General features: G+C 44.8%; 4 protein-coding genes across 10 annotated transcripts; 2 read left to right on the top strand and 2 right to left on the bottom strand.

Annotated features, from left to right (window-relative positions):
- Positions 1 to 52,231: 52,231 nt before the first annotated feature.
- Positions 52,232 to 70,065, bottom strand: SMG8 (SMG8 nonsense mediated mRNA decay factor). The gene is made up of 4 exons (XM_044286400.1): positions 68,503 to 70,065; positions 66,297 to 66,442; positions 64,556 to 65,443; positions 52,232 to 54,763 (listed from the first exon to the last, which is right to left on the bottom strand). The coding sequence occupies exons 1-4, from the start codon at positions 70,031 to 70,033 to the stop codon at positions 54,566 to 54,568; spliced, it is 2,763 nt and encodes a 920-aa protein (XP_044142335.1). The 5' UTR covers positions 70,034 to 70,065; the 3' UTR covers positions 52,232 to 54,565.
- A 15,291-nt stretch (positions 70,066 to 85,356) lies between these two features.
- On the bottom strand, positions 85,357 to 97,281 carry PRR11 (proline rich 11). 4 transcript variants are annotated; one of them, XM_044287243.1, is made up of 10 exons: positions 94,992 to 97,281; positions 91,372 to 91,474; positions 91,140 to 91,290; positions 89,966 to 90,088; positions 89,588 to 89,836; positions 88,974 to 89,072; positions 88,398 to 88,510; positions 88,262 to 88,321; positions 87,792 to 87,873; positions 85,357 to 86,620 (listed from the first exon to the last, which is right to left on the bottom strand). In XM_044287243.1, the coding sequence occupies exons 1-10, from the start codon at positions 95,167 to 95,169 to the stop codon at positions 86,558 to 86,560; spliced, it is 1,221 nt and encodes a 406-aa protein (XP_044143178.1). In that variant the 5' UTR covers positions 95,170 to 97,281; the 3' UTR covers positions 85,357 to 86,557. The 4 variants fall into 4 exon arrangements, with proteins under 4 accessions (XP_044143178.1, XP_044143182.1, XP_044143179.1 ...); XM_044287247.1 differs by lacking the exon at positions 94,992 to 97,281 and adding an exon at positions 94,523 to 94,639; XM_044287244.1 differs by lacking the exon at positions 94,992 to 97,281 and adding an exon at positions 94,294 to 94,501 and having other exon boundaries at positions 91,372 to 91,488.
- On the top strand, positions 94,789 to 105,950 carry SKA2 (spindle and kinetochore associated complex subunit 2). Of its 2 annotated transcripts, XR_006388331.1 has the most exons (6): positions 94,789 to 94,922; positions 99,218 to 99,304; positions 102,327 to 102,503; positions 103,354 to 103,438; positions 104,893 to 104,945; positions 105,707 to 105,950. XR_006388331.1 is itself a non-coding variant. In XM_044287248.1 (5 exons), exons 1-4 carry the CDS (start codon positions 94,890 to 94,892, stop codon positions 103,432 to 103,434), a joined length of 378 nt encoding a protein of 125 aa, XP_044143183.1. In that variant the 5' UTR covers positions 94,789 to 94,889; the 3' UTR covers positions 103,435 to 103,438; positions 105,707 to 105,950. The 2 variants fall into 2 exon arrangements, 1 of the variants encoding a protein (XP_044143183.1); XM_044287248.1 differs by lacking the exon at positions 104,893 to 104,945.
- Positions 105,951 to 155,088: 49,138 nt separating this feature from the next.
- Positions 155,089 to 260,807, top strand: TRIM37 (tripartite motif containing 37). Of its 3 annotated transcripts, none has more exons than XM_044284924.1 (25): positions 155,089 to 155,411; positions 172,543 to 172,644; positions 173,533 to 173,573; positions 178,912 to 179,028; positions 182,618 to 182,705; positions 199,404 to 199,526; positions 201,307 to 201,430; positions 202,541 to 202,608; positions 204,785 to 204,909; positions 205,477 to 205,527; positions 211,746 to 211,827; positions 212,876 to 212,952; positions 219,006 to 219,185; positions 221,352 to 221,466; positions 223,099 to 223,290; positions 225,159 to 225,295; positions 225,470 to 225,561; positions 226,303 to 226,497; positions 237,544 to 237,846; positions 241,968 to 242,102; positions 242,921 to 243,092; positions 245,020 to 245,141; positions 252,882 to 253,031; positions 259,259 to 259,337; positions 260,027 to 260,807. In XM_044284924.1, exons 1-25 carry the CDS (start codon positions 155,253 to 155,255, stop codon positions 260,028 to 260,030), a joined length of 3,033 nt encoding a protein of 1,010 aa, XP_044140859.1. In that variant the 5' UTR covers positions 155,089 to 155,252; the 3' UTR covers positions 260,031 to 260,807. The 3 variants fall into 3 exon arrangements, with proteins under 3 accessions (XP_044140859.1, XP_044140858.1, XP_044140860.1); XM_044284923.1 differs by having other exon boundaries at positions 225,156 to 225,295; XM_044284925.1 differs by lacking the exons at positions 155,089 to 155,411; positions 172,543 to 172,644; positions 173,533 to 173,573; positions 178,912 to 179,028; positions 182,618 to 182,705 and adding an exon at positions 190,283 to 190,332 and having other exon boundaries at positions 225,156 to 225,295.
- Positions 260,808 to 263,857: the final 3,050 nt, after the last annotated feature.

Raw genomic sequence — 263,857 nt, 5'->3', positions numbered from 1 at the left:
AAGATAGCCTCCGGACTTTGCTATAGAATCAAGTGACAATAGGACCCTCACACTACGGCCCAAAGTCTGCTTCTGTTCCGGTAGGAAATCCTGCGATTTTAGGGAGCGTTCACATATGACAGATTTTAATCATACTTGCCAACATTGAGTTGTTTTGTGGATGCCCACCATTTTGGATTGACTATACTTTATATCTCCATCATACAGAGGGGGTCATTAATAATACTAATACAGAGGGGGCCATTTTAATATACAAGGGGAATAATATTATGGGGAATGGGGGGACTATCTGTCTGGCTCTAGCACAGTATTGGGGACAGCAGGATGACAGTGTTGAGACACCAGTAAGCAGGGCTGGTGCAAGGATTTTTGTCAACACAAGCAAATCTACATTTTGGCGCCCCCCTCCCCCCATCATTTCACATTTCTGCCCCTCATGATTCATGTCCAATTCTTGTCTACCCCCCCCCCCCCCCCCATCATTTCACATTTCTGCCCCTCATGATTCATGTCCATTTCTTGCCTCCCTCCCCCATCATTTCACATTTCTGCCCCTCATGATTCATGTCCATTTCTTGCCTCCCCCCCCATCATTCACATTTCTGCCCCTCATGATTCATGTCCATTTCTTGCCTCCCTCCCCCATCATTTCACATTTCTGCCCCTCATGATTCATGTCCATTTCTTGCCTCCCCCCCCCCCCATCATTCACATTTCTGCCCCTCATGATTCATGTCCATTTTTTGCCTCCCCCCCATCATTCACATTTCTGCCCCTCATGATTCATGTCCATTTCTTGCCCCCCCCCATCATTCACATTTCTGCCCCTCATGATTCATGTCCATTTCTTGCCTCCCCCCATCATTCACATTTCTGCCCCTCATGATTCATGTCCATTTCTTGCCCCCCCCCCCCCATGTGCTAATTAATTACTTAAAAAATCTATATAAGACTTCTACTGTAGATAACTTTGATACCTAGTGTACATCCATACACATGACAGCTGCCCCAGCACACTGTGTATGGATGTAGCAGAGCTGGGTGTGTTGGGGCAGCTGTCACGTGTATGGATGTACACTAGGTATCAAAGTTACCTACAGTAGAAGTCTTATCTTTTTTTTTAAGTAACCAGCTATACAGCTCTCATAGCTGTGTGGGTAAATGCCTTGCCTCTGATATGAAAGGTCGTGAGTTTGTATCCTAGGAGAAACTTTTCTGAAAGACATGCTAAATGAGATTTAAATACACCAGGGTCTCGTAGCTCACTCTGTGACTGAGACAGTGAGGGCCGGGAAAGTGTAAGTTAGCAAGTTAATTGTTTACCCCCCCTCCCCCCCCTTCTCTGCGCCCTCAAGCAGCCGCTTGGGCAGCCTTATGATAGACCCAGCCCTGCCAGGAAGAAGAGGATGATAGGAAAGTCAGGAACCTAAACTTGTTTCTGTGAAACTCTGCAGCGATGAGAAGCTGCTGAAAGAAGGTGTCGTGGCGGTCTTATCTTTGAATGGAGACGTCACTGGATGTAACAGGTATGGTGCTGTATTCTCCTGTATATAATAATGTCCATTCACATATCTATTTTACGGTACGGTTGGGGGTGATGGATATAGAATGTGGCCCACCCTGCCGCATCCTGGACTCAGACTTCAGGTCACACTGTGCGTGTTCTGAATTCTGGGGGCTCACACCCATCTACTACATTATCTGTACTCAGAGAGTTATCACTGTGTTATCTGTGGTGTTACATAGGACTGCAAGTGATCTACTACATTATCTGTTAAAAGGGGCATGCTCACAGGCTGGGGGGGGCGCAATTTTTGGCTTGCCCCGGGTGCTGGTACCCCACGCTACGCCAGTGGTCCAAAAGATGGACACTTGGGAGGTATGCATTTTACAAGTGTTTTTGAGTCTTCTTTTCCTATTAAAGTCAATGGGAAATAGGTAAATGCATTAATAAGTAGGTGGCTCAGGGGTAAGTTCCCTTTTTAAACGGCTGTACCACAATACTAAGTCACACGGCCGGCGTAGATGCCCCTCCAGTGTCGGATCCATTGGAAAGACGCTCAGCCTGGATCTTCCCCTTCTTAGGGAGTGCTGAGCAGGGAATGGAGTCTCCAGGTGGGGTGTGAGCCCCCCTTCTCCATTACTATGTGTAAGTCATCATCCTGAGGCAGCCCGGTCTGTGTGCGGTAGCACGAGGGATCAAATTATAGCTATGGCAGGTGGGAATCCTCTGTGCACAGGAGGATTCCCATACTTAGCGTACAGGAAGTCACGCGGAGGTGACGTGCTTCCAGCCTGCGTGCCTCTCACCAGAACTGGGAGAGGGTCAGACAGGGAAGCGTGCAGGGCACTTACCTTTTCTGGCCATAGAGGGGAGAAGTGGCGCACAGTAGCAGCTTCAGGTCAGCATCTCCAGTGACCAGCTCTGCCATGTCAAGTGCCTAAACAGGAGAGACACCCTGCAGGCCTGTGAATCCCTCAAAGGCCCTGAGCCCGGTAAAAGACCTCCTCCTAGTGCGTGGGGTTGGGAGGAACCCTTTCAGTGTTCTATTCGCACCTCCTTGGTGTTGGTGAAGGCCTTTTTTGTAGATGGGGTCCTAAAGTTTTATCATATATCATACTCCCCCTTAGGTTAGAGAAACCAGCTCTTCAAAGTCTAGGGGTGGAGAATCTGCAAGGAAGAAGTGTGCAGTCTGTAAAAAAGGGTTGCCCTCCTCATGTAAAAAGCCACTATGTTTGTGGTGAACAGAGAAAGTGGAAGCGGAGGAATACCTTTCCTTTATGGAAAATCTAAGAACCCTGATTAGGGACGAACTCTGCAGTAGAGTCACACATGCCCCAACCTCTCCTTAACCTTCCATGTCAAAGTCTTTGGACCCTTCAGATGCATTGGAATTAGATGAAGGGAAACTTTTTTCAGATGGGGATACTGATTCTTCTGATAATGGATCAGACGTTCCGCTATGTTTGCCAGAAGAGACAGAGTCTCTCTTAAAAATAGTCAGAGCCACCATGAAATTGGAAGACATTAAAAAACATCAGTCGGTTCAGGACCAGATGTTCCAGGGACTAGGAGAAAAGAGGAAGAGAGTTTTCCCTATACATGGAAAAATTAAAATGCTCATTTCTAGGGAACGGCTGCTTTGCTGATGCAGAATTTTGGGAAAAGACTCCAAAAATAGAGCATTGGTTACCAGAATTTCAAAAAAAAATCTTCTCTTCCCTTTGAAGATATGGGTCTGCTAAAAGACCCTATTGACAAAAAATGTGAAGGTTTATTAAAACGTTCTTGGGAGACGGGCGCTTCTATGTTTACACCTGCGATTACTGCGACGTGCACAGCTAGATCTTTGTTTGGATCACTCAGTTAGAGGGTCACTTATCCGCTGGTACGCCGTGCAGACATAAATTTCTGTTCTCCTAGAAAAAAAGGTTATTCTAAAAATCCCGGTAGCGGAGGAAAGGATTCTATTCCCCCCAATTTCTGATTTAAAAAACAAACAAACGGGTCCTTTAGAGTAATAATAAACTTAAAAAGCTTAAACTGTTTTATTACTCACAAAAAATTCAAAATGGAATCCATCAGATCTACAGTAAATATTCTAGGAAGAAATAGTTTAGTGGCGACCCTAGATTTAGCGGACTCATATTATCATGCTCCCATTTACATGGCAGATGTTGTGGGTTACCTACATCTAAGTGGGGTACTGATAGAAGACCTACTAATTGCTGCGGACTCAAGTCAGAATGTTCTCGTCTAGATCGTAAAAAACACTCTATATACGTTAGACTCGTTAAGGCTACTTTCACACTAGCGTTCGATCGGATCCGTTCTGAACGGATCCGATCATAATAATGCAGACAGAGGCTACGTTCAGAACGGATCCGTCTGCATTATATTAGCAAAAAAAAGCTAAGTGTGAAATTAGCCTGAGCGGATCCGTCCAGACTTTTACATTGAAAGTCAATGGGGGACGGATCCGCTTGAAGATTGAGCCATATTGTGTCATCTTCAAACGGATCCGTCCCCATTGACTTACATTGTAAGTCTGGACGGATCCGCACGGCCAGGCGGACACCCGAACGCTGCAAGCAGCGTTCAGGTGTCCGCCTGCTGAGCGGAGCGGAGGCTGAACGCCGCCAGACTGATGCATTCTGAGCGGATCCGCATCCATTCAGACTGCATCAGGGCTGGACGGAAGCGTTCGGGTCCGCTCGCGAGCCCCTTCAAACGGAGCTCACGAGCGGACAGCCGAGCGCTAGTGTGAAACTAGCCTAATAAATATAGAAAAATCAGGTTTAGTACCCACCCAGCAAAAGGTTTATTTTATTTTTTTTATCATATTTTTTTGTTTTGTTATTTCAATATGTAAATATACATGACAAAATCAATTATACTTCATAAAATAAACTTACATTCATAACATGAATGATGTTTCACATGAGTATTGTTGTATTACAAAGTGTTGGCATGAAATACTTTAACTCGATGCCCATAACTTTCCCCCTCTCCCCCTTCCCATCAACCCTCCCCCTTTCCGGTATTCGCTTCTTCTCTAAACCACATTACTATTTGAACATGCATATGTGTCATATGTATCTGCCAAGGCTCCCATAACTTCTCATATTTGAGAGGACATCCTCTTTTTTGAAAAACAGCCTTTTCATAGACAAGAATAGTATTAACTTTGCATTTAAATTCTCCAAATGTGGGAGGTGTAGCCTGTATCCAATGCTGAGCAATTAGTTTCCTAGCTGTTAGGCCAGCAGCCCGTGCTGGCGCTGCATTCTGGATCAGCAGGAAACTTCCTGCACCAAGCTATAGTGGATCAATATCGTATTCCAGTCCGACGCCTGCAGAGATCATTGATCGTGTCTGAGTCTGTACCTGAGTCTGTACAATTTTGTACTGAACCTGTAAGACTTCAGGTGGGAGCTCTTCATACAGAAGAGATTTCGTTCCTGATTCTTCAAAGTCTTTCTCACTCTCTCCTTTTGGGGCTTCCATGGCTCCGTACCCATGAACCTGTTCTTGATTGGAAGTCTGGAGAGGTGCTTCATTGGGGACAGTACTGCCTTGGAAAGTGTCTTTCTCCTGTTCGGCCTGCTCGGTTACCCCGGGTACCACCAAATCTTGAAAATCTACCTGCAGCATACCATGCCTATGCCGACGTCTTTGATAAGAAGGAGGCTGAGACGTTACCTCCACATAGGCTCTATGATTGTCCTATTGACCTGGTTCCTGATTCATCACCTCCCCGTGGTCGCATTTATCCTACAGAGACTAAAGCCATGTCTGATTATATTAAAGAAAATCTTGACAGAGGATTTATCTGGAATCATTCTCTCCGGCTGGAGCTGGCTTCTTCTTTGTCAAGAAAAAAGACGGCTCTCTCCATCTAGCTTTGTCCTTTTTGTAGATCCTCTGTATGTGAGCGTGGATCTACAAAAAGGACAAAGCTAGCTGGACACAAGAAAGAAAAAAGTATACAAGTGTAATCGGAGCAGCAGTCGCGGAGCGTCTATCCGGTCCCCCTGGCAACGAGGTCACGTGGGACGCCACGCACGGCCGAGCACATTGCGTGGGACGCTGCGAGTGTGCGACCGCTTGATAACAGCGCTGCAGGGACGCAGTGAAGAGGGGTAAGACCGGACACATGAGAGCGCTACAAGCCGCATGAAGAGACTGTGAGTAATGACATTTACAGCTCCATTGTGAATAAGCACTGTTACCTATATCCACCATTGAATGTCCTCAATTGAAGGTACTGGACAGTCCAACTCTGTTGCAACACTATTATCGCTTTATCAGCTTCTGGCTAGAGGGCCATTGTTTCATCAGCAGGATTCCACCCAATAGCAATAAGATTCACATTGGGACATTGCTGGTATACCACCTTACGATTGATTGAATGGGACATTGCCGCCATTGAATCCTAGTGATTATAGTGTATTAGGATCCCAGTGATCTCATTTTGATTTGTGTATGATATATAGCAGGTTGTCATTCTTGTTATTTCTTTGCAGGAGTGTATTGTTCACGCTTATCGCACGGCGTATGTGCGTTTTTTATGTATTTTTAGGGGTAGGATTTTAAAGTATTAAAGTTACACATTGTTAATCACCATTGTGTTTCCCTTTTGAGTGTGCCCCCTTATTATTGCTCTTACCTCAAGATTAAATATCCTCTTCCCCTTATCCCACAGTTGTTTGATCGCCTCAAAGGACCTAAGATCTTCTCCAAACTCGATCTGCGTGGGGACTACAACTTGATTCAAATTCGTCAAGGGGACGAGTGGAAGACCGCCTTCAATACTCGTGACGGTCACTATAAATATCTGGTGATGCCCTTTGGATTAAGCAATGCCCCTACAGTGTTCTAAGAATTTGTGAACGACATCTTTAGAGACTTGCTTTATTCTTGTGTTTTGGTGTATCTAGATGATATCCTTGTTTTTTTCTCCAGATTTGGCTACTCATCGGAAGCAGGTTCGTCTGGTTCTTCAAAGACTAAGACAAAATCGTCTGTACGCCAAGTTCAAGAAATGTACCTTTGAGAAGTCCTCCCTTCCATTCCTAGGATGCATAACATCCGATACTGGCCTGCAGATGGATCCCGAGAAGCTGTCAGCAATTTTAAAGTGGCCTCGTCTTTCAAGTTTAAAAGCAATCCAGCGGTTCCTGGGATTCGCCAACTGCTAGCGCCAGTTCATGCCGCACTTCTCGTCCTTGACTGCTCTGATCTCTGCCTTGACCCGTAAGAGAGCAAATCCTAAGAATTGGACAGCTGGGGCTGAATCGGCTTTTCAAGCCTTGAAGCAAGCCTTTTCTACTTCTCCGGCTCTCCATCGCCCTGATGCTAACAAGCAATTCTAACTGGAGGTGGATGCATCGTCTCTTGGAGTGGGGGCGGTGCTTTCACAAAAAGCTCCCTTCGGTAAGATGGTAACCTGTGGTTTCTTCTCCAGGGCCTTCTCTGCTCCTGAGCGCAACTATTCTATTGGGGACAGGGAGCTATTGGCCATCAAAATGGCACTCAAAGAATGGCGTTACCTTCTAGAGGGAGCATCTCATCCTGTGGTGATTTACACCGACCACAAAAATCGAACCTATTTGCAGTCCGCACAAAGACTGAATCCTCGTCAAGCCGGGTGGTCCTTATTCTTTGCTCGTTTTGATTTTGTTCTTTATTTCCGTGCCGCAGAGAAGAATATCAAAGCAGATGCTCTCTCGAGGTCCTTTGATGCTACTGATCGAGAGGAGGAGCCTCAACACATTATTGATCCTGCAAAAATAGCTGTTTGTCCTGTCAAGTTGTCTGAGATTCCACCTGGAAAGACTTTGTGGCACAAAACCTCAGGAAGCAAGTTCTAGTATGGGGTCATTCCTCTAAAATTGCAGGCCATGCTGGACAATGAAAGACTTTCAAATTCATTGCTCAACGCTACTGGTGGCCATCCATGCGGCAAGATATCCAAGAGTTTTTTGCTGCCTGTCCGTCATGTGCAGAGTCTAAAACCTCCAAGGATTGTCGTGCGGGCCTCTTGCTTCTGCTACCTATTTCTGAGGATCCTTGGCAACAGATAGCCATGGACTTTATCACTGATCTACCCTTGACCTCTGGGTGTTCTGTGATATGAATAGTGCTGGATCGTTTTTTCTAAAATGGAGCACTTGTCCCTCTGCCTGGTCTTCCTTCTGCTCCTCAGCTGGTAAATTTTTTATTGAACACATTTTTCACCTCCATGGTTTTCCCCTCTGTACAGTTCACGTCAAAATTCTGGAGAGCTCTCTGCAAGCTATTAAATGTATCTCTGGACTTCTCGTCAGCGTATCACCCTCAGTCCAACGGTCAGGTGGAACGTGTTAACCAAATTCTGACTAACTTTTTGCGCCACTTCACTAACAGTCATCACGACAACTGGGCCGAACTATTGCCTTGGGCTGAGTTTTCATAAAACAATCATGTCAGTGAGTCCTCCAAGAAATCTCAATTTTTTATTGTTTTTGGCCAACAGCCAAATATCCCACTCCCGGTGTCTTCTTCTGGTATCCCTGCTGCAGATGCTACCTCAAGAGAATTCTCAAAAATCTGGGAGGAGACCAGGGGAGCTCTGAAAGAGGCTTCTATGCGCATGAAGGAGTCCGCAGATAAAAAACGTAGAGATTCTCCTAAGTTCCGTCCTGGTGATAAAGTGTGGCTCGCCTCCAAATACATCTGGCTCAAAATACCCTCCTACAAATTGGGTCCACGCTTCATTGGTCCATTTGAGATTCTCGAACAAATCAAGGATGTTTCCTACAAACTTAAGCTGCCAGCCTCCCTCCGGGTACCGAGTTTCTTCCATGTCTCCCTGCTGAAGCCCGTCGTCCTGAATAGTTTTTTCAGGAAACCTGTCTCTGCTCCAGTTGCGGTCAGTGATGAAAACGTCTATGAGATAAAGGCCATTCTGGGGATGAAGAAGAGTATAGGGAAGACCCTGTTTCTGGTGGATTGGAAGGGGTTTGGCCCTGAGGAGAGATCTTGGGAACCCAGAGAGAACATCAATGCCCCCCTCCTTCTGAAAAAATTATTGTCCAGGACCAGCCCTGAGGAGAGGGGGCGTAAGGGGGGCGTACTGTTATGGGGCGTGGGAGGTGTAGCTTGTACCCAATGCTGAGCAATTCGTTTCCTAGCTGTTAGGCCAGCAGTCCGTGCCGGCGCCGCTGCACCTAACCGCAGGCTCCCTCTTTTTCCGCCTCTCAACCTGCTGACAAACATGGGCAGCAACTTGCTTAACACTGCTACATATGTTCCATGCCAGAGTTTCCTTCCTGCTAGAAACTTGCATTAGTGTTGAAACTAAGAGGCAACACACACACTCCCTCTGTTTCAACAGCCTATGGCTGGATTGCAGCAGGTATTTAAAGGCACTTCCTACTACAGGAAGTTGCCTGAGCAACCTCAGTGTCTAGCCTGTCTAGTCCCTGTGCGAAGGTGTTTATCTGGTTTGCCTTCCTGTGTACCGAATCCTGCTATTGTACTCCTGGACTTTGCTTTCTGCCACCTGCCTCTGACCTCGGACTTCGTTTATGGACTTTGCCTGTCTGCTGCCTGCCCCTGACCTCGGATCTTGTTTTCTGACTTTGCTTGATTGCCGCCTGTCCTGACCTGTACCTCAAGGCCTCATACGTCCCCTTGGTGCTTGCACCGAGCACTCTCACCCCCTGGTCAGCTGCCACTGACTTGGGGACTACTCTGGAGTGGCACCTGGCAGCTACCCTATGGCCCAAGCCTATCCCCACCATCAGGGGCTCTAGTGAATACCAGGTAGCTGCTTAGTTACACCCCTTCGGAGTATACCCAGTCAGTGGCGCAGTGGGTCCACACCCGCTTGCATAACACTAGCTACATATAGCAGGCGACCTATAGCTAATTTAAGCAATTGTTCGGTCCCCAAATCTGACACATATCCCAGAATGCACACTTTAGGATCCCATGGTACACAGACTGAATAAGCTTTCTGTACAGCAGCGATCACCTCGTCCCAGTATGTATTCAAATCTGCACATTGCCAAAGTACTGTATGTGTATCAAATCTGCCCGTTCTACAGAACACCAAGGACATTTAGCGTTCAACCTTATACCTATTTTTTGTTTAAAAAAAAAAACGGTGTCTTCTAGACTCTGTGGTTGATAAATAATTGCAAGAGCTTCCCACTTTCACTCAAGGAAGACCTAGGCATCGCTTCCAATATGCCTGCCCATTGCTCATTTGAGATTTCTCCTACATCTTGTTCCCATTTGCGCATCCTGGTTAACGGGTGTGAATCTAAGTGTTTTTCATTCAGCCATCTGTATGTCGTAGATATAATCCCCCTTTTCACTCCTCCCATCACTATAAGATGCAATGCTGTGTCTCATAGTGACACCACAGTACCTTTCTGAATCATGGTGGTATAAGCATGGCACAGTTGTAGATATTAATAAAATCTACAATGCAGAATTTCTCCTGAATGCTGGTAAACGATTTGAAAACTCCGCCTTCTAAAAGGTGACCCAATCTCATTACCCCTCTATCTTTCCATTCATCAAACCCTGTCAGCGATCCAAATTCAGTCAGGGATTGATTAAATTTTTTTACTAACTCAAGTACATTGTTGATTTTTCTTTAGTTGTTTGTTGCAGGTAAGCAATTATCATCTAACTTTCAGATTTCCTATTGAAATCTATGGGAGGTGGATTGCAGGTTATTCTTGTGTGGATTTTAGGCACGGAATTCAAGTCAAAATCCAGGCGAGAAAAACTATGGGGAAGATTTATCAAAACTGGCGTAAAGGAAAACTGGCTTAGTTGCCCATAGCAACTAACCAGATTCAGCCTTTCAGAGCTCCTTTAGAATATGAAACATGGAATCTGATTGGTTGCTATGGGCAGTTTTCTTTTACAAAAGTTTTGATAAATCTCCCCCTCTGTATGCAGAAAATGTATGCAACTGTCGCCAAAACAACCCCATTCAGATGAATGGACCTGCTTTTAACCCCTTAAGGACCCTTCCATATTTCACCTTAAGGACCAGGCCATTTTTTGCAAATCTGACATGTGTCACTTTATGTGGTGATAACTTTAAACGCTTTTACTTATCCAGGCCATTCTGAGATAGTTTTCTCGTCACATATTGTACATTATGAGAGTGGTAAAATTGAGTCAAAATATTATTATTTTTATTTATAGAAAAATGCTAAATTTACCCAATTTTTTTTAAAATTAGCAAATTTCAATTTCTCTACTTATACAAGATAGTAATACCTCCAAATATAGTTATTACTTTACATTCCCCATATGTCTACTACATGTTTGGATTTTGTGAATGCCATTTAATTTTTTGGGGACATTAGAAGGCTTAGAAGTTTAGCAGCAAATCTTGAAATTTTTCAGAAAATTTCCAAAACCCACTTTTCAACCTGTTTGGGACATAGGGCGTACAGGTATGCCCTGATATCCTACGTATTTCCGATCACCACAGCGCGGCGGGCGGTGAACGGAACTGGGTGCCTGCTCAAATCATTGTGTCGGCAATCGCCGCAAACCACAGGTCAATTCAGACCTGTGGTTTGCGGCTTTTTATGGTGCGGCGGGCAGCGGTGCCATTGTGTCCCCGTGGGGCTGTAGGGGGGACCCGATGGCATGGAAGGCAGCGTGCTTTGTAAAGGGGATCAGACCCCAAAAGTTGAAGTCCCAAAGAGGGACAAAAAATAAAGTGAAAATAAAGTTGAAAAAATAAAGTTGAAAAAATAAAGTTTTCCCCCCAAAATATTAAAAGTTTTAAGTTAAAAAAAAAAAAAAAAGGTAAAAAATAGGGGGGAAAAAAAAGTTTACATATTAGGTATTGACGCGTCCGTATCGAACGGCTCTATAAACATATCACATGACCTAACCCCTCAGATGAACACCGTAAAAAATAAAAACTGTGCTACCTTTTTTGTTACCTTACATCCCAAAAAGTACAACAGTAAGCGATCAAAAAGGCGTATGCCCACCAAAATAGTACCAATCTAACCGTCTCCTCATCCTGCAAAAAATGAGACCATATCTAAGACAATCGCCCAAAAAAGAAAAAAAACTATGGCTCAGAATATGGAGACACTAAAACATCATTTTTTTGTTTTAAAAAATCTGTTATTGTGTAAAACTTAAGTAAATTTAAAAAGTATACATATTCGGTAGCACTGCAGCCATAATAACCTGCTCTATAAAAATATCACATGACCTAACCCCTTAGGTGAACACCGTAAAAAAAAAAAAAAAAAAACGGTGTAAAAAAAAAGCCATTTTTTTGTCACCTTACATCACAAAAAGTGTAATAGCAAGCGATCAAAAAGTCATATGCACCCCAAAATAGTGCCAATCAAACCGTCATCTTATCCCACAAAAAATGAGATCCTACCTAAGATAATCGCCCAACAACTGAAAAAACTATGGCTCTCAGACTATGGAGACACTAAAACATGATTATTATTTTTTTTGCTTCAAAAATGAAATCATTGTGTAAAACTTACATAAATAAAATAGTATACATATTAGGTATCGCACCGTCCGTGACAACCTGCTCTATAAAAATACCACATGATCTAACCTGTCAGATGAATTTTGTAAAAAAAAAAAAAAAACGGTGCCAAAACAGCTATTTCTTGTTACCTTGCCTCACAAAAAGTGTAATATAGAGCAACCAAAAATCATATGTACCCTAAACTAGTACCAACAAAACTTCCACCCTATCCCGTAGTTTCTAAAATGGGGTCACTTTTTGGGAGTTTCTACTAGGGGTGCACCGAAATTCCGGCGGCCAAAAATATCGGCCGAAAATGGGCCTAATCCATTTCGGCCGATATTGGTACATATCGGCAGAAAATAACGGGGAGGGACTGGGAGGAGGAGCTGGGGGCCGGTGCGTTCACTGTGCTCCGGCCCCCAGCTCCAGTAGTTATAAAATGTGTACAATTAATAAGGATTCTATTCATGAGGCCCCCTCTGCAGTAGAACATTCAATATAGCCACATCCTACTCACAGGGCCGTTATCTTAATGCTGGCCGGCCGGGCAGACGAGCGGCCTACTTTCTGAATGAAGGAGGCGGCGCAGGCATGTGACGTCAGTCGTGACGCTGCCGCTCGTCTGCCCGGCCGGCCAGCATTAAGATAACAGCCCTGTGAGTAGGATGTGGCTATATTGAATGTTCTACTGCAGAGGGGGCCTCATGAATAGAATCCTTATTAATTGTACACATTTTATAACTAGTCTGTACTGGAGCGGCAATGGGGGGGGGTGTCTGTGGATGGCACTGTTATGGGGTGGGTGGGGGTCTGTGGATGGCACTGTTATGGGGTGGGTGGGGGTCTGTGGATGGCACTGTTATGAGGTGGGGGGTCTGTGGATGGCACTGTTATGAGGTGGGGGGTCTGTGGATGGCACTGTTATGGGGTGGGGGGGTCTGTGGATGGCACTGTTATGGGGTGGGTGGGGGTCTGTGGATGGCACTGTTATAAATATCATTTAAAAAAAAGTATTTTAAAAGTATTTGGGCAAAAAGGCAGTTTCGGTTTTCGGTCAAGGGCATCCTGAATTTTCGGTTTCGGTTTCGGACCAGAATTTTCATTTCAGTGCACCCCTAGTTTCTACTCTAGGAGTGCATCGGGGGGCTTCAAATGGGACATTGTGTCAAAAAAAACAGTCCAGCAAAATCTGCCTTCCAAAAACCATATGGCATTCCTTTCCTTCAGCGCCCTGCCCTGTGCCCCTACAGCAGTTTACAACCACATATGGGGTGTTTCTGTAAACTACAGAATCAGGGCCATAAATATTGAGTTTTGTTTGGCTGTTAACCCTTGCTTTGTAACTGGAAAAAAAAATATTAAATGGAAAATCAGAAAAAGAATTGAAATTTTGAAATTGTATCTCTATTTTCCATGAATTCTTGTGGAACACCTAAAGGGTAAACTACGTTTGTAAAATAAGTTTTGAATACCTTGAGGGGTGTAGTTTCTAGAATGGGGTCATTTTGGGGTGGTTTCTATTATGTAAACCGCACAAAGTGACTTCAGACCTGAACTGGTCCTTAAAAAGTGGGTTTTTGAACATTTCTGAAAGATTTTAAGATTTGCTTCTAAACTGCTAAGCCTTGTAACATCCCCTAAAAATAAAATATTATTCCCAAAATGATCCAAACATGAAGTAGACATATGAGGAATTTAAAGTAATAACTATTTTGGAGGTATTACTATGTATTATAGAAGTAGAGAAATCAAAACTTAAAAATTAGCAAATTTTTCAAAATGTTTGGTAACTTTTTTTTTTTTATAAATAAAAATGAATTTTTTTTACTCCATTTTACCAGTGTCATGAAGTACAATATGTGACGAAAAAACAATCTCAGAATGGCCTGGATAAGTCAAAGCGTTTTAAAGTCATCACCACATAAAGCGACACTGGTCAGATTTGCAAAAAATGGCCTGGTCCTTAAGGTGAAAATGAGCCTGGTCCCTAAGGGGTTAAGGACCAGTTCAGGTCTGTAGTCACTTTGTGAGGCTTAGGCCTTATGTTCAGGTCCACAAAAAGGTGTTCCGTGATCCGTTTCGGTTTTTGGTTTCGTTGTGTTTCTGTGTGTCTTCCGTTTTTTTTTTGCGGACCGCAAAAAATAAAATAAAAATTATATCCACACCCAGGATACAGGTTCACCTGTGGTTTGTTAGGTGGCCATTTTTTGTAGTCTTTACAGGGTACAGAGGTGCGTTTGGTTGCTTTGCTGTTCTTTGCTTTTTCCTTGTTGCGTCTTGGTTTCACCATGGCGGATGACTCTGAGGAAGAAGTTGTACTGCACTGGCTAGTTTCTCGTCGATGGGGACAGCACTCCCTTTTGTTGGACGAGGAACCGAGTAGAAGGCGGTGATTTTGGGTTCATCCGATTGTTTCCCAACGCTACCGGAAAGGACACTTTCATACACTCTACCAAGATCTACGGCAGCATCCTGAGAAGTTTGGGGCGTTCTGTCGTATGTCAGTGTCTACATTTGATAGCTTGCTGTCGTCTCTACGTACTGTCCTTACCTTCATGGACACCAATATGAGGCGCAGCATTTCTCCTGAGGAAAGGCTCATTGTCACGTTGAGGTAAGCTATATCTTTTATTCATAGTTCAAACAGTAATGTGCATGGCTTATGTCCTCTGTTACTTTTTTCAGGAAATGGCTGGTGTTAGACATGTGCTTATTTTTGGGCTAAATTACCTTTCTTGGGCCCGAATATGTTTGTACAATTGTATAATATATTTTTGGTGTTAAATCAGTGACACATAACATGGCCTGGTTAAAGGTAGACGTGTATTTTAAACAGCTAAACTGTGTTTGTTTGCCTAATGTCATCATCATGCAGAGTGTTCACATCATCCTTTCATTCGCCCATACATTCTGCATTTAAATGTCGTAAACACAGTTTCTGTAGCAAAGCTGGTGTTAGTAGTGCCCACACCGCAATTTCGGAAAGTGTTTTGGTGAGTTGTAGCCATATGTCTCATCAAATATTAGCCAAAAATAATGTATTTTTTAAGCTCTTATTTAAGCTGGTTACTGATATGTTTTTTTTCTGGATTTTTCAACAGACTCCTTGCAACTGGCAACTCATTTGCATCCCTGCATTTTGAGTTTCTTTTGGGAACCTCAACCATTTCTCGGATTGTGCGTCACACTTGCCATGTCATCTGGCACCAACTCCGAGAGACGGTGATGCCACAGCCCAAGACGGACGATTGGATTCGGATCGTTGAGGGCTTCAATCGTTCAGCGCAGTTCCCCAACTGCCTTGTGGCAATGGATGGCAAGCACATCCGTGTGAAGAAGCCTCCTCACTCAGGGTCCCGATTCTTCAATTATAAGCAATATTTTTCGGTAGTGCTTATGGCTGTTGCTGACAGTAACTACTAGGGCTACACGATATGGGAATTTTGTGCGATTGCGATTAGGGTCCTAAAAATTGTGATAACGATATGCGATATTTTAAGGGAATTGTGCTAGAGGTCTATTTGCTTGGATTTTCCCATATGAGCCGCTGACGCGGCTGGGTATGACATAGTTATGGGGGATCTGTGGATGACGCTGTTATGTGGGGGAATGGATCTGTGGATGACGCTGTTATGTGGTGGATCTGTGGATGACGCTGTTATGTGGGGGATCTGTTGATGACGCTGTTATGTGGGGGATCCGTTGATGACGCTGTTATGTGGGGGATCTGTGGAGGACACTGTTATGTGGGGGATCTGTGGAGGACACTGTTATGGGGGATCTGTGGAGGACACTGTTATGGGGGATCTGTGGAGGACACTGTTATGGGGGATCTGTGGAGGACACTGTTATGGGGGATCTGTGGAGGACACTGTTATGGGGGATCTGTGGAGGACACTTTTATGGGGGATCTGTGGAGGACACTGTTATGTGGGGGATCTGTGGATGACGCTGTTATGTGGGGGATCTGTGGATGACGCTGTTATGTGGGGGATCTGTGGATGACGCTGTTATGTGAGGGATCTGTGGATGACGCTGTTATGTGGGGGATCTGTGGATGACGCTGTTATGTGGGGGATCTGTGGATGACGCTGTTATGTGGGGGATCTGTGGATGATGCTCTTATGTGGGGGATCTGTGAATGACGCTGTTATGTGGGGGATCTGTGGAGGACGCTGTTATGTGGGGCATCTGTGGAGGACGCTGTTATGGGGGATCTGTGGAGGACACTTATGGGGGATCTTTGGAGTACACTTATGGGGGATCTGTGGAGGACACTTATGGGGGATCTGTGGAGGACACTTATGGGGGATCTTTGGAGGACACTTATGGGGGACCTGTGGATAGCACTGTTATGGGGTGGATCTGTGGATGGCACTGTTATAGGGGATGTGTGCTATGACACATAGGGCCATGAGGGGCGCCAGCATAAGACACACATATAGCATATTATGCTGGTCCCCCTCATGACCCTATGTGTCCCCTCATGTGTCCTAAACTGCGCACATAACTGGCTTTGTGTGTAAAGTATTTTACTACTGTGTGAAACTAGCTCTCTCCACTGCAGCGAGCGGCAGCGAGCTAGCCGGCCGGCGCCTGACTGACGTCACTTAGCTCCTCCCACTTAATTCAGGAAGCAGGAGCGTGACTAAGTGACGTCAGTCACGCGCCGGCCGGCCAGCTCGCTGCCGCTTGCTGCAGTGCATTCATAGTGAAAGTGAGTACAGAGGCTGGTCATTTTATCAATAGGAGAGAGCTCGTTTCACACAGTAGTAAAATACTTTACACACAAAGCCAGTTATGTGCGCGGGGCCCCTTCATATATAATCGCAGCATTTTCGGGTCGTCCAAATCGCCATATCGCATTTGGCGATTATCGCGATTCGATTATTTTTTCGATATATCATGCAGCCCTAGTAAATACCGGTTTATAATGGTTGATATCGGGCCCTATGGAAGCACAGCAGATGCATGCATCTTTAGTGCTTCTAGAATGGGTGAGCGGCTTCGTGCCAACCAGCTTGCCCTGCCCGAGTCCAGAAGTCTGCCCGGATCTGCTGGTCCACCAGCTCCATTTGTCATTGTGGCGGATGATGGCTTTGCATTGACTCACCATGTTATGCGGCCCTTTCCAAATCGTGGATTGGATGTCAGGAGGCGTATTTTCAACTACCAGTTGACTCGTGCCCGTCAGTATGTTGAGTGCGCTTTCGGGATACTCTCTAGAAAGTGGAAGGTGTTTTTGTCATCCATACAGATGGATCCGGAGAATGCTACCCTGGTGATTCAAGCTTCTGTTGTTCTACACAACTTCACCAGGATTCACGAGGATTCCTCTTCTGTTGACATGGAAGATTTTCCTCCGTCAACAGGTTTGGGTTTGGATAGGACCCTGCATAGACAACCTGGGACTGCAGGCATTGCAGTTCAGGAACTCTATGCAGACTACTTTTTAAGCCCAGAGGGGTCCTTGCCATGGCAGAGGGATGCGATTCGTGGCAGTGTTTAATTTCTTCTGTGCTCGATAGTTTTGTTTATTGTTTTCTAGATAGCTTGTGTAATTTATGTTGTATTTGAATGTAGGGACTTGCAAGAGAATAAGGACCCTTGACGTGGGCTTGCGGGCTGAGGTTTTTGGATCCAAAATAGAATAAATCGATAATCTAATTACTAAAGATTCTTATGTTGGTCTACTTTTAAAAACATAATGATGAAATTTTATATATGCTTCCAAAAACCTTCTAATACCTCATTTAAATATTAATCATTAACCAATTTTGTAGCCTAATAAAGTGATCGTACTTGAAGTATTGTGTGTGTCTCTGTTTTGCTAAAAATTGTAGTAGTGTTCTAATGTGTTGTAGAATAAAGAACATAAGCCAATTGACATTTTTCCAATTTTTTTTACTGTAACCCAAGCAATCACCCCTTAAAAAATAAACCTAATTCCGCTGTATATACCAAATGCAGATAAATGTTTCAGACAAAATAAATATATATCATTTACATTTCAAATAACTCTCGAGTGAAGGGGTCAGGGGCATAGGAAGATCCTGGGCGTACCTGTGCCGGATCTGGTGCCCCAGCAGAATACATGCTCACATTAATGAACTGGGCAAGGGGGGGTTGCGGTCTTGGGACCCACAGAAAGTTGGTCCTGGCAAAGGTGGACCATGGGGTGGATATGTAGGCTGCTGGAAGCTGGTAGGCTGCTGAGAGGCAGACATCATTATTTTCTGCAGCAACTTGTTAATCTCCAAATGTCTCCCTGGTATGGGGTAGAATACATTTTTAACACTAGCGCAAGGGAGGCAACACAAGGATGATGATGGCTCTCTCTCGGACCATGCCTCATAAGTGGCGCAAGCCCCCCTCAGCATCCTCCTCTGAGCTAGGAACTAGATAACTCGGGCATCTATCATTTCCCGAGTTGCTAGCTCAGAGGAAGACTGGCGGACATTCCTCCTTCTCCTGGGCTGCTGTGATGTTTGTGGCCTTTCTTGTTCCCCGCCGCTAGTTGCCATGGGCGGTTCTGTGGCCTCCACTGCTGGTGTTGCTTGTGGGCTGGATTCAGGTGAAAAAACGGCTGGGGTTTCTTCACCACCCAAATCCGATTCTTCCGTCTCTTCCAAATTGTCCACAGTACTGTAGGTTGAAGAAAAATTGTAATATATATTAATGTATTCAAAAATCACAGAACCAACATACAGAATCCTATTATTTTTCCAAAATTATATATGCCTACTATATATAAGGTGAGGTAACATATATCTAAAAAGGGTTCAAAATTTTGAAGTCAGTAAAACTTAAATGCTGGGATTTGTAGTTCACCAGCAGCTTGAGGGCTGCAGTATGGACATGCCTGGCGTAAATAAATCAGCCTACACAAGGGCCTGGTGGGATTTGTATTTTTCAAAAAGCTGGAGTAACGCAGGGTGAGCAACCCTGGTTTAGTTAAAAATGGGAGAATGAGATTGACATTATTTGTGAATACTTTGAAAAACAGACAATTAGTTTTTTTTACTTTGGGGGTGTGAAAAAAACATTGAACATATTTTAAAGTGCTAAACAGTAATGGAATATATCCAAAACACGTAAAGTTTCAAAAATAATTACAACTACATCCGGTGCATCTCCAATTGAACTGTAGAAATTTGAAAGGTGTATTCCCATCTTATTACACAATGTCAGCATATTGCTCGGATATGGCCACATTGTTTGATCGGTGTGTGTCCCACCGCTGGGACATGCAACTATTTATAGAGAACGGAGCACAGAGTGCTGTGGCTGGAGGACCCCAGATTTTCCAGGGTCCGTCCACCACCAAGCGCTAATCACCGCCTCTACCATAGAAGTGAATGGGAGGGTGCCGCACATGCACGGGCCATGCTCCCATTCATTTATATGGGGCAGACGCTAATAGCCGAGCTAGCGCACAGCTATTTTATGCGTCCCCATAGAAATGAATAGAGGGATGTTGAGCATGCGCAATGCGGCGTCCTTCTCTTTCAGGGCTACGGTCGCAATATAGGTGCGGGTCCCAGCGGTGTAAGACAATGGGTGCATATCCTAGCAATATGCTCCCATTGGATGAGAGGAGTAAACACCTTTTGAAATTAACTACCAACAATGTCTCAGCACAATTTTGGGCCTAACCTCAAAAAAGGAGTAACAACAAAGGTGAAGTGAGAATTAAGACATATTTGTTAGAAAAATTGGTGGAACAGGGCATCCTGTCTAAAAGCACCCCTAACAAATGTGAAATACACCACCAACATCATATATAGCAGACCAAACCTGGAAGAAAGGTCTGCTATATATATTTGCATTGTGTACAATGACATACAGTACAGACCAAAAGTTTGGACACACCTTCTCATTCAAAGAGTTTTCTTTATTTTCATGACTATGAAAATTGTAGATTCACACTGAAGGCATCAAAACTATGAATTAACACATGTGGAATTATATACATAACAAAAAAGTGTGAAACAACTGAAAATATGTCATATTCCAGGTTGTTCAAAGTAGCCACCTTTTGCTTTGATTACTGCTTTGCACACTCTTGGCATTCTCTTGATGAGCTTCAAGAGGTAGTCACCTGAAATGGTCTTCCAACAGTCTTGAAGGAGTTCCCAGAGATGCTTAGCACTTGTTGGCCCTTTTGCCTTCACTCTGCGGTCCAGCTCACCCCAAACCATCTCGATTGGGTTCAGGTCCGGTGACTGTGGAGGCGTCATCTGGCGCAGCACCCCATCACTCTCCTTCATGGTCAAATAGCCCTTACACAGCCTGGAGGTGTGTTAGGGGTCACTGTCCTGTTGAAAAATAAATGATGGTCCAACTAAACGCAAACCGGATGGAATAGCATGCCGCTGCAAGATGCTGTGGTAGCCATGCTGGTTCAGTATGCCTTCAATTTTGAATAAATCCCCAACAGTGTCATTAGAAAAGCACCCCCACACCATCACACCTCCTCCTCCATGCTTCACGGTGGGAACCAGGCATGTAGAGTCCATCCATTCACCTTTTCTGCGTCGCAAAAAGACACGGTGGTTGGAACCAAAGATCTCAAATTTGGACTCATCAGACCAAAGCACAGATTTCCACTGGTCTAATGTCCATTGTGTGCTTTAGCCCAAACAAGTCTCTTCTGCTTGTTGCCTGTCCTTAGCATTGGTTTCCTAGCAGATATTCTACCATGAAGGCCTGATTCACACAGTCTCCTCTTAAAGGGCTTCTGTCACCCCACAAAAGTCTTTTTTTTTTTTTGGGCTAGTTACATTCCTTATAGCGCGATATATGAGAATATAATGTTGTCACTTACTTTCATGCGGCCGTTTCTTGAGAAAACAAAGTTTTCTAATATGCAAATCCGGTCTCTACCAGCAAGTAGGGCGTCTACTTGCTGGTAGCCGCAGCAGAAAACCGCCCCCTCGTCGTGTTGATTGACAGGGCCAGCCGTGATCTCCTCCTCCGGTCAGCCCTGTCAGTATTTCAAAAATCGCGCGCCTCTGTTCATTCGGCGCAGGCGCTCTGAGATGAGGAGGCTCGTCTCCTCAGAACTCCCTCAGTGCGCCTGCGCCGATGACATCACCGAAAGAGAAGACGTCATCGACGCAGGCGCACTGAGGGAGTTCTGAGGAGACGAGCCTCCTCATCTCAGAGCGCCTGCGCACAGTTGTTCTAGAGATGTCTGCTGCTAGAACTCTGTGTGGCATTGACCTGGTCTCTAATCTCACCTGCGTTAACCTGCGATTTCTGAGGCTGGTGACTGGGATGAACTTATCCTCCGCAGCAGAGGTGACTCTTGGTCTTCCTTTCCTGGGGTGGTCCGCATGTGAGCCAGTTTCTTTGTAGCGCTTGATGGTTTTTGTGACTGCACTTGGGGACACTTTCAAAGTTTTCCCAATTTTTCGGACTAATTGACCTTTATTTCTTAAAGTAATGATGGCCACTCGTTTTTCTTTACTTAGCTGCTTTTTTCTTGCCATAATACAAATTCTAACAGTCTATTCAGTAGGACTATCAGCTGTGTATCCACCTGACTTCTCCACAACGCAACTGATGGTCCCAACCCCATTTACAAGGCAAGAAATCCCACTTATTAAACCTGACAGGGCACACCTGTGAAGTGAAAACCATTTCAGGTGACTACCTCTTGAAGCTCATCAAGAGAATGCCAAGAGTGTGCAAAGCAGTAATCAAAGCAAAAGGTGGCTACTTTGAAGAACCTAGAATATGACATATTTTCAGTTGTTTCACACTTTTTTGTTATGTATATAATTCCACATGTGTTAATTCATAGTTTTGATGCCTTCAGTGTGAATCTACAATTTTCATAGTCATGAAAATAAAGAAAACTCTTTGAATGAGAAGGTGTGTCCAAACATTTGGTCTGTACTGTATATACAGTTCAATACATTGATTGTTAAATAAACAAGACTTACGGCCTCAACTCCATCACAGGGCGTAGAAAACTTAGTTGCTCAGTATATATATATGGGCGCTTCTTGGATGCACCATCCCCACTGCGGCTCTTTTCGTTTAGCTCCCTCCGGAACTGGTCCCTGCAGCTATTCCACCTAGTCTTGGTGTTTTTAACTGTGAAACCAACCAAAAATTTTAAAATTACACAAAAAAATAAAATAAACATCCACAAATCAAAAGTCGAATAAATAACTTTACAATAATGGTAAAAGGGGATATTGCACAGCACATCGTACAGTCGGGCAGTTGTGGGTATCATATAATGTACAAAAATTACTTGAAGGAAGAAATTTGTATACTGACTTGAAAAAAAGACTACTTTATGATATTGGAAGTAGACAGATGTTTAATAATAAATTCCAACAGGGCCACATGTGTCCAAAATTCCAAAAAAACACATCCTGGGTATACATTACGACTGTGGCCAGTAGGTAAGGTCTGAACAGACATTAAAACATGGTGTTCATGGAAAACTAACAAAACATGGACACAGTGGCATACAGAGAAATGACTGGGCCCAACCACAAATTTGCAAATGAGCCGCCCCCCCCTCCCACAGTAATTTGTTCGCTACACCTTCTTTTCATGCCGCCCTTATTCCTGTGGCTAGTAAAGAGCACTCTCTTATACCAGGCCGGGCAGCAGTTCCATCAGTTTTATACACTGTCTATACTGTGACTGTATATAAATGTATTAAAACTGTTGAGGGGGCCCTGACAAAGTATTTTACTCCTCCTCCAGTATGGGCCACTTCAGGGTCAGGGTCCAAACGCAGCTGCTTCCCCTATAGCTATGCCCCTACATGTACATACCACTAGAGCAGGGATGCTCAACGTGCGTCCCTCCAGCTGTTGCAAAATGACAACTCCCAGCAGGCCTACAGCTACTGCAGGGCATGGTGGGAGTTGCAGTTTAACAACAGCTGGAGGGCTGCAGGTTGAGCATCCCTGCACTACACAATTAAGCCTGGCCACAAAAGGAACAGGATTCTGAACTAATTGAAGTAGCTGCAAAATCATTAGGGACAACACAAGGACAGAACACCAAAACGACATAGCTTGCACTTACCTAATTCTGCACGACCTCGGTGATCCGCTTTATCCCATTCGCTCGGCTTTAAGCGACGGGCCACTTTCTCCCACGAAACTTCCTTGCGCACAAGGTCCAGATACACAGGGGACCGTGTGTCCCATAGCTCGGGCCTTTCATGGACAAGAGTGATGAGTTTGTCAACATTCCATCTTGGCATTTTTTGGTGGTACCGAAAAATATCCAAATTATTACAGCCAAAAATTATATGTCTGCCAAATCACCACATAAGGCTTGCCTATCTGGTCGTTTAAACTTCCTGTACTTTTTTTTTTTATTGCCAAAAGGACTTGGAGACAGGTTGCCAGGCAACTGATCCGCAAAAAATGCAGATGCGGATGACATACGGAAGGCTTCCAATGTGCATCCGCATTTTTTGCGGACCCATTTACTTAAATGGGTTCGCGAACCGTTTTCTGCAAAAAAAATAGGATAGGTTATATTTTTTAGACGGACTGGAATCACGGATCACGGATGCGGATGGTAAACGGTGCATTAGCCGAGTTTAACAGACTCATTGAAAATCAATGGGTCTGCAGAAATTCACGAAAAACGGAGCAACGGACACGGAATACAACAACGGTCGTGTGCATGAGGCCTTACTTAATAGAAAGCACCCAAAAATGACACCATTTTAAAAACTACACCCCTTTAAAGTTTTCAAAACTGATTTTACAAACTTTGTTAACCCTTTAATTGTTCCACAAGAATTAATGGAAAATGGAGATTAAATTTCAGAATTTCTCTTTTTTTGTAGATTTTCCATTTTATTAAAAGAAAATTCCCACTAACAAAGCAAGGGTTAACAGCCAAACAAAACAATATTTATTTCCCTGATTCTGTAGTTTACAGAAACACCCCATATGTGGTCGTAAACTGCTGTACGAGCACACAGCATTGCGCAGAAAGAAAGGAACGCCATATGGTTTTTGGAAAGTAGATTTCACTGGGATAATTTTAAAGAGGACCTTTAACTACAAAAAAAAAAACTAAACTAAGCATTCAGACATGGAGAGCGGCGCCCAGGGTTCTCCCTGCACTTACTATTATCCCTGGGCACCGCTCCATTCTCCCGGTATAGGCTCCGGTATCTTCATATGTTCGGCTCAACTAGGTGGAGCCTGCCGGCGTCTCCTTCTCCCAGGCTGGAGTGCTGGCCAATCGCAGCGCTCCGCTCATAGCCTAGGAGAAAAAATAAACTCTCAGGCTATGAGCTGAGCGCTTTCCATGTCTGTATGCTTAGTTTAGATTTTTTATTGTAGCGAAAGGTCCTCTTTAAGCTGCCATGTCACATTTGAAGACCCCCTGATGCACCCCTAGAGTAAAAACTCCAAAAAAGTGACCCCATTTTAGAAACTACACCCCTCAAGTTATGCAAAACTGATTTTGCAAACTTTGTTAACCCTTTAGGTGTTCCACAAGCATTAATGGAAATAGAGATGAAATTTCAGAATTTCACTTTTTTGGCAGATTTTCCATTTTAATCCAGTTTTTACAGTTACAAAGCAAGGGTTAACAGCCAACTCAATATTTATGGCCCTTATCTATAGTTTACAGAAACACCCCATACAGTATGTGGTCGTAAACTGCTGTACAGGCACACAGCATTGCGTAGAAGAAAAGGAAAGCCATATGGTTTTTTGAAGGCAGATTTTGCTGGACTGGTTTTTAAACACTGTGTCCCATTTGAAACTGCCCTGATGCAGCCCTAGAGTAGAAACTCCAAAAAAGTGACCCTATTTTGGAAACTACGGGATAAGGTGGCAGTTTTGTTAGTACTATTTTAGGGTACATATGATTTTTGGTTGCTCAATATTACACTTTTTGTGAGGCAAGGTAACAAAAAATAGCTGTTTTGGCACCGTTTTTATTTTTTGTTATTTACAATGTTCATCTGACAGGTTATATCATGTGGTATTTTTATAGAGCAGGTGTTACGGACGCGACAATATCAAATATGACTTTTGTTTTGGGGGGAAGAGATGACGGTTTGATTGGTACTATTTTAGGGTGCAAATGGCTTTTTGATCGCTTACTCTTACACTTTTTGTGATGTAAGGTGACAAAAAATAGATTTTTTGACAGCGTTTTTATTATTTTTATTTTTTACGGTGTTCACCTGAGGGGTTAGGTCATGTGATGTTTTGATAGAGCAGGTGCTAGGCGATACCTAATATGTCAACCTTTTTTTATTTATGTAAGTTTTATACAATTATATCATTTTTTAAACCAAAAAAATCATGTTTAAGTGTCTCCACAGTCTGAGAGCCATAGTTTTTATTTATTTTTTGGGCAATTGTCTTAGGTAGGGGCTCATTTTTGCAGTTAGATTGGTACTATTTTGGGGGTACCGTATTTTTCGCCCCCATATAAGACGCACCTGCCCATAAGACGCACCTAGGTTTTTGAGGAGGAAAATAAGAAAGAAAAAATTTTGAACCAAAAGGTGTGCTTTTGGTGGGTTTTGAACTAATGGTGGTCTGTGGATGACACTATTATGGGGGATCTGTGGGTGTCACTGTTATGGGGGATCTGTGGGTGACACTGTTATGGGGGATCTGTGGGTAACACTGTTAGGGGGGATCTGTGGGTGACACTGTTATGGGGATCTCTGGATGGCTCTTATTGGGGTCTCTGGATGGCACTGTTATGGGGATCCCAATAGTAGATGATCCCAATGGTAGATGATCGCATATCCTCGTACCTCGACTGTATAACACCTGAACACCCTATAATAGTGAGGGGACACGGCCACCGGCTCCCTACACTTGATACGGAGGGAGTCAGGGTCACCTGGGATCCAGCAAACAGAAAAACACAAATGAATGAACAAAACTTATCTGTAGAAGACTCAGAAGTAGGATCAGCATGCACACACTCCAGGAAGGAATATAAACCGCAAAGTGAAGCAGTCTGGGAAGGGATTTAAAGGGATGCAATCAGTGCAACTACATGACAGCTGAGAGAGGCTAACGAGATGAGAAAATGAAAGCAAAACAAAAGAAAGCTCAAGGAGGAGGTTCTGAAAGGCATCTGTCAGAGCTTCTCAGATGTCTGGTGGTGACAGTACCCCTCCTTCTACGAGTGGACTCCGGACACACAGAGCCCACCTTCTCAGGATGGGACCTATGGAAAGCCCTGATGAGACGAGTGGCCTTAATGTCCGTCACTGGGACCCACGTCCTCTCCTCAGGACCATAAGCCTCCCAATGAACGAGGTACTGGAGAGAACCGCGGACAACACGAGAATCCACAATCCAGACCTGAAATTCAAGATTACCATCAACCACAATCGGAGGAGGAGGCAAAGAAGAGGGTACAATGGGTTGGACATAAGGTTTTAATAAGGACTTATGAAAAACATTATGGATCTTCCAAGTCTGAGGAAGATCAAGACGGTAGGCAACAGGATTGAAGACGGACAAGATTTTCTAAGGCCCAATAAACTTAGGACCCAACTTCCAGGAGGGAACCTTCAATTTGATATTCTTTGTAGACAACCACACCAGATCACCAACATTCAGGTCCGGACCAGGCACATGTCTCTTATCCGCCACACGCTTATATCTCTCACTCATGCTCTTTAGATTATCCTGAATCTTTTGCCAAATAGATGACAACGACGAGGAGAATCTGTCCTCATCAGGTAAACCAGAAGACCCCTCTCCAGAGAATGTCCCAAACTGCGGATGAAACCCATATGCACCAAAAAATGGTGACTTATCAGAGGACTCCTGACGACGGTTATTTAAAGCAAACTCAGCAAGGGACAAAAAAGAACACCAATCCTCCTTATTCTCCGCCACAAAACAGCGCAGATATGTCTCCAGATTCTGATTGACGCGCTCTGTCTGGCCATTCGACTGCGGGTGGAAAGCAGAAGAGAATGACAACCGAACCCCCAAGCGAGAACAGAAAGCCTTCCAGAATCTGGAAACAAACTGCGTGCCCCTATCAGAGACTATGTCTGAAGGAATACCATGCAATTTGACAATGTGATCAATAAATGCCTGCGCCAGCGTCTTAGCATTGGGCAAGCCAGAAAAAGGGATGAAATGCACCATTTTGCTAAAACGGTCCACCACCACCAGAATCACAGTCTTCCCCGAGGAACGAGGCAGGTCCGTAATGAAGTCCATGGACAGATGTGTCCAAGGACGGGAAGGAATGGGTAAGGGAAGGAGAGGACCTGATGGCCGTGAATGAGGAACTTTAGCACGAGCGCAGGTCTCGCAGGCTGCCACAAAACCCTCAACCGACTTACGAAGCGCCGGCCACCAGAATCTCTGAGCGATGAGATCCACTGTGGCTCTTGCCCCCGGGTGCCCAGCAAGGACAGTATCGTGGTGTTCCTTAAAAATCTTGTGTCTTAAAGTGAGAGGCACAAACAACCTCCCAGGAGGACAAAGATCAGGAGCCTCTGACTGGGCTACCTGAACCTCTGCCTCCAATTCAGGATAAAGAGCAGAGACCACCACACCTTCAGCCAAAATGGGACCGGGTCTTCAAAATTCCCACCTCCCGGAAAACAACGTGACAGGGCATCCGCCTTCACATTCTTAACCCCAGGGCGGAACGTGACAACAAAATTAAACCTGGAAAAGAACAAAGACCATCCTGCCTGTCTCGGGTTCAGACGCTTGGCTGACTCCAAGTAGGCCAGATTCTTATGGTCAGTAAACAGGGTAATAGGGTGTCTGGCTCCCCTGGCCAATGGCGCCATTCCTCAAAAGCCAACTTGATGGCCAACAACTCCCTATCTCCCACATCGTAATTTCTCTCTGCGGAGGAGAGTTTCTTTGAGAAAAAGGCACACGGTCGCCATTTGGCAGGAGAGGGACCCTGAGACAAGACCGCACCCACACCCACCTCAGAAGCATCAACCTCAACTATGAAGGGTAGAGAAATATCAGGTTGTACCAAGATAGGAGCGGAAGAAAAACTCTCCTTGATATTAGAAAAGGCCTTACGCGCCTCTACCGACCAGGAGGAAAAATCTACCCCCTTTCTAGTCATATCAGTAAGTGGTTTAACAACAGAGGAATAATTCAAATTAAACTTCCTGTAATAATTGGCAAAGCCCAAAAAACGCATCAGCGCCTTCTGATTCTCAGGAAGCTCCCACTCAAGCACAGCGCGGACCTTCTCGGGGTCCATGCGAAAACCAGAAGCGGAGAGAAGAAACCCCAGAAATTGAATTTCTGGAACCGCAAACACACATTTTTCCAGTTTAGCGTACAATTTATTCTCCCGCAGGATGAGCAAGACTTGACGTAAGTGTTCCTTATGTGTTTTGAAATCAGGAGAAAAAATCTAAATGTCATCTAGATACACTAATACAAATTTCCCCATTAAATGATAAAAAATGCTGTTCACAAAATGCTGAAAGACGGCTGGAGCATTCATCAAACCAAAAGGCATAACCAAATTCTCAAAATGGCCCTCAGGGGTATTGAAGGCCGTCTTCCATTCGTCTCCTTCTCTGACCCTGACCAGGTTGTATGCCCCTCTTAGATCCAACTTGGAAAAAACTTTAGCCCCAACAATCTGGTTAAACAGGTCCGGGATCAGAGGAAGCGGATAAGGGTCACGAATTGTGATACTGTTCAGCTCCCTGAAATCCAGACATGGTCTTAAAGAACCATCTTTTTTCTTAACAAAGAAAAAAACAGCGGCAACAGGTGACTTCGAGGGTCGTATGTGTCTTTTTCTCAGACTCTCAGAGATATAAGCACGCATAGCGACCCTTTCAGGTTGGGAGAGATTGTATAAACGGGATTTAGGCAGCTTGGCGCCTGGGGTGAGATTAATAGGGCAATCGTACTCCCTGTGCGGGGGCAAGTCCTGAACACCACTCTCAGAGAAGACATCCGAAAATTCAGAGAGAAAAGATGGTACAGTCTTAGTAGAAACCTCAGATACAGATGTCGTGAGGCAATTCTCTCTGCAAAAGTCACTCCAACAATTTATTTGCCTCGCTTGCCAATCAATGGTGGGGTTATGTTTGGTGAGCCAGGGTAACCCCAACACTAGAGGAGTAGGCAACCCGCTAAGGACGAAACATGACACATCCTCAACATGAGCATCACTCACAATCAAACGGATATTGTGAACTATGCCCTTTAACGATTTCTGAGAAAGTGGAACAGAATCAATAGCAAAAACAGGTATAACCTTTCCCAAAGTGCATACCTGGAAACCATGAGTTATAGCAAATTGACTATCAATGAGATTGACAGCTGCTCCACTATCTACAAAAATCTCACAAAAAATGTTCTTGCTCTCTAGCGCCACCCTGGCAGGTAGGACAAAACGGGAACTACAAGCAAACGGAAAACCTTCAATTTCTGCATCAACCTTGCCAATAGTAACAGATGGAACGTTTTTAGAGGATTTCTTTCTTTTTGCTACTTTATTACTCTAAAAAAAACTGCCTGAATCTCCTAGAGGGACAAACATTTGCCAAATTATTTATACCCCCACAACAGAAACAAACCTTCCCATGAGGGCTGAATCTTCTATTGTCAGAGGTAATCAAACCCAGCTGCATGGGCTCTTGCTCAGAAGGGATTGAGAGCGACTGAGACCCCTGTGCACTGAATGAGACCGCCGCACTGTCCTGGGACTGAGTATGACAGGGAGGAGTGATCTCTCCTCTCTCTCTAAGACGCCTGTCAATACAAACGGCCCGAGACATGGCAGAGTCCAAGGAGGTAGGTCTCTCATGAAAGGCAAATGCATCTTTCAATCCCTCTGAAAGACCATGGCAAAATTGACTTTGGAGTGCAGCATCATTCAAACCAGTATCAGCTGCCCATCTCCGAAATTCTGAACAGTATATCTCTGCGGACTGTTTACCCTGGCATAAAAGACGTAGTCTAGACTCAGCCAAAGCAATACGGTCCGGATCATCATATATCTGACCCAGGGCTAAAAATAATTAATCCACTGAACGGAGGGGCCGTGCCCCCACCAGCAGTGAAAAGGCCCAGGACTGAGCGTTATCCCTGAGCAGCGATATGATGATCCCCACCCTCCGCTCCTCATCACCAGAGGAATGGGGAAGTAGGCGAAAATGGAGTTTGCAAGCCTCTCTAAAACGAACAAAATTCTCACTACCCCCGGAGAACGTATCCGGAAGCGAGATTTTAGGCTCAGAACAAACTCCATGAACGTAAGCAGAAACGGTCACCTCAAACTGAGAGACAGTTTTCCGGAGATCTTCTACCTCCAGTGAAAGACCCTGCATGCGGTCAATCAAGGTTGAAACCGGATTCATGCTTAAGACGGTTTTGGCGGTTTATAATGTCACGGAAGGTGTACAGGAAACTAGAAGACACAAAATGAATATCCGACTAACTGGATCCAAAACTAAGGAACAAAAGGGAGAGCCCTGCATCAGACCTGGCACTCTCCCTGACTGCTCAGCCTATGCGAAAATCCCAATGGTAGATGATCGCATATCCTCGTACCTCGACTGTATAACACCTGAACACCCTATAATAGTGAGGGGACACGACCACCGGCTCCCTACACTTGATACGGAGGGAGTCAGGGTCACCTGGGATCCAGCAAACAGAAAAACACAAATGAATGAACAAAACTTATCTGTAGAAGACTCAGAAGTAGGATCAGCATGCACACACTCCAGGAAGGAATATAAACCGCAAAGTGAAGCAGTCTGGGAAGGGATTTAAAGGGATGCAATCAGTGCAACTACATGACAGCTGAGAAAGGCTAACGAGATGAGAAAATGAAAGCAAAACAAAAGGAAGCTCAAGGAGGAGGTTCTGAAAGACATCTGACAGAGCTTCTCAGATGTCTGGTGGTGACACATCTTTACTGGACGGCCACTCCTAGGGGGGGTTGCAGCAGTGCTGAACTTTCTCCATTTATAAACAATTTGTCTTAACGTGGACTGATGAACAGCAAGGCTTTTGGAGATTCTTTTATAACCCTTTCCAGCTTTATGCAAGTCAACAATTCTTAATAGTAGGTCTTTTGTGTGAGGCATCATTCACATCAGGCAATGCTTCTTGTGAAAAGCAAACCCAGAACTGGTGTGTATTTTTTATAGGGCAGGGCAGCTGTAACCAACACCTCCAATCTCTTCTTATTGATTGGACTCCAGTTGGCTGACACCTCATCTCACTAGGATTAGTAGAACTACAGGTAACAGTACACTGCTGCCCATTTACCATGTGCTTTTAATTAGATAGATTGTACAGCTGTATCCTACCTTGCCCATATTGCAGGCTGACAGCCTGGGAGAGGAATGTATAGGATATAGCTGGGTGCTACTTTGCCCAGATTGTAGACTGTAAGCCCAGGAGAGGCATGTTAGAGTAGGCCCCATCTGATTAGAAGCCACCTTATCGTTTGGTAGATGGTCTCGACATATGTTTGATTAATTATATGCGCAAAGAGCTTCTAGCTACTTTTGCAGTAAGTATGGCCACCAAGCCGCTATTTTTATTCAATATTTACGTATATCTTTGTGCAATTGACTAGCAGTGTGCTGTTACCTGTAGTTCTACTTATCCCATTGTGTTTCAGCCATGTTAGCGTGCACCTGCATTCTCAAATTTACTTATTATGGAGGTGCTGGTTCGTTTGTTTTTCTTACCTCACCTCACTTGGAGATGTCATTAGTCTAGGGGTTCACATACTTTTTACACCTGTACTGTGAATGTTTACATGGTATGTTCATTAAAAACATCGTCACATTTAATTCTTTGTGTGTTATTAATTTAAGCAGACTGTGATTGTCTATTGTTGTGACTTAGATGAAGATCAAATCACATTTTATGACCAATTTGTGCAGAAATCCATATCATTCTAAAGGGTTCACATACTTTTTCTTGCAACTGTAGAAAATGCCTATTCTTATCCGCAGACAAGAATAGGACATGCTCTATATTTTTTGCGGGGTCGCGGAATGGAACAACAGATGCAGACCCAATTATATGATCGTGTGAATGAGCCCTTACAATGATTTTGACGATGCAGGGAGAGAAGGAAAATCCTGAGCGCACATGTATCAAAATGCAATAATTTCTCCACCATGCAAAAAAAATCATAAGTACTCTATTTCCCATCCTTAGAAAACATGGTAGACGGGGCGTGGCTTGCAGCCAAGGAGTGTAGGCGGCCATCCGGACAGCTCCTGGAAGAATTACAATAATCCATGGCCTTCCTCCTCTACAAACCCACCAAAAGTCCATACACAGCTCATGCTAGGTGCTTAAAAGTGCAGGGATCATTTTGAGCCAAGTCTAATCCTTCCAGACCCGCCGCGGCTGGTGAAGAGGAGAAGCTGCGGCCTAGAGTTTCGGTGATCACGTCACCTCAGATCAGCAAACGCCTTCCAGGAGACCCCCAGTTGCGTTTAACAACACCCGGAGAGCTTATTGAGACACAAAGAGGTCCAGCGACACCCTGAGAAATAAGCTGAACAACAATCTTACAGCCTTCAACTCCAGAGTTGCCGCGGCCATTTAGACGAGCTCTGCGAGGTCTAGCATTCAGCTGGACGGTGAGAATTCAGCATACACTCTCTGTCTCAAAGTACCTTTCTAAGTTGCGCTTTCATTTAGAATCATCATATATAAAAATCCCCCTGGACACTGCACTTAAATGGCCACAGACCCAATTTTTTCAGATCGTTTGTACTGACCGCTAACTTTCTTTCAATTCTGCAAACAGTATTTACAAGGATGTAATTCCACCCTTAATCACATCTGGGGTTACCCACCAAACACTATGAAGTAAAACACTCCAGAGACGAAGAAGTGTATTAAGCTACATCAGGGGTATCGTATCACAGCCACTTTTGGTGAAGGTCGGCAGATATAAAGGCTTAAGCCAAGATCCACACAAACAACAAAGGAGATCATCCTTATCGCAGTCCGACTTAGACGGTTACGTGATGAAAAAAACACAGTCTACTTCGGGGGCACCATCCTCTACCCCCAAAAGCTCAACACATCGTGAGAAAGAGAGCGAAGATGAGGACTCTGTTGATATATTCTCTGACTTACCCATTTCCAGATGCTTTATATCTCAAGCACTGTCTAAAGCTTTAAACCCTGTCTTAGAGGAACTGTCCGAAATTAAAAAGGAGATGAAACAGATTGGACAAAGGGTCGAAGCTCTCGAGTCAACACAGTCAGCATTAACTGTCTATACAAAGGAAAATACAAACGCACTTGAAACATACCAACAGCATATTAACTATCTTTATGACTACATTGAAGACTAAGACAATAGATGGAGACATAATAACATACGTCTAAGAGGAATCTCTGAATCAGTGGCCATGGAAGCCATCCCAAGAGCAGTAGTTGAAATATGCCAATCGCTGTTAGGAGAATACTACCCAGATCCCTTCATCATTGAAAGAGCTCACCGCGCCTTATGCCCTAAGCCAAAACCTAATGAGCCACCAAGAGATGTTATCTGTAAAGTATTGAACTTCGCACAAAATGAGCAAGTGATGAAGAAAGCCAGAGATTGTGATAAAATAGAATACGAAGGCTCGACCATTCTGCTATTTCAAGATCTTTCCCCTGCAACTCTAAACAAGAGACGTTCTCTCAAGCTTCTGAAAGACTACCTGAGACAAAAGCGTATAGCCTTTCGCTGGCTGTTCACCTTTATAATGCTAATTTCTGGAAAGGATAAGAAATTTATAATCAGAACACCAAAAGACCTCCCAGACGTCTTTGCGGCACTAGAGATAGAAGATGTGGACATTCCAGATTGGACAGCTACAACAGACATAAGCATACCTTCTGAAATTTCCCCCTTGACTCCATGGGAAACTGTGGGGTATAGCAAAGCCCAAAGAACGAAGAAGAAGCAGGAGAAACTGACACCAAGGCGCATCATTCTAGAGGAAGATTGATGTTTGTTTGCCTCAATCTATTGATAGTGGCGGGGCTCCACCCTAGCTACTACACAACCTAGAGAGTCAGTGTGATGGCACATTTATGGCTTTTCCCTACGGCCCTTTCATCTGTAATATCTCGAGATCACCCATTTTTTGGTCTCGGCCGCGGGGCATGTATGCCATCAGATACTGGCTACACACTTCATGGCAAGTTTGAGGCTTCTTAGTAGCAATGTTAACTTAACGCTGCTTTGAACTCTCACTCTATATTTAGCTCATAACACTTATTTTGCACTCCAATTCATATAAGTGTTATCCCTGTGCGCATTGTAAAACGTTAAAAATAATCTTTATAATCACCTGTCCTTTCTGCCCAAGGGGCGTTCTTTGTGCCGCATTTGTGCCCAGCCGCGTCCCAACTGCCGGATCCTTAGACACGCCCATCTCATTAGTATTCACTTGGCGCAATGTGATCCCGGCGAGAGAGGGTGACGGGCGCATGCGCAGGATCTCCGAATGTCGGGGACAGGAAAATACCACCCAGCAAAGTGAATACTAATGAGATGGGCATGTCTAAGGATCCGGCAGTTGGGACGCGGCTGGGCACAAATGCGGCACAAAGAACGCCCCTTGGGCAGAAAGGACAGGTGATTATAAAGATTATTTTTAACGTTTTACAATGCGCACAGGGATAATACTTATATGAATTGGAAACTTATTATAAGACCTAGGGGGGCATATAAAGAGCTAATTATGCTCAGAAGGCCTGTCAGTGTCCCTTTAAAGGTTCTCTAAAATGGAGGATTGTTTTACACTGTTTACTAATATATTCTCTTTCTATCTCTGTAGTCTTTCCATCCCCCCCTTTTCCTTCCCTCTTATTCAATGTCTCCAAGCTTCGGACGTTTGCGTCTCTTGGTCATCAGGCGCGACCTCCTGGGGGTATGTACACGTGCTATTTCCACTTCATTTTTCTCATCATGGCAGGAATTAATATAGCTACATACAATGTGAGAGGTTCTAAGACCCCGGCAAAGAGATGTCAGATACTACATCACTTTCACATAGAGAAAATTCAGGTGTTATTTGCACAAGAAACTTATTTTAAACATAGTAGGATCCCGAATCTGACGACATCCTATTATAACTTATGGTTCCATAGCTCCTCGGCACACTCCAATAGGTCTGGTGTAAGCATAGGATTCCACAAGCAAATTGATTTTTCACTAGTGGGAATAAGGGCAGATAATGAAGGGAGATTCCTTATGGTAAAAGGAACGATAAACTCTCAATTGTCCACATTTGCCAACCTCTATGGACCCAATGTAGCCCACAAACAATGGTTTGCCTGAATATGGCAACAGCTTGAGGAGTTTAGGGAAGGACTGTTGATAATAGCAGGAGACTTTAATGTATCCCTGAACCCACTATTAGATACTTCAACAGGTAGATAAAATATTCCCAAGAATACACTAAACTGTATAAAGAAACTCATTCATAAAAGCACTCTGATAGACTCTTGGCGCACACTTAATCCTAATGAGAGAGATTATTCCTTCTTTTCATCTCCACATAACTCTTACCATTGGCTAGATTATATTCTATTTCCGTCCTCTCAGATACACTTATATACAGAGGCTAAGATTGGCACAATGGTCTATTCTGACCATTTACCAGTATTTCTTACCTTCCTCACACCCGGGTTCCCCCCTAAGACATTCACCTGGAAGCTAAATGAAACCATTTTAGATAATCCTCAGCTAAAGGAGAGAGTAGAGAACAAACTAAAATAATACTTCTCCATCAACACGTCACCTGACATTTTTCCTCATATAGTTTGGGAAGCTCACAAATCAGTCGTACGTGGGGAATTCATATCTCTAGCCTCCCACTTAAATAAAGAAAGATGAGTTAAAATATTAGCTCTATATGACAAAATATTAAAGATGGAAGCGGTACACAAATGCACACAAAACAAACAACGCCTCTTGGAACTGTCTATGGCCAGGACTGAACTCAAAGAGATTCTAAACACCCAATCTGCAAAACTATACCTATCCTTTTTGCTCACAGTAATAAACTAACTAAATTTATGTTAGCCATCTTAAGACAGCAGAAACGTAAATCAAGAATCCCGGCCATCCTAAACGAAGATAGAATACTACTAAGAGATGACCCAGCCATTGCAGCAGCATTCCAGAGCTTTTACTCAAAACTATATAATATAGATATGAATGACTTGAACGATACTAGAGAGAAAAAGCAACAGATCACTAAAGATTTCTTGGAAAACTTACAGCTCCCGTCATTAGAAGCAGCCCAAGCATCACACATATGCAAACCTCACAAGAGATTTTGGACTCCCTAAAGCAAATGGCTAAAGGGAAGTCCCCTGGACCCCATAGCCTTCCACTTCTGTATTATACTACCGTTAAAGAGATTTTGACCCCTTATTTATTGCAGGTCTTCAACACAGCTTTGGCCGGTAATTCTTTCCCTCCTCAGGCATTAAATGCACACATCAGTTTGATATACAAACCACAGGAAGATCCTACCTTATGCTCAAGCTACAGACCCATATCCCTGCTAAACATAGATATAAAAATATTTGCCAGAATCCTGTCCTCTAGGATAAAGCCCCTTTCAGACAGTCTAATACCCCTGACCAGACATGTTTCATACCTGGCCGTGAAGGCAAAGACAATACATATACAATTCTAAATGCTATTGCTCTGACAAAGAGAAGGAAAGCCCCCATAGTCTTACTAGGAACAGACACCGGGAAGGCCTTTGACAGAGTGGCTTGGTCCTTCATAGGGCAGGTGCTAACTAAGTTTGGCTTCCCAGACTCATTCATATGTGCAATATTCTCTATGTACGAATGCCCTAGTGCAAATATTAAAGTTAATGACGTCCTCTCCCCATTGGTGAACATTAATAATTGTACCAGACAAGAATGCCCCTCTCCCCAATCCTCTTCATACTCACAATTGAACCTCTTCTACAACACATCAGACAATCTCAGGAGATGAGAGGTCTAAGGTGTGGTGACCTAGAACTTAAAGGATAACTGTCACATTTAGACCCTAATTTCAATTTTCATATATGTACTTACTAATAACATGATATTCCAGAATCAGTTACTATTAGACTGACTTACCCCATATTTAATAAGATTCAGCCCTTAGCAACCAGTCTGCATAAAACTGCAATTTCACTATTCAGTTAAGATGGCTGCCACTGCCCTCACCCTGAGGCTAATCCCGCCTGCCCTCATTGCCCACAATACATTGAGCTCCTCACATGCACTAGCCAGTAACAATAGCCCCCAAAAAGTGTCAGTAACCAGAGCCCTCCCCCCCTAAAGGGTTAATATCCTGCAGCACAAAGGGGTCCTCTTACCACATGTTGCTTTCATTTATACACTGAGCAGATGTCAGATCTCCCTTCCCTGTTGTGCGCTGCTCCAACTCTGCATTCTCCAGCTCTGCTGAGTGAGGGAGCGTCGGCCAAGAGCAGGGACAGGGAGAAGTGCACACAGCCCAGGCACTGTTATCAGCTGCTGGGGAGGACCTGGCTTTAATCATTTACTTACAGTCCCTGGCTGTCAGTAATGTGAGCCTACAGTCCCTGGCTGTCAGTAATGTGACCATGCCTAGCAACCCTATTTTAAGCACAGGTAAAAGTAGGCAGTACAGGGAACAAAAATGTGGAATTAAGGGATAATTGAATACACAGTGAAAAGTTGAAATAGGGCCACCAAGGTGATATTAATCACCACAATCCAATACTCCCAAAAAATATATATACGGCAGTTATCCTTTAAACAAGCAGTTTATGTGGATGGTCTGTTACTGATAATCTCTAATCCCTTATAGGCTTTCCCATTCATAATCAAGACACTCGATACCTTCGGTCATATATCCAACTTTAAAATAAATGTTTCCAAATCCCAAGCTATGGGAATTAATATACCTCCCAAAACATTGAGGGACTTACGCGCAACTACTCCCTTTGAGTGGACATCCACACAAATAGTGTTTTTGGATATTAACATTCCCCCTGATCCGAACAAATTATTTGACCTTAACTACCTACCACTACGTAAATCCATCCCAGACATACTCCAATCCTGGACACCAACCTTTATTTAATGGCTTGGTTGACGGAACATATTTAACTCCTTAATTGTCCCGAAACTCAACTACCTGATGCAGGTGCTGCCTGTTAGGTTCAGTAAGATATGCTCCTCATACATTTGGGGCAAAGTAAAGCCTAGGATCTCTAACAAAATCCTCCTACTCCCTTTCATTAAAGGAGGAATAGGCTTTCCTTCAGCTAAAAGATATTACAGAGCAGTACACCTCGGAAGAATTGTTGATTGGATTAGAAGACCTGATCACAAACATTGGGTCCTACTAAGGAAAACCTAGCCAATATTCCGCTTAGAGCCCTCATTTTCTTTAGCCCTTCAGCAATAACACGGATAACAAAAGACAACTCACTTTTGGCAGCCACCTTAATGATCTGGAAAACTCCAGAAATCAGGGAGCTTTGTTCAGTGTTCTCCTCCCCTCTGTCTCTGGACCTCTGGGAACGAACACTCAATCCTACCACTACATCTGCGCCACTCGAGGGCACCATTAGAAGAATTACTAGATCAAAACAGGGCAGTTCTGGATCCAGCAGATATTATACATAAATTCCAATTAACATCCCTCAACCCCTTGCAGTATGCCTGCATTAGGTCCTTCATCAATAAGTTCCTAGCTCAGGATAGACCCGATCGTACACTCTCCTGGTTTGAGAGTTTCTATCCCAGACTTATTACCCACCCAAAATTATACCCGCAGTATGTCGGAAGTTACTTACCACAGAAACTCCTTACTTTGTAAAGGAATGGGAAAGAGATCTGGAGATTAGATTCTCAGACAGAGACTTCAAAACAATATTGGAAGCCCCCAAACTTACATCCAGATGTATTACAATTCAAGAGAATGCTTACAAAGTTCTATCCCGGTGGTATTTAACTCCATCTAGGCTGAGCATGATGTACAAATCCTCCTCAGAGCTATGCTGGAGATGCACTTCTACTAGGGGTAGCTTCCTTCATGTATGGTGGTCATGCCCTTTATTTACTGACTTCTGGGAAAAGGTTTTTGAGAAAATCATTGATATTCTCAAACTGAACAAAACACGCCTTCCAGTCTGTCCCAAAATTGCTCTATTATCTCTACTACCAGAAGCTCTGACTGAAAGTCAAATGCTCCCCCCCTTATCTCACTCTGGTTAGAAAAGATTTGTAACCTCTCCAGATTGGAAGAGCTCTCACACTAGGAACAGAGAACACAAGTATAACATCATATGGACACCTTGGGTTACATGGAGGAACAACAACCTTCATACAACAGTCTAGGTCTACGTTTCATCCCCCCTTCCTGCTCTCTCTAGTTGTCTGCCTCATGACACCTTTACACTAAGGCTCAGGCCATTGTATAGGAGTATTCTTAGTTTCAGGGCATGTCCTGATAGAGGTTTTACCCAACTATAGGAGGTCTTTCCTTTCCTATTTTGGTCTTAGGTGTAAGGGCTCTTTCCACCCACAGAGACCAGAATGGAGACGCCTATAGACATCCCTCTTCTCTTCCTTCCCTCTTTCCCTGCGTTTTCATTTATCCCACTTTTTTTTTATTTTTTTTATCTCCTTTCGTTTTTCATTGTTGTCTTCTTAAAAGTTAATTTGATTGTTGTTCTACCTGCATATGGTTTCTGAACTCTAGGTGATTTAGTACTTCACCATCTGCTAGATCTTGGCTTGCTTGACACCATCTAGTTGTTTAACTAGGGACAAATCCTTTATAGATTATATTGTAGTACACAACTTAAATCTTACAGGACCAACTATTTTTGACTGCTCTTACTTTATGCTCACCGGAGAACTGTTCCAGGACAGTAGTCAAGCTCATATGTCACCAGGTTATATTATACTATTTGTTTATGTATCACTAATTTGCTGATATGCAGTTTATAATAACCTTTTAATCACCTTTCAACAACTCTCAAGGTTGTTTATGTTCATGTACGTTTTTAAAAGAAAACGAAAGAAAACATGGTAGATACCCCTGAAAAAGTCTGTGTGTGAACAACGCATATTGGGGGTGATTTAACAAAACTAGTGCAGGGGAAAACTATTAAATTGCCCATAACAGCCAATCAGAGGAGCTCTGAAAACATAAAAGGTGGAATCTGATTGGTTGACTGTCCTTACTAATAGCCTCAGGAAAAAAAATGCTATGTGTCAACATGTTTTCACACCATTTACAAGTTTTTCATCACTTTTTATTCACTTGGTTGGTGTGACAAAATAAAAAAATTCAATGTGCAGGGTACTTTCTTATTACGGTACTCTGGATGCGGCCCTTTCCCTCTCTCTAACCACTCATCTGAAGGGCTAAGTGAACGGTCCCTGCGGGCGGGTGTCAGCTGTATAACACAGTCGGTACTCACTGTGTATGGAAGGCGCTCAGTTCCTGAGCCCACCCCATACATGCCCCACGCGCATATGATGTACATCATTCTGCATAAAAAAATTTAAGGGATTGTCTGGGAGTTGTCTGTGAATAATGGAGACGCACCATATGCATAGAAATAAAATGGCAGAGATTTTTTTTAATTAAGACCTCACACAAAGCTGCTTTACTTTTAGATGTATCTACAGAATTAACATAGTTGGTTGTGAGATTGTACCTGCCCTTTAAGTTCAATGGCTAATAAAAATTGTAAACCAACCATGTGCACCTCTCAGTAATTATGGTCATCAATGACAAAATGCAACATTCAAACTTACTCCTTTATAAACTACTCAACTTTACATTCCACTTAGATACTAGAAAGTACAATCAAGGGGCGTGGTTGGCCAAGCATGTGAGCGGCTTTGATATCCCGGCCATTTATCCTGATTTTAAACCGCTAAACAGCCTGAAAGATTGCTTACCCTGCTGAGCCCCTAGCTGAAAACAAGCAGGTACTTCTGGCTCCAGAATATTTGCAGAGATTCGCTGCTATGACGAGGAGAAAGGACGGAAGAGGCGCTGACAAGGAGTCACAAGATGGCGCCGGCTCCGTCACACCGCATCGCAGAGACCGCGCGGCTGCTGTACAGCGGTCAATATGCCAGATCAGCGACCCCTATCAGTATGAAACGGCTCAGAGATAGGGGTGAGCCCAGAGTACTGGAGCAAGGCATGGACTCTGAATGTGAGGGGGCAGAGGCTGTAGCTAGGAAGCATCGGTCCTCTGCCTCTAACAAATATGAAGTCCTACAGCCAAATGAGGCTGATACTGAATCGGAGGCCCAGGAATCTGAGTCTGAGGAGCCCACGCTTAAAGATGTCATGCAAGCAATCACTAAGTGTGGAAAATCGCTGAAAGCACTGACAATGCAAGTCAGGGCAATAAAAGAGGATGTTTCCATAGTTCACCAGGATTTTAGAAAGCTAGCTGAGCGTACGACTGCCCTGGAGGAGAGAATGGGTGATGTGGAGGATGATATCTTACCCCTCAAGAGAAATAACACAGCACATGAGAGCAAGTTGGAATTACTTGCGGCCAAACAAGACGATCTGGAGAACCGTCTTAGAAGGAACAATGTAAGATTGTTGGGAGTACCTGAAAAGGTGGAAGGGGGCAACCCAACAGAATTCTTTGAGTCCTGGATAAAAGACAAGTTTGGCGCTGAGACTCTAACTCAACATTTTGCGCTCAAACGTGCCCATAGGGTACCTACCCGACCATTACCTCCGGGTGCACCTCCATGACCTGTGCTTATGAAGGTACTCTATTGCAGAGATTGTGATATCATCCTAAGAAAGGCCAGAGAATTGCCAGAACTCTCCTTTAATGGCCACAAGGTGTCACTATTTCCTGACTACTCCATAGAAGTGCAGAAAAAAAGAGCAAAGTTTCTGGAAGTGAAATGTCGCTTGAGGGAATATGGAGTCTCCTAATCGATGATGTACCCAGCGAAGCTCAGGATAGTTGCCCTGGGATCCACCAGCTTTTTTGAGGATCCAAAGGAAACTTTAAGATGGCTGGACAGACACAACAGACAACAACGCGAAGATAGGCGGCCACCAGTTTGAAGCTGCACCGACATCTGCTTGCAAGTATATGGGTCCTAATTAGAGCCATTGTGTGCCTGGGGGTGTGCATGTATTGAAGCTAAATTAGATACTATATATGTTATGCTTTCTAAGTGTTCTTATCAAAGCGTACTTTATATTTATAATGGGCAATAGGGGTATTGCACTGTTTATTATATGTATACAAGCTGTAATTAATAACCGGGAGAGGAGCAGGAGGATGTGCTGCAAACATTTCAAGTAGGATTAATAGTACAGTTCTTGTTGTGGGTTGCTCTTGTTTTCTTTAGATCTCTAGTGGCCGGTTACCACCTCTCGCCATTCCGGGGAACTAGCTATCTAGCTACTGGCCTTGCGGACAGGCGGTTCGGTTTGGATCCCGAGGACCCCTAGCGGGGTGTATTTTGTCGGGGCCTGTCGGAAAGTCCAGCGCTTCTACATTTTTAGTTTAACTGTTATTAGCCTGCTTAAGACTCCGTTTTTGGGGATACTAGGGGATACTATCACATGATCTGCAGGTATGGGGAAGAGGTCTATACAGGAACTGAATAGGTTAGCTGTGATGATAAATAATGATGATAAATAACTATTGGTCACTAGTACTCCCTCAAAGGGGGAAGGGTGTAGTTTCACATATTTCAACCTTAGACGACCATGACTAAGCCAACAGGTTTCTTAAGCTGGAATGTCAGAGGACTTAAGGAGGCTAATAAAAGAAAGGCTATAATGGAGACTCTGAAACTTCACCAGCCCCTGGTATGCTGTCTGCAGGAAACGCATTTAACGTCGGACAAGACCCAGTTACTTAAACCTCAATGGGCAAGTCACTGCCTTCATGCCACTTACTCTACCTATGCATGGGGAGTTAGCATACTCATTCATACCTGACCTGTCGGGAGTGGGAGAAAGGTTGAGGGAGTTTTTTCACTATAATTTACCTACAGCATATAGGTTAATAGTGTGGGATACCATGAAGGCTGCTCATAGCGGAAGTCAATGCGAAGCGCAATGAAACTAGAGTAACCCTACAGAGGCTAATGGTAGGAGTGGAAAAGGCAAAGGCAGAGTATGTGAAACAACCTTCTCTAGAGAACGCAGTAAAATGGAAGGAAACGCAACAAGTTCTCAATGATTGTCATGGAACCATGAACCAGACGTACAACAAGAGATAAGTGGAAATAAGAAGGCTTTATTGGAAATCAAGCTGTGAGGCAAAAGTCCAAACGGATGGCTAAACCGAAGCAGGGTCTTGCGAAGCCGGAGGTCAGGAACCAGAAGGGTAGTCAGACGAAGCCTGGATCAGGAACCAGCAGGGTAGTCAGACGAAGCCTGGATCAGGAACCAGCAGGGTAGTCAGACGAAGCCAGGATCAGGAACCAGAAGCAGCAGCAGTCTTAGAAGCATGTGAACACAGGAGGACCAAGCAAGGAACTGAAGCCACAGACCTCCTATATATATGAGCTAGGCATCCAGCTCCTCCCAGTGGGAAGGAGAAGCTGCAGGGTGGGAGGCTACAAGAAACCCAGAAACCAAGATGGCCGCCAGCACATGTCAAACGAAGGAGAACAGCAAGAAGGTAAGACCATGACAGTACCTCCCCCTCAAGGGCCCCTCCTCCGCGGAGTAAAGAACGGTCTCTGAGGGAAGCGTGCGTGGAAGGCTCGGAGCAAGGCAGGAGCATGGACATCTGCGGAGGGAACCCAGGAACGCTCCTCTGGACCATAACCACGCCAATGGACCAAAAACTGCACCCGACCGCGGACCAGGCGTGAGTCCAGGATATTGCTCACCTCATACTCCTCATGATTGCCCACTTGGACCGGACGAGGCCGAGGAACCGAGGAAGTGAAACGATTACACACCAGTGGCCTCAACAGGGAGACATGAAACACGTTGGAGATCCGCATGCCAGGAGGAAGCGCAAGGGCATAGGCTACCGGGTTTACCCTGCGAAGCACTCGGAAGGGACCAACAAAGCGAGGCGCCAGCTTGGGAGTGGGCACTCGAAGGTTGAGGTTGCGGGTGGACAACCATACGCGGTCTCCGACCTGGTAGGAAGGAGCGGGCGCTCGTCTGCGATCAGCCTGGAGTCTCTGGCGCTGCGCAGAGACCTCAAGGGACCTCTGGATCTGTACCCAATAAGCATGTAGGACGGAAAGGTGATCCTCCACAGCCGGAATATCCTGGGGAGAGAATACCTCCAGTAACACGGCAGGTTGGAACCCATAATTGGCCATGAAGGGAGACGTCCCAGAGGAAGAGTTCACCGCCGTGTTCCTGGCAAACTCAGCCCAAGGCAGGAGGTCAACCCAATTGTCTTGGTGATCGGAGACATAGCAACGAAGGAATTGCTCCAAGGCCTGATTGGATCGTTCTGCGGCCCCATTGGACTGAGGGTGGTAGGCCGAGGAGAAAGAGAGATGAATCCCCAACTGGGAGCAAAAGGAGCGCCAGAACCTGGACACAAACTGACTCCCCCGATCCGACACAATCTCCTTGGGCAAACCGTGCAACCGGAAGACCTCCCTGGCAAAAATCGTGGCCAACTCTCGTGCAGAGGGTAACTTCTTGAGAGGAACACAGTGGCACATTTTGGAAAACCGATCCACAATCATGAGAATGACCGTATGGCCTCGGGATGCAGGGAGGTCCACAATGAAATCCATCCCCAGGTGTGACCATGGACGCTCCCCGGTGGCTATGGGTTGCAAAAGGCCCAACGGACGGTGCCGAGGGGATTTACTCTGGGCACAAACGGAGCATGCCGCTACATATGTGGCGATGTCGGAACGTAGAGAAGGCCACCAGAACAGACGTGAAACAGCCCATGACAGCTGATTCTTTCCAGGATGCCCCGCGGCCTTGGAGTTATGGTAGGTTCGCAACAACCGAGTGCGCAACTCCTCAGGCACAAAACATCTGCCGTTGGGTCTCCCAGAGGGAGCACCAGATTGAGCCGCCAAAATCTGCTCACCCAGGGGAGAGGTCAGGCTGGTGCGAATGGCGGCCAGGATCTGATTCGGAGGTATGACCGAAGTCGGAATCGACTCCTCCCCGGACAGCTCGGAGTACTGCCGTGATAAGGCATCCGCTCTGATGTTCTTGGAACCGGGTAGGTAGGAGACCACGTAATTAAAACGTGACAAGAACAGAGCCCATCTGGCCTGACGTGGTGTCAATCTCTTGGCCTCAGAGAGGTAGGTCAGATTCTTGTGGTCCGTCAGGATGAGAACCGGAACCACCGAGCCCTCGAGCAAGTGCCTCCATTCTTTAAGGGCCTGCACGATGGCCAATAACTCCCTGTCACCAATCTGATAGTTGCACTCCGCGGAAGACAGTTTCCGGGAGTAAAACCCACAAGGAAGCAGAGGACCCTCTGGTGTTCTACGCTGAGACAGAAGGGCGCCTACTCCCGTCTCAGACGCGTCCACCTCGAGGACAAAAGGCAACCCAGGGTTGGGATGCGACAGAATCGGAGCCGACACAAAGGCGGACTTTAGAGCCTCAAAAGCTCGGATGGCCTCGAGCGGCCAGACCTGGGGATTACTGCCCTTCCTGGTCAGATCCGTGAGAGGCTTGGCTAGCGTGGAAAAGTCCCTGATGAACTTCCGATAATAATTGGCGAAGCCCAAAAAGCGCTGCAGGGCACGAAGCCCACTGGGCTGGGGCCACTGTAAGACAGCCGAAACCTTCTCAGGATCCATGGAGAACCCCTCAGCGGAAATGATGTAACCTAAGAAGGTTACCTGGGATCGGTGAAATTCGCATTTCTCAAGCTTACCGAACAGCTTGTTCTCTCGTAACCGTTGCAACACTCGTCTGACATCCAGAATGTGGGCCTCCATGGATTCAGAATATACCAAGATGTCATCCAAATAGACCACCACACACTGCTGCAACAGGTCACGGAAAACATCGTTGATGAATTCCTGGAAGACTGCGGGCGCATTGCACAACCCAAAGGGCATAACCAAGGATTCATAATGACCGGTCCTGGTGTTAAACGCGGTCTTCCACTCATCGCCCGCCTTGATCCTTACCAGGTTATATGCCGCCCTCAGGTCGAGTTTGGTAAAGACCGTGGCCCCTTTGAGGCGATCGAACAGCTCGGAAATCAAGGGTATCGGGTAAGCGTTCTTGATCGTGATGCGATTGAGACCCCTGTAATCGATGCAAGGCCTCAACTCACCGCCCTTCTTTTTCACAAAGAAAAATCCAGCCCCTGCCGGGGACGAGGATTTGCGAATGTGTCCGCGTGAAAGCGCCTCCCTCACGTACTCCTCCATGGCCTCATTCTCCGCTACCGACAGTGGATAGACTTTGCCACGAGGAGGAACGGCACCAGATTGTAACTCTATGGCACAATCGTATGGGCGGTGCGGAGGTAGGGCAACCGCACGCACCTTATCGAATACATCCCGGGACTCCTCGTATTCAGGAGGCAACAGAGAGTCCGAGGAAGTACACAGCAACTTGACAGACCCATGGATGCAACTAGCCCCACACTGCGGTGACCACGAGAGGATCTCGGCCGATCTCCAATCGAAAGTCGGATTATGCTTCTGGAGCCAGGGGTACCCCAAGACCACCGAGTAGTGTGGAGACGAAATAACCTGGAGACAGACCGACTCTCTGTGAACGGCACCAATGGCCATCCCCACTGGAAGGGTCTCATGAGTCACGTGTGGCGGCAGAAGGGGTCTGCCGTCTATCGCCTCGAGAGCCAGTGGGGAACCTCGAGGCTGCAGAGGAATGGAATTGGCGGCAGCGAACACACTATCAATGAACAAACCACCAGCACCAGAGTCCACCAACGCCTGGGTCGTCACCGAGCCCCCGACCCAGGAGAGGACAACAGTAATCAGTGGTTTGTCAACACGGGAAACCGGGGACGAGGAGACTCCACCCAAGATCTGCCCCCGACAGGATCTCAGGTGCGAGCGTTTCCCGGACGGTTCGGGCATGCCAACCGAAAATGCCCACCGAGACCACAGTACATGCATCGGCCCTCGCGTCTCCGGAGTGCCCTCTCCCCCTCGGACAGGCGAGCAAACCCCAGCTGCATGGGTTCACCCCCAGACAAGTCATCCCCAGGAGGCGTGGGAGGAGAGGGAGGCACGGGTGGGACAGCAAACGTAGGCGCCAATCTGTTAGAAGACCTCCGCAGGCTCTCCTTAAAGGAAGGTCTCTCCCTGAGTCTGGTGTCAATCAAAATCAGGAAAGAAATAAGAGACTCGAGCTCCACTGGTAGGTCCTTAGCTGCAACCTCATCCTTCAAGGCATCCGAGAGACCATGAGAGAAAGCAGCGACCAGAGCCTCATTATTCCAGCCCACCTCTGCTGCCAGGGTACGAAACTCAATGGCGTATTCAGCTACGGATCGTGAACCCTGTCTGATGGACATAAGGAGCTTCGCAGCAGAGGCAGCACGAGCCGGCACATCGAATACCTTCCGAAGAGAAGCAACAAAACCGGAAAACTCGGCAACCACCGGATTGTTGTTCTCCCATAAAGGGCTGGCCCAGGCCAAGGCCTTGTCCGAGAGCAGCGAGATCAAGAAGCCCACCTTTGATCTCTCAGTAGGAAAGGCATGTGGCAGCAACTCGAAATAAATGCCCACCTGGTTAAGGAAACCTCGGCACTGAGTTGGCTCTCCCCCAAAGCGCTGTGGAAGGGGGGCAGAACCGGTCATACCCCGAAACACCGCAGGCGCAGCAACAGGTGTCGGGGTAGACTCTGGCGCAACAACCGGAGCGGCAGTAGGAGCGGGCCCAGGAGCGACAACCGACCCATCGGCAACGGAAGCTAAATGAGCCGTGCGTTCAAGCAGGGTTTGCAACGCCACAGCGAACCGACCCAACAGGTGATCCTGCTGATCAAGTCTGGCAACCAGCGTAGGTAGCGAGGATAGCCCTGTACCGTCAGAATTCATGGCTTGGTCCTAATGTCATGGAACCATGAACCAGACGTACAACAAGAGATAAGTGGAAATAAGAAGGCTTTATTGGAAATCAAGCTGTGAGGCAAAAGTCCAAACGGATGGCTAAACCGAAGCAGGGTCTTGCGAAGCCGGAGGTCAGGAACCAGAAGGGTAGTCAGACGAAGCCTGGATCAGGAACCAGCAGGGTAGTCAGACGAAGCCAGGATCAGGAACCAGAAGCAGCAGCAGTCTTAGAAGCATGTGAACACAGGAGGACCAAGCAAGGAACTGAAGCCACAGACCTCCTATATATATGAGCTAGGCATCCAGCTCCTCCCAGTGGGAAGGAGAAGCCGCAGGGTGGGAGGCTACAAGAAACCCAGAAACCAAGATGGCCGCCAGCACATGTCAAACGAAGGAGAACAGCAAGAAGGTAAGACCATGACAATGATGCTTGCTACGCAGTGCAAAGAATAGATGCTTTTTTCAAAAGCAGTCGTATTATGAGGACGGGGAGGTTATTGGCACTTATAGCTAAGGCCCAACATGCATCAGCATACATTTCTGCTCTCCGCAATGCAGCCGGGGTAATGTGCACAGCAACAGATCAAATCCTAGAGGTGATGCACAAGTTTTATTCTTCATTATATAAATCAAAGATAGATGTCGCAGATGCAGAGATTAAAGGGTTTATAGATAGATTGCAACTCCCTACACTAATCGAGGAGCAGCAAACTTTCTTAGATGCCCCTATGACTATAAAGGAAATGGAAGATGCCCTGGGGACTATGTCAAATAATAAGGCACTGGGTGGTGATGGGTTGCCGGTTGAAATATATAGGACTTATGCTTCTACACTATTGCCTCAAATGTTAGAGGTTTATAAGGAAGCGCAAAGACAGGGTACACTCCCTGGGTCTATGAATGAAGCTATTATTGTGGTTATCCCCAAACCAGGGAAAGATAGTGTGGAGGCAGAATCATATAGGCCCATATCCTTGCTACAGGTAGATGCTAAAGTTCTAGCTAAAATATTGGCAAATAGATTAAACTTAGTGATAACCTCACTTCATACATACTGATCAGGCAGGATTCATGCCTAATATGTCAACAGCTGTGAATATGTTTCAATGTTATTTCTCAATATTAAGGGGTGTCAGGTCCACTCCATTGAATGTGGCGGTTGCATCTCTTGATGCGGCCAAAGCATTTGACAGTGTGGAGTGGCAATATTTATTTCTAGTATTCCAGAGAATGGGTATAGGACCAGTATTCGTTCAATGGATAGTTAATGTATAATTCCCCCACAGCAAGAATTCAATTAAACGGCAGACTTTCTAAACCCTTTAAATTATTTAGAGGAACCAGGCAGGGATGTCCTCTGTCTCCGTTGCTGTTTGCAATGACTATAGAGCCCCTAGCACAAGCCTTAAGGGAGGCGGTGACAGTGAAGGGACTTAGGTATGGCTTATTAACGGAAAAGGTGGCGCTATATGCCGATGACCTTCTCCTGTTTTTGGATGACTGGAGTTCTTCTCTTCTAGAAGCCATGAACATTATAAATGGTTTTGGGAAGTTATCCGGTTTGACCATAAACTGGACAAAATCGCTATTGATGCCGCTATCTAACAACAATGGAGAAACCTCCTCAATGCATGCAGCAGATTTGCAAATAGTCTCCTCTTTTAAATACCTTGGCATACAAATCTCGAACAATGTGCAGGAATATGAGAAACTTAACCTCACACTGTTGATACATAGGTTTAGACAAAAAGTTCAGGCTTGGAATCCATTGCCCCTTACTATGATTGGGCGAACAAATCTACTCGAAATAATTTTCATGCCCCAACTTCTATATATGTTACATAATGCCCCAATTTGGATTCCTCTCCGATTTTTCTATACGGTGAATGCTATATTCAGAGACCTAATTTGGAAAAAGGGGATACCGCGTATAAAACGGTCTACTTTGTGTAGACCTAAAACCCAAGAAGATTTGAGTGTCCCAGACCCATGGATCTACTATTTGGCGGCTTGGCTGCAGCATATCAGGGGCTGGGGGGTGGATGATGGCCTTAACGCATCTGGCAGGATTATAAAACACTGGGCCAATAATAAAAACCTTTTGTCGGTTATAGAGGACGGTACATTTCTGGAAATTGGGAAACATGTTGGCTTACTCAACACTATACACAGAGTGTGGTGGAAGGCCAAAACGGTAGTGGGGCTCATTGGATATACTCAATTCACTCCCATTTAGCCCAACCATACGTATAAAGAATTAAATAAAATAGAAAACATCGAGAATGGATCTCTTAAAGAGTTTGCGCAGTTACAAAAATAATATTCTCTACCCAAAAGTCAGTTCTATCTTTATTTGCAGCTCAGACACAGGAGCAACATGAAAAGATAGCACCGGCTAATAAGCATTCAATTCTAGATCTTACTAGTTCACAAGGGAGTTCCAGTGGTGTCATCGCTCTACATTACAAAGTTCTGCTAGAAGTGCAACTTAAAAAATATCCTTTAGCGTTATATGATAAATGGAAGGAAGATATTCCCGAACCAACTGTAGAACAATGGGAAGTGGTACTGGAGGAGTTTACGGCAGTGGCGGCGAGCGAGTCCCCTAAGAGTGTCCCAGCTGTTCCTATTACACAGGGTCTATAGAACTCCGGTTTTATTGAAAAAAATGGGATATAGGGAAGACAATAATTGTCCAAGATGTGGAACACCTGTCACGGCTGAGGATGGGGAAAACCCTCAGCCGTGCGGTATCAGAAGGCGGATGGTCAATGCCAGGCCAGGACAGGAATCAGGGAGCAGGTCACCTCCTACACATCCCTAATTCTGACCCTGTCTCCTATCCGTATGAGCCAACCCTGAAGGTAGGAGGGCTCATACTCCGGAACCTAATATTCCTGCTCGCCCTCAGGGTGGCCCTGGACTAGGAGCAGGGTAAGATGACCTGTTCCTCCTAGACACGGAGGAACAGGAGTCTCACTGGCCAAGCTACATAGAAAGGGGAACATGAACAGACATATGGCAATGACAGGTAAGTGAGACTAGTACCACACTTACCTGCCACAGACACACAACCTGGAACCCACGTGCAAGTGCTGCTGTCCGCAACAAACACAAAGGACACAGCACACAACGGACATCACACGGGAACCCAGAAAACCATATTCTGCAATAAATAAAGACCAAGCAAACATCTTCTAAACACCATACATGAACTTATGACCACAAGGGTGGCCCCCACTGGCAGATGGAATTACACAGGAGGCTGCTCCAGCTAGCCATGGCTAAAGTACCCCTCAGACTAGAGATATACTCTGAGGCTTTATAGGCCCAAGTAGCCACACCCAACAGACACACCCAGTGTTCACACACACAGGATTAACCCTTCCAACACAAGGCAAGGGAAGACGGCCACTTAAAGGGGAAGGTACACACATAAACCCATACTTCACCTGTTGCCGCGGGCAACGGCATGAGTGGCAATCATGTCCTGGGGATCAGCCATAGGGCTGAGACACTGCCACCACATGCACACAACACTACACGTTGCCACGGGCAACCAAGTGAAGGAAAGTGTCACAAAACACAGCATAGGCCGTGACAACACCAAATGCTAATCTAATCGACCTTATGTGGAACTGTCCCAGACTCAGACGCTACTGGAATGAGATTGTTGATTTATTACGGCAGGTATTTGATATGCAGATAGGTCAGTCAGCAATTCTCTGTGTATTGGAGCATGTTAAAACACTGCAAGGGTCTCCTGAAATTAAATTGGCCTTAACACGCATATTATACCAAGCTAAGAAAACTGATCGCATATCATTGGATTAATCATCATCCTCCGAAAGTTTCGGAACTGGTAGAAAAGGTCCATACCTTGATTCGTATGGAAAGTTATGTTTTACCAGAAAATAAACAGTCAAAAAAAATTGAGAAGATATGGAGACCATGGTTACAGCATTATAACATTGCTCTATAGGGGCCGGGATAGTTCCTAAAAGAAATAAGGAGTAATCTAGAGGTACTAGTTTTTTCATGCCTAATTTAATCTATTACACTATGTGTGTGGATGTATGGTTGAATGTGTTAAAAGTGTACTGGCTCTGAGAAGACAGAAGCTACGCATAATGAAGAAATACGATGTGACCAAATATATCGCAGACTTTATTTCACTCTACAACATTAATCATTAATGGACGCTAAGACTCTTCCGGTTCATGGCCGATGACATGGACTCTAGTTGTGCCGCAGATCTGGGAGGGAGGGGAATTGGTACTATTTGTGTTTTTCTTTTTTATTTCTTTCTTTTAAAAGCTATTAAAAAATATCTGATTTAAAAAAAAGAAAGTACAATCAATAACATAATTACATCGGAAATTTCAGATAATAGAGAGCAAGTCATGATTTCGCTATTCATATACCTAAGTGCTGTGAAATAAAGCCCAGCATGATCAAGGACACGGTTACAGGCAGAAAAGACCACGTACATGCAATCATGCACAATTATGTATACGTTTATTACAGCTTTATGCATCATGATCTTGCTCACAATCTATCCCAGCACACTTGGATAAATAATCTTTGTAACAATAATGCAAATTAAAGAGAACATAATACCCTCAGCAAAACATATTACACCACCGTATCACTGGCAAGCACTTTTTTGTACTGTAATCTGAAAGGGTTTTGCCCCACACCAGTAAATTAAAATAAAAAAATAATCCTATACTCACCCGTTTCTCATGTGACATTCTAAGCACCACACCTCCGGCCCTCCTTCTGATCTTTGTATACAAGACTGCTGGGGCCAGTGACAGGATGCAGCAGTCATATGGCGTATACCTCGATATCGCCACTGCAGCCTTGTAAAGCAAGAATAGGTGAGGCATTGGAGGAGCAGTGCTTAGAACATCACATAAGAAACATAAGTGTAGGATTATTTTTTATTTTATACAATTTACTGGGATGGGGTGTAGTGGTAAAAAGCTCAACAAATCTTTTGAAAGGGGATGTCCCATCTGAACATTTATGGCATATCCATAATTAGCGAGTCTCAGAGGTGGGTACGATACCGATCTCAAGAACAGCGCCCCATCCTACAATGGAAATGGTTAGATGCCTATGCATGAGTAACTCTCTACATTTACTATGGGACTTAAGAAAATAGTACGCTTACTCTGCTATTTACAGAGGTCCCATAGAAATAAATAGAGAGAGCAAGCGTGGCCAACTCTCCATTCCGGCAGTTCGAGATGGGTAGAGGTCTGAGGGGTGGGTTCCAAACCTACCAGATAAGTAGGTTGTATCTTGTTGATATCCAGATGTAAATACCCCTTTAATGTTTGGGGTAAAGTCTGTTGTAAATTCTGTAGCTATCCCCTTTATGGTCTCTTTATCATGCTTGGCCAGATGGTGTATAAAAATCGTTGTGCTCTGACAAATGACATACTGTATCTGAGTACCGTGAATTAGGTTTTGGGTTCTGCAGATGTATAACAAACATGAAAAATGTGATCCAGTTTTGGACAACCTTCTCAAAATCAATGTTAAAAGGTTATTCCCTACACTATGCTGCTGCAGTGATATGGAGCTACACAAACAGTGCAGTACAGCACTGCGAGTTATGCTGTTTGAACAACTCGAAATAGTGTGGCTTCCTTTTACTTCTATGGGAGTTATGGAAGCAGCGTAGCACAGTTTACTGGGTGCTTAGGAAGGATATTCCATTCTTAACTGTAAAAGCCGAGACAGAATAACCCTTTAAAAGGTTATTCTGACTATGTAAAGTTCTGGGACCCCACCATTCAAGAGAATGGAGCATCAGGCCGGGCATGTGCGTGGCCGCTCCATTCATTTCTATGGGAGTTTAGGAGACTGTACAGTGCTTTGATCTCTCCAGAACTCCCACAGAAATAAATGGGGAGGCCATCTGCATGTCCGACTGGCCACTGTTTATTTCAGGGGGCTCCATTGGGTATAGGGCCCCCATTCTCGGGACTGGTGGGGATCCCAGCGGTAGGAACCCCCATTGATCTGACAGTTATGTGGATAGGGGATAACTTTACATAAGCAGAATACCCCTTTAAGGTCAGAGGAACCTCTATTATTTACCACTCAATGATTTATTTAAGGCAAGAGCCATGTCAGAAGATCACAATTCAATTATTACACATATAGAACTCCCCACCCCTATTTTCTATATAGCTAGAGACAGTCATTTCTGTTTTAGTCCATTAAATTATGTAACTGTACATATAATACATATTCAATGGCAAAGTGAAATATGCCTATACAACTCAATATGCCAACAACAAAACAATAATGCAACACTTGATCCTGCCATCTTGCCAGGATTTGGAAATAAGCCAACAGAATAACTGACATATGCAATTATAAAATGACCTCTTTCATTAGAGAGAAACATAATTCAACATAGGTTAGCTACAATATGTAACGCAGCTGCAGAGTGGCAGTACTATAGAGGGACCGCCTTTAATATCCCCCTCATAACTTTGTAGCTGATCAGTTGTTGATTTTCTTTTGGGGGGTAACACGGTCCTCGTTCCATCACATAAGAGTAAGGGAATCGTAAAACCCATAATCCATCAGCTGGCAGAATAATGTCCTGCTTTTCGGGATAAAAAATAGGACAAGGAGGTGGTCCTGGCTGCACCTAGGAAAAAGAGCAAACGAAAGTTACTTCCCATTCACAGCAAACCTTATATCTGTCTACTTGAGATGATTTAAAAAAAAAAGAAGTCATACAATTCTTTTAGTTGGGGTTCCTGTTACCAAGATGTCCTTTTAGTACAGTTGTACCAATAAATATAAAATTTAGTGTTAAGATGTTTTCTGGTTTTATATAACTAAGGCTACTTTCACACTAGCGTTCGGCTGTCCGCTCGTGAGCTCCGTTTGAAGGGGCTCACGAGCGGACCCGAACGCTTCCGTCCAGCCCTGATGCAGTCTGAATGGATGCGGATCCGCTCAGACTGCATCAGTCTGGCGGCGATCAGCCTCCGCTCCGCTCGCCTCCGCACGGACAGGCGGACAGCTGAACGCTGCTTGCAGCGGATCCGTTTGAAGATGCCACAATATGGCTCAATCTTCAAGCGGATCCGTCCCCCATTGACTTTACATTGAAAGTCTGGACGGATCCGTCCGAGGCTATTTTCACACTTAGCTTTTATATGCCAATATAATGCAGACGGATCCGTTCTGAACGGAGCCTCCGTCTGCATTATTATGATCGGATCCGTTCAGAACGGATCCGATCGAACGCTAGTGTGAAAGTAGCCTCAGGCTACTTTCACACTTGCGGCAGAGTGATCCGCCAAGCAGTTCCGTCGCCAGAACTGCCTGCCGGATCCAGCAAAATGTATGCCAACTGATGGCATTAATAAGACTGATCAGGATCCTGATCAGTCTTAAAAATGCCTGATCAGTCAGAAAAATGCATTGAAATGCCGGATGCGTCTTTCCGGTGTCATCCGGCATTTATTTATTTCACCTTATTTTCAGACTGCGCATGCGCAGACCGGAAGGATGGATCCGGCATTCCGGTATTTTGAATGCCAGATCCGGCACTAATACATTCCTATGGAAAAAAATGCCGGATCATTCAGGCAAGTGTTCGTTTTTTTTTCGCCAGAGATAAAACCGTAGCATGCTGCGGTTTTATCTTTTGCCTGATCAGTCAAAATGACTGAACTGAAGACATCCTGATGCATCCTGAACGGATTACTCTCCTTTCAGAATACATGGGGATATACCTGATCAGTGCACAAAATGCGGGCTGCAATGCACGAACACAGTCTGTGGGGCAGCGGATCGCGGACGTGTTCTATCTTTTTGCGGAACGGAAGTACGGGACGAAACCCCACGGAAGCACTCCGTAGTGCTTCCGTAGGGTTACGTTCCGTACTCACGTTCTGCGTCTCGGGATTTGCGGACCCATTCAAGTGAATGGGTCCGCATCCGTGATGTGGAATGCCCACAGAATGGCACCTGTGTATTGCGGATCCGCAAATGCGGTCCGCAATACGGCAACGGGAAGCACACATTCGTGTGCAGGGTGCCTAAAGCTCAGTCATTGTATAACATACTACCATACTTTTTGTTTTAGTTGCCCACTATTTCATCAAGATCTGTTCACGATGAGCAAATTGGAACTCTCATCCCTAGTGACAACAGAGCCCCCTCCCACTTCCCCAGTAGTCACAGCAGTGCCATCCCCAACTTTCTCAATCACAGCAAATAACCCTCCTGCCCCAGCTCCTAGTTACGGCAATAAGCCTTCCATATCCCATGTATTCAGCTCGCACATGTTCCTGTTCTGAAACCTCAGCAAGCACTAAGCTACATACAAGTAGCCTATTATACACAACACAAATGTTTATTCTCCAACCTGCTAGAAAGGTACATGATGTAATCTGTAGTGAAGAACATTTTCTTACCAGTGACTATTTGCGAGTTATAACCTCAGTTCTGAACCTTTGCTGGGTCATGTGACCAGCACTCTAATCTCCAACTGACACAGAACAGGAAGTCAGTAACTTCTCTATTCATTCCTATGGAGACCAACATTGAGGCTCCCTCAGGAATACAGAGAGAAACTGGCTTCCTGTCCACACATAAGATGCTGTGTTATTTGGAAAGTTTGATTGCTGGTCACATGACACAGCTGAGGATCAGAAGAGAAGGGATAACTCACAAATACAGACACTGGTAAGAAGATTACCTTCACTACAGTTTACATCATGTACCTTTCTAACAGTTTAGAGAATACAACATTTTTGTGGGAGTGCTTCTTTAGTGCTTTTTTATTTATTTAATTTTATTGTATTTAACGTATATTATAATAGTAAGTCTTCAACCCACAGTAGTGCCTGAGAACCCCCACAGGTGCACAATGGCCTAACAATCTGCATATAATATAAAACTAAATACAATGTGTTAAAACATTATGCAACCACACAAAGTAAAACACCACAGGTACCCATTAATGTAATAAGTAAAGGAATACAAAAATGTATCAAATAAGAAGTAAGGCTACTTTCACACTTGCGTTCGTCGGTCCGCTCGTGAGCTCCGTTTGAAGGAGCTCACGAGCGGACCCGGACGCCTCCGTCCAGCCCTGATGCAGTCTGAATGGAGCGGATCCGCTCAGACTGCATCAGTCTGGCGGCGTTCAGCCTCCGCTCCGCTCGCCTCCGCACGGCCAGGCGGACAGTTGAACGCTGCTTGCAGCGTTCAGCTGTCCGCCTGGCCGTGCGGAGGCGAGCGGATCCGTTCAGACTTACAATGTAAGTCAATGGGAACGGATCCGCTTGAAGATGTCATCCTATGGCTCAATCTTCAAGCGGATCCGTCCCCCATTGACTTTACATCGAAAGTCTGAACGGATCCGCTCAGGAATCTTGCGCACTTAGAAATTTTTCTAAGTTATTAATGCAGACGGATCCGTACTGAACGGAGCCTCCGTCTGCATTAATATGATCGGATCTGTTCAGAACGGATCCGATCAAGCGCAAGTGTGAAAGTAGCCTAAGAAACAATAAAATGAGCAGCTTGTTAGTGGCTCATTTATTATTTCTAGCTCAGGTTTATACATTTTTTGCATTCATTTTCTCATTACATACGTGGGTACCTGTGGTTTTTTGTTGTGTATGGTGACTGCATATTTTTGTGGTCCCTACTATGGGCTGGGTAGTAGCACTTGATATTAGAATATAGCGTTGTACTATTTGACAATGTGCGGTCATATATGCACGGATCTATTTGTCTTTAATCTTTTACATGCAGACTCTCACTATTTATACTTGTGGTGTTCACCGATTACTCTGACAGGATACAAAATCAATAGAATTTTGCACCACAAAGTAAAAACACATTTATGTCAAACATGTAAATTTCATGTAACCATCCAATAAAAAAAACGAGATTTTTGTATAACTTACCAGTAAAATCTCTTTCTCGCTCTTTCCTTGGGGGACACAGAAGACCTTGGGTATAGCTCATCTCCCTAGGAGGCGTGACACTAAGTGAAAACTGTTAAGCCCCTCCTCCATCAGCTATACCCTCAGCCTGGAGAGAGAGACTGCCAGTTGCGTGTCCAAGTAGTGAGAAAAGGCAAAGTCCAACCAGTGGAAACAACAAGCCAACTACCCAACGGGTAAACAAAACTCGGAAACCGTGTAGAAAAAAACCAATGAATGGGTGGGTGCTGTGTCCCCCAAGGAAAGAGCGAGAAAGAGATTTTACTGGTAAGTTATACAAAAATCTCGTTTTCTCGCCCAATTTCCTTGGGGGACACAGAAGACCTTGGGACGTTCAAAAGCAGTCCAAGAGGGGAGGGACCACAGCACCAAGGCGAAGCACCCGAAGGCAGCAAGGAAATGCCACCTGCAAAAACCAGGCGGCCCAAGGCAGCAACCGCCGCCGAAGCCAGAGTACGCACCCAGGAAAACCTGGGAAAGAGTGCAAGGAAGACCGTGGCCACCCTGCACAATGACATGGCTGAAGCCCATGCCTCCAGCCCCGGAGGCACCAACCGCTCTGGTGAAATGAACGGTGACACCAAAAAAACAGAGCCCTGCCCTTGAGCAGTAACCACAGCAATAGCCATGTGGTTAAGCGGAGGAAAGCACCCAGGAGCCGTGAACCTTGGCGCGGACCTCCTGGAAACAAGAGACCGAGCGTCGACAAGAGTCGGAGATGTCCAAGCAAAAAACTGCAGACACTTCAAGTAACAGAGTCCCAGTCGCAGGTCCAGGCCAGACTGGAGAAGACCGAATCACGGGAAGAGAAAGGCAGAATTGGGTGAATGCCCAGCTTCCTAAAGAACCCCAGGGAAGACCCTAAGTCAGACAACAGAACCTGGACGAAGCACGGCCGGGAGCGAACACTAGTGTGCTCGCTGGACTCGTCTGGGCAGACGGAAGGAAATCCAATGCGAGTAAGCGCAAATCAGTGACACGGCAAAAAGGTTGGGAAAACTGGTCCCGTCGGCCCCCGAGCAACGCCGTCCCGAATCCACGCGGAGCGGGGGAGCAGATGGACAAACGGAAGGAACCGAAAGGGACCCGGCCAGTTTCCAACAGACTCCAGGACAAGTCAGGCTAAAGTCCTTGTCGTTGTAGCCACCACAGGAAGGTGTTCTACAGACCCGAAGAGGGGGCTTGAAGGGTAATCTTGACAGAAGAAAGTAGGCACGCCAGGTCACCGAGAAGGTAAGTCCAAGCAGGACCAGCGCCCAGAATGGTAAAAGTAATCTGCACCCAGCGGGAGGACAGAATGCGGCAAACCCGGTAATAGGCACACAGCTAGTACAGCCAGTGTGAACAATGGAGACAGTACGAGGTCATAAGGAACACCGGGACCATCCATATGAACAACCATGGTCTCCCCAGGGGGGAGGGCAGTGAAGGAACAGCCCCTGAAGCCTGGCCGGGGCAGAAGCCACATCGGAGTGAAACTGACCCAGGAGAAGCCAAAACAGAGCCGTCGAGAGAAAAAATAGCCGAGAAGACGGATGACACCCTCCAACCGCAAGGAGGAGTGGGCAACAGGGAAGCCACAGGACCGCTCAAAAAGCAGAACTCCGCTACTCCGAGATGTCCGGCTCACCAATTCGCAGAAGGCGAATACCCTAACGAATCGAAAGTGGAGGTCCCTGACCTCGGTAATCGAGCAACCAAGAGAAGTTGGGCGACCTGCTCAAAAAAGAGCGGCTAGACCCTGGTAGCAAAACAAACTGAAGCACGGAGGGTGCCAACAGGAAGGACTCAAACCAAAACGCATCCAAGAGGAGGAATGGCAACAGGCGAGGGAACCGTAATCCGGCCAGAGCCAACATAGACTGCGAGGGACGCTGGAGACAGCACTCTCGACCATGTGACCGCTTGCGCTGGGAAGCAATGCCACAGGGTAACTAATGGGTACGCATCCAGGAACCACAAACACTCCCCAGACGGAAGGGCCAACGAATATGGTGGATACCGTCACAACGGAAACACCAAATATACCCTCCGAACAGAGAACGGATACCACCCAGCTCGCTGCAGTAGAGAACAATAGAGCCCATCCCGGCCAGGTGAACAGAAAGATCTCCTCAGAGAAGAGTGCCAGGCCGGCGGCAATCACCGTATCCCAAGAGAAAAACGACAAGTCGCAGGAAGAATGGAGGCATACGTACAAGCAGCCCCATAAGCAGTGAGAAAGCCAACCCACCTACGGAAGGAGAAGGCATACACGGCCCAACAACGCACAGAGTAGCAGCCCCCAAGAGTGTCCGCCCACTGCGAAATAGTCATACAGCAAGGAGGGCCAGCCACAGAGCCCCACAGAAGTGCAAAGTGCAACCGGAAGGGGGGACACACACAAGACTAGTATGGCATGCGACGGAGCGCAAGCAGTCTGCCCAGAAGAGAGGGCAATGTACTTGGCAAACAGTGTGGGCAGCAAGCGTGCAAAGCCCGCCCAACAAGGGGGTGATGCCCAAGACCAGCACCTACTTCAGAGAAGGAAGACATACCATATTCCGCCCAGAAGAGGGCCATGCACATGGCCACACCGCATCCAGCAGGACGTCCACCTAGTGAAAAGGGGACATGCACAGGGTAATCCTAACATTAAGTGAGTGTGCAATAATCCACCAAACACCGAATTTTGTGAGAGTACAACTACTTCGCCAATGAATGGGGACAAGTACAAGTCCAGCACAGCACATACAAGGACAGGTGTGAGTCCTGTGAGCGTACAAAAAGTCCACCCATGGAATGAGGGGTGGTCACGCACAAGGCCAGCACCGTATCCAATGGGAGTGCAAGCATTTCACCCATCTTAGAGGCCAGCAACGTATCTGGTGAGAGTGCAGTATGCTGCCCAGAAGGGGGAGCCATGCCCATGGCCAGTATTGCAACCAGGGAGAATGCGAGCACCCCGCCATGGATGGGGGTCAGGCACCTGGCCAGCAGCACACTGGCGAGAGAACAAACACAGTCAGTGAGAGTGTGTGTATGTTGCCTGAGGAAAGGAGACATGTCCATGGCCGGCAGCGAATCCAGTAAGAGTGTCGTACACCGCCCACGGAAGGGGGAACATGTATATGGCCGGCAGTGGATTTAGTGAGTTGCAAGCATCCCACCATGGAAGGGGGTCCTGCACGCGGCCAGCAACTTATCAGCGAGAGAACGACCCCAGTCAGTGAGGGTGTATGCATGGCGCTTGAGGGAAGAAGGCATGCCCAAGGCCGGCAGCGAATCCAATGAGAATGCAGCATACCGCCTATGGAAGGGGGTAATGCACATGGCCGGCTGCCCAGCACCATAACCAATGAAGTGCAGTATTCCGCCTAGAGGAAGGGGGTCATGCACAAGACCGGCAGCGAATCCAGTGAGTGCAGCATTCCGCCCCTGGAAGGGGGTCATGCACAAGACCGGCAGCGAATCCAGTGAGTGCAGCATTCCGCCTATGGAAGGGGGTCATGCACAAGACCGGCAGCGAATCCAGTGAGTGCAGCATTCCGCCTATGGAAGGGGGTCATGCACAAGACCGGCAGCGAATCCAGTGAGTGCAGCATTCCGCCTATGGAAGGGGGTCATGCACAAGACCGGCAGCGAATCCAGTGAGTGCAGCATTCCGCCTATGGAAGGGGGTCATGCACAAGACCGGCAGCGAATCCAGTGAGTGCAGCATTCCGCCTATGGAAGGGGGTCATGCACATGGCCGGTATCAAATCCAGTGAGAGCAGCGATTTCGCCTATGGAAAGGAATCACGCACATGGCCGGTAGTGAATCCAGTGAAAATGCAGCGGTCCCCTATGGAAGGGGGGTCGTGCACCAGACCAACACCGTATCTGGCGAGATTGCAGAGTCCACCTATGGAAGGAGGACATGCACAAGACCGGCAACGAATCCAATGAGTGCAGCATTCCGCCTATGGAAGGGGGTTGTGCACATGGCCTGCAGCGAATCCAACGAGTGCAGCGTTCTCGTGCACATGGCCAACACCGTATTCGGTGAGAGTGCAGTATTCCACCTAAGCGGGGGGTCATGCACCAGGCAAGCCTGCAGCCCGAGAGAGTGCAGTATTTCGCCTAGGAAGGGGTTGTCTGCACATGGCAGTTACCATAGCTGGAGGGCGCATGCACTTGGCCAGCGCTGCATCCCGGAGAGGGCTAAAGAAGGGAAGCATGCACCAGCCGGGGAGTGCGACACCATGCCGCTCATGGAAGGAGCACGCATACAGGCGGCGCTACTGAGATAAGGCTGCAGCGTCCTGCGCAGCGCACAAGAAATCCATTAGCTTAACCATGTTATGCATTCCCAAATAAAAAATAGCCTCACTGAGGCAGAAAGAAGTGCCACCATACAGGTGCCCAGCATAGAAGTAGAGGGGGGGGGGGCGCGCCAGCCATATAGGCCCATCAGCCGAGCAAAACAAACAGAAGCACGGGGGCCGGTACCCGAAGGGTTAACAGCCACCAACCTGGAAGGGAGGAGGAGGCGGCGCCGCGATCCCCTGGGGGCGGGGAACCTCCAGGCGGGAAGAATTCGCGCCCGGAGAAGTTCCCGCCCCCTCCAACAGAGGCCGGAAGTTTGCGGCCTAGCAGGCCGTGAAGCCGGGGCCTAAATTTTCTGCGGCACCCGGCTGACCGGGGCCGCACAGGAAACCGGAGCGGACTGCCTGGACAAACCGGCCGCGGAAGCCCACCCCGCGGACCGGAAGTCAGGGGCCCGGGTGGAGCGCCGGAATGCGGCCCAGTAGGCTGAAGCCTGGACCAAAATTTACGGCGCCCGGCCGGCCGGAAGTCGCCGACGGCCGGCCGGAATCGTTGGAGCATCGTGCTCAAGCCAATGCCGGCCGCGGGAGTCTACCCCGCAGGCCGGAACAGTCGGGGGCCGGGAGGAAGTGCGGCCCAGCTCGGAGGTGCGGCCCAGCAGGCCGGGAAGAAGCGCCGGAGGTGCGGTCGCCCAAGCAGCACTGCCGTCAGGAAAAGGCCCCCGGTCCAGAGCAGCGCATCGGTGAGGGGATGGGGGGACCCTGAGACCGGGTGCCCGTGAGGATGTGAGCACAGCGTTCCAGGAGGGACGCTGATATGTGAAGGGAGGCGATGTGGCTGCCTATTCGCAGCATTCTGCTGCTAAAATGTCCCATGAGGGCCAGAAGGGAGGAGAGGGAGCAGGGAGTGGAATGTCGCCCCGCAGCACCCCAGGGGCCAGCCTAGGTCCAGCAGTGACCGAAGGGTCCAAGTATGGGGGGTCAGGCACGCAGGAGACCAGGGTGGGGGGTGGGGGACGTAGGGCTGGAGAAGCCACTCTCTCACCATAGTCGTCTTCACCCTCGGTCCATTCCAGCAGGGTCGCCCCTTCAGCTACTGGCACCGTAGTGGCAGGACGCTGGGAGAGGGACTTGGCGTGCGGGCGACCCTTGCGCTGGCGGGATGTAGGGGAGCTGGGCTGCCCTGATCCACCTTGTCTTCTGTGGGGGAGGCAGCAGTGCGGGTGACCGGCACTGGTGCAGCTCAACCCTGGGAGAAACAGAGAGGTCTAGTGCGACTCTGTTGTCCCTGATGATCTGGAACAAAAAGAAAAGAAAAAGTAAAAATCTAAATTTAAACAAGGAGAAAACAGCCCTGCAGTAGCAGGGAGTGTCTTGCCTCCTTGGACACTAAGCAAAAACTGGCAGTCTCTCTCTCCAGGCTGAGGGTATAGCTGATGGAGGAGGGGCTTAACAGTTTTCACTTAGTGTCACGCCTCCTAGGGAGATGAGCTATACCCAAGGTCTTCTGTGTCCCCCAAGGAAATTGGGCGAGAAAAGTGTATAAGGTTTAGTTTTCAAATTTTTTTTGTAAAAGGGTCCGTTGGTTGACTCTATATTAAATACTTGTATCCTCATGAAAAAACTATTCTGAAGCACTTTTTCTCAGAATTGCATTCCAACTGTCAAAGAGGTGTCTCCCTAGATAGCCTGCCGCTGTCAGCAGTGTATGGATAGTAAGAGACAAGCATTAAAACCCAGGTGTCAATATACTCATGAATGATTAACAGATAAAGGGGAGATTTATCAAACTGGTGTAAAGTAGAACTGGCTTAGTTGCCCATAGCAACCAATCAGATTCCACCTTTCATTATCAAGAGCTCCTTTGGAAAATAAAAGGTGGAATCTGATTAGTTGCTATAGACAACTAAGCCAGTTCTACTTTACACCAGTTTAATCAAATCTCCCCCAAAATCTCTACGACACTGCTGGAAATAGACAAGAGATAAGACTCCAGATCTGCAGATACTTATCCCTTCATCTTGGCACAACCCCTTGAAATGGGACCCGTCACCTCTCCTAACATATCTTAGCAACTACTTGCATTCCCCATTTAATAATGATTCTAGAGCATCTGGTGTTATGACTCTATTATTCCTAATACAAGTTTATTTATTATAAGGGTGATTTTTAAAACCTTACCTGAGGGGTCAATATAATTTGTAAAGGGGCATCAGGAACCACAACGAACAGTCTCATGAGCTGAGCATAATGAGGTTTAAGCCCTCGCCCTTGAGATGGCGACAACATGTACAGAGGCATGTCAGTGTTCAGGGCTTTAACTGCTGATTCCTTAGGTCCATTGCCTAGAACTTTCATTATTTTATCTGGCCCCGAGCACATAAACCTCCGCCCTCGTGAATCCTCATACTCAAAACCAACAAATGCTCTTGCAATATCATCCCTTCTACGACCTCTTCCGGGTATCGCTCCACTCCTTTTCCCAGGTATAGACTTATTTGGAGCTGGCCAAGAATTGGTGTCAAGGTCCCCTTCATCTTCTGGTTTCGTACGGATGACAATGTCCCAAGGCATCAGATAGTTGGTCCCTGGGATAAATCCAAGTTGATCTAACCCTGTGTGAAAGTTATACGATTTAGCAGAGCCAAGTTTTACTAGTGACCAGCTTGAAAATTTAGGAAGAAGGTCCTTTGGACAGTTTGAATGCATCATACCAGGGAGGTATTCAACAGTGGATGCTTGTCGATCCACTAAACTGGGCTTTTTTTCACCTTTTTCCTCCGTACCGTGTCCTGGAGCTTCAACATTATCTCCTCCAGCTTGTGGGTCAGCCGGGTACGTTCCAAGGCTATCAGTGGACTGGCCCAGACTTAGTGCAAGGCTCAGACTTGTACTTTCACCCTGTGTTTGAGGTTCCTTATCTTTCAACTTCTCCCCTTCCCCTTCTACATCCCCTTCTTGATAAGTAGACGGTGCCTCGTTCTTTGCGGGAGCAGGATCTGGTGTACTTGGCTCAAATACTGGAAAATTAATGTGTTCCAGCTTTCCACAGCATTTCTCTTCGAGCATCTGTGAAATATTACACAGAGAGGAATACATCATGAGTAAAAACTATGTAATTCAACTGAATACTGAGGCTAATTTAGAAGATTACCTTTCCCTATGATCACCCTTTAACTGCTGTAAAAGATGTAGGTTTGTTACATGTAACAACTACTCCTTCATCGCATTCTATTCAGGATTCTCAGAGGATCTATAAATGACCCATAACATTTGTAAGGCCTCATACACACGACCGTTGTTTTGGTCCGCATCCGACTGCAGTATTTGGGACCCATTCACTTCAATGGGGCCGCAAAAAATGCTGACAGCACTTCGTGTGCTTTCCGCATCCATTTCTCCGTTCCGTGGTCCTCAAAAAAATATAACCTGTCCTGTTCTTGTCCGTTTTGCGGACAAGAACAGGCAGTTATATTAATGGCTGTCCGCTCCGTTCTGCAAACTGCAGAATACACACGGACGCCATCTGTGTTTTGCGGATCCGCAATTTTGTGAATGAGGCCTAAAACATAGGTTTTCAAGTATCTCGCCTTTCTTAGATCAATATGTTAAAAATACTTTGGGTAGACATATCCTAAGTGCAATCATATCCCAAGTGTGAGTTTAAGTCTAATTAAGCATTTACTCAATATTAAATTATGCCTGATCTCTGTGGCCCAATCTCTATCGTATGTGGCCCGGAGAGAGGGCGGCGCAGCTAATATGTCAGGCCCACTAACAATATTACACAGTACTAGGTATGTCCACTCAATGTTGTTATTGTACAATATCGGAAGATGTTTTAAAATTGTGTGTGTATATGGAAATATAACTTAATTAAAAAAAAACCTGATTAAAAAAATAAATATATATTACACAGTACCTGGTAGAAATCATAATTCGCACTCTTGATGTCAAATGGATCCTCACGAGGTGCCTGCTTTCTTCCACAGTTGCAGTTCCCAGTAGACCGTGCTCGGCTGTTATGGTACAGAATAGGTGGATTTCTTTCTGGCTCAATTTTTTCACCTGAAATAAAAATAATCATAATAATAAAGGTTTGTTTTTTAGTTTTCTTAAAGCACTATGATGGCAAATAACTGTCCGATTACATTTTTGTTGTGTCAAAGGTCCAACCATCCTCCAAGCTTCCAATGACTGAAAAAGCTTGAAGGGGGTACAATTTATCATGTGCTGCACTCCAGAACTTGTTTCAAAAAGTCACACAATAGCGCTTTTGCAATTTTTTGGGCTTTCTTGTGCAAAAAATGTAACAAATTTTACAGCACTCCCTTGAGTTTTAAAAAGTGGGTGGGAAAGTGGTTGTGGCTTGCTGTTAATTATTTTTATTCCAGATTTGTCAAATGAGTTGCAAATTCACTCCAATAGGAGGGTGGACATTAAGGAAAAAGAGATAGAAGTATAATGGAGTGACTTCACACGTGGTGCAAAATAATGCCAGAAAATACACAAAATAAAGACTTCCCCATGTTATGACACGTGTATTTTCTAAACCAGGATGTCTCCATTCATTTCAATGGGGGGATATAATATGCACAGAAATCTGCAACTTGTAAAAATCTGCACCTGCGTATTTTCTGGCTGACTTTTCTGCCACATCTAAGGCACCCTTAGGTTTAAAGATGCTCCAAATGTCTAAATGTGCGAAATTTGATTAATATGGGGCAAAGTACACCAGCACAGACTTAAGCAAAACTGACTTCAAATATTACCCTCATGAAAAATTCACCCCTAAGTAAAGTTTAAAAGATTAGAGCAAAAAAAATATACCGTACATAAAGAAGCAGCACTGATGTCTACAGAAGTCATACTTATAATAATGGTATAAGGGTGCTGCTCCACTACATTTTTTAGCTAATTTTTTGGCTGGTAAAAAAACAGAGGTTGGTAAAAAACCAGGGTTGAGACTAATATTTAAAGGGGTTGTCTGGGTTCAGAGCTGAACCAAAACAAAACCCCTTCTTCACCCAGGCAGACCCTTTGAGTAGAGCAGGGGTAGGCAACCTCCGGCTCCCAGCTGTTATGAAACTACAACTCCCAGTATGCATACTTGCTCTGCTCTTCTAAGAACTCTCATAGAAATGAATGGAGCATGCTGGGAATTGTAGTTTCACAACAGCTGGGAGTCGGAAGTTGCCTACCCCTGGAGTAGAGCATTGGAACATTTTGTGCTCCGATGCTCTCCCTTGCTCTGCGCTGAATTGCGCAGAACAAGGGCTTTTTCAGCAGATCTAGTGACGTACTGGGTTTCTGTATGGGAATGCTAGGCGGAGCCTTCCACTTAGCAGTTAGCCCAGTAATGTCACCGGTACCAGTGGGCAGGCTTTAGTATATTACTGCATATGTTGAGAGCCATCTTTAGTCTGGCACTGCTGTGTAGGGAGTCAGAACTTTGTTGACCCATGGAGTACTTCTCTCTTAAAGGGGTTGTCCAGGTTCAGAGCTGAACCTGGACATAACCCCTTCTTCCCCCACTCAGCCCCTCTGATATGAGCATCAGAGAATTTCATGCTCCGATACTCTTCCCTTGTCCTGCGCTGCATCGCTCAGGGCAAAGACTGTTTTCCTTTTCACACTGCTAGGCGGAGGCTTCCGGCTAGCAGTGATCCCGGCGACATCACGGGCACTAATGAGCAGGCTTTAGCACTGCCATAGGCTGTTTTACAACAGAGGGGCTGAATGGGGAAGAAGGGGTTATGTCTGGGGTGAGCTCTAAACCTAAACAACCCCTTTAAAGGATTGGTGCCAAGTTTTAAATGTGTCCTCTATCCACAAGATAGAACATGAGTGACTGATTGGTGGAGGTCTAACTGCTGGGAACCCCACTGGTCACGAGTACAGAGCTCGGCTATTTCTGGCAGTCCCATAGAGATGAACAGAATGGCATTGAGCAAGTACGGCTGTGCTCCATACATATCAGTGGGGCCCCAGTTTAAAACTTGACACAACCCCTTTAAATATAAAGGAGCCACATCATGGAGGCTAGTTCTGTAAACTTGTAGGACATATAATTTAGGCCATGTTTAAAGTTAAGAGCTGGTGTGATATACACCTTTCACAGCATTTACCTGCTTTTGGAAGTAAGTGGAATTTGTGGACACAGTGCTGATCAGTCAGACTCCTTTCCTCACAAAGCTGGTGCCCGCTGCTCCAGAATTTGTAACAATCTTCATTGAGATGGATGGCATATTTCTGGAATGCAGGCCCACGGGCATGCTGACTGTACACCCTAAGTGCTTGTGCCAGCTGGTTCTTATGGACTGTGGTGGTGTAGTTATGGGGCAGGTTGGACTGGTAGGCACTGTGTGCCATTGGGAGAGCTTTCTGACATCTGTTTTCGGAAAATTTTGTATCTGCATCCAAATAACCTTCCAGCACTTTCATGTTAGCCAGCAGCTTTGGGGGATAGCCCCCTGGGAAGGCTGGAGGGTCATCATCCTTATTCTCTATGATCACCTCATACAGCTTCAGGGCCACATTGGCCCATTTCTGATAGGTGGGTAGCTCAAAGTGGGACGGTTGTGGGTTCCTGCCCACGCTGTCATCAAAACCCTTCTTAGTGAGCACCAGCTCCACATGCTGGAAGAGAAATTCACGCAGGGTGCAGTCTACCAACTGGCCAGAAAGCCCAGAGCTTCTCTCTGCTGTGAAGGACAGCTGCTGTCGGCTGTGCCTCATCATGTGGTAGCGCCGAGGCCCAGAGATGCCCACAGTGCTGGGCTCTGTGTCCCTTACAGTACAGTTTTGTCGCAGGCCATCCAGTAGCATACCCACCGGGTCGTCGTCCTGCTCTGCCACAATGTACACAAAGGCCTGGTTGGCGGGCACGGTGAACAAGCAGTTGATGCTCTGGTTGGTAAGGACACGGCTCTTGCGGAAGATGCGGTAGATCTGGTCCTCCAGTGCGTGCTGGAGCCTTCTTTTGGGTGAATGCTTCTTGGGCTTCTCAGTGGCCGTCTGACCAGCACCCCGGCTGGGCTCCACTCCCCGTAGGGCTCCATTTAGCTGGAAGACGAACAGCAGCCGCGGTGGGCAAGGTCGGGCATTAAGCTTCCACTCCAGGCCCACAGGGCACTCTTTAAGTGCCGGCTTGAGCGAGGGCAGAAGCTTCTGGCGCACACTGTCCAGTGCCCGGAAGAGCTTCTCGTAGGCAATGTCGAAGCAACAGGCAGGGTGCAGGAGCAGCAGCAGGTGGCACACAGAGAAGAGGTAGAGCATGTGCATGCAGTGCAGCTTCTCCTCATCCTTCCACCACTCATGTGCCTCTGCATGGGACACCCCGCGCCCCAGCTCCTCGCAAGCCCTTGCCAGCTGCCCCGTGTCGCTGATGCCAGTCAGCATCACATAGAGCACCCGAGACTCCTGCTCGTAGTACGTCTGGAAGACACTCCGCTCCCGGGCCTGCTCTGGCAGCTGCTGGAAGAGGGGGAAGACATGCCGGTCACACAGGGAGTTTACCAGGCAGCCTTTGTCCCAGCCCCCTTGCAGCAGAGCCGTCTTCCCGAACACCCCCACCACGCACACCTCATCCTCCTTCCACGCCGGCTCTGAGCTCAGCAGCTCCCGAAGGAGCGAAGGTCCGCTCGTCACCATCTTCATGGCCCCCGCTATCGGTAGCGACGGCTGGGGGACACAAATGGAAGGTGCACAATCATGGTGTTACCAATGCTAACGTCCGGCTGGGAACAAGAGCGCAGCACTATCTTTCCATTAAGCGTCATTGACTGTGATTTGTGCAGAGCGCCCTCTGCCGACCGCCACCGGTCCTCACATGCAGTACAGTGGGCACTAATTTCAGCCCACTATTATATCACCACTGGTGCCAATGCTGCTTGTAGGGGCTCTTAATAGTATAGAAAACAGTATAGAAGTGTAGTGGCATTCTAACCGTGCCCAAAATGCCTGGAAGCCATTCCCACAGCTTCCAAGTCTGCATCAGGAAACCTGACAGTGGCGTTTTTCTTCTAAAACCACCATTTCCACATCATCCAACCCTATAAATACACAAGAAACAATTATCAAGGGGCCATAAAATGATCAAAGCCATATTAGAGCACATTTGATAACCTTCCCGTACCAAGACAGGTCATCAAACGTGGGGTCATGCAGTTAGGAAAAAAGGTAGCTTCGGGGAGACCCCAATGGACATTAGAGAGATCCCCGTACACATAGATGGAGATTCTTTACTGTAAGGCAATGAGACGGTAAAGTGTAGTAGGGTTGCTGCGTTAACGTGTTGTTTTGGAACTTTTATAGTCAAAGCCTGTGTAAGGAGTGCAGTGGTGGGTAGCACAAAGTGGGGAGAAGTCCTCCATACTAGAGGAGGTGGCAAGCTGCCATCACCCTGTCTCACCATTGAGGATGCATGGCATGTGCTACCAGGAGACCCAGCTAGGAGAAGAGTATGGTATGGTATAAAATATACCCGATTGGAAGTGGTTCTGAGAGAGCGGTGTATGCGATAAAAGCCACGGCTACAGCAGACATTGTGGGCATGTGCAGCAGTGACACGACGCTGGTCAGGAGCTGGGCCTCTGGAAAAGAAGTTGGCACAAAGTAGATACCAGGGTACTGTACTGAGTGCAAGTTGTATTCAGATGGCACCACTACTCCATATCTTGCATAGGCTGCTCCACAAGTCCTGTGCCTCTCCTACAAAGAGTTTGCGTACCTACAAGTGGACTGGTTGATGTTGCCATTTGGGTTGGGTTTTGCCATTTCAACAAATGGCATATATCATTTAGAGAAAGTTAATACAAGGCACTTATTAATGTACTGTGATTGTCCATATTGCTTCCTTTGCTGGCTGGATTCATTTTTCCATCACATTATACACTGCTCATTCCCATGGTTTTGATAACCCTGCAATCCATCAGTGGTGGCCGTGCTTGCACACTATAGGAACAAGCACCAGCCTATGTGCCCTCCCATGTTCCTGGCCACCAAAGAGGCCGGCGCTTTTTCCTATAGTGTGCAAGCATGTCCACTGCTACTGGACTGCAGGGTGGTCGTAACCATGGAAACGAGCAGAGTATAATGTGATGGGAAAATGAATCCACCCAGCAAAGGAGACAATATGGTCAACCACAATACATTAGTAGGTGCTTTGTATTAACTTTCTATACATGATAAATGCCACTTGCTAAAGTGAGACAACCCCTTTAAGCCTTTTTTCACATGAGCCATATGGATTATGCCAGGATCTGTTCAGGGAAAATCGTAAATTTCTAACGATAATTTGTTTTCCCTTAGTCCCAACAGCAGCACAACTGGAGGTATTACTGCCCCTGTGGACAATCAGGACAGGTGGAACTTTTTTCTTAATTTAATCAAAATAAAGTGATAATTAACCAATTAGGCCCCAATAAAGACCTCCCCAAACACACACACACCGTGCGAAATGTTAAGTAATAAACCCACAAAAAACTAGAGGTAGGGATATACGGGTGCTGCTGTTAGGACTACGGGAAAACAAATTATCATTAGAAATTAACGATTCCCTTACCTCCCAACAGCAGCAAAACTGGGGACTTAGCAAGAAGAGAACCTATGAGGGAAGGTCTTCCAGCTGAACTGAATTCAAGACAGACCTGCCAAAGGCGGTGTGTTCTGAACTCGTTAAGTCAAGCCTACAATGGCTTACAAATGCAGAGTGGGAACTCCATGAGGCAGCAGCACAAATGTGCTCCAAAGGTACTAGGCTGCTCTCAGCCATAGAAGCAGCTACCGCTCGGGTAGAATAAGCATGGATAAAAGCAGGGGGCGCCAATCCCCGAGCAACAAAAGCATCTCTGATGGCTTCTTTGATCCAACGGCTTAATGTCAGTTTAGAAGTTTTAAGATCTTTGTTCCTTCCGGCAAAAAGGAGGACTCTATTTGGTAAAAATAGAGTATATGGCTCCACAGTAGCCAAGGCTTGCAATTCTACGATTCTTTTTGCTGAAGTAATCGCAAGCAAAAAACATAAGTAACAAAAAATAAATAAAAAAATCTTCATACGATTTTATTGTATGTTTTAAAAGGGTCGATTTTATAATGCGATTTTAAATAATCGAATGTTTACGATTTAAATAATCGAATGTTTATCGAATGTATACGATTATATGTGAATCGGAATTCGGGAAACAGGATCTGACATAAGAGTTGGGAGGTATAAGAACACAGCTTTGGCTGATTAGTTTGTAACGTCCCAGATGAAGCAAAGGCGTATGTACGCAAGCAAAAAACAGGTTTTCTAAGATAAGAATTTTAAATCCACGCTCTGAAGGGGCTCAAATGGGGGAGAGCATAACCCCCGGAGCATGACTGACAGATCCCACTGAGGTATAGGGCTCAGGATCCTAGGTTGCAGTCTTTCGGCTCCTTTAAGGAACCTTTTTATTAGAGGGTCCTGAGAAAAAGGCTTTAAGGTAAAGACGCCAAGGCCACAGGTGGCGGTGGCGCAGGGTAGGTAAGAAAAACACTACCTCAACTCTCTACCCACATGTAACCTAAAACCTGTCTCACAAGGAGATCGTACCCCAGAGGAACCGAACGCCGGAACAGAAAATAGCAGAAGTTAGTCTCCAAGAGACCACCACCTGTCCCTTCTGTGCATAGGACAGAAAAAAAAAATTTGCATGGTGTGTGTGTTTGGGGAGGTCTTTATTGGGGCCCAATTGGTTAATTATCACTTTATTTTGATGCAATTAATAAAAGTTCCACCTGCCCTGATTGTCCACAGGGGCAGTAATACCCCAGTTGTGCTGCTGTTTTCAGTGTTTCCATATTTCCCGTCTGGATTGTATGAGTTTTTCGCACACTTGAAGAAAAACTGAAGAATAGCCATCTACATCTTCTAACAACCATCAGTGAAAAACACATTTGGGGTCATTTATTAAACTGGTGTAAAGTAGAACTGGCTTAGTTGCCCATAGCAACCAATCAGATTCCACCTTCCATTTTTGACAGCTCCTTTGGAAAATGAAAGGTGGAATCCGATTGGTTGCTATAGGCAAATAAGCCAGTTCTATTTTACACCAGTTTAATAAATCTCCCCCAGTTGTATCCAGATGCCTTCTCTGAAGGAAATGCATAGCATCTGGACTAAATCCTGACCCATTTATTTCAACAGGTCTGTGTTCAGGAAAAAAAATAAAAATAAATCACAGAATGTTCTATATTGTGCGTTTTTCACGCAGCTCTGGATCCATAGAAGTAAATGGGACTTGTGAGAAAAACACACAGTACAGAACATGCTGCAGCTTTTCTACAACACAAAGATGATGCATAAAATCAACCATTGAAATGAAAGGGTTAGGATTCAGTCCGGATGCTCCGCGTTCACTACACGCATCACATCTGGACGGAAAACATGTTTGTGTTAAAGAGCCATAAGGATGGCTGCACACTGCGTGGAGAGGGGTTTACCCCATAGACTTCAATGGGGTTGTTAACATAAACAGAAAAACTGCACTAAAATCGTGATAGTGTGGATTTATGTGCATTTCAGTTAGGCCTCATGCACACGGTCCACAAAACGGGGTTCCGCTGTTCTGTGATCCGTTTCCGTGTGTCTTCCCTATATTTTTGGAGGACGACCAGACATAAAGAAATGTAAAAAAAAAAAAAGTCTAAGACAGGTTTGTCATGCAAATGATAGGAATAAAACGGACACGGACGACAATCTTGTGTGCCTCCATGTTTTTTAGCAGTCCCATTGAGTTGAATGGGTCCGCGAACCGTGTTACGCAGAAATAATAGGACAGGTTATATATTTTTGGACTGACTGGAACCACGGATGCGGATGGCAAACGGTGCATCAGCCGAGTTTTCAACTGACCCATTGAAAATCAACGGGTCCGCAGAAAATCAAGAAAAACGGCGCAACGGACACTGAATAAAACAACGGTCGTGTGCATGAGACCTTATGTTGCAGGTTTTAAGCATACACAATTGCAGAAAATTGGCAGTGTTTCTTAGGGAAGGCGCCACATAGAGTGGTCTGTGTTATAGGTTTGTTCTCAGAAATCCTGCTGACTTGATCCAGATTATACTCGTATTGGATAGTTTGAAATCCGCAATGAAAATCTACAGCATAATCTGACATGATGCAGATTTCAAATCTGTATCTCAAGTCAATTTCCACTGCAGATATTTTTTCAGTTTATGGTTGAGAATTAGTAAAAACTTACTTTGCTGGTACTGTAAAATACTGACGATATGCTGGATTAATATATATGCAGGTGCATAGCCGCAGCATTTCAGTCATGTCTGCCGTATCCTTACTGTTGTCCCGATTAGTGACTCCAGCCATTCCAAGAACCTGCAAAACAGGCCAGCCCTCCTGCTACAAGACTATGGAGCGGTCTTCCACAAGATGATTCACTGAATAAGTAATAAAGGACCTTTAACCACTTCAGCCCCGCTAGGTGAAACCCCCTTCATGACCAGAGCACTTTTTACACTTCGGCACTACACTACTTTCACCGTTTATCGCTCGGTCATGCAACTTACCACCCAAATGAATTTTACCTCCTTTTCTTCTCACTAATAGAGCTTTCATTTGGTGGTATTTCATTGCTGCTGGCATTTTTACTTTTTTTGTTATTAATCAAAATGTAACGATTTTTTTGCAAAAAAATGACATTTTTCACTTTCAGCTGTAAAATTTTGCAAAAAAAACGACATCCATATATAAATTTTTCGCCAAATTTATTGTTCTACATGTCTTTGATAAAAAAAAAATGTTTGGGCAAAAAAAAAAATGGTTTGGGTAAAAGTTATAGCATTTACAAACTATGGTACAAAAATGTGAATTTCCGCTTTTTGAAACAGCTCTGACTTTCTGAGCACGTGTCATGATTCCTGAGGTTCTACAATGCCCAAACAGTAGAAAAACCCCACAAATGACCCCATTTCGGAAAGTAGACACCCTAAGGTATTCGCTGATGGGCATAGTGAGTTCATAGAACTTTTTATTTTTTGTCACAAGTTAGCGGAAAATGATGATGATTTTTATATTTTTTTTTTTCTTACAAAGTCTCATATTCCACTAACTTGCGACAAAAAATAAAAAATTCTAGGAACTCACCATGCCCCTCACGGAATACCTTGGGGTGTCTTCTTTCCAAAATGGGGTCACTTGTGGGGTAGTTATACTGCCCTGGCAATTTAGGGGCCCAAATGTGTGAGAAGAACTTTGCAATCAAAATGTGTAAAAAATGACCGGTGAAATCCAAAAGGTGCACTTTGGAATATGCGCCCCTTTGCCCACCTTGGCAGCAAAAAAGTGTGACACATCTGGTATCGCCGTACTCAGGAGAAGTTGGGGAATGTGTTTTGGGGTGTCATTTTACATATACCCATGCTGGGTGAGAAAAATGTCTTGGTCAAATGCCAACTTTGTATAAAAAAAATGGGAAAAGTTGTCTTTTGCCAAGATATTTCTCTCATCCAGCATGGTTATATGTAAAATGACACCCCAAAACACATTCCCCAACTTCTCCTGAGTACGGCGATACCAGATGTGTCACACTTTTTTGCTGCCAAGGTGGGCAAAGGGGCGCATATTCCAAAGTGCACCTTTCGTATTTTGCAGGCCATTTTTTACACATTTTGATTGCAAGGTACTTCTCACACATTTGGGCCCCTAAATTGCCAGGGCAGTATAACTACGCCACAAGTGACCCCATTTTGGAAAGAAGACACCCCAAGGTATTCCGTGAGGGGCATGGCGAGTTCCTAGAATTTTTTATTTTTTGTCACAAGTTAGCGGAAAATGATGATTTTTTTTTTTTTCTCTTTTTTCCTTACAAAGTCTCATATTCCACTAACTTGCGACAAAAAATAAAAAATTCTAGGAACTCGCCATGCCCCTCACGGAATACCTTGGGGTGTCTTCTTTCCAAAATGGGGTCACTTGTGGCGTAGTTATACTGCCCTGGCAATTTAGGGGCCCATATGTGTGAGAAGTACTTTGCAATCAAAATCTGTAAAAAATGACCGGTGAAATCCGAAAGGTGCACTTTGGAATATGTGCCCCTTTGCCCACCTTGGCATCAAAAAAGTGTCACACATCTGGTATCGCCGTACTCAGGAGAAGTTGGGGAATGTGATTTGGGGTGTCATTTTACATATACCCATGCTGGGTGAGAGAAATATCTTGGCAAAAGACAACTTTTCCCATTTTTTTATACAAAGTTGGCATTTGACCAAGATATTTTTCTCACCCAGCATGGGTATATGTAAAATGACACCCCAAAACACATTGCCCAACTTCTCCTGAGTACGGCGATACCAGATGTGTCACACTTTTTTGCTGCCAAGGTGGGCAAAGGGGCACATATTCCAAAGTGCACCTTTCGGATTTTGCAGGGCATTTTTTACACATTTTGATTGCAAAGTTCTTCTCACACATTTGGGCCCCTAAATTGCCAGGGCAGTATAACTACGCCACAAGTGACCCCATTTTGGAAAGAAGACACCCCAAGGTATTCCGTGAGGGGCATGGCGAGTTCCTAGAATTTTTTATTTTTTGTCGCAAGTTAGTGGAATATGAGACTTTGTAAGGAAAAAAGAAAAAAAAAGAAAAATCATCATTTTCCGCTAAATTGTGACAAAAAATAAAAAATTCTAGGAACTCGCCGTGCCCCCCACGGAATACCTTGGGGTGTCTTCTTTCCAAAATGGGGTCACTTGTGGCGTAGTTATACTGCCCTGGCAATTTAGGGGCCCAAATGTGTAAGAAGTACCTTGCAATCAAAATGTGTAAAAAATGGCCTGCGAAATCCGAAAGGTGCCCCTTTGCCCACCTTGGCTGCAAAAAAGTGTCACACATGTGGTATCGCCGTACTCAGGAGAAGTTGGGCAATGTGTTTTGGGGGGTCATTTTACATATACCCATGCTGGGTGAGAGAAATATCTTGGCAAAAGACAACTTTTCCCATTTTTTTATACAAAGTTGGCATTTGACCAAGATATTTCTCTCACCCAGCATGGGTATATGTAAAATGACACCCCAAAACACATTGCCCAACTTCTCCTGAGTACGGCGATACCAGATGTGTGACACTTTTTTGCAGCCTAGATGCGCAAAGGGGCCCAAATTCCTTTTAGGAGGGCATTTTTAGACATTTGGATCCCAGACTTCTTCTCACACTTTCGGGCCCCTAAAAAGCCAGGGCAGTATAAATACCCCACATGTGACCCCACTTTGGAAAGAAGACACCCCAAGGTATTCAATGAGGGGCATGGCGAGTTCCTAGAATTTTTTTTTTTTTGCATAAGTTAGCGGATATTGATTTTTTTTTGTTTTTTTCTCACAAAGTCTCACTTTCCGCTAACTTAGGACAAAAATTTCAATCTTTCATGGACTCAATATGCCCCTCACGGAATACCTTGGGGTGTCTTCTTTCCGAAATGGGGTCACATGTGGGGTATTTATACTGCCCTGGCTTTTTAGGGGCCCTAAAGCGTGAGAAGAAGTCTGGAATATAAATGTCTAAAAATGTTTACGCATTTGGATTCCGTGAGGGGTATGGTGCGTCCATGTGAAATTTTATTTTTTGACACAAGTTAGTGGAATATGAGACTTTGTAAGAAAAAACAAAAACAAAAACAAACAAAAAATTTCCGCTAACTTGTGCCAAAAAAAATGTCTGAATGGAGCCTTACCAGGGGGGGGGGGGGGGGGTGATCAATGACAGGGGGGTGATCACCCATATAGACTCCCTGATCACCCCCCTGTCATTGGTCACCCCCCCTGTAAGGCTCCATTCAGACATCCGCATGATTTTTTACGGATCCATGGATACATGGATCGGATCCACAGAACGCATGCGGACGTCTGAATGGAGCCTTACAGGGGGTTCATGAGGTGATCAGGGTAATCAGGGTGATCACCCCCCTGTCACTGATCACCCCCCCTGTAAGGCTCCATTCAGACATCCGCATGATTTTTTACGGATCCATGGATACATGGATCGGATCCACAGAACGCATGCGGACGTCTGAATGGAGCCTTACAGGGGGGTTATCAATGACAGGGGTGATCAGGGTAATCAGGGTGATCACCCCCCTGTCACTGATCACCCCCCCTGTAAGGCTCCATTCAGACGTCCGCATGATTTTTTACGGATCCATGGATACATGGATCGGATCCACAAAACGCATTGCGGACGTCTGAATGGAGCCTTACAGGGGGGGTTATCAATGACAGGGGATGATCAGGGTGATCACCCCCCTGTCACTGATCACCCCCCCTGTAAGGCTCCATTCAGACATCCGCATGATTTTTTACGGATCCATGGATACATGGATCGGATCCACAGAACGCATGCGGACGTCTGAATGGAGCCTTACAGGGGGGTTATCAATGACAGGGGGTGATCAGGGTAATCAGGGTGATCACCCCCCTGTCACTGATCACCCCCCCTGTAAGGCTCCATTCAGACGTCCGCATGATTTTTACGGATCCATGGATACATGGATCGGATCCGTAAAAATCATGCGGACGTCTGAATGGAGCCTTACAGGGGGGTGATCAATGACAGGGGGGTGATCAATGACAGGGGGTGATCAGGGAGTGTATATGGGTGATCACCCGCCTGTCATTGATCACCCCCCTGTAAGGCTCCATTCAGACGTCCGTATGCTTTTTGCGGATCCGATCCATGTATCCGTGGATCCGTAAAAATCATACGGACGTCTGAACGGAGCCTGACAGGGGGGTGATCAATGACAGGGCGGTGATCAGGGGTTTATAAGGGGTTAATAAGTGACGGGGGGGGGGGGTGTAGTGTAGTGTAGTGTTTGGTGGGACTGTACTGACCTACCTGAGTCCTCTGGTGGTCGATCCTAACAAAAGGGACCACCAGAGGACCAGGTAGGAGGTATATTAGACGCTGTTATGAAAACAGCGTCTAATATACCTGTTAGGGGTTAAAAAATTCGGATCTCCAGCCTGCCAGCGAACGATCGCCGCTGGCAGGCTGGAGATCCACTCGCTTACCTTCCGTTCCTGTGAGCGCGCGCGCCTGTGCGCGCGCGTTCACAGGAAATCTCGCGTCTCGCGAGAAGACGCGTATATGCGTCCAGGAGGAATAAAGCAACCACCTCCCGGACGCATATGTGCGTACAGCGGTCGGGAGGTGGTTAAGGGAACCTGTCTCTGGGATTTTGTGTATAGAGCTGAGGACATGGGCGGCTAGATGGCCGCTAGCACATCCGCAATACCCAGTCCCCATAGCTCTGTGTGCTTTTATTGTGGGGAAAAAACGATTTGATACATTTGTCAGGGACAGGACTCATCTCAGGTTAATTTGCATATGTATCAAATCGTTTTTTACACAATAAAAGCACACAGAGCTATAGGGACTGGGTATTGCGGATGTGATAGCGGCCATCTAGCAACCCATGTCCTCAGCTCTATACACAACATCCAGGTGACAGGTTCCCTTAAGGCTAGGTCTACACGACGACATTTGTCGCGCGACAATTTTTATAATGGCAGTCTATGGTGTCGCACTGCAACATGCGACATGCGACAGTCGCAGAAAATCCATTCAAGATGGATTTTTTTGCGACTGTCGCGTCGCAGTCGCAACATGTCGCATGTTGCAGTGCGACACCATAGACTGCCATTATTAAAATTGTCGCGCGACATTGGTGCAACAAAATATCGCGCGACAACTGTTGCGCCCTGTCACGCGACTTTTTGTTGCGCTAAGAAATGTCGTCGTGTAGACCTAGCCTTAAAGTAATAATATCAAGTTATAGGTACCAACATCATCCGTGTTGTTATCTTCTTGAATTTGATGATCACTTATTGAGTGTGACAATTAAATGCCAGCTGATCTATATTTTCAAGCAGGAACAATTAACTTTCCAGTAAATTTGTCTTTGATGTTTTTAAGTGCATAATAAACCAATTATTTTTACAGGGGTTCCTCAGTGGGTTAATATTGATGACCATCATCGATATCAGATCAGCAGAGGTCTGACTCCAGTGGATCAGCTGTTTGAAGAAGTAGCGGAGCTCATGTATATCTGTATCTCTGTGGTAACAGACTACAAACAAACCCTGTGTAGTCTCGATCCCGATGTCATGTGTTACTCCTTTCCCTCTGCCCACTCTTATGTGGCCACTAATGGTCCAAAAGTATTGGCAAATGTTATTTTTGCAGTAACAGCCCAAGAAATGTAGTGATTTTTCACCAAATTAAAGGGGTTGTGGGTTAATATTGATGACCTACCCTTAGAATAGGTCATCAATATCAGATCAGCGGGGATCCGACTCTTCCACCAATCAGCGGTCATGTGAGCGCTACTTCCTCTTCAATATTACTGCATGTCAGCTCCTTTGTAGAGATGGTTCAGTGCAATTACAACTCCGTCCCATTCATGTGAATGCATTGTAATTACACTGTGCCGCGTCTACAACGGAGATGACACACACATGTAATTTTGCCGCTTGATCTTCAAAAAAAGCTGATCGACAGGGTTGCCGGGAGTGGGACCCCTGCTGATCTGATCTTGACTACCTTTCCTATGGATATGCCATCAGTATTAACCCACAGCATAACTTCTTTAATTATTTGGTGGAAAAAAAAAATAACAAAATCACAATTTTTTTTTGTTGGGTTATTACAGCAAAAATAACATTTGCCAGTACTTTTAGGCCTCTTTCACACGTGCGTTACGGATCGGGGCCTGATAGGATGCAGGTGCGTGGCGGGGAAATCTCGCCAGTGAGCACACATCAGTCAGTTAGTTGTAGTGTGGATTTTATTATTCTCCCTTATAACATGGTTATAAGGGAAAATAGCACTCTTTAATACAGAATGCTTAGGTCAATTGAGGGTTAAAAAATAAAAGAAAAATTAACTCACCTCCTCCAAGTGATCACGTAGCTGCCGGTCTCCTGTTCTTTCTTCAGGACCTGTGGTGACGTCACTGAACTCATCACATGGTCCATCACCTCGGTGATGGACCATGTGACGTGACATCACAGGTCCTTTAGCCGGCAGCTCATGATTAATGTAGTAAGAAGAGATAGGCAACTACGCGATCAAGAGGAGGAGGGGAGTTAATTATTATTTTTTAATCCCTCAATCCACATTTTTAATAAGCATTCTGCATTGAGAATGCTATTATTTTCCCTTATAACCATGTTATAAAGGAAAATAATAATGATCGGGTCCCCGTCCCGATCGTCTCCTAGCAACAGTGCGTGAAAATCGCACCGCATCTGCTTGCAATTTTCACACAGCCCCATTCACTTCTATGGGGCCTGCATTGCGTGAGAAACGCACTAAATAGAGCATGCTGCGATTTTCACGCAACGCACAAGTGATAAGTGAAAATCACCGCTCATGTGCACAGCCCCATAGAAATAAATCGGTCCGGATTCAGTGCGGGTGCAATGCGTTCACTTCACGCATTGCACCCACGTGTAAATCTCGCCCGTGTGAAAGAGGCCTTAGACTGTCTATTAGTGGCCCACATAATAGAGAGAGCAGTGGCACATAACATCAGGATCAGACTACACACTTTTTGTTTGTAGTCTGTAACCATGGAAACACGCACATGCATTGGGGCTGAAGATATACAAAAGACTTTGTACTGCTAGAAGAGAAAATAAAACTGCACACAACATTTACATTTTTTTAAATGCTTTATTTAAATATATAAAATGCCATATTTTAAATTACGTTTGAATATACAGTATCTGCAGTTATGAATATACACAGTATTTTTCTTTTAATAGTGCACTGAAAAGCATAAACAGCAAATAAGCTTTTAAAAAAGCAGTTTGGTCTCTGAGAGGCAGAAAAGTAATGCGACACTGTAGAGCTTAGTTCCAGTGTTCCAAACCGACTCAGTATGAAACCATTTCTAGATGCTGTCAGATTATAACGTAGGCGTATAGAAGGTTTTCAGCTTTTATGTATTACTTGTAGGACAGAAAACTTTGAAACGTATTACAGCAACAGAAAGCAAAAAACTAATGCATGTACTTGGCTGGCTAACATAAGTACACAAATTTGTTAAATATTAAGGGTGCCTGCACGCGGTGCGGATTACGCCTAGTTTTTCTGTGCAGAGAAAAAAAAAAAAAGACCAAAGTGTATAAGATGAGACAAATCTCATGTACACTTTGCGGAAATTGACATGCTGTGCAGATCATTTTAATGATCTTGTGGAAGGCTTGCATAGTAAAGTATCAATTTTAGCAGATGACACTAAACTGTGTAAAGTAATTAACACTGAAGAGGACACTATACTGCTACAGAGGGATCTGGATAGACTGGAGGCTTGGGCAGATAAGTGACAGATGAGGTTTAACACTGACAAATGTAAGGTTATGCACATGGGAAGGAATAATGCAAGTCACCCGTACATACTAAATGATAAAACACTCGGTAACACTGACATGGAAAAGGATCTAGGAATTTTAATAAACAGCAAACTAAGCTGCAAAAAACAGTGTCAGGCAGCTGCTGCCAAGGCCAATAAGATAATGGGTTGCATCAGAAGGGGCATAGATGCACGTTTGAGAACATAGTCCTACCACTTTACAAATCGCTAGTCAGACCACACATGGAGTACTGTGTACAGTTCTGGGCTCCTGTAAACAAGGCAGACATAGCAGAGTTGGAAAGGGTCCAGAGGAGGGCAACTAAAGTAATAACTGGAATGGGGCAACTACAGTACCCTGAAAGATTATCAACATTAGGGTTATTCACTTTAGAAAAAAGACGACTGAGGGGAGATCTAATTAATAGGTATAAATATATCAGGGGTCAGTACAGAGATCTCTCCCATCATCTATTTATCCCCAGGACGGTGACGAGGGGACATCCTCTGCGTCTGGAGGAAAGAAGGTTTGTACACAAACATAGAAGAGGATTTTTTACGGTAAGAGCAGCGAGACTATGGAACTCTCTGCCTGAGGAGGTGGTGATGGTGAGTACAATAAAGGAATTCAAGAGGGGCCTGGATGTATTTCTGGAGGGTAATAATATTACAGAATATAGCTACTAGAGAGATCGTTAATCCAGGGATTTATTCTGATTGCCTGATTGGAGTCGGGAAGGAATTTTTTATTCCTCTAAAGTGAGGAAAATTGGCTTCTACCTCACAGGGTTTTTTTGCCTTCCTCTGGATCAACTTGCAGGATGACAGGCCGAACTGGATGGACAAATGTCTTTTTTCGGCCTTATGTACTATGTTAATTGTTGTTGCTTTTTTTTGTGTGCGGATTTCACCCTTTTCAATGGAAGGGTGAGATCTCTGGAAAGCCGCACCCAAAAAATGCACACAAATCTGCACTGCATGCAGGCACCCTAAAGGTCTTCTCCACTTTGGACAATCCAAACTTAGAAAGGACTTCACAATAAACTAATTACAAAGTTTCCATATGCTGTCAGCCCAGGGATCAGCTGTAATCTGTGGGAAAACCAAGCAGCAAGTGTCCAATTTCCCTGTAGCACCAAAGTGAAGAAATACACAGTACCCATTAGGATCAAAGGACTCTGAAATGCAGGGACAAGACAGTTCTTCCAGACTGAGAGACTCTTTGTAACCAGTCTGCTCTCTGCTCAAGAGACAGGGATCCTGAAAAGGGGAACCCCTACTTCTAAAAACTTCCCTAATAGGATATATCTAAATTGGGTTTTCTAAACTAGACACCCCCATTTCAGTCATTCCTCACCTAAAAAAAAAATAAAAAAAAAAAATCACTAGTAGATATGTCTTCGACTAATTGTCAGGATGTTAATAAAGTCTGTTCAGATATCTTGCTATAACTGCTTCTGGGAAATCTGGGTGACAACCAATATGACCCCCAATGCAGCTCAATGGAGCACCCACCCAGCAATCCAAGACTCCAGAAAATGTAAACTTACCTAGATATGTAGGATAGTGGGGATCACTGCATTACTAGGCATGTTTGCCATCAAAATCCTACATTAGAGTTTAAAAATGACCTTTCACGTGATTAGACTTTTCAAAATCAGTACCTGGCACTGTAGCTGATGTTTTCTACATGATCGGGCACATTTTTTTTTTTAGATCCATTGCTCCGTTTTTCCGTTGTGCCCGGCATTCTGTTTGGAGCCCCGTATGCTAATCGGTACAGGGAGGAGACGCCAGCATTTCTCAGGGGGCGTCTCCTTCTCCCTGGCTGTAGCACACTCCAATCACAGTGGACCAAGTCACAGCCATTGAGAAAAATCAACTGTGATTGGACAGCTCACAGCCAGGGAAAAGGAGACGCCCCCTGAGAAGCGTTGGCATCTCCTCCTCCCTGTACCGATGCTATTGATTAGCAAACAGGGTGCCAAACAGAACACCAGCAGCGAAACGGAGCAGCGGATCTGAAAAAAAAAATTGGGAAAAAAAAGTGCCATATCTCATTTAGTAAACATCGGCTACAGTGCCAGGTACTGATTTTGAGAAGTCAAATCACATGAAAGGTCCTCTTTAAATGTAGAAAAAGCGGCACAATAGTAGCAGGGCAGAACAGCTGATAGGTAGCAGGCTGAAAAGCACAAGGCTCTGTTCACATATGCTCTCGCAGCATATGCCGAATATAGCCATAGGTGCCCACTGACCCAACGGAGGCCGAAGCAGTGGCCTCCGTTCAGATGAGATGCCGTACAGACTGCTCTTTCCTATACAATGGGCCATGGCAAATTAAAAGTATACTTCAAGGTAAACATTTTTTTTACCATTGTGCCCAATGGTTGAGGTATGCTATTGTATGGCTATACAATGACATATGAAGGAGGTATATGTTGGGAAACCCTCTCAATGTGTTCCCCAAGCATGAGGTAAAGGAGTGCCTAAGTGTTGCTACTATTTCCACTCAAAAATTATTTAGGTACCAACAGTCCTTATTTTCACAGGACAAAGTAGTGGTTTTTTTTATTTATAAAAAAAAAAAAAAAAAAAAAAAAAAAAAAAAAAAAAGGCTGTTGTCAAGTATTAGATTTAATATCCGTATTGCACCATGATAGGGCAGCCAAACATAAAGTGCCCATTTCTAAAGGGTGGCAGAAGAACACCATTGTGGTATTTTACATTCACACTGTCAAACAACAAAGAAATACGGCACAGATAAAATGAACATAAAAACACAGAAGCTTGTACATTAAGAACAACGTCCCCACCAGTATTTGCTATCAGTTCATCACAGCAGGGTCTGAAACAAACAATCTGTGCATTTATTTGTTAAAATAGAAATATAAGTTTTGTTGGATTACTTGTACCAAATTAAAATCCTTGTCATTTGCTGTGTATCTTTTATAAAACTAACTGATGTATAACAGAAAAGTCATCCTTTAATGCACAGTAATGGATGATGATGATGTGCACTGAAGATGATTACAGTACGTAACGGAGAGCCAGCTCCATTATACCGCTACATGCAATACATCACCTAAATAACTTAGTCAATTTATAAAAAAACAAAAACACCAACCTGCTCATCTGCACAAGCAGAACAGAGTAAATCAAACATGGTGTCACATAAATCAGTGGTTTCTTCCAATCATATTTCCAGCTTAAAGTCGTTTTTATCATCTCATATCAATGGGATATGCCACCAATGTCAGATAGGAGAGAGAGAATCCCAGAGTTGGGACCTGCACCCATCTCCAGAACGGGCTCCCGAAAATGAAGGCGAGCACAACGTTCATGCACTCCATTAATTTCTATGGGAGTTCCAAAAATAGCCAGCTATTTCGGAAATTCCATAGAAATGGATGGATAGTGCACTGCTCATGCATAGCCACTGCTCCATTCACCACCTTGGGACTGCTGGAGATAGCAGAGCCAGCACGTGGCTCTTTTCAGAACTCCGATAGAAATGAAGGGTGGGTGGCCATGTGTGCGCGGCTGCCCTCTTTTCACTTCAGGGGTCCTGTTCTGGAAACAGGAGCGGGTCCCATAGGTGGGACACGCACCAAATTATATTAGTGGCATATTCTAGAGACATGCCACCAATGTCTGTGGTGAGACAACGTGTCATTCTAAAAAGTTGGGAAAACAATTATGCACTTTATTTTGACTTAATCATTTAGATGTCTACACAGTGGCGTGGTACTACAGACTCCATTTACGACTGTACTACCAGCGTGCTTAATCAAGACCATGATTTACTGGAGACCTCTTCAGCGGTGATGGACTTTTTGGGTGAGCGAGCTGTAAATCAAATAGAAGAATGTTTGAAGTAAAACAAAGGTAAACTAATGCGTCTCAATATCAACCATTTCAGGCTTGGGAAAAGCTGACTTGTCTAGAATGGCCTACTGACCAGAACACTTGGGAAATTTCCGACCCCATTGGGTGGTCCCAGAAGTATAGCTAAAAGTAGCATATTTAGTGTTACCATTTTATTTTGGGCTTTCTTGAAGGTCAGATACTCAGTTTCTTATCTGACAGTCCTATCAGTCATCTGGTCCTATCGGGCCCTTTTGATGTGGTTTAAAAGGAAACCCATCATGTTGAAAATGTAGTCCAATTTGTGAGGAGCACGAGATAAGCAGATTGATATACCGTAGTCTTACAGGAAATGATTCTGTAGAACTAGAAATGTATTCAAACCTCTGGTAATTTCAGGCTAAGTAGTCCAGCGGGTGGTCCTGTCAGTGATTGACAGCTATCTTTGTATGTACAATCATATAGGGAACTCTCTTGATCACCTATAGAACCGCCCACTGGACTCCCAAGCCCAGAATGAGCAGAGGTTTGAATGAATACATTTCTAGTTCTACTGAAACTTTTCCCACTAAACTATATGTCATTCTGCTCAGTTCCTCCTCCTCTGGCGGTTTTATTTAAAGGTATTTTTTATGTATCGGTAATAATTGGCAACAAAATAAATATGAGTAATGATGTATTCCAATCTGAAGATGACGCAAGTGCCATCACTGCCTGCTCATGGAAGTCTGACTTCATAGTTCTCAAAATAAATCTCCACTGTACACTGGCATCCTATCAACCCCTAATTCAGAAACTGTTGTAGTGCTGTGCAGAGAAATGCTTATTCTAGGGACATGACATAACATTTTATTAGGGTGTACCACTATAAGGGTACTTTCACACTAGCTTTAGAAGAAGCCGGCAGGCAGTGCAGTTGCCGAAACTGCCTGTCGGATCCACCATTTTTTCCGGAACACTTGGTACCGGATCTGGCAAGTATTCCGGAATTTTGGCCACAGAATTTTTTGTGAAAACTGACATTTATACAGTCACGGCAGAGAAAAGTGTGAAATTCCGTCAACTCACTGACTGTAGGGATCAAAACACTGTCATTGGTAATTAAATAACAAGTTCATGTCTACTACATCTGTTACTTCAACTACAAACTTACCTGGAATTTCCGCCTTAAAATCTTTACTCCAGTTCCATTCTCTTTGTTTTCTCCGTCGTAAAACGGGGTTCCTCCTGGACTCCTAAAGAAAAAATATGAAGTTGTGACAATTATAAAAGTAGAGACAAGAGTGGGCATTTCAAGATTAAATTAAAACAAGTATCCCCCTCAAGCATCACGTCACTGGGTCATCTGCCACTTGGGGGACACCTCACCGCTGCAGCCAGTCACTGGTTGCAGAAGCACACAAGACACTCATCCATGCCAGAAGTTTACAAGCATGGACTGGAGGGCAGTGGATGCAGTGTGGACTGAAGCTGGAACAGAGCTTTAGGGATCAGATTGATGTCCTTCCCTCCACAGGACCAGCAGATTTACAAAAAAGCTGGCCGCCCCTTTAGCACGGCTTTAGGAATGTTTTTTAAAATAATCTGCATTAGTTACCATTGTTAGTAAAAACACAGGCCTACCTTTCCATGTGGACCTTTCTAAGACGTTGCCTGACATCCTGTGGGCTATGAAGCTTCTCTCTATAAATAAAGTACAACATTAGCAGCAATAAACGTCTATAATTCAGCTTTAACAAAGTCCAATTCAGCAACTTACTTAGAAACATTTGTGAGACGCCTTGGTGGCATTCTGGAAGCCATCTTCAGTTTAACACCGTCCAGTTGTGATACAGTGATCAGTGGAGAAAAAAGGCTTCTGTTTAATATCTTCTAAAAATATAATACAGAACATAAGTCAAAAAACACAAATAAATAGGATATAAAATAAGGAAATAAAAAGGAATCACAGGCTATTATGACAACTCCTAACACTGATCTCAATATCAGTAAGGTTGGTCACATGAATTAGATAGGAGTCATCCAATTTGAAATGATTTAAAGCTCCTCTTTAAGCCTACATTAAAATAATGAAACCCATTTCATAGATAAAATTATGTTACCAAGTGCATAGTATATAGTCTATATGGTGTATGGTTGTGCATCACACAAGTAATGGAGCTTGCCCAAAAGGAACAAACATTTAAAGTACTGCACATTCAACATATTACAAGCTATATTATAGCAAATCACATAAAATGTAGATTTCTGCTTCTACTTCTAAGGATGGGTCTGTATGTATTCATACTACTGAAATGTAACAGCACACATGGAATGAACGCTCTATGTAACATACTTTTTGTCTGTCTATGCTGTCTTTGGTCTTTCTCAATTTGACATTCAGAAGATCGTTCAGGGTTATCTGAATGGGACCTTCTTGCTTTACCAATGGTGCCTGTAATAAAAAATAAAATAAAAAATGATGTATTCTTATACACACACACAAATCTCAGCGTTAGGAAATTAGAGGGAGATCTATATATTGATAGGATAGGTCATCAATATCTGATTGGCACGGGTCTGACATCGGGCACCCCCACCGATCAGCTGTTTGAAGAGGAGTCGGCTCTCCATGCGAGTGCTGCTTCCTCTTCATCTCCCTTGCAGGGGCGTTGTAGTGTTCTTACACATACTCGCTCCATTTAAATGAATGGAGTGTGTACTTGTAATTACGCTGCACTTCCGAAACTTGGAGATGATGGGAGTTTACTGAAGCAGCCCCTCTTCAAACAGCTGATTGGCAGGGGTGCCAGGTGTCAGACCTCCGCCGATCAGAAATGTATGACCTATCCTTAATATATACTCCCTGCACAACCCCTTTTAAACAAAAAAAATAAAAAATTGAATCAATACCATTTTAAATATATTTCATTATAATGATTTTTAACTTAATTTAGAAATGTATCCAACCTTTGGTGGTTGAGTGCTTGGCACTTTCTTCAACAGTGGCAGACGTTTTTCAAGTGGAAAGCTCGGTGGTGGACCTGGTGGTGGAGGAGGAGGAGGAGGCGGGGGTGGAGGAGGAGGCGGTGGTAGAGAAGGCAAGAGACCTGCTCCTGCTGCTTCCACCTTAGACTCTTTTATAGAAGGTAGGGTCTTGGCTTGCTGACAACTACAGCAGCAGACACTCCCCGATACACTTGATTTGGTGTCTTTAGTCTGAAAAAATAAAATAGTAAACGACATTTCAAACTCCAGTTTTGTCACCAACACCAGCACACATTTGACTTTTGTAAAGAGGTCTTGTGTTTATCCTCCAGTTGCAGAACCGGTGACATCAGTGCTCACCTGAAGTGTTAGCTGCATCTTTAGAAACTCCACTTCAAGTTTATGTAAGCGTCGTTTCAATGTGCGTTGTTGAAGATGGTAGGTTAAAGGTGGAGCAATGATATTTTTTACAAAAATAAATCGCTGGAAAGAAAAGTTGTAAAATAAATGACAAGAATCAGTTGGTTGTACTGCAGTGCCTAAAATTCTAAAATGCAAGCCATCTAAAAGTATGATTTATAAATAGATATATAATAATAATAATAATAATAATAATAATAATAAAAAACAACATCCACCTGTCTTGTAGATATCGGGCCTTACAAACGTCCATGGCTGAGTAAGATACTCAACTAACGAGGCTTGGCGAGAATGGCCAGAAGCTTAGAGGAGTGATCCTACAAATACGTATCAGGGTTCTCCAATCTGTAGACCTCAAACTGTTATAAAACTACAACTCCCAACAAGTTTGTAAAGCTGAAAGTAGCAGTTTTGCAACAGTTGGGAAGGCACAGGATTAGACACCAATATAGGTTCCCTCCATTTGATGGGATTATATAGCTGGTCATATATATTAGATATTGGTTGGTGGTTTCTGGTGATTTTGATAAGATTCACAGACAATCTCATGTAATGGTAACAGTCAAAGTATAAGTTATGTAAGATGTCAGGGTAAAGTCATACTAGTTGGATTTTTTTATTTATTTCCCCAGGAGATGGTTTATTAACCCCTTCATCTCAAGTAAAGCAACAAGCCTATTTTGCTAGGTTGAACACATATGTTTATAGGGAAGTTGGGAAAAATAGCTGCTGTCTTATGTGTGTGGCTAGCCTAAAGGGATTTTCTGGATGTACAATACTCATAGCATCTCCTTAGGCTAGCTCATCAATATTGGATTGGTGGAGATAGATCGAACTCCTGACACCCCCACCGATCTGCTGTTTCAAGAGGCCATGGTGCTCCGGCAAGTGCAGCAGCCTCCTCACGGCTTACCAAGTACAGCACCGTGCATTGTATAGCGTCTGTGCCTGGTACTGCCGATCAGGCTCATTCATTTGAATAGTATCATGCTACATATTGGCCTGGAACGGGACAGCAGCAGCAGAATGTAGGTGAGGCGAGTTATGATTGCTGGATATTTTAACCCACTTTGACCTAATAATTAATTCCACCGATAACTGATAATTTACATACCTTTTTCACACTGTTATGGCTCCACAAGCATAATGATATGAAGGCTTCCACGACGGAACTCACTACATATCTAATACTGGACAATCTAAGCCATAAAAAATGGACCAGACTAAAATACCATGGTTGCTTTGCCTTTGTCTGTTCTGTTACCCTGCAAACATGAATTATATATGGTAAGTAGGAGACCCCACACCTATAGACTGTACTGGTACATAGTAGATAACACACTTACACAGCATTAACACTGGGCGCTCTTGTCTTTCTTAATGTCCATTGTTTTGGCTTCTTCTGTTTTCCTGGTCTTCTGCGGGCTTGCAGGAACTTTGCCATAGCCCCTGTAGAGATATTTCTGTGAACAATAAACCTGACAAAATAAGCCTTGTCATATTGCATGAGTTTTACTTGTAATTGAATGGTTGTATTGTTAGCAAGTTATATCCTTTTCTTGACTGCCATTTTGGGCCCTCATATTTAGGTGGAACTTTGGAAGTTAAAGGGTTATTTTTACCCAGGCAATCCCCCTGAGGCTAGCATTAGAGCATCTCATGCCCAGATGCGCTCCCTTGCCCTGCGCTAGATCACGCAGGGCACGGGCTCTTGTTTTCAATAACACACTGCCGGGCGGAAACTTCCACCCGGCAGTGTGTTCGGTGATGTCACCGGCTCTGATGGGCGGGCTTTAGCTCTGCCCTAGCTGTTTTACTGGCTAGGGCAGCGCTAAAGCCCGCCCATCAGTGTCTGTGACGTCACCGGGGTTCCTGACAGCCCCATGGAGAGCCGGTACGTCACCGGATCTCCAAAAAAATGCCTTTGCCCTGCACGATTTAGCGCAGGGCAAAAGAGAGTATCAGAGCATGAACTGTTCCGATGCTCCTGTCAGTGGGGCTGCTGGGGTGAAAATGGAGGAATGTCTGGGTTCAGTTTTCCAGACTCCTGATATTGATGAACTTTCTTCAGAATAGGTCATCAATATCTGAGTGGTGGTGGGATCCAACACCCGAATCCTCCACCAATTACCCGCTACCTTCAGGCTCCAAATCCAGACCTAGCACAGAACAAGAAGCACAGCTCCTTTGAAAGTGTAGTGGCCATAGCTGAACCCGGACAACCCCTTCAATTAAATATTCTGTTCTCAGGATAACTGGAAGTGGCGGGTCTGAAAAAGCATAAGAGTACATAAGATGGATACACTCTGGTTTTACAATCATGGATTTGTGTAAATTGAACCGGATTTTAAAAATTCACAGCATGTCAATTTATACTGCGGACTTTAAGCTTTGCAACGCATATGATGAAATCCACATCATATCCAGCAAAAATTCCTTCCAGTTTGGATGTACCATTAAAGGGGTTGCCCTGGTTCAGCTCTGAACCTGGACATACCCAAATTTTACCAAGGCAGAACCACTGATGTTAGCATCGGAGCATTTCATGCACCGATGCACTCCCTTGCCCTGCGCTGGGGCACACAGGGCAAGCGATCTTTTATTTACAATAACACACTGCCGGGCGGAGGCTTCCGCCCAGCAGTGTGTTCGGTGACGTCACCGGCTCTGATGGGTGGGCTTTAGCGCTGCCCATCAGTGCCGGTGACGTTACTGGGCTTCCTGGCAGCCACATGAAGAGCCCCGGTACGTCACTGGAACTCCAGAAAATGTCTTCACCCGCACGATTTAGCGCAGGGCAAAGGAGGGCATCGGAGCATGAACTGCTTCAATGCTCTTGTCAGGGGGGCTGCCTGGGTGAAAATGGGGGTATGTCTGGGTTCAGTTCTCCCGACTCCTGATATTGTTAAACTTTCTTCAGAATAGATCATCAATATCTGCAATATCTGAGTGGTGGGATCCAATACCCACATCCTCCACCAATTACCCGCTACCTCCAGGCTCCAATTCCAGACCTAGCACAGAACAAGAAGCACAGCGCCTTTGAAAGTGTAGTGGTCATACTGCAAGCAAGGCTTGTCCCCATCGCGGCCTGCTATTGGCTGCCCCCATCGCCAAATGTTTTGATCCGTGCGACGGGGAGATGCAGCGGCGCCTGTACGGGCATCAGAAGCAACGCGGTGTAGGGGAGTAAGTACAACCCGTGTTAGGGGCCCAGGCATTAGAGGGGGAATTATAGGATTTGGATAAACCCTTTAAAGGGGTATTTCAGATACAGTATACTGTGTTATGTCCACAAGATGGGAGATAACTATTAGATAGGTAGGGGTCCAATCATTAGGATCCCGATCAATCATGAGAATGGGGTCATCATACCCCACGAGGACCCCTGAAACGAAAGAAGCAGCAAATAAAGCATGGGCACTGCTACTCCATTCATCTCTATGGGACTGCTGGTCAAATACAGTGTTTTGCTACCATACAGATTAATGGAGTGGCAATGTGCATGCTCTACTTGCCCCTTTAATTGTTGTCGGGGGACCCCCTGTCACCATGGTCGAATGGCTGGGGGTTCTGTGCCCTGCCAATGTGAACAAAGCCTTTCTGCAACTTAAAATCCGTTCCATAAAAATTGAGGTTGTAGATTTCTTGGAGCCCCATTCATAGGTATGGAACAGTTGCAGAAATGTCAGTAACAAACTTGCCACATATGAATATACCCCAGGGGCGAGTATCCTGTTGCAGAAGCTAAAATACATATTCTCTGGGACACAGAGCTGTATAGTACACACTGCAGCTGCTGAAGAACCTCATGCCAGTATGGAACGTCCTGCAATAATAATGTCTCATGTAGGAAGAGATAAGGAGCAAGCGTCCATGTAGCACCGCTCATCTCTGGATGTAGACAATCGTAGTGCTCTATACATGTGACTAATGGGGCTAAGGAATTGACATTCAGTACAATGAAAAATATATGTAATGATAGGCATCAGGGAGTTACATTCATTACAACGAAAAGATATAAACAGTATAAGATGGGGGATCAGGGAGTTACATTCATTACAATGTTAAAATATATACCAACTGTATATGATGGGGATCAGGGAGTTACATTCATAGGGATCATAGAGTTTACATTCATTACAATCCGGGCGTTCCATTCATCACAGTGTTAATGTCATTACTGTGAATAATTCTGACTGGAAGCCCCGGCTGGCACCATGCCCGCAGTGATGCTGAGCTGGCAGTAATGTGGCAGAGGTGCTCACCGTGCTCCTGATGAGAGGCGCCCGCTCCCGCAGTCCTCCTCGGCTGCAACCGGACAAATCTGCACACACTTCTACATTCAAAATAACAGGGCAGGGCCCGGCAGCCAATCACCAGCCTCGGCTATACCGTGCCCGCCCCCGGCCGTTAGCTCCCTGAAGAGGCGGCCAATAAGATGTCGCTCTGCAATACCTGCAGCCTTCTTACCGAACGTGGGCGGTGTCCACTCACCAGCTAATCGTCTCCCAGGATTCCCATCTCGCCACCCACACTCATCTATTAATGGGTTAAATTAGCAGAACTGCTAAACAACCAATGAGAGATCACTTCGAGAAGACTGTAGCCAATAGCCTGCCTGCACTGTATTCTCAGCCAATCACACTCTGGAAGCCCTGAAGCGGTTTACATTGAGCTCTAACCAATGAGCTGATCGCCATCGGCTCCGGCTGACCAATCAGGACCCTGCTTGAAGTGACAGCTGGCCAATGAGCGGCGCCAGCAGTCTGCGCCCAGTGAGTGTTGCACAAGCAGGGCTCCTCCTTTGTACCCTCCCCCGCTCGTATTCCCGGGTCCGCCTGAGGAATGTAAACTATTCAACATGGAGACAGCAGTCAATAAGCTGGAGGCTCTGGTAAGAGGGCGGCGGGGGTGTGTGTGCACCGGGGAAGACGGGTGAAGGATGGGCAGCACGTTCTGTCACCTGGCGGCCTCAGGCTGCGGGCACACCGACGGACAGGAGGAAGGGGCGGCTCAGCGCGCGGTCTAGAGGAAGCCGAGGAGCGGGCCTGGGCTGAGAAATGGCGGGAGCAGGAGACGCCTCTGCATCCTGTGTGCTGAGCGTGCATGGCCGGTGCTCCATCATCTGCGGCCAGCTCCATGCTGCTCCTCCCTCTGCCCTTCGCTCGTCACTCACAGCAGCCACCTGAAGACGTTACCTGCCCCCAGGGCTCCATTTTCTCCCACAATTCCTCCCCCTCCTTATCTGCACCTCGCCCCGCCCACTACCTTTCTTTGCTGGTCCTGCCACCTCAAATGAAGTGGTGAACTTCAGTAGATGAGCCCACCATGAATCCCTTGAAATCCACACCCCTTAGGCCCCTGTTCACACAGTGTGATTTCCCCCAGTGATGGTGAGCTACAACCAGGTGCTGGTCTAAGCACAGAACAGGAGCAGATCACCCACATAATGTATGGCCGCTTGGTCCAGGCACCTTGTGATGTCTCTGTCAAGTCCACGCTCCACTAAATGCTGGTTGCCATTGGAAACAGAAGCAGTTTGTGCCCTGAAGTTGGACGTGACCAAAAAGTTCTGACAGTGACCATAGCAGCTAAATGACATATGCCGATTTCATCGTGAGGGCATGGTCCAGACGGTGACAGGTTCCCTTTAAAGCAACTTATAGATGGACTGATATAAAAGGCCCTTTTTATGACCACTTGCCGGCCAGACATAGACTTTAATCATCCAGGCGGTCAGCATATTAGGGTACGACCACATTGAGCCGTCGTGTGGCACTTACCGTGTTCTACCACATGGCCATTATCAAAACTCATTAGTCTAATTAGAGCCGTGCATGAATGCAGCACAGTCTCATTGCAAGCGCCCCATGAGCACGCAGTGTGGTCGCACCCTAATGTTCCTGAACCTCCTTGTGCATGCTGTATACACAGAGCTCAGTGAGGGTAGTATCTACAGATCAGGAGCAGGGAGCCCGTTGTATACACAGATCTCAGTGAGGGTAGTATCTACAGATCAGGAGCAGGGAGCCCGCTGTATACACAGAGCTCAGTGAGGGCAGTATCTACAGATCAGGAGCAGGGAGCCCGCTGTATACACAGAGCTCAGCGAGTGTAGCTGTGCAGGGAGCCCACTGTATACACAGAGCTCAGTGAGCGCAGTATCTACAGATCAGGAGCAGGGAGCCCACTGTATACACAGAGCTCAGTGAGCGCAGTATCTACAGATCAGGAGCAGGGAGCCCGTTGTATACACAGAGCTCAGTGCGCGCAGTATCTACAGATCAGGAGCAGGGAGCCTGCTGTATACACAAAGCTCAGTGCGCGCAGTATCTACAGATCAGGAGCAGGGAGCCCGTTGTATACACAGAGCTCAGTGAGGGCAGTATGTACAGATCAGGAGCTGGGAGACCGCTGTATACACAGAGCTCAGTGCGCGCAGTATCTACAGATCAGGAGCAGGGAACCCGCTGTATACACAGAGCTCAGTGAGCGCAGTATCTACAGATCAGGAGCAGGGAGCCCACTGTATACACGATCTCAGTGAGGGCAGTATCTACAGATCAGGAGTAGGGAGCCCGCTGTATACACAGAGCTCAGCGAATGTAGATGTGCAGGGAGCCCACTGTATACACAGAGCTCAGTGAGCGCAGTATATACAGATCAGGAGCAGGGAGCCCGTTGTATACACAGAGCTCAGTGAGCGCAGTATATACAGATCAGGAGCAGGGAGCCCGTTGTATACACAGAGCTCAGTGAGCGCAGTATGTACAGATCAGGAGCAGAGAGCCCGCTGTATACACAGAGCTCAGCGAGTGCAGTATGTACAGATCAGGAGCTGGGAGACCGCTGTATACACAGAGCTCAGCGAATGTAGATGTGCAGGGAGCCCACTGTATACACAGAGCTCAGTGAGCGCAGTATATACAGATCAGGAGCAGGGAGCCCGTTGTATACACAGAGCTCAGTGCGCGCAGTATCTACAGATCAGGAGCAGAGAGCCCGCTGTATACACAGAGCTCAGCGAGTGCAGTATGTACAGATCAGGAGCTGGGAGACCGCTGTATACACAGAGCTCAGTGAGGGCAGTATCTACAGATCAGGAGCAGGGAGCCCGCTGTATACACAGAGCTCAGCGAGTGCAGTATGTACAGATCAGGAGCTGGGAGACCGCTGTATACACAGAGCTCAGTGAGCGCAGTATCTACAGATCAGGAGCCGAAATTCGGCTTCCTGTTCTAGACCCAGTGATCATGGAGGCTGGGAGTATTAGAAGACCCAGATCAGCTCTGCAGTGAGGCCAGCAGCCTCTCCCTGTAACCGGAGCCAATAGTTCCAGATACAAGAGAAATGAGCACCTGTCAGCAGATTTGTACCTATGAAACTGGCTGACCAGTTACATGTGCACTTGGCAGCTGAAGGCATCTGTGGTTGGTCCCATGTTCATATGTGCCCGCATTGCTGAGAAAAATTATGTTTTAATATATGCAAATGAGCCTCTAGGAGCAACAAGGGCATTATAGTTGCACCTAGCGACTCCACCTTCTCTGCTACTGCCTCGCCCTCTCCACTTTGATTGACAGGACCAGACGTGATGATGTTTTCACTGCCTGGCCCCGTTAATCAAAGTGGAGAGGGTGAAGCATTTGCAGAGAAGGCGGAGCCTCTAGGTGTAATGGCAAAGCCCCCCTAGTGGCTCATTTGCATATATATATATATATATATATATATATATATACATGCCTTCAGCTGCCAAGCACACATGTAACAGGTCAGCCAGTTTCATAGGTACAAATCTGCTGACATTTGTATGACCTTATAGAGGCACAAAGTGTAAAATAATAATAAGAAAATAGACAATAAATAAAAAACTGCCACACCACAGCTTTTATCCCACAACAATAACCCATACATCCCCTTATATCACAAGTTATGGAAAAGAGACATAACTATTTAAAAACGTATTTTAGTTGCACTTTGTGCTATTAAAAAGAGGAAAAACAGACTGTTCCCCCCCCCCCCCTTTTTTTTTTTTTTCTGGGTATAAAAAAATACTTAAAATGAATCCTGAATCACTAGAAAAACTAAAAAAAGTTTTCTCACATTTTTAGGCCTCATGCACACGACAGTATTTTTTTGCGGTCCGCAAAAAGGGGTTCCGTTGTTCCGTGTCCGTTTTTGTTTCCGTGTGTCTTCCTTTATTTTTGGAGGATCTCCAGAGACATGAAGGAAAGTAAAAAAAAAAAATCTAAGTCAAGTTTGCAATGCAAATAATAGGAAAAAAACGGACGCGGATGACAATCTTGTGTGCCTCCGTGTTTTTTCACGGACCCATTGATTTGAATGGGTCCGCGAACCGTTGTCCATGAAAAAAATAGGACAGGTCATATCTTTTTCACGGACTGAAAACACGGTCCCTGGACGCGGATGACAAACGGTGCATTAGCCGAGTTTTCCACGGACCCATTGAAAGTCAATGGGTCCGCAGAAAATCACGGAAAACGGAACAACGGACACGGGACACAACTATGGTCGTGTGCATGAGGCCTTATACTGATGACCTATCCTCAGGATAGGTCATCAGTATCTGATTGGTGGGGGTCCGACACCCGGGATCAGCTGTGAGCACTTCCTAGATGGAGTGATGACTTGGTAATGTATCCACTTAAGTGCCTGACTACTTTATACCTCTTATGAGGATTATTTTATTAATATGGTGATATAGTGTTAAAATGTGCAATAAACAATGTTTAAGGACCCCCTTCTAATGAGTGAAATGATTTATTTTGTTAATCTGCTTCTCGTTCCTTTAAGAATCCTGTCCGGGGCCCTTTTTATGTTGTACTACTAGTGGCCTGGCACAAAAAGCAGTGCAATGTTAAAAGGGCATTGGCCAGCGACCCAAGCCACGTTCTGGATGTCCACGAGAGCTACTTTCCAGTCTGGGGATGGTCCTCTGTTGTCCAGCTCTTCTTGAACGGTGAAGATTTTTCTGCTAATAATTGCTCTGACTTTATTGCACTACTGTACTATACAGCTAGCAGTGCAATAGTATTGTCAAAGCATTTAGGAGCAGAGCACCCCTTTATACAGCAAGCGCGTCTGGTTGGAGGTGGCGACACAGTGGTGGTTGTTCATAATATTTGCCTTCTGATAACACGTAATATTTTCTGAAAATCTGAATTTCAGTTTCAAAAAGCTGAGTCTGACTTGGATTACATTGAGCAAAAATTGGAGTTTGAAATGAGGAAGAGCCTCCCGGAAGGATCGGCACAGGTATCTGCATCCTCAGACGTACTATACCTATGAGGATGATTGTTCAGTTTGGACCAGTCTGAAGCTGCTTTACACCCAGTTCACGCACACACATATAGATACACACACAACAGATTTCTGCCACTGTACTAATCTTATTAAACTGGTTTTCCGTGACTGTCCTCAGGATAGGTCATCGAGATCTGATCGGTGGAGGTGCAGTGGCCCCTTCAAACAGCTGATTGGCAGGGGTTGCTGGGAGTTGGACCCCCACTGATCAGATATCGATGACTTAGGGCCCTTGCACTCGACCATATGCCCTCCGAGATATACAGTTTGTGAGCGTCCATATGTCCCGGAGCGGCATTGATTGTGCGCATAGGAGTACACAGCATCATAGATTACAATGATGTTGTAGATGTCGGACCGCCCGCGGGACATAAGATCATACGAGTGTGGGACAATAGTCCCGCGGGCTGCCTGACATCCACAGCATCATTGTAATCCATGATGCTGTGCGCTCCCGTGCTCACGATCAATGCCGCTCCGGGACATTTCGCCCACTCACGGACTCGGAGGGCTTGCAGTCGTGTGCAAGGGCCCCTTATACTAAGGAAGTCTTCAGTATTTTATTCCAGAAAACCCCTTTAATGAGGTTTGTAGAAATAATCCCAGTCAGACACATAGAACAGATTTTCAGTTGCAAAAATTCCTGCCATGTGAGCATATATTTCTACAGAGCAACACACTGGCTATTTACTTGAATGGGACTGAGCCTGCAGTAGCTTTGCTGGCCACTACACGTTGTAGGGAGCTGTTCTGGTGGGCCAGAGCTTCTTTTATCCACTGTCTGGAGTCGGCCCCACTTGATCTGATATCAATGACTTATCTTAAAGGGCATCTGTCAGCAGATTTGCACCTATGAAACTAGCTGACCTGTTACATGTGCGCGTGGCAGCTAAAGGCATCTGTATTGGTCCCATGTTCATATGTGCCCGCATTGCTGAGAAAATGATGCGTTAATATATGCAAATGAGCCTCTAGGATCAATGGGGGCGTTGCCATTGCACCTAGAGGCTCTGCTCTTTCTCTGCAACTGCTACTCCCTCTGCACTGTGACTTTAGAAGTCAAGTTCAGGCGTGATGATGTTTTCACAGCCTGGCCTTGTCAATCAAAGGGGAGAGGGGACGGCAGTTACAGAGAGAGACAGCAGAGCCTCAAGGTGTAATGGCAACGCTCCTAGAGCAGGGACCAGCAACCTCTGGCACTCCAGCTGTTCAGAAACTACAACTCTCAGAATGCTTTATTCACTTCTGTGGGAGTTAGAACAGCCAAGCATGTTTGCACTCTGGGAGTTGTAGTTTCACAGCAGCTGGAGTGCTGAAGGTTGCTGATACCTGTCCTAGAAGCTTATATGAAAGCATCATTTTTCTCAGCAATGCGGGCACATATGAACATGGGACCAACACAGTGCCAGGCACTTATTAATGTATTGTGATTGTCCATTTTGCCTCCTTTGCTGGCTTGATTAATTTTTCCATCACATTATACTCTGCTCGTAACCAGGAGTTACGACCACTCTGCAGTCTATGGGAGCGCATAGACACACATGCACAGCGGCTCCCGTCCTGGCCACCTTATATCTGTACTGCAACAGTGGCCATAACCCCTGGAATGAGCAGTGTATAATACAATGGAAAAATGAATCAGCCAGCAAAGGGGGCAATATGGACAATCACAATACATTAGTAAGTGCCTGGTAGTAACTTTATCTACATGATATAACCCATTTAAAGGGGTTTTCCGATAAATAAGAAAATGAAAATACTTAAATATGACTTATAAAGGCTTGTTTTGTATAGGGAGCAGTCAATCAATAAATTAAATGGCCGCCATCCTATTAGTACACACAAAAACTGTCCTAATCACACAGGAGGACAAGTTACTTCATAAGGCTACTTTCACACTAGCGTTCGATCGGATCCGTTCTGAACGGATCCGATCATATTAATGCAGACGGAGGCTCTGTTCAGTACGGATCCGTCTGCATTAATAACTTAGAAAAAATTCTAAGTGTGAAAGTAGCCTGAGCGGATCCGTTCAGACTTTCAATGTAAAGTCAATGGGGGACGGATCCGCTTGAAGATTGAGCCAGCGGATCCGTTCCCATTGACTTACATTGTAAGTCTGAACGGATCCGCTCGCCTCCGCACGGCCAGGCGGACAGCTGAACGCTGCAAGCAGCGTTCAGCTGTCCGCCTGTCCGTGCGGAGGCGAGCGGAGCGGAGGCTGAACGCCGCCAGACTGATCCATTCAGACTGCATCAGGGCTGGACGGAGGCGTTCGGGTCCGCTCGTGAGCTCCTTCAAACGGAGCTCACGAACGGACCTATGAACGCTAGTGTGAAAGTAGCCTAACACTGAGGTAAAGCGCTGCCTCATCCTCCTCTCTGCTCTGCTTGTCACAGATTATGATCTTGAATACATATAAAATCTTCAGCTGAATCTCTGTATGAATGGAGTTCATGAGAAGACATTGAGTACAGAGAGGAGGGTGTAGATAATGAGCAGCAGCACTTGTATGCAATCTCCATTACCACAGTATGTCCTGTCCATCCTCTCTGTACTTCGTGTCTCCTCATGAACTTCATTCATACAGAGATTCAGCTGAAGATCCTATCACCTGTATTCAGGATCATAATCCCTGACAAGCAGGAGAGGAGGATGATGAGGCAGCTCTTTACCTCAGTGTTGTAAAGTAACTTGTCCTCATGTGTGTTCAGGACAGGTTTTGTTTGTACTAATAGGACGGCGGCCATTTTATTTCTCCTAATGTTTGCTCCCTAGATAAAAGGAGCCATTATAACTAATGAACGGTATTTGGGAATGTATTTATGATAAAGTAATATTTAAGCATTTTCTTAATTCCCAGAGAACCACTTTAAGGATAGGTCATTAATATTTAAATTCTAAAAACCCCCGTCAAGAGGAACTGTTTTAGCTGTGAGGAGTATCTTAATACTGATGAAACCTTTCATTTTAGGACAACCCCACCAAATTGCTGGAACAGTTGGCCAGTGTGAAGTCTCGCTTTAAGAGTTTGTCTTCCCAGCTGGATAAGATTGCTGCCGACCAGCAAAAGTCAGTGGAAGATATTCAGACAACAATAGCAAACACGTTGAAAATGGTGCAGCATTTACAACAGCAGACAGATCTTCAGGTACCACTGAGAGATTGTATATGATTAGACCTAGGTAACTACACGTGTGGAAGTAAGCCATTCATGCTGGTCTGTTAGTTCTTTCTACCACAGCCTGGTTACCAGAAAAGGCACAAAGTATTGTAGCTGAGCTGAATGTTTCTTGTGGCAATCCATTGCTTCACTCTAGATAAAAAGTAATATGCAAATGAGTAGTTTAGTGCGCTGAGGGCGGGTCCAAGCCACTCTGTGCACCTTTGCCAAACCCAGATTCCTGCATAGTCTTCTTTCCTGGCCCTGTCATTCAAGGAGAGGGATCGGCTGGTGGCGGAAGCAGCAGGAACAAGTGTGCCTATTTAGCTGAGCTAACCCTACAAGACTGGTGCAAAAGAAAATTGGAGAATTGACTTAGTTGCCCATGGCAACCAATCTGATTCCACTTGTCCACCTGTCTTGATGATAAGTCTCTATAATTGTATCTGGTTTAACAGTGAATTTTCTGGTTATATATTCCATTTAATGGGGTATTTCCACCTGGCGCATATCCACATATGTCTAATAGGCCTATGGGACTTGCATATAACTAAACAACAGGGCCCCATCATGCACCGCCAGGAATTAAGAGGAGACTGTGCATGCACGACTCTCTTCATTCACTATTATATGACTTCTGAAAATAGCAAAGTAAGTGGTGGGACCTGCACCTACTGGACATATGGCATAGGCGTAGGATTGGTCCAATAGGAAAAACCCTTCTAATCTAAGGCTTTGTAATACTGTATCAATAAAAATAAGTTCTCTGAGGATAACGGTAAACAGTAACTGGAACTCGTGAGGAACTACAATATGCCTTAACATTATGTGTATACAGGTACCCCCATTGTCAGAGGAAGAACTTCGAGCTCTCCAGCAGTTTGAGACTCTAGCGTTGAAGGGCATGAACCTGAAATAAACAGGTAATATTTTTTATTATTCAGTTGTAACTACAGCGAAGCTGCTTGTAATACAGAAAATTGGCAAAAATAGTTAAAAAAATTGCTCAAATAGTAGCTTAAACAGAGAACTTTGAAATCCCCAACAATGTGTTGTTAGCTTATTTAGCTTTCTATGTTATCTTTAGTGTTCATGTCTCACAAGGTCAATGTCCCAGTTAGCCAATGGTTAAAGTACAACTGGCAGTATCTGTAGAAAAATACTATATCATTTGGCTACAAGTCGTCATTTTGAAGGGTGCCCCTCACAGACCTTGTTCTTGGACCACGTGGTTACAGTTTGTTGATGTTGGCACACAATGCAGGCTTCAGACTTCTAGTTGTGCTTCTTGTGTGCCAGGCATTATGTACTGAAGCTCCTAACTAGTCAGAGAAAAAAACTTGATGGGAAAAATAGGAAATAAAATCAGCAGTAAATGGGCTCTTGCATGCAAATTTATCGCAGTGTTTTACAAGATGTGTGGCATATGTAAGGCTATACGCTGAAACGTGTAGACTGCTTGATTGTTCCCTGTTATATTTCTTTATCATTTTGGGGAAGATTTATATATATATTTTTTAATCATTACCATAATGGTGCTGGAATCTTTCTATTTTTGTATGATTCTTTTGAGCCAGACTCCTGGCCTGTGTGAAGCAGGTAGGAGAGGTGAGCTGAATGTTTTATTTGGATACTAGTTGCCATACAACATCATAGACTTCTATGCCACCGTATTGTACTTCCATATGCCTCAGATTTCATGCAGAGTTCCACCGATCGCAAGAAGGGGGACCCAGTTCCTGGTTGAGCGCCCCCGCCCCTCTCCCGAAATGAACAGAGCAGCTGGCCGGGCATGAACGCAGCCGCTCCATTTATTTCTATGGATCCATTTTGGGGGCTTCAAGGGGTGTGAGGTCCCCGTTTCATGATCCGTGAGGGTCCCAGTGGTAAGACCCCCACCAATCTAATAGTTATCCCCTGTGTGGTTAGAGCAGTGATGGTGAACCTTTTAGGCCCCTTTCACATTTCCGCGCGAGTGCAATGTGTGACGTGAACGCATTGCACCCGCACTGAATTCTGACCCATTTATTTCAATGGGGCTGTGTACATGAGCGATGTTTTTCACGCAACGCAGGCCCCATAGAAGTGAATGGGGCTGCATGAAAATCGCATTGAATCCGCAAGCAAGTGCGGATGCAATGCGATTTTTCACGGATGGTTGCAAAGGAGATGATAAATAGGGATGAGTCCCGGGACCCCATTAAAGTCTATTTACTTTATTATTTTCCATTATAACATGGTTATAAGGGAAAATAATAGCATTCTTTAATACAGAATGCTTAGTAAAATGTCCATTGAGGGTTAAAAAAATAATCAGAATTACTCACTCATCCACTTGATCGCGCAGCTATTATCGTCTTCTTTCTTCTTCTTGCAGGTCCTGCAAGAAGAAGAAAGAAGACGATAACGGCTGCGCGATCAAGTGGATGAGTGAGTAATTTTTATTATTTTTTTAACCCTCAATGGACATTTTACTAAGCATTCTGTATTAAAGAATGCTGTTATTTTCCCTTATAATCATGTTTATAATGGAAAATAATAAAATCGACAGAACACCGAACTTCAGTGAAGAAGTTCGGGTCTGGGTACCAACATTCATTTTTTTTATCACGCGCGTGCAAAACGCATTAAAACGCTTTGCACTCGTGCAGAAAAAACTGAACAACGCAATCGCAGACAAATTGTGTGCAAACTCGCACGGGTTTCCCTGAACTCGCCCGCAACGCATCCGGACTGAATCCAGCACGCTCGTCTGCAAGGGGCCTTACAGACCGAGTGCCCAAACTGCAACCCAAAACCCACTTATTTATCGCAAAGTGCCAACACAGCAATTTACCCTGAATACTACAGTCCAATATAGTATATCTTCCATGTACTTTATCATGTCATCCTGCCTACATTCAATGCGCTGCCTGTGCTGTTCATAGTGCGCCCTGCACTGGTGAATGTCAGGAAAAGTCTAAGGCATATTGGTACACCATAGACTTTTTCCAGGGTGCCCAAAGAGAAGGCTCTGAGTGCCGCCTCTGGCACCCATGCCATAGTTTCGCCACAACTGGGATAGAGGATAACTTCACATAACTGGAATACCTCTTTTTAGCCACAATGTGATTGTCCAGGCAATTCTCTAGCATTTTATTTGTTGCATACAACACCTCTGACTTATATTTCCTCTTTTTTTGTTTTCAAAGCATGAAGAAATGGAAAAGATAGCGTGAGACAACAAAACTGTAGCAGAGTAGCTGTCAGCACAAGCTTGGTGACTCCCAATGATACATCTAACTGCAGGACACCCACCTATTAATTTCAAAGAAGGAAAATCCTGCATATGTATATTTTATGTTAAATAGGGATGAGCGAATTTCATATTTTGACATTTGTTTTTGGTTCGGGTTGTGGTATAATGTGAATTGAGTTATGGATTCCGTTACCAGGGACTATAACGCAATTCTATGACGGAATACCTTTAGAGGCATTTCGTTATTCATTCCGTCATAATAGAAGTCTATGGGCTGTATAACGGATCTGTCCCGTTTCCATTATGCTAGAGTCCTCTCCTGCATAACGGAAACGGGACAGATCCGTTATGCAGCCCGTAGACTTCTATTATAACGGAATGCCTCTAAAGGTATTCCGTCATAGAATTGTGTTATGGTCCGTGGTAACGGAATCCATAACGCAATTCACATTATACCACAATCCGAACCGAAAACAAATTTCAAATATGAAATTCGCTCATCCCTAATGTTAAACGCTGGTTATTGGCAGGCTGATGAAACTAAAATAATGTAACATGTGGAAAAAAAATTCAGTAAATGACATCTGTTATTTTGTATTTGTTTATCTTATGAATTATTGCTGCAGGTTAAAGCCTTATTCACACACACAACTGTGCATTCCAATTTTTTCTCCCTTCCATAGACTTGAATGGGAGAGTCTCATCTGCAAAGACTGACCTGGCAGGACATGCACGCAGTTTTTCTGATGGGGCACACGGATTTGTGCTGTTGACTTTTATGGGTCCATGTACTGTCTGCAGCACAAGGAAAAGAAAACTGGTCGTGTGAATAAGGCTAGGGCTACACGACGACATTTGTCGCGCGCCAATTTTTATAATGGTAGTCTATGGTGTCGCTCCGTGACACGCTGCGACAAGACAGTCGCAAAAAACCCATCCAAAATGGATTTTTCTGCGACTGTCATGTCACATGTCGTGCGACACATGTTGCAGTGTAGTTGCGCCCTATGTGTCGCGCGACTTGTCGTCGTGTAGCCCTAGCCTAAGCCCTTTGCTTGTTGTTCTGATAAAAGTAGCAGGGAATTTTTGGAAAATTGTATCTTCTGGTTTCCATTTGCTCATGTAACTGTCATTGATTTTATTTTATTTTTTGTAATATAAAATGTATATAGTTTTATATTAAAGACTGTTTTTTGTGGTAGTGGTATTTAATTTCCTTAAGTGCCACAAATTGCTTCTGTAACTCATGAAAAGCCCACCACCATCTCTCTCATGTTGCAGCTGTCTGCATATCAAATTTTTGATTATGTGGGTGGATGGCAAATACAGTCCAGAGGCAAGCATGGGAATAGCAGACAAACCATAGTAATATTTTACTTTGATGGAATTGTGAAATAGATATTTTTAAAAATTTTTTTTTTTAAAGGGATATTCCTATTTTAGAAGTATTGACGTATTGCTAGGGTATGCCATTTTGATCGACCTCTGATCCTAAAAATGTATGGTATACAGCACTATATCTGATCATAATCTGATGGGTTATCCACTTTACATGATGGGAATATCCCTTTCATGTGCTTGAATTAGGGCTGCACGATATGGGAATTTTGTGCGATTGCGATTAGGGCCCTAAAATTTGCGATAACGGTATGCGATGCGATATTTTAAGGGAATTGTGCTAGAGGTATATTTGCTTGGATTTTCAAGGCAAAAGCCCACACAAATTACTGATAATGCTGAAATGTAGTTATGCTTAACTCAAGAACTGAAATGCACAGTGTTTTTCAAAATAAAACATCTTTTACTAAATTAAATAACATATTTGCATTACTGCAAAAGTACAAAATACAAAACTTGCCATTTTCTTAATAGCACTGCACAGAACAGAGAAATAAAAGAACATTTGTTAATTAAAATAGCGACTTGCCTCCAGCCCCTCCTCCCTCCCCATACTGTAACTGATGTATCGCCGGCCGCGCTGTGCAGCATAGCGGCCGGCGATACATCCGTGTTAACCACGTAAAAAGTCAACCATCGCTTTATAATGCGCACTGCCATTTTCCCCCCACTTTTGGGGGGGGGGGGAAAGTTTGTCTTATAAAGCGAAAAATATGGTAATATAATTGCAGCATTTTTGGGTCGGCCAATTGGCGATTGCGATATGGCAATTAATTGCGATAGCTTTGGCGATATATTGTGCAGGCCTAGCTTGAATCATGCAAACTAATCCAAGTTTGCACCAGTTTTCAGAGAGAGGCTTAGGCTTGTTGGCACTGCATTTGCTATGTACGCTGAGGCCCAGATTTACTAATGTGTCTGCGCACAAAACCCCTCTAAAAAGTGGTGCAATTTGGCACATCAATTTTTTGTACACTTTAATTTTTTTTTCTGAGATGCCGGAAAGGAAGTGGGGCCTAAGATGTGCTAAAATTACGCCACAATTCTGGCGTAAAAGTTTGCCTAAAATAAGCTAACCAATAGTACAGAGTCGGGGAAAAGGGTCTCTCCTGCACCTCATTTATCCTCCAGCCGGAGGCCCTGTGATAAATCTTGTGCAGGTTTAGACAGCTGGTCTAAGCTTACCCCATCTATAGGATTAGTAAATCTGGGCCTGTATGATAGATACATACATACATACGTATATATATATATATATATATATATATATATATATATATATGTATGTATCACATGTTGACTCTCATTAAATGTCCAAGCTGACAATCATCAAAAGAGAAGCGGTACATGAGCCAACATTCATCCGTTGTGTCCTGTGCATTATCAGAGTGCCGTGATTACATTTGTACATGATGAAATGGAGACGACAAAAAACAACCACTTTGCAGAGAAAATTTGAGAAAGTGAGATAAGAATAGAAGTGTGCTCTAAAGAATATCATTACAGGCCATTTCCCATTATACTTGAGGGCCAGGAACTCTAATATCATTATGATTCCTGTACCTGACCGAAATATCCCTGCATCAAGTGCAGTTTTAGTTTTCTTTTACTCTGTAATGTTCTGGTCAGTGTAAATTTGTTCACACCCTTTTCGAAATTCTTAACCCCCCAAACCACATATTTACACCAGTGATTTGCCCCACCACCACCCTGCTGCTTGCTAGATGCTCCAAATTCAAAGTCATGGAGTATAATCCACCTTTGCAGATCTCTCAAATCTCAAAATGGCTTGTGCCAGTTCTCTTTGGTTGGTATGGGGTCCGCACAGGCTTCAGTCGTGGCCTAGTAGAAGACTGTTGGTATTCAGGTTGGTAAAATATTGGGGAGTTATAAGACTTCCATAGGACTGGCCAAGGTCTTTTAAAGAAATATGTCAGAACATAAGTACAGTACAGAGAAGCTAAAAGCATTTTACAAGGCACAGCATAAGTGCATTTGTAAGCCCACCTAGGTAATAATAGAAGAGATCCATATTAGATGGAATAACACTATTTACAGCTAGTTTTACAGGGTGCGTCTGGTTAGCGACCAGTCCCTAAACTTACGTTAAATAAAGTTAGAGAACTATAAAAACTACAAAAACGTGTGTAGTCTAACCCAAGTGACCGAGCTTCTGAATAGCTTTATAGGTAGATAATCAACAGGCCCAAACCGTAATAGAGTAAGAGAATGAAAGGCTGTCTCACTTCTGCAAATGGCATTTATAATGTAGAAAAAGTTAATACAAGGCACTTACTAATGTATTGTGATTTTCCATATTGCCTCCTTTGCTGGCTGGTATCATTTTTCCATTACATTATACACTGCTCATGCATGCATGTGTAGTTGCCCGGGGGCAGATTGGAAGTAGGGCTAGTCAATTAGTCAAATTGACTTGATTGTCATTTTAGTTCAAATTGATTCTGATTTTAACAAAATTGTAACATCAATATTAGCCCTGCTTCTACAGGTGGGACTATTATTGATTTTATTGCAACAGGAGGCTCTCATTGTGCAGAAACTTTCTTTTACTACTCCCATAGCAGCAAGACCTATTACAACAGGTGTATCAAATATTTTTTTTTCAAAACAGGTAATCAGTAATGTAAATGAGTAACCAATCAGTGTGCGTCTGAGTGGATATAAGGTGAAGCGAGCATAGACCCCGCCTCTTTCTTGCTGCGCCCAACTAAGGATACGTATAGATTTCTCTGATATTGTCATTGATATTTGTGAATTTATTACTACTTGCTACTCTTATTATTCTTACCTCTTTCACTTTCTCCCCTCTCTGCTGCCGATATTCCACTTATAACAACCTTCTACTTACTTTTATCGCTTTGCGAGTCCCCCAGTTCATTCCCCAGCGTTCGGCGGCACCATCTTAAGCAGAGCGCCGTAGTCTCGGATATCGCAAGACTTCGGGCACTCCTCAAACTGTGAGGTGATTTCCTCAGTGCTCAGCTAATTACCTCACAGTGTACCTGTTCCGCTCCTCTCTCCCTACAGTGTACTCACAACATTACTTGCTTTCTTATACATATATAGTTATATATTTTTCTCCCATCTTCCTTACATATTACCATTCCTTTGTAAGTATAGTTAATTTACTGTGGATATATATATATATTTGCCTAAATACAAATATTATATGTATATACATAACTATTGTTTTAATTACACAATTCAATTTTCAATGATCTCCTATATTTTCTCTACCTTACCCATACACACATATTTAGCAACATGACTCCCTCAGAGGAACAACCTAACCCCCCGACCAGTCAACCCATGTCTGTTAGCTATGAGGTATTAACTACGGATTCGATCCAACAAATGGTGGATCAATCCGTATCTAGATCGGTATCTGTTGCTATATAATAAGCCATGGTGTCTCTTCAGGACTCTATTACTAAGGCTACTTTCACACTTGCGCTTGATCGGATCCGTTCTGAACGGATCCGATCATATTAATGCAGACGGAGGCTCCGTTCAGTACGGATCCGTCTGCATTAATAACTTTAAAAAATTTCGCAAGTGCGCAAGTAGCCTGCGCGGATCCGTTCAGACTTTCAATGTAAAGTCAATGGGGGACGGATCCGCTTGAAGATTGAGCCATATGGTGACATCTTCAAGCGGATCCGTTCCTATTGACTTGCATTGTAAGTCTGAACGGATCCGCTCGCCTCCGCACAGGCCAGGCGGACAGCTGAACGCTGCAAGCAGCGTTCAGCTGTCCGCCTGTCCGTGCGGAGGCGAGCGGAGCGGAGGCTGAACGCCGCCAGACTGATCCATTCAGACTGCATCAGGGCTGGACGGAGGCGTTCGGGTCCGCTCGTGAGCTCCTTCAAACGGAGCTCACAAACGGACCTATGAACGCTAGTGTGAAAGTAGCCTAACACTGATGTAAAGAGCTGCCTCATCCTCCTCTCTGCTCTGCTTGTCACAGATTATGATCTTGAATACAGATAAAATCTTCAGCTGAATCTCTGTATGAATGGAGTTCATGAGAAGACATTGAGTACAGAGAGGAGGGTGTAGATAATGAGCAGCAGCACTTGTATGCAATCTCCATTACCACAGTCTGTCCTGTCCATCCTCTCTGTACTTCGTGTCTCCTCATGAACTTCATTCATACAGAGATTCAGCTGAAGATCCTATCAGCTGTATTCAGGATCATAATCCCTGACAAGCAGGAGAGGAGGATGATGAGGCAGCTCTTTACCTCAGTGTTGTAAAGTAACTTGTCCTCATGTGTGTTCAGGACAGGTTTTGTTTGTACTAATAGGACGGCGGCCATTTTATTTCTCCTAATGCTTGCTCCCTAGATAAAAGGAGCCATTATAACTAATGAACGGTATTTGGGAATGTATTTATGATAAAGTAATATTTAAGCATTTTCTTAATTCCCAGAGAACCACTTTAAGGATAGGTCATTAATATTTAAATTCTAAAAACCCCCGTCAAGAGGAACTGTTTTAGCTGTGAGGAGTATCTTAATACTGATGAAACCTTTCATTTTAGGACAACCCCACCAAATTGCTGGAACAGTTGGCCAGTGTGAAGTCTCGCTTTAAGAGTTTGTCTTCCCAGCTGGATAAGATTGCTGCCGACCAGCAAAAGTCAGTGGAAGATATTCAGACAACAATAGCAAACACAGTTGAAAATGGTGCAGCATTTACAACAGCAGACAGATCTTCAGGTACCACTGAGAGATTGTATATGATAAGTCTGAACGGATCCGCACGGCCAGGCGGACACCCGAACGCTGCAAGCAGCGTTCAGCTGTCCGCCTGTCCGTGCGGAGGCGAGCGGAGCGGAGCGGAGGCTGAACGCCGCCAGACTGATGCAGTCTGAGCGGATCCGCATCCATTCAGACTGCATCAGGGCTGGACGGAGGCGTTCGGGTCCGCTCGTGAGCTCCTTCAAACGGAGCTCACGAGCGGACCGACGAACGCTAGTGTGAAAGTAGCCTAAGTCCTTTTCTTTAGTTGTAAATCAAGGAACACCTCAGCTCACCTTCTACCCCTTCAGATAACTTCCTCTCAGTGGAAGATTCTGTTGCGGACCTAGCCAACGGCTTCAAAAAATCATGTCAAATCTGTCAAGAAAAGGAAGTTTTGTGATGACCCTAATGTCACCAATATCTCAAAATCCCATACCATGGGGACGGGTCAAGACTCAAATAATAGCACGCATAATTTAGGCGGTAAGAATAAACGTGGCGAAAAATCCCACAAAAGACCCTCCGCCTGGGAGGAGACTACCAATATATGGGCTATGACAGCCAGTAAGAGGGCTAAGAACATCTCTTGCAAAGAAGCATCTTCCATATCTCAATCCAGTGAGTCTGACTCTGAAGACGGATTACCATTTTACTCTGATGACGACTCCTAATCATGAAAATTCGGGCTCAGCCAAACAACTCTCGGACTCCCTGGTCCTAGGCAGTCAGGGTATCCCCTTTTTCAGCACTGACCAAATAAAACATCCCAGATCTGGGGAGTGGGTTCCCCACCCTCAAATCTCAAAATGTTTCTATAGGTAAACAAATCCTCCAGAAACAAATGAAAAGCAGAGTGTCTGAGGCTTGCCCTGCCTCAGAAAGTATCTCAAACTCCGGAACTAGATCCTATTATCACTAAATACTTAAATAAAACGGGGAAAAAAAAATCCTAAAAGAGGCCTTGATAGATCATTCAAATTGTGTCAGGATAAACTCCTAGACCTACTAGGCCCTCTCACAAGAATATTGGACTTATCCGAACAAGCTGCTGCTACAAACCAACCCGTAGACACATCAGTACTCCGCGGCTTGGCCATATGTTTCTTTGGAAATATTAACTCTGCTCTCAGCACGGAAAGAAGATGTAATGTCTTAATGAAATTGGACCCACAGCTCACTCGCCTGGCCAACTCAGAGCCTTATCCCTCTGCTGAGGGTCTTCTCTTCGGAGACACCCTCATCAAGGAAATAGGAAAGTTTGTCGGAGTGTTTACCTCTCTTGACAAAGCTAAAACACGCTTCAGACAGTTTCAGCAGGCCCCCTACCACACAGACAGACCTACTACCTCTACATCATCTGCCATACCTACACCATTCTCCCCTATCAGAGGACGTCCAAGGAAAGCTCGAGGCCATCGAGGTTTCCCTAGATCTAGACCATCGTCAGGTAATTTCTAGGTTTCAATATCAAAACTGTGTCAGCTCTCCTGAGTCTTCCTACCAGGAAACTCTCCCTGATTCGGAAGGAAATCTGATCGGTGTTAAAGGGAGTCTGTCATCAGATTTAACCCCTCTAACCTAAACATATGCTCATGTCCAGACTAATAAGAATCCTAAGCTGGCCTTATTAAACCTCACTGTGGCTCTATTTGCCCAAAAAACAGATTTCTATAACCTGTCAATCACTTACTTGAGGTCCGTTAATACAGGGTGCCCGGCCGCACCCCTTGCCGTCCAGTGCCCAGCGCCGCCTTCAACAGCTCAGCGCTGCCTCCGCAATCCTCCCCGTCCCTCAGGCTGAGCCTAGTGCGCAGGCGCGGGATCTGGCAGAGGGGTGGCGCTGATCTGTAGAAGGTCGCACCGGACGGCGAGGGGTGCGGCCGGGCACCCTGTATTAACAGACCTCCCCTTGGGCACCTTAAGTAAGTGATTGACAGGTTATACAAAACAGTTTTTGGGGCAAATAGAGCCACAGTGAGGTTTAATAAAGCCAGCTTAGGATTCTTCTTATTAGTCTGGACATGACCATATGTTCAGGTTAGAGGGGTTAAATCTGTTGACAGAATCCCTTTAAACAAACATCTGGTATCCCTACCCACTATTGCGCGGATTGTGGGGCTGTTATCGGCTTCCATACAATCCATCTTCCCCACCCCATTACACTAGCGAGCCCTCCAATGCCTCAAGGCACAACATCTTCACCCTCTGATCTCGTCGGGACTCCTATCATTAGTAGCCTGGTTGATCTCAGGCAATCGGGATTCGATCATGGCCTTTTGCAATGACATCCTCTTTGACGCATGGGCCCCAGGTACTAGAAAGGCTTATAGATCAGCCTGGAAAATTTGGCTTCATTGGTGCTCTCAACAGGATTTGGATCCCGTTCATGCATCTATTACCCATTTCTTTAACTTCTTATCTGCATCCTTTGAATTTGGGAAGGCCTATAGGACCATAAACCTTTAACGTTCTGCGATATCAGCGGAACATGCCCCCGTTAACTCCATCCCTGTTGGTAAATACCCAATGATCTGCAGACTTATGAAGGGCATACGTTTTAGGAAACCTCCTGAACCTAGATACCACTCCACTTGGGATGTTACCCTCCTCCTAAACCACTTCTCATCTTGGGAGGACAACGAACATCTACCCCTAAAACTACTTTCCTTTAAACTCATGGCTCTTTTATCCATTGAGAGAGTGTCAGACGTCAGAGCTTTGGACATCACTCACAGAACCTTTACCCCTAACGGAGTAATCTTCCGTATTGTTAGACGAACCAAAACCAACCTACACACGGTCGTCTACCCAGCTTTACTTTTCATGATAAACTGTGTGCTGTCCGCTGTTACTTTTATAATTGGATTATTTAAAAATTTTGTATGGCCACAGAATTATTCAATAAAATGTATCTGTATAGCGCCACCTACTGTTTATTTTTCACCTTATTTCACCATCCGTTTCTGTGAAGTGTTCGCACATGTTTAGTACTCTTCAACTGCCACCAGCCAAATCTACTGTTAGAAGCTGTGACAATTAGGCCTGACACAGACAAGCGAGTTCAGTGCGAGAAACTAGCTGCTTGTGGCAGTGAGAGTTTCTGTTCTGACCTCCACTCTTCTGACAGGATCTTACACAATTATCAAGCTGTGCGATCCTGTCAGAGGAGCAGGGTTCAGAATGGGAACTCTCACTGCACTAAACCCACTCGTGTGTGTCTAGCCTTAAGGGGAAAGAGATGCAGCATAAAGTGCACGCCCCCCTGAGCTGCTAGTTTGAAATAAATCTAGTGGAGCAATGAATGGGAAGATCTCTGGATTCACGTGAGGTCTAGGGCTGCTTCTAGCTTTGTTAGAGAATGTCATGTATTATATGATGTCAGATTTTAATTTTGTACATTAATCATAGGATAACCTGTTTGTCTCACATAGTTTGTTTTTTGGCATTTTTAAGGGGTTTTGTGCTTCTTTTTTAACAAATCTCTTTTTATTGTATAAGTATACATACATATATGTTTAAGCATAGTTACATAAAAACATGTGAAACAGAATCTAACAAACTAATCTACAAGTCAGTTTACATGTTTATTACCTATTGTAATGACATAGTCACTAGATTACTAAAATAGAAGATCTCAGACCCTTGTGAGGGAGAAAGGAAAGAATGGGATGCAGGGTGGACAGGGGAGGAATTGAGTAGGGAGGAGAGATGAGCCATGGATGGGACAAAATCTCTATAAAGCATAAGATTACATATCTGTTAGAATTGGTTAGCGACCAGTCCCTAAACTTACGTTAAATAAAGTTAGAGAACTATAAAAACTACAAAAACGTGTGTAGTCTAACCCAAGTGACCGAGCTTCTGAATAGCTTTATAGGTAGATAATCAACAGGCCCAAACCGTAATAGAGTAAGAGAATGAAAGGCCTGAAAGTGGCAAACAGCTGTATAGCTGACCCAATGACTAGAGGTAAAAGCTCTGTGATGATATCGATTTAAGGAGTAAAATTTTTTCCCAAGCGCTCCGTTTGGAACTCTTTCCATGGATTCTACAACCGTAAAAATCTAGCATGTGATCTGGTGGCCCAACTTGCCAATTCCTCCATCAGGAAAATCTGGTCAACTTTATCATACCAGTCCTCAATACAGGGAGGAGAAGTCTGAAGCAAATTTATGGGAATTAATAACCTAGCTGCCTGAATAAGGAGGGTCGGCTGACACATCCTTGACGGTAGCCAAAGTAGTACCGATTGAGGGGAAAGCTCAATCGAGGTTTTACATATCACATTTATTTGACGTTCAATTCTATCCCAAAAAGGGCGGATAAGCGGACAGAACCACATAATATGGCCTAAAGTGCCCTTCAATGAATTGCATCTCCAGCATAAGTCGTTGCTCATAAAACCCATTTTGAAGAGTTTAACCGGGTGATTATACCAGCGAGTCATAGTTTTAATGGAATGTTCCTGTGTTTTGATACATCTAGAGAAGCCGTGAGACCTCAAGAAAATCTGGAATATGTCTTGTGGTGTGAAAGATCTATCTAGGTCCACTTCCCACTCTCTTATAAAATCCGGAGTTACATTACCCCTCTTGGAAAGTAACCATTGATATAGAAGTGATATACTATGTCTCGGTAATACCTCATGGGAAGTAAGCTGTTCAAACCAAGTAAGCGCCGGGACTACCGTGTACTTGGCAACCAGTTTTTGACAGACACTTTGTAACTCCTGTCTAGCAAAGTAGTTTTTATCTCCTACCAGTCTGGAACAAAGGGATGCGATATCTTCCTTAGATTTCAAGTGAGTTAGGCGAGATGCCAAGGAAGTGCCTGCCAACAATTTCCAAAATTGTGGGACAGAGGGCATCTCTGGGTTCAAAAAGAAGGGGACAGCTTCAGCTGGCAAGCTACCAGGGGGCTCTGAAAAAAGTGTCACTGTCTGTTTGATCTTACTAATAGATAAATAGATGCCTCTAGATAATCCTAATGGTGTAGGTACCCGGGTAGCAACCCCCCACAACCCAGCATATTGTTTTAGTTTTATAGTTTAGGTCTGGCAGTCCAAAACCTCCTTGTGAGCGGGTGCTAATTAGTCTATCATAAGCTAACCTAGGCTTTTTATTTTTCCAGAGGAAGGAAGTAAACATCTGCCTGACCCTTCTAAAGAATGTGTGCGGGAGATGAATGTTTTTTTTTGTAGGAGGTACAACAACTTCAGGACTATATACGTCTGAAGCACATTTTTACAGCCCAACCATGATACCCACGGGAGCGTAAGAGACTGTAGTTGATTTTGAATTTTCTTCAAAAGGGCTAAATAGTTAAAGCTATATAGTCTAGAGGGGTGACTAGTGAGTTCAACACCCAGATATGTAAGAGAGTCCACAGACCATTTAAAGGGGTATGCTGACTTTAGGTAACTTAGTGTAATCGCTGGGATCTCTATACCCATCGCTACTGATTTAGAGTAGTTTATCTTAAAATTAGATAGATTCCCAAAAGTGGTAAAGAGGTCCAGAATAAGCGGGAAGGCTTGCTTGGGGTTCGTTAATAAGAGTAGCAAGTCGTCTGCAAAAGCTGCACATTTATGCTCCACGGCATTAATAGTTAAGCCCCGAATCATAGTATTATCCCTAAACACCTGTAATAAAGACTCTATCACTATTATGAACAAGGATGGGGACAGGGGGCACCCCTGCCGAGTTCTGTTGGTAATGTTGAAAAGCCTTGATAAAGTGCGCTGCATAAACAGCCAATCTACTCGGTCGAAAAACCTTCTCAGCATCCGTGCTTAATAGCACCAGAGGCTGCGATTTAGACCTCGACCAAGCGATAGCATTGAGAAGGCGACAGGATTGGAAATTGCCCTCTCTACCCAATACTAACCCTGCCTGTTCTCTATTAATAATCTTTGGGGCGAGAGTGTTTAGCCTTAATGCTAAGAGTTTGGCCCATATTTTAATATCTAAGTTAAGTAGCGAAATAGGCCTATAATTGCCGCACTCTCGGGTGTCTTTACCTTCCTTAGGAATGATGGTGATTGTTGCCTCTAGCACTTGTTTTGGAGGGGGTACACCGCTCGCAAGAGCTTGACACCACTTAGTCAGATGAGGTGACAAAGTAGGAAGCAACTTCCTATAATACCCTATCGGCAATCCATCTGGACCTGGGGCCTTACCCAAAGGCATACCTCTAAAGTCCTCAGGACTGATTGTGGGGAGCTTTAGGGCCTCCAAAAATCAGTCTATACATTGAACTCTCTCAGACTCAGGGAGCATCTCGAGGGCAATTTGGGGGTGGCGTCTAGATTATACAAGGTTTTGTAGAAGGAGCAGAACTCTTCCGCTATGTCAGAAGTAGAAGAAATATAATTTACTTTTTGAGACCTAATGGAGGAGACAAACTGGGCATCTTTCCTCTGTTTAATCTGATGAGTCATAAGTTTGTTTCCCTTATCACCATGCATATATTGCTTAAACTTTGCATATTGATAAGCCTTTACACACTTAATATTGAGAAGTTCCTTTAGTTGTCTCCGTAAGGATTTAAGTTCCTCTTGAGCAAGGGAGAACCTAGCTCTCTCCTGTATGGACTCAATTGCAGCAATCTGACCTAGTAAGGAGTTAAGTCTCTTCTGTCTCTCCTTTTTGAGCTTAGAGCCTAGGGCAATGAATTCACCGCGTATGAAGGCCTTGTGAGCCTCCCAAATAATAGTCTGGGGTGTATCTTGTTGAATATTATCTCGGAAATAATGGGTTCATTTGAGGGTAATACAGTCCTGATCAAAAGTTTAAGACCACTTGAAAAATGGCAAAAAATCATATTTAGCATGGCTGGATCTTAACAAGGTTTCAAGTAAAGCTTCAACATGCAACAAGAAGAAATGGGAGTGAGACAAAACATTTTTTGAGCATTCAATTTAATGAAAACAATGAATAAACTGAAACAGGAGCTGTTTTTCAGCTGATCAAGAGTTTAGGATCACACCTCCAAAAAAAAACAAAAAAAACACCAAAACAGAAATCCAACTTCCAAACATGAACTCGTTATTGTTTCTCACGTCCAAAATTTGTTTCGGCATGCTTGATGCAAGCGTTTCCATGAGGTGAGTAAGAACATTTCTCCAAGTGGTGAAGACGGCCGCACGAATGCCATCTACTGTCTGGAACTGTTGTCCATTTTTTGTAAACTTCCCTTGCCATCCATCCCCAAAGGTTCTCAATTGGATTTAGAACAGGGGAACACGCAGGATGGGCCAAAAGAGTGATGTTATTCTCCTGGAAGAAGTCCCTTGTCCTGCGGGCATTGTGTACTGTAGCGTTGTCCTGTTGAAAAACCTAGTTGTTACCACGCAGACGAGGGCCCTCAGTCATGAGGAATGCTCTCTGCAACATCTGGACATAGCCAGTGGCTGTTTGACGCCCCTGCACTTCCTGAAGCTCCATTGTTCCACTGAAGGAAAAAGCACCCCAGACCATTATGGTGCCCCCTCCACTGTGGCGCGTAAAAAACATCTCAGGGGGGGATCTGCTTGTCATGCCAGTAACGTCAGAAACCATCAGGACCTTTAAGGTAAAAAAAATTCTCATCAGAGAATTAAACTTTCTTCCACCTTTGAATGTCCCATGTTTGGTGCTCTCTTAGCAAAGTCCAAACGAGCAGTTCTGTAGTGTTCAAGGAGACGAGGTCTTTGTTTTTTGTTTTTGAGGCCCTTCAGTCTCAGATGCCGTCTGATGGTTATGGGGCTGCAGTCAGCACCATTAAGGGCCTTAGGCCTTATTCGCACAGTCAGTGTTTGGTCAGTGATTTTCATCAGTGATTTTGAGCCAAAACCAAGTGCGGGTCCAAAACACAGAACAGGTGCAGATCTTTCCCTTCTACCTTATGTCTGTGTAGGATCCACTCCTGGTTTTGGCTCACAATCACTGATGGAAATCACTGACCAAACACTGACTGTGTGAATTAAGCCTTAATTTGGGTCGAGGATCGTCCAGTGTCTTGACGGACAGTCAATTGGATCCTCCTGCTCAGTGCTGATGACATTTTTTGGGTCCTCCACTTGACTTTTTTGTTCCATAACCCTCGGGATCATTTAAGAAATTCTTACAGCGTCCCACCTCAGCAGCGATGGCGCACTGTGAGAGACCCTGCTTATGCAGTTCAACAACCCGACCACGTTCAAAAAGGGAGAGTTTTTTTGCCTTTGCCATCACAACGTGTGACTACCTGACAGAAAATGACAATGAATCCACATCTTTGCACAGATTTGGCCTTTTAAAAGTATGTGGTCCTAAAATCAGCTGAAAAACAGCCTGTTTCAGTTTAATCGTTATTTTCAATTAATTGAATGCTCAAAAAATGTTTTGTCGCACTCTAATTTCTTCTTGTTGCATGTTGAAGCTCTACTTGTAACCTTGTTAAGATCCAACAATGTAAAATATGATTTTTTGCCATTTTTCAAGTGGTCTTAAACTTTTGATCAGGACTGTATCTACGATTTTAACTCACTAAAACCAGGAGGTTTAAATTCAGAATTTGAATTATGGGGATTCATATAGGGAGGTGTGCCTCCTCCTGATATGGGGTCGTGTGTCAGGCTGTTTACCAGCACCACGACCCCCCCCTCGGGGGAAGGCTCCCTCCCTCTACTTCTATCAATTTGTCCACATACATTTCAAGAAAGAAATGTCACAGAAATACTTATAGAAAGATCTAAAAAATTAACAGAAATACAAATATGATGTTTCCCATATAGGAAATACAGGTTTTACAAAAAAACGCACATGCGTTTTCTGAATTTTACTAATTTTTATTTATTTTATACAATATTATATTAACCTATGAATGTAATTTGTTTATATATTTTTATATTACAAAATCATTTAAGTTTTTTTAGAACAAATTTTAAAAGTCCATAAGGAATAGAGAGTTCCGATATAGTTAACAGGCATATGCATTACACATTATATAGTACGCTTGTATCCAATATATGCCTGTATATAATCTGCTTCACTGCATGAAAAATGTACCTTTATGGCAAAGTCTATTTTATAACCAGGTCAAACATGTGAAGCATGCCCATTATAAGACCAAGATTGAAAAATGCCATAAATTTTAATAATTTTAATAATTTTATTGAATATATATAGTGAAATGATATCCAAATCATATCTGGAAGAAATAACATGAACTTTATACTCTGAAACATAATGCCATCTATATAAGAAAAATGACTTGCAAGAATCCTTACCAGAGTTTTCAACACTCCGAACAACGGGGTCTTCGATGTAACCATCGACATTATATAAAGAGCAAGTAGTTTGGTATTCCATTTAAGCCAATGATGAAGAGGTGAGCTTTTGGTGGGCTAAGGAAACCAAACTACCGAATACATATCCTGCAGGACTTAAAAGTGCACAATTGACAAAAAAAACAGAAAAGTTATAAAAGTTGAATAGAACATCTTCATTCGTCTCAAGCATACAAGTCACGTGACCGCCAAACACCACGTGGGACGCCGACATTCGAGCGCAATAACAGAGCATCACGAAAGAAAGGAAAAAAACTGCTCTCGATTGGGTGAGTAGCTGTACTGCAGATGGGACGCCCCTGCAGTAAGCAACACCAAAATCTTTGGTAAGTAGAGACTATCAAATATCACAATTATTCGCAAGAAAAATCGCATCTATGAGTTGAAATATATATCCATAAGAGCTATATTGTCTGATTATCTCCCTCTGGTCCAGCGCTTTCCACCTGAAAATACAGTGGATGAATCACAACACCACTATGGTGGACTAAGTTAAAAGACATTGTTATACATACAGTACATCTGGAAGACTACATATACTTTAGTATAAGAATAATAAATAAAAAAATTGCAATAACGAATGTACTTTACAAAAAGACGGGACTCACCATTGGCACATTACATGGATCTTAACATCAAGTGATATGCTATATAATTTCTATCAGTGGGAGAACCCTCAACTGACTTTCATTCGTTTTTTAATCGATTTTTATTTGATTTTTTCATTTTTATTTGATTTTTTCATTTTTATCTGATCACCATATATTTACACCATATTTTTATATTTACCACACGCTGCAAGTATATTAGATGTTAGTTCTTTTACTTGATATTATACTGTTTTACTATATGGTCCTATTTTATGCTGTGCGTTTTTATCCCCTATTTACCAACCTTTTATCTAATAATACCATATTTATTAATAATTATTAATATTATTTAATAAATCTGATAAATATGAAATACAGATGGTGAGTGCCTGCTAATTATTATTATATAATCATTCAAAGTCAAGCGATTAGGTGAATCACTTTTGGCAGAGCACCATCACCACAGTGACAAGAGGGGTGAGACACTATATTACAAAGCATATACAATAGAAAACGGATCCGTCCCACACTGACTTTCAATGGAGTTCATGATGGATCCGTCTTAGCTATGTTACAGATAATACAAACGGATCTGTTCATGATGGATGCATGTGGTTATATTATTGTAACTGATCCATCCATGATGGATCCGCCCAAAACGCGAGTGTGAAAGTAGTCTTATATTACAACTTCTAGAAGCTATTCAATTACCATAAAGTATAGCTATATGTAAATGTACAGCACACAAAAAAAAAACTATTTCAAAGGGAAATGAAAAAGATGACCTGGCAGCAAAACATGCAGCTACAAGTCAAGATCAAAATTTATTGTTACAGCAAACACCACAAATGATAGATCTTCAAATACTACAGGACATGCAACAGTCATCTTCCTAAGCAGGAACAACTAAAATGGAAAACTAATGGAGCTTCTATCCAAAAAACTATCCTATATGTATCAAAAGAAAACAAATATATTCTGCCTAATAACTTATATAGGTATGCAGCCATATTGAGCTATGGGACGAGCCATGTCTCAACAGGGGAGATGGTAGCGATGATATCAAGAGTATTTACAGCATATGGCTTTACTAATTATTGCAAAAAATTTTGCTTAGTCTGCTTAACGTGTGCCAAACATAATCCACAAGGGAATGTTAGACCAAGAAGAGGACAGTTCCCACAACCAAAATATCCATTCCAACACATTTGTATGGATTTTATTGAACTAAACAAATGTGAAGGAAAGAAATACTGTTTGGTAATCATTGATGCCTTTACTAAATGGATAAAGGTGTTTCCTACAGCTAGTCCAGATTCAATTACAGTGGCTAAGGCACTAATGAAAGAGATAATACCTAGGTTTGGGATACCTGAAAGAATATATAGTGATAACGGATCACATTTTGTAAACAATGTTATATCTGTATTAGCACAATGTTTACAAATAGAGTTAAAAAATCACTGCTCGTATCATCTACAATCAGCAGGGCTAGTAGAACGACACAACGGAATAGTAGTTCTGAACATGCATGTGACTCCTACAGCCTCAGGATTGACACCCTTTGAAATGATGTATGGTAGACCTTTTGCAATACCACAGTTAAAACCATTTTCTAGAATAGATGAATAATCTGATTTTACACTTGCTGAATATATGGCAAAGATGTTAACCAACAAGGAAGTTTATGCTTCTAATTGTATTTCAGAAGACCCTACACCTGAGAACGAGATTGTGAAGCCAGGAAGTTGGGTGCTGATCTGAGTAATAAAGAGGAAACACTGGCATCATCCTCGTTGGGAGGGACCATACCAGGTTTTACTCACCACTCCTACTGCAGTAAAAATAGCTGAGCGTACCTCTTGGATACACATATCACACTGCAGGTCCTTTCTCTCTACCAGGAGTGTTGCTGCAGGAGAAGTTTCCCATAATTGTGGAGCTTTTTTGTGAATATTACATCAGGAAAAGGTGACAGGGGCTGGTATACTAATATACTGTAAGCTACTGTATACTGTGGGGTGCTATACTGCTCTACTGTATACTATGGGGTGCTGTATACTGTGGGGTGCTATAGTGCTCTACTGTATACTATAGGGGTGCTGTATACTGTGGGGTGCTATACTGCTCTACTGTATACTACGGGGGTGCTGTATACTGCATATTTTGGGGTCCTTTTTACTGTGGGGGCTGTATATTTTGGGGTGCTGTATACTGTGGGGTACTGTATACTGTGAGGTGCGATATTCTGTATAGTTTGGGGTGCTGTATACCGTGAGGTGCTGTATACTGTGGGTGCTGTATATTGTGGAGTGCTGTACTGTATAGTGTGGGGGGCTGTATAGTGTGGGGTGCTGTATAGTGTGGGGTGCTGTATACTATGAGGTGCTGTATATTGTGGGGTGCTATACTGCTCTACTGTATACTGTGAGGTGTTGTATTCTGTGGGGTGCTATACTGCTCTACTATATACTGTAGGGTGCTGTATACTGTATAGTGTGGGGTGCTGTATACTGTATAATGTGGGGTGCTATACTGCATACTGTGGGTTGCTGTATACTATAGGGTGCTATACTGCATACTCTGGGGTGCACTGTAACGCTAGGGTGAATCCTTCCTGCAGAGCGGTGCCCACTTCCAGCCTGAGCCCAGCTGCCCAGAGCACTGATTCTGAGCCGCTGGAGTCTTCAGAACTGGAAGTATTTACATCACTGTACTCTACCAGGTGTGTGGATTTTTTGTGTGTGTTGTGGTGGAGGCCGTGATTGCATGCTAGGGTGTGGGAAGGCGGGATCCAGGGGGCCCAAGTAAATTTTTGCCCAGGGTCCAATCAATATTAAAGACGGCCCTGATTACAAAGGGTAGTCATTTTTTAGAAGTGGTCTCAAATTTCAGTGAATAAATCATCCAACGCCTGGGAGGGAGATAGGGCAAGATAAAGCAAGTTATAATAATTGTCGCACTATATCTGGGGATCATAGAAAACACGCAAATAACCACAATTTTGGTAGATATAACTAGAAACCCGCTTGTCATAGAAATAGACTTTTGTAGAGTTGCCATTTGCCCTGACGATAGGCAGGAACAGCTACAGTGGGCTGATAAATATATCTGTGTCACTGAAGCAACAACAGGATTTGGATCAAATTGTGAGAAATGGGGATTTGTAGGATGGAGCACAGGATCCATAAGCTGGGGGTATGCACCGTATATAGCCAAAAGAAAATAAGGTATGGTCGCAACTTATTACATAAAATGACCATGGTAAAAGTTTCAGTTTCCCCCAGGGTGTAACAAAGATGAATGTAATCCTATAATAATAACCATAAAGGATTCTGGAGAGATAGATATGGGAACATATGTGATGGAAGCATACATCCCAGGAAACAATCCCTTGGGAAAATTGGTATTAAAGGCCTTAAAAAATTACGACACCTCCTCTGAAACTAAGGAGATTAGCAATCCGGATAAAGAGCCTAGCCCAGGAATGCAATACCTGTCAAATTTACCTGTCTAACTTGCATTAGAAGCAGGATATAGTGATAAAAATGAATGGTTAACCTGGATGAGATACACTGCAATACAGAATAATAGAACTGACTGTATAGCTTGTGCCAAGTCTAGACCACATCTAGGTACTATACCATTCAGGCTATCAGATAAGGAAAGCCCAGAAGGTCTGCAATGCATATTGTCTTTATATAATGCCTCACATAATCCAGGTGATAGTTTATGTCAGACACTCTCTTTACTGTATCCACCTGTGGGGAGAGATGAAGTTCCTCCTTTAGTGGTTGCCTACCCAGGTAACTACACCTGCTTCATGAGAAACTGACAAGGTAAGGAATTAGGGAACCTTACTAAAGAATACTGTGAAAGAACCATAAGGATTTATTTTGACAATAAGAATTATTCCTCCAGCTGGTTTATTTACCAGACAAGCGTCAGGACTGATATTTGGTGGCTGTGTGGAGATAGGAAGCTGAGGCCTAGGCTCCCCGCTGAATGGCAGGGAATCTCTACTTTGGCTCAGATCCTTATGCCCTTCCATATATTTTCAGCCACAGAGTTTGAGAAGGTGAGGAAAAGTCCTGAAAGCCATATATATCGCTATAAGCGATCACTTCCTAAAGGATCCTTTGACTCTAAGGTATATATTGATGAAATAGGGGTACCTCGAGGGGTGCCAAATTAGTTCAAGGCCCAAAATCAGATTGCAGCAGGGTTTGAATCTTTATTCTTTTGGTGGGTAACAGTAAATAAGAATGTTGACTGGATTAATTATATCTAATATAATCAACAAAGGTTTGTTAATTATACAAGAGATACGATAAAGGGCATATCAGACCAACTGGGTCCTACTTCTCTGATGGAATGGCAGAACAGGGTGGCCCTAGACGTGTTATTGGTACTTTCTGTTGTACTTTTATTCCCAATAATACAGCTCCTGGTGGCAGCATTACCAAAGCATTGGAAGAACTCACATCCCTGTCTGAGGAATTGGCAGAGAACTCAGAGATAGATGATGTTTTTTCGACTGGGCTTGAAGGATGGATTGGGAAGTGAAGCACCCTTATATCCAGTTTATTGATTTCTCAGACAACAGTGGCGGCCGTGTTGATGACTTGTGAACTTTGTTGTATTCCCTGTATAAGAGGACTGATTTAAAGACGTATTGACACTTCTATTTCTAAAACTATGTATCAAGAAATTAAAGTTAAACATATACAATCGTGGCCAAAAGTTTTGAGAATTACATAAATATTGGAAATTGGAAAAGTTGCTGCTTAAGTTTTTATAATAGCAATTTGCATATACTCCAGAATGTTATGAAGAGTGATCAGATGAATTGCAGAGTCCTTCTTTGCCATGAAAATTAACTTAATCCCCAAAAAAACCTTTCCACTTCATTTCATTGCTGTCATTAAAGGACCTGCTGAGATCATTTCAGTAATCGTCTTGTTAACTCAGGTGAGAATGTTGACGAGCACAAGGCTGGAGATCATTATGTCAGGCTGTTTGGGTTAAAATGGCAGACTTAAGGAAAATATAGAGATCCTCCTGCGCTCCTGTTGAATAGATGCGTGTCAGTCTGCCTTTGTGGGGGAGACTCTGCTGCTAAATGTCTTGAGGGAGCTATTGTTCTCCCTAATAAAAATTGTATAAGGTAGATATATCACCCGTGGGGGATATATGACATCAGCGCTGATACACAATCAATTCAGCTAGTCCTACTAGGCTGACACTATGCTTGGTGTCAGTCTAATTCTTCATATGAATTTGCTATGTGAGCTAGTTGTATTAGGATGTGAGTGGCTGTTCTTGTCAGTTGAGGTGTGTGGTCGGTCACTGGGGGTGAGCAGACACTGAAGTTGTTAACACTGGGGATAAAGCGGCAAGTCAGAGGTGGATGTTAGTATAAACTCTATCCTAGGTACCTTGTTAGTTCGTTGTCTGAAGCGTTCCTTATGTCGGTGTTCTTCTTAAGTTGTTGTTGTTCTTCTTCTATATTGTTCTTCTTTCTTCCGTTCGGTATTCCTTCAAATCCCGGCGTTCTTCTTGCTCTCCTATCTGCAGCAGCGCGGCCCCGGCCGGAAGCACGCGCGTCGCGAGGGAGCTTGGTCCGTTACCCGGGAAACCGCCGGCGGTGACGTCACCTGATACGAGTACGGTGGCCTCCGTGGGGCAAAAGACTGTGACCTACGCGTTTCGAAGCCAAAGCGGGCTCCTTCGTCAGGGTCAGTCTGCTTGCTATGTGCCGGAGGTTTAAATAGCTCATCTGGTTTCCCATGGCAACGGATAAACACTGTTTTTGGAGTGTAAGAAGTGCTGGTTTGTGATGAATATATTGGATGCGTTAATTTCCTCATGGATTATGTAATCCAATATGCGGTTGTGCAATTATTCTTGTAATATACATTGTTCATTATTGGATTGTAGTATAAAGCAACGGTTAGGTTTTTAGAACATCAATATTGTGTTATTTATGTTTAGTATTTTGTATATGTATTTAATAATTTTTTATATATGTACATATATATTTTATGTTATATATCTAGATGTTTGTTGGTGGTTATTTATTAATGAAAGGCGAACAATTCAATTTCCTGGTTTAATCCATTGGGGGCTAGGCTGTTGCATCTAAAAATCCACTTGCTTTCGGCTCTGGACATAATTTTAATATAGTCGCCTCCCCTCCTATCTTGCTTCACTTTTTCATGCCACCAAAGCAAGATCCTGAAAATTTCCCCTGGTGGAGTTCTGTGTAGTGACGTGATAGTGGATGATTATCTGATTTCTTTTTAATATTGTTAACATGTTCTCTTATTCTAGTTCTCAATTCTCTTTTAGTTCGCCCCACATATATTTTGTTACACGGGCACTTAATGTAGTAAATTACTCCCTTGGTGTGACAGGTAATGTAGTCCTTTATCATATATTTCTCTTGTGGGGTGTTTATTTGAAATGTTGGTTTTACCTGATGTTTCGTGCTTTTACAATTGATACACAATCTACAGGGGAAAAAGCCCTTTTTGGTACATGTAAAAACAAACATGTAATTGTGTATCAATTGTAAAAGCACGAAACATCAGGTAAAACCAACATTTCAAATAAACACCCCACAAGAGAAATATATGATAAAGGACTACATTACCTGTCACACCAAGGGAGTAATTTACTACATTAAGTGCCCGTGTAACAAAATATATGTGGGGCGAACTAAAAGAGAATTGAGAACTAGAATAAGAGAACATGTTAACAATATTAAAAAGAAATCAGATAATCATCCACTATCACGTCACTACACAGAACTCCACCAGGGGAAATTTTCAGGATCTTGCTTTGGTGGCATAGAAAAAGTGAAGCAAGATAGGAGGGGAGGCGACTATATTAAAATTATGTCCAGAGCCGAAAGCAAGTGGATTTTTAGATGCAACAGCCTAGCCCCCAATGGATTAAACCAGGAAATTGGATTGTTCGCCATTCATTAATAAATAACCACCAACAAACATCTAGATATATAACATAAAATATATATGTACATATATAAAAAATTATTAAATACATATACAAAATACTAAACATAAATAACACAATATTGATGTTCTAAAAACCTAACCGTTGCTTTATACTACAATCCAATAATGAACAATGTATATTACAAGAATAATTGCACAACCGCATATTGGATTACATAATCCATGAGGAAATTAACGCATCCAATATATTCATCACAAACCAGCACTTCTTACACTCCAAAAACAGTGTTTATCCGTTGCCATGGGAAACCAGACGAGCTATTTAAACCTCCGGCACATAGCAAGCAGACTGACCCTGACGAAGGAGCCCGCTTTGGCTTCGAAACACGTAGGTCACAGTCTTTTGCCCCACGGAGGCCACCGTACTCGTATCAGGTGACGTCACCGCCGGCGGTTTCCCGGGTAACGGACCAAGCTCCCTCGCGACGCGCGTGCTTCCGGCCGGGGCCGCGCTGCTGCAGATAGGAGAGCAAGAAGAACGCCGGGATTTGAAGGAATACCGAACGGAAGAAAGAAGAACAATATAGAAGAAGAACAACAACAACTTAAGAAGAACACCGACATAAGGAACGCTTCAGACAACGAACTAACAAGGTACCTAGGATAGAGTTTATACTAACATCCACCTCTGACTTGCCGCTTTATCCCCAGTGTTAACAACTTCAGTGTCTGCTCACCCCCAGTGACCGACCACACACCTCAACTGACAAGAACAGCCACTCACATCCTAATACAACTAGCTCACATAGCAAATTCATATGAAGAATTAGACTGACACCAAGCATAGTGTCAGCCTAGTAGGACTAGCTGAATTGATTGTGTATCAGCGCTGATGTCATATATCCTCCACGGGTGATATATCTACCTTATATAAAATGGCAGACTTGACTTGTTAAAAGCAGGGTGATGCTTGAAATCATTGTTCTTCCATTGTTAACCATGGTGACCTACAAAGAAACGTGTGCAGCCATCATTGCGTTGCATAAAAATGGCTTCACAGGCAAGGATATTGTGGCTACTAAGATTGCACCTCAATCAACAATTTATAGGATCATCAAGAACTTCAAGGAAAGAGGTTCAATTCTTGTTAAGAAGGCTTCAGGGCGTCCAAGAAAGTCCAGCAAGCGCCAGGATTGTCTCCTAAAGAGGATTCAGCTGCGGGATCGGCGTGCCACCAGTGCAGAGCTTGCTCAGGAATGGCAGCAGGCAGGTGTGAGCGCATCTGCACGCACAGTGAGGCGAAGACTTTTGGAAGATGGCCTGGTGTCAGGAAGGGCAGCAAAGAAGCCACTTCTCTCAAAAAAAACCCACCAGGGACAGATTGATCTCCTGCAGAAAATATGGTGAATGAACTGCTGAGGACTAGGGCAAAGTCATATTCTCCGATGAAGCCTCTTTCCAATTGTTTGGGGCATCAGGAAAAAGGCTTGTCCGGAGAAGAAAAGGTAAGCGCTACCATCAGTCCTGTGTCATACCATGTGTCATGTTTTCTATGATAGAATTTATTGTAATTACTTGAGCTATGTACAGGGCCTTGGTCTATGCAATAAAAAGGTCAGAAGTCCCGGAGGCATAGATCATTGATACCCTGATAACCTATAGACAAGCATAATAGTGGACATCTAGAACAGATCTTGTTCTCAGACACTTTGCGATGGATTGCCCCCAATGTCTGTAACTTTTTTCATATGCCTCTCTAACTGTGGATGTATTGTCAAAACTGATCCAAACCAGTTTTAACTATGCCTTAAAATGATCTGTATAAACTCAACTTGAGAATCGACTGCAGGCATCCTGCTGAACCTCCATACAGTGTGTTTGTCTCTTCTTATATAAGAACACAGAGAAATTACCTCTTTTAACCTTAAATTCAGATGACATTGTGATCCTCCCTTGGTAAAGAAAATTCTACTGACAATTATCACTATTGGGGGCACCATTACTAAAGAGGGCAGTCTGGGTGTATAGTATAGTGTTTGTGGACATGGGGGGGAGCAGAACAGGCACAGTATTGGGGGCAGCTTCAAGAGGTTCTCCGGGTTTTTTCATATTGATGACCTATCCTTAGGATAGGTCATCAATACCTTAGGATAGGTCATCAATATTAGAACGGCGGGGGTCCGACACTTGGCACTCCCGACGATCAGCTGTTTGAAGAGACAGTGTGCGTACATGCCATTTCCCTTCTTTCTTCCTGCTCCCCTGCTGTATGTCTATGGGATAGCAGCAGTGAACTGCATGGGCCGTCTCTTCAAACAGCTGATCGGCGGGGGTGTCAGACTGTGATTTTAGCACATTATTGCAAGATGTGTGCCCCCTCTTTTGATTTTGCCCAGGGCCACATTTTGTCTAAAACCAGCCCTGCTGAGGAGGATGTTTCCCGGTTTGATTTCACGGTGGACAATCCACTTGGAGTGTAGAAACTGGATGCCACAAACAATTTCCTCAGCCAAGAACTTGATAGTGCAAATGTCCACCTTTGGCGTATTCTTAAGATAGCCAGCAAGGCTTCCACCTCTGACCAGCTCCATGACATAGAATACGTAGCTGGTTGTGTGGAAGACGCCATACCCGTGGACTATGAAGGGGCTCTCGGACAGCTCTAGGATGTATCTCTCAGTAAGTTGGGACTTTAATGGCTTGGATTTTGGCTGTATCCTAATTGCCACCTGCTCTCTACGGACGAAAGATGACTTTGCCGAATGCACCCTCTCCGAGTATGTGATGATAGTGTCAGCGCAATTCATGCGCTTCTCCTTCTTCTTTGTGTGGCGCTAAATCAATTAGAAGTATAAGTATTTGTACACCATACTGCTTTATAATGAGACCAGAAGAATTCTGTAAATATGTGATAAAATCCATGGACAAATGGGTCCAAGGTCTGGACAGGATGGGCAATGGAAGGCCAAGTATGTGTCACCTTAACACGTGCACAGGTACCACAGGCTGACACATCGTCCTCAACACACTTACGCAACTCCGGCCACCAGAATCTGCGAGAGATGAGATCGTCAGTCTATCTAGTCCCAGGGTGCCTAGCAAGCACCGTACAGTTATGTTCCTCGAACACCTTGTGATGTAATTCGAAAGGAACAAACAATTTCCCCGGAGGACAAGAGTCCGGAGCATCCTCCTGTTGTCACTGCCAGCTCTGTGAGAAGATCTGGCAGATGTTCTTCTCTACCTGTTGTATGATGTTCTTTGTTTTGGTTTCACTTTCTATCTCCTTTCCTTCTCACAGCTGTCACCTATTTGCACTGATTGTCTCCCTTTATATTACCTCCCATACTGCCTCACTTTGCGGTTTATACTTCTTCCTGGATTGTCTTCACTGCTGCAGGCTGCTTCTCCTGATTCCTCAGAATAGTCTGTTTCCTTTATTTGTGTTTTCTTGCTGGCTTGATTGTAGATGACCCTGACTCTGTCCGTATTAAGTGCAGGGAGCTGTGGTCATGTCCCCTCACTATAGTAGGGTTTTCAGGTGTCACATAGTATAAGGTACGAGGGCATGCAATTGTCTACCATAAAGATCTTTGCATGGGCATAGCAGTCAGGGAGAGCTCTAAGGGTTTTATAGGGCTCACCCATATGCTCCTTAGTTTGGGATCAAGCCAGTCGGATGTTTATTTATAAGTTCCAGCTTTCTGCAACACCATCTGTGACACCTGTGCCTCCAACACCCTGGCCTCGAGAGCAGGATAAAGAGCGGATATGATTACCCCTTCAGATAAAATGGGACTAGTGTCATTAGACTCACCCCCCCAGAAAAGCTACGCGACAATGCATCCGCCTTGACGTTCTTAACCCCAGGGCGGTAAGTGATGATGAAGTTAAATCTGGTGAAAAACAATGACCATCTGGCCTGCCTTGGGTTCAGTCGCTTAGCCGACTCCAGGTAGGCCAGATTCTTGTGATCCGTAATTACCGTAATAGGATAAATTGCTCCTTCCAACCAATGATGACATTCCTCGAATGCCAACTTAATGGCCAGCAATTCCCTATTCACCACATCATAATTCCTTTCAGCAGTTGAGAGTTTTTTTTAGAGGAAATGCACATGGGGGCCATTTACTGGGTGAAGGACCCTGCGACAAGATTGCTCGTACCCCTACCTCGGACGCGTCATCCTCAACAATAAATGGCTGAGACACTTCCGGTTGCACCAGAATAAGGGCTGAAGCAAAACATTATTTTACAGCAGAAAAGGGCTGTAATGCCACATCAGACCAGATAGAAATATCAGCACCCTCCCTAGTCATGTCTGTTAAAGGTTTAACCACCGATTAATAGTTCAAGATAAATTTACAGTAGTAGTTAGTAAACCCCAAAATTGGCATAAGCGCTTTCAGATTTTCGGGTCGATCCCAGTCCAACATGGCACGGACCATCTCGGGATCCATACAAAAACCTGAGGATGAGAGCAGGTAACCCAGAAATTGCACTTCCTGCACAGCAAATACACACTTTTCCATCTTAGAATACAACCTATTCTCTCTTAGGATCTGTAACACCTGTCTTGCATGATACCGATGAGTCTCCATATTAGGGTACTTTCACACTTGCGTTTTTCTTTTCCGTCAAAAGGGCTCAATGCCGGAAAAAAACTGATCAGGTATATCCCCATGCATTCTGAATGGAAAGTAATCCGTTCAGGATGCATAAGGATGTCTTCAGTTCAGTCATTTTGACTTATCAGGCAAAAGATAAAACCGTAGCATGCTACGGTTTTATCTCCGGCCAAACAAACTGAAGACTTGCCTGAATGCCGGATCTGGCATTTTTTCCCATAGGAATGTATTAGTGCCGGATCCGGCATTCAAAATACCGGAATGCCAGATTCGTCTTTCCTGTCTGCGCATGCGAAAAAACTGTGAAAAAAATAAATGCCAGATCCGTTTTGCCGGATGACACCTGAAAGACAGATCCAGCATTTCAATGCATTTTTTTGACTTATCAGGCATTTTTAAGACGATAAGGATCCTGATCAGTCTTACAAATGCCATCAGTTGGCATACGTTTTGCCGAATCCGGCATGCTGTTCCGGTGACGGAACTGCTTGCCGGATCACTCTGCCGCAAGTGTGAAAGTAGCCTTAGGCGAATAAATTAGTATGTCATCAATGTATACAACGACAAACCTCTCCACCAGATGATGAAAGATGTCATTGACAAAGTGCTGAAAAACTGCAGGAGCATTGTTTAACCCAAAGGGCATGACCAGGTTTCAAAATGACCCTCATGGTTAATAAATGCGGCCTTCCACTCATCCCCCTCCCTGATCCTTACCAGATTATATGCCCCCTCAGATCTAATTTAGAGAACACTTTGGCACCGACAATCTGACTAAACAAATCCGGAATCAATGGAAGGGGGTGATATACTCTCGCATGGCCTTTCTTTCGGGTTCTGAAAGATTATAAAACCGAAATTTGGGCAATTTAGCTCCGGGAATAAGATTGACGGGAGAGTCATACTTCCGGTGCGGAGGCAACTCCTGATTACCACTCTCAGAGAACACATCAGAAAATTCAGAAATTAACGAGGGTACAGTTTTAGTTGTAACCATAGAGAACGATGCATTAAGACAGTTGTCCATGCAAAAATCACTCCAATCGAGAATCTGTCTCGCTTGCCAGTCGATGGTAAGGTTATGTTTGCTTAACCATGGTAGACCTAACACCAACGGAGCAGGCAGCCGTCCAACACATAACAGGAGATAGATTCCTGATGAAAATCACCCACTCTTAAATGAATGTCATTCACTACCTGTGACAGGCATTTTTGGGTGAGAGGTGCTGAGTCAACTGCAAAGACAGAAATACCTTTCTCTAATGCATTCAACCCGTGAATGTGAGCAAACTGTCCATCAATCAAGTTAACTCCTGCCCCACTGTCGATAAATGCTTTGATTTTCACAGTTTTGGACTCTAGCGCCACCTCAGGAGAAAACGGGTACTTCTGTGTTCAGGGGGTGCTCCCTGGAGAGAGCTACATGGTAAAACCACCATGAAAATTGCCACATGGAATGTAAGGGATTGCGCTCCCAATATAAGCGCACAAATGTATTAAGACACTTGCAAAAGTTTAGAATCGATGTGGCTCTCCTCTAGGAAACTCACCTAGGGGAGCAAGACTTCTTAAGACTCTGCAAACTATGGGTAGGGCAGGTATTTGGCTCATCCTCCCAAGTGAGAAAGGCAGGAGTACCTATTCTCCTACATAAGCATTTAAGGGCAGAGGTGAGATCCATTGTCTCAGATAAGGAAGGAAGGTTGATGAAAATAGTGTTAGATACACCATCGGGGACCCTCACTATATACAACATCTATGCACCCAATACGGCTCAATTTAACTTTTACCGCAATCTAGAGATAAGTTTACTACAAGAAGAGAAGGGACATTTCTTAGTAGCAGGAGATTGTAACACGGTTCAGGACAACCGAGAAGACAGACGCCAACAAAACCCCAAATCGTATCTGAATCCAAAAGGACCCCATACCCTCACACCTTTCCTTAACACAACTGGACTGACTGACGTGTGGAGACATCACCACCCAGCGGATAGGGAATTCACACATTTCGCGCATGCCCAATCCTCGTGTTCCAGATTGGATTATTTCATGGTCTCCCCTGACCTCCTTCAAAAGGTTCAGAGTATAATAATTTTGGACTTGGTCATATCGGACCATGCCCCAGTTATAATAGAGATGAGGGAGGGGGGCCCGAAAGGTTCAGATTATATATGGAGAATGCCCTATCATCTGCTTAGAGATAATGATTTCGCAGACATAATGCGAGGCAGATCTGTTTAGACATGGTAATAAGGCAGGCAAACTTTTGGCTAATCTTTCTAGACCATATAATAAACCAGCCCACCTCCAGCCCCTAAAAGATGACAAGGGTGTACTCTGCACCCAACCCAAAGACATCGTAGATATCCTGGGAAACTATTTAAGATCCCTATGAAAGAGAGAGGGCCAGAGACCTTTTGAGCAAAGTAGACTACCGGCTATTACAGCGGAATCATTACACTCGGTAAATAGAGCGATAAGGGAAGAAGAAGTAAGAGACACCATCAAAAGCCTCTTGGATGGCAAGGCGCCGGGCCCGGATGGGTTGCAGGTGGAATTTTACAAGAGACTGCAGGGTGAAATAGCTCCTACACTGACATCCTTATTTAACTCTATTCTACAAGGCAATGGTCTACCACCCTCAGGAAAAATGGCCTATATAAAAGTACCCCCAAAGCACTGAAAAGATCTATCTCAGCCGGGTTCATTTAGACCAATTTCCCTCATAAATCAGGACTAATATCCAAACTCCTAGCCAATAGACTGGCTGAGGTAATGCCCGAGTAGGCTTTATGAAGGGTCGCTCAGCAGTCTCGAACATCAGAAGAGTGTTGGCGGCTTTAGATGCGCTCACGGCAGGAAAACACATAGACAGCCCGTCTTTTCTGGCTGTAGATGCCAAAAAAGCCTTTGATAATATCAATTGGGCCTGGTTAGATGAGGTCTTGGACACCATGGGCATTACAGGAAACTTCAGAAATTACCTTAGAGCGATCTATGACGAACCCTTTGCACAGGTTTACATTCCAGGTTTCCTATAAACTAAAATACCGCCACAGAAGGGCACGAGACAAGGATGTCCTCTGTCCCCCTTGTTATTTAACTTAGCCCTAGAACCTTTAGCCTAATTTCTGATACAAACTCTCTTTGACGGGATTAAAGTGGGTAGCCAGGAATTGAAATTAGCCTGTTTCTCAGATGACCTCCTAATCTTCTCCCAGTCCCCAGTAGCACAACTCAACCGAATCTTAGACTCTTAGAATATGAAGTAAACATATCCAAAAAGTCAGATACTGTTTCTCCATCATACCAAACCAGATTCTAACCAGCAATTTAAGGTTAAAATACATCAGGATCATATCACCTCTCTGGGAATTAAGATAGGAAGATCTCCAACCTCCCTTTACGCGCTAAACTACCCTCCTCTAATCCATAAAATCGTAGGGGAATTGGACAAATGGAAAGATCAACCTTTGTCCCTACATGGGAGGGCCCATCTGTTGAAAATGACAAGCTTCTCCAGGCTTCTCTATCCCCTGCAAACTATACCACTATTGCTAAAGCACACAGACGTCAGTAGGTTACAATCTGCTTTCACAATTTTTTTGTGGAGAAAAAGAAGACCGCAGATAGCCTTTGAAAAGTTAACTATGCTGAAGTCGGAGGGAGGTTTACAACTTGGCGGCCCTTATACGGCATGCAATGGATTGGATATGGGGCACCTCATACTTTACAGCTGGCCAGGTAGAACAAGAATTGGCCAACCCATGGGATTTGACGGCAATACTTCACACAAGGCTCAAGGATATCCCGCCCCACATTAAACAATCAATATTGCTAAGGGACTCCATCATGGTGTGGAAGGCGGTTCGTAAAGTACAGACTCCCGATCTACTTATCGCCTCACATGCGATTGTGGTCCCTACCAGCTTTCCCCCAAGGTAAAGAAAACAAAATGTATAGGATCTGGAGACAAAAAGGTATAAAAACACTATGAGATATTCTAGATAACACAAAGCAGAAGCTGCTGACATGGGAAGAATGCAGTGCTAAATACAATCTAACCACCACCCATTTTCTCCCATTTCTTCAGTTGCGTTCCTATTGTAAAGTTCAGTCTGAAAAACTAGGAGAAGCAGATAGGCTGACATGGTTTGACGCTCTAATAGGCTCAAATGACTCTATGCTTCCCCTATCATAAATATACCACAGGCTACACAGCACACAAACCATAGATATAGTTGAGAGGGCCTTTTCATCATGGGAACAAGAACTACAGTTTCCAAACCTGGGCAAAAAAATTAGGGATGGCTTTAAGCTGATAAGGAAAGCAATATATAACGAACAGTGGTGGGAGACCCAACTAAGGATAATAAACAAAGCCACATACGCTTTTGATTTATCATTTCGGAATGCTCCGGCTCACTACCTGAGACAGTGCCCTAACTGCTCTTTGCCGAAAGCTAATTTACTGCATGGCTTATGGAGCTGCCCGAACATAACTCCACTTTGGTCCCAGGTCAAAAGCAATTCTGAGACATTGGCTTCAAAATGTCAGCCCGTTATGGGATGAAGTAATATGAAACATATGCTTCTTATGGAACGGTTGGAAATGGAACAGTACAAAGACAAGTCAGTAGGAAAATTTGTCAAAAAATGGAGAAAGTTTATTGAAAAATCACTGACAACAATGGAGATACGGAAGCTGATGTCTCCATTAACTCAAACAAAATGGTATCTAGAGGCTCAACTAGGGGCAAATTCGGAAAACTGGAAGTAAGAGATGTTAGGGAGACACAGGATGTAAAGAGTCTCTAGATTGAAGTTATCCTTCTTTTAGCGATAAGGTAAAGTAGGAATATAATTTCAACTATTTACAGTTGAGTTGGGTTAGGGAGGGGAAAGGGCAGTTTAAGGTGCCTTAGTTGTTTTTCTTAGTTTTTTCTTTTACAATATGGATTTTTTTTATACATACTGTTTGTACAGTACTTCACATCTTCCATCATATTTGATTATCTCTATGACAAAATGAATGATCATATGATTGTACTCACTATCTCATTTATCCATGATATATTGTACGAACAAAATGTTATACTCTTTTTTATTGATCTTTCAATAAAAAGATATTAGAAAAAAAAAAAAAGGGTACTACCAGTAAAAGACAAAAGTAGGTTTTCTTGCTCCCCACCCACACCACCAATAGTAATTTGGGGATTAAACGTCTCCTTTCTTTTTGTTTACACCTTGATGCTGCAAGTACGGACAAATATTGCCACAACAAAAGCAGACTCCTTTCACATGACCCAAGTTTTTGTCAGTAGTTCCAGGAGTAGCTCCTTCTAACTGCATAGGCTCATCACAAGGCGCAACCACCAGTGTCTCTCCACCATAAGTGTCAAAGGAAGCAGTACCCCTGTTAGACAGCATGTCCTGAAGGTGAGGACCCCTAGAACTCTCCCTCAGGCATCTATCAAGACGTACAGCAAGGGACATAGCTGCTTCTCAAGACTCAGGATTTTCACGAAAAGCCAAAGCTTCCTGCAGTCTCTCAGAGAGACCCTGACAGAATTGGCTACAGAGAGCAGGATCGTTCCACTATGTATCAGTAGCCCATCTCCTAAATTCAAAGCAATAGATTTCCGCGGAACGTTCTCCCTGCCGCAAAACCCGTAACTTGGTCTCGGCCTGAGAGATCCGATCTGGGTCATTGTAAATAGGACCCAAAGCTCTAAAGAATTCATCTACCAACGGGAGGGACGGTGATCCGGTTGGCAGAGAAAAAGCCCAAGATTGGGCGTCCTCTTTAACCACCTCACATCCACCAATAGGGTATAAACGTCCTATCGGTGGATGTTTAGCTCTGAATGGACGTTCTGGATGCTAATCGTGCAGCTGCAGAGCAGGTTTCCCGCTGTCAGCAGGGCAACCCAGAGAGAAGGCAGGGACAGTTCCCAGGTGTCCCTGCCTTCTGGATCGCTGTATACACAGCCCTCACTGAGTGCTGTGTATACAGAGCAGGAAGCGCTATGTGCTTCCTGTTCCGGCCTGGTGGTCATGTGACCGCCGGGGCTGGGAGAGTGCAGGAGCTGCCGGGTCTTTCACAGACCTCGATCAGCCCTGCACTGGGGCTGTGCAGCACAGTATAATGCTGTACAGCCTCTCTAGGGGTGTATTTCCCCTGTAACTGGGGCTACTATGTCAGCCCCAGTTACAGGAGAAATCAATAGTAAAAAAAAATTAAGTCAAATGTCCCCCAGAGGTCTTGTATGACCTTATGGGAGACACAAAGTGTAAAAAATAAAAATAAAAATAGGAATAAATAAATAAAATAGACATATTTGGTATTGCCGCGTCTGTGACAGCCGGCTCTACAGGGAGTGCAGAATTATTAGGCAAGTTGTATTTTTGAGGATTAATTTTATTATTGAACAACAACCATGTTCTCAATGAACCCAAAAAACTTTTTGGAAGTAGTTTTTAGTTTGTTTTTAGTTTTAGCTATTTTAGGGGGATATCTGTGTGTGCAGGTGACTATTACTGTGCATAATTATTAGGCAACTTAACAAAAAAACAAATATATACCCATTTCAATTATTTATTTTTAACAGTGAAACCAATATAACATCTCAACATTCACAAATATACATTCCTGACATTCAAAAACAAAACAAAAACAAATCAGTGACCAATATAGCCACCTTTCTTTGCAAGGACACTCAAAAGCCTGCCATCCATGGATTCTGTCAGTGTTTTGATCTGTTCACCATCAACATTGCGTGCAGCAGCAACCACAGCCTCCCAGACACTGTTCAGAGAGGTGTACTGTTTTCCCTCACATTTGATGATGGACCACAGGTTTTCAATGGGGTTCAGATCAGGTGAACAAGGAGGCCATGTCATTAGTTTTTCTTCTTTTATACCCTTTCTTGCCAGCCACGCTGTGGAGTACTTGGACGCGTGTGATGGAGCATTGTCCTGCATGAAAATCATGTTTTTCTTGAAGGATGCAGACTTCTTCCTGTACCACTGCTTGAAGAAGGTGTCTTCCAGAAACTGGCAGTAGGACTGGGAGTTGAGCTTGACTCCATCCTCAACCCGAAAAGGCCCCACAAGCTCATCTTTGATGATACCAGCCCAAACCAGTACTCCACCTCCACCTTGCTGGCGTCTGAGTCGGACTGGAGCTCTCTGCCCTTTACCAATCCAGCCATCTGGCCCATCAAGACTCACTCTCATTTCATCAGTCCATAAAACCTTAGAAAAATCAGTCTTGAGATATTTCTTGGCCCAGTCTTGACGTTTCAGCTTGTGTGTCTTGTTCAGTGGTGGTCGTCTTTCAGCCTTTCTTACCTTGGCCATGTCTCTGAGTATTGCACACCTTGTGCTTTTGGGCACTCCAGTGATGTTGCAGCTCTGAAATATGGCCAAACTAGTGGCAAGTGGCATCTTGGCAGCTGCACGCTTGACTTTTCTCAGTTCATGGGCAGTTATTTTGCGCCTTGGTTTTTCCACACGCTTCTTGCGACCCTGTTGACTATTTTGAATGAAACGCTTGATTGTTCAATGATCACGCTTCAGAAGCTTTGCAATTTTAAGAGTGCTGCATCCCTCTGCAAGATATCTCACTATTTTTTACTTTTCTGAGCCTGTCAAGTCCTTCTTTTGACCCATTTTGCCAAAGGAAAGGAAGTTGCCTAATAATTATGCACACCTGATATAGGGTGTTGACGTCATTAGACCACACCCCTTCTCATTACAGAGATGCACATAACCTAATATGCTTAATTGGTAGTAGGCTTTCGACATGCATAAAGAGGATGATGTGGTCAAAATACTCATTTGCCTAATAATTCTGCACTCCCTGTATAAATATATCACATGATCCACCCTGTACGATAAACACCATAAAAAATAAAAACTGTGTCAAAAAAAGCAATTTTTGTCACCTTGCATCAGAAAAGGTGCAACACCAAGTGATCAAAAGGCGTATGTCCCACAAAATGGTACCAATAAAGCAGTCACCTCATTCCGCAAAAAACGAGCCCCTACATTAAAAAATTGCTAAAAAAAATATATAATTCACAGAAAACGAAGACATTAAAACATAATTTTTTGTTTCAAAAATGCTATTATTGTGTTAAAGTGAAATAAAAAAAATATATAAGTAGACATATTAGGTATCGCCCATAGTGTGTCATAAAAAAAGTGTGTCATAAAAGCCATTTTTTATCACCTTACATCACAAAAAGTGTAATACCATGTGACGAAACCAACCTCGCCACGGTGTTTTGGAGGGGGCTGGTTGCTAGCCTCTTGCCTCAGGATTATGGCCCATACTAACTTTAAAGAAAACAGGCCGGCCACACAGCTTAAATCTGTCTTTGGAATTGTGTTTTATGTTATTATGCGTTCAGTTAAATTGTATGTTATGTGAGGGCACCCAGATAGCTAATATTATTGTATTCGTGTATTCTGAGTGCCATTCACCTAATGATATGCACTCAGACTTGAGCTATCTGGGGATATGTTAAATGTCTGTGTTTGCTGTGGGGTGTGCCATTGTGTATTTGGGTGGTGATTCCTGTCCTGTTGTTCCCACATGTGTATTGGTGTTTTCCCTTTGTCCTGAGACATAATTGGATTGCTCCTCGGGTGTCGCCAGGCAGAGAGGAGGAAACCATGATGCATTGTGGGGATGTGTTGTGTCTGTGTATCCTGAATTTCTGCATATCTGTACTGTGTCGCAGTCTCCATTCTGGTCCCCTAAGGGCGTGGCCACCAGATGGGGACCTGCATAAATACGGGCGGGTAGCCCTCAATAAAGGGTTTCCTGTTTTATCCTTCATCATGCTGAGACTGGTGTTTGGATAACTGATCAAACTGGGGGATTGCTATACGCTGAAGATTTGCTATACTCCCCTGGCATAACTACTAGCTCTTGTAAGAGCTGTTCCTGCTCTCTGGCTGTAGGAGAGGTTCACCCACTGGAGCCTGGAGCCTTGTCGTAGGTCCAGCGTGGGTGGAGGACGGTGAGACCCCAACCAAGCTTCGGCGGTTCGTGGGGTCTGCAGTGCGTACGGTGTCAAGTGGAGTGCTTGGAGTCCTCGGAAAGCACTAGGAGCATCTATCGACGGAGGTACCCGGTCGGGGTGCCAGGAGATCCGTTACATTGGTGGCAAGCAGTGGGATGGCGTCCTAGTGTGAGGAGAAGCACACCGTTCGTGGAGTATATTGAGGGCAACGCTAGTATCCGTACAGCGCCCCTGGCTACAGCAGGATGGAATCAGGCTAGTCTTCGAACAGCGTTCCACTACGAGGAGGATGATGACCCGGACTGGAGGGATGCAGTCCGGAAAGGCGTCTGGCACGAGGCCCTGGAAGATGTACAGCGTCGGCGGGGCGAGTGTCTCCCCAGTGAGGAGCAGCAGTTGCGGATGCGAGTGGCCCTGCGAATGCCCCTTCTGGGAGAGGAGCCCCTGAATGAGTGGGTGACAGAACTGGAGAGCCTGGTATGGAAGGAGCTTTGGCTAGATGACGCCTACCAGGCACTCTGGTGGTATGTGATTCGGCACTCTCCCTGGATGGCTGAGCACGACAGACCCGAGGGTGAGGATTATGATGGCCCTGGCCTGTTGTTTGAGGCCTTCGCAGAACCGGAGTTCGGAGATGCTGGAGGGTCCCGGTTCTGGGATATCTATGACTACAGAGAGGCTATGCATGATTGGGCTACAGCGAGAGAGGTGAGACAAGACCTGGCATCTCTAGTCACAAAGGAGTGGGAGCTGGAGCAGGACTACCAATACTTCTTCAGCTCAATTCGGTCCCAATATACACTGCCAGAGAGCTGGGTGGCAGTCCCAGACCTACAACCCTACAGCTGGGAAGACCCGACTGAAGTATCCCCTGCTTCAGTACCAGCTACAGAGGTAGGGGTCCTCATAGACTGGTCCTGTGAGGAACCACAACAGGCAGGTGGAGAAGGGACCGAGGGCTCTCCACCGGGATGCTGGGATGCTGGCCCAGACCCTCAGCGGCAGCCGGAGTTGCCAGGTGTGGACGCAGGTGATCCTGACTCGCAAATGTTGAGGGACCTCACAGACTGGTCCTGGGAGGACCCACAGATGGCAGGTGGAGATGGGACCGAGGTCTCTCTACTGGCCCTACAGGGATGCTGGGCCGCCTGCCCAGATCTCCAGCGGCAGTGCATATCACAGGGAGAGGAGACAACCGGTCTCTCTCCCCAGCGGCAACCTGAGTTCCAGGGGGAGGAGATGCGGGGTCCCTCTGCCTTACAGCAACCAGAGTCCTGGGGAGGAGAGGCAACCGGCCTCACCTTCCACCAGCAGCCGGAGATACCGGGAAAAGGGGAACACAAGCCCCTCTGCATGGGCGCAGATGAGACCGCGGGCTCGGTGCCAGTCCTACAGGGATGCTGGACAGTCGGTCCAGATCCCCATCCATCTCCGCAGGGATACCAGGAGGAGGAGGTAAGCGAGCCCTCCCCTTCCCAGCTACTTCCCAACAGAGTTCTGGGGGCAGGGGATGAGCCTGTGCTACCCACTGATTTCTTCCCAGCGGAAGAGCTGGCATCAGGGCAGAGCGCCGTCGGCCTCTGCCCTCCTCTATCCTCTTCTCCAGAGCCGGACATCCCACAGGCTACCCCAGCGGAAGTGCTGGCATCTGGGCAGAGCGCAGTCGGCCTCTGCCCTCCCCTATCCTCTACTCCAGAGCCGGACTTCCCACAGGCTACCCCAGCGGAAGAGCTGGCCTCTGGGCAGAGCGCAGTCGGCCTCTGCCCTCCCCTATCCTCTTCTTCAGAGCCGGACTCCCCACAAGCGACCCCAGCGGAAGAGCTGGCATCTGGGCAGAGCGCAGTCGGCCTCTGCCCACCAAGTACCTACAGCTCCAAGCTGGAGAACCACAAGGCAGCAAGGAGTCGCAGATGCCCGCTCAACAGCTGGGGACATACGGAACAGTGCCAGGCCCCAAAATTCAACAGGTCCAGTATGGGGTTGTGGTTGGACTGCCAGACTAACTCAGGTACTGACCGTGAGGTCAGGTATCTGGTTAGTCTTCCCTGGAAGGGGGAGATGTGTGACGAAACCAACCTCGCCACGGTGTTTTGGAGGGGGCTGGTTGCTAGCCTCTTGCCTCAGGATTATGGCCCATACTAACTTTAAAGAAAACAGGCCGGCCACACAGCTTAAATCTGTCTTTGGAATTGTGTTTTATGTTATTATGCGTTCAGTTAAATTGTATGTTATGTGAGGGCACCCAGATAGCTAATATTATTGTATTCGTGTATTCTGAGTGCCATTCACCTAATGATATGCACTCAGACTTGAGCTATCTGGGGATATGTTAAATGTCTGTGTTTGCTGTGGGGTGTGCCATTGTGTATTTGGGTGGTGATTCCTGTCCTGTTGTTCCCACATATGTATTGGTGTTTTCCCTTTGTCCTGAGACATAATTGGATTGCTCCTCGGGTGTCGCCAGGCAGAGAGGAGGAAACCATGATGCATTGTGGGGATGTGTTGTGTCTGTGTATCCTGAATTTCTGCATATCTGTACTGTGTCGCAGTCTCCATTCTGGTCCCCTAAGGGCGTGGCCACCAGATGGGGACCTGCATAAATACGGGCGGGTAGCCCTCAATAAAGGGTTCCTGTTTTATCCTTCATCATGCTGAGACTGGTGTTTGGATAACTGATCAAACTGGGGGATTGCTATACGCTGAAGATTTGCTATACTCCCCTGGCATAACTACTAGCTCTTGTAAGAGCTGTTCCTGCTCTCTGGCTGTAGGAGAGGTTCACCCACTGGAGCCTGGAGCCTTGTCGTAGGTCCAGCGTGGGTGGAGGACGGTGAGACCCCAACCAAGCTGCGGCGGTTTGTGGGGTCTGCAGTGCGTACGGTGTCAAGTGGAGTGCTTGGAGTCCTCGGAAAGCACTAGGAGCATCTATCGACGGAGGTACCCGGTCGGGGTGCCAGGAGATCCGTTACATACCAAGCGATCAAAAAGTCATATGCATCCTAACCTCTTCTCATACCGAAAAAAATTAGATACTACTTAAGACAATCGCCCAAAAAAATTAAAAAATAAATATGGCTTTCAGAATGTGGAGACACAAAAATTTTTTTTTTTCAAAAATGCTTAATTATGTAAAACTGAAACAATCAAAAAAAGTTGTCATATTTAGTATTTTTAGGTCCGTAACAACCTGTTCTATAAAAATAGCACATAATCTAATCTGTCAGATGAACATTGTAAATAACAAAAAATAAAAATGGTGCCAAAACAGCTATTTTTTGTTATCTTACCTCACAAAAAGTGTAATATAGAGCAACCAAAAATCATATGTACTCTAAAATAGTGGCAACAAAACTGACACCTTATCCGGTAATTTCCAAAATGGGGTCACTTTTTTGGAGTTTCTACTCTAGGGGTGCATCAGGGGGTGCTTCAAATGGGATATGGTGTCAAAAAACCAGTCCAGCTAAATCTGCTTTCCAAAAACCATATGGCGTTCCTTTCCTTCTGCGCCTTGCCATGTGGCCATTCAGCAGTTTACAACCACATATGGGGTGTTTCTGTAAACTACAGAATCAGGGCAATAAATATTGAGTTTTGTTTGGCTGTTAACCCTTGCTTTGTTAATTGAAAAAATGGATTAAAATGGAAAATCTGCCAAAAAATTGAAATTCTGAAATGTTATCTCCATATTACATTAACTCTTGTGGAACACCTAAAGGGTTACCAAAGTTTGTAAAATCAGTTTTGAATACCTTGAGGGGTGTATTTTCCAAAATGGGTCACTTGTTTGGAGTTTCTACTCTAGGCGTGCATTAGGGTGGCTTCAAATGGGACATTGTGTCAAAAAAAACAGTCCAGCAAAATCTGCCTTCCAAAAACCGTATGGCATTCCTTTCCTTCTGCGCCCTGTCGTGTGGCCATACAGCAGTTTACGACCACATATGGGGTGTTTCTGTAAACTACAGAAGCAGGGCAATAAATATTGAGTTTTTTTGGGCTGTTAACCCTTGCTTTGTTAGAGGGAAAAAAATGATTCAAATGGAAAATCTGCCAGAAAAGTGAAATTCTGAAATTTCATCTCCATTTTCCACTAATTCTTGTGGAACACCTAAAGGGTTTACAACGTTTGTAAAAATCAGTTTTTCAGTTTTGAATACCTTGAGGAGTGTAGTTTCTAAAAATTTTTGGGTGGTTTCATTTTTGGGTGGTTTCTGTTATGTAGACATCACAAAGTGACTACAGGCCTGAACTGGTCCTTAAAAAGTAGGTTTTGGAAATGTTCGGAAAAATTTCAAGATTTGCTTCTAAACTTCTAAGCCTTCTAACGTTCCGAAAAAATAAAATGACATTCACAAAATGATCCAAACATGAAGTATAAAAGTAGAGAGATTGAAATTTGCAAATTTTTCTAAATTTAGGGTAAATTTGGTATTTTTTATAATTAAAAATGACATTTTTTTACTCAATTTTACCACTGTCAGGAAGTACAATATGTGTTGAGAAAACATTCAGAATGGCCTGGATAAGTAAAAGCATTTTAAAGTTATTACTACATAAAGTGACACATGTCAGATTTGCAAAAAATGGCTCTGTCAGGAAGGGGGAAATGGCCCGGATGTGAAGTGGTTAAGCAACTAAATAATCATACCCACACGTTGACACTCATCCCCAGAAGAGTATGGACGCAGCCTAAAGTATAATTTACATGACTCCCTGAATTGGATGAAATTGTCACTACCCCCGGAAGGGCCATGGGCAATGAGCGCTTCCATTGTGGAAATACTCATCCCTACATATTCAACTGCATTGCTGTACTCAGGATAGCAATACAGTTGAATGCTGCAATGGGGCATGGGAATGATGTCCCCCTGGCCCACTGTTTCCACTAATATGCTTTAGTTCTTGTTCCTGTAGCCTATCAGAGGCCGGTGTCCTCATTATCACGCTGCCTGAGCTGGGCTGCATAGAGCTCAGGGCACAGACCAGAAGACATCTGTGTCTTGTACTGCATTGCTGATAGCAGAATGGAGGTAAGTATTTGAGTTCATCATTTTTTTTTTCAGCATGGTATTGGGCCACAATGGGGTGGGGGTCATTATTTTGTAACTGGAGAAAGCACTGTCGGGACATTGCAGATGTAAAAAAATGAGTATTTTTGTACTGGCACACATTATAAAGGGGCCACTATGGACACATTGATTCCACTAGGGGCACTAAAAGGGGGTGGTTCTTTGTACTGACACGTTATAAGGGAACATTTTTTGTAATGGCACACATTCTAAGGTGGCCACTATAGGGACATTTGTTCTACATGAGGCACTAAAAGTTTTTTTTGTACTGGCACACATCATAAGGGAGCATTTTTGTATTGGCACACACAAGATGGTATATTTATGTACTGCCACACATTATAAGGGAGCATTTTTGTACTGGCACACATTGCAAGAGAGAATAATTTTACTGGCAAACATTATAAGGAGTAATTTTTCCGTACTGCCACACATTATAAGGGGTCATTTTTTGTATTGCCACACATTATAAGGGGGTATTTTTTAGGCACACATTATAGGGGAGTTATTACTAATGGGGCATTATTACTTCTGGGTGCAAAATAAGGGACATTATTACTATTGGGTGCACTGTTACCACATAGTGCACTCTGGCAGATAATTATTACTATTGGTGGGACTTTTGGGTGGACTGCTACATTGGGAGGCGCCCTGGCACAGTATCAACTTAGCACAATTGTTTTTGGAGGACACTATGTTTACGGCACTATAAGTTTCAGAGACACTATTTGCTGGGCACGAGTATTTTCAGGGGGATTATCTGTTTCTGCAGTATAGTATTGGGAAGTGGGCACAGTATTAGGGGTGGCAGGATGGGGTGTTCAGAAGGTGGGGAGGAGGATGGAAATGTATTTGTCAAACTCTGCAGAGACATGAGATGACTGAAAGAAAACATCATGGCAGTCTGGTGTGAATTGAGAAGATAAAGAAAGGGAACATCTACATCATAGGAGACATCACTGGATGTTAGGCTACTTTCACATCTGCGCTTTCTCTTTCTGCTATTGAGATCCGTTACAGGATTTCAATAGCGGGGGAAAACGCTTTAGTTTTATGCCCATTCATTGTCAACGGGGAAAAAACTGAACTGAAGAGAATGGAGTGCACCAGAATGCTTTCCGTTCTGTTTCATTGCATTCACATGACGCACACAAAAGTGCTGCAAGCAGCGTTTCTGAGTGCGTCCTGGGATTCGGAGCAAGACGTATACGTCATGACTCACAATCAGGGGCGGATTGGCCATAGACCTTACAGGGAAATTTCCAGGTAGGCCGATGCCCAGGGGCCCGGCCAGTGGAAGTTTTTGGGGATGTAGTTTGTGCTGCTGGCAGTATTTTGTGATGGACTGTGGTATTTGGCTCTGTTGGGGTGGTATAATGTCCCACAATATGGTATTGCTGGCCTTGCCTTCCATCAATTTGGACCTAACTACAAAACGAGGCCACTTTTAGCATTTTTTCCAGGGCTGCTTTAAGTTCCAAGTCCGCCCCTGCTCACAATGGTGACGGATCAGTTTTCTTTGACACAAAAGAAAACGGATTCGCCCCCCGTTGGCCTACATGGCGGATCCAGCAAAAACGCAGATGTAAAAGTATCCTAAGGCCTCTTTTACACGGGTGTCATGTTTTTTGCCTGGATAATATCCCTATGCGTCACTATGCTACCTGTGCTACCAAAAATTTCATCTATGGCATTAGGTGCCCATGTAGCATGTGGTACATTGGATAGACTAAAAGAGAAATCAGGATTCGTTTAAATAAGCCAAGATCAATTATTAAACGTTATTGTGAAGCACAATCTAAAGGAATGAAAGCAAAAGAAAATAAGCAGAATGAAGTGACATTGTTTTGATATGGGACATAAATAGAATGAGTTAGGGAGGATAATATTAGAAATTGTCATGAAACAGAGAAAGATAACAAATGGAAACTTGCAACATGAAACTAGATAGATTATAAAAATGGAAACAGTAAAACCAAAGGGGTTAAACGAAATATGTAGCTTCAAAGAGTAACTAACCTTTATTATTGGACTTTTTTTTTATTGATTTTGCAATTTTACTAAAGATATTCCCCCCTAAGGGTCCATTCACACGTCCGCAATATCGTTCTGCATTTTGCGAACGGAATTGCGGACCCATTCATCCCTATGGGGCAGCACGATGTGCTGCCCGGACACGGAATTGCGGGTCCGCACTTCCGCTCCACAAAAAAATAGAACATGTCCTATTCTTGTCTGCAATTGCGGACAAGAACAGGCATATTCTATTAGTGCCGGCAATGTGCGGTCCGCAAAATGCGGAACGCATATTGCCGCTTTTTGTGTTTTGTGGATCCGCAAAAAACGTTGCGGACGTGTGAATGGAGCCTAAAGCGAAGATTTCCTGCGCGCTTTGAATTAATTATTCTCCACATTTTTCAGCGGTGTACAGCGTACGGACTGTGCACTTTGTCAATGGATGCGCGGAGAATGGAGTATGGGCAGGAGCACACATTGCTGCTCCTGCCTGTGCCCTCTGAAGTTTACTAAATGCTGGCATAGCACAGGGGTACTCTGTAACCATGTGCTATGGCAGGATTAGCTGAGCGGAGAGGCTCCTGCCTGTGCCTGCTTCGCTAAGCTAAAAGCTTACACGTAGGAATGCAAAATCAATAAATAAAGTACGTTAGAAAAATTATTTTTAGGGCATTTGGAACATTTAAAAAAAACTTGATTCAAAGTTTAGTTACTCTATAGTATTTGTAAACATTTGTTTCTATGCCGGTATGTATGCATGTTATGTATGGCAATATTTAAACGCCAATAGAGTAACGCAACGAGCTGTGCAGATTTAAGGATCAGGGTCACATCCCACTAGTACGCATGAATATGGGGGCGTGACACCTGAAACGTTGCGCAGTACGGGATAGGAACCAGCTCCACGTTCTCAATAAAAGGAGGCCTGCGAGTCGATGCTGCCTGGATATATAATAATAGTTTGAAAGTACAAAAGTACTTCAGGAATTGTGAGTATTATTTTTTTGCCCACTAAACAACTGTAAACTGTGACACGTCTTGCTTGTTATATCGTGATTGTGAAGTGGAGTGAAGTGAGGCTCTGAAAGCAGACAGTGATTACCACTCCACTTGGGAGCCACATATACACTACTCACAAAAAGTTAGGGATGATTGGCTTGTGGGTAAAATTTCAGGATAAACCTAAAATGTAAGGTTTATGATGGTTATACGATGAGGCATCAGACCTCCAACCCGTGAATATTTCCCTTTGCAGTAAATATCCTATTTGTACTGGCCAGTAGAAATCAGCTACCCAGACTCAACTCAGGTAGCCAATATCTTAAGTCTTTAATCCACAGCACATACAGTACAGATCAAAAGTTTGGACACACCTTCTCATTCAAAGAGTTTTCTTTATTTTCATGACTATGAAAATTGTAGATTCACACGGAAGGCATCAAAACTATGAATTAACACATGTGGAATTATATACATAACAAAAAAGTGTGAAACAACAGAAAATATGTCATATTCTAGGTTCTTCAAAGTAGCCACCTTTTGCTTTGATTACTGCTTTGCACACTCTTGGAATTCTCTTGATGAGCTTCAAGAGGTAGTCACCTGAAATGGTTTTCACTTCACAGGTGTGCCCTGTCAGGTTTAATAAGTGGGATTCCTTGCCTTATAAATGGGGTTGGGACCATCAGTTGCGTTGTGGAGAAGTCAGGTGGATACACAGCTGATAGTCCTACTGAATAGACTGTTAGAATTTGTATTATGGCAAGAAAAAAGCAGCTAAGTAAAGAAAAACGAGTGGCCATCATTACTTTAAGAAATGAAGGTCAGTCAGTCCGAAAAATTGGGAAAACTTTGAAAGTGTCCCCAAGTGCAGTCACAAAAAACATCAAGCGCTACAAAGAAACTGGCTCACATGCGGACCGCCCCAGGAAAGGAAGACCAAGAGTCACCTCTGCTGCAGAGGATTCATCCGAGTCACCAGCCTCAGAAATCGCAGGTTAACAGCAGCTCAGATTAGAGACCAGGTCAATGCCACACAGAGTTCTAGCAGCAGACACATCTCTAGAACAACTGTTAAGAGGAGACTGTGTGAATCAGACCTTCATGGTAGAATATCTGCTAGGAAAGCACTGCTAAGGACAGGCAACAAGCAGAAGAGACTTGTTTGGGCTAAAGAACACAAGGAATGGACATTAGACCAGTGGAAATCTGTGCTTTGGTCTGATGAGTCCAAATTTGAGATCTTTGGTTCCAACCACCGTGTCTTTGTGCAACGCAGAAAAGGTGAACGGATGGACTCTACATGCCTGGTTCCCACCGTGAAGCATGGAGGAGGAGGTAAGATGGTGTGGGGGTGCTTTGCTGGTGACACTGTTGGGGATTTCTTCAAAATTGAAGGCATACTGAACCAGCATGGCTACCACAGCATCTTGCAGTGGCATGCTATTCCATCCGGTTTGCGTTTAGTTGGACCATCATTTATTTTTCAACAGGACAATGACCCTAAACACACCTCCAGGCTGTGTAAGGGCTATTTGACCATGAAGAAGAGTTATGGGGTGCTACGCCAGATGACCTGGCCTCCACAATCACCGGACCTGAACCCAATCGAGATGGTTTGGGGTGAGCTGGACCGTAGAGTGAAGGCAAAAGGGCCAACAAGTGCTAAGCATCTCCGGGAACTCCTTCAAGACTGTTGAAAGACCATTTCAGGTGACTACCTCTTGAAGCTCATCAAGAGAATGCCAAGAGTGTGCAAAGCAGTAATCAAAGCAAAAGGTGGCTACTTTGAAGAACCTAGAATTCGCCTTTTTGATCACTTGGTGTTGCACGGTGAGCTCTGTGTATACAGCGATCTAGAAGGCAGGGACACCTGGGAACTGTCCCTGCCTTCTCTAAGGGTTGCCCTGCTGTCACTGACAGTGGGAAACCCGATCAGCAGCTGCACGATTGGCATGCAGCTGCAATCTCTGAATGGACGTTTTTATTTAACGTGCGGGCGGGAGGTGGTTAAACTCTATAGGACTGTGAGAGAGATCTCCGGTAGTCTGATAGAGTTGAATAGATCAGCAGACATGCGTGCCACTCAATTCAAAGATTGGAAAACAGCCAATCCCCATAATTATCTACTATCCTTTGGACAGGGGATAAGTTCTTCTAATGGGACAATTAATTAAAGGGGTTGTCTGGCCTAGGAGTCAACAACCCCAATAGTCCTAGTATGTGCCCAATAATGTGCCCAATAAAAAGAAAATAACACACCTGTCTGCAGTCCTGCTATGTTTGCGGCCACTTCCAGCCCCTGCTGGACCAGTAGTGGTTTGATCCCGGCCCTTTGTAGCCAATCACTGGTTTCAGTGGTCACATGAGCTAGAATGGCATGTCACTGCTAGTCATGTGCTAGTGACATGATGTTCTTGCACATGTGACCACTGAGGCCAGTGATTGGTCACAGAAGTCACGGGGCCAAGCCACTTCTGGAATGAGGCAGCGAAGTTGTGTGTATCGGGCACTCTGGAACCTGGTTGGAAATCCTGCAAACTCCGACATTTCAGTCAGAATACCAAGTCTCTGGTGTATAGGTGGACACTTCACTTCTGCAGATCAGGGCAGTGGAGGTGATGTGGGCCAGAACTATTTGTTTCCCTGGAGCACTCACAAACTCCTGAATCCACTTTATCTGTGCATGCACCAGGGAGATGGTCAGTTCTAGCCATGTCTACAGAAGCTCCTCCATCATGGCTTGTAGAAGTGATGTTCTCTTCTATGTACCAGATTAGAAGATGCAGGTTACATAAACACAAGGACCAATGTCTGCCCACACTGAATGATGGGCAGCGTCCACAGCCCCTCAAAGAAGCCAGCTCAACTACTAAACAAACCTACACAATAAGGCGCTGAGTCTCAAATGGCTGTAAAAATCATAATAATATTTATAAAAATACATATAATCAATATATTAAAAACATCACCATAAAAGTGCGGCATACGACTGAGGGACAGAGTAGAAGTGCTTTCAATGAAGAGGGGAATATGGTCACTATATAGCATTCAATTACCAAATAGTAGGCACAGATGAAGGTGTTCGCTGAAACGCGTGTCCGGGTGTGCGGTCCTTCTGAAGTGACTCCTCCACTTATGGGTATGTAATTATGTGTTTTGTATTTGCAATCTCTTAGTGAGAGGGGTCCAATGTTTTTTGTTTAGATACACACGTGTCTGGACGGTTACATAATATCTTTGTTACTATGTGCCTACTATTTGGTGAATGAATGCTATATAGTGACCATGTTCCCCTCTTCATTGAAAGCACTTCTACTCTGTCCCATGCCGTATGGTGATGTTTTCCATCTCTTTTTTAATATATTGATTATATGTATTTAATAAGGATTATTATCATTTTTACAGCCATTTGAGACCCAGTGTCTTATTGTGTAGGTTTCTTCTATGTACCAGCCTGGAAATCTGGTATTCTGACTGATGAAGGTGAAGTTTGGCATTTGTATGATTTCTAATTGGGTTCCAGAGTAGCCATCGGAAACTTTCTTCTGCAGGTAAGGTAGGATTAAAGGGAATCTGTCACCAGTTTTGTGAGGTCGAAGCTAAGAGAAGCATAAACTACCTACAGATCCCCACAGCAGAACCCTTGGTCCATTTTTTCATTGACTCATTTTGTTAAATTCTTGTATTGAACAGTTCCGATGCATAATGATGAGTCCTGAATATTCACAAGCTCCTGCTGTTAAGACCTCATGCACGCGGCCATTGGGCGGCTGTCGGTGGGTAGGTAATCCACGGCTGCCGGCCGTGTGCACCATGCATCACGGATACGGCCCCTTTCACTTGAATGGGTCCACAATTCCGGAGATGCGGAACGGAGTCACAGAACGGAACAGAGTAAGCACTACGGAGTGCTTCTGTGGTGTTTCTTTCCGCTGTTCCGCACCGCAAATAAATAGGACATGTCCTATTTTCTCGCAGTGCGGACAGACTACGCACCCATTCAAGTTGAATGGGTCTGGCCCGCTGCACGGATGTTGCCCATGCATTGGGGACCCCAATTGCGGTCCCCAATGTACGGAACGGCTGTGTGCATGCGGCCTAATTCAGTTGGGGAAAAAACTGTCAATCAGTGGCAGGAGGTGGAGAAAGCCAGGAGATGATGAATATCAGGACTCATCGGCATGCGCTGGAGCTGTTAGAACCTAGAGGCGCAAGACTGGTGACACATTCCCTTTAAGGTGGGCTGATGGTCCCTTTAATAATATTGACCCTAGGCCTATAGAAAATGGACAGTGGAGAGGTTTACCACTAAGGAGACTACAGCAATGGCTGACTGGAATTCTATGCACTTCACAGCTGAAGGCCCTGCATTTTCTAGGAGACATAAGGCAGGGCTTTTGCACATGAGGCATCCGGCCGCCATGGTGTTTACATGCACTCCCTCAGCCATCTCCTAGCCCCGCCCCCGGTCTGGTCGCCGGCGAGCTGACGTCACTGCACCGCCCCTCCCACTGCTCCCTCGGCCTTGGCGTCGCTCGTCTCTCAGTAACCAGCCGCGGTTCAACATGGCGGCCGGCGTCTGTGTGTGCTGAACGGCAGCGCTGTTGTTTTCCTCCTCCCTCCGCCATTCTCCGCGCACACGGCGGCAGGGAGCGTTCACTGTGCCTCCACGACCCCCTGACGCTCCCCTTCCCCGGCTGCTGCATGTCTGCAGCTGAAAGGGGGCGTTTTACTGATAATTTCTTCACCTGTCTCTGCAGCACCATCAAGTACCTGACCTACTTCAGGTCCAGGAAGAAATCTCTCCAGTACTGCAAGATCAAAGACCCCAAACTGGAGGAGATGGACGAGCAGAGCGTGGAGGTGAGAGGGGGAGGGGCGGGGATTGACAGGTGTCAGTCCATGTGATGTGTGCAGGACCATGGCTGCAGCAGGACTGGGCCATGGCTGGATCGGGAGAAACATGGCCTCACTGGGTGGTAGGATTTGGATGCCCAGGGGGCACACAGAGCCCTGCATGTTCGGTGCCAAGTAGGATCCTATGCAGGTTTTTGACTTGGCGCATTGTATGGAAGTAGTTTTTAGAACAACCTCTTTGGAAAATCTTTTTGCATGAGCACACTGGGATTGAGATTTTTGCTATGCTGAGCTCCGCTGAGATTAAAGGGGTTATCCAAAGTCTAAAATGTGCCCCCCTCCCAATGCCCAGGCCCCTCATATAGTTACTTACCCTGCTCCCCAGCACCCGCGTTGCTCCTGATCACCGCACGGCCACCACTGCATCTTGCCAGCTGTGAGAAGATCAGGAGCAGCACTGGTGCCAGGGAGCTAGGTAAGTATAATCTTTGAGGGGTCTGGGCATTGGGGGGCATGTTTTAGACTTTGGGTAACCCCGTTAAGGCCTGATGCACACAACCATATGTATTTTGCGGTCTTTTTTTTTTGGGGGGGGGGGGGGGGGATTCCGACCCATTGACTTAACTGGGTCCGTGGTCCACATTTTGCGGCCAAGAATAGGACATGTTATATCTGTTTACAAAGGGGATACAGATGCCAGCAGCACATGGATGACATCTGGGTGCTGCCCATATTTTATGAAGACCTATAACTATGAACGGGTCCGCAAAAAAGGCGGATAGGATACGGATGCAAAGTACACTTGTGTGTATGAGGCTTAATAGAACAAACTCTGCAGCCAATAGGGAATGTTTATCTTAAAGGATTCTTTAGGCCTCATGCACACAGACGTTTTTTTTGTGGTCTGCAAAAACGGTTTCCGTTGTTCCGTGATCCGTATCCGTTTTTTCTTCCGTGGGTCTTTCTTGATTTTTGGAGGATCCATGGACATGAAAAATGAAAAAAAAAATCTAAGTCAAGTTTGCCTTTGAAATGATAGGAAAAAACGGACATGGATCACGGACGCGGATGACAATCTTGTGTGCATCCGTGATTTTTCACGGACCCATTGACTTGAATGGGTCCGTGAACCGTTGGCCGTGAAAAAAATAGGACAGGTCCTATTTTTTTCAAGGACTGGAAACACGGATTACGGACGCGGATGCCAAACGGTGCATTTTCCGATTTTTATTTTTTTTTTCCACAGACCCATTGAAAGTCAACGGGTCCGCGGAAAAAAACTGAAAACGGAACAACGGCCGCGGATGCACACAACGGTCGTGTGCATGAGGCCTTACAGTTTGAGTAAGCATGCCCTGCCCCCGGAGCTAGTAATGGCAGATATTGAGGGTCATTTATGAACATTTTCTATGTCTTTTTGGTGTAAAATAGTTGCATGACAACTTTTTTGGGACTTTTTAAATGCCCTTGCGCGATATTTGTTGTATGGGCGTTTTTAGGCCACGTTAAACACATAGGCGATGTGGGGTCAGGAGCCTGGCCCAGCAAATTTACTAATTTTATGACAGGTAAAAAGCCAAAAATCTATGCCAGTCAGTGGCTGGAATACATTTTCTAGCAAGTGCAAGGACTACCAACGATGCACCTAATTTATGACATGGATGCTTATAATCTACAGTTAATGATGTATAAGGTCTCATGCACATGAACGTGCACGGGCATCATCTGTGCGGCTGCCGCAGATGGCTGCAGACCATTCAACTTGATATGTTCTATTTCTTATATATATTTTTTTTTAGTACGGAGACACGGACAGAAACCCCACGGAAGCACTCCGTGCCTCCATTCTGTGATGCGGTGCACATGGCCGGTGCCCATGTATTGCGGACCTGTTGTTTGCAGGCTGCAGTAGGGGCACAGCTGGGGAACGGCCATGTACACGAGCCCTAAGGCTAAGACTACATGGCGCGATACAGGCCGCAGCGGGCTGTAATTAAACCAATGAAGACCACTCTGTTTAGTCAGTCTGCACTGTATTGAAGGTGCCGTGCGGCCACTAATGATGGTGACTGCGGTGATGACATCTTCATTAGTTTAATTAGCGCCTGTACGTCCGCAAAGTCCTTGACCGTAGTGTGGTGACGTTGCAACCGCGACACGACTGCCGTGTGGTCGTTCCATAGTTGATCTGGGGTTGGATTTGTTGGACCTTTGTCTTTTTCTCATCCTGTGTGACTATAACCTGAAAATCGCATGCTTTTCCTGGTATCACTACAATGGCACTGGGATGTTGCTTCGAATTACCGCAGAAGCCAACATTTGGCAAAAGTGAGTGGCTGGTCTGAAATTGGCATTGCAGAGAGTACCCTGGTTTAGGGGCTTATGTGCCCATACATGGGGTTTCCCCCTCTTCATTCGCCACACTGCTGTGCAGGGTTTGGTATGTCGCTGGATTACTTGCTCATCCATCAGTAGAGTCGATCTATCTATAATGTCTAAGGCTACTTTCACACTAGCATTTCTATTTTCCGGTATTGAGATCCGTCATAGTCATAGGGTCTCGATACTGGAAAAAAAACGCTTCCGTTTTGTCTTCATTTATTGTCAATGGGGCCAAACATAACAGAACGGAATTCTCCAAAATGCATTCTGTTCTCATACCAGAGAGCAAACAGCAGCATGCTGCGGTTTGCTTTTCGTCCTGGGATGCGTAGAAAAACGGATCCGTCATGACCCACAATGCAAGTCAATGGGGACGGATCCGTTTTCTCTGACACAATAGAAAACTGATCCGTCCCCCATTGACTTTCAATGGAATTAATGACGGATTCGTCTTGGCTATGTTAAAGATAATACAAACGGATCCGTTCATAACAGATGCAGACGGTTGTATTATCAGTAACGGAAGCGGTTTTACAGATCCATGAGGGATCCAGCAAAAACGCTGGTGTGAAAGTAGCCTAAGGGCTCTTTCACACTTGCGTTCTTTTCTTCCGGCATAGAGTTCCGTCGTCGGGGCTCTATGCCGGAAGAATCCTGATCAGTTTTATCCCCATGCATTCTGAATGGAGAGAAATCCGTTCAGGATGTCTTCAGTTCCGGACCGGAACGTTTTTGGGCCGGAGAAAATATCGCAGCATGCTGCGCTTTTTGCTCCGGCCAAAAATCCTGAACACTTGCCGCAAGGCTGGTTCCGGAATTAATGCCCATTGAAAGGCATTTATCCGGATCCGGCCTTAAGCTAAACGTCGTTTCGGCGCATTGCCGGATCCGACGTTTAGCTTTTTCTGAATGGTTACCATGGCTGCCGGGACGCTGAAGTCCTGGCAGCCATGGTAGAGTGTAGTGGGGAGCAGTATACTTGCCGTCCGTGCGGCTCCCGGGGCGCTCCAGAGTGACGTCAGGGCGCCCCACGCGGATGGATGACGTGATCGCATGGCACGTCATCCTTGCGCACGGGGCGCTCTGACATCATTCTGGAGCGCCCCGGGAGCCGCACGGATGGTAAGTATACCACTCCCCCGCTCCCCACTACTACTATGGCAACCAGGACTTTAATAGCGTCCTGGCTGCCATAGTAACACTGAACGCATTTTGAAGACGGATCCGTCTTCAAATGCTTTCAGTTCACTTGCGTTTTTCCGGATCCGGCGTGTAATTCCGGCAAGTGGAGTACACGACGGATCCGGACAACGCAAGTGTGAAAGAGGCCTTAATTTGTAAAATGACACGTGGCATAATATATGTGGCAGTCTTTATCCCTGTTCCTGCCCGGCTAGAAGTGTGATGTGCCGTCGCCTTGCACGTCTGTGGTGATATGTGCAGGAGCGGCACATGACCGCTGGCACTACTCATGAATCCCCCACAAATTCCCAACAGAGCTTGCCGAGTTCTGGATGATCAGTCAGAAGTGTTCAACAGTGTGAACTGGTGTGACAGATGTATCAGACCAGTGGTGTAAATGGCAGTGCTCTCCCTATCGCGGCTCAGGGGGGCGCGTCCGTGCTCTCCCTATCGCGGCTCAGGGGGGCGCGTCCGTGCTCTCCCTATCGCGGCTCAGGGGGGGCGCGTCCGTGCTCTCCCTATCGCGGCTCAGGGGGGGCGCGTCCGTGCTCTCCCTATCGCGGCTCAGGGGGGGCGCGTCCGTGCTCTCCCTATCGCGGCTCAGGGGGGGCGCGTCCGTGCTCTCCCTATCGCGGCTCAGGGGGGGGCGCGTCCGTGCTCTCCCTATCGCGGCTCAGGGGGGGCGCGTCCGTGCTCTCCCTATCGCGGCTCAGGGGGGGCGCGTCCGTGCTCTCCCTATCGCGGCTCAGGGGGGGCGCGTCCGTGCTCTCCCTATCGCGGCTCAGGGGGGGCGCGTCCGTGCTCTCCCTATCGCGGCTCAGGGGGGGCGCGTCCGTGCTCTCCCTATCGCGGCTCAGGGGGGGCGCGTCCGTGCTCTCCCTATCGCGGCTCAGGGGGGGCGCGTCCGTGCTCTCCCTATCGCGGCTCAGGGGGGGCGCGTCCGTGCTCTCCCTATCGCGGCTCAGGGGGGGCGCGTCCGTGCTCTCCCTATCGCGGCTCAGGGGGGGCGCGTCCGTGCTCTCCCTATCGCGGCTCAGGGGGGCAGTTGAAAGATGAAACTGAGGATGTGCGGCCATCTTAGTGAGCAGGTGAAAGAAATTAAGTGGCACTATACAGATGTCATTGACTAACTCAGTAGCTATAATGAATTTTTAATTACATGCAATTACCAAAGTATTCAGATCCAGGTGCTGGTTTGAAAACTGTAGAATATTTTTCATGGGACAACATTCTGTATTCATAGTGCCAATGCTCCCGTGTACTAAGGAGGGCAAGCACCCCTAAGGCATGCATCCTTAGCCTTTGCTAGCCTGTATAATGCTAGTGTATATGTTTTTTTCTAGATGCTTTCTGCAGGTTTCGGGCCATTTTCCGGTGCATGACTATTACTCATATTTTTAAATCACTAATGCCGGCACAGACTTCAGATGATAAGTCAGTTCCACAAGTTCCAATATTAATTGGTTCTGGGACGAGCATTGTAAATTAAAGGGATTCTGTCATAAGATTTTACCCCTATAACCTAAACATATGCCCATGTCTGTACTAATAACATAAATCCTAAGCTGGCCTTACTAAACCTGCTTGTGGCTCTATTAGCCCAAAAACAGGTTTTTATAACCCTTGAATCACCTACCCAAGGTGCTCAAGGGGATGTCCGTTAATACAGGGTGCCCGGCCGCACCCATCGCAGTCTGGTGCCCAGCGCTGCCTTCCCTGTCTACAGTGCCGCCTTCCTCACCCCAGCGCCGCCTCTGCAATCCTCCCGTCCCTCTGCCGTACTAATAGAGCCACAAGCAGGTTTAGTAAGGCCAGCTTAGGATTTATGTTATTAGTACGGACATGGGCATATGTTTAGGTTATAGGGGTAAAATCTCATGACAGAATCCCTTTAAAACTACTTGAGAGTGTAAAGTATGGAAATCTAGTCATTGGGTCACAAGCCCCCAAAATGTCACCCAGTTTGCAGTGTATAAACAGACTCTAAGGGCTCATTCACACGAATGTAAGGGCTCAGTGCCCGTATTGCGGTCAGCCAACAAACATCTTGACTTGAATGGGTCCACGATCTTCAAAATACAGCAAAACACAGGACATGTCCTATATTTTGCAGAGCGGAGGTACGGATCGGAAGCCTACAAAAACGCTCCCAAGTGCCTCCGTGGGTTTTTAGGTCCCTGCTTCCGCACTGCAAAAGATAGGACATGGCCTGTATTTTGAGGATCTTGGACCCATTCAAGTCAATGCATCCGCATTCACAGCACAGAGTGGACATGGCCGGTGCCCGTTTATTGTGGACTGCTATTTGTGCTCCTCAGCATGGGCACAGAACCCTTAATAAACTTGAATTTCTTGAGACTGTCATGTCATGGCAGTTTGCAAGGTGACCCCCTTTGCTTTTATTAGTTATTCACATTATACACGTTTGTTTCCATGGTTATGACCACTGTGCAATCCATCAGCGGTGGTCTTGCTTGCACACTATAGGAAAAAGTGCCAGCCTCTCTGGCGACCATGACCGTGTGCTTGTGCTTTTTCCTGTAGTTTGCAAGCGCGACCGCCGTTGCTGGAATGCAGGGTGGCCGTAACCATGGAAACGACAAGTGTATAATGTGTTTGATAAATTAATCCTGCCAACAAGGGAAGCAATATGGACTATCGCTGTACATTAGTAAGTGCCTTGTATTAACTTAAATGCCACTTACTGAAGTGAGAGGACCCCTTTAGTGAGCTCTATTTTACAGTCCAGGATGGATCTGTTTGTGTAGTGGTTTGAACCATCAGGTTTTCATAAATCATTATGATGTCGCTTGCCGACTTCACAGGAGCAATGTTCGGTCCAGGAAATGCTGCTCCCACGCGGACGTGTTTCCCTGACTAAATCCGCTCGTCTGAAACTGGCCTTGGTAACGCTCGGCGATATGACCTAAGGGTTGCCAAGTTGGACAATAGCTGTGTGCTGTGTTGTAAACACACATGTGGTCCCCAGAGCCCAGTGACTTGTACACACGAGGATGTGAACATGTAATTACACGCCATTACCTTATCCTCAGGCGGTCACCATGTTGCCGAAAGCTGTAAGTTGTGGACACTTGTAGGCTGGTTTTATGACCCATGTTTTGCTGAGGTGGTCACATTTGTGGGGTTTTAACGGCTTGTTTATGTGTGTGTTGTTGGCCAAAAACACTGCAGCCAGATGTCTCATTAAAGGGTCACTGAGCTATCAAAATAGTTTTGATATGTCATAGCGACATTTTTATCAAAGGTTTTGATTGGTGGTGAGACTGCTGAGAGCCCCACCCCAGAACGAGGAGAGAGAAGTGCTCGGATAGCCAGGGCTGTGGACTCGCTAGGTAATTGCTCCGACTCCACAGCCCTGTGGATAGCACACTCTCGGACAGGCTCAAGAGAAAGTGTATGGGACCGTCCTGATTCTATCTCCTACAATAAGGAGAGGGCATTCACTATGTGAGCGCTTCTCTCTCTCTCCTCGTTCTAGTGATCGATCAAGGTCTCAGCACTGATCAAAATCTTTGCTATGTTGCTATGGCACAACATGTTTTGTGAAAGCTCATTCACACTTTAAAGTTTCTAGTAATGTAGAAAACGACATAGAAAGCATTTAGGTTTGTGCTGCTTTTTTGGGTCTGTTTTTTTTTCTCCAAAATGCATCATGGGTATTGCATGTTTTGTTGTTAGAAGAAGGGGTACTAGCTGCTCCCGCAGAAAGTGGGCCAGACCCTGCATGTCCCGCTGTCAACTGTATCTGCGTCCCAGTGGTGAAGCAGGGAGCATCATTTACTGCATAGGTGGCACTAAGGTGGCATTTTGTTGTGAGGCGATTCATTAAGGGGCATCATACTGTGTGGGGAGGCCCTAACGGGGCATCATACTCTGGGAGGGGGTTCTAAAGGAAATTCATTACTATCTAGGGGGCACTAAGGGGCATCACTATTGTGTAGTGATACTAAGGGGGGATTGTGTAAGATTAAAGGCGTACACTGGTCTTGTACCTGCTTACATTTCTTTATTTTTTGTGGCTTTGACCATCACCCAACGGCAGACCCAGGTATGTGGACCTTTTAAAAAGTACTTTAGTACCCCTGTGCTATGATGTTCTCGCACATTCAAGAGTACTGATTACACCTTCCAAGCCCACATTCTATGCCTGCTTCTAATGAGCTAGTGGAGGGTTCGTGTCCATGTCCTGGGTGAGTTCCTTATGCTCTCGCGGCCTAGAGGCCCTTTTACACAGGCCCTACCAAGGTTCATTCCTAATCACATAAACGTGCCCAGCGATCAGCTCACAAGCGAGTGTATGATCTTTGATACAGGCATAAAAATTATCCTTTTTTAGTAGAAAATTTCCACTTGTAAAGATGTACTTGGTGAGAGGAGGGTTTTGAGTGAACAATCGCAAGAATGATTGTTTGTTCAAACCCCTCTCAATAAGTGAAAATGAAAGTACGGTAGACAACCCTCGGTTAACATACTATTTACTTTGATTGTTACTCGTTATAGTCCATTTGTCTACCCCAGGGATGCTCAACCTGCGGCCCTCCAGCTGTTTCACTACAACTCCAAGCATGCCTGGACAACCTACAGCTATCAGCCTACAGCAGGGCATGGTGAGAGTTGTAGTTTTACAACAGCTGGAGGCCGCAGGTTGAGCATGCCTGGTCTACCCAATCAGTTGGGGCTACATGGTGATGTGTCGGACAATATTTGCATCAAATTTCAGCCATTTGTTTAAATTTAAAACTGCCGCTGCTCTTAGACTGTTAATGGCAGGGTCCTCAAACTTTGCACAGTGAGTCACTGGAGGACTGGGGTTAAAATTCTGAAAAGTGGGTGGGGCCAAACACAGCCAATCGTATTTATTTGATTGATTTAAGTGGGAAAAATTAAAAATGCTGCCATTCTCACATTATTGATGTCATGGACCTCAAATATCACAAATGTGGTCATTGGGTGTTTCCACTTCAAAGTTAGAAAAAGTGGGCGGAGCCACCAACAACTAATCAAGTTTCACTCGTTGATTTTGATTAGAAAGCAATAAAACTGCTGACATTTTTACACGTTAAATGCCATAATTCCCAAACCTTAAAGTGTTAGTAACTGGGTGACTGTGGTTCACAATAACTATTATCACAGTTTAACCCCTTTAGGACTCAGCCCTATTTCACCTTAAGGACTTGGCCATTTTTTGCAAATCTGATCAGTGGTAAAATGAAGGTTCAAAAAAATTCATTTTTATTTATAAAAAAAATACCAAATTTACCAAAAATTTGTAAAAAATTGCAATTTCAATTTCTCTACTTCTATAATACATAGTAATGCCTACAAAAATAGTTATTACTTTACATTCCCTATATGTCTACTTCATGTTTGGATTTTAGGGGATGTTACAAGGCTTAGAGGTTTAGAAGAAAATCTTGAAATTTTCAAAAACCCACATTTTCCATAGCATCATCACGACGGCATACAAGGAGATTGACCCCTGACCTCTGTAGGGGCAGGAACAGAGAAAGGTTAAATACCCTCCTCCCACCACCAACACCAGTGTTTCCTGTCCCTACAGAGGACAGGGCAGAGAAAGGTCTCCCTGTATGCAGGGAGATGAAGCTAAGGAAATGGAATCTTTCTGTTGGTTGTTACCTTAGAAAATCGCCGGCATCCTGCATGGCGTCCCCCTGCCCTCCCGCTGTCCAGTGCTAACGCTGGACAGGGGTTCAGGGCTCTATCTTGTCCCGGTTTTCCGGGGCCTGTTCCCTGGCGCAGACTCCCTCCTGGCCTATTAAGGCGGCAGCTGGGTGCGCGCCGGTGCATGGGGCGCATGTTGATGACGTCACGGCCGGCGACCCGGAAGTGACGTTAGCGGCGGCAGCGTGGGGCCTGGCTTAAAACCGAGGCCTGAACTCTGGTAAACGCTCCCAGGATCGGTCCCCACTGGTGCGGAACCCTTGCCTGCAGAAGAGGACAACCATGTCGGTATCGGAGCGGTCCCCTAGAGCTAAGCCACTGGCAGTGCTTCCAACCGTGAGTCCTCTTCGGGGGTATTATATGAGCGGGTCAGGGAGTCTGTTGATCCCCCTCTCCTGCGGTAATAATGTGAAGGGGGGGAGAGAGAGAGTGAGGCACTTGTTTCCATGCTCCAAGCGGCTGCGGCAAGGAGCTTGCTTTTGCCCATTCAGTACAAGAAGAAATGTTTGGGGGCCTAAGAGTTAAGAAGACCCGGGTGTTTCCCATCAATGAAAGTATTAGGGATATGATCCTTGATGAGTGGGCAGACCCAGAAAGACGGCTGGGAGTCCCGGCGGCGTTCAAAAATAGGTTGCTATTTGATCCAGAGGAGTCTAAAATTTTCTATGAAATTCCCAAGATCGATGTACAGGTTGCCAAAGTGAACAAGAAAACGTCCCTTCCATTTGAGGATGCTTCCCAACTTAAAGATTCGATGGATCGTAAGGCGGACAGTCTTCTCAGGAAATCCTGGGAGGCGTCCATGTTTAATGTTAAAACCAATATTGCGGCTACCTCAGTCGCCAGATCCATGTATCTTCCTGGCGGATGCCTCTGCCGAATCAGTCCGATTCTCCGCCAGAGATGCGGCGCTCTCCAATGCAGCCAGAAGAGCCCTCTGGATGAAGTGCTGGTCGGGGGACAAGACGTCTAAGTTAAAGCTTTGTTCCATACCCTTTTCTGGAGAATATGTGTTTGGCCCGGCGCTAGATAAAATTCTAGAGAAGGCCGCGGACAAGAAGGGGTTTCCGGAAGATCGCCCCTCCAAACGCCGGTATCCTTTTCACCCCTCCTCGGGTCAGGAAAAAAGCTACAGGGGGAAAGGGAAATCAGGGCGTTGGAGCTATCCAAAAGGGGGAAGAGGAGGAGGCCAATCCTTCTCCCACCAAAAATCTTCAGATACGCAATGACGCCGGAGTGGGGGGGGGGAAGACTCTCAAAATTCCTAGGGTCATGGGAATCTATCTCCCAGAACCCCTGGATTTCCAAGGTAGTCGGTGCAGGCTATCAAATAGAGTGGTCTTCAAGACCCCCAAACAAATTTTCACTGACACTGTTCCAAACGAACCTTTGGCAAGGAGTCCAGAAACTTCATCAAATGAATGTAATCTCACCGGTCCCGCCTCTAGAAAGAGGCAAGGGTTTCTATTCAACTCTATTTCTAATCAGGAAAAAAGAAGGTACCTTTTGGACGATCATAAACCTGAAACCACTAAACAGGTTCATTCGTTATCAGAAATTCAGGATGGAGACCCTAACATCTACAATCCCTCTGCTAAGCAAAGACGTCTTCATGTGTACAATAGACCTGCGAGACGCTTATTACCACATTCCCATTTACACCAACTCACAGAGTTTTCTCCGGTTTGCAATCCAGGATATATCAGGGAACGTCCATCACTACCAGTTCAGAGCCCTTCCCTTCGGGATTTCATCAGCCCCCGAGAATATTTACCAAAGTAGTGGTAGAGATGGTCGCCTTCGCCTGAAGAAAGGGACTCATGATAATCCCCTATTTGGACGATTTCCTTCTGATCAGCGAAAGTCTCAGCCAAATTAATTCGAATCTGAGGTTCTTTCTCTCCATCCTAGACGACCTGGGGTGGATCGTAAACAAGGAAAAGTCCGTCCTCACCCCCTCAAGGGAAATTCGATTCTTGGGTATGATCCTAGACTCGCGAAAGCAAGCGGTATTCCTACCTCGAGACAAAATATCAGTTCTCCAACAAAAGACCAGGTCCTTCCAGAAAAGAAGATCTTGCTCTATCAGAGAGGCGATGAGTATGCTGGGCCTGCTAACATCTTGTATTCCGGCAGTTCCCTGGTGTCAAATACACTTCAGACCCCTTCAGTCCTGGATCCTGAGTGTCTGGAACAGGTGTCAATCCTCTCTAGATCGTCAAGTAAGCCCACCAACTCGGATTATACAGTCCCTAAATTGGTGGAAAAACCACGGGAACTTATCCCGGGGAAGTCCCTGGCAGAAGACTCCCCAGATTCAGGTAATAACAGACGCAAGTCTGTCCGGCTGGGGCGCAAAGGTGGGGGATTGTATGTTCCAGGGCACTTGGCCAGATTCAATCAAATCCCAGTCATTAAATTTCAGGGAACTGAGAGCAGTCTGGGAAGCATTGAAGGTAGCAGAGGAAATGTTGTGTCATCATCACATAAAAGTTCTATCGGACAACACTACAGCCGTTGCCTACCTCTCCCATCAGGGGGGAACACGGTCCGTAACCCTACAGGCACTGACAACAAAGATCTTTGCTTGGGCAGAACAGAAGGTGGCCTCTATATCGGCAGTTCACCTGAAGGGAATACTAAATCAGGAAGCAGATTTTCTCAGCCGCCACAGGATCGATCATACAGAATGGTCTCTAAGTCTAGAAATTTTCGGGCTAGTAGTAAGAAAATGTAGGATGCCCGACGTGGATCTGTTTGCCACCAGGGCAAACTCAAAAGTGGAAACATTCTGTTCCCTAAACCCCAGGGACAGACCTCATGCCTTTAGACGCCTTCGCCATCCGTTGGCATTGGAATCTGTGCTATGCCTTCCCTCCACTTCCTCTAATTCCGAAGGTGGTACAAAAAATTCTCCAGGACAAGGCCACGGTGATTGTGATCGCTCCCCTGTGGCGAAAGAGAAGTTGGTTCTCATCTCTACAGTATCCATGGCCCCTTCCTGTGCGGGGGGATCTACTCCAGCAGGGTCCAGTTCTACACCCAAACCCGCAGTTTCCAAAATTGGGAGCTTGGATCCTGAGTCCCAAACCCTGAAACTTCAGGGCCTGTCAGACGAAGTTATTGCTACTCTGAAAGCCTCTAGAAAGAAGGTAACGTCAGCAATCTACCTTAAGATCTGGAAACGTTTTTGTTCCTGCAGTGGGGATGAATCGCCACACTTACATAAACCCAACATCCAAAGAATACTGGATTTCCTACAGCAAGGTCTAGACCTGGGACTTAGACCCTCTACCTTGAAGGTCCAGATCTCAACCCTGGGTTGTTTTTTTGGCCAAGATATAGCCGGCCATCGTTGGATCAAAAGATTCATTAAGGCAGCGACGAGGCTCGCCCAACGATCACCGCCCGTGTCCCTTCCTGGGTTCTGAACATCGTTCTTACAGGCCTTACTTTACCACCCTTTGAACCCATGTCTGACTGTCCAATAAAATTATGGTCCTTGAAAACGGCCTTCTTAATTGCAATAACTTCGGCCTGCAGAGTAGGAGAATTACAAGCCCTATCAATCAGGGAACCCTACCTCCGTATTCTAGATGATAGAATAATTCTCCATCTGGATCCTGGATTTCTCCCCAAAGTTGTATCCAATTTTCATCGGAGCCAGGAAGTTACCCTACCTTCCTTTTGCCAACACCCCTCTAATGACAAAGAATCCGCATTTCACTCTGGACGTTAGACGGGCAGTCCTAAATTATATCGCTGTGACGGAAAAGTTTAGGAAATCTGACAACTTACTAGTTCTCTTTGGAGGAAGATTTAAGGGCCAAAAAGCCTCCCGGTCCTCTATAGCTAGATGGCTCAAAGAAGCCATTAGTCTTTGTTACCAAATACAAAATCTTACATGTCCAGTCCACATTAGGGCCCATTCCACTCGGGCCATGTCATCCTGTCAGGCTGAGAGCTGGGGCTGATCTGGAGGAAATCTGTCGTGCTGCCACTTGGTCCAGCATTCATACCTTTTTATAAAGCACTATCGCCTGGATCTTTCCAGATCATCTGATCTGTCCTTTGGGCAGAAAGTCCTCCAGGCTGTAGCCCCCCCTTAACTGATATATTTTTTATATCTCCTTGTATGCCGTCGTGATGATGCTATGGAAAAACCGGAATTGGTCTTACCGGTAATTCTGTTTCCATGAGATCATCACGACGGCACGTTATTCCCTCCCCATGATTTAAATCATTTGACCTACTGGGTCTCTAGAAGGTATGGAGTAATACCTTTTTTCACTGTTTTCCACCACCGGGTTGCTCTGTGTGATTTTGGAAACACTGGTGTTGGTGGTGGGTATTTAACCTTTCTCTGTTCCTGCCCCTACAGGGGTCAATCTCCTTGTATGCCGTCGTGATGATCTCATTCCGGTAAGACTAATTCCGTTTTTTTTTTTTTTTTACTTTTGTTTTTGACCCAGACCCACTTGGTTCTTGAAGATCCAGTGGGTCTGATTTCTGTATAATACAGTACAGTACACTATATAGTGTATTGTACTGTATTTTACTTACATTTTGGCTGAACAGATCTATGCCTTTAGCACATATCTGTTCAGCACCATGGACAGCAGGATGCCTGAGAAGGCATCCTGTTGCCATGAGAACCTTCCCCGTCTGCCACAACTGAGCAGACAAGGGGAAGGAGGGGGGCTCCCTCCCTCTAGGACCCCATCCTGTCTGGGGGCTGCAAAGGCACAGCAGCCCCCCCGATGGGAGAGGGAGGGAGCTCCCTGACTGTTAACCCTTTCCATACAGTGGTTCGTATGGACCGTGGTATGGAAAGGGATAAACGGCTGACATCACAGCACGATGTCAGCCGTTTATACCAGAGTGTCAGCAATGTGCTGACACTCTGGTATACCCACTGGACACTAATGGCCAGCACTTGGGGATACTTTCAAAGTTTTCCAAATTTTTCGGACTGACTGACTTTCTTTTTTTAAAGTAATGATGGCCACTCGTTTTTCTTTACTTGGCTGCTTTTTTCTTGCCATAATACAAATTCTAACAGTCTATTCAGTAGTACTATCAGCTGTGTATCCACCTGACTTCTCCACAACGCAACTGATGGTCCCACCCCCATTTATATGGCAAGAAATCACACTTATTAAACCTGACAGGGCACACCTGTGAAGTGAAAACCATTTCAGGTGACTACCTCTTGAAGCTCATCAAGAGAATGCCAAGAGTGTGCAAAGCAGTAATCAAAGCAAAAGGTGGCTACTTTGAAGAACCTAGAATATGACATATTTTCAGTTGTTTCACACTTTTCTGTTATGTATATAATTCCACATGTGTTAATTCATAGTTTTGATGCCTTCAGTGTAAGGCCTCATGCACACGACCGTTGTGTGCATCCGTAGCCGTTGTGCAGTTTTCCGTTATTTTTTTCGCGGACCCATTGACTCTTAATGGGTCCGTGGAAAAATCGGAAAATGCACCGTTTTGCAGCCGAGACCGTGATCCGTGTATCCTGTCCGTCAAAAAACATGACCTGTCCTATTTTTTTAACGGACAACGGTTCACGGACCCATTCAAGTCAATGGGTCCATGAAAGAACACGGATGCACACAAGATTGGCATCCGTGTCCGTGATCCGTGGCCGTAGTTTACTTTCATACAGACGGATCCGAAGATCCGTCTGCATAAAAGCTTTTTCAGAGCTGAATTTTCACTTCGTGAAAACTCAGATCCGACAGTATATTCTAACTCTGAGGCGTTCCCATAGTGATGGGGATGCTTCTAGTTAGAATATACAACGAACTGTGTACATGACTGCCCCCTGCTGCCTGGCAGCACCCGATCTCTTACAGGGGGCTGTGATCCGTACAATTAACCCCTCAGGTGCTGCACCCCCCCCCCCCCCCTCCCCAGTTTGAATATCATTGGTGGCCAGTGTGCGGCCTCCCCCGGGCCCCCCCTCCCTCTATTGCATTATTAACATTGGTGGCAGTGTGCGGCCTCCCCCCCTCTATTGCATTATTAACATTGGTGGCAGTGTGTGGCCTCCCCCGCCCCCCCCCCCCCCCTCCCTCCCTCTATTGCATTATTAACATTGGTGGCAGTGTGCGGATCCGATGGTATAAAAGAGACTCCAGACTTTACATTGAAAGTCAATGGTGACTGATCCGTTTGCAATTGCACCATATTGTGTCAACGTCAAGCGGATTCGTCCCCATTGACTTGCATTGTAATTCAGGACGGATCCGTTTGGCTCCGCACGGCCAGGCGGACAAGGAAGACCCACGGACGAAAAAACTGTCACGGATCACGGACCTACGGACCCCGTTTTTGTGGACCGTAACAAAAAAACGGTCGTGTGCATGAGGCTTGAATCTACAATTTTCATAGTCAAAGAAAGCTCTTTGAATGAGAAGGTATGTCCAAACTTATGTCCAAACTTTTGGTCTGTACTGTACATCCAGTGACGTCTCCTATGATGTAGACTTTCTCTTTCCTCATCTGCTCCATTTGACCCAGACCTCCATGACAAATTTTTCTCGTCTCTGCAGAGTTTTAGATATGTTTAGATTTCTCAATTTTTCCATCAACCTACCCACCTTTTCAATACAATTCCTTGGTTCTCGACAATGTCATCCTGCTGCCACTGTGCCTCTTGCCATGCTCTCCTTCCTGCTAATAATGTGGGCATAACCCTCCCCCCCCCCCCCCCCCCCAAAAAAAAAACAACTAATACCTATGTCTCGATCGCCAACATTTACGATGTAGACCGCAACCTCTTCTGGTCTACGGCCTAGAATGGTGAGACACAGGTGGCTAGACTCACACACGTCACTGTGCTGTGTCCCGGCAAAGGCAGGCGTGATGTTGTCGCACCCATCTGCAGCGGGATTTACTACCTCATAGGCCTCAGGCCTTCTAGACCTGAAGCCTGAGGTCTATGAGGGAGATTAGTGAGATGGGGAACTATCGGCGCCCGTGCCTCGCCACTGTATTCAACTGCAGAGCAGTCGCAAATGGTGACAAAGCTAAAAAGTTTTGTCGCCATTTGCAATTTTTCTGTCTTATTGGCGACCATTTTGTTCGCCATCTGGAGCACTGACACTGTAATCAGCTAGTCAACAGAGAACACCTGAAAATGTTTCCCAAGCCTTTAAATGGTTTCTCGGTCTGGTTCAGTAGGCTACACAATCATGGGGAAGACTGCTGACTGGACAGTTATCCAGCAGATAGTCAATGACACCCTCCACAAGGAGGGTAAGCCACAAAAGGACATTGCTGAAGAAGCTGGCTGTTAACAGAATGCTGTATCCAAGCATATTAATAAAAAGTTGAACAGAAGGAAAAAGTATGGTAGAAAATGGTGCACAAGCAACAGGGATAACCACAGCCGTTAAAGGATTTTCAAGAGAAGGCCATTCAAGAATTTGTGGGAGATTCACAAAGAGTGGAATGTGGTTGGAATCGGTACTTGAAGAGCCACCACGCACAAATGTATCCAGGACATGGGCTATAAACTGTTGCATACCTTGTGTCAAGCCACTCATGACCCATATACTACGTCAGAAGCGTCTTACCTGGGCTAAGGAGATACATGAAAAGTTAGTGGTAACCCAGCACGGCCACTACACTCTGAGCTGAGCTAAGGGCTCCATTCAAAGTGGCAGTTCCGGCAAGTACAGGGAACAGCTCATCAGTGGGGGGGGGGGGGGGGGTACCTGGTGTTGATTACAAATGTATTATGTTTGCACACATAATTAATTAATGGAGAAAATGCAAATCTTCATAGTAACCTATCCTCTCTAACAAGTCCAACTAAATATGATCTGCTGACGTTTCTTTCCATTGTTTTATATAGGGCATAGCGGAGGTTTTCAGATGTTTCATCTGTATGGAAAAGCTAAGAGATGCCCGCCTCTGTCCACACTGCTCCAAACTCTGCTGCTTTAGCTGTATTCGGGTAAGTACTACCTATTACTGGGTTATCCTACACTTCCAGTTTGTTTCTTATTCTCTTATTTCAAATTATATTACAGATCATACTATGCTTTTTTTTTATACCCCTTCAAGACCCTGCGATTTTATTTTATATTTTTTTTTTTTTTTTTTATTTTTTTTTTTTTCACTCCCTGCCTTCCCGGAGCAAAAAAATAAATAAAAAAGGGGGGAAATTGAAAAAAAAAATAAAACAAAAAACATAAAACTATGTTGTAAAACTGACCTGTTACTTCCATTGTCTGGGTCAGAATGATTACTGCAATACCACATTTGTATCGCTTTTCTTGTGTTTTGATATTTCCTAATGGGTAAAGGCGTTGTACCATAAACAACTATTCATTCTAAATTTGATTTTCATCAGTTGCTCTGTCTAGATCCTATTTCTTCTTGGATAGTCGTCCCCCCCCCCCCCCCCCCAGATTTACCTCATTTGCAGTTTTCTCTTATCCCCCATGCTTGAATTCTAGTTTTGGATTTGTCATGTGTCTGCCTTAGAGCAGTGAGACGTGTCCTGACCTCAGCAGGACTTCACACCCCTTGTTCTTACCAATGACACTTGTGAGTCCTACATTGCAAGGCTCCAATGCAGGACGTAATCTACAGCAACTAAATGTTAGAACAGATTTGCCCCAGGGTGTGATGGTAGGCTAATGACTTCACAATGTGGCAGTTTTGGCAAATGGTTGTATTTGGGAAAAGTGACACAACCGTGTTATCTGTTTGGTGGGATACATGTATATTAGTGGTACAACCCCTTTAATTCCAAACCTGTTGAAACATTTTTTTTTAGCCATTGATTTAAAAGTTGTAAATCTTAACCTTCGCCTTTTTTTTTTTTTTTTCTCTACAGAGATGGCTTACTGAACAGAGAGCTCAGTGCCCCCACTGCAGGTATATAATGATGTGTTACTCTCTCAAATATTGTTCACCGAACCCTTATGTCTGCTCCGTTTTTAACCCCTTCCTTTTTCCATTTTTGCGTTTTAATTTTTTTCATTCCCTGCCTTCCCAGAGCCATAACTTTTTTTATTTTTCCGTTCACATAGCCATATGAGGACTTTTATATTGTGGGAACAAATTGTACTTTCTAAAGGCCCATTTCATATTGCACAAAATGTAGTGGAAAGCTGCATTGAAAAAATAAATAAAAATCCTAATGGGGTGGAATACATCACTATGTACCTACAGCACATGTATAATACTCATAAGGAGCTTAGCAAACATGTAATGCATCTTCCTTACTAAAATATAACTTTTATTAAATATGCATTAAAAAATGTGGTTTATTTTTTATTTAGCATCAAAGACAGTCATATAGTATACCATCCACATAGGGTCTGGGCAGTAGACAGGTTAATCAGATGTAGGATCTAAACTGTGTACCAGTATATCAAGAGGTGGGACACCAGATGTCCTTCTTTACTCACGGTTTGTTGTCACAGGAAATCATGAGATGGTGGGATTGTTGATATATTCTGATATTCTTTTCTCTTTTGATGTTTGATATATCCAAAGAGAGCTCTTCTCAAATTCAGATGTTATTGGGAATAACATACTGTATATACTACAGGCAAAGCACCCGCCCCGAAAGGGGCAAACCCACCTCTTGGTGGCTAAACCCTTTCAGTGGCTGCCATTGCCCTAAAAACACTGAAAAGTAGATATGGAAAAAATTCAGGGCAGTCCCAAGAGAAACATTCAAAAGATATAGTCCCGTTCCAGTGGATCTCAAGGGACTCACTACAAAGAAACAAAATCCCCAATGCTGCGTTTCCCCAGTACTTTCACCGTTTCTTCAGAGGGTAGTATAATATACGGGAGTCAGTCCAAAAGGATCTCAAGATTAAATTCCTCGTCCTGATGTCTCCTCCAGACGATATCCTTGTGGTTTGGGAAATCGGCCCTAGGTGTGGGTTCCAAGTGGCATCTATGTGCTAGTCAAATCTTTTGATCCTTTTGGACTGACTCCTGTATATTCTGGACAACATCCTCGTCAAGGAAGCGACCTTCGGTCAGAATGAGGACAGTCTGCACATCACCATGGACGCCCTGGTACACTTTGGCTGGTCGGTGAACTTCCAGAAGTCATCCCTGCATCCCAGCATGTTGATTACCTTCCTTGGCATAATCCTCGGCACGGCTGCGGCGTCCGTCCGTCTCCCTCCGGATGATCGGCTAACCCTTCAGTGGTCGGTTTGTCTTCTCCTCCGGCACAGACTCTGGCAAATCCTTTCTCCCTGTCTCATGGACGGTCATCACCACCGATGCCAGCCTCCACGGATGAGGCGGAGTCTTCCCACCTCGCACAGTCCAAGGCAAATTGTCTCAGTTGGAATGCAGATTGCCCATCAACATCCTTGAACTTCGGGCCATCCATTTGTCCCTGCTTCATTGGACTCCCCTCCTGAGGGGCCTGCTGGTCCGGAATCCAGTCGGACAACGCCACGTCAGTGGCATACATCAATCATTAGGGAGGAACCCGCAGTCAGGCGGTGATGGAGGAGTTGGCCAAGATTCAACAGTGGGTGGAGGAACATGTACTAGCTCTATCGGCAGTCTACATTCCAGGAGTGGAGAATTGGACGGCGGAACGTTTAACTCGTTCTGTCTCCGTTGGGCTATCCGGAGGTGGATTTGACGGCATCCAGGATCGACCACAAGCTTCCCGCCTTCATCTCTTGGACAAGAGACACCCGGGCATGCGTAGTGGACGCACTGGTGGCCCCATGGGACGTCTTCCCTTCTCTTCCTCTCCTACCTCGGGTCCTTTGCAGAATCAAGAGGGAGGGCATCCAGACGATTCTCATTGCCCCCGTCGCGCCTGGTACACCGATCTCCTCATCCTTCTATGAGACACTCCATGGCCTCTTTTGCTCAGGGACCACCTTCTCTCTCAGGGACCTGTCTTCCACCAGCATTTAAAATCGCTAAGTTTGACAGCGTGGCTATTGAAACTGCCATTCTGAAGAGGCAGGGTTTCTCCGACCTAAGGCCAGGAAGCCAGCGTCACCCCAAATTTATCATAGGACTTGGAAATCTTTCCTTCGCTTCTGTGCGGACTGTAGCCTCCCTCCGCTCTGTTTTTCCCTTCCCACAATCCTCTCCTTGCAATCGGGTCTGGATTTGGGTCTCGGTCTTAGTTCCCTATAAGGGCAGGTGTCAGCACTATCAATCTTTTTCCAGCGGCATCTGACACAAGGCACCGGTTAAGACCTTTCTCTAAGGGGTGGTCACACCGTCCCTCCTTTTTGGCACCCCCCCCCCCCTTGGTTTTGAACCTTGTGCTTGTTTCTCTCCAATCTGCTCCCTTCAAACCTCTTGACACTGTTTCTCTCTGTCTTCTTTCCTGTAAAGTGGTCTTCCTTGTGGCAATTGCCTCCATCAGACGTGTTTTGGAATTGGCGGCACTCTCCTGTAGGGAGCCCTTTCTTATTCTGCACCAAGATAAGGCGGTGCTCTGCCGTGTGCCCTTTTTTTCTGCCGAAGGTAGTCTCTGCCTTCCATGTCAGTGAAGACATCGTTCTCCCCTTGTTCTGTCCCTCACCTTCACATCCTAACGAACGGGCCCTACACCAGCTAGACGTGGTTCGCGCCCTGTGGATTTACTTATCCGCTTCGAAGTAGTTTCGACGTACAGACTCTCTGTTCCTGAGGGTCCTTGCAAGGGTCTGGCAGCCTCCAAGGTAACGATTGCCAGGTGGATTCGCTTGGCCATTGCCGAGGCGTATCGCTCCCGGAGCAAGTCACCGCCCCTCCGTATCACGGCTCACTTGGCCAGGGCGGTGGGTGCTTCTAGGGCTCGTTTCCACCAGGCTTCTGCTTTGCAGCTGTGTAAGGCAGCAACCTGGTCTTCCTTGCACATGTTTACCAAGTTCTACCAGGTGCATACCTTTATGTTGGCGGACGCCAATCTGGGTCGCAAGGTCTCGCAGGCTTAGGTGTCTTAGGCTCCCGCGGCTGTGACTTCCATGGGTGTGTGGTTTCTTCCCTCCCCCTGGACTGCTTTGGAAGGTCCCACGGTCCTGTGTCCCCTAATGATACAAGCGAGAAAACAAGATTTTTGTGCACTCGCCTGTAAAATCTGTTTCTCACGGAGTTCATTGGAGGACACCGCTCCCACCCATTGTTTATTCTCTAATTTTGACTGATTGGGTCCTCTGTTCTGATTTCAGACCCACTGGTTATGTTTTTCATTCCTGTTTTCTTTTATTTCTACTGCTTGTGCACAAACTGATAGCTCCTCCTGCCGGCTATACCGGCAGACTGGAGAGAGCATATCACTTTTTATCCTAGTGTCGCCCCCTAGTGGCAGCAGCTATACTCATGGTCCTGTGTCCCCCCAATGAACTCGGTGAGAGAGATTTTACAGGTGAGTCCACAAAAATCAACTTTTTTTTATTTTTTTATAGGTATGTCTAAGGGGATGTTCATTTTTATTTTTTGCAGGATGATCATTAGTTTTTGTTAATATCATTTTGGGGTGTGTATAACTCTTTGATCACTTTTGAAGTGCTGAAAAAAGGGCGAAACATCATATTTTTTTTCTTTCGTTACACCATTCACCGTATGGGATAATTTTTTAAAAAAAAATTTCTTAATGAGAAAAATGTTTTTTTTTTTTTGTTTTTGTTTTTAAGTATTTTGATTTTGGGGAAAGAGGGGTGATTTGAAATGTAACTTTTTTTATTTATTTTTTAATTTTTTTTTTTAGGTCCTCTAGTGGACCATAACATGCAATCAGATTGCAATTTGTATAGAATAATGGAATTTATTTTCTCTATTATCCTATACAGAAATGGCTATATTACAAATCAGTACTGCCACCTGCTGGCCTGAATATACAAGTAATGAGCCTTGAAGCCTAGTTCAGGCTCATTACTCAAATGGAACGCCTTTCCTGATCTCCGCTGGAAGCGTACGTTTCTTAGTTTACGGCCTCTCAAATGCCATGGTCACCTTATGAAATATAGAAAATGGTGCAGAATTTCAACAATGACTATATTAGTAAGTGGCATATAATCATCTCAAACACGATCAACAGTAACCAGAGTGGCAAACCCCTTTAAAATTACACTGTACTTCTGAAAAACCTATGATATGTCATCGTGACATATCAAAACTTTTGATCGGTGGGGGTCCGAGTGCTTAGACCCTTACCAATCACTAGAATGAGGAGATAGAAACCTTCACATAGCACACGGCAGACAGAATCAAGACGACCCCATTGACTTTCTACTGAGCCTGTCTTACCGCCGTCACCTGCAGTGAGGAGAGCGAGTTTCACTATTTGAGTGTTTCGCTCACCTCTATCTAGTGATCAGTCGGGTTCTCGGAACTCCACAGATCAAAAATGTTGATGTTGCTATGACATCAAAAGTTTTCCTAAAGTACAGTGAGACTTTAAGTTCAGCCTAGCTTTTTGATCTGTTACAGATGAAAGGGTGAACATCCTCTGCAAGATAATAGGGTTGCTGCAGAATAAAAAATGCATTTTTATTTATTTTTTTAATATATATATACAGATGAATATAGGGTTTTAAAAAAACGCCATCCACATGTATTGTACTGTAATTTGGTGTAGATTTTGGTGCAGAATATTCACCAAATTTCCAATGTCTAAACATGGTAGTGGCCCTGGGGACTCGCACATGCCTTATTTGATCATTCCGCACATAGATTGCGAATGTGTGTTCTCTAAAACCCATAATCTATCCTTGTATGTAGGATGCAAAACTGAATAGATTTTGATTCTTGTTTATTATAGTGTTCTGGTTATAAGTTGTTATCCACTGTCCACAGAACTCCAACCGTTCATGAGAAAAGGGGCCCCGCACCCTGAAATGAATGGAGAGGCTGGTCATGCATGTGCCTTGGTGCTCCATAAATTCTCTATGGGAGTGCTAAAGAGAGCCTAGATCAGCGTTCGTTTATCTCCGGTGGTCCCTAGAAAATGAGTGAAGCAACTTGGCTCATCCTCGACCAGCCCCTTCATGAATTTCCAGGTCCTCCGTTTTTGTGATACTGTAGATGGGGAACAACCAGAATACCACTTTAAACTGTAGATACTTTGTTCTTATATTGTTATTGGTATGGGCTCCAAACATGCGGTTCAGTCTCGCTAAGAATATTGGGCTATGATGGAGATGTCCCAAACACTCTACAGGTAACTAATGTCCATTGACTCAACAGACCAAAGTTTTCAACATTTATTTATTTTTATTTTTTTCAGAGCTCCCTTGCAACTCAGGGAGTTGGTTAATTGCCGATGGGCCGAAGAAGTTACACAACGTCTTGACACACTACAGTTATGCAGCCTTAACAAGCATGAGGAAAATGAGAAGGACAAGTAAGTGAAAGGATGGATATATATGTGTGTGTGTGTGTGTGTGTGTGTGTGTGTGTTATTTATTTATTTTTTTACATATTTCTCAGTTTCTTTTTGATTGACATCTAGTGTGTTGCTACCTTCTATATGCCATAGGTCATCTTATCTATTCGTTCACAAATCAATTAGTGGCATCGTAGACAGCATCAACATTTATAGTCTGTAAAGAGAATTGATAGGTTGTCATTAGGGGTGAGTGAACCTGTGGAAGTTCGGGTTCGCCGGATTCAGCCAAACCCCAGGTCAAAGTTCCGGTTTGGGACCCGAACTTGAAGTCAGTGAAGACCCGAACTTCACTTTATTATTTTCTGTTATAACATGGTGGATTCTTAAGACAGAATGCAAAAGAATATGGCCATTTAGGGGTAAGGCCCCCCCCCCCCTCTCTCCTTATCCACTTGATCGCGCTGCCGCAGTGTCTTCTATCTTCTTTCAGAAGGACCTGCCAAAGGACCTGCGATGTCACTGCGCTCACCACTTCATTGCAGGTCCTTTGGCAGGTCCTGCTGAATGAAAATAGAAGGACCTGCAATGATGTCACTGTGTTCACAATGTGGTGAGTGCAGTGACATCATCGCAGGTCCTTTCACCTGAACATCGGTGAAAAAGTCCGGGTACCCAAACTCGCAAAGTTCGGTACGAACCTGTTTGGGTTTGCTCATCACTGGTTGTCATTCATAGCATTACCAGTCAGCATTTTCACTTTTTGCTTGTCACTGTATTCTACTATACGTTAAACAGGAAAAAAAAAAAGGTAAAAAATTTAATAGAAAATCCAGGTAAAAATTGACAATTTGACAATTTATTTACGTAGTATGACGCCACCTGCTGTTCGAAGTGTATAGTGATGTGTAAGTCCATCTACTGAGTTGTGTGCTGCTGGTCATGCATGCTCAGTCAGTCTCCCCACAGGCAGGTGTATGTATAGTGATCCACTGTTCACTGCAGCTAATAGAAATAGCTTTCTGCGGGGAAGAGAGCCATTTTATTGGCTCCCATGCAGTGTGCACAGGGAAGAAAGCTATTACTATTTTCTGCTCTGCAGAGGATTTCTGTACAGAGACTCGGCTGTGGAGTGCGACTGAGAATGTGTCCACTGGCATCTAGCTCATCAGATGGGTGTAGGGCGGCAGTAAACGATTATTTCAGTAATCGAGTATTCTACCGATTTATTTTTCGAGTACTCTTTTATAAGAAAAAATGAATTAATAGACTGTTTTCCTTTATAAAAAAACACATCAGACTCCTGCCATAAGTCCCCAAAACCCTTTGTTTCCCCCCTGTGCATTCAGTCCAAGTGCATCAGTCCCCCCCCCCCCCCCCGTGCCATCAGCTCCGTCCGTCCCCCCCCCCCCCCCCCGAGTGCCACTCGGTTTTATTGAGTACTCATTGCAGCCCTAGATGGATGTGCACATTGCTATACATTTTGAACACCCGGTGGAGCCAAACTATGTAAGTACATTTTATAACTCTTCACCAGCTCTTTTGCGAACGGCATGTAAATGGTAAGTATGCTCCATCTTTTATCATCCATAAAATTAACATGACTGGTAATGGTTAGGTAACCCATTTATGGTCTTCCTGATACCCAGAGTATATGCATAGGTTAAATTAGTGATTCCCAACTTTATGACTGCAAGGAAACCCCTACAAAATGTTTCCATTCCTTGCCCAGGCTTCTACAGATACCTCCAGCTGCTCCATGCTCTCTATGCAATTCCCAGCCCCACGCCTACCTATTTCTTCCCACCCTTTGATAGGTATACTAAGGCTACTTTCACACTTGCGGCAGGGACGGATCCGACAGGCTGTTCACCCTGTCAGATCCGTCCTGCAGCTATTTCGCCGTGCTCGCGGACCACCGCTCTGTCCCCATTGACTATAATGGGGACGGGGGCGGAGCTGCGGTGCACGGAGAAAGCCGCCGGACTAAAAAGCCTGACGTGCAGTAATTTTAGTCCGGCGGGCTTTCTCCGTGCACCGTCGTGCTGCGCCGGAGCTCCGCCCCCGTGCCCATTATAGTCAATGGGGACGGAGCGGCGGTCCGGCGGCACGGCGAAATAGCCGCAGGACTGATCTGACATGATGAACAGCCTGTCGGATCCGTCCTGCCGCAAGTGTGAAAGTACCCTCAGAAAACAAGGACCCAGGGGTTTAATTTCTTCCATCTATAGTCATTTGACAAAATCAAAGTTGCTTTCCATCCCCCTGCAGGTAGGAGACAAATGGCGCAATGTTATCCCAAATCTTACTACAGAAGAGTGGAGAGTGGCACTCACTGCTCCAGTACTGGTGTCCCTGCAGCGAATAATACATTTATACTCCTTTGTATATTATACCAGTGTTATCTTAGTCCAGTTAGGCTATTCAGAATGGGCAGGATCCCCACTACTGTGTCCTAGATGCCTCTCTCCAGACGCAGGCTTTTTAAATCTTATGTGGTTCTGTCCAGTGATAGTCGTCCTGGACTGCAGTAACAAACCTACGGTTTCAGGTAACGCAACAGTTTGTCCCCACCCTTCTCAGAGTTTAATTGCAGGGTCTATTGGCGGGGGACCGCAGGAGTCGTCATGCACATTTACTACTAAGCCCCCCCCCCCCGCAAAAGTCGATAGTGCTGAGATAGATCGCCGTATATCCCCTTCACTGTCTCAGTGGCGAACCTTGTCAAAACTATTGTGCCTAAGGCTGGGTTCACATCACCTTTTTCCCAAGACCTAAGACCTTTTATAAGACATGGAACCCCTGGTGTAATTCACCTTTAATTATACACAACAGTCACTAGATTCCACCTTTCTCTGCATAATTTATAATATTTGTGCACATTAATATTTGATATACACATGCACTTGCTATATTTCATCGTTCCTTTAGATGGGTATGCTTCCCTTCACTGGGGCCATATTTTCACGCTCTTCTCGCCTTGAATGCTTTGATGTATATGCTGTAATATGTCATGCAGCAATGCGTGTACACCACATACCACTTTTTCTATGTATGATCCATTGTATGTCTTGTTTCTTTGTATTTACTTTTCAATAAAACGGGTATAAAAAAAAAATAAGGTGTGAGAAAATTGTAAAACCTCGTGGTTTTTCTTGCAATTTTTGTGTGCTGCAGCAGAAACTGTTAGGGCCCATTCACATGGTGGAATTTGCAGGTGACATTTTGGCAATGATACTGCGCCAAAATTCCTGGCAGCGGCCCCCTCATTGTGTCTGCCTCCGGAGGTATCCACTTGCGGTTTAGCTCCATTCAGTGGAGCTAAGCTGAAAGCGGGTCGGCGTTGACAAAAGTGAGCAAACCGCAGCAGTTTCCGCGTGCCATGTGTGTGTTCCCTGACATGTAAACCCAGCCTCATTTTTATAAATTCTTATGTAGGTTTCCCCCTATTTATATAATTCAGCAGAATTTCATTAGATCCAGGGGGGTGTCAAAAAAGCGAAACTAAAATGATTAAAAGTGTGTTTTGTCGTTAAAATAACATGGCAAAGTAATGCTACATATTAGGGATTCCTTTCTGCTTTTCTCTATATCCTTCTTTTTTCAGATGTGAAAATCATCATGAAAAGCTCAGCGTGTTCTGTTGGACTTGTAAGATCTGCATCTGCCATCAATGTGCGCTCTGGGGAGGGATGGTGAGTTACGTTCAGCATGCAATAGATGACCTGGTGAAAAGTAAGTGTTCACATCATGGCCGTATGTGCTTGTCTGATAACCTCATTCCATAACCATTGGAGTTGGGTCACTTTTTAGCTTCTTTCACAGACCTACTTTTCTGGAAAGGCTACCCATTAGATTCTGCAATATGGCTGCTGTTATTTTGTATCAATTCACCGCTGTTAGGGCTCATTCAGACAACGGATCCGTTCCGCAGTTTTGCAGAAGGGGTGCAGACCCATTTATTTCCTTGGGCCACAAAATATTCGGACAGCACACCTTGTGCTGTCTGCATCTGTAGATCTGTTCTGTGGCCCCGCAAGAAAGATAGACTTGTCCGCAAGAATAGGACTTGCTCTATCATAGTCCTGGCCATGTGCGGTCCGCAAAATGCGGAATGCACACGGTCGGTATCCATGTTTTGAGTATGCACAATTTGTGGACTGCAAAACACTACGGCCATCGGAATGAGCCCTTAGGCCCCTTTCACACGAGCGAGTTTTCCGCGCGGGTGCAATGTGTGAAGTGAAGGCATAGCCACCGCACTGAATCCTGACCCATTCATTTCAATGGTTCTGTGCACATGAGCGTTGTTTTTCACGCATCATTTCTGCATTCAGTGAGAATCGCAGCATGTTTTGAATTCAGCGTTTTTCACGCAGCCCTTGCCCTGGCCCCATAGAAATGAATGGTCCTTCAGTGCAAAACGCATTACATCCGGGTGTAACCTGGATGTAGTCCGGATGCAATGGGTTTTTCACTGATGGTTGCTAAGAGATGTTGTTTGTAAGTCTTCGGCTTCATGCACACGACTGTTGTGTGTTTTGCGGTCCGTGTGCATTCCGCGATCAGCCTTTAATATAACTGCCTATTCTTGTCCGCAAAGCGCGGACAAGAATAGGACAGGTTATATATTTTTTGCGGACCATGGAACGGAGCAACGGAGTGCTGTCGGCATGTTTTGCACGTTTTCTTTAAAAGGACCACGCTGCACCCGGACAGAGCTGAAAAATCCTCTTTTCCAGATCTCACAGGAATTTCTTGAATATGGGTAAGCGATCAGCTCACTTAAGTACACCTCTCCTCCATGTAACCTTATGAGAAATCAAGGTGCCACCAATAGTGAAGTACATTCACACGAGGTTCCAACTGCAAGGTTTTTATTATAAGATATTTATTATAAGTTATATCTTACAAGATGGATAAAATCACATGCGGTGTATACAAATCAATTCACCCGACCCGGGTTTCGCTCTGTGAAGGCTAGGAGAATATGTCGACTACTTTCTCCAGAAATACGTCCCACTGATGCTATTGTATCTGAAGGATTCAGGGAGTGTTATTAATCTGATCAAGGATTTTGGTGCCTGCCCTAAAGATATGTGGCTGGCAACAGTCGATGTAACATGACTATATACAGTAATCCCTAAGGATTTAGGCCTTGGAGCAATAGCAGAGGAGCTGAGGCAGGACCCTTTGATGACAGAGATACAAGGGAGGTTCATCCTCGATTGTGTAGACTTCTGCCTCTGTCACAATTACTCTGTCACAATTACTTTTGGAACAAGGAGAACTACTACCTCCTACGCACAGGAACGGCGATGGGGGTGAAATTCGACCCCAGTTTCGCTAATATTTTTTTGGGGGCGTAATATTTTATGGGGGCGTGGGAGAAAGAAAACATCAACCCCGTTCTGAATAAAATTACAGTTTTCTCAGCCCATTTTCCTTGGGGGACACAGACCTTGGGTATAGCTCAGCTCCCTAGGAGGCGTGACACTAAGTAAAACTGTTAAGCCCCTCCTCCATCAGCTATACCCTCAGCCTGGAGATAGAGGCTACCAGTTTTAGCTTAGTGTCCAAGGAGGCAAGACACTCCCTGCTACTGCAGGGCTGTTTTCTCCTTGTTATTTTTACTTTTTCTTCTAATTTTGTTATTTTATTTTTTCCTAGGGATACCAGAGACGCATTAGACCTCTCTGCTCTCCCGGGGTTGAGCTGTGCCAGTGCCAACTTATCTGCACTGCTGCCTCCCCCACAGAAGCAATAGGAGGATCTGGGCAGCAATGGCTCCCCTACATCCCGCCAGCTAGGGGGTCGCCCGCACGCCAAGCCCCTCTTCCAGCTTCCTGCCACTGCGGTGCCAGTGGCTGAAGGGGCGACCCTGCTGGAAAGGACTGAGGGTGAAGACGTCGGACGGTGAGATGGCTATTCCAGCCCATACCCCGTCCCTATCTGCAGCATCTACCCCTCTGGGTAAGGGGGGCACCCGTGGTCGCTCATTCTGAGCGCTCATCTGCAGGACAATGCAGCACAGCAGCATCCTCAGCACCCCCACGCCGTTCCCCCCCCACGCTGCTATCTTTCTCCCCCCCTCCCCCTCATTCGGGGCTGACTCCATTTTTCTCTTCTCTCTCTCCCCCTTCCCGCCGAGAACGGGGGGCGGGGCTTAGCGGTCCCGGCAGGGGGCGGGGCTTACGCGCGCGTCATTTTGGGGGCGGAGCTACGTTCTCCTTCACAGGAGACATTTCAAGCGCTGGAGGGGGCGGAGCTTGTTCCCCGCGCTTTCTGCTGAGGTTTCCCGCGCTTCCTCACTCCTGACAGGAAGCTGGGACACGGTGGGGGACTCTAACCTCCTGTGTACATCGCTCGGCTTCTGTGGGCGCTCTCTGCTGCTCACTGCTGTTCACTGCTTCTCTGCTGCTGCTGATCTGGGCCATCTCCTGACGTTCTTCTGAGGCACTGGTAGGACAGTTAACCCTCTCCTAACCCTCCTGGTCATAGCTGCTATAACCCTTTGTGGTCTCTATATTAGAGTACAACCACACTTCAGCATGTCAGATCCCACAGGTGCCCCCCAAACCCTGGTACCATGCCTGTACCGCCTGTAAGGAACTTTTTCCACGTGGGCAATCTGAGCCGCATTGTCTTGCATGTCAGGCCCCGGTGCAGGGCCCGCTTCCCGCTGCGCCCCCCGGTGCCTCTGAACCCCCTGACTGGGCTAGGTCTCTGTCTCAGGCGGTGGAAAGCCTTACACACGTAGTGGGCCGTCTCGTGGATAGACCGCCTCTCCCGCAGGCTGCCACAATCCCTGTCGCACCCGCTGGGACTACCGTTTCTGCCGCCCCCACTGTTTCCCTGCCTCCCAGCGAATCTTCCAGGGCCCGGCATACTCAGAAACGTTCAAGGGTTGAGCGCACATCTTCTCCAGATGCTTCGCTCTCTCCGCCATGCGTGCGAGCTCAGTCAAGTCTATCCTCTCAAAGGGATACGCTTTCTGAGGGAGAACTGGCGGATTCGGACGTGGACATGGACTCAGAGCTTCCGTCCAAATTGGCGTCCGCGGTGGGGCATCTTGTCACTAGCATCCGTGATACCTTTCAGCTACACGATGACCCCCCCAGCTCTGAACAGGCCGGCGTGTCCTTTCTCCGCCCCAAACAGGCCTCCAAGGTTTTTCCCATACACGCTGATTTTTCTTCTGTGGTATCCAAGGCTTGGACTCGGCCTAACGTCCGCTTTATTACACCCAAAAAGCTGGACATTTGTTATCCCTTTCCAGCGGATTCTGTGACCACGTGGACATCCCCGCCTAAGGTTGATCCTCCCGTGGCTCGCCTGTCCAAAAGCACTACTATTCCTGTACAGGACGGATCTTCCCTCCAGTCTGTTGAGGACCGTCGTACGGAATCCCTCTCCAAGGCCATATTTACTGCCTCTGGTTCGGCCCTTAGACCGGTCTTTGCCTCCGCCTGGGTTGGCAAAGCGGTCTCTGAATGGGGTTTGCAACTGGAACGGGAGTTAGGGTCGGACGTCCCTGTTCAGGACCTCCGTTCCTTAGCCCAACTAATTGTTCAGGCCGGAAAATTCGTCTGTGAGGCCTCCCTTGATGCGGGTGCCCTCATTGCCCGTTCCTCTGCCCTGGCAGTTTCTGTCAGGAGGGAACTCTGGCTGAAGGTTTGGGCGGCGGACGCCGCTTCCAAACGCTCTTTGGCCGGCCTACCATTCACGGGTTCCCGCCTGTTCGGAACCCGTCTGGACGAACTTATATCAGAGGCCACGGGTGGGAAGAGTACTCACCTCCCCCAGTCCAGGCCAATGGGCGCCCCCCGTGGTCGCGCTGGTTCGTCCCGTTTTTGGTCCTTTCGCAAGCCCCCGGGTCTAGACCCGCGGCAGTTCTTCTTCCTCTGGCCCAGCCCAGGATAGACGCAAGAAGCCGTTTTTTCGGACGCAACCTACCTGGCGCAAGTCCCAGCCTGCACGGGCTCCCACAGGCCAGCAGCCCTCTGCCTGAAGGTGCGCCCCCACCCACCCGGGTGGGGGGCCGCCTTCTCCTATTCAGGAACGTATGGCGGGCCCACATCTCAGACGCATGGGCGCTCGAGATTGTATCTTGCGGATACAAAATCGAATTTGCGTCCATTCCGCCAGACCGTTTCTTCCGATCCCGTCCTCCGCGAGATCCCGTACGAGTGGCCGCCTTCTTCGCGGCCATTCACTCTCTAATGGACAAGGGTGTCGTCGCCCCCGTGCCTCCGACGGAAAGGTTCAGGGGGTTCTACTCGAACCTCTTTGTGGTTCCCAAGAAGGAAGGCTCAGTGCGTCCGATCTTGGACCTAAAACGCCTGAACCGTTTTCTCCGACTGCAGAGATTCCGGATGGAGTCTCTCAGGTCCGCAGTGGCCTCCCTGGAAAGAGGGGATTTCATGGCCTCAATCGACATTCAGGATGCATACCTCCACGTTCCGGTTGCTCCATGTCATCACCGCTTCCTGCGCTTCGCGGTGGGGGACGATCACTTCCAATTCGTCGCCCTTCCCTTTGGTCTGGCGACGGCTCCTCGAGTGTTCACCAAGGTCCTGGCCCCTGTCTTGGCCCTTCTACGTTCAAGAAGTGTTTTTCTTCTCCCATACTTGGACGACATCCTGGTCAAGGCACCCTCCTTCTCTCAGACATCCCGCAGTGTGGAACTCACTCTGGAGACCCTGACGCGGTTCGGTTGGATTATCAACCACCCCAAATCTTCCCTTACCCCCTCCAGACGGCTGATCTTCCTGGGGATGCTCCTGGATACAGAGTTGGCGGAGGTCCGCCTTCCGTCGGACAAGCGTCTGGCCCTTCGCGGGTCGGTTCGCAGTCTCCTCCGTCATCACCGCCCTTCCCTCAGATCCAGCATGCGGTTGTTGGGAAAGATGGTTGCCTGTTTCGAAGCGGTGCCGTTCGCACAATTCCGATCCCGCACCTTTCAGAGGGCAATTCTGTCGGCCTGGGACAAATCACCGAGGAGTCTGGACAGGACCTTTCTTCTGCCTCCCCTGGCTCGGGCTTCCCTCGGCTGGTGGTTGCATATCCCTCTAAGGGGGAAGTCCTTCCTTCCACTGAACTGGCTGGTGATTACCACAGATGCCAGCTTACGGGGGTTGGGGGGGGGGGTTTTCCCTCCCCGGTCCGTCCAGGGCGTTTGGTCTCTATCGGAGTCCAGACTTCCAATCAATATTCTGGAACTGAGGGCGATTCTTCTGTCCCTCAGACACTGGACCCATCTGCTGAGGGGCCACCCTGTTCGGATCCAATCGGACAATGCCACGGCTGTGGCATACATAAACCATCAGGGAGGCACTCGCAGCGATGCAAGAGGTGACCCTCATTCTCCTCTGGGCGGAGACGCACGTGCCGGCCTTATCTGCGATTTACATCCCGGGGGTGGACAACTGGGCGGCGGATTTCCTCAGCCGGTCCACCATCGACCCGGGAGAATGGTCCCTGCACCCAGAGGTGTTCGAAGCCCTTTGTCTTCGCTGGGGTCGCCCCGACGTGGACCTCATGGCCTCCAAATTCAACCACAAGGTCCCCCTATACCTGGCCAGGGCACGGGACCCGAAGGCATACGGCGCCGACGCGCTCGTCCTTCCGTGGCGCGAATTCTCCCTTCTGTACGTCTTTCCTCCTTTTCCCCTCCTGCCACGGGTTCTTCGGAGGATCGCGGCAGAGGGCGTCCCCGCGATTCTAATCGCCCCGGATTGGCCCCGCCGGTCTTGGTACGCCGACCTAATGTTGCTGTTGGCAGACGCACCGTGGCCACTGCCCTCCAGGGAAGACCTTCTCTCTCAGGGACCGATCTTCCACGAGCATTTAGGCTCGCTACGTTTGACGGCGTGGCTATTGAGACCGCCGTCTTAACGTGACGGGGTTTCTCCGCGGACGTAGTCCGCACCATGATCCGGGCTCGTAAGCCCGTATCCTCTAGGATCTACTATCGGGTTTGGAGGTCCTATCTGGGGTTCTGTGAGTCCCGGAGCATCCCACCTCTCCGGTTTTCTCTTCCCACAATCCTGTCCTTCCTCCAGTCGGGTCTGGACCTGGGGCTGTGCCTCAGTTCTCTGAAGGGTCAGATTTCGGCGCTGTCTATTCTTCTCCAGCGTCCCCTGGCCCCTCTAGGGCCAATTAAGACCTTCTTACAAGGGGTGGCTCACTCTGTTCCGCCGTACCGCCCTCCAGTTCCTTCCTGGGACCTGAATGTGGTGCTCTCGGCACTCCAATCAGCCCCCTTCGAGCCTTTACGGGAGGTCTCCCTTCGCCTTCTGTCCTGCAAGGTCATCTTTCTTGTGGCCGTCACGTCTCTCCGACGGGTGTCGGAGTTAGCGGCTCTTTCTTGCTCCGAACCTTTCCTGATCTTCCACCAGGATAAGGTTGTGCTTCGGCCTGTCCCGACTTTCCTGCCAAAGGTGGTCTCCGCCTTTCACATCAATGAGGACATCGTCCTTCCGTCGCTCTGTCCCTCTCCTTCCCACCCCAGAGAACGGGAACTGCACCGTCTGGATGTGGTCAGGGCGTTGAGGATTTACTTGGAGGTCACCGGGTCCTTTCGGCGCACGGACTCCCTGTTTGTGGTTCCGGAGGGTTCGCGCAGAGGGTTGGCGGTCTCCAAGGTGGCTATTGCCCGTTTCATTAAACTGGCGGTGTCTGAGGCTTATCGAGCCAAGGGCAGACCTCCGCCTTTCAGCGTCACTGCTCATTCCACCAGAGCAGTCGGAGCTTCCTGGGCGCAGAGGCATCGGGCCTCGGCTGAACAGTTGTGCAAAGCAGCCACTTGGTCCTCTCTGCACACTTTCACAAAGTTCTATAGGGTGCATACGCATGCATCAGCGGATGCTGCTTTGGGCCGCCTGGTTTTGCAGGCAGCGGTTTCCTGATGCTCTGGTGGTGTTCCGCCTTGGGTTTGTGGTCCCTCCCTTCTTGGACTGCTCTTGAACGTCCCAAGGTCTGTGTCCCCCAAGGAAAATGGGCGAGAAAAGGAGATTTTTGTATAACTTACCAGTTAAATCTCTTTCTCGCTCTTCCTTGGGGGACACAGCACCCACCCTTCTGTGTTTGGTTACAGGGTTATGGTCTGGCGCCCCGTTGGGTTGCTGGCTGGTTGTTTCCGTTATTGGTTGTTATCCTTTCACTACTTGGACACGCAACTGGTAGCCTCTATCTCCAGGCTGAGGGTATAGCTGATGGAGGAGGGGCTTAACAGTTTTACTTAGTGTCACGCCTCCTAGGGAGCTGAGCTATACCCAAGGTCTGTGTCCCCCAAGGAAGAGCGAGAAAGAGATTTAACTGGTAAGTTATACAAAAATCTCCTTTTTTTGGTGAACTTGTTGTTTGGAGGAGGTTTATTGATGACTGTCTGATTGTATGGAGGGGAGGAAGACAGGGTCTTTTGGACTTTATTGACAGCAATCAATGGAACCTCTCCTTCACAAGTACGGTCAGCAGCAGCAGCAGCAGCATTGATTTCCTTGATTTGACAATCTCTGTGGAGGACAGTCACTTGAAGACCAAAACATTCTTCAAGGAGACTGACGTCAATGGGTATATAGACACTTCCAGTTGTCACCACGCCCCCTGGCTGAAAAATATACCTAAGGGACAACTTAAAAGGATCCATTATAATTGCACAAAGTTGGAGGACTTTAGAGCGCAAAGTGAGGTCATCAGTGAGCAGTTTCTGGAGAAAGGTTATTGCAGAGAAGATCTAGAGAAATGTAGAGAGAGAAAAAACAGGAGGGAGCTTCAGGGAGAATAAGGAAAGATTTTTGCTTTTCTTTTCTCACTTAATACAATGTCCAAGCTGGTAATATTAAGAATATAATGAGGAAGAACTGGCCAACCCTGAAAAATGATCCAGTGCTGGGGAAGGATATCCCGGAACATCCCAATGTGATTTTCAGAAAGGCACCAAGTCTACGAACTAAATTGGTGCATAGCTCTCTATATTTGGAGGGTATTAGGAAAGGGAGTAAGTTTACCTGGTGTGGGTTCTGTCTGCCGTGCCGCAATAGGAAGAAAGAAAAAAGAAAGAGGGTCACCCAAAATGTACATTCGAATCAGAAGGGTCAGGATTATAAAATAAAAGGATGTATTACATGTGAAAGCATAGGGGTGGTCTACATGCTGGAGTGCCCGTGTGGGCTCCAGTATGTGGGCCGCACCATGCGTAAGCTGAAAGTTAGGGTTCAGGAATATCAGAAAGGGACTTGAGACCCACAGTGTATTTTAAAATCAAGCATCAGAAAGATCCAAGTGGCCTGTCTTTTGTAGGGGTGGAGTTAGTGAAACCGCATTGGCGTGGAGGGAATACCATTGAGCAGATCAACAGGAGGGAGGTGGAATGGATCTACATGATGGATTCCCTGCAGCCAAAAGGGATGAATGTAGAATTCGATCTTAAACCTTGCCTCACCTGAAAGAGTCTTCTGCAATCCCCACTCTGTCCATGTCTTGGTTCGTGGCAGTAGTGAGGGACTGACCGCTGCTGGCTGGAGACATTTGTGTGGATCGCTTTGCCCGTCATTCATTTCTGGATGGAGGGAGGTGTCCCCCGGAGAAGGACTCTGCTATTGGTGGAGAAGGATCGTGTGGGCAGCGGCCATCCATGAATGAATGGGGTAGCGTTCCCACGGTGTATAAACAACTACTGAAGGGCGGTCCCATGACATCTGGGGGGCGTCCCTATGACGTGTCATTTTGTTATAGGCTGCGAAGAACCACGTGTCTCCTGACCTCTTCACTGGTGGGACTATACTATGTGAGACTTCTGGGTTAGTGATACATGGAGGAGGGCGGTATCAGGTATGACTGATCAGGGGTTATGATTGACTAAGGAGGTGGTGACGTTTCGGCTGTCCGTGAATGAGGGCTTAGCCCCTGAGGTTTATTGAATAAGGCAATATGCTTCCGTAATAGGTGGATAGTAGCGATTAGGAGAATGCTATACAAATAGGATATATCTAATCCAGACATGGGTATGTGGGATTCTGTCCATTAACCCTTGGAGTGCCGCATGCACAGAGATGTGTATGTGGTTACTTTGTCCATTAACCCTGGGAGTGCCATGGCTGAGTTTAACATCAAGTTACCCAGCTATTCTGTGTGAGTGTATGTATTTATTTGCTATTCATAGGAATGCTGGTTTTAACCACCTCCCGACCGCTGTACGCACGGATGCGTCCGGAAGGTGGTTGATTCATTCCTCCTGGCGATAGCCGAGATTTCCTGTGAACGCGCGCACACAGGAACGGAAGGTAAGCGAGTGGATCTCCAGCCTGCCAGTGGCGATCGTTCGCTGGCTGGCTGGAGATGTGATTTTTTTTTTTTTAAACCCCTAACAGGTATATTAGACGCTGTTTTGATAACAGCGTCTAATATACCTGCTACCTGGTCCTCTGGTGGTCCCTTTTGTTTGGATCGACCACCAGAGGACACAGGCAGCTCAGTAAAGTAGCACCAAACACACTACACTACACCCCCCCTGTCACTTATTAACCCCTTATGAACCCCTGATCACCCTATATAGACTCCCTGATCACCCCCCTGTCATTGATCACCCCCCTGTAAGGCTCCATTCAGACGTCCGTATGATTTTTACGGATCCACGGATACATGGATCCGCAAAACGCATACGGACGTCTGAATGGAGCCTTACAGGGGGTGATCAATGACAGGGGGGTGATCACCTCATATACACTCCCTGATCACCCCCTGTCATTGATCACCCCCCTGTAAGGCTCCATTCAGACGTCCGTATGTGTTTTGCGGATCCGATCCATGTATCCGTGGATCCGTAAAAATCATACGGACGTCTGAATGGAGCCTGACGGGGGTGATCAGGGAGTCTATATGGGTGATCACCCCCCTGTCATTGATCACCCCCCCCCCCCCCCCCCTGTAAGGCTCCATTCAGACATTTTTTTGGCCCAAGTTAGCGGAATTTTTTATTTATTTTTTTCTCTTACAAAGTCTCATATTCCACTAACTTGTGTTAAAAAATAAAATCTCACATGAACTCACCATACCCCTCACGGAATCCAAATGCGTAAAATTTTTTAGACATTTATATTCCAGACTTCTTGTCATGCTTTAGGGCCCCTAAAATGCCAGGGCAGTATAAATACCCCACATGTGACCCCATTTCGGAAAGAAGACACCCCAAGGTATTCCGTGAGGGGCATATTGAGTCCATGAAAGATTTCAATTTTTGTCCCAAGTTAGCGGAAAGGGAGACTTTGTGAGAAAATACAAAAAAAAATCAATTTCCTCATTTGGGCCCCTAAAATGCCAGGGCAGTATAACTACCCCACAAGTGACCCCATTTTGGAACGAAGACACCCCAAGATATTCCGTGAGGGGCATGGCGAGTTCCTAGAATTTTTTTATTTTTTGTCACAAGTTAGCGGAAAATGTGTTCTTTATTCTTTTTTTTTTTTTTTTCTTACAAAGTCTCATATTCCACTAACTTGTGACAAAAAATTCTAGGAACTCGCCATGCCCCTCACGGAACACCCTGGGGTGTCTTCTTTCCAAAATGGGGTCACTTGTGGGGTAGTTATACTGCCCTAGCATTTTAGGGGCCCATATGCGTGAGAAGTAATTTGCAATCAAAATCTGTAAAAAAATAAATAAAATGACCGGTGAAATCCGAAAGGTGCTCTTTGGAATGTGTGCCCCTTTGCCCACCTAGGCTGCAAAAAAGTGTCACACATCTGGTATCGCCGTACTCGGGAGAAGTTGGGGAATGTGTTTTGGGGTGTCATTTTACATATACCCATGCTGGGTGAGAGAAATATCTTGGCAAAAGACAACATTTCCCTTTTTTTTTTTTATACAAAGTTGGCATTTGACCAAGATATTTATCTCACCCAGCATGGGTATATGTAAAATGACACCCCAAAACACATTCCCCAACTTCTCCTGAGTACCGCGATACAACTGAAAGTAAAAAATTTCATTTTTTTTGGCAAAAAAATAGTTAAATTTCGATTAATAACAAAAAAAGTTAAAATGTCAGCAGCAATGAAATACCACCAAATGAAAGCTCTATTAGTGAGAAGAAAAGGAGGTAAAATTCATTTGGGTGGTAAGTTGCATGACCGAGCAATAAACGGTAAAAGTAGTGTAGTGCAGAAGTGTAAAAAGTGGCCTGGTCATTAAGGGGGTTTCAGCTAGCGGGGTTGAAGTGGTTAAACTGGTTTAGATTTATTTGTCTCTGTGTTAAACATGCGATCATGTATGGTGTTTTGAGGTAGGCATAGTAGATACCCCTGACGAAGCTTCACAGAGCGAAACCCGGGTCGGGTGAATTGATTTGTATACACCGCATGTGATTTTATCCATCTTGTAAGTATAATAAAAACCTTGCAGTTGGAACCTCGTGTGAATGTACTTCACTATTGGTGGCACCTTGATTTCTCATAAGGTTACATGGAGGAGAGGTGTACTTAAGTGAGCTGATCGCTTACCCATATTCAAGAAATTCCTGTGAGATCTGGAAAAGAGGATTTTTCAGCTCTGTCCGGGTGCAGCGCGGTCCTTTTAAAGAAAACGTGTCTATAAATGTGAACATTGCCCACTTCACTACTGGAATTTGCGACGCACCGAAAGAAAGGCAACGCACCTAAGGCTATTTTATGTATTTCATAGATATTTTATTTGCATCAGCATGTTTTGCAGCCCAATTGAAGTGAATGGTTCTGCACCCGAGCCACAAAAACTGTGGTTCGGATGCAGACCAGAACAACGGTTGTGTGCATGAGGCCTTCAGGTTTTTTTTTTCCACGCGCATAATAAAAAGGATCAAAACTGATCGCACCCGCGCGGAAAACACTGATCTATTATAGAAGATGGACGTCGTAGAGGGATGTTTGAGCTAGAATGAGGGGCCTGCATTGTGAAAGGCGCCATCTCTGAGTATTGCAGCTAATGTTACCAACTGTTCTGGGTAAAGTCCCGTTCTGTGTGCTGATGTGACCCAGTGCATCACAGCTCATCTAATGGTACAGTTCCAATATAGATCTATCGGGGTAGAAATTTTAAGAGCGGACTGGATTGTTTTCTATATGCCCTTGTGAGCAATAGGTTAGTGTGAAATGCGTAGAACAGCCTTCTCTGCGAATGTTTCTTCCTGTAGCACGATCAATGAAGATCAATTAGAAACCATCTACTCCGTCACTCAATTCTCTATAACTGACCTGAGTGCACAGGCCTGGATTCTAGCTTCAAAATGACTCGCCAACTATAATGAGAAGCCTGCAGAGACTGAATGCTTCACCGCATTAAAATGCATCCTAAGGCTAATTTCACGAGTGAGTTTTCCATCTGAATGCGATACGATTCGCAAACGGACAGCATCCGTACTGAATCCTGACCCGTTTATTTCCATGGGGTTATGCACATATTTTTTTCACGCAGCCCTGGTCCCCTAAAAATGAGTGGGGCTCACATTAAAAAAAAACTTTTTTAATGGGTGGTTGCTAAAAGAGGTTGAATGCTAGGCTAATTTCAGACAAGTGTGTCCACTGCGGAAAACACGATCCATTTGGGAGCGGGATATCCCATTGTGGACAATGCTTCTTTCACAGGACTGCATGGGATTATAATGATCTCTTTCCTGAATTATACTGATGGCATTATTTGTTGGCATTCAGTAGAGACAAGGTCAGGCAGAGACGGCGTAAATCATTATAAATCCTTGCGGTCCTGTGAAAAGTGCAGTGTCCAGAACTGGAAATCCTGCTCCCACACAGAGCGCGTTTTAAAGACAGGAAAAAACAAAACCTGAACACAATCGCAGACAAATCTGATTTAAATCTGCATATAAACCGCCAAGTTTTCCCTGAGCAGACCCTGACTAATTCCATATTGCTTGTATGAAATAAGCTTTAGGGAATGTCCAGATGTAGCAGAATATTTCAGTCTCAAATCCATGGTATTGCCCCAGCAATATCCTCATGTTTTACACTGCCGTTCCAAAAAAAAAAAGTCGCCACCAAAAAATAATATTTTCAATGGGGTGAAGGTCTGGACCACTCTTTCACAATTGAGCCCGATGACTCCTGGCATTGTCATCTTGGAATATGCCCCTGCCATCAGGGAAGAACTAATCCTTTGGAATAACCTGATCATTCAGTATGTTCAGGTAGTCAGCTGACCTCATTCTTGGAGCACATACTGTTGCTGAACCTAGACCTGACCAACTGCAGCAACCCCAGATCATAGCACTGCCCCCACAGGCTTGTACAGTTGGCACTAGGCATGATGGGTGCAACACTTCATCTGCCTCTCTTCTTACCCTGATGCGCCCATCACTCTGGAACAGGATAAATCTTGACTCGTCAGACCACATGACCTTCTTCCATTGCTTCAGAGTCCAATCTTTATGCTACCTAGCAAATTGAAGCCTTTTTTTCTGGTTTGCCTCACCGATTAGTAGTTTTTTTTATGGCTACACAGTTGTTCAGTCCCAATCCCTTGAGTTCCCTTCGCATTGTGGAAATGCTCTTACTTTCAGTATTAAACATAGCCCTGAGTTCTACTATTATTTTTCTTCGATGTGATTTCACCAAATGTTTAAGTGATCACAGATCACGATCATTCAGGATTTTTTCCTGCCACTTCTTCCTTGAATACGATGGGTCCCCACTATCCTTACAGTTTTTAATAATGCGTTGAGTCCAGCGCCGCCTCTAATATAATATATTTGAGAGCCGCCGCACTGATGTAATCCCTGAGCCGGCATGTGCACTTCGCTTGATGATGCCATTACCTGTAGTCTGCATGGGCGCAGACTACAGTGTGTAGTGCGCACACACACAGGATTTCAAACAGGCTCAGGGATTACGTCAGCGCGCCGGCTCTTGAATATATTATATTAGAGGCGGCGCTGTACTTCGGAAGGTGGCGCTGGGCACCGGACCGAGGAGTGTCGCTTGGCACCAAGTTAGGAAAGGACATCCCCTTGGGCACCCTATGTAAGTCATTAGCATTTCACTCAAATCGATTTTATAAAGATATAAATCAAGACTATTAGTTAATAAGGGTATTATTTAATGCAGCTCAGGGAGACCTACAAGTAGCTATGTTTTACTGTAGGGGGTAAAATGTGGTGACAGAATCCCTTTAAGATACTGTGCCTTGACAAAGTTGCCACTTTGGTTTACGCAGCAAGCAGCGCATTACAGCTGGTTAATCAACAGCTGCCTGAAACTCTGGAACCAATAGAGATCCAGATGAAAAAAAAATTGTAAAATTTCATTTAGGACCCCAGGGAACCACTGTGCAAAATTTTATTCAATTTGGAGAGGGTCAGATTTCTAGGTTGGACCACTTGACATGGAATGACCCATAGTGCAGTACAAAATATACCTCAGCAGAACCAAATATTACAGCGCAGAACAAAATGCGGAATGAAATTGCGGACGTGTGAATGGAGCCTAACGGGGCTTTTTCTTTACAGCTGACTTGAGACTCCAATATGTGTGTATTGGGCTATGTGGCAGGGATGCCTTTTGGGAGAACCGGGAAGGGTAGCACTTGGTTATTTGCTGTGGCTCTCGAGCTGATTGCCTTGCTTTGGATCTGGGCTGTTCCTCCATCCATGCGTGTATTTATGGGCAAAGTAAATATGTTAGTAAATGAGAAGGCTATAGTTCTGAAAAGGAGGACTTATGGTGATTTTGAGAAACTTTGGTCCCCAAGGATTAGCTTCTAAAGTTCTACTGCAAGAAAGACGGTTGAACTAATTTACTTCAGGATTATTCCGAAAGGATCTTGTTGAAGGGAGTTCTTTGGGCTAGTGGGATACCTTTCCAAGTTTTTAAAAATAGAATAGATTTTGGGAGGAGTCATTTTTTAATTTATTTTTTTATATACACTGATGACCTATCCTGTAGATCAGTGGTTCCCAACCTTTTTCGCACCAGGGATCGGTTTCTTACAAGATAGTTAGTTAATTCTTAGAAGAGTCAGACTGTTATGTTCTGGTGGCCTCCTGAGCATTGGCCCACTGGGAATTGTCATGTTTTGGTCCATGGCTAGTGGATGTACATAGTTATGGGGGCTGCCATCTTGCCTGAGCTATTGTTAACGGCATTTAGAGAGACACTGTAAAAGCAGTCACGTGGTTTGAGGCACAATAGCCTGGAGGGCACTCCTTGAATTCTATGGGACAGTTTTCTATACTTGTTCTGTGATCTGTACAGAGGTCAGGAGGGAGTAGATAAGTCGTGTCCATCACCTATTGTGAGTGGTGTTATCTATATATAGATGATATCTTTCATTGTAATTGTACCTGTGTTAAAATTGAGATGAATACAGAAAAACTATCTCTATAGAACAGGAAGTCTTGACATATTAGGCCTCCTGACAAGTTTAAAAACTCTTTCTCTTTCTCTCTTTCTTTCCCTTTCTCTCTTTCTCCTTTTATTTTCTCTTTCTCTTTTTTTTTTCTATTTTCTCTCCCCCCCCCCCCCCCCCCCTCTATTTTCTCTTTTTCTCTCTCTTTCAAAGACTTTGAAAATAACATCACCAAAATGCTTAGGCTTGTTCCTGGACAAAAAAAAGATTTTAGATGGCCATGAAACATTTAAAAAAATTAACTAGTCCATACTCTACTTACTGATCCTTGTCCAGTGCCAGGTCTCCAATTCCTGCTCCTGTTTCTACATGGCAAGAAATGGCGCTCAGCCAATCGCTGGTGAAGACGTGTCTTTGCTGCAGCCAGTGATTGGTTAAGTGATATTACTGATGTAATGATATGTTGGGGGAAAGAAGATGCAAAAGCATAGTTCACTTTGTTTTTCCATCTTGCAGTTCAGCAAAAAAATAAAAAAAATAAACATGCACTGTGACTAGGACAAAAACGTAATGTGAACAGACTAAAGCCAGTATTACAATGGCTGATTGGTGGCCAGATCATCGGTAACGAGCATTCGTAGGAACACTCATTGGCGATTATCTTATGGTGTATTACTGCCGCTTAAAAATCACGATCTGCTGCCAGCAAATAACTAGTCAGTATGGGGACAAGCGATGGTATAACAATCGCTCCTCCCAATACTGTGGAGGAGATCGCTGCATGTAATGTCAGCGGTCTCCTCCGCTAATAAGCAGGCGATTGTCAGGAAGGAACGCTTCTCGCTGTCTAATACCGTCCTTACTATGACCTTTTAATCAGAGTCTGAATCCCGAGTAAATGCAGTGCTGCTGTGAATGGATCCAGTTATGGGAAGAAATACACATTCATTTTAGGAGACTATAAAAAGAAATGCAGTCTTTACCAATGACATCCTCCACCGTGTGCAAGGCTTCTGTAATTGACTAATGTGAATGTAATAGCGTCCTGCTTTTTATTCCAGCACGGAGGACACACTTTCAAGCCACTTGCAGAAATTTACGAGCAGCATGTTACTAAAGTAAATGAAGAGGTGGCCAAGCTTCGGCGACGGCTAATGGAATTAATTAGTCTTGTTCAAGAAGTGGTAAGAAATCAATGTATTCTGGAGAAAGGAGTCGTCCTCTCTAGTGGGCTGTTTGTAGCATGTTTTAGAAACCTTCTCCCAGTATTGTCTCTCTATAAAATGTTATATTGGAGAAGCCCCAAGCCTATTTTTGGTTTTTAATGACAAAGAATTGGTATGTCCACATGTACTGTGATCTGCATGAATCGGGCAAATCCTGGCCAAATCTGCAGCGAACCCTGAGGCTGGCCGTATTGGATAGCTGTTAGCCAAGCGGCTATCTCTCCGGATCTCCCCTACAAGCAAAAGGATTGGGCAGATCGCATCCAATTGCCGATTCTGATCGCTCTCAACATATGCAGAGTCAGTAGGCCCCCGGTAAAGGTTAGATGCCCGGCTGGTCATTCCAAAATCAGCAGATTCGGCCGACATTAATGTGGATTGCCAGCTCGCCTTGGTAGTGCACTGACCTTTTGCATGACAGCGATTTTTATTTTTCTCTGTCATTAACCCTTTCTCATCCTACGCCTGCTGACTGGGGCATTTTACGCTATTTGAGATAGGCTTATGAGATAGATGGGCAGCTCTCTCATTGATCAAGCATTAAATGTTAACTATTAGGTGTTTACTGCAAATGTCTGATATATGCTTATTATCCAAAGTAACCCCATGACACATGGGAATTATGTCATTAAATTTGTGAGAAGAGACATGGGGAAATCCAGTGCGGTGCTCATCCAGTTCTGAATCCTGTACTGGAGACATTTTTATTTTTTTTTTATTTTTTTTTTATCATTCTTCACCCCTGGGTGACTTTCGGGCAGACCCTGTAGCATATCTGGACCTGCGGAGTGTCACACTTACCAGCCTGCGCTGCTGTGACAAGTCCAGCCGCAATATGGCGACGGCACTCTGTTGCTACGACAACTAGTTCCACTGACAACGGGGCTGCTCACCATAACGGGGAGCTCTGTGCCAGCATCACATGCCTCCTGAGGTGGGCTATTTAAACAGGCAGCTGCTGGCCATAGCTGTGTGTTTGTTACTGTGGATCATTGACTTTCTCTGTCACTTTGACATTGCCTCTGATTACTGATTTTGCTTCTGACATAACCTCCTGGTATTTGACTCTGCTAGTTGTCACCTTGCCTTTGCCTGTTGACTGTCTCCTGGTTTTACCTTGCTGTGTATTTAAATCTAATTTGGGTCCTGATCTGGTCCTGGTTTTGCCTGTCTGGTTTCTTTCCCTTTCTGTCTGTCTTCTCTGTTCTCATTTTTGGTTTAGGCCCTTGCACTTAGTTAAGAAGGGATTATCAACCAGTTGTGGGCCATCACTTAAGACGATCGCGCAACTGGGTAGGGACAGTAGTGCAGGTGGAGCACATGGCTGCACTGTTCCCTAATCTTTCATGACACAGAGGGAATCGCACCCTACGTGTCATGTCACCGCTGTGGCCAGTCATTGGCTGCAGCAGCCCGCATGGCCTGCATCAAACCGGATGTTGACGCGGGGGGCCCCAAAATCTGCAACAGTGACAGGGAGCGAAATCCAGCGGTGGAGATCAGTTAAGCATGGTTCCTTCTTTAGGCCTGTCAAACCTGGGGGGGTCTGACTGGAAGGCCCCTGGGGTAATGTCCATAGTCCATGTCCATAGTCTTTTCATAATAAATTAGATTTTGTATACCGTGCAGTTTTGTTACTGGGTTGATCTATAAAGAAAATTGGCATTTAAAAAAAATATATATATGATCATGTTATTGCAGTTGTGCAATGTTTTGGATTAATATGGGTTTGTTGTAGGAGCGAAATGTTGAGGCTGTACGAAGTGCTAAGGATGAACGAGTTAGAGAAATCCGCAACGCAGTGGAGATGATGATCGCCAGACTGGACACTCAGCTCAAAAATAAGCTCATCACACTTATGGGTATGCTATTATATTGACGCAAATGACACTCCAAGTAGGATCTCCAGACAAATGGTGAAATAAGTGATTACAATATTGTATGTATCACATGTTTTGCCATAATTCTAATTCAGATGCAGATTACTTGGTCCTAATTCTTGCTGGGTAGGACAGTGTGTGTACTGCTATTACTTAGCATCTGACTCCATTTCCAGGCCGTAGTCACCATTTCTAAGGTATACAACATTATCCGCCGAATTGGTTCCTCTCAGCCTCTGTTCGTACTTTATTTTTAAGTGTGTTCGTTTTATGTTCTGGAAGGGCTACATTTGGTTAGCATCTGGTTTACTGTGATGAGCAGACATCCAGACGTTTCCCCTTTTTGCAGTAGCGTCCTCAGTTTACCTCATTGGAGATTCACATTACAATGTTTTGGCGAAAGGTTAAACGTGTATTTATGGTTCAATCTCTTTTTATTAGTAATAAAAGAATACACATTCAAATGGTACAGGTGTGTGGACATTTCAAATACATGTTTTCATTATATAATGTCTCATACACATGCATCTATCAAAACAATGAGGTAACTATAATAATTGGGGTTCTGCAGGTTTTTTTTTTTTTTTTTTTAACTGATGATTTATCCTCTGGATATATCATCAGCATCTGATCGGTGGGGGTCTGACACCCGGGACCCCTGCCGATCAGCTGTTTTGAGAAGGTAGCGGTGCTGGCAGTAGTGCCGCGGCCTTCTCGCTGTTTACCGCAGGCCCAGTAACGTCACGACTAGTATCAATGGCCTGGTTACGGCTAAGCTCTGTTAACTTGAACAGGCCAGTAAAAATAAACAAACATAATAGGACATGGACTGACAGACATATATTGGGGCCTGACGGGGACAAAAGGTAAGGTGGGTAAGGGTGAATGCTTTGTGCGTTACATCTATTGGCTATATGGCTTATGAGGGGACAATGCCATTGGCCAACCAGTCCAAAAATTGTGGAGACCTACGGAACCGAGACCGGGGCTCCCAGACCTGTGTGAAGAAATGAACCCGATCATGAGGTTAAAAGTGTATTTAGATATAATTATATAACATTTATAAAATGCATTAATTTTATTTTATTTCAGGTCAGAAAACCTCTCTAACACAAGAAACTGAACTTCTGGAATCACTTCTGCAAGAAGTAGAACATCAGGTAAATAGTAAGCGTTTGCAGAACTGCAGCAATCCGCTGATCACCATTTATTAAAGGATAACGGTCATATTTTAATCAAAAATCAATTTTCATATATGTTGTTGCTGCTGTGGTGATAATCCATAATCACTAATTGTGTTCACATACCACTTGTTTAATAAGATTCCATCCATAGCAACCGTTCCGCACAAGACTTCTTTCTGACTATCTTCTCAAGTTGGCCGCCGATGCCCTTACCCTGAGGCTAAGACCTCCCTCCCTAACTACCCAGAATTTATTTGGCTCATGTCAGAAACGCGCAGCCTCACCCCAACCAATCGGATTTCTCCAGACTTAAACACGCCCTCTTCGTCCTGACTAGTTGATTCTAATTGTGAATTTCTATTGTGAATATTCTATTCATGAATTTTTATTGCGAATATCGGCACTATCCCGGTCCGACGGGAGCGCGCACGCAGAGTTCGGGACTGCCCACTACTACGTCCTCCTTCTTTTGTATATAGAAGATAGGAGACGGAGGACACCTAGCAACTCTAGGGAAGGAAAGAACATGTTACATTTACTAGGTAATTCAATACCTATACAAAAGTATTAACTAGGGAACTAAGGTAAACTTAGTCAGACCAATCCAATTACATAAAAAAATAAAAATAAATGACCTTTACCCTTTAAAGAAGTTGTCTGTGTTAAAGTATAACTGTCATATTTTTTGGGGGAGTATTGGATTGTGGTGATTAATATCTCCTTGGTGGCCCTATTTCAACTTTTCACTGTGTATTCAATTACCCCTTAATTTCACAGTTTTGTTCTCTGTACTGCCTACTTTTACCTGTGCTTAAAATAGGGTTGCTAGGCATGGTCCGTCTGTGTTGAAGGACGGAGGACGCAGAAGCAGGCAGCGTGCAAGGTCAGATTACTGACAGCCAGAGACTGTAGGTAAATGAATAAAGCCAGGTCCTCCCCAGCAGCTGATAACAGTGCCTGGGCTGTGTGCACTTCTCCCTGTCCCTGCGCTTGGCAGACGCTCCCTCACTCAGCAGAGCTGGAGAAGTAGAGTTGAAGCAGCGCAGACCAGGGAAGGGAGATCTGCCGTCTGCTCAGTGTATAAATGAAAGCAACCTGTGGTAAGACGACCCCTTTGTGCTGCAGGAGATTAACCCTTTAGAGGGAGGGCTCTGGTTACTGACACTTTTGGGGAGCTATTGTTACTGGCTAGTGAGGGCAGGCGGGATTAGCCTCAGGGCGAGGGCAGTGGTGGCTATCTTAACTGAATAGTGAGATTGCAGTTTTATGCAGACTGGTTGCTAAGGGCTGAATCTTATTAAATATGGGGTAAGTCAGTCTAATAGTAACTGATTCTGGAATATCATGTTATTAGTAACTACATATATGAAAATTGAAATTAGGGTCTAAGTGTGATAGTTATCCATTAAGGCAACAACCTTAAAGGGAATATCTCACTTCAGCAGATTGCATTTATCATGTAGACAAAATTAATATAAGGCACTTACTAATGTATTGTGATTTTACATATTGCCTCCTTTGCTTGCTAGATTATTTTTTTTAATCAAATTATACACGTCTCGTATCCAGGGTTTACGACCACCCTGTAATCCAGCAGGGGTGGCCAAGTTTGCACACTATAGGACAGTGCTGGGACTGTAGTAGTGCACAGTCTCTCATGCACAGCAGCTCCAGTCTGGACCACCTCTTATCTGCACTACAGCAGTGGCCATAACCCCTTGATTACTAGCATTGTATATTGTGGAAAAATGAAGGAGGCAATTTGGACAATCACAGTAGATAAATGCCATTTGCTGATGTGAGACGACCCAATTAGGTGTAAAACCCATTCATAAAATATTTCTGATTGTTTGCCTCAGTCTTTTTTTCTTGGATTGCTTTGTTTGGGTTCCTGGTAGCATTGAGTCATCAGGTGTTCCCTTCACCGTGGCTATGCGCTGGAGATGCCCCCTGACAGTTGACTGCTATCGAGTGCCAACACTAATCGCACTAATAGCAGCCACATGGGAGAGGCTAGAGACTGCCTAACCTTTATAAATATCTTTTGGTCTGAAAGGAAAAATGTCCTTTGAACAATCATACAACAATGTTAGTGTTTCACATACATTCACTAAACTTCTTTCTTTATGCTTTGCTTTTTTTTAATTTGCAGCTTCGGTCTTGCAGTAAGAGTGAACTCATCTCAAAGAGTCCAGAGATTCTTATGATGTTCCAGCAAGTTCACAGAAAACCCATGGCTTCCTTTGTCACCACCCCAGTACCACCAGATTTCACAAGGTACCAGAAAATAACTTGGGTGTTTCCATAACTCCCTGAGTTGTATGGACTGACGGCACACATGCTTGACAGTCTCTTTATACAAGCACTTCCTTACCAAGGTCATGCTGGCCTGGAGAAATAGTACTCAGAAACCCTTTTCCTTTGAACCCTGGGGTCCCTAAGCGACCTAATGTTTATGACCTATCGGGTGGATAGGTGACAAATGTTTTTGGCCCTCTAAAAAGTGAACCAAAAAACACTAATCCCCTCCTTTTTAATCTTCCTGACACAATGCCCCCTCTTCATCTAGGTAATCTAGCCGCCAGCTTCAGACTAACCTGTAAGAATGTACTGCTGTAGTCTGAGGCACACCGTCTGCTCTCAGCTGGACTGGCGCCAGCTACACAGCATACACCACACAACATAATAGAACTGCAGTCAATTTACACTACAGGTGAATAGATTTCAATGGTTGGCGTGGTCCCTTTTTTTTTTTTTTAACTCCTAAAATCAAATTTTTCTATCTGTACTGTATACATGTATTATATATCATGTTTCGCTCACCTACCTTTTTGCTTATTGCAGTGAACTTGTTCCTTCCTATGATTCAACTACATTTGTGCTGGAAAACTTCAGGTATTATTTTCTTCTTTGGTCGATATATATACAGGTGAAACTCGAAAAATTAGAATATCGTGCAAAAGTCCATTTATTTCAGTAATGCAACTTAAAAGGTTCAAAGTGTCGCACTCTAGTCAGCTAATGAATCCATACCCCCTGAGCAAAGGGGACCTCAAAGTTGTGACTTTGGGGTTTCATAAGCCGTAAGCCATAATCATCCAAATTATAACAAATAATGGCTTGACATATCTCGCTTTGCATGTAATGAGTCTATCTCATATGTTAGTTTCACCTTTTAAGTTGCATTACTGAAATAAATGAACTTTGCACAATATTCAAATTTTTTCGAGTTTCACCTGTATATGTGTATAGTAAGTACTTTTTCCAGGTAACAGAAACCTATCTGCATCCATCACTTTAATGGCTTCTGCCCCTTTATTTTGTATTTCCATGCTTTTTTTCGTGTTTCATGTGTGCAGAACATTAATATCATAATATAGCAGCGTTTCTACAGTAGTTGTAGGATCTGAAATCAAAACAGGTAGTGAAAGTAAAAGGGTATTTCTATATCTGAGCAAACCATTCCTGACCTCCTTCCGCCTGGAAGTGGCAGGCAGAGGTGGTCCAGACTACACTGTTTTTGTTGCTCCCATTCAAGTGAAGGTAAATTTCTCTAGAAATATAGAACAGTGACCAGTACAGTAGGTTTGCTCATTACCTTTCAAAATGCAAGCATGTGCTGCCTATTCTCTGCGTCCTGAAAGCTGCATCACTTCCACACTCCAAACCCTTCATTCTGACGTTTTTCAGTCAATCTGAAAATGCAATTTTATAAAATGTGAGTAATAAAACGGACCTGTATATAGCATGTTCTATTACAGTGCCATGATGCAGGCAGAACTGAGCCCTTGCGATCAAATTTGGGTATGGACTCATGACCGGACTGGCTCAGTGCCCATGCCGCAATGCATGGGCACCGGCCGTGTGCACTCCGTATTGCGGTGCAGACCCATTGACTTAAATGGTTCTGCAATCCGCAAGATACGACCAAAGATAGATCATGTTCTGTCTTCTTGCAATGCAGAGGCACAGACCCGAAAACCTACTTGAGGGCTTTGTAGTGCCTCCATGGGCTTCCGATATTTGTGCCTCCGCTAAGCAAGCTAGGAGAAGTCCTGTCTTCAGTCATGTCTTGCAGAGCACGTACCTATTCAAGTCATTGGGTCTGCACTGCAATATGGTGTGCACACGGCCAGTGTCCATATATTGTGGACCCACCGTCTACGGTCCGCAATACGTGCACTGAGTCCTTAGGTTCTTGTGCATGAGCACTATGACAAATAAAGTCCCTTGCCTCTGTTGATGGAGACATCAGTTTCACACATTACAGATGCCAATACTTTTTATGTCACCAGGCTACAATGTATGGGCATTTTAGTGCTTTTAACCCCTTAAGGACCAGGCTCATTTTCACCTTAAGGACCAGGCCATTTTTTGCAAATCTGACCAGTGTCACTTTAAGTGCTGATAACTTTAAAACGCTTTTACTTATACAGGCCATTCTGAGATTGTTTTTTCGTCACATATTGTACTTCATGACACTGGTAAAATAAAGTCAAAAAAATTAATTTTTTTTGCATAATAAAATACCTAATTTACCCAAAATTTGGAAAAATTTGCAAATTTCAAAGTTTCAGTTTCTCTACTTCTGTAATACATAGTAATACCCCCAAAAATTGTGATGACTTAACATTCCCCATATGTCTACTTCATGTTTGAATTATTTTGGGAATGATATTTTATTTTTTGGGGATGTTACAAGGCTTAGAAGTTTAGAAGCAAATCTTGATATTTTTCTGAAATTTACAAAAACCCAATTTTTAGGGACCACTACAGCTCTGAAGTCACTTTGCGAGGCTTACATAATAGAAACCGCCCAAAAATGACCCCATTCTATAAACTACACCCCTCAAGGTATTCAAAACTGATTTTACAAACTCCGTTAACCCTTTAGGTGTTGCACAAGAGTTATTGGCAAATGGGGATGAAATTTTCCATTTTAACCCATTTTTTCCACTAACAAAGCAAGGGTTAACAGCCAAACAAGACTGTATCTTTATTGCCCTAAATCTGCCGTTTACAGAAACACCCCATATGTGGCCGTAAACTACTGTGCGGCCACACAGCGGGGCGTAGAGTGAAAGGTGCGCCGTATGGTTTTTGGAAGCCAGATTTTGCTGGACAGTTTTTTTTGACACCATGTCCCATTTGAAGCCCCCTGATGCACCCCTAGAGTAGAAACTCCATAAAAGTGACCCCATCTAAGAAACTACACCCCTCAAGGTATTCAAAACTGATTTTACAAACTTCGTTAACCCTTTAGGTGTTGCACAAGATTTAATGGAAAATAGAGATACAATTTCAAAATTTCACTTTTTTGGCAGATTTTCCATTTTAATATTTTTTTTCCAGTTACAAAGCAAGGGTTAACAGCCAAACAAAACTCATTATTTATGGCCCTGATTCTGTAGTTTACAGAAACACCCCATATGTGGTCGTAAACCACTGTACGGGCACACGGCAGGGCGCAGAAGGAAAGGAATGCCATACGGTTTTTGGAAGGCAGATTTTGCTGGGCTGGTTTTTTGACACCATGTCCCATTTGAAGCCCCCCTGATGCACCCCTAGAGTAGAAACTCCAAAAAAGTGACCCCATTTTAGAAAGTACGGAATAGGGTGGCAGTATTGTTGGTACTAGTTCAGGGTAGATATGATTTTTGGTTGCTCTATATTACACTTTTTGTGCGGCAAGGTAACAAGAAATAGCTTTTTTGGCACGTTTTTTTTTTGTTATTTACAACATTCATCTGACAGGTTAGATCATGTGGTAATTTTATAGAGCAGGTTGTCACGGACGCAGCGATACCTAATATGTATACAATTTTTTTTTATTTATGTAAGTTTTATACAATAACTTCATTTTTAAAACCAAAAAATTGTTTAGTGTCTCCATAGTCTGAGAGCCATAGTTTTTTCAGTTTTTGGGCGATTATCTTGATTAGGGTCTAATTTTTTGCGGGATGAGATGACAGTTTGATTGGCACTATTTTGGGGTGCATATGACTTTTTGATCGCTTGCTATTACACTTTTTGTGACGTAAGATGGCAAAAAATAGCTTTTTTTACACCGTTTTTTTTTTTACGGTGGTCACCTGAGGGGTTAGGTCATGTGATATTTATATAGAGCCGGACGATACGGACGCGGCAATACCTAATATGTATACTTTATTTTTATTTATGTAGGTTTTACACAATGATTTTATTTTTGAAACAAAAAAAATGATGTTTTAGTGTTTCCATAGTCTAAGAGCCATAGTTTTTTCAGTTTTTGGGCGATTATCTTGAGTAGGGTCTCATTTTTTGCGGGATGAGATGACGGTTTGATTGGTACTATTTTGGCGTACATGCGACTTTTTTGATCACTTTTATTACCTTTTTTGGGAAGTAAGGTGGGCAAAATTTCAATTTTCTCATAGTTTTTATTTTTTTATTTTTATGGCGTTCACTGTGCGGGGAAAGTAACATGGCCGTTTTATAGATCAGGTCGTTACGGACGCGGCGATACCTAATATGTGTAGTTTATTTTATTTTTTTAATTTTTATTTAGTGATAAATGTTTTTTTTTTTTTTATCTTAACTTTTTTCACTTATTCTTTTTATTTTTTGACCCAGACCCACTTGGTTCTTGAAGATCCAGTGGGTCTGATGTCTGTAAAATACAGTACAGAACCTATATAGGTTTCTGTACTGTATTTTACTTACACTGAACAGATCTATGCTTTCAGCACAGATCTGTTCAGCACCATGGACAGCAGGACGCCTGAGCAGGCGTCCTGTTGCCACGGGGAAGGGTGAGGACGGGGCTTCGGGGGGCTCTCTGGGGGCTCTCTCCCTCTCCATCGGGGGGCTGCAAAGGCACAGCAGCCCCCCGATCGGAGAGGGAGGGAGCTCCCTCTTACTGTTAACCTTTTCCATACAGCGGTCCGTACGGACCGCTGTATGGAAAGGGTTAAACGGCTGACATCGCATCAATGATGTCAGCCGTTTATACCAGGGTGCCAGCAATGTGCTGGCACCCTGGTATACCCACTGTACACCAACGATTACGCAATAGGAGGCGGGCGGGGGATCGCGATCCCGCCTGCCGCACCGCCCGCCGCACCGCCTGCCTCCCGCAACGCCCCCACCGCCTGCGACACCCCCCCTGCACCACCCGCCGCCATCAAATCATGCAGGGGTGCAGGGGGGGGGGTGTACTATATTGATTTTAGGCACTCTAAAGTTTCTGATCAGAAAACTGCATCAGATCAGAAACTGCAAAAAGCGCAGCAAACCGCAGGTCTGAATTGACCTGCGGTTTTCTGCGATCGTCGATGCGGGGGGGTCAAATGACCCCCCCCCTGCATTGTTACAGGATGCCGGCTGAATGATTTCAGCCGGCATCCCGTTCCGATTAACCCCCGCGGCGCCGGCATCGCTATTTAAAACCATGACGTACCGGTACGTCATGTGTCCTTAAGGACTCGGGAAACATGCCGTACCGGTACGTCATGTGTCCTTAAGGGGTTAATATAAAAGCTATGATAAAACAAAAATTACAATTTTAGATAGGCCACCCAACAGCACAGAAACATTAAAATAAAGTTTAAGAAAACAAATTATTAAAGGGCACCTGTCAGCAGATTTGTACCTATGACACTGGCTGACCTGTTACATGTGTGCTTGGCAGCTGAAGACATCTGTGTTGGTCCCATGTTCCCACATTGCTGAGTGAAATTAAGTTTTAATATATGCAAATGAGCCTCTAGGAGCAATGGGGGTGTTGTCGTTACTCCTAGAGGCTCAGTTCTATCTGCTACTGATGCTCCCTCTCCATTTAGATTGACAGGACCAGGCAGTGTAAGCGTGGTCCACGCCTGCCCGGCCCTGTCGATCAAAGTGCAGAGAGAGCAGAGCCCCTAGGTGTAACGGTAACACCCCCGTTTCTCCTAAAGGCTCTTTTGCATGTATTAAAACATCAATTTTTCTCAGCAATGCGGCCACGTATGAACATGGGACCAACACAGATGCCTTCAGCTGCCAAGCGCACATGCAACAGGTCAGACTGTTTTATAGGTACAAATCTGCTGACAGATGCCCCTGGTTGCATAAATTTAAAAAATAACCATGATTATATTTTTAAGTACCGTACATTGACAGACATACAAAACATACAAAGGCATCATATAAAAATAATAGTATGACTAGTCTCAAAGACAGAGCTTCAGAAATGGTAGAAGACGAGGGGAAGAGTGTTGCAATTGGGTGGAACAAAATACAATTGGTGACCAATTTTTTGCATTTCTTGTCATTCCTGTATATAGATAATGATAATCAAATGGTGACATCCCATGAGATCACTGTTACTGGTGATCTGTATATATATGGACGTGCAGAGAAGATGCAGATCATGTCTTCTCTTCATGTGTCCAACTATACTCTGCACAGGGAATCCCTGTGTCATCATCATTCATGTTTCTGGGGTTCTCCAACAACTACCCTTCTCCAGTATTCTAGTATCTATATAAGCTGTCACACTCCAGAAATGCCTTCAGGCCTCTGGCGGGGAGTTCCTTGTGAGTTGAAAGGTTTCTTGCCATTATCCCATTAACTTACTTAGGGCCAGCCAAGGCTGACGTTATCTCCATCCATAACATGATGGGAAACTGACAGCCATTCAGGTCAGTTGGAAGACAAAAGAATGGACTTGGGTTCTATCCTCGCTTTAGGAGCATTTTTTTTTTTCTAATTTATTTTTTTATTATTTTTTTTATGCAGAATAGCCTGTTTTTCTTTACTGAGGATTGTTAGGGCAGTGTTGACTTGACATATCTAAGATTTCCAATGCTGCTTCACTTCTGTAATTGGTTTTCCTTAGCAACTAATAAAATCAGTTCCGTCAGAAAGCTTTTACAGATATCTGCCATCTGAACTTGCTTTGCTGAGAACATGAAGTATGTGCATTAGGTTAATTGACCAACCGTATCTAAAAAATCCAAATAAAACTCAGCAGACGTGAAAATGTCCTTTAAAAGCGTGAAAAGCCTGGCGGTGACTCATGTTCAAGCTGTTCATCAATTTTTTTTGTCTAACTTATATCATTTCATCCATATGTTTTTCTGTTCTCTCCGCAGCACTCTCCGCCAGCGTGCTGACCCTGTATACAGTCCTGCTTTACAAGTGTCAGGCCTATGTTGGAGACTGAAGGTTTACCCAGTGAGTTAACACATCGAAGAACCTTTAAATACCAGCTCGAGGGGGGTAATGTTTCTAACTGAAGAGACAAAGTATGATATGAAGACCTACTTTTCAGAGAGTGCTCCATGGGGTTTATGCAAAACTGCCCATATGAACGAGACCAGAGAAACCTATCTGTAGGCTGCTGTTTCTGGGTTCTTACCCCTCATCAGTAGAGAGCAGGATACTGGTTGGCTACATGGGATGCATACCATTACATTTTAAAGTCTTTTACCAAGGACAAATCTAAATTCCCCTCACGATGAGGGAAAAAAAGAAGAAAGGAGCGCACAATAGGGTAATATTGTTTAGATAAACGAGTTAAAATGGTGTGAATTATCCACACTCACCTTGTAGGGTTGTGCTAGAATAGGCACAACTCTACTGTAGACTTAGTAGAGATAAGGTCTTTTGTCCAGGGCTGCAGCCGCAGATTGTTGGTTCTTTTCAGCGAGGTGTCCAATCCCCCAGAAAAGAATTTTCAGTGTAAGAAGAGAAGGTTTCTGCCTCGGCGCAAATCACTGGAGAAGACGATCTTATTGCAAGAAATCTTCTTGGTTTAATAGAAACAACGCGTTTCGGGGATTTCAAACTCCCCTTCATCAGGTTTCATAGTGATACAGTGAATATTCCAAAGGAGTAAACATTTATAGGTAAAACAAACCAAAAAAACCGCCAAAACGATGCACCTGGGTGACGCCCCTTTTAAAGAACCACTAATCCCAATTGCACATGCTTTTAAGGGAAACATGACATTAAAACAAGTGCCGCCTCTACCCTTATTATAAAAATATAATTTCCCATTAAACACAACTAGGATGCTGACTAGGCCAGCAAGCATGAACGTGGTGTGCCATCTAGTGGAGCATTTACATGTTTGATAACAAGATCTTTTAAAAAAATTAATAATGGCATAGCATGCAGAATTGCAAATCATGACATTGTAGCAGTTGTGTATTTCTTATAGCATTTTTCATACGTTTGCCGAATAATTCTTGAGTTTTAAAATGTTGCATTTCTTTTAAAGGATGGTAATGGAGTTGTGAGGGGCTACTATTTATCTGTCTTCCTTGAACTTTCTGCTGGCCTTCCAGAGACCTCTAAGTATGTATTCTTATACTATTGTGTGTTTGGCAAATGGGCAGTCTGGTCTGTCCAAATTGCTGGCAGTTACTGTTCTTTTGTGTCTTTTTTTTGTGGTGCATTCCAAATTATTATAGTTATAGATATTTTGTGATTGCTGAAAAAGGTTGACCATTTCTATTTATTTATTTTTTGAAATCCTGCAACAATATGCACTAAACAGGTAGATGGACAGTGCATATGTAGATATAGTCTATGATACAGTGGCGGAAATAATTATTTGACCCCTCACTGATTTTGTAAGTTTGTCCAATGACAAAGAAATGAAAAGTCTCAGAACAGTATCATTTCAATGGTAGGTTTATTGTAACAGTGGCAGATAGCACATCAAAAGGAAAATCGAAAAAATAACTTTAAATAAAAGATAGCAACTGATTTGCATTTCATTGAGTGAAATAAGTATTTGAACCCCTACCAACCATTAAGAGTTCTGGCTCCCACAGAGTGGTTAGACACTTCTACTCAATTAGTCACCCTCATTAAGGACACCTGTCTTAACTAGTCACTTGTATAAAAGACACCTGTCCACAGAATCAATCAATCAAGCAGACTCCAAACTCTCCAACATGGGAAAGACCAAAGAGCTGTCCAAGGATGTCAGAGACAAAATTGTAGACCTGCACAAGGCTGGAATGGGCTACAAAACCATTAGCAAGAAGCTGGGAGAGAAGGTGACAACTGTTGGTGCGATTGTTCGAAAATGGAAGGAGCACAAAATGACCATCAATCGACCTCGCTCTGGGGCTCCACGCAAGATCTCACCTCGTGGGGTGTCAATGGTTCTGAGAAAGGTGAAAAAGCATCCTAGAACTACACGGGAGGAGTTAGTTAATGACCTCAAATTAGCAGGGACCACAGTCACCAAGAAAACCATTGGAAACACATTACACCGCAATGGATTAAAATCCTGCAGGGCTCGCAAGGTCCCCCTGCTCAGGAAGGCACATGTGCAGGCCCGTCTGAAGTTTGCCAATGAACACCTGAATGATTCAGAGAGTGACTGGGAGAAGGTGCTGTGGTCTGATGAGACCAAAATAGAGCTCTTTGGCATTAACTCAACTCGCTGTGTTTGGAGGAAGAAAAATGCTGCCTATGACCCCCAAAACACCGTCCCCACCGTCAAGCATGGGGGTGGAAACATTTTGCTTTGGGGGTGTTTTTCTGCTAAGGGCACAGGACAACTTATTCGCATAAACGGGAAAATGGACGGAGCCATGTATCGTGAAATCCTGAGCGACAACCTCCTTCCCTCTGCCAGGAAACTGAAAATGGGTCGTGGATGGGTGTTCCAGCACGACAATGACCCAAAACATACAGCAAAGGCAACAAAGGAGTGGCTCAAGAAGAAGCACATTAAGGTCATGGAGTGGCCTAGTCAGTCTCCGGACCTTAATCCAATCGAAAACCTATGGAGGGAGCTCAAGCTCAGAGTTGCACAGAGACAGCCTCGAAACCTTAGGGATTTAGAGATGATCTGCAAAGAGGAGTGGACCAACATTCCTCCTAAAATGTGCGCAAACTTGGTCATCAATTACAAGAAACGTTTGACCTCTGTGCTTGCAAACAAGGGTTTTTCCACCAAGTATTAAGTCTTTTTTTGTTAGAGGGTTCAAATACTTATTTCACTCAATGAAATGCAAATCAGTTGCTATCTTTTATTTAAAGTTATTTTTTCGATTTTCCTTTTGATGTGCTATCTGCCACTGTTACAATAAACCTACCATTGAAATGATACTGTTCTGAGACTTTTCATTTCTTTGTCATTGGACAAACTTACAAAATCAGTGAGGGGTCAAATAATTATTTCCTCCACTGTATATATCACTTGGCTTTAAAAAGGTTCTGAGAGAGAACCGAAACGTTGCTACATGACATGTGTGAATAAATAGCACATTTTTTTTCACCTTTCAAGGAGTGCTGCAGAATTTTATTGTTTTATGTGTGTGTGTGTGTGTGTGTATATATGTGTGTGTATATGTGTATATATATATATATATATATATACATACATACATACATACATACATACATACATACATACATACCAAAAGTTTGGACACACCTTCTCATTCAAAGAGTTTTCTTTATTTTCATGACTATGAAAATTGTAGATTTACACTGAAGGCATCAAAACTATGAACTAACACATGTGGAATTATATACATAACAAAAAAGTGTGAAACAACTGAAAATATGTCATATTCTAGGTTCTTCAAAGTAGCCACCTTTTGCTCTGATTACTGCTTTGCACACTCTTGGCATTCTCTTGATGAGCTTCAAGAGGTAGTCACCTGAAATGGTCTTCCAACAGTCTTGAAGGAGTTCCCAGAGATGCTTAGCACCCTTTTGCCTTCTCTGCGGTCCAGCTCACCCCAAACCATCTTGATTGGGTTCAGGTCCGGTGACTGTGGAGGCCAGGTCATCTGGCGCAGCACCCCATCACTCTCCTTCATGGTCAAATAGCCCTTACACAGCCTGGAGGTGTGTTTGGGGTCCTTAGCAGTGGTTTCCTAGCAGATATTCTACCATGAAGACCTGATTCACACAGTCTCCTCTTAACAGTTGTTCTAGAGATGTCTGCTGCTAGAACTCTGTGTGGCATTGACCTGCTGGTCAGAGGGCGGGACTGGGTACCCGCCCCCACTTCTGATTGGTGATGTAACCGTCACACCCCTCCTGACAGGCGGGGCTTCGGCCATATGGAGTCGGCGTTTGTTCGGCCGCGTACGGCCATCACAGCACCGGAGCCATAGCACGCTACAGTGCGGCACTTTGTCCTGACATAGGCATTTATCTAATAAGCTCCTAAAAGATACGTGACGAACATATGTCACATGGAAACGCGTAGAGCTGCTGTTAACCATTAGGACACTGCTCTTTAGGCAGGCTTGCACGAGATGCGGTATTAACCGGATAGCCTGAGTGTGTGCATGCAGCCAAAATATACTGGCTGCAAATGTGTGGATGGAGCCAAAATATACTGGCTGCAGGTGTGTGGATGGAGCCAAAATATACTGGCTGCAAGTGACTGGATACAGCCAAAATATACTGGCTGCAAGCGAATGGATATAGCCACATATACTGGCCGCAGGCTATCTGAGAGGCTGGTCTGAACACTGTACTACATGAGAGTGTATATATGTCCACAGAGACTTTATTAACGCAGCACGCTGTAAAATCATCTGGAGTAGTGAGGCTATCACATAGTCGCTCCAGACATAGCGGTCTAGTGTATATTTACTGGATACACCGATCTCAATCGCAGACCAAGGGTGCAGCACTCAGTATAGTCAGTGCGATCAGCTAAACATAGCCTCACACGGCCAGGAATTAGCTGAATTTACCACACTTGAGCAATATATCCTATAGGGTCACTTGCAACAAACATACTAGTGTCCATTCATAGTGTGAACCGTGTCCTAACATCCGGCTTGCAATTGATTAGCAACTACTTGCTAGCAAGTCAGGTTTCTAGTCCAGACCTATAACTGTACAGAGGATTTATTTATACTCCTCTGCACAATTTTTGGGTCTGGTTGCCTGATGGTCACAGACTGTGACATATAGGCCTTTTGCCCTCCTTTTAAACGGACTTTAATAAAGTTTTAGTTTTTTTCTTTTAAACGTTCATCAGGCTGCGAATCTATCTAGTGGCATTGACCTGGTCTCTAATCTGAGCTGCTGTTAACCTGCGATTTCTGAGGCTGGGGACTCGGATGAACTGATCCTCCGCAGCAGAGGTGACTCTTGGTCTTCCTTTCCTGGGGCGGTCCGCATGTGAGCCAGTTTCTTTGTAGCGCTTGATGGTTTTTGTGACTGCACTTGGGGACACTTTCAAGGTTTTCCCAATTTTTCGGACTGACTGACCTTCATTTCTTAAAGTAATGATGGCCACTCGTTTTTCTTTACTTAGCTGCTTTTTTTCTTGCCATAATACAAATTCTAACCGTCTATTCAGTAGGACTATCAGCTGTGTATCTACCTGACTTCTCCACAACGCAACTGATGGTCCCAACCCCATTTAGAAGGCAAGAAATCCCACTTATTAAACCTGACAGGGCACATCTGTGAAGTGAAAACCATTTCAGGTGACTACCTCTTGAAGCTCATCAAGAGAATGCCAAGAGTGTGCAAAGCAGTAATCAAAGAAAAAGGTGGCTACTTTGAAGAACCTAGAATATGACATATTTTCAGTTGTTTCACACTTTTTTATGATGTATATAATTACACATGTGTTAATTCATAGTTTTGATGCCTTCAATGTGAATCTACAATTTTCATAGTCATAAAAATAAAGAAAACTCTTTGAATGAGAAGGTTTTTTGGGACTGAACTAAGCCTAGGCCATGTGACCGATGAAAGTGTTATTAGTTGGCCGAGGAAAAGCTGAGAAGGCCACAGCGCTACTAGAAGTACTGATGTCTTTTCAAACAGCTGATCTGTAGGGGTCCCGGGTGTCGCACCCTCACTTATCAGATACTGCTGACCTATCCTGGACAAGTCATCAGTATCTCAGTCTTGGAAAACCCCTTTAACCTAATTTCTCTTATAAAGTGCTTCTTTGTCAAAAGTTTACTGGTTTAGGCTACTTTCTTTTTTTTTTTCTTTTACTTTAAACATAGAAATGAGTGAAGGCATGGTTGCCCTCGCTGTTTGTCTGTCAGCACCTTTTTGTGCATGTTCCTGATACAAAAGGTCTTGTAGAAATCATGCAGAGCAGACCAGGTTTAATCTCCTGCCAATCTACACCATCTTTGTCCGAAGATCAGCTGAGGGGGCAGGCTTAACCATGGAGTGTGACTTTAGTGCAGACATGGCACAGCAGGGAGGCTTCTCCAGCCCTCTGTCTTACAGCCAGGCACAGGACCGTAAGGAGGAGGAGAGGTACACAGATGGTCTCCTGGAACACAGAAAGATTTCTTTATATATTTATCAGTTTTAATCATAAGACAAATAGGACCAAGAGAAAAGAGGGGATGAAGAGAAGAAGTGCTGGGGTATATTTTTAGTTTGTACATTTAGTGTTCCTTTTAAGTGACACATGCCTGCTAAAGGGATTGCCTCCTATAGACAACCTGTTATGGTGTATGGATGTCATAGAGGAAGCCGCTCCTGCAACCAAAGCAGAGAGCCTGTCTCTGGTGGAGGACCTGGTTGGTCCATGAATTACACAAATGGCCCATTAAATTCATTGTGTGCTGTGTTTTGCACCTCTCTCTCTCTCCGTGCAATCATCTTTAGGGTGTTAGAGTAATTGATTTCAGGTGCAAAGCCATCAACAAACGGGTATTATGCCTATTGGCAAATAACGCAGACAAAATCACAAGAGGGCTGTATCTGCGGAGATCTGGGGTCCGCCTCAAAATAGCTTTATTTTATATCCTTGTGATAGGCGGTTACAATACACATGATTGGACAATTAAAGGTTACATAGTTACACGTGATACAATTATCATTATGATATGGTTATATAATTAGATAATGAGTAATTCCACAAGTATATAGGCAAAAGTTTATCCCTCCAAGCAATGGAAACGTACACCGGACATCTGGCGCATTATCCTTGGAAAACATGTGAAAATGTTCTGAATCCACTGATTTATATATGCACAAAAATGCATGTTTAATTGTGTAATCGTGTTGCTATTCAGACAGGGACATACACCCTTTTCCGTTCATGTACACATGTCTAGTCACATCTACAGGTCATAATGAATGTTATACAGCGGAGGAATATGATAAGATCACATTATACATTCAATCAGATTAATAACAAACTTGACTACACTAGAACATAGTTTTCATGCATGGATTACAGTTATATAAAATATCATTGACCATTACTCTCACAAGTGGAACATTGAATTGGTTGACACAGGCGACCCCTATGAATTAATCTGGCTTTTGTTGTACAGCACCATTTTCTTGTATAGCATGATTTAATGTTATTAGTTTGACAATCTAGGCAGCAGACCTCTTTGTATGCGGTCATCTATGACATTTGTATCTTGTAGGTATGAGTATCGTGTGGAAATGGTACATCAGTCTTCCAATGATCCTGCTAAAAACATCATTCGAGAGTTTGCATCCGATTTTGAAGTAGGCGAGTGCTGGGGATATAACCGCTTTTTTCGTCTGGACTTACTCGCTAATGAAGGCTATCTGAACCGCGCAAATGACACCGTCATTTTACGGTATGTATGTATAACTTGCATTCACACCTGGGATATTAAAGGGGTTACCCAGTGGTATTTTTAATTTTTTTATGTATGTTGGTTAAAACTAAAAGTAGAGCCATATCCACTGTTGCCTATCCCCCATCATTGCCGTTCCAAATTGCTTTGCCCTGATAATTTGTTCTTTCTAGTCTCCCGCTTATTTGATGTTTATGGCCTGTCCTAGGGACAGGTCATCAATATTTAAGCTTCTGAAAACCCCACTGATCTTAAAAGTAAAGGACTATTCTTGTTTGGCGATACATCCCCTTCAGTGCTTTACATTGTTCAACAGCCCCTCTGCCCTCTGCATAGGATTCCGAATGGCCTTAGGTGAGTGGTTTTGTGCAAGTTCAAGGTACTGTGGTTGGCCAGAAATGCTCTGTGCAGGGATAAATTATAAGGAAATTCAGCGGGATAGGCCATCACTTTATAAGATGCTAATAATCCATCAATGACATTATAGCACATGAACTGCAATCCAAATTATTATTTTTGACACTTTATCTTTCTGCATTTCCCCTTCACCATCCATCAGGATGAGTTGAAAGGCAGACTATGTGGAAGGCCATATCACTTAGTATGAGGTCCCAGACTCGCGAATCCATCTACATCTCAAAATTAAAAAACTGAACAACATTCTATAACCGTATGATCTGATGTCCACATACTTTTGGCCATGTAGTTTTTCCTTCCAAGAAGCACCTTATTATAATGTTCAGACTTTCCATCAACAGGGTGTTTCAAAATGGCTCTTTACGGCACCAGCTGAATTACTTTGTGGTCCAAGCTCAGGTCATAGATCTCCCCTCCCGGGCATCCTAGCCTTAAGCCAGGACTATGTGGATGTTCAGCTTTGCCCCAGGATCGCAAAAATTTAACCAAATTATTCCTGCGATGAATGGACGATTCATAATTCCTTATGAAATGTAGGTGCCCACATGTCTAGGAGGTATCATTGATCCTGGGCAAGAGCTGAGACCCCCTGCTGGGGGGTTTCCTGCAGATTTGGTTGCCTCCAAACTGGCTGGTTGAAGTGCGACATTATTCACCTGGGGCCTCCTTGAAGCCTGGAACCCTGGAGCTTTCTCCCTTGCTAGCTGACAATCAGATAGCTGGGGGGTGGGAACATATTTTTCAATGTACACTGACTGTGTACAAGCCAAAAGGTGAATCAACTGACAATCAGGGCTGCCAGTAAATAATAATCCATATTCCTGACAGACCCCCATTCTCAGGATCGGTGGGGGTCCCAACGGTTGAACTCCCACCAATCCTGTGGATAAGGGATAACTCCAAAACTTGGTCCATCCCCTTTAAAACATGTCTGGCCGTGTGATAACTACTTGTGTGAATTGTATACTGTATGTGTGTTCTTTTATAAGCTTCATGTAAATTAGTTAGATTCCAAGAGGCAGTGTATTTGCCATATATCTATACGTGTGGCTCTCGGGGCAGCAAAGAAAATCTGTTATCCAGATGCCAGAAGAAAAGTTTAGCCAAGAGTCATATGGGAATTGGGGAAAAATATTGATCTCTGTGTAAATACCCAATGAGCAGCAGGTAGCTAACAAACACACTATTAAAGGGGGGCCGCCAGCTCTTCTGATGTAAATAATTGTATTCCCCATGATATATCAGTTCTGCAGCATCATTTCTAAGAACCATGTCGAGTTCTGTTCCACTTTTATTCCTACTGCAGATTTATGAGAAAAACTACCAACTGAGTGTTACCAGGGGTGGATCACTGCTCGGTCTGACACCATCTGATCAGTCCTGCCAGTATCGGGCTGTGTAGGGACACGCCCCTTTAGCAAGGGAAATGTCAATGCCCATTTGGCAATTTATTCATAAATTTATCGGAGGAATGGCACAGTGCAGCGTTAAAAAGATGCTTCAGAGTATGCATTAAAACAGACATGTCAGGAGAGGTGACATCTGCTTTATTTTTTCAGTATGTAATGCATGCTGTATTATAAATAGATATTTCTAATCCCTCTACCTGGGTCACATTAACTGCTGCTTCAAGGTCGGCAGAGGAAATAATAGTCATTTTGGATGTTTTGTAATGTTTGTTCTTAGTCAGGGTGTACATTACCTCTGCAAGAAAGAATGGTAGACTTACTGTATTCATTGCTCATCAAGATTCCAGGTTCGCTCCCCTACATTTTTCCAGAAGAGTCGGGACCAGCACTGGTACATCTCTCAGCTGGAGGCAGCACAGACCAGTTATGTGCAACAGATCAACAATTTGAAGGAAGTAAGCAATTTTAACTTGATATGGTAGCGTTGCATTTGCCATATGCACTGGCAGGGGTGGACTGGGAACTTAAAGTGGCCGTGGACAAAAAAAAAACACGAAGTGACCTTGTGTTGTAGGCAAGTCCAGATTGACAGAAGGAGGGCCAACAGGCAGTGCCAGCAAGACCCTAGAGCAGCACAAAACACTGCCCCAGCAGAACCAAATGCCACAGTGTATAAACAAATACTGCCTCAGCAGAACCAAATAAAACGGTGCCACCGTAAAATGTATCCATAGACCCCGTAAATCCCTTGGAGGCCAAGTGAGGGTGATTTTTGCCTCCATCGGGCCAATATAAGTCAGTATAATTTTTTTTCTTTTTTTCTTTGCTGTATCCAATGGTGCAGCAATCTATTTCATACAGAGGCATCCAGGGAAAAATAGGATTTTGCATAGGTTCTGCAAATAATACTACTGTTCAGTATAGAAGTAAACCACTACCAACAGCCAGAGGGCTCCTGTTAACAGTGCCATTACACACCTAAAACCATATAAGCAGGATTATAAGGTTTTGTATCCACCCACAGTTGGATAACAGATGTAGTATTAAACAATATGATTGGTTAGAAAATACCTTGATACAATAACTAATGAAAATTTACTGCAACAAAATTGGGTCAACTGAGGGTAAAAATAATCAAACCTGTGTTGATGAAGCCCTTGTATAAAGGTCCAACACTTATTTCGGTTAAAATTCTGCTTCTTCACTGACCAGACATGGGAATAAGTTAGAAAAACATCTGTGGGCCCTAACAATATATTTTGTACAGTAACCAGCTCCGGCCCCTACAGAAATGGATGGTGCTGTGAAGTTCTTCTGCTGCAGAACAGCTGATCAGCGGTGTGAGAGTTGGAACCCTGTCGATCAGATATTGATGCCCTATCCTGCGGATTGTTTTAAACAATTCAGACAGCACTCCAGTTTTTTATGATGCTTAATTGATTTTTATTTGCTGGACATGGTGGTACTCAAAGTAACGTTTCGGGCAAATAGGTTCATCAGGCACAAGAGTGTCCACTGGATCGAAGAAAGAGCTCTTTGCCTGATGAAGGGCATCCTATTTGCCCGAAACGTTGCTTTGTGTACCACCATGTCCGGCCAATAAAAACCAATTAAGCATCATAAAAAAACTGGAGTGCTGTCTGAATTGTTTGACACAAATTGAGTTCCAGGAGGTGGACCCAGGAGTAAACCACACCAGCCACAACAGACAGAGTGCTGTGATCAACTAGGATTACTATCCTGAGGATTGGCCATCGGTATTAAAGGGATTTTGAGACTTCTGATATTGATGACTTATCCTCAGGATAGGTCATTAATATCTGATTGATGAGGGTCCGACACCCCGCACCCTGAATGAAACAGGAAACGCAGCTCTGTTCAAAGTTTAGTGGCCGTGCTGGATTACTGCAACTCGGCTCCCACTGAGGTGAATTGGAGCTAAATTACAGTAACCCAGCATGGTCAGCTCCACTATCAAGAGCCTGGAAAACCCGTCTAAAGTACTAGAAAACCACTTTGACATTTTCTATTTCATTGAAAGAAACAAGGCTATTTTTTATTTTTATGTTTTCTTTGCTTGGTTATAGAGACTTGCTATTGAACTGTCAAGAAACCAGAAATCCAGAGGTATATCTCCACCAGACAATCATCTCAGCCCCCAGAATGATGATGGTCCGGAAGCCAGGTCCAAAAAGACGGAAGCAAATCTAGAAGCTTCTTTACCTACTCCAAGAGAGGCCGAGGAGGATGATGATAAAATCCTTCATGATGTCTTTAATGTAAGTACCTTCCCTGACAGTCACAATTAAGGAAACGTATGGGGTCATTTATTAAGACCAGCGTTGTAGACGCCAATCTTAATACCTGATGCACCGAAGTCAGTGGTGGCGAACAGTTTAGAGGCAGCGTGCCCAAACTGCAATCCAAAACCCACTTATCACAATGTGCCAACACTGCAATTTACACTGAATACTACAGTCCAGTATAGTATATCTTCCATGTAGTTTATCATTTAGCTATAATAGCCTGCCTACACTCTGTATGCTGCCTGTGCTGTTCATAGTGCGCCCTGCGCTGATGAATGGCAGGAGAAGTCTAAGGCATATTAGACTATACACCATAGACTTTTTCCATGGCGCGAGTGCCCCCTCTGTCACCCCTGCTATAGGTTCGCCACCACTGGAGAGGCCCTGGCCTCTACATAACTTAGGTGCATCCACTGCCGGCCTAAATCTGCGCCAGCTCTCTTTCTGGCATAGATTTAGATAATTTTCTATGCCTAAAACAAGAGTAGAAAATAATAAGAGATGGGCCAGCTGGCCCACCCCCTTTCCCACCTATGCTGCGCCCCCGTTTTTAGACCTAGAGTGAGCATGGAAAAGTCACAGTTCAGCCGCAAATCCCCTTTGCGACCGAATCTACGACAGAATAACAAATGATCTCCCTGTATTGATGGGGCCTTCGGCGGCACATAAAGACCACAGTGGGTGCTATACATACTGCAGATTTTGAAATCTGCCGCATGCCCTATCTATATATGCTGCTGATTTTCTCTTGTAGTTATGTGATGTCCATATGACAAGACTGCTATAAGGCAGATTATTTACTTTGAGACTGCCTAAGTAGAGGAGCTGCTGAAACATATTTGGGGCGGTTCCGTTATCCCTAATACGTCTGATTCTGGTGCAATTTGCACAGAAAAAAATGGGGTACATGCCTTGCATCATGTTTTTTAAATGTTTTAGACAGTGTTTGTTGCCTTGTCTGACAGGGTATGACTTAAGATGCAACAATGTGAAATAGAAAGGTGCGAATTAAGCCAACACCATAAACGTAGACTAGGCAAGGTAAAGATGCATGTACCATCGCTGGGTGCCAGGCTAAATTGTTGGACAAAACAACTATTTATCTTAAGCGCTCACCGAAATAAAAGCCCAGCCTGCTACAACCACCTAGCTACAATACTTCAGTATCCAATAAATGGCTGGCTTTCTTTTAATATAGTTTTACCTTTTATTCACAATAAAATGCCTATTAACAGCAATAAAAATAAAAACATATCATATATTAAAAAAAAAACTTTATAACAAATATAATAGCAAGTAATAGTCCCAGTCCTTCTCCTGGTTCCTATTGCGGAGCTCTCACAATTACCTGGAACCTGTATTTATGAATAGCTTTTTTTTTTTTTATGTGGCTTTTTGTTGCCGCTTTTTACTTTCAGACTTTGGTTCTCCAATTGTTACACTTGTTCTGCAGAATGTTCCTTGGCAATGATATATTAAAACCTCAATGTATCCTATGTTGCAGTTTTCACTAGTATCATGTAATTTATATATCATTCACTGCAATACATAGTGTGCTAATTTCTCTTACCGGCATCCAGAAATCCTTTTTCAGTGCTCATTTATAGTTTTTTTTTTTTTATATATATGATATATTTTATTTTATCTTTTTTTTTTATTTATTGTTGTTCATGGGTATTATATTGTGAATAAAAGGTAAAATTATATTAAAACAAAGCCAGCCATTTATCAAATTGTTGGACAGTCTTGGGCTATACATTTTTGTTTCTGTGTTGGCGTTTTCAGTTATTTGCATTGCTTAGAGGGTGATGGCTTATTTACTTGGTGTTTTGTGTTAGCAGCAAGATCTGTCTGATGGGGACTTAGATGTGGACCTGGCGGGGGACGATGAAGTAAACCACTTAGAGGGAAGCTGTTCCTCTGCCAGCTCCACTGCCACCAGCAACACAGAAGAAAATGATATTGACGAAGAGACCATGTAAGTATTAACCCAAATATATGTAACAAGGTTAGGAAATACTTTGCATGGGTCAACTATGTGCGGTCTGCTTACAATGAGATCTGCAACCATAGATGCTTCCTTCAGCTTTTTTTTTTTTGTAATCTACGCAGTTTCTTCCCCATTGGCGACTAATTTCTTATTCCCATTCAGGTCGGGTGAAAATGATGTGGAGTATAGTAGTAATATGGATTTGGAAGAAGGAGAATTGATGGAGGATGCAGCCGCTTCTGCTGGTGCCGCAGGTAAGGCTGAAAACAAACATGTACCATTATGGAAAGTCTTAGCAAGAGGAGTCCCTCTGCCAACGCACATTACAGACTGTTCCAATTTCAGCTTTTCAAAGAGACCAGCATGTGCCTTTTCTTCACCGGAGAGTACAGTACCAATTAATTGGATGCACACAGCGTTGCCACTTCTGTACACTGTTTCTGACAGGGCTTTGTGTTCTCCTCATTGTATAGCTCACTATAAATAGGACCTCCAGGACATGTCTGCCCCTTTTCAGGCGATTGTTTGTCGAACAAAAGCATGAATCAGTAGGCAGCCAATTCTTGGTTTCCTCTTTACATACGTATTCAAAAATGTTTTTATTTTTTTTTTTATTTTTTTTGGTGATGTTAAAAAAGCAACATAATCTCTCCATAGTCATATACCTGAGGTTTAAGATGTAGGCATCTTACAGCAGGAGCACATAAATATTTTAATACCTCTATAACATCTTAACACACACTTCAGTGGAGAGAACAGCCTACTAATCTTTGAAGTATGGGCTCCTGACATGTAATGTAATAATATGGCAGGAGACTAGAGACTTAAAGGCCGCCACCGGTGTGTGAATGTGCCTGTATTTTGTTTTTATCTTGGTAACTCACATACGCTTTCACCATTACGAGAAAAATACAGTGTGATACATTTCTGTGGATTCTGAAAAGCAAAGCAAATGTTTTCTAATTTTTTATTTTAACATATTCTTTTTAATTCAGCGAGTGGACATACCTATGGTAGCAGTAGAACCTCAAGACGCACTGGAACCAACTTGAGCGCCTCCAGCAGCAGTAGTTTATTGGATCTGGATCCACTTATACTTATTCATTTACTGGACCTTAAAGACCGGAATAGTGTTGAAAATCTTTGGAGTCTGCAACCTAGGCCTCCCGCATCAATCTTCCAGTCTTCAGGTATTGTGTTTCAGTGTATGAGATATTGGAAGCGTTGTTAGTACCATGAGCTAGTAGTGGACTTGATCCTTCTGCACCTGTAGGAATAAGTTTTATGTTCACATCCTTGGTGAAGACTCCGACACAAATGCTGTTATTTTTACAGGAAAACTAGTGATGCATACAAAGCTACTTTCTTGCTCGTATCATTGGAGGACTCAGGACCGTGGGTATAGCTGCTGCCACTAGGAGGCGACACTAGGCTAAAAAGTGTTAGCTCCTCCTGCCGGCTATACCCCCTCCAGCCTGGAGAGAGCTTATAAGTTTTTAGCTTAGTGTTGCAGGAGGCAGGCCTACCTGCTTTGCTTTTTTCTTTTTTTTTTCTCTTTTATCTACAGGGGGAAGAGGGTCGCCTAGCCTCCCTGTTCCCGGGGAGCATGGCTAGGGTCGGTTTACCTCCCTGCCCAGCTCCCCCAAGAAGACAAAGAGGACCAGTACAGCCCAGCTCCCCTGCTTCCCTCCAGCCAGGGGGTCACCTGGATACAGCAGACCCTCCTTCCACTCCACTTCGGTGCCAGCGGCTGAGGAGGTTACCCCGCTGGTCTACCGAGGGAGGGTGAACAGAAAAGGAAGAAGATGGGGTGAATAGTCAGGAATGGGTGAGTATTCCATTACCCACTTTCCCTCCCCTGGGTTTCCTGCTGCTCCTCCTCCCTTCCCCAGGCCTTACAGCTCGGTCCCAGTATCCTTAGGAAGAACCCCCAGCCTCTCCTGGCACCCCTTCTGGCCGCCCCACCCGAAAGCGCTGTTCCGACCCTCCGCCCCTGCTCCATCTCAGGCCTACCCTCATTTTGCGGCCTGCTTTATTCCCGGATCTTGTTGAGCCCTTGCCGTGCCTCAGGTGGGGCTTCCGGCGTGTGGTCCCTCTAGCGGGCGGCTCGTGCTTCTTCTGGCCTGCTCCGGCACCTGACCGGCAGCGATTACTAATTTAGGCCCCAATTATTCAGGCCCTCCCTCCTCGCCCTAAATTTAAGGAGCAGGGCTCTTCTTCCCGCCAAATGCAACTGGGGAGGAGCTTCATCCTCTTCCCGCGCTGGCTCCTGCTCTCCTTGTCTCACTCCAGCAGGACACTTCCACTGAGTGACATCAGGACCTGGGATCACCTGCCTCTTTAGTCTCTGGTAGGACAGTCTCCTTTCTCCCTCTTAGTCTGCACACAGATGGCCATGTCTGAACGCATGAGCGACCCCTGCCCGCCATCAGCCCCTCCCACTACGCGTGCGCAAAATGCAAACTCAAGACTCTTTCTGTTCCGCGTGCCGTGTGCCCAGACCAGTCCTAGCCCTACTGCCTGAGCAGCATTTCCCACCTGACCGTGTGGAACCGGATTGGGCCTGTGCCCTCCTCAGGCGACAAACCCAAGGGCAGACCTCCACACAAGCGGGCCAGAACAGCACATTGTTCCTCTTCTGACGCCTCGGCATTACAGTCCCTCCTCGCTCAGGGGGAGATCTCCCCGGTTCCTCTTGTGGAACAGATCACAGGTTTGTGTACAAACTGGTTCTGGACCTCAAGTTGCTGAATCGGTTAGTCAGAATCCAGCACTTCAGAATGGAGTCCCTCTGATCCGTGGTTGCATCTCTGGAGCGTGGTAGGGTCTCGTCACTACCAGTTCGTGGCTCTACCCTTTGACCTGAGGATAGCTCCGCGGGTCTTCACAAAAGTACTCTAACCTCTCCTTGCCCTTCATTGTTCCAGGGGCATAACCATGATCCCCTATCTGCACGACATCCTCATCAAGGCAGCGACCTTCGGTCAGAATGAGGACAGTTTATGCATCACCCTGAATGACCTGGCACGCTTTGGCTGGCTGGGGAACTTCCAGAAGTCATCCCAGCAGGCGGATTGCCATCCTCGGCTTGATCCTCGACAAACGGCTATCCCTTCTGCGGTCAGTTCGTCTTCTCCTGCGGCGCAGACATCCAACGATCCGATTTTGCATGCAGGTGTTAGGTATGATGGTCGCTTCGTCCGTCCTCTCCAACAAGCGAACCTGTCATCCTGGGACAAGTCGCCAGGATCTTTCAACCATGCCATCGTCCTTCTCCCGTGGGTGCGGTCGGCCCTCAGGTGGTGGCTCTCAGCTCCAGCCTTGGACTCTGGCAAATCTTTTCTTCCGGTCTCATGGATGTTCATTACCACCGATGCCAGCCTCCACGGATGGGGCGGAGTCTTCTTGCCTCAGACAGTCCAAGCCAAATGGTCTCAGTTGGAATCCAGACTGCCCATCAACATCCTGGAACTTCGGGACATCCATTTGTCCCTGCTTCATTGGGATCCCCTCCTGAGGGGCCTGCTGGTCCGGATCCAGTCAGACAAGGCCACGTCGGGGGCTTACATCAATCATCGGGGGAAACCCGCAGTCAGGCAGTGATGGAGGAGTCGTCTAAGATTCTGCAGTGGGCGGAGGAACATGTACTGTACTAGTCAATCTACATTCCAGGAGTGGAGAATTCGACGGCGGATTTCCTCAGTAGGGACTGTGCACCCGGGCCAGTGGTCTTTGCACCCGGAGCGTTGGGGCCGGATTTGATAGCAAGCTTCCCGTCTTCATCTCTCGGTCAAGATACCCCCAAGCATGCGCAGTGGACGCACTGGTGGCCCCATGGGACAGTTTATCTCTTCTGTATGTCTTCCCTCCTCTTCCTCTCCTTCTTCTAGGAGACACTCCGTGGCCTCTTCCGCTCAGGGACAACCTTCTCTCTCCTCTCAGGGACCCGTCTTCCACCAACATTTGAAATCGCTACTTTTGATGGCGTGGCTATTGAGACCACCACTCTGAAGCAGCGGGGATTCTCCGTCTAAGTCATCCTCACCATGATTAAGGCTAGGAAGCCAACATCTTCCAAAATGTATCATAGGACTTGGAAATCTTTCATTCGCTTCTGTGCAGACCACATCTTCCCTCCTCTCCGTTTCTCCCTTCCCACAATCCTCTCCTTCTACCAAACGGGTCTTGATTTGGGTATTGGTCTTAGTTCCCTTAAAGGGAAGTTGTCAGCGCTGTTAATCTTTTTCCAGTGGCCTCTGGCACAAATGGTCCCGGTTAAGACCTTTCTCCAAGGGGTGACTCTCACCGTCCCTCCTTATCACCCCCTTTACACTCTTGGGACTTCAACCTTGAGCTCGGTGCTCTCCAATCTGCTCCCTTCGAACTTCGACGCGGTTTCACTCCGTCTTCTTACCTGAAAAGTAGCCTTCCTTGTGGCAATCGCCTCCATTAGACTTGTTTCAGAACTGGCGGCGCTCTCCTGTAGGGAGCCCTTTCTTTTTCTGCACCAAGATAAGGCGGCGCTCTCCGCCCTGTGCCCTCCTTTCTGCCGAAGGTAGTCTCTGCCTTCCATGTCAACGAAGACATCGTTCTCCCCTTGTTCTGTCCCTCGCCTTCACATCCTAGGGAACGGGCTCTCCACAAGCTAGACGTGCCCTGCGGATTTACTTATCTGCTTCAGGATCGTTTCGCTGTACAGACTCTGCTCATTATTCCTGACGGTCCTCGCAAGGGTCTGGCAGCTTCCAAGGTGACGATTGGCAGGTGGATTCGCTTGGCTATTGCTGAAAATATCGCTACTGGGGAAAGGCACCGCCATTCTGTATCGCTGCTCACTCGACCTAGGTGGTGGGCGCTTCTTGGGCTCGCTACCACCAGGCTTCCGTTTGGCAGCTGTATAAGACAGCAACCTGGTCTTCCATGCACACGTTCACAAAGTTCTACCAGGTTTATACCTTTGCATCGGCAGACGCCGCTCTGGGCCGCCAAGCTTTAGACTCCTGCGACTGTGACTTCTATGGGCGTGTGGTTTCTTCCCTCCCCGTGGACTGCTTTGGAACTTCCCACAGTCCTGTGTCCCCCAATGACACGAGCGAAAAAACATCTGTAAGATCTTTCATTAGTAGATTAGTCTAGGGGTTCACATACTTTTTCCACCTGCACTGTGAATGTTTACATGGTGTGTTCAATAGAAACATGGTAACATTTAATTCTCTGTGTGTTATTAGTTTAAGCAGACTGTGATTGTCTATTGATGTGATCAGATCACATTTTATGACCAATTTGTGCAGAAATCCATATCATTCCAAAGCGTTCACATACTTTTTCTTGCAACTGTACTGGCATACATTTACTGACTGGCTGTTCACACTTGCACACTAACTATAAGAAAAAGCCAGCCTTTGTGGTGGCCAGAATCGCGAGCGCGCATAGGTAAGCGAACAGCCCAAGGACATGCACAGTAGTCTTTGAGCTGTTCTTTAAAGGGGTTGTCTCATCCCGGACAATGGGGGCATGTCGCTTAGGGTATGCCCCCATTGTCTTATATGTGCGGGTCCCACCGCAGGGACCTGCTCCTATATCGAGAACAGAGCCCCACAAAGTGGTAACTGGAGGACTCCAGTCTGGCCACCACCAAGCGCTCTCCCCATAGAAGTGAATGGTAGCGCACGCGTATGACCGGCCACCGCGTATGACCGGCCACCGCTCCCATTCACTTTCATGGGTCCAACAGAAATGGCAGAGCCAGCACTCAGCTATTTTCGGCAGCCCCATAGAAAATGAGTGGAGGGTGGATGCACACTCGCAGTGCGCCCTCCACATCTTTCGTGGTTCCGTTCTCGATATATGTGCGGGTCTCGCCACTAGGACCCGCACCTATCGGACAATTGTGGCATATCCTAGCGATATGCCCCTATTGTCTGAGATGAGACAACCCCTTTAAAGCTATGGAAGCCGTAACGCACGCAGATAAAGAAGTATTACAGGTTCAGGGCTTTCTCAATAGCCCTGGATCTGTAATACAAATCGCTACTGCTATCTTTCATCTTGTGAAAGGTGATCTGTAGGAAAGCTTCAGGGATGTGCTGAGCAAGCATGCACAGGCAAGGGAGGGGATTCTATCTTCCCAGTGCAGTTTGTCTGTGCCATCAATCATGCCAAGAGGCAGTGTACCTCTACAGCATCAAATTTACGTGCTTAGCGAACAGCAGAAGCGCCGTTGTCATGATCAACTCTATTATACCAGGCATAATTTTACCTTGTCTTGTCAAAATCTGTTGCGGCATTCCCTAGAAAAATACTTTTTTTTTATCCGAATGATGGCTTTGGTTTGCTGAGGGGCGGAGCTTGGCCACTCCAGAGCTGGCCCTGCCCCTAGGGACACTGAAATTCCTCATTTGCATAATGAATAACTGCCTTTTTTCTAGGGAATGCCGCGACCCATTTTCACAAGGCAGGTAACATTTTAATCAGGATCAATCCTACCAGGCAGTATGCTCGTTTTAGTACGGTTGATCCTGCTGACAGGCACTCTTTAAATCGCTGATACCAATTACGGATACATAAGTGCAAGTGCACCAAAGTCAAATAACTTATAGGGTATATAGTAAAATCTATATAACAGGCCTACACCATAAGCGAACATTAAACCTACAAAACAAATACGTGCACAAATACCCTATCCTTGAAAACGTATATTATTGTAAATTATATAATAAAAAGCCATCATATTGAAAATGAGTCGCACAGTGGATTGACAGGGATTTAATAGTCAGTGCACCACTAATGAGGCCAAGTGAGGCGATCGCCTCAGGCAGCACCAGGTAGAGGCAAGAGGGGGGCAGCAGAAGGGCCATGGGCAATGAGCGCTCTCATTGTGGCAAAGGGGTTAGGATAAGAAATTGGCAAGGGGTGGCGCCGTTTCAGTTTTTGCTTTAGGCAGCAGAAAGGCTAGGTGCACCCCTGGTAATAGTACCTTTGAACGCCACATATACACATAGTGCTCAGTTAACAGTATATGGGATCATAGATAATTGTATAAAGATGGGGTCCAGTGAGATGGACAGGTATTCTCACTGCTCATGACATCTCATGTATGCACTGGCGCATGTGCAGTGAAAATCTCAGAATAGGGACGACCGCTGGGAGGTTAAAACATACACAAGGAACTCGTTTGCTGCAGAATTTCTATAGGTCTTTGGTAGACTAAAGAACAGTTTTTATAACTGTTAGGTTTCCGAAATGTAATTCTGTACTCAGCACCTCTCCACAAACGCACATAGCTGAGGACAGTGGCTGCAATAGTCACATGCCATATCCAGGCACATTTCAGCTGCAGTTTGATAACGGGAGCGGGAGTATTAGAGGAGCGCCACAGAGAACGGCGCTGGAGTAAGGGGCGAGTATATAATGTGTTTTCTTATTGTAGGACCATTTAAAATGTATTTATTTTTGCCCACAAATGAGTACAATGTACTAATAAAAATTGCATTTAGAGGTGTCCCTAGCCTTTAGAGGTTTTGTGCAAGAATGGAGGGGGTCGGGGGTTCCCTGCGCTGGCTCCCTGCTCCCGGCCTTCGATGTTCCGCTGCACACCCTCGCTGTAAAACATCTGGTTTGATGCTGCCTGCAGCCGATCACTAGCGGCAGAGGTGATCGGATCCCCTTGCGTCGTATGACCACTTGTTATGACACCGGGGGAGCTAGTCACTGCCGTGGCTAGTAATTGGTTGCAGGGGGTGTCAAAACGGATTTCTTCAGCGAGGAACTCCAGCAGAGCATCGCAGGCCTGGAGGAGAAGGAGCGGGGAGTCTGTGCCAAGAAGCAGGTAAGTAAGCTTACCTTGACGGGTCCGGCCAAGTGAGAACCCCAACACCCCCACCCCCCTTCTTTTCTTGCACAACCCCTTTTAAGTAAAGGAAAAGGATAAATGCAGAACGCTAAAAATAACATAAATAAAAAATATATATATATATATATATTTAATCTGTAATGTATAAAATGCTTTGTGTTAGCAGAATGCATTGTCTGTTGTATGGGAAAGATCCCTGTGCAGCTGATAACGGTTTTTCTTCCCACCTATAATTTCAGTAGCTACTTATAATAGCATCTTGTATATTGTCAGGCTTTCACTGTGATTCATGCTAATTTAGCTGCCAGACAGTGCAAGCGACATGACTGCTTATCTGCAAAGGCTTGAACTGCTTGCATCGCAGGTCACTTCATAGCATTTATTGCGATTAGAAGAATAGAACATTTGACAAGCAGTTTTCTTTACCTCTTTAATGGTGTATTCCACAGCCCGATGAGGCAGATGATTGTCAGGAGGGAAGCGTTCCCTCCCAGCAGTGGAGGAGACCACTGCTATTATATGCCGATTATTGAGAAAGAAGCGTTCTTTCCCTCCAACTGGCTGCGCGTTCAGTGGGGGTTAAGCGCTGAATTTACATGCAGCGATCACCTCCACTGTATGAGCAATCGCTATTGTGATCTCTCGTCTTCTGATCTGCTGCCCGGCAATGCAGCTCTATCTGTTTCGACTGCACATCTCATGCCTAGAAAAGTAGTTTACTTGCCTGCACTAGCGACCGTTTCACTCGATGAATGAGTGTTTTGCTCGTTCATCGGTTGATCAGCTGCACCTTTGGACGGGCAGATTGTTGGGAATGAGCATTCCCAGGGACGATTATCGGCACGTGTAAATCAAGTGTTTGAGGATGTGAGTTTGCAGTAGCAATCCCTCGTTCTCATACTGTGGAGGAGATTGCTTCCCTCCCGACAATCTGCTGCTCATTGCAATATGTAAATGCGCCTTTACACAGAGAATGCTATCAATCACTGATAAGACCGTTCCTGTGTACAGCTATTAGTGATGAGCGAAGCGAGCTTCGGATGTTATATCCCAAGATGCTTTGTTCAAAACTTCGGATGAGCCGGTTAGTTCGCAACGTCACTTTAAAACTTGAGTTCGGTTTCAAAGTGTTTTTACTTTACTCACTTAAATCAATTACCGCTGTTATTCAATGAAGTTACATGCGACTTTGCGAATAACTAACTTTGTCTCGTTGGAACCCATACATTTTAATACTGTACGGATCTCCGTACAGTTTTAATCCAAAGTATTGAGCGAAGTGACTTCGGATGTAACATCCAAAACTCACTTTGCTCATCTCTAGCAGCTATCAATGACTGACGCTATCTTTGTATATACACTTAGGCTGCTTTCGCATCTGCGCTTTGTATTTCAGTTTTGAGATCCGGCAGAGGATCTCAAAACCTGAGCCTAATGCTTCTGTTCGATTTAATACATCAGAATGCATACGTTCAGTTCGGATACGGTTGTATTAAATTGAGACTGAGCAAACCGGATCTGTCACTAAAAACAATCCAAGTCAATGGGTGACGGATCAGTTTTTTTTGGGATCCAGTTTGTTCCGTTTCGCAGACCCGCTTGCTGCTGTTTTGTGTCCGGTCACAAAATGGAAGAGTTTTGCTCCAGTTTTGAGACCTGCTGGATCTCAAAACTAATACAAAGTGCATGAAAGTAGCCTTACGCAGAGAATACTCTCAATCAGTGATAACACTACCTTGTGTACAGCAATCAGTGAATGACAGCTATCTATGTATACACACTTACACAGAGAATGCTATCAATCAGTGATAACACCTCCCCCATATACAGCTATCAGTGACTGACAGCTATCTTTGTATACACACCTAGGGCTCGTTAACACAACTGTGCCGTTTTTTGCGGTCCGCAAAACACTGATGGCGCCCGTTTGCCTTCCGCACTTTGTGGAACGGAACAGGAGGCCTATTATAGAAATGCCTATTCTTGTCCGCAAACCGGGGCCACGGAACGGAGCAACGGATGCGGACAGCACACAGAGTGCTGTCTGCATCTTTTGCGGACCCATTGAATGAATGGTTCCGTATACAGACCATATGCGGAACGCAGAAAATGGCCTGTATACGGAACGCAAAATACGTTTGTGTGAACGAGCCCTTACACTGAGAATACTATCAATCACTGATAACACCTCCCCATGTACAGCTATCAGTGACAGACAGCTATCTATGTATACACACTTACACAGAGAATGCTATGAATCACTGATAACCTCCCCATGTACAGCTATCAGTGACAGACAGCTATCTATGTATACACACTTACACAGAGAATGCTATGAATCACTGATAACCTCCCCATGTACAGCTATCAGTGACAGACAGCTATCTATGTATACACACTTACACAGAGAATGCTATGAATCACTGATAACCTCCCCATGTACAGTTATCAGTGACAGACAGCTATCTATGTATACACGTTTACACAGAGAATGCTATCAGTCAGTGATAGTACAGACCCCATGTAAAACTAAAGTTAGTTCGGATTTTAATATATAAATTACAAGTTTTACAGAATATTTTCTCACACAACCTGTTCAGCTTCTCCTGCTCTATAATATGCTGCTTGCAGATTGTATTGCATTTCATGATGCCAGGTTCTCTTTAGGCTACCTGCACACAATGCAGATTACGCAAGTTTTCTTTATCTTTTATTTTTAAAGCAACTTTTCATATGGAAAAAACGCAGTATAAGGCCTCATACACACGGCGCAGCCATTCCGTGCATTGGGGACCTGCAATTGCGGTCCCCAATGCACGGGCAACATCCGTGCAGCGGGCCGGACCCATTCAACTTGAATGGGTCCATGGTCTGTCCGCACCGCAAAAAATATGACATGTCATATTTATTTGCGGTGTGGAACAACAGAAAGAAACACCACAGAAGCACTCAGTAGTGCTTCCAGTGTTCCGTTCCATGACTCCGTTCCGCATCTCTGGAATTGCGGACACATTTAAGTGAAAGGGTGCACGTGGCCGTGGATTGCCGACCCGCTGTTTGCGTGCCGCAATACGGCCACGGCTGCCCAACGGCCATGTGCATGACCCCTAATACAGTACCAGCAAAGTGAGTGAGATTTGACAAATCTTGTATACACTAATGGGGTAGTTCTAGATGCCGGCATTAATACCCCTTGCGCTGTCGCATGATGCTCTTTAGTTATGTAGAGGTGGTGATGGTGAACTCTGTAAAGAGTTCAAGAGAGGATTAGGGGCCTTGAGAGTAACAATATGACAAAAGCAATAGTATAGTACAGCTCACCCATTACAGCGAAGTCGCCCAGAAAATGCTGAGCTTGCAAAAGGGAGAATAAAAAATTCCAGAGATCTTCTAAAACAAATCCATCTTTATTGAAGCATATAAAATCCAGTATGAGCCAAAATCAGATATATGTAGTCAAAAAACTGTTTTTGATGCATTTTGGACTGCTAGCCAGGCCAAAACGCGTCACAAATGATGTGGTTTTTTTTTGTTTGTTTTTTACTACATAAGTCTGACTTTGGAGTATACTGGATTTTATATGCTTCAATAAAGATGGATTTGTTTTAGAAGATCTCTGGAATTTTTTTCTTCTCCCTTCTGCAAGCTCAGCATTTTCCCGGACGACTTCGCTGTAATGGGTGAGCTGTACTATACTACTGCTTTTGTCATAGTGTTACTTTCAGGCTAGTCCTCTCTTGAACTCTTGTATTTATATGCAGTAATCTCCTCCACAGTACGAGGAGCAGTGATTGCCAACGCCATTGCTTGTCTCCATACAGAATCATTGTTTGCTGACAGCAGAGGGTGATTAGACGACATGATCTGCTGTCGGCAAACAACGATTTACACAAACAAGCATATTATCCGCCAGATAGTTGCTAACGAGCTTTCCTATGAACGCTTGTTAGCGATTATCTGGCCAATTCTCGGCCTGTGTAAAGGGGCCCTTTAGTCTGATTGCCTGATTTGGAGATGGGAAGGGTTTTTTACTCTAATTAGTAAAATTGGCTTCTACCTCATAAGGACTTTTTGCTTTCCTCTGAAGGAGTCACGGATTGCGGAGCAACTAACCATTGCACTGCAATCTGCGCCTGAAATATGCCTAATTTGGGCGTATTTCAGCTTGATAAATGACCCCCTATGTTACCAATGTGTTTTGTGCTCCATTCGTGAACAATGCAGTAGTCTTCTGCTGTGCTGAATTCTATTGGACTTTAGCTGTGTGCATAGTATGTGGTGGGACTAAAAGCTGTCGCAAGAAATGTATTGGCGGCAATGGAGCAGTCTTCTCAAAGTGTTGGTCTTTTTCAGTATTTTTATCTTCTTGTTTTTACTTGCACAGCATCCTGTTCTCGCAAAGACAGAGAGGCGCGCACACAGACATCATGGCGCGTGTCTCCAGACTTCAAGATGCTGAAGAGGTACAAGTCTCAGGTCCTTGAGGTGCGCAGCAAGCTTTCTGCGGTGAAGAGCCAGATATGTGAAGTCAGGAGCAGTAGTGCTGGGCCTAATGAAGGCCAAACAAATGGCAATGGGGAGCTGGACGCTTTAGCAACCGGAAGTGGGGAAGGATGTAGCAAGTTACAGGAACTCGGAATGGAGTTGCTTAGAAAATCTTCTCTAGCAAGCTGTTACGTGAGAAACAGTAAGTCTTAAATTGCATGTGTCGTACTTTATTATTTTATGGGTTCTTATGCCATCTTCCTGGAACAGATGAGAACTTATTAGACACAGGATGTCCTAGACTGTGGAGGGGTTGAGGATTAAAGTAGTTAGCAGACAAAAGGCCAAACTGTAAGGCTTCTTTCACCCTCGCGGTATTGTTCTGGCAGGCTGTTCCTGCAGAGAACAGCCTGCCGGAGCTGGCTGTATCTGGCATTGCCGGATGTTACTGCAATGCCCACCAGTCTGATTGACAATAATGAGGTACAGTGCAGTGCCAGACGAATTGTAACATATTTGCCAGGTAGTGGCAATGGGACCTTGTTGTTGTCAATTGGGCCGGTGGGCATTGCAACTACAACTGGCAGTGCCGGATCCAGAGAGCTCTGGCAGGCTGTTCTCTGCCGGATGCCACAGGGTTGCTAATTGGATTCATACATTTCCAGCCCAACCGGTGCTAGTGAATAGTGCTGTATGTATCCATAGATCAGATGATGCACTTCAAAAGCAGCCTTGTCATAATTCACATTTTCTCATAAATAACTTATGTTCTTATGATCAGGGAACTTGGGAGCCAGGATTTTCAGCCTTAGAAAATCTACGGAATTATCTATTGGTTGAAAGGATTAATATTTCATATTAGTGTTTGCTATGCCTGGTGTGGTAAAAATGTCCTGTAAAACTTGCTGGTTGTTTAATCTTTGTCAGAGATGCCTACAAGGGATCCGTTACCGGGGCATTCCATTGGCAGTACGTATGGATAGTGGCAGCATTGTGAGTGGACGTGTTTGTGGAAGTGTGAAAGCAAGGGTGGAATCGGAACTCCTCGTTCAGGGTCCATTCACACGTCCGCAACTGTTTTGCGGTCCGCAAATTGCGTATCCGTAAAACACGGACACCGGCACTATAATAGAAATGCCTATTCTTATCTGTGTCTGTGGACAAGAATAGGACATGTTCTATTTTTTTGCGGGGCCGCAAACAGAAGTGCGGCTGCGGACAGCACATTTTGCTTTGTGACCCCATTGAAAATTGCGAAACAGATGCGGATCCATTTTGCGGATGTGTGAATGGACCCTAAAAGTCACATCCAAAGTCACGGGTGCACCCTTGTAGCCTGTCCGGTTGCGTGTGTGCCGGATCGTGACATACTTTTATAGCGGTTTGTGCTGTGATATTTCATCATACTGTGCTAGGTATGCATGTACAGGAGTGTATATGTATGTGTGTAAATGAATCATACATTATATAGTCAGCATTTTTCTTTTCAGATTATCTCAAGTTGACAATCCAATTTAAAGTGCTCAAAAACTAGCTGAAATCCTACTTCTGCCGCACTTTCTTAATACAAAGGGTAATGATTACTGTAATGACCCGCTGGCTATTAGAGCTCACAGAAGAGAGCGTTATTAATGGCAACAGGCCTTTTTGCCATATTTTAGAATTGCGCTTAGCAGCAAACGCATAGCCAGAAATAAAATTTATTTGGTCCCAAAATTAAATTGTCCTTATGCTGCAATGACACTTTTTTTTTTTAGCTTTTAAAGGGGTTTTCCAGTTGCAATGATCTTTAAGCAAGTGCCCACAGCCAGCCTGCTGAAACTGAAGATGTATACTTGCCTGTTCTGGTCTTCCACGCTACTTCATCTTCCGGTCCCCATATCGTTTTATTCTGGTGGTGCATGACGGGCACATGCACCGCTCCAGCCAATGACTGGCTTCAGAGGTGATAAAGCAGCATGTCACAGCCGGAGCCAGTCATTGGATGGGGCAGTGCATGTGACCATGTCCTGCCAGGTGTAAACAGAGCAGGGACCGGAAGATGGAGACAGTGGGTGCAACATGGAGCAGGAAAGTATGGATGGCACTTGCTTAAAAATCGTTATAACAGGAAAACCCCTATAACTTATTGTGTTTTGTAAAAGTGATTAACATATTGTGCAGTCCTTAAATGGGTTTTCCAACCTTATGGGAAACTCCTGCATAGGCTGCCTATAGCTAAAAATACAGATGTCACATAACTTTCTTCATGCTGACAGTTACATGGTCACTTGCCAGTCTTTGATCATTTGGCCACAGAAAGGATAGCGCTGTTCTATTAGAGGCCAGCTGTTCCGTTCCACAAAATACGGAATGCAAACGGATGTCATCCGTATTTTTTGCGCTCCACAAAATGCAAACTGTCATGTGCATGAGCCCTCAAGCGTATATGGTGCGTATTTTATGAACCGGAATCCACTGCTAATGAATGGAGCTATTCACATGGGCGTATACCCGGTAATTTCCATCAGTATTTAAGATCTGAAGCAAGTCCGAGTTTTGTGCTTATGTGTTTCCAAATCGCATATGGGAATGCTTCAAAAATGCAGGGATAAAAAAAAATACGCATGGAAATCCTGAAGCAATACTGATGGTATATCGTCAGGAATCCATGCATAATCCAGAGGCAGAATGCTGACTGATTTCAGTACGCTTGTGTGAAAGAGGCCTAAGGCTGGGTTCACATGTTTTCCTCCCAAAAATAAAAAAAAATAAAAAAATAAAGTTTTGGGGCAGGTTCTTCAGCCAAAGCCAGAAGTGGATCCAACAGGAAGGAGGCGTGTAAGTCCTTCCTTTTGTATTTCCAATTCTTTTTGAATCCACTTCTGGCTTTGGCTGAAAAATCTGCCGCAAAACCTGCTCTAAAAAACTCTGTGAACTTACTGTACCCTAATGGTCTGTTCACATGTGACTGAAATGCTGCAGGTTTTTTTTGCAGCAGAAGATGTACACCGATTCTGTGTGAAATCCACAGCAGAAAAAACATACACAAATGGTGCATTTCTTGTTGCGGATTTCATTGTGGAAACGCTTCAGGTGTGACGCAGATTTCATTCTTCACATTGCAAAGATGAAATCTGCTATGAAAATCCACGCCATGCCGCAGATGTAAAATCTCCTTCATGGGCCAATTCCCGCTGCAGTTTTTTTTTCCCATAAGTGTGGGAATAAAAATTGCCAAAAAACGCACTCAGTTTTTTTAGTAGTGTATTTGCTGCAGGAAAATCTGTGACTGCATTTCAGTCACATGTGAATGTGCCCTAATGTGGGATGGTTGGCAAGTCTCTTCCTCATTCTTTTCTCCTATGCATAGACACAATCCTGTAAATTACACTGTATAGGGCAGTCTGATTGTGAGCCAAAACTAGAAGTGGAGTGTATGGAGAGATGAGGTGTAATGGAAAGATTTGCTCCTGTTCTGTGTTTGTGACCAGTACCTGGTTTTAGCTCACAATCACTGATGGAAATCACTGCATTGTGAACTAGGGCTTAGACCTTGTTTCAACCTCCTGCACCATTGGGCAGTTTTGTATCGATCACTTCCAGAAATTCGCCTTGTGTGTATTGTAGAGCAGTGTTTCCCAACCAGGGTGCCTCCAGCTGTTGCAAAACTACAACTCCCAGCATGTCCGCACAGCCAAAGGCTGTCCCGGCATGCTGGGAGTTGTAGTTTTGCAACAGCTGGAGGCACACTGGTTGGGAAACACTGTTGTAGAGGACAGAAGGGAAAGTATAACGTGGGCCGAGTAGGTGAACCTGAGCGAGCAACCACTTGGATGGGAGAGAATTCTGATCTTGCTGGTGTAACCCCTTACATGTCCTGGTCAGTAGCGATCACAGCATCTAAACTTTTATTTTGTAAAACAATAGCAAATACTATATAAAGTTAGTATATTCCTAAATGCGCTGACCTAAAAAATTCCATCCCACAAATGTATTAAAACATTTTTATATATATATAAGATACAAAATGTTAAATGATGCCATTAAAATTTGCAACTGGTCCGGCAAAAAATATGCCCTTGTATAGCTATGTGGACAGATAAATAAAAGTTATGACAAGGCGGTGAGGAAAAAAAAAAGGGCAACTAAAATTAGCTGCGATCTCTTTGAGATTATTTGTCAAGGATGACAGTGCTGCCCGAATGGTTTCCTTTTTGCATGACTGCTTCTGTATGGGATTAGTCAGTGAGCCCCCACTACGCAGAGGTACAGATTACATTTTGTGCGGAATGTTACTGTGTAAGTAACTTTAAATATAATACAATTATTTCATGTTTCCAGCATCCACCAAAAAATGTAATTCCCCCAAGCATTCACGAACCAATGAAAGAGCGGGAAGTCTTTCCTTACGGAGAGCAGTTGACAATGGGGACAGCAGTCATCGTGCCAAAGGAGAATGCCAAGCTCCATCTGAAGGTATGAATACATTTTCCCATTTGCACACTGATGCTAATGCTTTTAATGTAAATGAAGTGTACAGAATACACGCAAGGGTTGTCATTTAGCTGCTTTAAGCACTGTGCAGCGCTTCAAGGAGTAGATCTAGAAGTTTAATATGAACTGCACATTCCCTTGAAACCCATTTGATGCGTAATCTGTAGGTAGATTTGACTTCCATAAAGTGTTGACAATGATAGATATGGCAGGTCTTACACAAAGCAGTTCAGTCATCCACATGTTTGCTGATGTAAGCATACCTGAGAAAATTATGCTTTATTTATGCAAGCACTGTATCCTAATGAAGATAGAGTCCAGTGGGAGTTGATTCCAGTGCCTAGGCTGATCAGTGGAATCCCCTCTCTTCCATTCTTTATTAATGTCTCCTGCATTATCACATGTCCTTTCCAGAAGATGTCAATCAAGAGGAGAGCAGTTGCCTCCAAGAAGCCAGGGTTTTTCACTGAATAAAGACTGCCCAGCGGACACTTTAGGCTTATTTAGCATATGGTTCATTTATGAAAAAAACATTTTCTCATAAGTCATCTCCCTAAAAGATAAGATGCCTTTATTGTCACTATACAATACAATGTAATTCATTGTATTGTACAGTGACAATAAAGGCATCTTATCTTATCTTAAACATGAGGATATTAGAAGTGCTTTTCCCAAGACCTGTTTAGAGTGGTTATAGGGATCTGTGCAGAGTTGGCATCATATTTGCCAACTCATTACTATGAAATCGTAAAAAATATTGTACATTCCAGTACACTAATATAAAGTTGATGTGTTTTCAGCTTGTGGCACTAGCGCCAAAAACAGCAGCAGACATGGATCACCAAGATCTCTAGGTAATGGAAGTCCTGAGATACCATCCAGCTCTAAGGCAGAAGATAGACAGCCTGACCTCCTCAGTGCCGAAATCCAAGCCATGTGCCTGGAGAAGTCTAGAAAAATTGTTACATTGGGGTAGGTCAGCCAATGTATGGGTTGTCTGTTTAGGTGGTTCATTTGGGATTTTCAGTTGGATTTTCACAGGGATACTTGAGAAGATTCTATGTTTGGAAATTTTGAACATGGACAAAAAATTACTTGTTGTCACTTCTGCCCATCGCCAAGAACAAAAGAGACCTTACTGACGACAGTCAGCAATGAGCTACAATAATAGTGGCACACAAAGTGCCACCTAAATAGTGACACATAAAAGCAGATCATTTAATCTGAGTAATCCGTCATCAGATTCCACAGGACAAACTGCAGACATTATTAAAGCGATCACTTGGTCCTAATGAAGCTGATGAAAATCCATGTAAAATGGCCTTAAAGGGAACCTGTCATCAACTTTATGCTGACCTCACTGAGGGCAGCATAAAGTAGTGACAGAAATGATGATTTCAGCGGTGTCACTCATCAGCTAAAAGTCGGTGGTTGCTGAGAACGAGCATCATAATCATTGCAGCCCGGGCCTTGAAAAGAGTCAAATCTACTTGAGACGAGTCCTGGTTATTTGTAATCTACTGCACTCTCACCCATCAGCTGATTGGCAGTTCTCTCCTAGACAGAAAGGAAGAAAACTAGGTAGAAGACTGTCATCAGCAGGAGAGCAGGAATTTATGAATAACCAGGACACTTCTCAGGTGGCCATGACTCTTTTCCAGGCCCAGTCTGCAATGATTGATGTTGATTCTCGGCTACCACTTACTTTTAACTTATAAATGATAGACAGCAGAAATACACTCCCCTGTATATACTTTATGCTGCCATTAGTATGGGCAGCATAAAGTTGATCACAGGTTCCCTTTAAAATCCATTTAGAAATTTCAGCTCCTGATTTTAAAGCAATCGTTATATTCAATCCTGCTCCAACTGTGAGATCTGGTGACAGACCCTGTTTAAAGGAGTTCTCCAGGATTTACATATTAATGACCTATCCGAAGGATAGGTCCTCAAAATGAGTTTGACCCTTGCTGATCAGCTGTAGGGCGGATGCACAGCATGTGGACCATGAGACGTCAAATTTTTTTGGTCACGTGACCTTGGTGCATCTCAACCCCATTCAGGTGAATGAGGCTTAACTGCAGTATGAAGAACAGCCGCTATACAATGGACGGCGCTGTGCTTGGCAAGCTTCGATGAGGCCATGGCACTCGCCTCAAACAGTTGTTTGGGAGTCAGACCTCTGCCGATCTTATATTGGTGACCTATGCTGAGGATAGGTCATCAATATGTTAATCTTGGAGAAGCCCTTTAAATTCTAATTGACTTTCAAAATGCTAATTTTTTTTTCCCTACTTGTTGCAAATATCACTAAACAAGAGAGTATATATCACAAAGGTGGGCCAAAATGAACCCCTTGTTGCTGATTCCTGGTAACACACCCTACCTGCCCAGAACAGGAGAGCCGACAGCTTGTAGAAGAGAAAGGATGGTATGAACCTTTGTGCTGTTTCAACCTCTAAAATTGCTTTTTATTTTGGAGACAAGCAGCCCATAACAACTGGGTTTAGGACGAGTTTGTGGTTGACCCCTTTTATGTATGGATTAAGTCACTAAAAGTATCCATACATATTAGATGAATGTCAGCTGAACCTTCAAATATTGGCAAATGTCTATAGTGGTGTCCTAACTCTTCCTGGTGGCAGATGTTGGGGAGGACTTCAGCATTGCCTCATTCTTCTGTTCTCAACGGAGATAAGCCATCGCCAGAGTTGTCCGCTGATCTAAATGTGTATTGGGGGGTGGGAAGGGGTCAGGAGGAATAGGTATCAATTGAACAAGCATTAGCCCACCTGCTGTCTCGAGTGTATAGTCAACTTGTTGAGAAATGATCTTCTCATAATGTACTTCAGCTTTATATTATGTGAATTACAAATTAAATCCATATCTTCTTACAAAGATCAAATTCAAAAGGATGGAGTGTAAAGGATACTGTACAGCCTGGAAGCTTAGACAGTGATCAAGATGCAGGTGAAATTAACCCTATGATTTCAGAAGGAGTTTCATCGTATCCAGATGAAGGTAAAATATGTTTGTCTCCCTATCTCGTTTTGCAGATTATGTTCACATGTCCCATTTTTAGCTTGGTTATTTTTATATGCTTTGTATTTCTACAGGAAATATCATACTAGGTGGGTACCAGGGGTGAGATGGTCATTGACCCTACAGGGAAATTTCCTGGTGGGCAGATGCCCAGGGGGCCACCTGAGCCCTGCTCTCGGCTGCCAGCCAGGTTCCTAACAATCTGATGTGCTCAGCATTAATTAATGCTAGGAGAACCAGGTACATTTGTTCCTGCCCGGTCGCCTCTGGTACCCTCCGGAATTCAAGTATATTGTTGTCCTCAGGAAGGTGATCTAGTTGGATGCTATGGTGTGGGTGGCAGTATTTTGTTCTGCACTGTGATATTTGGTTCTGCACTATGGTATTGCTGACCCTGACTACTTTTGTTGTCCCTGCCTACTTCTGTTTCCCCTGCCTTCTGTTCACTTTGGATTTGCTTAACCCCGGGCCTGTTTTCACCTTCCTGCCCACGCCATTTTTTGAAAATCTAACGTGTGACTTTGTGGTAATAACTTTAAAACACTTTTACTTATACAGGCCATTCCGAGATTGTTTTCTCGTCACATATCGTACTTCATGACACTGGTGAAATGGAGTAAAAAGATTGTTTTCTCGTCACATATCGTACTTCATGACACTGGTGAAATGGAGTAAAAAAAAAAAGGGTTTTTTTTATTTATAAAAAAATACAAAATTTACCAAAGATTTGGAAAAATTTCCAAATTTCAATTTCTCTACTTTTATAATAGATAGTAATACCTCCAAAAATAGTAATTACTTTACATCCCCCATATGTCTACTTTGTTTGGATAATTTTGAAAATGACATTTTATATTTTCGGGACGTTAGAAGGCTTAGAAGTTTAGAAGCAAATCTTAACAACATTTTTAACAATTTCCAAAACCCAAATTTTTCAGGATCAGTTCAGTTATGAAGTCACTTTCTGGGGCTTACATATTAGAAACCACCCATAAATCACCCCATTTTAGAAACTACACCCCTCAAGGTATTCAAAACTGATTTTACTAACTTTGTTAACCTTTTAGGTGTTTCACAAAAGTGAATGGCAAATGGAGATGAAATTTCAGAATTTCACTTTTTTGGCAGATTTTTCATTTTAATCCATTTGTTCCAGTAGCAAAGCAAGGGTTAACAGCCAAACAAAACTCAAAATCTATTACCCTGAATCTGGGGTTTACAGAAATACCCCATGTGCGCTCAAAAACTGATGTATGGGCGCACAGCAGGCTTCATAGTGGCAGGAGCATCTTTTGGAGAGCGGATTTAGCTGGAATGGTAATTGGGAGCTATGTCGCATGTGAAGACACTCTGAGGTGGCCCTACAGTGGAAACCCCCAAAAAGTGACCCCATTCTGGAAACTACACCCCTCAAGGAATATTTCAAGGTGTGTAGTGAGCACTTTGACCCATCGGGCGTTTCACAGAATTAGGAAACGCTTGGCTGTGAAAATGAAAAATTGCAGTTTTTTTCATAAAAAGTTGCTTTACACCCACATTTTTCACTTTCACAAGGAGTAACAGGACAAAATGCACCCCACATTTTGTTCCCCATTTCCCTCCGAATACGCCAACACCCAATTTGTGCTCATAAAATGATGTATGGGTGCATGGTAGGGTCCAAAAGGGAAGTAGCGCCATAGGGCTTTTGGAGGACAGATTTTGCCAGATCGGCTTTTGGGAACTATGTTGCATATAAAGACACCCTGAGGTACCCCTAGAGTGGAAATCCCCAATAAGTTACCCCATTCTGGAAACTACACCCTTCAATTAATATTTCAAGGTCTGTAGTGAGCACTTAGACCCATCTGGCGTTTCACAGAATTAGAAAATGCTTGGCTGTGAAAATGAAAAATAAATTGTTTTTCCATAAAAAGTTGCTTTACACCCACATTTTCACTTTCATAAGGGGTAATAGGACAAAAAGCACCCCAAATTTTGTTCCCCATTCCCCCCGAAATACGCCAACACCCAATGTGTGCTCATAAAATGATGTATGGGTGCATGGCAGGGTTCTAGAGTCAAACAGCTAAATATGGATTTTGCTGACCTGAATTGGCAGACATGGATTTTAGCTGCCATGTCACATTTAAAAATTTTCCAGAGGTCCCCAGAAATGAAAAATCCCCAAAAGTGACCCCATTTCGGAAAGAGCACCCCCGTACGAACATTTTAAGTGGTGGAAAGGGTACTTTTTACCAAACAGGCGTCTCACAGAAAAGATTATGTAGTGGTTGTTGGAAAGTGGGTATGCAAGTGAGGTGGACTAAATCAGAGATATGGAAATATTACAGGGAGCATAAAGGGTGAAATAAAAAATCCATGGATGAGTGGTAGGTTCGGAAGCATTCTTTCATGCAGAGGCCAGGTTTATCAGGGCAGGTGTCCTTTCGTATTCCCCTTTTGTAACAAACCCAACATCTTTTTTGGGTCTTCCCCTCTTTGCTGTTTGTGGGACTTCACCAGGGAAATGTTGTCCTGGTACAACACGGGCACCCTGACCTCCTGAAGTACTCGGGCCCTCCGCTTCCTGACTTTGGGGAAATTAGGGCCTTGATTACCGCCTCTTGGAACTGAAGGAAAGTTCCTGTGTGGCGGCCTGCAGTTCTATGTAAAATCTATGCATTGTAAATTGCCATCTGTACAATGTATACGGCAAGCTTTTTGTACCACACCTTAGTTTTACGCATGGCAGTGTAGGGCTTCACAACTTGATCAGACAGATTAACCCCTCCCTCGTGCCTGTTGTAATCAAGGATGCAGTCAGGTAGGGGTGGGCGATATGGCCTAAAATCTATATTGCGATATAATTTTAAGCATGTGCGATATGCGATATATATTGCGATATATTGTTTTCTATATTGGGGGGGGGGTGTTTAAATTTTATTTATTTTTTACTTTTTATTTATTAACTATTGGCCTCCTTAAGGGCTAGAACCCTTGTCATATTCACCCTAATAGAGCTCTATAGAGGACTTTACACTCTCCCTGCTGCCCTGTGCATAGTGCACACAACAGCAGGGAGCTGACCATGGCGGCAGCCTCTGATCTGCCCCCCTTCCCCAGCCTCTGATCTGCCCCCCTTCCCCAGCCTCTGATCTGCCCCCCTTCCCCAGCCTCTGAACTGCCCCCCTTCCCCAGCCTCTGAACTGCCCCCCTTCCCCAGCCTCTGAACTGCCCCCCTTCCCCAGCCTCTGAACTGCCCCCCTTCCCCAGCCTCTGAACTGCCCCCCTTCCCCAGCCTCTGAACTGCCCCCCTTCCCCAGCCTCTGAACTGCCCCCCTTCCCCAGCCTCTGAACTGCCCCCCTTCCCCAGCCTCTGAACTGCCCCCCTTCCCCAGCCTCTGATCTTCTCCCCAGCCTCTGATCTTCTCCCCAGCCTCTGATCTTCTCCCCAGCCTCTGATCTTCTCCCCAGCCTCTGATCTTCTCCCCAGCCTCTGATCTTCTCCCCAGCCTCTGATCTTCTCCCCAGCCTCTGATCTTCTCCCCAGCCTCTGATCTTCTCCCCAGCCTCTGATCTTCTCCCCAGCCTCTGATCTTCTCCCCAGCCTCTGATCTTCTCCCCAGCCTCTGATCTGCCCCCCTTCCCCAGCCTCTGATCTGCCCCCCTTCCCCAGCCTCTGATCTGCCCCCCTTCCCCAGCCTCTGATCTGCCCCCCTTCCCCAGCCTCTGATCTGCCCCCCTTCCCCAGCCTCTGATCTGCCCCCCTTCCCCAGCCTCTGATCTGCCCCCCTTCCCCAGCCTCTGATCTTTTCCCCAGCCTCTGATCTGCCCCCCTTCCCCAGCCTCTGATCTTTTCCCCAGCCTCTGATCTTTTCCCCAGCCTCTGATCTTTTCCCCAGCCTCTGATCTTTTCCCCAGCCTCTGATCTGCCCCCCAGCCTCTGATCTGCCCCCCAGCCTCTGATCTGCCCCCCAGCCTCTGATCTGCCCCCCAGCCTCTGATCTGCCCCCCAGCCTCTGATCTGCCCCCCAGCCTCTGATCTGCCCCCCAGCCTCTGATCTGCCCCCCAGCCTCTGATCTGCCCCCCTTCCCCAGCCTCTGATCTGCCCCCCTTCCCCAGCCTCTGATCTGCCCCCCTTCCCCAGCCTCTGATCTGCCCCCCTTCCCCAGCCTCTGATCTGCCCCCCTTCCCCAGCCTCTGATCTGCCCCCCTTCCCCAGCCTCTGATCTGCCCCCTCTGGTAACGCAAACCCCCCCTCCCCAGTATTAATCATTGGTGGCAGTGGCCACAGGGTCCCCCTCCTCCCCCCCATCATTGGTGGCAGTTTGCAGTTCCGATCGGAGCCCCAGCAGTGTAATGCTGGGGCTCCGATCGGTTACCATGGCAGCCAGGAGTCACGCTGCTGAAGTCCTGGCTGCCATGGTATGTTAGTGAGCAGAGAGCAGCGCATTATACTCACGTGCGCTGTGGCCGCCGGTCGCTCCTTCTTCTCATAGGTCTGTGCGGCGCATTGCTAATGCTGTAAGCATTAGCTATCCGCCGCACAGACAGAAGAAGGAGCGACCGGCAGCCACAGCGCACGTGAGTATAATGCGCTGCTCTCTGCTCACTAACATACCATGACAGCCAGGACTTCAGCAGCGTGACTCCTGGCTGCCATGGTAACCGATCGGAGCCCCAGCATTACACTGCTGGGGCTCCGATCGGAACTGCAAACTGCCACCAATGATGGGGGGGAGGAGGGGGACCCTGAGGGATATGGCCGGCACATTCATTGGTAGTGCAGTGGCCACAGTCCCTCCCCTCCTCCTCCTACTCTGTCCTCATTGGTGTTCAGCGGCAGCCGCGCACAGTGGGGAGGGAGAGACTCCCTCCTCCCCCCTCCTCCTCCCTCCACTGTGTCGGCCAGCTCAGAACATGGTGCGCGCGATCATATCGCGGTCCGGCGATATGGCGAAAATCCATATCGTGGCCCAAATTCATATCGCATATCGCCTATATCGCCTATACCGCCCACCCCTACAGTCAGGCTTGTTGACAGGGGTAGTGGTACCTCGCACTTGGGCAGGAGAACTGGTGTTTTTGTGAATGGTGGTCAGTACAAGGACATCCCTCTTGTCCTTGTACTTAACAGCCAGCATGTTCTCATGGAGGAGAGCCCTACTGTCACCTTTTTGGAGTAGTTGCCCTACCAGGGATCTAGGGAGCCGTCTCTGATTTTCTCGCACTGTGCCACAAGCCACAGTACCTCAGGCTTTTAGGGACATGAATAGGGGTATGCTGGTGTAATAGTTATCTACATAGAGGTGATAACCATCATCTAGAAGTGGGTGCAGTAGGTCCCACTCAATCTTGCCGGTAACTCCTAGGACGGGGGGGCCATTCAGCGGGTTGTATCTGGGAATCGTTCCCCTCATAAACCCGGAACCTGTAGGTGTACCCAGAGGTACTCTCGCACAGCTTGTACATTTTTATTCCGTACCGTGCCCGCTTGCTGGGCAGGTACTGGCGAAATTTAACCCTTCCTTTAAAATGTACAAGGGACTAGTCTATGCTAATTTATTTTGCTGGGGTGAACACTTCTGTAAATTTTGAGTTGAGGTGCCCCAGAAGGGGTCTTATTTTGAATAGACTGTCAAAATGTAGGTCATTTAGGGGGGGGGGGGGGGGGGCACTGTGCATTGTGCATTATCATTGTAATGTAGGAATTTCAAAATGGATTCAAATCTTGAGCGGGACATGGCCATATTGTAAATTGGAGTGTGGTACAAGACATCTGAACTCCAATATTGTCTCATTTCAGTTTTATTTTTTTTACAAGGCCCATATGCAGCAACAGCCCCCACAACTTCATAATGTCTGCTGCATTTAAAGGGGTCCAACCTAGGGGTCTAGCATATGAGGATGTTGGGTTTTGAGAAATAAACTGCTGGGCGTACAAATTTGTTTGGGCCACAATCAAATTTATGAGATCGTCGGAGAAATAGATTCAGAAAAAATGTATTTCTGTGAAGCCTGTGCAGTCAATCTGGATTCAAGAGTTTCCCACAAACTCTGGAATTTGGGGCACATAATCCTCAGGCGGTGTGGACCAGAGGGGATCATTGGGGGGGGGAGCAGGGGTGGGGGGGAGTCTCCTTGAGGGTCCCTCATCACCGGATGATGATGGAGTTGAGGAATGTGGCATCCTCTTCTCCCTCACTTGCAGACTCTGTTTCAGAGGCAAGGATGGCGTATACCTCTTCAGCGGAGTACATTCTCTGGGATGAATTGGACATTTTTATTTTTATTGGTGTATGTAAAGTGAAAAGTGTCAGGGGGGTGTATGTAGTGATTTAACACGTGAGGGGGCTTGTAATGAATTAATTAAAATAAAATTTATGATAAAGAAGAAAAGAGAAAAAGATAAGTGAAAGATAATTTACTAAATAGTGCAATGTTTTATATTTCTTTCACCAGCCATTGGGTGACAATCGTTTTAATTTTCTACCCACAAGGAATTTTATTCCCATTTTCCAGTACAAGATATATTTATTAATGACACCATTTCATTTATCATAACTTGTCTTGCAAAAAATAAGCCCTCATATATGGGAACAGAAAATATAAAAAGCTATGGGTTACTGAGTAAAGCCTTATTCACACGTCTGTATTTGGTCAGTGATTTCCATCAGTGATTTTGAGCCAAAACCAGGTGTGGAGCTACTCAGAGACAAGGTATAAGGGAAAGATCTGCAGCTGTTCTGTGTTTAGAGCTGCACCTGGTTTTGGCTCAAAATCACTGATGGAATCACTGACCAAACACTGACGTGTGAACAAGGCTTAAGCTTGGTGATTCACATCATGCCAGCTGCCATATTTCTTTTAAAGCCCCAACTGCAGGTATATTCTGTTTATAGAAAGTCATCCCCTATCCACAGGATCTTACCACTGAGACCCCCATCAATCACAAAAACAGAGGCCTTGTACCTTGTTGATCCCCCAGCACTCCCATAGAAATTAATAGAGCAGTGGCGCACTTTTTCGACTAGCTGCTCCATCCATTTCAGGGGGGCTCCACAGAGTATGGGGCCCTCGTTCTTGTGATCGGTGGGGGTCCCAGCGATAGGGCCCCCACTGATCTGATAGTTATCCCTATCTATAACCAGAATACCCCTTGAACCTGCAGTTGGGGCTTTAAAATAAATATGGTAGCTGGCATGATGTGATTCACCAAGCTTACTCATTCACTAGGCATTTTTGAACAATTGCTAACTGCTTGTATTGTTTGCTGACTGTTTCGGCTCCAGAAGTCTTGTTTTTTGTAAGTGATCTCTAATAAGTGTGTTTGATTTATTTCTTGCTCAATCACGGTATTCTTCCACCCCTGCACTCATTTAAATTTCAATGACTGATGCCTTGTAGTACAGAACTTCTATTAAGGTGCCAGCATCCAACCCTATCTGCAGCATGTGAAAAGTGTGTGGGAGTTGGCATTTAGAGAAGGTCTTTCAGTGACATGGTATAAGAGAGGGTTTTTTCACGCTTAGTCACTGCTGCGTGATGTGCTCTACAGTACCATTTAGTCTCATTTACAAGATTACCAGATTAACATCTTCACTGCCAGGACTAGTAATGCCTTCTATCTATTAGACACTCATCATGTGCATTTCTTTATTGTAGAAAGTGTTATGGTCGGGTTCTGTATTTTAATCCTGCTTTATGTTTTTTGTTTTTTTCCCCCTTTCCATCAGCTGGTTTATGCTCCAAGCATGTTCTTCACATTTTGCCAGGAATGAGTAGTGACAGCGACATTGAGTGTGACACTGAAAATGAAGAGCAGGAAGAGAGTATAACCTGTGGCAGTTTTAATGACCCTTTCGCAGCACAGCCTTCTGGTGACGGTGAGTTCCCTCCGTCTTGTGACTATATACAGATTTCCCCTCCATTTAGGTTGTTCCATGGTATATGTCCACCCCTGCAGATTCTGCACCCGGCTAGTGCTATTACCACTCGGGGTATTACCGGGGGTTACCTTCTTGCTTTATACATTTTATAATTCTCGACAGTCGCCTAAGGAATAAGTGTATTGAAGTGTACAATATTGTGAAGGCTCTCCATGCCACCTTGTGCTTATGTTGTGTACTGCAGGTTATTTTTTTGTATTGGATTATTCAGTTTTAGCTTTCACTTGACTTCATTATACTATTTTATCTGTACAACAGTATTTCTGTCTTGTAGCAGTCAATGGTATTCTCCACTTTTAATAATTACACCCAGCCCATCACCGCGTTATAAGAACAATAACTAATGGAATAAGGGCGTCAGAATTTATAGCTTTCTTGTGTCTGTCTTTTTATTACCGTCTTTGTTTCATGCTGTTCTGGAAATGAGCTGACACCATCTTTCTGCTGATGCTGATTTAGAACATTGGAAACCAGATTATCATTGACGTGGCTCTGTCTAATTAAATCACTCTTAACTTGTTTTTATATAAAAAACATACACTGAGCATAACACCACACTTTTGGTTTTGCTCCCATTTTGCATGAGCTGAACTCAAAGATCTGAAACATTTTCTACATACACAAAAGACCCATTACTCTCAAATACTGTTCACAAATCTGTGTTAATGAGCACTTCTCCTTTGCCGATATAATCCACCTCACAGGTGTGGCATATCAACATGCTGATTAGACAGCATGAGTATTGCACAGGTGTGCCTTAGACTACCCACAATAAAAGACCACTCTGAAATGTGCACAGTTTAGGGGGGGGGGGGGGGGGTCAGAAAACCAGTCAGTATCTGGTGTTGCCACCATTTGCCTCACGCAGTGCAACACATCTCCGTCGCATAGAGTTCCAGTGGCCTGAGGAAGCGCGAAACGCACAGTATCTGCCTGTTATCTTGAACAATTATTCTGTGTTTGATGACCACAACCACTGCAACTTATCACGATTGATCTGGCTGTCCTTAATGGGGTTTTGACACTTCAGCAATTAGCATTTATTATGCAGAGAAAGTTTCCATGGTTACGACCACCCTGCAGTCCAGCAGGATGGCTGTGCTTGTACACTATAGAAAAAACTACCACCTTACGTGAGCTCCGACGGTACCGGCCAACAGAGAGGCTGGCATTTTTTCTTATAGTGCACAAACACGACCACCAGTGATGGATTGCAGGGTGGTCGTAACCATGGAAAGGAGCAGTGTATAATGTTATGGAAAAATGTATCCAGCCAGCAAAGGAGACAATATGGACAATGACAATACATTAGTAAGTGCCTTGTATTAACTTTTCTTCTCAATTCTCTTTTTATTAAAACAAATATAATGGTGGTACGATATAATCTCAGAGTACATAGAACAGGGTTAATAAGCAAACGGCTCATCATACCATATTAATTACAGGTACATCAAACGATTTGGAGTGAATTGGATAAAGGAGGAGGGGGTAGGTATGGGTAATGGAGAGTTATTAGGCGAACGTGAGAAGTTTCTTGTGTCGAGTGAGTCGAGGTCAATTGGGAATGAGACTTGTCTCTACTAGCTTGTTGAGAGCAGATGCCATTAAGTGGTAAGTTGACCAGTCCTCCCAGATCTTTTGAAATTTTTGTGTGTGTTCTAGACTCCCATCCAGAAAGCTCCTATATATGGTTTACTTTGTGTAACCACTGGAGATATGGAAGGTGAGGTCTGTTGATTCCAATATTGAGGTATCAGCGACTTCGCTGCAGTGGTCAGAATGTGGAAGAGCCTTCGTTTAGTGTGGGGAATGTCATTCAGTCTAATGTTTAGCAGTACAGAAATTGGCGCTGGGATTTTGTCTAGTGCGCATATGCGCTTTGTCAGTTCCAGTTTCTCAGACCAGAAAGGCTGAATCACCGGGCAACTCCCCACATGTGTAGGTATGTACCCAGTGAGTGGAGGCATCTCCAGCAGTTGTCCAAACTGAGGCAGTTCATTTGTTTAAGCCGGGTTGGAGTGAGATACCACCTGGTAACTAACTTGAACGAATTTTCTTAAAGGCGTGTGCACCGGGATAAACCGTGCGAGTGACGATATAGTTGTTTTATTTCGGGTTCCGTCCATGTGGTGTCAAAATCTTTACTCCACTCTGAGACATACCGTCTGTCGCATGGGTATTTGGGTTTGGGAGGGGCTCTTGAGGCTATACATTTTTCAAACTGGGTCAATTCTCTCTGGAAGTAAGGGATGGTCAATTAGGGAACTATTATAGATCGGATGTGAGCTTTTTATAAAGAGTGTGGGGAGGTGTGGGTTAATGGGTCTTCTGTATTTTCTGTATCCAATAATGAGCAGCTCAAGATGGGTTTTCGCTCCGAGTCTCTGAGACCGATGTCTGAGTATTTTGTGAGATATAATTCTGAGAGATCTGCTAGGGCTAAGATTTTCCATGTATGACTGTCAAATTCTCAATGGTGCCTGGGTGATGGAGTTTTGCGTTAGTTGACTAGGCATTTATTTCTTCCTTCGCCAGAGAAGGGATCTCAATGGGCTGTTCGCTAATTGTTCTTCAATTGGGACCCAAAGCTTGCTATTATCTGTTCTAGTCCATTGTATCAGTCTGGACAAATGCACTGCTTCATAGTATAGTCTCCAATCATGTAATGCCATACCACCTCTTGTTTTACGTTGAGTGAGCAGTGCACTGTTTAAATGGGGTCTTTTGTCGCGCCATAAGAAATTATTTATAAGTTTCTTCATTGTGGTGAAGAATGAGTTTGGGAGTGGAATTGGCAATGTCTGAAATAGATATAGTAATTTTGGAAGTAGTATCGCTTTGATAAGATTCTTACGTCCCATTCAAGACCGGAAAGGGAGAGACCATGACTCTAGTATTGATTGGAATGTTCGGGGAATAGGGACATAGTTAAGAGTGTATAAATCCTTCCAAACCGGGCTAATCTGAAGGCCGAGATATGCAATGTGCATTGACGGCCATTGAAAGGGGTATCGAGATTGTAAGATGCTTCTTGCTTCTCCACTGATATTTATCCCTATAGCCTCTGATTTGGTAGCATTTATTTTTAAGTTAGAAATAAGGCCATAATTATGTAGGAGCGTCTGTCTGTTAGGATTCATTATAATCACCAGAATGTCATCTGCATAAGCTGCTGCACTATGTACAAAACGACCATCGTCGTATCCTCTGTCTGGGTGCTTCCTAATTGATAAATGTAATAGAGATGCAACGAATAGGACAGGGGCTTCCCTGTCTAGTCCCATTACATATCCTGAACGGGACAGAGACCAATTAATGCGTAGTCTGGCAGTGGGGCAGGAGTACATCACGAAGATGGCTTCTATGAAAGTTGGCTGGAAACCAAAATGGCTTAGTACCTGCTTTATGTAGGTGCAGTCCACCCTGTCAAAGGCCTTCTCTGCATCAGTCCCCAACAGCACCAACTGAGATTTTTTACGTGTCGCGTTTTGTAGTAAGGATAACTCTCATGGTGCTGTCTTTCCCTTCTCTACCCTCCACAAATCCCACCTGTTCAGGAGAGATTAAGGAGGGAATCAGAGGTTTTAATCTGTTTGCCAGTAAACTGGCGTAAAGCTTCAAATCTGTGTTTAGCAGTAATATAGGTCTGTAACTACCACATTGTGTAGGGTCTTTTCCTTCTTTATGGATTAAAGTGATGTAAGCTTCTAAGGCTTGTCGAGATATGGTGGCCCCCGATAAAAATGCGTTACATGTATCCGTCAGTTGTGGTAGCAGGACAGAGGAGAAAGCTTCATAGTACAAGCTAGGAAGGCCACCAGGGCCTGGAGCCTTGCTTTTTTGGCTTTTTCGCAGGGCGGACTGGACCTCTTCCCGGGTGAATGGTTTAAGTAGTTCTGTATGGGATGAGGGTGTAAGTGTGGGTAAGGTAATTTGTGATAGGAATTTTGTGATGGAGAGGGATCTGTCCTGCGAGTCTTTTTTCCCTGTTCTTGAGAGTTTAGTTGATACAGAGAAGAGTAGCAATCGATAAATTCTCCTTCGATTTTTGCCGGGTCTATAGTAATGTCGCCTGTTTTTGTATTGATTTCTGAAATCTGTGTACGGGGCTTTCGTCCTTATCGCAATGTGCATAAAATGAATGTTTTACTGACATGTAGACTTTTGCGGAATTCTTGTTTAGTAAGTCACGCAATTGCAGATGTGCTGATGTGAGTTGTTGGAGATGAGCATATGCCATTGATTGTTTGTGTGTTTCTTCCAGCCTTCCGATCTCTAGTTTTAGGCTTTTTATTTGAAAATCTTATTTTTTTGTGGAATGTGCCCGCTGAGATGAATTCCCCTCTAATTGTAGCTTTATGGGCTTCCCAGACCAACAGAGTGGAGACTTTTGTGTTTAAGTTCTGTTTGAAGAAGAGGTCAAGGCGGTCCAGTATTTTAGAGCGAACTGAAGGTATGGAGAGCAGAGTCTCGTTTAGGCGCCAAGATGATTTGGTGGGCGTGTGTGAGAAGGGTCAGGATCAGTTCCAAGGGGGAGTGATCCGAGTGATGGGAGTTATGTGGTGCGGAGTATAACTTATAGTCCCCATCAGTGGGAAATTAGTGATTTCTTTATATGTTTGAGGGTTTTGTAGGAGAGAGAGGACTTCCCTGAGGTGTTATCTAACAGAGGGTCAAGGGCCACATTAAAATCCCCCCTAACAACCAGCTCCCCTGCCTTAAGGCTATCTAATAGAGTTAGGGTGGTGTGGATCCAGGAGGCTTGATGCGTATTTGGGGCATAAATATTTGCTAAGGTGACCAATATTCCATCTGGTCTCCCTGTAAGGATAAGTGTCCTGCTGTCCGGGTCTGTGTGTCAATGAGGTCGAAGGAAACATGTTTGGCCAAGGCGATTGATACCCCTTTGGAGTTTTTGGTGGGAGTGTGTGAGTGGAACCACTTATTAAAATAGTGTTGTATTAACTTTCTCTACATGATAAATGGATGCAGACAGCACACATATAACATTCATGTGCTTTAAAAAAAAATTGGGGAGGCCCCATAGAAATGAATGGGTCTGCATTTGATTCATAAAAAATGCTAATCGAAAATACGCTCATGTGCATGAGGTCTAAGTGTGTATACATATGTGCAAAGCTGTCAGTCACTGATAGTTGAGCAGGGACGGTCCTAAAGGGCTGTCTCAGTTCAGCAAGTGGCATTTATCATGTAGAGAAAGTTAATACAAGGCACTTATTAATGTATTGTGATTGTCCATATTGCTTCCTTTGCTGGCTAGATTCATTTTTCCATCACATTATACACTGCTCGTTTCCATGGTTACAACCACCCTGTAATTCATTAGTGGTGGTCGTGCATGCACACTATAAGAAACAATGCCAACCTCTCTGGTGGCCGGGACCCTGGGAGCTCACGTAAGGTGGTACTTTTTTCTGTAGTGTACAAGCACAGCCATGTTGCTGGACTGCAAGGTGGTCGTAACCATGGAAACTCTCTCTGCATAATAAATGCTATTTGCTGAAGTGTCAAAACCCCTTTAAGTTCACTTTTTAGTTTTAGTGAACAAAAAGGTTTAAAAAAATTGTCTGCCATGGTTCTATTTTGCTAAAGGATAACCTGACATGTTGGGGGGGCATTGTCAGTGGGATTCCAGAGATGGCATCAAGCTTATAGGCTTTTATTGCATGAAATCCCCTCTAAAGTCCTATTATGACAACTTATTCCCCCTATCATGAGACCGGGGAGCCTGTGTTCCCTGTTTGAATGCAGCAATAGACATGCATGTGTGTCACCCGATCTATTCAACTCTCCTAGACTGGCGATTGCCATGTACAAGTGCAACCCCATAGATGGAGCGTCGGCACACATGCATGTTCACCACTTCATTCAAGCACAAGAGCACGGGCTCCCACTCTTATGATTGTCAGCGGTCGCATTGGTCAGACTTCTCACCGATCAGAAACGTATCCCTATGCTGTAGGTTGTCGTAATAGGACAACTGCTTTACGCTTTAGTAGACCATTTATGAGCACCGGTATCAATGGATAATGGATAAAATATCTGAATAATTGTCAGTACGTTTTACTGATATCATTCCCTATCTTTTGTACAATTTGCTGTGCCATTCTTCTGAAGGATCCTTTTTTTTTTTCACTGTGTAGATCAATCCTGTCCTTTTCCAGATGAGAACAATATAAGCTCAGAAGACCTTCATTTTGCTGCTGGAGACAACGGTGGAAGGTAACACATTTATTTCAGTCCATCCTTTCTTCTTTTATGGCAGCTCTATACAGTAGCCATGAACTAAGCATATTATGAGCTTGCATTTGAAACTTTCACTGCATTAATATTATTTGTTCGAGTATATTTACTCTCACCCTATTGTAAAAAGTATGGGTGTGATCAGAAGAGCATTTTATTTAGTACAGAGAGCAAGGTGACAAGATGGGGCTTAGTGACAGCATGGTGTCTGGCCTTGGTGTACAGTCAATGAAGTTACATTTAATCAAATGTAGATCAGAACAGTGCTGATCCCCATAGAAGCCAAGCAAGACAGTATAGATTCTGCAAGTGACAGGCATCACTTTTCTTAGTATGATTCTTGAGGTAAGGAGACGGCCATTGAGAAATGGAGCGATCCTTATTATAGTGGGTGATGGACTATATAGACATCTTGTTTAATTACATCCATACGTTATGGCACAAATGGAAATAGCATTGAGAAAAATGCAAGAATGTGTTCATCTCCTGTAGAACCTTATACTTGATGCAACCATTCCTTCAAGTGGTAGGGAAAGTATGAGAAGTGCGTGGGTAGGAATGTATGTCCACTATGAATACTGAAATGAATGCTAATGATAGTTGTGAAGTGTGCTCTATCATAGTTGTATTAAGCCTTTTTCATATGGTTTTATTTTTTTTTTGCCTAGGTAATCTGTGAGAACGTTAAGACATCTCCAACTGAGCTGAAGACCACAAAACACTAGGAAATTTAAGACTTCATCCAATCTAGGGGGCATGTTCACTGCTGTAACATATTTATAGAACCAAGGATGCTACTCAACACTACACACAAGTCCTTAATCAAAAGTTGTCACGGGCAGTAAATATGCAGGATTAGTCCAGTGCATCCGGCATGGAAATCATTATGTACAATTGGAATGTAAATCATTCCATGCTTTCACAGTATGCACCAGGGAAGAAACACTTGATGGTTGTCTCTTCTTTGGAAGTCCTAGGTGGCTCATGTATGAAAATTACATCTTGTAAAAAGCATTTATGCTTGATCTCCAGGCAGATAGTGGTTTGCTAGACTTGGCTGACAGAAGCTATACCACGCTGGGACTGTCCATAGCTTTTGTGAGGACAGCACAGTAGATCTATATTAGGTCATAGCCAAGGACACATTCTCGCGTTCTTAGAGATGTTTAATAATTGAGATAAAAATCCATGACAAACATTGTCTTTCCGGTCCAGCACTGCACTAATCCTAAAGAAAGCTCAATTCTTTCTCATTTGCATGGCTGCCAAAGGAGTGTGATCTGTATAATATTTAAAAAAAAATTGCCATTTTTAGGTTCTGTGTCTCTAGAAATACTAAGGGCAATAGCGAACGGCTTCTCCCTTTTAAGAAAAACTGTAATGTTATCAAGACATTCTTAGTAGATAGGTGCTAGAAGACAACCAGCAATAAATACACTTGCAGCTTGATTTACAGTATTTATTTAGCTAAGTATATTCAACCCTTCAGGTCCACACTTGTTAAATCTCCTTGACCTGCAGTGCAACTATGTGCCTTCACGTGTAAGCAAAGAAATCGTAATAAGGAAGACCTTCTGATTGGGAGAGGTAGAAAGATCTTGTAAACCAGTCTCCATAGTACATAGCAGGCTCCCTTCTATGGATTAAACGGAGTACACGATTTGCTCAGTTTGTGATATATATTTAATGCACTGATTTGGTCTCTGAGCACAGATTTCAGGAGCCTTGTCTACAATGGCACACTTGTTTGACTGTGTTTTTAATGTAGAGATCTTGTAATCAGTTGGAACATTTAGACATCTCCAACTGAGCTGAAGGCCACAAAGTGCTAGATACCTTCTCCATTATGTAAATGCATATTTACTTCCCTGAAGCTGGTATCAGCTCTGAGACCACGTTACTGCAAATGTATCACAAGCTTAGAGCACCTATTCCTCTTGGTCACAGGAGTATTCCTGACGTTTATGGTTTCTGTGACTGCTTAGACAACCCCCAACTGATCACAAGGACAGGGTTTTGTTGTCGCCCTTGCTCACTGTAGCAGGACAGAGGAGACGTTAGTGGTGAACTCTCCATTATAGTCTATGGGCAAGTCTTTTCCCCCTGCTACTGACTTGTAATAAGGAAAACAGGGTACAAGACCTCTGTTGTTGTGATCTGTAGAGGTTACCACCTTAACTCTATCCATACAAACCTGAAGAATCCCTTTAAGACTCCAAGCTATATTCAGCTCCCATTAGGATGAATATATAATATACTGTATATATAAACCTATTGACCGTTTCTCCCTGTTGCAGTGTATTCATTTACTATATGAAGGGTTAATGTTGTCAGTACTGCCGCCTGTAGACAAGCTGTTGTCAGGGTGTCACATGGTACAAATTAGTCATTAAAAGGGTTCTGCAGTTTGTTTAAACTGATGATATATCCTCTGGATGGATCATCAGCATCTGATCGGCGGGGGTCCGACACCCGGGACCCCTGCCAATCAGCTGTTTGTGAAGGCAGCGGCACTGGCAGTAGTGCCGCGGCCTTCTCGCTGTTTACCGGAGGCCCAGTAACGTCACGACTAGTATCAATGGCCTAGACAGGGCTAAGCTCCATTCAAGTGAACATGGCTTAGCCCAGGCCAGTGATACTAGTCGTGACGTCACTGGGCCTGCGGTAAACAGCGAGAAGGCTGCAGCGCTACTGCCAGCGCCACTGCCTTCTTAAACAGCTGATTGGCAGGGGGCCCGGGTGTCGGACCCCCGACGATCAGATGCTGATGATCTATCCAGAGGATAGATCATCAATTTAAAAAAACTGCAGAACCCCTTTAAACATAATTCATTGCTGTATACCGGTGTGATTCACCTGCAACATCCAAGAAAAGGAAAAATGTCCATTTCCAGGATATGACTCACTAGATGAGACATTGTACAGCTCTTATTGTATAGTAACTATTATCCTGTTACCATTCCATTTCACAGGCCACCAACCATCGAGGCTTCCAGTGCAGTTACCCATAGTGCATAGACTACTTTAGGTTTATGTAGAGAGCACCTTTAAATTTATTGTCCCACTCCAAGGGTAAGAATATGTGTCGCCGGTAGGTTAGATACTGATCCCTCTGGACACATTCCTCCTGGATGCTAAATTATTTATTTCACGTTTTTATAGCTTTTTTCTTTTTTTTCTCAGAAAATATTAAGCAACATAGTAAAAGACATAACTGTGTCAGTGGTGATATTCTTCAGTATGATCTTAAGTGGTTTTACATTTAACATGCTAAAAGGCTATAGAGAAGTTTATTCCTTGCTGAACAAGTGAGCAATGACCTTGCCAAACCCGTCGCTGCTGTTTGTAGCATCCGAGCTGCTGTTTGCATTGTTGTTATTGCCTGAAATATGGTACTTCTGTAACTAAATATGATGTGTAGTCTCGTCCACTGTCCTTTTATTTGTGTGTCTGTTTTTTTTAAATCTGTTTTATTTTGAACCGAATGAAACTTTTTGTTGCACTTTGTTAATAAAATGGAACCTCTAAGTTTGCCTTTGTAAATGTCACTTGCTAGTAAAGTTTCAAAAGCAATTTTTGCTTATATGTAAGGAAACAACCATATCAAATGAAAAAAAGGTGATCTGGAAACCTATAAGGCCATGTCGCCAACGTGGCAGCCATCTTGGATACCGCTATCTTGGATTTAGCTTCAGTTTTTCAAATGGTAAAGTAGGTGTGTGACGCATCAAACTGCTAGAAAAACCAGAAAACAATGGTGAGCTTCATGTTACCGTAACTTTATTCGTTCTCAATAGAGATGAGCGAATTTCATGTTAAGACTGAATGCCTTTAGAGTAGGGATGCAGAGGCATTCCGTCATAATAGAAGTCTATGGCCTGCATAACGGGTCCGTCCCATTTCCGTTATGCAGGAGAGGACTCCCCTACATAACGGAAACGGGACGGATCCATTTTGCAGCCCATAGACTTCTAAAGGCATTCCGCTATGCATTCCGTCATAGAATTGCGTTATGGTCCGTGGTAACGGAATCAATTATGCAATTCTGCTTTTACCACCAAATGAAGCGTGAACAAATTTCACTCATCTATAGTTCTCATGTTAAAACTGTTTTTCTTCTGTACAGACGATATGGGAGATGGTGTTATCCCAAGCAGAAAGTATTGAGATCCTCATTGTTCACAGTAAACGATCACATCTCATCACCGATTTCAAACAGGCCACAAATTACCCTCAGTGCAGCTGTCTAACTTGTTGCCAAAAAAAGATTATATTGCCAGTAAACTGTTGCCTTCTTATGCAATCACACAAAGGCTCATTCACAGGAAATTAGAGTGGTCTCAACACATTCTGCTTGGGATAACGCCATCCATCACATCGCCCATACAGAATTGAAATTAGTTTTGACATGAAAATGTATAAAGTTAAATTAAGATAAAGCACATCATTGTTTTTCAGGTGAAATTCTCTACCGATCTTGGCTGGGGCGGTCAGGATAA

The sequence above is a fragment of the Bufo gargarizans genome, chromosome 3, assembly GCF_014858855.1.
Source record: "Bufo gargarizans isolate SCDJY-AF-19 chromosome 3, ASM1485885v1, whole genome shotgun sequence".
Lineage (NCBI taxonomy): Eukaryota > Metazoa > Chordata > Amphibia > Anura > Bufonidae > Bufo > Bufo gargarizans.
Note: the sequence above shows the minus strand (reverse complement) of the source record. Positions and strands in the feature narration are given on the sequence as shown.

Coding starts and splice junctions, on each gene's coding strand:
- PRR11 (XM_044287243.1), bottom strand. CDS start 95,169: ATGGAGCTGGCCGCAGATGATGGAGCACCGGCCATGCACGCTCAGCAC. Junction 89,073..89,587: donor CAAGCACTCAACCACCAAAG/GTTGGATACATT, acceptor TTTTTATTACAG/GCACCATTGGTAAAGCAAGA. Junction 88,322..88,397: donor CGTCTCACAAATGTTTCTAA/GTAAGTTGCTGA, acceptor CTTTATTTATAG/AGAGAAGCTTCATAGCCCAC.
- SKA2 (XM_044287248.1), top strand. CDS start 94,890: ATGGAGACAGCAGTCAATAAGCTGGAGGCTCTG. Junction 99,305..102,326: donor TCCCGGAAGGATCGGCACAG/GTATCTGCATCC, acceptor CTTTCATTTTAG/GACAACCCCACCAAATTGCT. Junction 102,504..103,353: donor AACAGCAGACAGATCTTCAG/GTACCACTGAGA, acceptor ATGTGTATACAG/GTACCCCCATTGTCAGAGGA.
- SMG8 (XM_044286400.1), bottom strand. CDS start 70,033: ATGAAGATGGTGACGAGCGGACCTTCGCTCCTTCGGGAGCTGCTGAGC. Junction 66,443..68,502: donor CCACTTACTTCCAAAAGCAG/GTAAATGCTGTG, acceptor TTTTTATTTCAG/GTGAAAAAATTGAGCCAGAA. Junction 54,764..64,555: donor AAATTATATTGACCCCTCAG/GTAAGGTTTTAA, acceptor TCTTTTTCCTAG/GTGCAGCCAGGACCACCTCC.
- TRIM37 (XM_044284923.1), top strand. CDS start 155,253: ATGTCTGCAGCTGAAAGGGGGCGTTTTACTGATAATTTCTTCACCTGT. Junction 172,645..173,532: donor GCTGCTTTAGCTGTATTCGG/GTAAGTACTACC, acceptor TTTTCTCTACAG/AGATGGCTTACTGAACAGAG. Junction 179,029..182,617: donor GAGGAAAATGAGAAGGACAA/GTAAGTGAAAGG, acceptor TTCTTTTTTCAG/ATGTGAAAATCATCATGAAA.